Source organism: Setaria viridis, chromosome 9, assembly GCF_005286985.2.
Source record: "Setaria viridis chromosome 9, Setaria_viridis_v4.0, whole genome shotgun sequence".
Lineage (NCBI taxonomy): Eukaryota > Viridiplantae > Streptophyta > Magnoliopsida > Poales > Poaceae > Setaria > Setaria viridis.
In genome coordinates this window covers 39,351,414-39,631,911 of record NC_048271.2, presented here as the reverse complement: position 1 = coordinate 39,631,911, position 280,498 = coordinate 39,351,414, and the positions used below count along the sequence as shown (strand labels likewise).

Below are 280,498 nucleotides of genomic sequence, written 5' to 3'. Positions count from 1 at the left end.
GACCGATGTTGTTTAATTATTGAGATACTAAACTACCTCCAGGAACGGTTTGCCTTCTTCTTTCAGTTAAAGTAGTTATATTCCTTGTCTTCTTTTAGTTTTATTCATGGATGCTTTGTAAGGTCAGTGTGCGTCTCTGGAGATAAATAGTGACTTTCTTCTGTCTCAAAGCTAGCTGAATCACTTTATTAAAATGTGTTTGGTACGATTGCAGGTAATTTGTTTATGAGTCTTGCTTGATGCTTCTTTTATGTTGGAGAGCCACAATCTAATAGTTTGAACTTTGAGCATTACATTGAATATTTAGCTTTCCTGACACTTCGTTTAACTCTTTCCCATGTGCTGAACACCCTGAGCTGAAAATTACATGGCAATATGGCATACCACTATACTTTCTGTTGATGCACATAATCTCAATTTATTTTGAGTGCCCAACTTTAATTCAGATTGCAATATCAATATTTACCTGGTAATATAATGTGGTAACAAATAAACTCTGGAAGCTTTGAGCTAGTGATGTCATATTCTCATATGAGAGTTGGCCTGAAATGACTTCGTCTAGCATCCATGGACATTCTTGTTTGCATGAAGTCTCTGAAAACAATATGAGTTGCTGGATAAGTCGGAGCTAACGGAGGAGGCGGCGGACGGGATCTGGCAGTGTGCCGGTGGAGGGCGGGATTTGGGCAGGGAGCCAGTGGCGGTCGGAGGGCGGCGGGTGGCGGACGGAGCCGGTGGCGGACGGGGCTGGTGGTGGGCACGGGATCGATGGCGTCTGGGGCGGATGGTAGGGACGCAGGGTGTCGGTGGGGTGAGGGGTATCGGGGAAAATCGGTTCGTTTGCCCGAGAAGCGCCTCCGAGGCCGCGTAGAGGAAAAGTGGAGTGCTAGTTGTATGCTGGATTGTGGGCTAAGCGGCTTGCATGGTAAGCGAGAAATAAGTAAGACGTTTGGGTGGGCTTATGGCTTATTTTCATCGATAAGCAGAAAATAAGTGGATACGAACATGCCTATGACGAGAGGGAATGGGAGGAACCAAAAATGTGCGAAGGTAAAAACTTTTGCAAGAGCATTTATTGGAGTTAGCTTGGATTGACTCTGCAATATGTTAGGCTTGGTATTCAGGACGTGAGTTTTGGAGTATATCTTGGTGATCGCAACTGCAACAAGTTACGATCTTTGCCTGCTATACGAGATTGAAGAAAAATGCAGATAACGCTAAAATTATACTAGCCAATTTCTCTCTCTTACTACCATTTTGTGCCTCTTCGATGTCCCTTTGCCCCGTAGGCATATTTTTCTTTTTTGTATGATTGCAGTATATAACAATGGAGTGTATCGGGTGTTAGTATAAGCAAATGTTTCTTTATAAGATGTAGTTTTTCTTGCCATGGATACCCATAACTAATCTTTAGACTAATCCAAGATGATACGTGCAGTGGTGATTAATGATCTCTGAAGGATCAAAGAAAGCTTTCTACTCTACCGAAGTTCTTCATAAGAGGTGCGCCTAGCTCAGCTGGTTAGGGTGGACCCTAATCACCTATGTTTGAGTTCCTTTTAGCTCGAATTTAGGTACCTATTTTCTTCTTAATGAAAAACCGCCTAGTTCTTCCTAAGATCTAATTTATGTATTTCTTCTTTGGAGTGAATAATGGCAAAATAGATGTTACTACCCTGCAAAGCTGATTAGTGAGATCTGCAACGCACTGGTAATTTCCATTTTTATATTTCTCCTAATTCATTTTCTCATCATATGTATACTACTGAATCAACATGTACTTTAACCCTACCAATTAAATCACTTTGTTTGTCATGTCTGAATGGTGAAAATCAGTGACGCCCATCTTACAGTCGTATAATTCCGACAGAGCTGCGGAAATGTATTGACTGCCAAAGTGCCAAATGCCCGAAACGACACTTTTCGTTGCTGGAGGCTGGTTGGAGGGAGAAAAACAGAAGAAAACAGTGTCCGTTTCACTGTTACGGCCTCCGGCCCGATATCTGTGCTTCTGTGGGCTATTAGCCCATTTCTCTCTTTCACCACAGCCCATGTGCCATCTAACCTCAAGAGTCCAGGCCCAGTGGCCCACGTCCAGTTCCCACACGAGGGCACCAAAACGGCAATCAAGCGCCCAGTGGCCCCTCCCAGTTCCCACTCCCTCCTTCGACACCACTGCCGCCGCCGCCGCCGCCGCGTCGGCCTCCGCTTCCGTCTCCGGCCGCGCTCCGCCTGATCCAAAGGCAAGCTAATCGCTCCCAGCTTCACCAGTTTTAAAACAAAAAAAACTCTTTTATTCTCCTCACAACTCATCAGATTACCATAATCTAGGCCGTGATCCAACTGCAGAGCAGGGCGACCTCATCCTCACAGCGGGGGATCCGGACTCCACGAGATGGAGGAGCCCCCCGGGAAGAGGAACCCGCCGGCCAGCCTCACGGACGAGCTCCTCGTGGAGATCCTCCGCCGCGTCCCCGTCCGCTCCCTGTGCCGCTTCAAATGCGTCTCTCGGTCCTGGCGCTACCTCATCTCCGACCCCGTCCACCGCAAGAAGCTACCCCAGACCCTCGTCGGCTTCTTCTACCACAGCTGGAACTTAGAGCGCTGCCCCGCCCGCGCGCATCACTTCACCAACATCACCGGAAAAGGCGCGCCGTTCATCTTCCCCGACTTCTCCTTCTTTCCCGTCCCCAGTGACCATGTAAGACCCTTGGATTCCTGCAACGGCCTCCTCCTCTGCCGCTGCTTGGAGCCTGGTCCTGATGAGGGCGACGGGTATCCACCGTTCCATTATGCTGTGTGCAATCCCGCGACCAAGAAGTGGGTGATGTTGCCGGATGGCAGCTGGGCTAGTGGCGAGGCTCGCACCGCCCGCTTGGGGTTTGATCCGGTAGTCTCCTCGCACTTCCATGTGGTTGAGTATGTGGTGGACGATGGTGACTGCGTCATTGGGGTGGAGATCTATTCATCCAAAACTGGAGCATGGAGCTTTAGGGAAAGTGAATGGGGCAATGATGTTATGCTCGATGACGAAGCGAGAAGTGTGTTTCTTAATGGCTTTATGCATATGGTCACGTACGCTGCCGGGATAGTGGTGGTGGACATGGAGGGAAAAACATGGAGGTCAATTCCTGTGCCATCCGAATGTGATTTTGGCTGCATCCATCAATCTCATCAGGGTCGCCTGTGTTTTCTTAATAATGATGATGTTGATGCCTCCAAACTGTTGATCTGGATCCTTGAAGACCATGGTACTCATGAATGGACATTGAAGCATTCCGTCAGAAAGTTCTTTCTGTTTCGACGGAAGAATCTTGCATATGATATGGGCTACAGAGTGATTACATTTCACCCAGAATGCAATTTGATTTACTTTGTTTATGGATGGGACAGGACACTGATGGCATATGAAATGGACCGCAAGGAAGTTCGTGTTATTCGCAATCTCGGACATGAGAGCTCGGATCCCTATCTTCCTTTTGTACCCTTGTTCTCGGAGGCATTAGCAGATGAGCAGTGAAACTGTTACACTCACTGCAGCTATGTTTTGTTACTGCAATGACAATTTCATATTGATGCAGTAAAGAGTATGTGACATTTCTTGTAGCTGTCTGATTGTTCTAGCAACCAGTAACTTGAGTAGACTGCCATGCTTGTGAGCATGTCTCTTTTGTGTTATTTTGATTTGGGATATGTTGTTTAATTGTTGAGACCTTGTTAACTGCCTATAGGAGGGCTAATTTTATTCTTGCAGTTAAACCGCTGTGTTATTCTGCTTTTCTTTGGCAATGGTTATTAAGCTCAGTGTGTCCCTTTGTGGAGATAACACTGGCTGCTTGTATGAGCCAAAAGATAATAGAATGGGGTTATGAAACCATGGCACCTGTTTGCAGGTAATTTGTCATCTCTTGCTTCATGCTTCTTCTATTTGCAGGTTTTCTTTCTATATAGTACATTCAGTTTTGCCCATTTACTGGCACATTGCCTCACGTTTCTTTCCCTGAATCCAATATGATACGTGCAGTGACTTTCTGATATCTGAATGATCAAAGAAAGCTTCATACTCTACTGATTTTTTTTCCTGTACCTTCAGTTTTACGTTGTTTTGAAACATTGTGGTGGTTTAACAAACAGTACAAGAAAATGGCAAATTAGATGCTACCCCGCAAAGCTGATGAGTGAGATCTGCGATGCATTGGTACTTTAAATTTCTTCTGATGCATTTTCCATCCATTTGTGTACTAGTAATGAATTGAAGTGTACTTTTACAGTTTTATTACTCTGCCAGTTGTATTTACTCTGTTTGCAATGTCTGAATGCTGAAAAATGGTATCTGTTCAGTTAATTTGAACGTCCATCCGGAACACCTATCACATGTCAGAGTTCACCGGAGAAATGACGTTGTCCGCGTCGCCGGCGAACTCAAGATTTCACGCTGTCACGCACAAACTCACGGGAACACCCGTGGAACTAGCAGCTTTTTCTGAACTCCATTAACTGAATATAAGAGCAACAAGGAATGCTAACTGAACTCCGGCCTCGACGGGCCAAGATACACGCCTGCCATCCCGAGCATCAGGAACGTGATGTGCTAGACGCGCTCCCGCGTGGACCAAGCACACGTCAGAGCTCTACACGTGTGCAGCTGACTAAGGGCTCGTTTGGCACCACGCTCCCTCCACGACGCCTGCCATCCCGAGCATCAGGAACGTGATGTGCTAGACGCGCTCCCGCGTGGACCAAGCACACGTCAGAGCTTTACACGCGTGCAGCTGACTAAGGGCTCGTTTGGAACGGTTTTGGCTCGTGAAAAAACAACTCTAGCTCGAGCTCATCTGGAAAAGCAGTTTTTTCTGACTCTGGCTTATTTTGTAGAAAAACGTTTGGCAAAACGGCTTTTCCTAACTTTTTAGAATGTATAGAAGATGTCAATTGTCCATTTTGCTCTTGCATAGGTATGTTGTGAGTTTTATGTGTGGCTCTATTAATAATGTGATTTTGTTATTGTTCCGATTTATTTTTTCTTTTTTTCCAATCTACTATATTTCTTTTTTTATTCCTCTCTCCCTGTGGCCTTATCTGATCCTCATGGAGGATATCCCTGCCGCAACTTTCTTTTCCCCTGTCGCTGCTCGCCCAACCCAACGCGCCGCTCGCCCAACCCAACGCGCCGCTGCATCACCGTCATCCCGTCCGCCGTCTATTTCGAGCTCGCCCGCCAATGAGCCCCTGCCGCTGATCCGCTCCACAGTCGGAGCGCCCTGGGCGGCCACCCCGCTGGTGGTCCTCTCCACACAGCCACCCAGCCGGCGGTTCTTCGTGTGCTGCGATGCCGTCGACCCTCTCCAGCTCTGCTGCACCTCATCGCCGGCCGCACCGCCGACTTTTGCCTCACCGCCAGCCATCCCGCCCCTTGCCGGCCCTGCTTCGCCTCGCTGCAAGGTCCGCCTCACGTTGCCCTTCCTCTTCCTCACCGGCGCCTCCCTTTCCTCGCCGCCATTGCCATGCAGCCTCTTCCTACCTTGAGGGGTAGTTGTGGGACACTGCTACAAGGAAGATGGAGAAGCTAGGAAAAGCCAAAATTTTGCCTTGCCCCTCGTAGTGCAAGCCGCCGAATGGCTTCTGCCCAGCTTCAACGTGCAAGCCGTTTTACAGAGCATCGTTTGGCACGGCTTCATTAAAAGCCGCTCGAACGATGCACGGCTTCATCAAAAGCCACTCGAGAAGCTGATTGATGAGCCGTGCCAAAGGGGGGCTAACTCAGCTATGCGCTCGGCTAAAAAACAGCTAACGTGCACAAGGCTTATTCAACAAATCTCCTCCTAAGACTTGCGCACTGAACTACTTACAGATACACAGATACAGAGGCCAATCTTGGCGCAGAGCTCCTGGAACTTCGTCTTGCTGAGTGGTTTTATGAGTACATCACGAAGCTGTCATCAGTCCTAATGAAGTTCACCTCGATCTGCCCATTTTGTGCATAATCCCGGATTAAATGAAACCTTGTATCAATATGCTTGCTTCGATTATGATGCACATGATTCTTGACTGGAGAGATTGTGGACTTGTCCACCCTAAGCACAGGCTTGCTCACAACTGCATTCAGAATTTCAGCTAGCAGCCTTGCCATCCAAATAGCCTAACAAGCAGCTGTTGCAGCAGTAATGTATTCAGCTTCACAACTTGACAGTGCCACAACCTTTTGCTTTGCTGATTGCCAACTAATTGGACTGTCTCCAAGGAAGAAAATGATTCCAGAAGTGTTCTTCCTGCTATCAACATCCCCAGCCAGATCAGTATCACTAAGCCCAGAAGTAAAGGCTCGTCTCCCTTCTTCCTTGCATACTTGACCCCCAAATCACTAGTCCCAGCAATGTATCTCAGAATGTGTTTCACTGCTGCTAGATGCTCCTCATGAGGCTCCTCCATGAATCTGCTCACATACCCAACTGAGAAAGCCAAATCAGGTCGAGTATTTACGAAATATCTCAAACTTCCAACCAAGCTCTTGTATTCAGTAGCATCAACTCGAGGGCTTTCACTGTTCTGACTCAGCTTCAGCTTTGCTTGCATAGGCACTTCACATGGATTGCACTCCTCCATGCCAGCCGTCTCAAGAATCTTTCTAGCATAACTTCCTTGAGACAAAGTGATTCCCTCTACACTTTGCTTCACCTCAATGCCCAGGTAATAACTGAGTAATCCTAGATCACTCATCTTAAAGATTTTTGCCATCCGTGCCTTGAACTTCTTGATGCTGCTATAGCTAGTCCCTGTGATTATCAGATCATCCACATAGACTCGTACCACCAGCCTCTCAGTCCCCACACCGCGACAGTAAATAGCATGTTCTGATGGACACTTCTTAAATCCCAGAACACCCAGTTTCTCATCTAACTTTTGATTCCAGGCACGAGGAGCTTGATGTAAATCATACAGAGCTTGATGTAGTTTGAATACCTTGTGTTCTTGGTCGGACTGAGCAAAACCCGGCACCTGGTCCACAAACACTTCCTCCTAAAGGTCGCCATTCAAGAATGCCATCTTGACGTCCATGTGGTGGACTTCCCACCCTTCATGCGCCGCCAAAGCCAGCAGCAGCCTCACAGCTTCCATTCTTGCCACTGGAGCAAACCTTCATCATAGTCAATACCTTGGCGCTGCGCGTACCCCTTGACGATGAGCCATGCCTTGTGCCTGATCACCACGCCATGGTTGTCCCTCTTCACCTTAAACACCCACTTGAGGCCTATGGGACGCCGGCCTTGAGGCAGCTCAGTGAGGGTCTAGGTGCCATTCTCTTCAATTGACTAAAACTCCTCCTCCATTGCCCGGCGCCAGCACGCCTCCTTCTTCGTCTGAACCAGGGATGCGAGCTCCTTCGCACTCACGGCCAGCAGCACGCTGTCGCCCAGATCGCGCACAGCATAGCCTGGCGACGATCCAGGACCCACGACATCATCCACCACCTTGGAAATGCAGTGGTGCATCCTCGTCGTGGTTAGCATCTAGATCCTTATTGAAGTCTTGTGGGAGGAAGACGAACTGAACACCAATTGCAGTTGTTACTGGCATACTAGAGGAGTTGTCCTGCCAAGCTGATGTAGAGGCAGGTGGTGTTGACGGCGATCCCGGCTCCAGCACATCCTCCTGACCACCATGGATGAAGCTTGTGTACTGCACGGTGAAGATGTCATCGTGCGCCACTGCAGTATCTTCCTCCATGCCATCAGACTAGAGCCACTACTCCTCCTCGTTGAACACCACATCCCTCGTCACGTGCACACGACACGTCACGGGGTCATAGGCCCAGAACGCCTTGGTGCCACGCTCGTAGCCGACGAAGATCATCTTGCACCCGCGTTCTTCAAGCTTCTAGAGATGTGGCTTCGTGTTCCGCACATAGACGATGTAGCCAAAGGTCTTCAGGTGGTGGACCGCCAGCTTCTTCCCGTGCCACACCTCGAGCGGGGTCATCCCCTTGACACTCTTCATCGGGTACCGGTTCAGAATGTACACGGCGATGTTCACCGCCTCTCCCCAAAACCAGCCCGGTAGTCCCTTCGCCTTGAGCATGCTATGGGCTGTGGCCACCACCGTCCCATTTTGGCGCTCGACAATGCCATTTTGCTGCAGGCTGTAGGGGGTGGTGAGTTGATGGCGAACTCCTTCTGCTGCACAATACTCCCCGAACTCGATTGAGGTGAATTCGCCTCCTCGATCAGTCCAGAGCGACCCCAATTTCAGCACGGACTCGCCTTCCACCCTCGGCTTGATCTCCTTGATTGCCTCTGTAGCTCGATCTTTCGATGGCAGCGTCGCCACCCACATGTATTGGCTGCGATCATCCACGAGCAGTAAGAAGTGCCGGTTTTGCTCTTGGTGTTGCAGGTGTGATGGGGCCGCACAGATCGCCGTGTACTAGCTCTAGAACGCATCGTGCACGGTACTCCGCTCGCTCCAGGAATGGAATGTGCTTCTGCTTCTTGACCAGGCACGCCTCACACAGCTGGTCCACCTGCTCCACTGCCGGTAGCCCATGCACCAGCTCCTCCCGAGCCATCTTGTGCAGCGCGGCCATGTTGATGTGCCCCAGCCGCGCGTGCCAGCGCCAAGCGTCCTCCTTGCCGCGTGCCACCAGGCAGACCGATTGTGCAATGTTGATGTCGAGCACATACAGCAGGTTCGCCCCGCGCGCGACCTTCGCCAGGAGCCGCCCGCCGCGCTCCCGGATCCTCATCACACCATCATCAATGTTGATCTTGTAGCCCACTTCATCGAGATGCCCAATGCTCACGATGTTCGTCGTGAGCTTGGGGATGTAGTAGATGTCGGTGAAGGATCTATGCTCGCCATTCTTGCACGCGAGCATGATGGTGCCGCAGCCCTCAATCCGCACCACGGAGTTGTCGTCGAAATGCACCGTGCCGGAGACTTCCGTGTCCAGCTTCGTGAATGTCGCCCGGGACCCCGACATGTGATTCGTGGCCCTGGTGTCGAGCACCCATGACTTGGCATCGCGGTTCTCCTCCTTCACTCCAAGCTGCACGAAGACCTTCTGCTCCCATAGCTTCACCAAGCCGCGAGGGAAGTCAGCTTCTGTGGGCGCCTGGCCGCAGGAGACTCCGGCAGCCGTGGGCACCTGGGTGAGATGGAGCTCGGCCGCTGTAGGCGACTGGCCGCGAGGAGCCCCCGCCTGTGCTGCCCTCACTGGTGGTGGAGGCTGCACCCCTGTCGGAGTAGTTGAGCGAGATCCAGTCCGGGACGCCGGCGGTGGTGGCGTTGACTCGTGACGAGAAGACAGAGGCGACGGGGATTTTTTCTGCTCCCTCACGCACGCCCGCAACAATAGCAAGGAGGCCTCCTCCTCTTGAACGACAACCTCCTGTTCCTTGGGCCTCGAGGGACATTCCTGAGCCGGCCTCGAGGGACATTCCCGAGCCCAGTGCCCGTGGCACTAGTCCTTGCTGAGCTTGGCCGGCCTAGAGGATGATGATGACCCCCTGTTGATGCCGCGTCCACGCCCACGCCCGCGCCTGGCCCCGCGACGCGCAGAGCTGCTAGTCCCGCTTGCGCCGCCGCGCCCCTGTTTCTCCACCTCCCGCCGCTTCTGCCTCATGTGATATGCACACGCCTATGCAACGCGTGTAGAAAGTTGTGTGGCCCGATCTTCTTGTAGGATCCGCAAACTTGATAACTTGTCGCTGCGTGACCTGGTGAAGAGGCAGTGCACCGCGAGGCTGTCCACGCGATGAACTACTGAGACAATCACCCTTCCACGTACCGATGAAACAGTCCACGCAATCACGCCCTATAGATGTGAAGGCATGAACTGGGTGAACCGCAGTTCGGCGTTCTACAACTCCCTCAGGAATCGAAAGAACAAATGTTGCAAGCCTCTCAAGACTCACGCATAAACAAAACTCCACGAGTTTGTGTATTCTGAATTTAGCCAATCAAGATTTGACCTTTCATTGTCTAGTACAAGATATATATAAAGATAGGGGCGTTCAGCTTGGAGTAAATGGCAGCATGCGCATGCACTTCTGGCAGCAGTTACTAAAATGAGCATAACTCTTTATTGGGAAGTCCAAATAATGAACCGTTTGATGGACTGGAAAGTAGACTTGAAGACGCTTCCATCCACATATAGAAAACCATCTAACTTCTTGTATTCTGTACACGGTGATGCTTGGAATTTGTACCATGTGTTTGTCATCTAGCTTCTGGTTGCATTCCAATGCAAAGGTGATGAACCACCATTTTATTCATGCACACCATAGGCTTCTTGGTTCAAATGTCCAGAGGCTTCAATCCATCTTCATCCCATGCTGGTTCATACACTCCATCATTCCTAAGGATATTGGAACAAGAACTCAAAAGCATAGGCTCATTCAACATAAACTGATTATTAAACATAAGGTTAGCATTCACCTGAGAATGAATTTCCTTCTCCAATTGTTTAGCTCTACTTCTTGTAATTGGACCAGCTATATCAAGTGGAGTTTCATGTGAAGATGAGTGAATACTAGGAATGTCCTCGTTATCGCGTCCCACTCCTCCTCCGTCAGGTATAGCTTCCCATCGAGTTGCATCTGCGGCGATGGTGGCTCGAACGCCTCCTCCGCGGCCTTCATGCGCCCGTCAACTCATCGACGGTGAGGGTCGTCGGGTCGAGGAGGGTCTGGACTACTTGAAACACGCTGGCATGTTGCGGAGCATCTTCTCGATGATCTTCACCTATTCCATGGGTTTCTCTGAGCGTCGAGAGATTGGCCGCCATGCCATTGAGGCGGAGCGCGTAATCTTCCACCGACTTGGTCTCCTTACACGTCGCCAAATCAAATTGGTGACGTAGCTGCTGCGCTGTGGATTTCTTCACTCGGTGGTTGTCGCCGACACACATGGCGGCGATGGCGTCCCACGCCTGCTTCGCCGTGTGCTTCTTGGCGATCGTGGCCACCATCTCCGTAGGAATGGCGTTGCAGATGGCATCCAGCGCTGCCATGTCCTTCATTGGGTCAACACCACCGACGTCGACCGACATCCATCATTGGGTCGACACCACCGATGTCGACCGCCGTCCAGAGCCCTCGCGCCTTCAGTTTGACCTTCATGAGCAGCGCCCAGTCATAGTAGTTGTTCTAGGTGAGAGCGGCGTAGCTAGTCCCGCGCACACCTCACGAACCACCCGCTGGGACGACGCCATCGTTGGTGCCGCTCGACCCGTCGCCCTTGTTCGTCAACGGCGGTGGCGTAGACCTCATCATCAGCGTGTACTCTATCGCACGGTCACAATTCCAGCGGCGGTACTCCCCGCGATCGATTCCCGACCTGCAACCGGCTCTAATGCCACTTGTCAGAGTTCGCTGGAGAAATGACGTTGTCCGCGTCGCCGGCGAACTCAAGAACTCACGCTGTCACACACGCAAACTCACACGAACACCTGTGGAACACAGAGACACAGTCTTGTTTTTGTGCTGCAACTAGCAGCTTTTTCTGAACTCCATTAACTGATATAAGAGCAACAAGGAATGCTAACTGAACTCCGGCCTCGACGGGCCAAGATACACGCACCACACTCCCTCCACGACGCCTGCCATCCCGAGCATCAGGAACGTGATGTGCTAGACGCGCTCGCGCGTGGACCAAGCACACGTCAGAGCTCTACACGCGTGCAGCTAACTCAGCTATGCGCTCTAACAAACTGGGCTAAAAAATAGCTAACGTGCACAAGGCTTATTCAACAAATCTCCTCCTAAGACTTGTGCACTGAACTACTTACAGATACAAAGGCCAATTTTGGCGCAGAGCTCCTGGAACTTCGTCTTGCTGAGTGGTTTTGTGAGTACTCACCAAGCTGTCATCAGTCCTAATGAACTTCACCTCGATCTGCCCATTTTGTGCATAATCCCGGATTAAATGAAACCTTGTATCAATATGCTTGCTCCGATCATGATGCACAGGATTCTGGACTAGAGAGATTGTGGACTTGTTGTCCACCCTAGGCACAGGCTTACTCACAACTGCAAATGCTCACCTACTCTGATGCGATACTGGCTGTGGACATGGAGGGAAAGACATGGATGACAATTCCTGTGACATCTGGTGGTGATTCTGGCTGCATCCATCAAGCTAAAGATCACTTGTGTTTGGTTAATGTTGATAGTGCTGATACCTCCAAACTGTCGATCTGGATCCTTGAAGACCATGTGTTGGGGGGAAATATTAACGATCCCCATAAGACACCGCTTAAAGGAACAAACACGAAGGCCTAGGCCCACCAAGACATGATCAAAGCTCCGCCTCGCCCGACCAAGGCGCCAGGATCGGGAGCGCCCGACCCCCCTCCGCAAAGTTTCCGCCTCGCCCAACCGCGACCCCGGGGTCGGGAGCGCCCGACCCCTCGCCACGGAGTTCCGCCTCGTCCGACCCTAAGCAAAGGGGTCGGGCGCGCTGGAGCCCCCGGGAGCGGGAATCACCCTCGGATGCGAACCAGATGAGCAAGATAGACAAAATCCTGTGGGTCCCCCCGTCGGCCTCGCCATAAATGCGCCGCAGGCCTGGCAGAGGGAAGGATGACCGCGCTCCTCACGCAACCCGGCGCAAGTACCCGTGCACGACCGCTCTGTGCAGGCTACAGTGCCGGCGGCCGGCTCCCATTCGCCGCAGGGTACTCATGGCCTGCGCCGGCCGGAGCAAAGGAGCGACCGGCCTGCTCTCGGGCCCCACGCACCCTCGGGTCCCGCGCGCCCAGCAGCGCGGATATGACGCTCTCTCCCTCCGGCGGCCATCGCCTGAGCTACAGCATCCACCGTCCTCCCTACCGGACGATGGGATAACGACGGAACGCCCTCATCATGGTCTAACACCTACGAACATCGAAGGAGCTATCTGTAGGGTGCAACAACACTTGGCACACGACAGCCTCCCCCTCCGGCATGCACGCCGGCGTTCAACCAGGGCTGGCAGAGGCGTCGGAGGCCCAGGGTCTTGCTCCTCCTTCCGGCCGTACTTTTTACCATTCTACGCTTTTACTCTTTACAGTCCTCTTTACCCGATCCCAAATGTAACTCCGGCCACCCCCCTTTTGCGATATAAAAGGCGGAACCCGGGGCCAGAGAGGGGATCGGCTTCTTCTCCCACAAGCCATAGCATACTACAACTCTCCCGGAGAGCGCAAGCACCAAAGAGACTTGGGACCAGTCCCTCTCTCGTTCATCTGTAACCCCCTACTACAGACCCCCGCGTGGGCAACACGACTATCCTCGATACTGGACGTAGGGCTCCCTTCGCCCGAACCAGTCTAAACCCGTGTCTCCCACGCAACCACCTGAGGCTTACGCGCATAAAAGAAATTTACTAATCTAAAGTCTTGATCCGCCGATCTTGACAACGACAGTTGGCGCGCCAGGTAGGGGACTTTTGCGCGTACATCTCCAGCCTCAGATGGCCAACTACGATAGCAGCTTTGCTCCGGGCTCCCTGATCCGTTTTGGGAGCCTGGACTTCCTCGCCACCGGGGAAGGGATCGAGCTGATCCCTGTCCTCGTCCTACCCGCTCGCCCAGCTGCCCCTGGCCCTGCCGCCGGGATAGCGGCGAGCGGCCGCTCGCCCACCGCAAGGACCTCACCGAGAGGACAGCCCTTCGGGCTACGCAACGCCACGGGGGCTTACGGACGCCTCCTAGCGCGGTCCTTGACCGCGTCGCCCGCAAGCAACGAGCTCGTGGGCGCGGCGAGGACAATCTCTGACGCTGGCTCCAGCAGCGAGAGTCCCCACCCCTCGCGCGAGTGCCTTGTGGTCGACGCGTACTCCGAGGGGTCCAACGGCGATGGTGCCGAGGGAAGACAACGGGTTCCCCCCTCGCGCGCCGCAGCTACCACTGGAGCCTTACCTAGGGCCCCGGAGTGCTCTCGGCAACCAGAAGCACACGCGGGCGCTCACCAAAAGGTAGAGCACCCCCACCACGAGGGGGGAGCGCGACAACGGGCGCGCGACGTCCAGGAACGCATCTGTGCGGATGGAGAGCGTCCGCCGCTCTTTGCCCGCACTAGCCAAAACGTCGCCGCCGCGGCGGTGCTGCTCCGAGAGCTCCCCGAGCTAGCGACGCCCGAGGAGCGACGGGCACGCCAAGAGATGCGCAATATACTCGAGTGCGCTGCCGTCCAGCAGGCGGAAAGTTCAGCGTCTCGGCGACATGGGCAGAACGCCAGCCGGGCGACGCAGGGCGTGCCCCCGGAACGGCGGGGGGAATCTGTCCATCAACCCCCTCCGGGGGCGAATCAGGCCGCGTTCGCCCGACGAACCCCGCCGCCCGCGGTAGGCGAGGCTCGGTCCGTCTACCAGCGTGTCGGTCCCGTCCGCGACGCCCGCGACACCCTAAACGCGCGGAGACGCTCCCGCACGGACAGGGGGGACAGGGTAGATCGAGGCTACCACGTTCACCGTGGCGGGCGCTACGACAGCGGGGATGACCGCAGCCCGAGCCCCGGAGCGGCTGGGCCTCGGGCCTTCTCCACGCGCATCCTAAATGCGCCCTTTCCGTCGCGCTTCAGGCAACCCACGAGTGTAGCCAAATACTCGGGGGAGACAAATCCTGGAGTGTGGCTCAGCGACTACCGGCTCGCATGCCAAGCCGGCGGGGCGGATGATGACCTGTTTATCATCCGCAACTTACCCCTTTTTCTGGCAGACTCCACGCGAGCCTGGCTAGAACATATCCCTTCGGGACGCGTTCGCAGCTGGAACGACCTGAAAGAGGTTTTCATAGGAAACTTCCAAGGGACGTACACGCGCCCCGGCAACTCCTGGGATCTCCGGAGCTGTCGTCAGGGGGCGGACGAGTCCCTCCGGGATTACATCCGGCGCTTCTCCAGAAAGCGCACCGAGCTCTCCAACGTCGCGGACGCCGATGTCATAGGAGCCTTCCTAGCAGGGACCTCTTGCCGGCCCCTCGTTCACGAGCTAGGTCGCCGAGGCCCGCGAACCACGGAAGAGCTCCTCAACATCGCCACTAGCTACGCCTCTGGCGAAGAGGCTGTCGGAGCGATCTTCGATCGTTCCAAAGGCAAGGCGAAACGGGAGGAGGACGCTGACGAAGGCACCTCCAACCGCCAGCAGAAGAAGAAGGGCAAGCAGCGGCGCGAGGCCCCCCTCGTGGCCGCGGCCGAGCGCAAGCGGGGGCAGCCGCCCCCCGAAGGCGCTCCCGGCTTCTTTGACAAGCTGCTCGAGGGACCGTGCCCGAACCACGAGTTCCCCGTCAAGCACGCCTACAAAGACTGTAACCTCATGAAGAGGTACTTTGTGGGCAACCCGGTGAAAGGTGACCGGAAGCGGAAGCCCGACGAGGAAAAGAAGGGCGACGAAGAGAAGGAAGACGGTTTCCCTAAGGTTGACGGCTGTTTCATGATCTTCGGCGGCTCCGCGGCGTACGACACCAAGCGCCAGCAAAAGCTGGAGCGCCGGGAGGTCTACGCGGCCGAGCCTGCGACTCCGGCCTTTCTCGACTGGTCCGGGCCGGCCATCACCTTCGATAGGTCCGACCACCCTGGACGCGTCCGGCATCCGGGGCGCTACCCTCTCATCGTCGACCCCATCGTCGGCACGACGTGCCTCACCAAGGTACTCATGGATGGGGGCAGCGGCCTCAACCTCCTCTACGCCGAGACCCTCGACGCTATGGGGATCGATCGCTCACGTCTCCGTCCTAGCAAGGCACCCTTCCATGGCGTCGTGCCAGGGAAGCAGGCAACACCTCTCGGGCAGATCGACCTGCCCGTCACGTTTGGGACCCCTTCCAACTATAGGAAGGAGGTCCTCACCTTCGAGGTGGTGGGTTTTCGCGGAACCTACCATGCCATCTTGGGACGGCCGTGCTACGCGAAGTTCATGGCAATCCCCAACTACACCTACCTCAAGCTCAAGCTGCCGGGGCCCAACGGGGTCATCACCATCGGCACGACCTTCCAGAAGGCATGTGAGTGCGACGTGGAGTGTTGCGAATACGCCGCGGCCATCACCGTCACGAGCGGCATGGCGGTCCAACTTGCGGAGGTGATCGAAGACCAGCCCGACGCCAAGCAGTCAGGTACCTCCTTTGAGCCCACCGAAGGTATCAAGGAAGTCCCTCTCGATCCCGGCTATTCCAGTGGTGGGGCCGTGCGGATCAGCGCGGCCCTATCCCCCAAATAGGAAAGCGCGCTCGTCGACTTCCTCCGCGCGAACAGCGACATCTTCGCGTGGAAGCCCTCGGACATGCCAGGCATCCCGAGGGAAGTCGCCGAGCATTCCTTGAACATCAGGGCCGGCTCCAAACCAGTGAAGCAAGGCTTGCGCCGTTTCGACGAGGAAAGGCGCAGGGCCATTGGTGAAGAGCTCCAGAAGCTCCTGGCGGCCGGGTTCATCAAGGAAGTGCGCCATCCCGAGTGGCTGGCCAATCCCGTCCTTGTACCTAAAAAGAACGGGAAATGGAGGATGTGTGTCGATTATACCGGTCTCAACAAAGCGTGTCCAAAGGATCCGTTTCCTTTGCCACGCATAGATCAAATAGTCGACTCAACCGCCGGGTGCGAAACCCTCAGCTTCCTCGACGCATATTCCGGCTACCACCAGATCGCGATGAAAGAGGCTGACCAGCTCGCCACCTCCTTCATCACCCCCTTTGGTCCCTACTGCTACGTTAAGATGCCGTTCGGCCTCAAAAACGCGGGGGCTACCTTCCAGCGATGCATGCTGAAGTGCTTCGGGGATCTCATCGGGCGGACCGTTGAGGCCTACGTCGACGACATCGTGGTTAAGTCCAGGAAGGGTGACCAGCTCGTTCCCGACCTGGAGCTAGCCTTCGAAAGGCTGAGGGATAAGCGTATTAAGCTTAATCCCGAGAAATATGTGTTCGGTGTCCCAAGGGGCATGCTGTTAGGTTTCATCGTCTCTGTGCGCGGCATCGAGGCAAACCCGGAGAAGATAGCGGCCATCAGCGACATAGGGCCAATCCGGAACATAAAGGGAGTGCAGCGCGTCATGGGATGCTTAGCGTCCCTAAGCCGCTTCATCTCGCGCCTCGGCGAGCGAGGTCTTCCTCTCTATCGGCTCCTGAAGAAATCCGACCGTTTCGAATGGACCAGCGAGGCCCAGGAGGCACTTGACCGACTCAAGGACCTCCTGACGAAGGCCCCAATTCTAGTCCCGCCCGCCGACGGTGAGACCCTCCTGCTCTACGTCGCGGCAACCACCCAGGTGGTCAGCGCGGCCCTAGTGGTGGAGCGGGAGGAGGAGGGGCACGCTCTTAAGGTACAACGCCCGGTGTACTTCATCAGCGAAGTCTTGTCCGAGTCCAAGACACGATATCCACAGATCCAGAAGCTCGTCTACGCCGTCCTCATCACAAAGAGGAAGCTGCGTCACTACTTCACCTCCCACCCGGTAACAGTCGTCTCTTCATTCCCGCTTGGTGAAGTAATCCGGAACCCAAATGCAACAGGAAGGATCGCGAAGTGGGCGCTTGAGCTTATTGATCAGGGTATCACCTACGTCCCCCGCACCGCCATCAAGTCCCAGGTACTTGCCGACTTCGTGGCCGAATGGACGGAGGTACAAGCACCGTCGGCGACAGAGGAGCAAGAGTACTGGACGATGTACTTTGACGGGTCACTGATGAGGGCTCGCGCCGGAGCAGGCCTCGTCTTCGTTTCTCCGTTGGGCGTGCGCATCAGGTACATGATCCGCCTCCATTTTCCTGCATCCAATAATGTCGCTGAGTATGAAGCCCTGCTCAACGGGCTCCGCATCGCCATCGAGCTGGGCATCCGTCGGCTAGACGTCCGAGGCGATTCCCAGTTGGTCGTCGAGCAAGTCATGAAGGAGTGGAGCTGCCACGACCCCAAAATGGCCGCCTACTGCAACGAGGTCCGTAAGCTCGAGGACAAGTTTGACGGGTTGGAGCTCAACCACGTCGCAAGGCCCTTCAACGAAGCCGCTGACGAGCTAGCGAAGGCAGCATCCGGCCGGATGCCCATCCTCGACGGCGTTTTCGTTAGCGACCAGCTGAAGCCTTCAATCCGTTATCCGGAGCCGGCAGGGGTCGGCGAGGCACGCCCAGCCCTGGGGTCGGGACCCGAGCCGGGGGAGGTCGGCAACGCGCCACCTGTCCTGAGCCCGAGCACCGGTCCCAAGGGAATCAACGCTGCCTTACCCGCCCCGGCCCTGGAAGCCAAGCCATCCGACCCCGTGGTTATGGAAATCGCGGCGGGCCCCGCGGTGGGGGCCGATCCCCCGACCGACTGGAGAGCCCCGTACCTCGACTACCTCGTCCGCGACACGCTCCCGGCAGACAAAACGGAAGCCCGCAGGATCGCGCGCCGTGCGAAATCCTTCACCATCATCGACCAGGAGCTCTACAAGAGAAGTCACACTGGGATCCTCCAGCGCTGCATCCCGATCGAGCGGGGAAAGGCGCTGATCCAGGATATCCACGCCGGGGCTTGTGGTCACCACGCTGCGCCAAGGACACTTGTTGGCAACGCCTTCCGACAAGGCTTTTACTGGCCAACCGCGGTCGCGGATGCTACCCAGGTAGTCCGCACCTATGAAGGATGCCAGTTCTTTGCCCGCCAAACTCACCATCCCGCGCAGGCGCTGCAAACCATCCCCATCACGTGGCCGTTCGCGGTCTGGGGGCTGGATCTCGTCGGACCCTTCAAAAGGGCGCCCAGGGGCTTCACCCATCTGCTCGTCGCTGTCGACAAGTTCTCCAAATGGATCGAAGCGAGGCCAGTAGCGCAAATCAGGTCCGAGCAAGCGGTACAGTTCTTCACCGACATCATCCACCGCTTCGGGATCCCAAATTCCATCATCACCGACAACGGCACGCAGTTCACCGGGAAGAGATTCCTCCAGTTGTACGACGACCACCACATTCGAGTGGATTGGGCGGCAGTGGCGCACCCCCGCACGAACGGGCAAGTCGAGCGAGCCAACGGCATGATACTCCAGGGTCTCAAGCCACGGATCTTCGACCGCCTTAAAAAGTTCGGCGGACGGTGGATTGCGGAGCTCCCAGCAGTCCTCTGGAGCTTGAGGACGACCCCCAGCCGGGCGACAGGGTTCACCCCGTTCTTCATGGTCTACGGGTCAGAGGCCATCTTGCCCACGGACCTAGAGTATGGGTCGCCGAGGGTCAAAGCATATGACGAACAGGGAAACCAGGCGTCGCTCGAGGACGCACAAGATCAGCTCGACGAGGCGCGAGATGTAGGCCTACTACACTCGGCTAAATACCAGCAGGCCCTACGGCGTTACCACAGCCGCAGAATACAAGGCCGCGCCTTCAACGTCGGTGATTTAGTGCTCCGCCTCGTCCAAGATAACAGGGGTCGGCACAAGTTGACTCCCCCATGGGAAGGCCCGTTCATCGTCGTGCAAGTACTACGACCAGGCACCTACAAGCTGGCGGCTCCCGACGGCCAGATCTTCAGCAACGCCTGGAACATAGAACAGCTAAGGCGCTTCTACCCATAGCTTTTATTTCCAAGTTATGCATAAACTTGCCGTCATTTTTGTTCTTTCGTTTAAGCTCAGGGGCATCCGACCCTGGCCTCGTCACAGGGTCGCATACCCCTCGGGGGCTACCAGTTTTGCTCTTCCGCGAAAAATGAAACCCTGAGCCACCTTGGCTCAGGCCTTTTCCTTTAAGCTCAGGGGCATCCGACCCTGGCCTCGTCACAGGGCCGCATACCCCTCGGGGGCTACCAGTTTTGCTCTTCTGCGCAAAAAGAAACCCCGAGCCGCCTCGGCTCAGGCCTTTTTTGTTAAGCTCAGGGGTATCCGACCCTGGCCTTGCTCCAGGACCGCATACCCCTCGGGGGCTATCAGGGGTCCCGACCCCAGCCGCTGGGCACCGCCTAAAAAGAAAACGGTTTTTTCTTTTTCAAAACCGAACCTCCCTTTCTAAACCTTTGGATGCAAAAAAGAGAAGGATGTGTGAACGGTGCTCAGCCGAGACTTGATCGGACCGCGAAAAAACCTACGCCCCAGCGGCTACGGCACCTTCGCTCATCAAAACTTACTGACGCACCCGGCAACGCATCCTAAGCTTTCGAGCCCAAAGGAATAACAGAGGGAATCGGGTTCTTTTGTGCAAACAAAAAAGTCATAAGAACAGGCCCATATGGCCAACGCAAAACAAGTTCAAAGGACTGACATAAGCACAAACTTTTTGGGCGCGAGCCCGGTACAGCTAATTTGCAGAAGGGTCGGCAGGAGCGACGGCTTCAGGGTCGGCAGACGGGGCGGCTTCAGGGTCGGCAGAAGGGGCGGCTTCAGGGTCGGCAGAAGGGGCGGCTTCAGGGTCGGCAGGAGGGGCGGCTTCATCCTCCAGGAGCTTCGCGAGGGCCTCCGCCGGCGCAGTCACTGCGGCGTCGATCTCGTCCAGCTCAGCTTCGGTGTAGCCCGCGCAGTACCCTTCACTCATCCCGACAAAGTTGATGTCGGAATAATGAGAGCCGAAGATCCCGAAGGCTCGCCGCACGCCAAGGTGAAGCGCGTCCACGGCGATCTCACGACGACGACGGCGCACCCCGAGGACACAAGCCGGCAGAGAGCTCGACCCCTCCTCCGGAGCAACGCCAAAGTCGTCGCAAACGACACGAACCGCATCCCGCAGGGCGCTGTGCTCGCCGCACTCCTCGTCGAGCAGAGCCCGCAGCTTGGCGATCTCACCTGCAGGAGCCACCCAGAAAACCCCACCGAGTCAAAGAGCAGAACACAAACGGCACAGGAAAACGCAGGAACGGAAAGAACCTCACCGTCGGCCTGGGCCTTCAACTCACACTCCCGGTCGGCACTGCGGGACAAGGCGGACTGAAGCTCCTGCACTTGCAAGCGGAGTTGATCGTTCTCCGTGCGGAGGGCTCCACGCTCCCCCCTCAGCTGCGCCAGCTCCTCGGAGTCGCGGCGGGCCCTCTCAGCAGCAGCAGCTTTAAGCCCCTCGGCGTCGCGGCGGGCCCTTTCCACGACGGCCTGGAACTCCTCGAGGTCGAGGCGGGCCTTCTCGGCGACGGCCTGGAGCCTGGCCTCCGCACGCCGCGCTTCCTCTAACGCCGCCCGCTCACGCCCCTCCAGGTCACGAACGACCCCCTGGGCGGCGCCGAGTTGCAGGGACAGGTCCCTGGTGCGCTCCCTCTCGGTGTTGAAGCGCTCCCAGAGACCCTGATGCCGCCGGAGGAAATCGGATTTCCCCCGGCTGCACTCTTGGAGAGCCTGCAAAAGCAACACGCCGTTAAGGCAAAAGACAAAAAGGAGGTACTCATCACCAAGCATTAGGAGTAACATACCTGGCTGCCAGGGACCACGGTGTTGCCCAGAACTCCCAGCGCCGAAGTCAGAGCCACCTGGACCTGGGCGACGCCGCCCTGCATCGCCTGCCACCTATGCCACTCGGCGGCATCGTCCAGCGTGAAGAGATGCCTTGGTGGGTCATCACGGGATGACCAGCGAAGGACGGACCCTCTCCACGCCCTCGGGACGGAGGAAGCCGAGGTCGAGGTAGGAGTCGACCCTGACGCTGCCGAGGTCGGCACCATGGCACTAGAGGCCGACGGGTCCACCGACGGCCCCGGCGCCAGCACGCTCGTCGCCGCCGAGGTCGCCAGAGGTATCCCTGTGGGCACTTCCACCTCAGCCGCCAGAGTCACTCCCGCGGGGTGACCGGGGCGGAGGCCCCTGCCTCGGTCACCACTGCCTCTGCCGCCGCCGCGCCTCCGGGAGCAGGTGCCCCCTCCGCCTCCGATCCCGCCACGGCTGCGGGGGCATCTGCCCTGCCTCCCGTCGCCGCCGTCTCCTCCGCCTCGTCGGCATCGAGGTCAATCACCTCCCCGGCCTGAGAGCCCGGGGGGATCGCACCCTGAGCTGAAGGGGCGACCGGAGGGACCGGAGGCGGAGTAGAGTCCGCCCCTCCTCCCGCAGCTGACGCCGCTGCCGCTCCGCCAGCCGCCTCCGTAGGGGCCACCTCCGCGGGGGGATCCGCGGCCGCACCAGGAACCCCGCCGCTCACCGCGGGCGGGGCCGCAGCCCGCCCCCCGGAGGAGGTCGACACCCGCAGTGCCTTCTTGGGCGCCAGCTGCAGGGTAAGGCCACGGGGAGAAGTGCTGCACGTCGACGGCCAGACGTCAGCAGAAACAAACGGAAAAGGAGGAGAAGAATGACACACAAGGGAAAGCCGACTTACGCCCTCAAAGTGCAAGGACGGCGCGCGCGCTTCGACTCAGAGCCGGACGTCGACCCCGGGGCATCTGGCAGCGGCCGCTTGTCCCGCCTCGCTGCTCTCCGCCAGCGGGCACGGCGGCGAAGGCAAGCTCCAAAGCCCCCCGAGGGGCGCTCCGTGTCGACGCCGGGGGGGCATCCCTTGCCGACCCCGGGAGAGCGCCCCGCGCCTGCTCCCGGGGGATGCCCTGCGCCGACCCCTGAGGGGCGGTCCGCGCCAGCTCCTGGGGCGCGCGCTGTGTTGGCCCCTGGGGCACAGCCCCAGGGCCTGGGGGAGCCGAAGCCCGGGCGGACGCTTCCGCCGCTTCACCCCCCGCGATCGTCTGCGGGGGCGCATCACGAATCACCAAAGCCCCCGATCGGGGGGAACCAACTCTTCCTCCTCTTCCTCTTCCTCATCTTCATCCTCTTCATCTTCATCGTCGTCGTCGTCGTCGTCGTCAGACACGACCGCCCCCTTCCGCCACCGCTGGAACTCCTTGGCGGCCTTCTTCCGCCGCCTCGCCATCTCCTTGTCCTTGCGGTGCTTCTGCGCCTCGGCCTGGAGACGGTTGCGAGCCCTACGCTCGGCATCTTCCGGCACTGGCGGAAGGGAGTCCGCGACCCGGGTCAGTGAGCCCTGCAAACATAAAGCAGATCCGCGTCAGAACAACAAACAGCGGGACACAAGGAAAGAAAAATGATGTCCCAACTCCTTACCAGGTCTATGAAGCCCGGCTCCGGGCGCATCGGCGGATGCCCGGGGATTGGGTACTCGACGTCCCTGTCCTCCAGCGCCTCCCGGAGCCGTTGCCGGATCTCGGAGGCGGCGAGCGTACCCGTCGCCAGGGCGGTGCCCTCAGGCGGCGCGTCGGGGGTCATGGCGCCAAGCGGCCGAGCCCGGAGCATCAGCGGCGCCACCCGCCGGGCATGGTACGCGCCGATGACCCCGGCGCCGGTGAGCCCACTCCGCTTCAGCTGCTCGATGGCCTGCAGCAAGTCGGAGAACCGCTTCTTCTCCTTCTCCACCGGCCCGTACGCCCATACCTCGGGCGCCGCGTCGATGGTGCGGCCGGTGAAAGCCGGCAGGGGGGAGTCCGGGTAGTTCTTCACGTAGAACCACTGATTGTGCCACCCCTTGTGGGACATCGAGGTCTTCACCGTCATGTACTCCTTGGAGCGAGTGTGACGGAGATGGATCCCGGCGCACCCGATCGGCACCGAAGGCGACCGCTGCTGGCTCCCGGCCTTCCCCGTCTTCTGGTACAGGCTCACTGTGAAAAAGTACTTCCACAGCGCGAAGTGGGGCTCGATGCCCAGGAACCCCTCGCACAGCGCGACGAACGCCGCGATGTGCTGGATCCCGTTGGGGTTGAGGTGCTGGAGCTCAAGCCCGTAGTGGTGGAGGAGCCCGCGGAAGAAGCGGCTTGGGGGAGAAGCGAATCCCCGCTCATGGAAGTGAGCGAAGGAGATGACGTAGCCGGCGGGAGGCGATGGAACCTGCTCCGGCCCCGGCAGCTCCCACTCGCCCGCCTCCGTCCTCTCGCAAAGGAGCCCCTTCCGCACCAAGCCCTCGGCGCGAGAGGAGGTGAAGTGAGAAACTCCCCAGGAAGCCATCGCCGGAGGAAGGAGGAGATCGACGGAGATGGAAGAAGAGCGCGCAGATGGGAGCGGAGGAAACGAGGCGAGCGCGGATGAACTGAGAGGAAGGCAAGAAGGCTCGAGTGCGGAAGGAAAGAGAAACCGGCGCGGCGAGCTCCGGCTTTTATAAGAAAGGTACCGGGGAAGCCAAATCAACGCCCCGGCCGCCATAAATGCAGCGCCAGGTACGCCCCTGCCACGCCCGTTTCCTTTTCGAAAACCGCGCGCACGATCGGCTGCGAAAACATCCTATCCTCCTCAATTCGCGGGACAACGCTTCCATAACTCCACTTCCCGGGTAACGCACCCACGACGCCCCCCACGTTCGGCCCAGGCGCAACAACCGCTCCGCTCCGGCCCAAGGCCCACAGAGAGGTAAGAAAGGGATACGGGGCTGAAAACGCCCCTACGGCCCATTACGGTCCAGAGGTTCGAAAGCTGGCCCAACACGGGTTCGACAGCTGCCTCAGGACATCCCCCGAGCAAGGGGTGAGAAGGGACGGGTCCGCTAGCGGCCAATACCCAGGCGAGCGAAAGCCAAGGGCGCCCCAACCTCACGTTCGAGTCCCGCCTGGTATAAAGTTCATGGTTTTTCCACGGGGAAAGGCAACGAGCCCCCAGATCCGGTCGAACGGGTCCGGGAACTATATGAACTGGCCGGCGGAAAATTGGAGTATGCCACCAGCTTGGCCCGAGCCAGACCCCCCCGAACGGGGACCGGGACTCCACTCGAACTTACCCGTTTGCAGCTCAAACGAGCACCACGGTTCGTCCAACGCGGATAACGTGGCCTGGCTCAACCCCTCCGTCCTAGCGAACGGACGCTTGAGGGGCAGCGATCAAAAAGTCGACCTAGCCTCCCGATCGGTCTCCTGCAACGAGCAGGAGCTCGGAGGCTAGTCTCGCAACCAACTACCACGCGTGTAGTCACAATTTGCTGGTTCCCCAGCCAGGCTGAAACAAAACAAGCGCGTCATAACACAGAGCCCGCGGCGAAACAACGAAAGAAGCCTCCGGAGGAGCACTTCTGCTCCACCACAGGCTCGGGGGCTACTGTTGGGGGGAAATATTAACGATCCCCTAAGACACCGCTTAAAGGAACAAACACGAAGGCCCAGGCCCACCAAGACATGATCAAAGCTCCGCCTCGCCCGACCAAGGCGCCAGGATCGGGAGCGCCCGACCCCCCTCCGCAAAGTTTCCGCCTCGCCCAACCGCGACCCCGGGGTCGGGAGCGCCCGACCCCTCGCCACGGAGTTCCGCCTCGTCCGACCCTAAGCAAAGGGGTCGGGCGCGCTGGAGCCCCCGGGAGCGGGAATCACCCTCGGATGCGAACCAGATGAGCAAGACAGACAAAATCCTGTGGGTCCCCCCGTCGGCCTCGCCATAAATGCGCCGCAGGCCTGGCAGAGGGAAGGATGACCGCGCTCCTCACGCAACCCGGCGCAAGTACCCGTGCACGACCGCTCTGTGCAGGCTACAGTGCCGGCGGCCGGCTCCCATTCGCCGCAGGGTACTCATGGCCTGCGCCGGCCGGAGCAACGGAGCGACCGGCCTGCTCTCGGGCCCCACGCACCCTCGGGTCCCGCGCGCCCAGCAGCGCGGATGTGACGCTCTCTCCCTCCGGCGGCCATCGCCTGAGCTACAGCATCCACCGTCCTCCCTACCGGACGATGGGATAACGACGGAACGCCCTCATCATGATCTAACACCTACGAACATCGAAGGAGCTATCTGTAGGGTGCAACAACACTTGGCACACGGCAGCCTCCCCCTCCGGCATGCACGCCGGCGTTCAACCAGGGCCGGCAGAGGCGTCGGAGGCCCAGGGTCTTGCTCCTCCTTCCGGCCGTACTTTTTACCATTCTACGCTTTTACTCTTTACAGTCCTCTTTACCCGATCCCAAATGTAACTCCGGCCACCCCCCTTTTGCGATATAAAAGGTGGAACCCGGGGCCGGAGAGGGGATCGGCTTCTTCTCCCACAAGCCATAGCATACTACAACTCTCCCGGAGAGCGCAAGCACCAAAGAGACTTGGGACCAGTCCCTCTCTTGTTCATCTGTAACCCCCTACTACAGACCCCCGCGTGGGCAACACGACTATCCTCGATACTGGACGTAGGGCTCCCTTCGCCCGAACCAGTCTAAACCCGTGTCTCCCACGCAACCACCTGAGGCTTACGCGCATAAAAGAAATTTACTAGTCTAAAGTCTTGATCCGCCGATCTTGACAACGACACCATGGTACTCATGAATGGACATTGAAGCATTCAGTCAGAACTCTGCTTCTGTTTCGACAGAAGAATGTTCGATTCGATCTGGATTACACAGTGATTACAGTTCACCCAGAATGCAATTTGATTTACTTTGTTTATGGGCTGGACAATACACTGATGTCATATGAACTGGACCGCAAGGAAGTTCGTGTGATCCGCAATCTCGGACATGACTGCTGGGAGCCATACCTTCCTTATGTCCCCTTGTTCTCTGAGGCATTAGCAGATGAGCATTGAAAATGTTACATTCTCTGCAGCTATGTGTTGTTACTGCAATGTCTCTAACACTAGCTAGATCAGTAATTTCAGTAGACTCCTGAAATAAGAAGTTCCATTTTATTTGTTGTATGCATGTCTCTGTGTTCTGTTGGTTAGGTTGTTTAATTGCCTCCAGGAAGGCTAGTGTTTTTCTTTCAGTTAAACTGCTTGTATTATCCTGCTTTTGTTTGTCAATGCTTTGTTAAGCTCAGTGTGTTCCTTTGTGGGGGATAACACTGTCTGCTTTCATGACTCAATGGTAACAGAATAATCCAGGTAATTTGTACGTACTCTATATACCGTTATATTCATTTCCCAGTTAATTTTGTGTTGGGAAACTATAGTCATCTAGTTTATTGCAACCAGTAAATGGTTAGCCAGCTTGCATTTGTTAGTGTTTGTCCTTGCATGGTACATTGAAAGTTTGGAACCATCAAAGCATGCTAGTGGTAATATTTTTCAACTGCTCTTGATATTTTAATTTTGAAATTGGAATTGGAACTATCAAGGGGCATTATGGATTGCTGAATTTCTCGATCATGTATATTGTAATCAAACGTGTTTGCCATTTGAAAGCAGTGATGGATAAGCTTAGACCAGCATCAGCTTGGTCAGTGGTCACGGAAAGGAGAGACATCAGTACACCTGTACAGTAGCTGTGATTCTGTGGATGATATTGACATGATATGCAACTTTCCCTTCCTTTGCTACAGCTGATACCCGATAATTTGCCTAAATATTGTTTGGTGGTGATTCTCCGAACTGATCTGATTATTTTTCTTGTGTATGCATATTTTCAAGGATTTAGGGGGTGTTTGGATCCTGGGCTAAACTTTAGTCCCCGTAATGTTTAGATACTAATTAGGAGTATTAAATATAGACTATTTACAAAACTCATTGCACAGATGGAGGCTAAACGGCGAGACGAATCTATTAAGCCTAATTAGTCCATAGTTTGACAATGTGCTGCTACTTAAGCTTAAATATGGACTAATTAGGCTTAATAGATTCGTCTCGCCGTTTAGCCTCCATCTATGTAATTAGTTTTATAATTAACTCATATTTAGTACTTCTAATTAGCTTCCGAATATTCGATGTGACACGGACTAAACTTTAGCTTAGGATCCAAACACCCCCTTAATTTTCACTTGTCTTCTCTGCTTTTGATTATTTAACCGAGACATGTTAGACTTATATCTGCAAAAAAAAAACCCTTCTAGTTTCAGATGGTGACCACTGGCCCTTACATATTGCAGTGCTAATATCATTGTTTAGATCTCAAGTATCATCCTGCTCATGTCTGTCTGTGCCAACCAACAACGTACTTGCTTTTTATCAGATTCTATCTAGTACATGCTAGAGTGTTTTGATGAAAACATAGCGCATTCATATAAACGTCCAGAGTAAAAGATTTCGTTGAATGATACAACTTCCTTAGACTACATTGACTTCAGATTTCTTTCATGAACAAATATCGTTACTCTTGCTTGCATGTAGACGATCGTTTTTTGGGGCAATGTTTACCACTAAATGCCCCTAATAGCCTCACTACAAAATTGCCTTTTGGTTTTATGCGTGTATCACTAATAATGTCCAATTGTTCACACTCTGTATCTGGTAAACTGCCAAACTGGTTGCCTGTCGGTTTGTATGTGCATATGCAGGAGGCGCTAATCTGCCAGGATGGTTCCATTTGATTGTATTGGCTGGACTGCTTGGGGGGGTCGCGCACTCGCGGTCACAAATCCTCTATCTCCAACTCCAATCTTTTTCGTTTGCATATCGTTTCTCATCAATCACTCATCTCGTCCTTGCAGCAAATTCAAATCTATCCACACTCATCAGTTTCCTAAAACAGACGGACCGAATGCTGCTCGTCCTCGCAATATTCCTCCTCGCCGTGGCCGCCACATGGCAGCAGGCGGCAGCCTCAGCATTGCCGCCCGCGCCGGCGCCGGCAGCCTCCGCATTGCCGCCTGCGCCGGCGCCGGCCGGCCTCGGCGACGCAGCAGGGGCAGAGCAGGCGGAGGTGGAGTTCGTGCGCGGCTGCTGCGCGCGCACGCTCTACCCGCGCCTCTGCTGCGCGGCGCTGTCCCCGTACGCGGCCTCCGTGCACTCCAGCCACGCGCGCCTCGCGCTGGCCTCCGCCAACCTCACGCTGGCCGCGCTCGACGCCCTCGCCGCGCGCATCCCGCGGCCCGGCTCCGGCGGCGCGTCCTCCGGCGCGCTCCGCGACTGCGCCGAGCTCGTCGCGTCGGCCGCGGACCAGGCGGCGCGCGCGGCCGAGCGGCTGCGCGGGGTCGAGCGGGCCGTGGGCTTCGAGGTGACCTGGCGCGTGGACGACGCGCGGACGTGGCTCAGCGCCGCCATGACCAACGAGGACACCTGCGCCGACGGCCTCTGCCCCCGCAAGTCCGCGCCGGCGCCGGTGAGGGCCGAGCTGCGCGCCAGGGTGCGCCGCGCTAAGCAGTACACCAGCATCGCTCTCACGCTCGTTAACATGCTAGTCAGTAATAACACAAGAAGTTAGCCAAACTTTGGTTGCTTATCAGTTTTTGTATTGTAAATTGTCAAATTGACTCGATCTTGTGTCTCTGTTACAAGTTTACATCTACTACTTATAGCTGCGACTGCCATAGAGAAACGCTGAAAAAAAGAACAAGCAGCTATTGGTCAGCTGATACAAGATCCCTTTCGGTACAGTTTGTTTTAACTTGGGATTGTGAACGGTAGCTTTTACAGTAGTATAGCTCAAGAAGTTAGCCAAAAACTTGGTTCCTTCTTAGCTTGTTGACACTCAAATTTGGCTTGATCAAAATTCTTTATGAACGAGGCAAGTTGATTGTACACGTCCGTCTATTTGTGTTTTTGCCTTAAGCCCTGATGGAACATCTGGTGTCTAAAAAAGAAGCAGTATCAAAAGCTCTCTGTTGAACCATTCGACGTTAGCCGTACCACCCGGTGATCCATCATCGGATCATCTGACTTGAAGGAAAAAAGAAGTTGGGTTTGGCATGTTTTCTACACGCTACATCATCTGGTGTTGGGTCTGAATTTTGAATTGCTTCCTCTGTCCTCTCTAGTGTTTTACTCAGCCTTTTGACTAAGCCAGACATGTTTAGAAAATATTTGTATGCCCTCGGTACACATCAGCTGTCTTAAAAGTTGTCTTAGTGTATGTAGGATTTATGTTGATGCTTAGTAGAGAGAGGAAGGTGAGAGAAATAAGTGGTTGTTTCGCGAAATAATCACCTCATAAGTTAAAATTTAGAAGTATTAGACTACCCTCATATTGTATGAGTTGTTATTGTCATGCAACTCATAATATTTTTTATTCCATCCACAAATAAAGAGATGTGAGATTATTGTGAGACAATAAAAATACAAACTATTGTAGATGCAACTTATAATATTTTTTTATTCCATCCACAAATAAAGAGATGTGAGATTATTGTGAGACAATAAAAATACAAACTATCGTAGAAGCTGCCTGATAAATCGGCTTAAGATTATGTTTTAAGGCATAACATTGCTAATAAAATAGTACTAATGTACTTGCGTAAATAAAGAGGCTTGCATAGTTGGGCTATAGCAAACTAATTTTACAATCAACTACTCACAACGCCCAACGGCCGAGATGCTGTCCACGCGCTCCACCCATTTCCTTTTTCTATAACGTGAACGGATCCACTAGGAAAAACCTATCCCCTCAAGTCCTTTATAGTGATCCAGCCTCCCCTTTTTCTCATATCTCTTCAGTAGGGCATCCATTGGTGAGCTAAACAATAAGCAAAGATTCGTTGCGGTGGAGCGGCGAGAGCAGTGGCGGCTTGAGCAGATCTCAACGTGCCATTCCTGCCCCATGGCTACCTCCTTTGTGCAACGCTGGTGGGGAGCCACCTGGAGGTGGCTCAGGCTTCGCCCCACACACTCTGCCATGGTTCCAGCGGAGGGAATGAAGGGCGCACCACCATAGGTAGTAGCAGCCTGACAAGCGGTGGCGAGCGTGCAGCCACAGGAGGGAGGCGACGTGATGCTAGAGTAGACGAATCTATGCATGCCTCCATCGGATCCAGATCGAAAGTTTTTTTTTCTTTCCTCCCCGTTTTCAAAGTTTTTTTAATCACTTTTGTTCTCAATTATTTTACGAAGTTTATGTATAACTTTTTTTTCTAAATTCTGTTCCTAAACTTGCTTCCAATTTTTGTTTCAAATTTTGCCCCACTTTTTACGTAACTTTTTCTCCTAATTTTTTTGTTTGTCTTTTTTATATATAAATTTGTGCATATTTTTTTTATTTTTTTTTACTACAAATTTGTATAAGCTAAGGTTGAATGATGGGAAAGGGTTAATGTGACACACGCGCGCGCGCGCACTAACCTGTTAATGTGACACACACGCGCACTAACTTCTTAATGTGACACACACAACACAACACAACACCACACACACAGCTATGTTTGGACGTTATTTTCCAGGAACAAATAATTAAATATGGAGAACAATACAATAACATAGCGTGAACGAGAAAAATTGCAATCACGAACAATTAATTGTACTGGACAAACAATAATAAAAACTATAACATAGTGAATAAATAACACATTCCATGAATAATATAGTACAAGATGCGAACAAATAATTAAGAATCGAACAAATCATTAAACAATCATGGGCCGGCACTAGGCTGAAAAGGCCATAATGGGCCAAATTCGCGCTCATCCACACGCGCAGGCGACATATAGCCTATCCGTTATTTGGATTTAATTTTTGAAGTATCAAAGAATAAAAATATATAATTCTAAATGCTTTGTGTTACATTTCACGATTAATAGTCTGTTATCTTAAAGGGCATTTTAGACATTCTAACCTTCGGGTTCAATTCAGCCAACCAGCCTGGTATCCAAAAGCTAGGTTGCCAAATGCAGACTCGCACCTTCTCAGATAATAGCAGCTTCTCAAACCAGCAAAAGCCTATTAGTCTATATTACTTTAGCTATGTGGTTCTTGAGTCATTTGGACCTATATAGAGCATATATTAAGGTTAAATTTCATATTTAAAATATCTAAAACTTCAATATTATTGATATTTTCCATAATGTATGTCTTATGTTCATGAAAACTCTATTTCAACTGTACATTGCTTGTATTGTAAAGATAATATCTCTATCTCTTGAAATATAATAAATAGAGTTATCCATTTATGCAAATCAAAACTACTGATAAGATCAAGTTTAGTATTCTATATCTTTGCATTTGACATTGTTAAGGACTATGAATTTGCATAAGAATTTAAGATTCCTCAAATATCTCCATATTTGATTTTATTTTGAGTTGCGTATTGAATTGAAAAAAAATGGCTCCATGCACCCTTTCTCTTAACGGATCTTTAAAACAAAGAATTAGACATGCTATATGGGCCATGAAACGCAATAGGGAGCAGCCCATGAATGCAGAATAACACTGTTATTGTAACTGACAACTCACAAGTGAGAATCGAAAATAAATCCAAGTTGTCCATTATATGTCTAAAAATACAAAAAAAACTCAGTTCGAACATTTATAAATCCTTTTTTTAAGTGCATCTTTGTTTGTGAGCCTTAGACATAAAGGAGGCAGGCCACATATAAAGTGGCCATAGAAGGCATTTGTCCTATGATCACATTGACTTGCTAACCATTCCTTGTGGATTATGGGATTCATAGCGATCGATATGTATCTTTTGAATCTTTCTCCAAATGAGCTATTGTGTTATATTTTCGTTATAATTTTTTATGATAGGCTTAGATGACACCATGTGATATTTTTGAAATTTCATAATAACAGTTGGATGATATGATGCTAAAATCGATAGATGGTAGGAGATACCATCCACAGATATAGCATATTTCCTATACGGGTACACTACTTCAATCGGCTACGTGAGGGACTATAAGACAACTATAACCAAATCATAGTCATCCAATTTATCGTTTTTTTTTGCCTATTTTTGCATGTGTACACCTAACTTATAGCCATCCAATTTCGAGTCCAAAATATTAAGTATATGTATGGAGTTAGCGAAACTGAATCGGGATTTCAAAAATTATATCCACGGTTGATTTTATTAAATAAAATCTAAGTTTGTAAATTATAATTTATACAAATAAATAATTACATAGTTCTTACAAAAACATTTGAGCTTAATTGAGTCAAAATATGATTGTTATTTATACTAATTATGATAATTTATAAGTTTTATATAAAAAGGAAAAAGTTCATTTTACTCCCCTCACCTGTTCATTTTGTCCACTTGACCCTGAACCAAAATTTGGGCTCGATTTACTCCCCTGGACTATTTCAGTTGGCACAATCTACCCTTGATTAGTTTTTTCTTTTTTAATTCTTCGTGTATTAGTTAAATTTGAAGTTTCAATTTTGTGAGCAGATACTTAATATGATGCCTTACGTTAAAAAATTATACGAATAATTTTTCATGGTTATTTTCATAGGTTAGGAAATTTAATATGAAATTGATCTTAGATATACAAAACCGTATGAAAAATAATCCTGAAAAAATTTCTAATGTAGTTTTCTAACTTAGGGCATCATGTTGTAAGTCAATTAATAAAATTTGAAACGAAAACTCAACTTGTATATGAAAAATAATAAAAAAGAGAAATCTTATTAGGGGGCAGATTGGACTAATTGAAATAGTTCGGGGGAGTAAAGTAAGCCTAAATTTTGTTTAGGGGTTAAGCAGATAAAGTGGATTAGTGAAGGGAGTAAAATGGACTTTTTCCTAACAAGTGCCATGTGCAAACAAAGAATTTTTTTTTCTGCCTCCAAAATGAGTTTTTTTTATGCTGTATCAATTTTCTTGCTTTTCAAACAATTCACTTGTCGATTTGACACCTAACTAATTTTGGGCTTGCTTCACTACCAAAATTATTCAAATTGGTTCGATCTAACCTATAATAAAAATTTCCTTTTTTCACCCTCACAATTGACTTTTTAGTTTCAAATTTTGCAAGATGTGAATTGACATCATTTTGCGGTTTTATGAATGTTGAATGAATAATTATTTCACATGTTAGAAGCATCACAACAATCCTTAACGTAAAAAATATATTAAGAATAATTATGATAAATTCAAAACTATTTTTTCTAACATAGCTTATGCTGTAATTTGTCATTCCACATAATTTGGACATATGAAAATCAGCTTGTGAATAGAGGAAAAATGACAAATTTCATTAGAGGGTACCAAACGTAAAAATATATTAAGAATAATTATGATAAACTTCAAACTATTTTTTCCTAACATAGCTTATGCTGTAATTTGTCGTTCCACATAATTTGGACATATGAAAATCAGCTTGTGAATAGAGGAAAAATGACAAATTTCGTTAGAGGGTACCTATTTAAATAGTTCAGAAAAAAGTATGTGTTGATTGCTCGAGGCTCAAATGAACAATGCTAAAATAGACTATTTTCTTTAATCACATCAAACCTTTTCAAGTTGTGTTCCCCCCCCCCCCCCCCCACCACAAGAGAATTCACCATCGAACTAGAATATGAATTCAAAGCATGAGCGATTCATGCTCCTCCCGAAAAATAAACGAAATCATGCGGCATGTTTATAAAAAGGAAAAAAAAATCTCAAAGATCACGTGCGGCTGCCTCCTGGCTGGGCAAACAGTTCGGCGTTCGTTGCCCATCACGGCGTGCAAATAATCCGGGATATTTTGATTTCCTTTCATTTCCCCGGGATGCATGGATGGCCGGATTACTTTATTAATTACCCAGTAAGCTTATATGTTAATTGCTAGATTGAAAAGGAAATGGAGGAGCAACCGCCTCCGGTAATCTCTCGCTCCGTGCGTGGTGCAGGAGTTGAAGTGGCCCAGTCAAAGATCCAAAAGACGCGCTCCGCCTCGCTGCAGCCGTCGCTAGTCTGTTCGTTTGTTACTCGATCGGCAGCCTCCATTGCTTGCGAACCGCTCGTCTCCGGCCTCCTCGGCCGCTGCTCTTCGCTCGCCCTGTTTATAAGGAGCAGGGCTGCCTCGTTTCCCTCCTGTTTCCTTCGAGGAGAAGGGAGTGGGGCAGATTGATTCCTGGCGCTCGCGCTCCGATCCATGCAAAGCTTCTAGGCTTCTAGGATTTGCTGCGCGCGCGGCGACGGCGATGGACTTCCCGGAGCTCGCCAAGCTGGCCTTCTCGAGGGTGCAGCAGATGGAGCCGCAGAACGTCGGCAAGATCCTCGGCTGCATCCTCCTCAGGGAGCCCGACGAGGATGAGATGGTGCAGCTCGCCTACGGCAACGACGCCACCGTGCACGCCAAGATCAACGACGCCAAGGCCACGCTCGCCGCCATCTACGCGCGCTGCTCCGCGCAGCACCACCACCAGATCGGCGCCGCGCACAGGGCAAGCGCCGCCGCCGCCGGGTACCACCCGGCCGCCGCCGGGGTGCGCCACCACTTCTCCCCCGCGCCCGCCGCCTACGGCTTCCAGTACTGGCCGGAACCCGCGCCGGTGCCCAAGGCGCAGCCGGACTTCGGGCTCGTGGACGCCGCCGCCGAGGCCCACTACGCGCTGCAGCAGCAGAACCACAACGGCCTCGACGACCACCACCACTACGACGCCGCCGGAGGGTACTACTACGCCGCCGCCGAGGACGCATTCCACAATGGCGGCGCCGCCGGCGGGGGTCCGCCGCCGAGGGCTGCGGCTCGGCGGGCGAACGGCCTGTCGACTCGGCGCCCCTGCTACTACTTCATCAAGGGCGTGTGCAAGAACGGCCAGAACTGCAACTTCCCGCACCACCAGGCCTACTCCGACGGGTCCTCCGACGACAGCCACCACAACAGCAGCGGAGGCACGCCTGGCGCGCTCGAGAAACTGGAAATGGAGATCACCGAGCTGCTCTACTCGCGGCACGGCCAGCCACTGTCCATCGCCTCGCTGCCCACGCTCTACGGCGAGAGGTACGGGAAGGGCCTTCAGGCCGATGGCTACCTCACCGAGAGCCAGCGCCATGGTAAGGCCGGCTATAGCCTCACCAAGCTGCTCTCTCGCCTGAACAAGATCAGAATCATCGAAAGGTAATAAGATCATATACAACCGCAATCTATTAAAAAAAAGAATAATCTCAACATTCAGTTTATTAGACTCCTTAATCATTGGATAATGCAAGCAGGCCGCATGGACAGCACTCGGTGGTTCTCGCTGAGGACGCCGCCAGGTACACGGAATTCAGGGGCGAGAGAGGAGGAGGTGACATGGGTTCCGTCCCAGCCAGCTCACACCAGATTTACCTGACCTTCCCTGCCGAGAGTAAGTTCGTCGAGGAAGACGTCGCCACTTACTTCGGGTACATATAAGCTATCCATAAATCCAGCTACTATTGTCGGTTTCAATTTTGAAGTTGAAGATGCATTCTCGGTTCAGTTATGAAGTTATCATGCGTTATTCGAAGACATGACAGTGTGTGGACCTGCATTTTGCAGGCAGTATGGTCCAGTGCGTGATGTGAGGATCCCATGTCAGGAGAGGCGCATGTTTGGCTTCGTGAGTTTCGAGAATCCAGAGACAGTGAGCACCATCCTCATGAGGCGTAACCCGCATTTCATCTGTGGATCAAGGGTCCTCGTTAAACCCTACAGAGAGAAATCCAAGTGCATAGAACGGTAATGCCTGATACTGGAGAAGAAATTGATTGGCCATAATTGTTTTTTTTTGCTTTACTTTTCGATAGTGTGCTAATGTGTGTTAAGAGTTGTGACAACCTAAGACTTCCAATTATCCCAGGATGCATGTGGACAAGATGAAGCCGATGCACTACTGCCCTACTCGCTTCTTCGAGATTGATCCGGACTTTTATCCCGGTAATGACTAAGGTTATTAACCTGTACATTTTACAATTCACAATCAATTAATCAATAATACACATGCTCTCAAATGAACTTTGCTCGCTCCAGATGAATATGAGGCTTCAAGCAGGATGGTGAGAAAGCAATTGGCAGAGAAGCGCGAGAGGCTGATCGAGCTCGAGAGGAAGCGCTTCGGAGGGGTTAGGCTTAAACCATTGCCACATCAGTTTGCCTACTTCGATTGCAGCATTGAGGATGTAAATCCCCTCAATTGCCTCCCAGCAGGTCGGCAATGCCATCATTTCTCACCTCGAAATCTCCATCTATATTAACCCTAAAGTTAATTTTTTCTACAATTCATTCATGCTAATCAGATTCCAAAGATGCCGACCTGATTGTGCCGGACTCATTGGAGATCGTCTCCCCGAGCCAAGCTCCACAAACGCAGGCAAGCAATAACTACGATGACAAAGAGAGGTACCACATTACGAAGTACAGTCAATGCCATTTCTTACATTGCACCCTGGCATTGGTCTTACTCGTTGTCTGTAATTTTTTCAATGGATACATTCCTAATTGCAGCAATCAGATCGAACTCCTCCCAGAGAGTCCATTCGCATCAGCTGCGCCTGCTGGAAACAGCGTATCCACAATCATATAATTGCAAGGAAAAGGGAGATAAAGCATCCTGGACCATCAATTAGTTGTTCGTTTGATATCTTCTCAAGGTCTAAAGGGATAAGTGTGTTTTTGCACAGGAGAGCCAAAAATAATCAACAGTTTTTTGTAGATAGAGAAAAAGGAAAGATAAGAACTCTCACTGGTCTTAATTAGGAGTCACAGGATAAAGAGAGCAAGTGTTATTTTATACTTTAGAAGTGGGATGGAAAAAGCATGCAGGTTGAGGACAGGAAAAAAAGAGCTACACTGGTAAGTTTTATACAAGTGTGTAGTCTGACTATAAGTTATAGAAAATAATGTGACATGATAGTTGTTCTAATAGGACACTATGATACATGCAAATTGGTGTTCTGCCATTTGTTTCCAAAGATTATGAACCAAGTTTAATTATTTGCAAAGGTAAAATTAGTTGGTCCAGGGCATCTATTATTTGTACTTTTGGTTAGTAATGAAGACACAATTTCAGTTCCATGCTCTATTGCTTGCAAATTTGTGGCGTTCATGACTTTTTCTCTGTTTGCATAGTCGGTTCTGAAAGAACTTTTAGATGCATAAGAATCTGTCCGGTTGGCATTTGCTCTCACGTCACCACCATGACTCTATGCAATACCACTTGAACATCCCATATGGTATAATGTTACTCATGAACCTCAGCAGCAAGAACCACCGAGAAATAAAGGCAACCTTGTGCTTTCTATGATAGGCTGCAGTCATGGGACTCACCTGATCCTGATACGAACCTTCAAGTGATCCTTTATTTGATTTTCCTTTGTCATTTAGAAACCACCTAAGAATGCTGAAAACTTTAAGGGCCACAAAAATGTCTGTTGGTGCCTGATGTGACAAGGTAATGAATTCCTGATGACAACATAAACAGTTGCAATCCCCTTTGTTGCCCAAAGGGCATCATGAATCATCATCCATCCTCAGAATTGAGGTGCTGCTGGTGGAGGGAAATCTTATGTGGATAGTGTTATGGATCTAGTGGGGTCATGCTCTAGCTTTTGTGGCTCTCATCCTTGCTGGTGGCCTGCAAGTAGGATAAGACTGATGTGACCAACTGACACAACTAACCAATGATACTAGTATTTTCAGAATAAATCCAATAATAGGACCACATAGAAAAAACCGTACAGTTTCAACAAATACTCTAGTGTTTCAGTTAAAGAAATATATAAATGTTATATATCATCTAGCTTCTACTTCTATTGATGGCTGTAGAAATATTTGTGTTCACACTTCACACCAGCCTTGTCAATACGAATCCCCTTGAGATCACCTGGATCCCACCTCCCACGTGGACCCTGAATATGACAGTATGCTAAAGCAGAAGCACATACTGAGGACTGCGATTGTCTAGGGAAGTTGCTGTGCATGGCGACTGATTTGTCCTTGTGCTTTGTTGGTAAAATGCTCGTGTTGGGTAGTCCTTGCGCTTGAGACCGCTTTGTCTGTCGTTGAGGAAGCTGTCCATTCTGCTTTTAGTCACTATGTGAACTGATCACTAGCAGCGCAATGAAGCTACTGATTGGAGGCACACACGACAAATGCAAATAAATGTAAAAACTACTGCCATCCTAGTTTGACCACATATAAGGAGCTTGTACGTAAGTTTGGAAAAATCACGTGTTGCAGGACAATCAAGATGCTTGCTTGGGGAAAAATACATGACTGGCAACAATTTAATTAGTTACCAAGTATAGAAACTCAAGCCGTATATATTTTACTCCCTCCATCCTAGAATATAGCTACGTTTAGAGTTTTTCAAAGTCAAACATTTTCAACTTTAACTGCGAATAGAGAAATAATCATAAAGACTAATAACACAAAAATAATATTAGTAGATTTATCATGAAACCATAACATTTTCTATTTAAAATAAAGTATTTTTAGAGGTATTGTTGGCCTTCTAAGAAAGCTAAACGTAACTATATTTTAGGACAGAGGGAGTATCTAGTGTGCACTAAGTACTGAACCACCTCAATAATGCCTCAAATAATTTAATTGTTTATTTTATATGCACTAAGCACCAATTAGATTTTTTATAATAAAACAAATGCCCCGCCCCCGCCCCAGTAAAATCTTTGCACGAAGGAGCAAAGATTTGACTCGGGGAAAAACTTTACTTCATCATTCGGCATGGTGAGTATAGCAACATGAGTATAGTCATGACTACTTGCCACAATGCCAAGTAGTCAGGACTACTTAGGGTTTTTTTTAAGTACCCTGAGCACAAGTGCCGGTGCCCGCGACGTTGCATCATGTGTAGACTCTACCAAGCAATTGTAAGGAAAGGAAAAAAAAGTCTAAATTATTCCCCTCAAGTATAATGATAAATGATGCTATTTGGTTCAATTTACCCACAATACAATTTATCTTTTTGTTTCTCCATAGACAGATTGAATTTTAATTTAAGATTTTGCAAGGGCATTGGACATCAGAATCTATGTTAAAAAATATATTATAAATTTTTCATCATTATTTTTCATATAACTTTGTATCCTAAGGATAAATTTGTTATTAAATATCCTACCAATTAAAATAATGATAAAGAATTCATGATGTATTTTTCTAACATGTCTTATCATGTCTGCTATCAATCTTTCAAAATTTTGACCTAAGACTCTACTTGCGCATGGAGAAATAAACAAAATTGTATTGTGGTGTAAATTAAATTAAATGGCTTAGTTTAAGGGATAAACTGAACCAGGATCTTCCAAACTTTGGTATGCTTGAGGGGAGTAATTTGAACTTTTTTTTCTCGGAAAAAATAGGAGAAGCTAGCGCAAAACCATACCACAGCTTCAATAAATATTTGTAAGATTACAAAGATCTGAATATAGCGAAAGATTCATACCACAACAACCGATTTCACATAGTGATTACTGGCTGTTCCTGACCTTGCAGTTGTTCAAAGCTAGGGAGGAGGTTGAACTGGTAACAGAACTGCACACGAAGAAACCGAGTCGCTCCCCTGAGTGGCGGGGGCAACCCCTCCTGCGCCACCAGGAGGCTTTCACCTGCCTAGCATGGGTGGAGCTACAGGGTATGCCAGGTGGGCCCTGGCATACCCTGGGCCCCAGCAGGCCAGCACCTTGTACATCCGTCAGGAGGCAGAGGCAAGTGCCCAGTCCGTCGGGAGGCAGGCACCCAGGCGGCAAGTGCCAGTCCATCAGGAGGTAGGACGCAGGACGGCAGTAGCCCACGTTCCCCACAACTGTGACGATTTGTTTCCTCTCGTGATGATTCCTTTCCTGATTTCCTTTGCCACGGCGCCTAGGCCTAGCCGCCTAGCTGACGATTCGACGCGTCATGACGTCAGTCTGAGACTCGACGACTCGCGATCCCTCCGCTTCCGCTCGGCACCGCGCCGCCACCACGAGTCCACGACTCCTCCGCAGTCCCCCCGCCAGACATCGTCAAACCGCCTACCACCACGACCCCTCCTGTCCTCCGTGGCAACAGCACCGGGCGTCGACCGCCGCACCAGGCCACCCGGGCCGGCCAGCGCGTCTGCGCGAGTGCGCGACTGTGCATGGGAATTTGTGGCGCTGCGCGAAAACTTCTAATCGTCCACAAGGAGGTTTAAGATGAATCTATCTTCTATTTTTTCTTATTTGAAAAGACTTATATTCTTAATTATTTTTATTTATTTATGTATGAGTACTTTTTTATTTCAGCTCGTGAGTTTATTGAACGGACCATCAATCCATCAACATTCTTAAATTAATATCGTGTGAGGCTGTGATTTGTAAGTTTTCTACCCAAAAGTTTAAAACATGATTCTATCGTTATATGTTTGTTTTGCTATAATGTCTAGTTAGTTGTTGTACTTACATTACATAGCTTTGTTTTTTCAGAACGGTTGGATTATGAAGAGAGGTGGAGATATTGCATCTCTTTTTCAGAAACACGCAACAAAGAAGGCAGCAGTTGTTGCTGCTTCAAACACTGCCCCATCTCCAGTTGAAACTTTTGTGGAATAACAGAATCAGGAGCAAGATAGAGTGGTAGTTGAAGAAATCGCGGATCCTGTGCCCTCGCCTCCGCCGCTGTAACCACCCGCATCACATCTGCCAGTTTATGACATCAATCGTCTTCCACATGATCCAGGTGAAAAACATCCCATTGAAAGTTATCATGTTAATGATCAAGATGCAGTTCGAAGAACATATATTATTAAAGGTCGATTCAAACCTATTAATCATGATTTTCCATCAAGAAAAATTGGAGGTAGGGATCGCCAATTCAATTATGTATGGATGTATAATCATGAGTGGCTTGAATATAGTATCAAGAAGGATTTGACATTTTGCTTTATATGCTACTTGATCAAGAAGGGTGCTGGGTCAAATACATTTATTGTTGGAGGATGGAATAATTGGAATATAGGAAACAAAGCACTTCTCAAACATAGTGGTTCTATGGCACACAATGCAACACAGGAGAGATACATTGATTTTATAAATCTCTAGGTAGCAATTGATTATCACATTGAGAAGTGGACTGATGAGGATCTTCGTCTTTATAAGAAAAGGTTGATATATTCACTTAGATGTATCAAGTTTCTTTTGCATCAAGGATTGGCATTTCATGGACATGATGAAAATGAAGAGTCTAGCAACAGAGGAAATTTCATTGAACTTTTGAAGTTTCTTGTAGAAAATAGTGATGAAGTGAACAAGTATGTCTTGAATAATGCTCTAGGTAATTGCACGTTAACTAGCCCAGAGATACAAAAGCAAATTATTCATTGTTGTGCCATAGAAACTAGAAAGAAAATAATTGAAGAACTTGATGATGAGCCCTATGCAATTTTAGTTGATGAGTCCAGTGACATATCACATAAAGAACAATTAGCTCTTTGTTTGCATTATGTTGATAAACTTGGAAGGCCTTGTGAACACTTTATCAAAGTTGTTCATATAGATGATACTACCTCTTTGTCACTTAAGGAAGCTATTGAGGGTTTACTTGTTAGTCATGGATTGACTATGACTCAGATTAGAGGTCAAGGTTATGATGGGGCTAGCAATATGAAAGGAGATATTAAAGGGCTAAAAAGATTGATCATGCAAGAATCACCTTCTGCGTATTATATTCATTACTTTGCACATCACCTCCAACTAGTCCTTGTTGCTGTTGCCAAGAGAAATACTAATTGTAAGAGCTTTTTTGATCAAGTATCTATCTTATTGAATATTATTGGAGTTTCTTGCAAGCGCATTGGTATGCTTCGAACTGCTAGGCTTGAGAATATCAAGAAAACACTTGAGTGTGGTGAGCTTGAATCAGGGAGTGGATTAAATCAAGAGATGAGTTTGCCTAGACCAGGTGAAACTCGATGGGGCTCTCATTACAAAACTATATGCATCATCATTACAATGTACTCCTCAATCCATGATGTGCTCATTGATCTTGGTGATGATATTTCACATAAGGATGATTGGACAAAGGTACATTTTGTGCTTGGAGCATTTGAAACTTTTGAGTTCGTTTTCTTTATGCACTTAATGTTTGTTATTTTTGGATACACAAATGAGTTATCCGAGTGTTTGCAGAGAAGGGATCAAGATATTCTTAATGCAATCTCCCTTGTTAATGTGGCAAAGAACAAAAGGCAAAAGTTAAGGTCTGACGGTTGGGACCACTTCCTTGAGAGGGTCACTTCTTTTCCACATTAACTCGAAGCCGACCATGATATCAATGACCCCTATCCTCGCCATCCGAGGAGGGATCACACTTGGCCGTCCAACCCGGAGGGAGCTGGGTAGGCCAAGTAATACTAACACCCAAAACAACAGCAAACCTGAAAAAGATAGCCACAAGCAAGGCTGAGTATACTAATACTCAACAAGGCTTACCCGTCAGGTGGTAACTACTCCACCGACTCCTAGACATGCAGGGCTTTTTGGCTGTGGGTTTGTTTTTGCCAAAAGCGTCTAAAGTTGGTTCTTACTTTCAATATTTTAGCTCAAGTTCTAAGTTCATTAACCAGTCTAGATTAGCAACTTATACTAAGCAAGCATAGTTTCCAAACAATTAAAGAACAAGCATCAAGATTAATATCATCATATTCCATCTTTACTTAGTGCAGAATAGCGATCAAGCAGTCCCAAACTGTGAGAGGCAGACGAATCGATTCGAATTTATTAACCATGCATGGCGAACCTAATCTCACGACATCCGCGCACCGCGAAGGGTCGCTTCATTTGTCAACCGTCCCCGTCGATCCCTTAGGCACGTGTCAGGTCCAAACTTCCTTTGGCATGCAATGCTCCATGGTCCCGGCCTCTGCCGTACTGTGACCGTACTTGCACCCACATGATGCACCATGGGAATGACGTTCCAAGGACAGCAGGGGGTATGACACGCCCCAGTTCAATCAGGTATTAGGTTTCCCTATCCCATACTAGGTATGAGATTAGTACTTTCAAACACTTGATCACGAACGCCGACACGTTTCACCTTAGCAAGTTCATTGCTAGATAGACGGGGCAAACCACCATATTGGAACCATTCCCAGTCCCGTCCGTCATCCTTATAGTTGTAGAAAGAGTAAACACACAACTCCTATAACTCACGAGTGACAGACAATCACTCGACTTTTACCGAGTCCTATTTAGCACAATAACTACTCGATCTTAGCCACTAGTGATCAAAACCAGGTACTAAGTTCATGCATCTACGGTTTCAATCAACTCCTACAACGTAAATGTACAATCATAAGCATCAACATATTGCATAAATTTAAAACAGGGAAACATACACTGGAGCTTGCTTGGGATCCACACTAGGTTAGTGTTGTTAGACAACACTCGCTTGGTGAGCATCTCCCTTCTCAGCACTTGCTTAGTCCTTCCATCTTCGGGATAGCTCCACCATATACCGTCTTCGGGTTCAGTTCCATCATCACGTCCTTCATGTGGTTTATCTAGCGTATCTAAATGAGATGCAAGATGCAAAAGTATGAATACGAAGAATGGTAACAAGAGATGCATTACACAAAAGCATTCAAGGCAAACATAAGATCATGCAAGACATAGGCACCTAGAGTTATTTAACTATACACCACACAACCTATTATAGAGGGATAGCAAGTACATTAGTTCTGGCACACATGTGAACTTAAGTCAAGCTATTGGAAGCAATTAACAAACAAGAGCTAATTAAGCATAGCATCACACAAGAACTAGGGTGATGGTGCTTATCAACATGGCATACAGAAGTGTATCACACAAATAGTAAGTTGAAGGTGATCAAAGTATATTACATTTGTTTTTAAACCACTCATGCACAAGCAAGTCACACACCAACATCACTACGGTTCTAGCAAGCTATGCAGCGAGGTTATTTTGCAGCAACATGTATACATGACCATTTATTAGTTAAGTGCTTGACCAACATTATATAACATATTTATAAGATTCTCAGGTAGATCAATTTAATTCTAATAGTGATATGGGCTAACTAGCCAGTACACAAGGCAACATCAAGTTAAAGCTAATAACTTAAGCACATTCACAGAATCTGGATAGCAGCATAGCAGTCACTTGTTTTAGCTATAACTAGAGATATAAGCATCCGAAAAGGGTGACCCTAGACTTTATGTAAAGTTAATAAAATTATCTAAAACTTTGTTATTAATATCAAAAGCTGATTCAACAAATAACAAGGTGAAAACACACCAATAAGCAGATCTGTACAAATAAGGACAAAAAACTGACATGCAACTTCAGACAGCAATAAGTTGAATTCTAATTTTCACAACAAGATGGTTCTAGACTTTTTAGAAAGATTAACAAACCATTCACAACTTTGTTATAAACACCACAAGCTAATTCTAAAATTAACTAGGTCAAACATCACAAAGAAGACATCTCTGTCCAGATTAGGACAAATTCTGCTATTCCAATTTACAAGCTCATAACAGGAGATTTAGACCACTAAAAGGGGTGATATTTAACAATTTGAAAAGCTCATAAAAAACCCTACACTTCTTATATTATCTCTAAGATATGATTCGAAGCTTAGCTAAGCCAAACAACGCAATCATTTAGACCTATACAGAGAGCACGCAAAACCTGACAATGAACTTGTAAAATCTATAGCTCCTAAATCATCAGGCTTATGGTAATGAAAATTTCATATAAGCTATATTATGAAGTTACCTACAACTTTTATATTTACCACGTTTATAGAAAATATCATTATCATCTTGAAACCATTGCCACAACCGAAACTACTCTAACAGCCATTTCAACACACATGCAACAAGGTTCTTCATTTAGTTCTTTAACAAGGTAACATATGCATAAGTTAAACACATAGCTCACAAATACTATGAATATAGTTAATTAGCATTAGTTTTAGGTAACATGGAACATCCTAAATACCTTAAGCAAGAATTAAAGCAAGGATGAAGAACTTATACAAGCAACATAATCATTAGTTGTTATGTTAACATGAGAGCATACATACGAGTTATATTCAAAGCTTAACCACTGCTTATCATAACTTAGCATCATATGTACCCATCAAAAATAACTATTAAAAGCATCACATGACTTAAATATATGCATTTACTAGCAAACTTTCATTATCCAATTATATAGTAAGCATATATATATATATATATATATATATATATATATATATATATATATATATATATGTTAATTATAGGTGATGTGGCAAACATCTCATTTGGAGCTGACATTTTTGTAAGTGGTATATGCTATTACAACATGGCTACTGCACAAATTTCACATGCTCAGGTTTTTATAATTAATTGCTAAGAAAAAGACAAATTGCTAAAGCAAGAAAACATGTAAAAGCAAGATAAATCTAGAACTCAACATTTTTGAAACAATATGGCCATATTAAGATTCCACAGGACACAACATCATCATACAAAGGTAGTGGAACTATATTTCCCATTTTTACACCTACATAAAAGTTATAACTTATTTAAAACCATTTATGAAGTAATAACCAAGTTAAATCAATAACTCAGTCATACATGCACCAATAGATATGAAAATTTTACCACAGAACAAAGGCATCATTTATAGACTACCATAAAAATTTCATAGCAATTTGAGCATCAAAACTTTAGATATGAAAATAACAAGCAAAACAAGCTAAAAATTGCCTATTTATCAAGATTAAATAAAAACATGATAAAAACAGTACCAGCTAGCATGTTCAATATTTTTATTAGCTAGAGAGTGTCAACAAGACTAATGCAACTTGAATCACAATCTTTAAACTTCTATAACTCAAAATATGCATCCAACCAACTTAAAAGGATTTCTAAAAGCACTTTGGAAGGATAAATAAAAACATCGGAAAATTTCTACTAACACATATCATATTATGACTCTACTGTATAGTTCTTCTCACAAGGATTCCAAAACATCTTCATTTGCTGTTTTACAATTTTTTTACAATTTACTACGAATTTCCAAAGTTGCAGCCTTTTTAGATCTATGAAAATAAAGAAAACCGAGGCAAACCTCCAATCTAGCCCCCAGGTCTACGGGTTAATCACGCAAAACTCCCTGGATTTCACCCATAACCCCCTACACTTCCTTCTTCTTCTTCTCCAATGAGGTCCCCCTCGCAAATAAACAGATAGCACGCACGCACCAGGCACTTGGCCGACCATGGCCCTTGGGCCGAAGGTGGGGGAAAGAGAAGGGGCGGCGCACGGGGTGCGAGAGCCTCACCAGCATGGTCTAGCGATGAGGAGGGGTGGCGCGCAGGGAGTTCCTAGAGTGCCAGAACGGGCGGTGGAGGAGCTCGCCGTGGGGAGGACCGTCCGACGAGGGATGGAGTCCGGGAAGTGGCAAAACGGAAGCGGGACGATGTGGGGAGGCTCTAGCTGCAAGGAATCGGCCGGAGATGCACCAACCGCGGCAGATTTCGCCAGTGAAATCTGGGGAAAAGTGGACTTCTTGTTACTATCAATGGAGATTGGGGAGGAAGTGGAACCAGTGCTCGGCTTAAAAGGAGGGGGAGGAATGGGGCAAGGTTGGAATTTCACGTAGGCATCGTCCGGGCGGCCAATCCGGCGAGGAGGAGCTCCGTGCATGCCAGCCCCGTGGTGCCATGGGCGCCCAGTGTTGTTCCTAGTCTGCAACGTGTCTGGAGAGAGGAGGAAGAAGACTGACGTGTGGGCTCACGGAGAAATAAAACATGCCAACTTTGACCCCTTAAACGACCTAGCTACAGGTGTCCAAACATTCTCCAAAAATACTTGTTGGAAAGATAAAATCACCAAGAATCCAATGCAACAGAAATTAACTCAAAAGCTATTATGGTTTACACACAATCTCCAAAACAATACAGCTAAAATTGAACTTTAAATAAATTTTTGGCACAATAAAATATTTTTGAAAAATTTGGTAAAAATATTTTAAAATCACTAAGTGGTGTATAGTATTTGAATAAAATATTTGGGGGTATAGTGGTATGGAAGAAATTGGGATTCCTTCACAAATTTGATTTTTCATCGATAAATAACAAATTCTGGGCACTTAACAATGCATGGCCGAAACATTCATTTATGCACAAATGATGCTCATGATGACCAACTATGCACAAAAAGATGTTCATGGGGCTTAAACATGCATGATGATGCTTGTGATGCGTGTCGTGGCGAAGGTGTCGTGTTTAACGTGTGTTCTCACACCAAGTTCGAACTACGCGGTTTATTTTCCAAAAGTGAAGGTTTGGGAACAAGGTATGTGCTATGACTTTTATAAAGATCAACAAGGAAAAGCTCGACGAAGTTGGGGATAGGATGGTAGGATCTTTGGTGGAACATTGGTCAAAGCTATTTTGGAGCTGGATTTGAAATTTGGCCGATCGTCTACTCGATTTTGGAACATCCTCTGCTCAAAATCAAAAGAAGTGCTGTGAGTGGAAGTTGCTCAACTTGAAAATTTGTACCACTAGTATATTGGTCAAGATTTAAGTTCTTATTTAAAAAAATTGTTTTTATTTTCTTCACAAGTTATTCTCAACAGGAGGGAGTTTTAACACTTGGTTCAAAATATGAGGTATTTTTGGACCTTTACTCTCAGCAATTTGGAGTTAGCTTTGATTTGCTTCTTAATCACTTCGATGATTCCCTAATTTAGTTGCTTAGTTACTAGGGCTGTCACAGAAAGTGACTGACTCTTCCTTGGTGATGATAAACATATGGCTTGCTGAAGCTACATCAGGGACCGGAACTGTTGGATTAGGTTGCTACCTGACTGTGATTGCATCCTTTTTGAAGCCAACTGTTGAAAGGGTCCCTAAATGGTTCATTAAGGGAGGAAGCATTAACGCCAGGACAATGAAGAATGCACATTTAATTAGTGGCAATAGGGAGAAAGGATATACAGTTGGAGTCACTAATTTCAAGTTGCCCGATAGAAGACTGGGAATCTATCATGTGGGCAAGACTAACTGGCGGGAAGAGAGAATTTTATTTCCCGCAAAGAAAGACAAGAGAGGATAGAGAATAGAAGAAGGCTCATCATCACAAGCAGTTCCAGAAATACCAGTGCCACCACCTAGCTCAAGCTACTAGTAGACGGAGTTTCAGAATGCACCAAGTTACAAGGGAGTCCATGAAGGATGGCAGTAAGAACAGTGGCCGGAGGCGCCGGTAGAAGCGTGAGCACAAGGCCCATGCGCACCACAATTTTAGCAACCGGCGCATCCACCTCCACTGCCTCCATATGCTTTTCACGATTATATGACACCCCCTTTTTAAGGACCCCTTTCATATGCTCCATTGTCTGCTTAGTACAGCCACCTACCATAGCCATAGAGAAGTGCGTGCATCATAGGCACATATGTACAAAGAAATTAACAAGATGCGGGTACTGTGAGGCAAGCCACCAACAGGATTGCGGACAACAACGTGACCATTGCCTATCAGTTCGGCATGATGGGGATTGTGCCCCCAGATCGGTACCAAGGTGGAGCGCAGGAGCACTACGAGCAGGGGTATCACGAGTACCAACAGCAAGGAGAAGCACCGCAGGGAGAGCCGCATTATGACCCACAGCAAGAAGACTTGGATTAGAGACCGAAGGGGCCGAATAAAAACGCACACGTGTGATTTGAGTTTTCTTTTCTTTTCTTTATTTCAGCATGTGTGTTGGGTGTGCGTAGCATTTTCTATTTTATTTTCTCTTTATTTTAAGTTTGTGTGTTTATTTCACTATGTCATGCTTAAAATAAAATATGCATCACCTGAACCTAATGATATGTGATTAATTGTGATGGTTTAAGTTCTTGTCATGATGAAAGATGATGATCGTTGCCGCTTTGTTTAATTTTTGTACTTGATTATTGCACCATTGAACTAATGCTCTCTCTAACACGAACTGAAACTGACATAAATACCAGCTTATCTTTTTGTGGAGGTTATGATAATTCAGACCCATATATTTGTTTATTGCTCTCTCTTTTAAATGGATCAAAGACTCTTTTATTTTTTGGTACAATTATTACTGACCTTCTCAATATTACCTCTTGCAATGGCTCTACCCATCCAAAGCCAAATATTTATGAGCAGTAGATTGCAAAATTTATTTTTTTTGGGTGAATTGATTTAGGATCTACTTCTAGGGTATGAGACTTAGAAGCTGGTCATCCCTTTTTGTGTAACCTCTTATTGCTAGCCTTTTTATCTATGCATTGTGAATTTATACACAAGAAATCTCACAAACTTCGTTGGGCATCCAAACCTAAACCCAAATATATTTTTTTTTGTGACTCATTCACCACAACCCAATTTGACTATGGAAAATATTTTGCCGAAGATTTGGAAGATTATTCAATGCCCTTTCAAGAAAATCAAGACTAGGAGGCATCCATTAGTACGTGGAATAAAACTCGGAGCAAATAGAGGCGAAAAGGGGCCAGGCTGATCAGCCTGGCCACCCCCAAGCCGATCAGCCTGGGGTGTTCCCCCCTCTGTTGCCTCTGATGTTTGGCGTGGACGTTCCTCCAGAAGAAGCAATTAATTTTTTCCAGAAGATCGAAGAATTTAGGATTTACATCAGCAGTTTATGTTTCTTCCTTTTTATGCTTAAGGATGAGCATCGTCTAAGCAAGGAGGGAGAGTCATTGCATTATCTCTAACTACTGCTGAGTAAGTAATATGTACCAAAGAGTTTCGAGGAGCAAAAAGAAAAAATATAATGTGGAAAAAGAAAGAAAGAATGAAAAAAAGGAAAAAGAAAGAAAAAAATGAGAAAAAGGAAAAAGAGAAATAAAGTACTCCTTAGTTCTTTGAGCTTCATAAAAATTCCAAGTGCTTTAAAGATTAAAGATTTATTCCATACTCATTATTTCAACCATGTGCAATCCGATTATGAGGACTTCATCTGTGCCTCGCGATCACTCTTTGCCCTTGCACATGTCCACTATCTAAATGTGTGTGTTCATCCTCTCTCTCCATAAGTAATTATTTTCCATGACCTTTTTGATAAGTCTCGGTAAGATCCATCAGAAGTCTTTCTTTTTTTGTTAATATCCTGATTATAATATTTTTGCTAGGACTAACCTTCCCAAAAATCTAGATAAAGTCTTACACATATTTTATATGAGTGATGACAGGTTGGAGAAGTTCTAGTATAGGTTTGAGAGACTTGATGAGCTGAGAGAACACAAGCAATTGCATTGAAGTTTAAATTGTTGATCTTGGTTCATTTTCTTTTTGAAAAAGTTTTGTTGAAAATCTTCCTAGGTTTGTTTAAAATTGAGAGCGTAAGAATAAATTTATTGTGGGATGTGCTTAGATGATTTCTACCCTCCATATTAGAGAAGGCTAGTTACAACTTGAATATTAATTGAAAAATTCTATGACAGCATTATGTTTTCTTGTGTGTGATCAAGTGCAAGATTGAACACCAAAAGGCAATGTTGATTTCTATTGAAGACTTACTTGAGGATTGTCGACGCTCGTTGTTGACACACTTTTCCCCCGTTTATCTTCAATAGTGACATGAATTTAGCCCCTAAACTATTGATCACACCTAATAAACAGGTCTTTTTCACATATGCAACGTATTTTGGAGGATGTTGTGTTTTTGTAGGAAATTGGGCCTAAAAGCATATTTTTGGACAAAACACTGAACAAGCATCAAACCAGATGAAAATGAAGGTCAAAGGGCCCAAGAAGGGGCTAGGCTGATCGGCTTACAGGAGCCCAGGCTGATCGGCTTGGCGCCCTTTGGCGCACCGTGGTGCCCATCTTTGGCAAGCAACCCTCCAACATTGCTTAGGGGCTAAGTTTATGAAGATATGGCAAGGACTAGCTCGGGATTAAAGAGGAATTAGAGAAGATCAAGCGGAGATTTGGAAAGTCATTGAAGATCAATCTCATCCCGAAGCAACCAATGTGCCAGGCCCACATGCAAGTGAAAAGAAGATTCGAGAGCACCTGAGGAGACTTGGAGACAAAGCAGAACACGAGAGGGCAAAAGGAAGGCCCAGGCTGATCGGCCTGGACCCTCCTAGGCCGATCGGTCTGGGGGTTTTCTTTGCCCCCTCGCCTTCCAATTTTTGCCACGCGCCCTCTAGACTATAAATATCCCCAAAAACCACCAATACCGCAAATTGGAGATGACATACTAATCAACATCGAGTCCATACTAACAATGCTAGTTAAATTAGATCTTGTGCTATAAGTTCCACGGATTGATAAACCTTGGGGGAGTACTCTGAGGGAAGAGCTACAACTGATCTGTGCGCTTGCGGTTCACAACTTGGCGTGCTAACAGCCGTCAACACCTATAGGCATATATGCATAATCTTGCTAGGAATCGCATGTGAACACAACATGATTTGCAAAATACAAAAAATATTATACTGACAAAACATGTTATTACACTGAACTCAAAGTTTGGTAGGAAGGAAAATACAAATTGAACATGTGCGATCCCCACATGACACTTCATAGCAAAGCTATTCACATCTTCCAATCAAAAGATTTCCCTCACTATTACATAAGACACCTTTCCCTTCCTCTTCCCCTTGGCTAGTCCACTACACTTGGCCTCTCCATTCTTTCTCACTGTACCCTTCCAAGTCCCAACTTCTCCATCTTTTTAAACAACATCCTATTTTTTTCCATTGTCGTCAGTGCTAGTCTAGCTGGCCAGATTGGTGTCATAATCTGAGTTGGTGGCTGCTTTACTTCAGAAATTCTTTAGAATTCTCGTTGGTGCTACAACTATGTGTGCATTCTTTTCATAGGTCATACTATTTTGATAATTTTCATTAGAAAGTATTCATTTTTTATTGGGGTATGTGTGTGGCGAAGGAGATTGATGATGGAGGATGACTTAGTAATGATTGCCTTGGTTTGTAGAGATTTCCATCCTAAAGTTGATAAATCTTAAGTGTAACTAGCATGTGTTTGGTTAGTACGATGAAGCAGGATGGCCTCGTTGTTACTAGGAATCACACGGGGACACAACATGCTTCTTAAAATATGAAAGTATTATGCAGGATTGTACTGCTGCTACTAAAAACAATGGAACGACCATGGAAGACAGTTCTTGATTAGAAGAAACAGCCACTTCCACACACATAGATATATACTAAGTGGTTGGAACATGGTTGCCCTAATGTAATTGCATGAAAATTCTTCCATGAGCCTGCAGGTTCATTTAAATCCGTGCATGTAACATGTGTTCCGGACACATTATTCCTAACTAGCAAGTGAACTTCACATAAAACCCATTCCAAATTTGTACATATACAATTTTGGCATTGCTCGGGTTCTTATCCATAGCAAGACTGAAGAAGCGGTGATGTCTCCTTGTTACTAGGTATCACATGAGGACACAACATGCTGCTCCAAGTACGAAAACATTATGCTAGAACGGATTGCTGCAAATAAAAACAACAGAAGGAGGATGAAACAAAATGCTTGGTTAAAATAAACAACCACTACCACACATTGAGACATTGTGTGCTTGGAACAAGGTTGCTTTAAGGGAGATACATGAAAACTCGACTAAGAGCATGTCAGTTCATTTCACTCCGTATACACAACATGTATTCCGAACACCTTATTCCATAACTAGCAAGTGAACTTCATATAAAACACATCCCAACAATGTACATACCATTTCGGCATTGCTTGATTTCTTCTCTATGGAATGTCTAAAGAAGCAACACCATCTCCTTAATTACTGTAGCCCAATAAAATTTCTGAGATACTTTTTCCTTTTCCTGTAGGCATATATGCATAACCTTACTAGGAATCGCATTGGAACACAACATGTTTTGCAAAATACAAAAAACATTACACTGACAAAACACATTATTACGCTGAACTCAAAGTTCGGTGCAAGGAAAATTCAAAGTGAATAGGTGTGATCCCCACACGACACTTCATAGCAAAGTCATTCACATGTTCCAATCAAAAGATTTCCCTCACTATTGTATAAGACACTTTCCCTTCCCCTTCCCCTTGGCTAGTCCACTAAACTTGATCTCTCCATTCTTTCTCACCGTACCCTCCCAAGTCCCAACTTCTCCCTCTTTTTAAAAAACATCTTATTTTTTTTCCACTGTCGTCAATGCTAGTCTAGCAAGCTAGATTGGTGTCATAATTTGAGTTGCTGGCTACTTTACTTCAGAAATTCTTTAGAATTCTCGTTGGCGCTACAACTGTGCGTGCATTCTTTTCATTGGTCTTACTATTTTTATAATTTTCATTAGAAAGTATTCATTTTTGATTGGGGTATGTGTGTGGCGAAGGATATTGATGATGGAGGATGATTTAGTAACGATTGTCTTGGTTCGTAGAGATTTCTAACCTATACATAAAGTTGATAAATCTTATGTGTAACTAGCGTGTGTTTGGTTAGTACGATGAAGCAGATGGCCCTCCTTGTTACTTGGAATTAAACGAGGACAAAACATGCTTCTCAAAATATGAAAATATTATGCAGGACTGTACTGCCAGTAATAAAAACGAGAATACCATGGCAGAAAGTTCCTGATTAGAAGAAACATCCACTACTACATATAGAGATACTTACTGGTTGGAACATGGTTGCCCAAAGGGAATCACATGAAAACTGTGCTACGAGCTTGCAAGTTCGTTTCATTCCGTGCATGCAACATGTGTTCCGGACACCTTGTTCCACAACTAGCAAGTGAACTTCATATAAAACCCATCCCAAGATTGTACTTATAGTTTCGGCATTGCTCGGATTCTTATCCATGGCAAGCCTGAAGAAGCGGTGATGTCTCCTTGTTACTAGGTATCACATGAGCACACAACATGCTTCTCCAAGCACGAAAATATTATTATGGAATGGAATGCTGCAAACAAAAACCACAGAAGGATCAAAGCATGGAACAAAATGCTTGATTAAAATAAATAAGCACTACCACACACGGAGACACTCAGTGCTTGGAACAAGGTTGCTTTAAGGGGAACACGCGAAAACTCTACTATGAGCCTATCGGTTCATTCACTCCGTTATACGCAACATGTATTCCGGACGCCTTGTTCCATAACTAGCAACTGAACATCACATAAAACCCATCCCATGATTGTACATACCATTTCGGCATTGCCTGGGTTCTTCTCTATGGAATGCCAGAAGAAGCAGTGGCATCTCCTTAATTTTGTAGCCCAATCAAATTCTTGAGGTACTTTCTCCTTTTCCTATAGGTATATCTGATGATAACCTTACTAGGAATCACATGGGAACACAATATATATGTTTTGTAGTTTATTAAACAATATGTACAATTTTAATTAGTTTTGCACACAAACATTTAACTATAGGAACTTTATGATCATGATACTCAAATATATGTTATGGACTTCAAACTAATATCTACAGGTTCATTACTTCATAATCACAATTAAAAGTAGCGTTTTAAGTTGTCGGTGTTGTTTTTGGCCTTCAATTGTTTTCTAGGTCTCTGGTGCAAAAGGAATGTGAAGTAGAAACCAACTTGTTTATTATGCTTGTCTTGAAAGTTAGAAAAAACAAATTGAATAGGTGTGATCCCCGTATGGCACTCCATATATAGCAAAGTTATACTCACATGTTCCACTCAAGATTTTTCCCTCACGATTACATAAGACACCTTTCCCTTCCCCTCGGCTAGTCCTCTACACTTTGTCTCTCCATTCTTTCTCACCATATCCTCCTAACACTCAACTTCTCCATCCTTTTCAAACAACATCCTATTTTGTTTCCACTGTCATCAATGCTAGTCTAGCTAGCCAGATTGGTGTCATAATCTGAGTTAGTGGCTGTTTAACTGTAGAAATTCTTTAGAATTCTCGTTGGTGCTACAATTGAATGTGCATTCTTTTCATTGGTCATTCTATTTTTCAATTTTTTATTGGTTATTATAAAGAATTCATTTTTTATTGGGGGTACATGTGTGGCGAAGGAGGCTGATGGAGGATGATTTAGTAATGATTATCTTGGTTCGTAGACATTTCCAGTCTATACATAAAGTTGACAAATCTTATGTGTAACTAGATGGTTTTCGGTTAGTACGATGAAGCAGTACGGCCCTTCTTGTTACTAAGAAACACATAAGGACACAACATGCTTCCCAAAATATGAAAACATTATGCAAGACGGTATTACTATACTAATAAAACTAGGGAAAGATCATCGAAGAAAATTCTTGATTAGAAGAAACAACCACTACCACACATAGAGGTATAATGGTTGGAACATGCTTGCTCTAAGGGCATCGCATGAAAACTTGGCTACGAGCCTACGAGTTCATTTCACTTTGTGTATGCAACATGTGTTCCTGACACCTTGTTCCCTAACTAGGAAGTGGACTTCACATAAAACCAATCCCAAGATTGAACATACAATTTCAGCATTGATCAAAGGTGTAGTTCTCCACTGAAACTTTCCCTGAATCTGTGGCAATGAACCTCAAAGACGCTTGTGACATTGTCTTCTTACCACCCAACTGGATCTTTCTAATGGTACAGGACTTCAAGTGATCATGAGGGTGCTTAGTTCCACTCTTTGTTTCTCCTCCTATCTTGGTGGAGCAGTACATGCACGTTGCCTTTACTTTGACATTCCATCTCACTCTCTTGAACTCCGTCCAAACAACTGAGGTCAGCTTTCTCTTCGAGCCGACCTCAACACCATCTTCCTCCTCCTCTTCTGGTGGATCAATCTCCTCTTCATCATCATCATCTATTTCAATTGCTTCAGATTGATTTGCTTCAGGTTCATTGCTAGATTCGGGACGTGAATTAGTTTCCGGCTGAGAGCCATGAGAAATAGGAGCTAGCTGACATCTTTTGCAGCCTGTATTCAGCACATATTCATACATTAGATATTGGCATCAAGTTTATTTACAACATGACCATGGGAAATAAGATGCCAAACTGTAAGAAAAATGTAACACACATATTCATAAATTAGATATCTGTCGGAAAAGCAACCATTATTCTAGAAACTGGAAACATATATGAGACAAAGACTGACATCAATACATAAATCATGAGCCTACATAGTGCAATATGAGACTATGAGTGCTTGCATTGCAGGGAAGTACCATCAAAGATTCACTATAAAAGCATCTAGAATTCTAGATCTAAATAAAACTACTAATTATCTAAAGCATCCCTAAATCGAAGACACTAAAACAACAGTAAAAGGAATCAGTAAAACATGAATCTTCAATTCAACTAACCCTAGAGATTGAAGAATGCTCCGTTCGAACTTCTCGGTTTGTGGTGGTGCTATCTTTGAGCGGCGACGCTTCGAGTCAGCCCCTTTGGGCGCTGGTGGAGATGGTTGGGGTCGGGGAAGAAGCTTAGGGTCACCAGCCACAATGGCTTTGGTGGATGACAGTGGTGCAGCTTTCTTCTTTTTAGGTGGAGGTGGAGGTAGAGCAATCACCGCAACCTTGGATCCAGCGGTGGCAGCTTGGCTTGTCTCGTTTGGATCCGACGGCGGCCGGTCGGAGGTGTCGACGTCCCATGAGATGGGACGGCTGGGTTAGTAGAGGCTAGACTGCTAGGAGAATAGGAACTCTACAAGAACTAGAGGATATGAGAGGAAGAAGGGCGTCACCGGGATCCCGACGTCGCCATGTTAGAGCTCTCCGCGAGATCGATGGAGGGGCGGCAGCGGCGCAGCGCGTTGAGGTAGATACTAGAGAGTGGGGAGTGGGGACTGGGTGAGTTGTGGCTGAGATAGGAGAGCGGGGGGAGGCAGAAGTGGATAATGAGCTAGGGTTACGGGGTTGCCAGCCATATATATATCATTATTGTGGACTTTGGCCAATATTGTTTGTTGGACTTCTTTTGGCCTGTATCCTATTGCAGATGGGCATGAACTTGGGGTCCCCGATGGGGAATGGGGGCGGGGACAACATGAACGTTCTATCCCTTGCCTCACCCGATGGGGCTCATATTTGGCCGTTAAGACCCCCGTGGGGATCAAATTAACCCCATTTTCATCCACTAATGGATGAATTCCCCTCAGGGATCGGGGATCGGGGCCCCATTGCCATCCCTAAATATAATCTATATGTGTGCACTATAATGTTTACACATCCACTCAGAAGTTATAGTACATATTACATAAGCATGTACTTCATCACAAGTTCACATACAAATAAATCATCCAAATTCAATCGGCATTAACATAACAGATCACATAAGTCATCCAAGTATGTCTAGCATACTTGGTCCATCTATCTATTTGGTCTAATATATCCGGGGTGAGGGGGCCTCGCCTGGACTGGCTGGCACACATGATGACGAAGCTACATCGTTGGGAGTGGTGGCTTCCTCATGCTACCACGATGATGAACAACAACCAAGGTTTGCAGGGACAATGCAGCTGTGGAGATCTGTATCAATGGTGATTCATTGGTAACGGGGTTGTAGCCTCGACTGCACATCAGAGTCACGGAGCATCAGTGCCCATCTCCTGGTGCACAAGCGAAGCCATATGACACCAATTGATGAGGTCATCTCAACCAGCCATGCACCATCACATGTAAACCAAGGACATGATATACAACATGTCACCCAAGCAAGATAATAAGTGAACATTGGACCAATTACATGCAGCCAAGCTAAAAAGCTACAGCAACAGGTGACTTCACTCCTAGCTGAAATCAACTTCAACATACATGAGAATTTTATACTACCTAAATGCTTTACATTGGTTGTACTTAGGTATATACATGAAGAGGATGGTGCAGCTATACATGGAGATGAAGAAAACCACAAGAAACGAACTGGCAAGCAACGTTTTGATCAGTTCAGAGCCACACCACAAGAAATGGACCAACAAGCCACGTTTTGAGCAGTTCGGACTTGCATAATGAATGGATCATAAATTTTTATTCCCGATAGCTCTGAAGGCCGATGAGTACTTTATGGAACAGGCTTGAAGTCTAGTTTTCAATTCAAGAAACCACATATCATTTGGAGTTCCCAATAAAAAGTTATGACCAAATTAGTGGAGACTGCATAGAAGGCCAACAGCCACGTGAGGCTCTTCGGGAGTTCAGTTCGTGGTGATCTTTGAGTTACCATAACTCCAGAAACTCTAAGGTCCATTCACACCCAACTAGGAGGATTGTTCCTAATATAAATAATCCTTGTATCCAAGAGATTACAGAAGACTTTGATAATGAAATTGAACCCCTTTTGTTCAGCTGTGTGCTAACAAATTCAGAGAGTGATCTACCCCTTTGCTCTTGTGATTTCCTTAAGGGATTATAGAAGCGGCCGCTTCATCAGCTCCCAATTGGTGCTCCTAGTCCGTTTGATTCCGGGTTGTGTTGGTTGGTTCTTTGAGAGTGTGGTTGGGCGAATCCTCGATTCAGGTTGCCGGTTAAATAAGGTTGTTGGCTTTGAGTTTTATTTGCCAGGTTGCACTAGTTATAGTTGCTTGCAGCAAGTTATCTTAGGTGTTCTATAGCTAGTTATCTTGATCGGTTCCTACGTTGTGAAGATTGGGATGGCGGACTCAATGGAGGAAGCAGCAATTTCCATGGTAATTACCACCATTGTAGCACGATTAAAGGGAGGAATAGGTGGGGAGAGGAAACGAGGGGGCGGTGATTACGACAGGTCAAGCTTGCACGTAGATGCGAGGAGTTGCGCATGATTCAATTTTAAGCGGTGGTGCTATGCCCTGGATTGGAAGAGACCAGAGGAAGGAGGAGAAATGTGTTGACCAAGAGGCCTAGGTGGCTCTAAGAAGAGGTTGGTGGCGTAAAAGGGGCTCCCTTATGTAAGCTAGTTATCTCCTATATTGCAGCCAATATCCCTTCACAAATACTCTTCGATATTTTCTTACGCTTGATTTAACAATCTCAACATTGCACGAAAATCAGATATTATTTTTTATTGCCTCTCCACCTCACCAAGATTTTCCGACGTGTGAAATATGCTTCAATATCTTCTTATAACTAATTAATCAATCCGTGAACCTGATTCAACATTTCGAAGAGGTTAATTCAACATTTCACGAGGATTAGATTATAACAAACACCGGAGGCCATATCTATAGCATGGATGTCGAACACGGGAAGCCTTATAAAAGAATTATGGAAATTATATATTTCCCAGGCGTAAAGCCTGGCCGGCTGTTGGGCTCGGGCCAGCTAGCCTTTTGACCCAGTCGGAGTTGGGTCGGGCTTCGGCTCAACTTTGATGGAGTTTAGGCCGGCTAAAGAAATAAAAAGAAAAGGAAGAAAAGAGGAGAGTTTGGGCTGTATATGTGGAGAGGGTTTTGGCCCGTAAGATCCGGAGAATTTTAAGATTTATTTTATAGTTTTCAACCGAGTTTTTAAATAGTAGGCTAAGCCATAGCAGAATATAATAGTAGCTATTTTATTTAACGATTTAATAAAAATATGTAAATTTTTAATTAATTATGCACACAAACATTGAACTATAGAAATTTTATGCTCAAATATCTGTTAAGGGCTTTAGAGTAAATATCTTTATATTCATTACATCATAATCAGAATTATATGTGGGGTTTTAAGCTGTTGGCGTTGTTTTTAGCCTTCACTAATTGTTTTCTAGGCCTCTAGTGCAAAGGGAATGAAGCAGCCCCTGGCTGTATACCAACAAAAATATTCACAGCTGTTTAGTGGCGCTAAATCATCATTAGTGACTATTGTTGAATAGGATTAATTGGTAACATCATAATGCATTGCCTCTAATAAAATTATAGTGGGCTATTTTGAATCATGCTTTGAACACCTCATCGTGTGTCTAGAAGAGAGAAAAAAATATCAAGACATCTCTTATTCTCGTACTAATCTCGTCCAGAAAACAAGGCCACATGAGCCACCTAATAATTAGCTACTGATTCTTCATCATGTTCTATATAAAATGGACATTAATTAAAAATAATAAGAGTTAACTTTGAAGATAATCCGTTGAGAAATTAATTTTAGCAATGTCTCTAAGAGTTAATTTTAAGTTGTCGCAGGTACCTTCGACCTTTGATGATATTTTCTTTGAGGCCATTGACGATATACACTTTGAGTTTCAGTATCCATTCCACGAGCTGCTTTCTAAAATCCACCTTCCTGGTGTATCAAAGGGGTGTTTGGATCCTGGAGTTAAAGTTTAGTCTGTGTCATATCGGATATTCAAATGCTAATTAGGAGGACTAAATATGAGCTAATTACAAAACTAATTGCAGAACCCCTAGGCTAAATCGCGAGACGAATCTATTAAGCCTAATTAATCCATCATTAGCGAATGTTTACTGTAGCACCATATTGTCAAATCATGAACTAATTAGGTTTAATATATTTATCTCGCGATTTAGCCTAGAGGTTGTGAAATTAGTTTTGTAAGTAGCCTATATTTAATACTCCTAATTAATATCCAACATTCGATATGATAGAGCTAAAGTTTAGCCCGAGGATCAAACACCCGCAACCGCAACCGCCATCCTAAACCAAAGCAAAAGGAACAAAAACTCTTCGCTCGCGGCTCGCCCACCAAATCCCGGAGCAGAGCACACTGATAAAACTACACTTCCACCGATCCCTCGCTTTCTTCGAAATTAAGCATATATTCCAGCAGTTTCCATCAATCCATCCAAAATTTGCTCCAGTACACCGTGTAGGAGTCCCGTTTTCCTTGACGAGCGATAGCTGCAGCGGTTGGGGGTGGTGGCGATGGAGTGCCCACCACCTGTTCGACGGGAGGACGGCGAAATTGATTGGGCCGAGGCGGCGAGGAAATACCTCGACGTGGTCTCCTCGGGCCACGAGGGGGCGGCGGTGAGGGCCACGCTCGAGATCAAGCGGATGGCCAGCCACGCTCCGGATCCTGCCGTGCGGCTCGCTGTCTGGGCGCTTGTCGGCCTCCTCGACCGGTCGCCGCCGCCTCGTCTGCAGGCGGCAGCGTCGCAGGCCCTGTGCTCCGTCGTTCGCGTCGATGGTGGCAAGTTCGCCGACGAAATTGTTGATGCGGGCTTCCTCCCCGTGGCGCAGAGGCTGCTCCCGGAGTCGGAGGAGGTGCCCCAGAGGATCCTGCTGAGGTGCCTCAGCTGCATCCTGTCCTTCCACGCAACTAGCCGTGTGGTATTTGCGAGGGGCGGTGGCGCAGAGGTTATCTTGGACCTATTTCAGGGCTGCTCTGGTGCGACGAAGCGGCACTTGGTGGAAATTCTGAGCGCGTTAGCATTGGTGAGAGAAGTCCGGCGTCTGATCCTAGCTGATGGAAAGGTCGAATACCTCGTGGAGGCGATTTCGTTTGGTAACTTGGTGTCAAGGACCAGAGCAGCTCAGTCTGCTGGCCTGCTTGGTGCATCAACTAACGGCCGATCTTCGCTTGTTGAGATGGGTGCGCCGCTGGCGCTAGTTGGACTAATGAGGGATGGTGATTCCTCAGCGAAGCTTGTTGCTGCTAACGCGCTTGGTATAGTCTCATCAATTGGACACCACCTCCCATTGATTCATCAATCTGGTGCTATACCTTTATATGCTGAGCTGCTAAAAGAAAACCCTCCACTTGCAAAAGATATAGTGGAGGATGTATTCTGCATTTTAGTTTCGATCAGGGACAATACTGGAGCGGTTCTGGAGAATCTGGCTGGAATCCTGACGGGTCAAGATGACCTTGCAATAAGTTCTGCTGTCGATGTTTTGTTGGCTCTTGCTGAATATAAGAGCATTATTACTTTCCTTAAAAGTTCTGGAGTAATAACTGTTCTAGTGGATCTTCTGCAGAACAGGAATCATGATGTTGTTGAGAAAGTTACAGGAGTTGTTGCACAGTTAAGCTACGAGGAGTGTATCAGGGAAGGTTTGATGGAAGCTGGTGCTATTCCCATTCTTTTAGACTTGCTTCATGGCCGTTTAGAGGACTTGACGGAGTTTGCAGCAGCAGAAGCTTTGATTAACTTTTCTGAAGATCCATCATGCCGGGAGTATGCACCAATGCTACAAAGGGTACCAGAACTTTCGGCATTTCGAGATCACTTGTTTCATTTCCGCATTTCTCAAGGCCACTTGATTCAATCTGCAAGAAGAAGGATAGAGCAGCGTTTGAACTCACAATAAGAATTTTCGTGACTCATGGTATGTATGCCATCGTAGTCTTTTGAATATCTATGATACATACATTCTTTTATGTGATAGTATTCTTGATGATGTTTGATGCCTGTTCTGACTTCTGGTGAAAGTAGTCTGTGTGTCATTTGATTTTAGTGTATGCTTAGTATTTACATGAGTAAACCCAAGCACAAGATTGGATTTGGCAACCGCCATGAACTTGCGAGACTGCAATATTTATGCAAGAAAATTAGTAAATATGTTTATAATCATGATCCATGAGTAATGCCAAGAAAAAAAATAAATCTTAATAGTTTTAGTGAGATAATTTTCTCTAGACATAGACCTTCGTCAAGTGTTTTCTGTGACTGAAGTATATGGGCAAGGGACAACCTGAACTAAAACCATAACAGTGTCAACTGTGCTGATATAACTTGTAAAAAAAACAATTCTTTTGGATTTCACAGTGAACAGTCAGCTACTAGGTTATTACTTATTACTATCTGTTAATTGGTACTGGAAATGTTGGATTTATTTAGTGGTGTATTTGAGAAGGCAATACAACATGTACACTAAAGAGATTGGCAATATCAGAAGTTGTCAACATTCTGTTCAACTATCATTGAAGGGACATGATTCCATTTGCACTGTTCTAGCATTGGGTTGAACTAGAGGCACTCTATAAGATGAAAACAATACACAAGCACGTACTGTTCTCAAGAGGCCATTGCTGGGGAGTGAAATGATTGTAGAAAGAACACACAATCACGAACGGTCTCAGGGGAAGATCGATCCCATTGATTGGACTCGGAAAATTCTAAAGTTCAAACTAGCTAGGACTCTATTAAAATTAGATAAATGTTAGTGGCCATTTGTCATGTTTTTATTAGTCAAAAGTAATAAAATTTAGGAAGTGGCTTTTTTTTGCCTGCTCTGGGAGGATGTGGTTTGGCAATGGTGTTAAAAAATAAATATCTACTCCCTCCGTTTCAAAATGTAGGTCGTTTTGACTTTTCTAGATAAATAGATTTTGCTATGTATCTAAACATAACCCTACATTTAGATGCATAACAAAATCTATGTATCTAAAAAAGCTAAAACGACCTAAATTTTGAAAATGGAGGGAGTAGGTGGTAAAAAGTAACTCTGGCCCATCTGGAAGAGAAACCATGTGATTCTCACTTTCAGTCAGGTCTTTGGATAGGAAACATTCCAAGTCAATAATGGGGGTCAAACTAGATTTTGGAATGGTAAATGGTTGAGTAACACTAGATAATGTGATGCGGCGGAAACAGACCACTGTGGCAGATATTATAATATCTATACTGTTCAATCTGTCTTTCTGCTGTCCGATTGTTTGGGGATAAATTGATTGCATGGCAACATAATCCAATCTACCTGTTCACCTAGAAGGATTATGGAAACTCAAGATCCCGTTCAAGATTAAGATTCTTACAGCATATAGGTAGAGGAGTTCTTTTGACCAAAGATAATTTGGCTAAAAGATATCCAATCCACCTGTTCGCCGAAAGTTCATGTTTGCAATCCACCATTTGTCACCTTTTCCTTGATTGCAATCTTGCTAGAACTATTAAAAATCATCTACATTGCCTTGGGTATTAAAAAAACATAGCATTAGTGGTTCTTGTTGGGTTTCAACTCTAGCCTACCCCAATTTGCTTAGGACTGAAAGGCGTCGTTTTGTTGTTGTAGCATTAGCTGGCTTCAAGAAAAGGGAGCGAGAAAAAAAATATGTTAGTGTGGTAGCTACCATTTTTTGCTCTATATGATCTGCTGTAATGATCTTGTCTTTAATAATAAACCTCACACATCTGTTATGCGTGCAATTTTCAGAGGGGGGCTATATTGGTTGCAAATCTGGAGGTTGCTACAAAGGAAGGATCAAAGGGATTTAGAAGGCATGCAATGCTTGGAATATAGTGGCTGTGGAAGTTTTTACTAACAATAGTGGTTTAGTGATAGGTTTCTGTGGCTACTCTGGATGCCACTTCAAATATTTCTGTTCTTTCATGATGAGAAGGCATAATATTGGATTGATGCTATAGGCACTGGTGGATGCAAAAGGTATTAAAAAAAATTCTGTTTGATCACTCATATGTCTCGTTTGGAGTTCCGGTCATGAAGTCATGGATGGTTCAAGATTTTCACCCTTGGTTGCTACAGTAACACGTAGCTACAATACCCGGCCGAGCTACAGGAGTCTAACCCGTGGTGTTTTTCTCCTTCTTTTTCCCCCTGTTGACCCCTCCTATTCCAAACCTAGGACCCCTCCCTGCCTTCTCCCTGCACTGCCACCTCCAGGTGCCGTGAACCGAAGGGGAGAGAGGGAGACCAAGAAGAGAAGAAAGGGGAGGTGAAATTAGGGTACGACGTCAGTCGTCGTCGTTCCTCTCCAAAAATTGGTTGGGCTTCATTTCCTCTCTCCGTTTTCCCCAATTGATTTTCCTTTCCTCACTGTTCATGGTGGTGTCGTCATGTGGGTTTCAATTTAGGTGCAATCGATGGGGCTGCCGTGAAGTTCATCGCTAGCGAGAGGAAGACGACTGGGAGTCATAGTTGGGATCGCCGTTGTCACCATTGCCCTTGTTGTTTTCAAGGGGAAACCCTAGTTGAGGCATGCCCTCACTGTAATCCATGTTTTCCTTACGGTTTCAGATGTTCTACCACCTGCGTGTAGCCGTACTCGACGCCGTTAAGGGCTAGGGTAAAGTTTTGCCCTCGTCGCTGTTTTCAGCACGTAGTCAATCTGCGCAGTTTAGAGTAATGTCTGTTTGCATCCTCTTAATGGCTTCAAAAAAATATCAAACCTTTACATGAGTTGTAGAGGTTTTGTAGAGGTTTCCATATCCGTAAAGAACAGTACAATCAGATTTAAGAGCTGAGAGGTATTGAAGTTTGATTCTGTCAGTTTTTCAGCCTCGTAATTCTGGGCAGAATCTGTTCACCAAAAATTTAGGCAACCCAAACGACAGAATTGGATCTTTGGGTGAATAAAGAAGTTGTAGGAAATTTCATTAGCTTTCCAGATTGGTTAAGTGCATCTTCATATGAATTTTGAAGCTCCAGATATACCTGTTTTATTAGGACTGTGCTGCAGTTATTGTCAGATTTTCAGTTTGAGGTTCATCTCAAGATTAGACTATGTTGATGTTTGTTACTCTGTTTATAGATCACTAGAAAGTTGTAAGTTCTGAAGTTATCTTTCAGATGGCACAAGATGGGAATTTTTAGCCATCAAGATTAAAAGATACAAAAAAGAGAACCAACAACGTTGTTTTCATGTCTAGTTTTGCGTGTGGCTTTTGTGAGAATGTCGGGTTTGGGCATATGAACACTTTGAATTATGTTTGTTTATATTTGTGTGTTTGTGCTTGTGCTGAGTAATGTTCGTGAATAGGTGGTGCACCTTCGGATCGTGCTTAACTCACGTTCTTGATCTTCAGTGAAGGCAAGTAAATGTAGCGATGTGGTCTACATACTTTAACTTTGTTATTTGAATTGCCTCCATTTAATTTCAGTACCTCATACTAGCAAGATAAATCTAAAATTTATCTTTATATTGAAGTATCTTGATCCACTTGAGGCTTTACTTTTAAAGTTATGAATTTTGAAATATATGAAGTTCATACATTGCAATCTTGCATTCGCATTCTCATGTTGTTTATGCATATGAAGAAACCGTAGCCAAATTGGTACAGTAAGTACTAGTACAACAACGCATGTTGATATATAGCAATGTGGTTGCAACCCTTACCTCCTTCCTTGGGATGTGTGGGTAAAAGTGAAGTCATGTATTGCACTGCATTGCACCATTTGTATATTCGTTATGAAGTATTGTTGTGAAATATTTATTTATCTTACTACTTGAAGTTATGTGGTGCTTCTTCTATAATAATGACTCTTAAATTGCTGCTTAATACATTGTGATTTAAATGACTTGGTTGAAGCAATTTGCTTGCTGAGGTGTTCCATAAATCTCATACGCTTTTTTCCCTCCACATGTTCTTGAGTTTGGAGGGCGCCTGGTTGGATCGGAGTAGCAGCTTCTTAATATGTGGATGTGTATAGCTTATATATTATTGTGGGTTGAAAGAAATTATGTGAAAGCTTCAAACGAGTTATTTGATTTTAATTAGCTTTGGAACCATTTCCATGATGTATACAGCTCTTTATACTGACCTGATCTGAGCAGCTCCCATGTGCTGTTGACTTGTATATGGAGTTATACTACATTTGTGTGTTCTTAGTATCATGTCATGTGCGTGCTGACTTCTTGTACTCAAACTGTTAAGAAAAACACAGTGACTTCAATAGGAACAGCAAGAGCCTGTTGTGTGTAAAATTGATAGGGTCCTTGTGGATTGAGAACATTACTGAATTGTGCCTAGTGACGTTCGCCTACATAGGGCTGTAAATCAGTAAACACAGGTGGACCTCTAAGCAGGAGACACACTACCACACAATGTTGAAATGTCAAGTGAAATGTTTTTCCAAGCAAATATAAAGAACGGAAAATGCTTTTTTTTTATGATACGATCAAAGGATCAAATTGAAGCGATCAGTTCTTGTCCGATCGGTTGTCGTTGATACTGTGCATCAATGATATACGCGTGTGTGGATTAGCATGCTGGTTTTGTTTAAACATGGCCCGCGAGTGGCGACGAAACGGGTAAGGAGTTTTGTAGCTGCGGTCGTGCACACCTGGTGACCTGTGATGGGCAGTGGTTCCGTCGTTCTCCGTGCTTGGCTAAGCTCTTTGACGAATGTGACAGCGAATCTTTGGAGTATTTAATTTTTTTAAGAAGTATAAAATCAATTGAAGCATTTGACTCGTGACTTCGCGTGCCCGGCTGCCTCGTTGATCTCGAGCTGTTAAACAGCGTTATCCATGGAGATATTTACGGATACATAGACCGACCTGGCTAGCAGGGAGAACATGAATTCATGATTCTGGTCGTTCTGTGTTTGGTTTAATCCACCTAGCTAGGATGATTCCAAACCATGAAAAAAAAACGAAAGTTCAATACCTCGGATCAATTTGCCATATTTGTTGGAAACCATTTTAATTTGACAAGAAGCTCAGTGACCATTTTAGTTTGCAGTATCATGTGCGATACGACACGTTTTCTTCACACATTTTTTTTTCTAAAACGTGCACTGGATGCCACGTGGACACACATTTTCATTCATTACGAAGAAGGGGAGAGTACAATGAAACAGCCAAATGTCTCGCAACCTATTTGTTAGCATGGCCCAAGCGCCAAGTGACAACACGCCGACACGAGGTTTCCAATATTAGGTGTGAGCGAGAGTAACTCTGACATGCAAGCCACATGAAGAATTCAATTTTTCGGCGTAAGATAATCTCTACGAATGCTTTGCAGTTCAACTAAAAACAGATTATATTACCACCGCAAAGACGACGACGGCACTGGATTAACAGTTGGTATATATAATCATCAAAACATCAAAGTAGACACGGAAATTATATATCGATGATCCCTCTCTGACAACGCGCCCCGTGGGGCCACATTTGTCAGGCTCTGCCTCCCAAGTTCCTGCTCCCGGCCAGGCCGGCCTCCTTGTATCGATCAGAGCCACTGAGCCAGGTGATCACGTATCCCGCTTCTACCCCACTCGATCGCCTAGACGCCTATATATGGATGCCCCCTTCACCAGCGTCTTCTGCTCATGTTGGCTAGCTAGGGACGTGTAAAACCTTGTACACCACTATACTTCAGCCGCAACCTGGTCCGAGACCAAGCGTAGTGCACGGTTAGGAGATCTCGAGCTCCCGAAGGTAACAATGGCAGAACAGCACAAAGAAGCAACAAACACGGCAGCCTCCGATGGGCGCCTCCCCGACGGCGTCGCGCCGAAGAAGAAGACCAACGTCCGGTTCGCCTTCGCCTGCGCCATCTTGGCCTCCATGACCTCCATCCTCCTCGGCTACGGTACATAAATATAAATCATCACCATCTCTCTCTGTTTTTTTTTTACTTGTTCGCTGTCTTAGGCATGTTCGTTTCAGCTTATAAGCCGGCTGAAAAGCCGAAACGGCTGATTTATTGTGAGAGAAAAATACTGTTTGGTGGCTGATAAGCCGGCTGAATAAGCTGAAGCGAACAGGCCCCTTGTTGCTGCTAAAGTGCGTGCATCATGTTTTAGTAACTTCGTCGTGCTAAGTGTCTTGACACTTTTCTACGTGGTCTCAGACATCGGGGTGATGAGCGGCGCGGCGCTGTTCATCAAGGAGGACCTCAAGATCTCGGACGTCGAGGTGGAGATCCTGCTGGGCATCCTCAACCTCTACTCGCTCATCGGCTCCTTCGCGGCGGGGCGCACCTCCGACTGGATCGGCCGCCGGCTCACCATCATCCTCGCCGCCGCCATCTTCTTCGTCGGCGCCTTCATTATGGGCTTCTCGGTCAACTACCCCATGCTCATGGCCGGCAGGTTCGTCGCGGGCATCGGCGTGGGCTACGCGCTCATGATCGCGCCCGTCTACACGGCGGAGGTCTCGCCGGCGTCGTCGCGGGGGTTCCTCACCTCCTTCCCCGAGGTGTTCATCAACTTCGGCATCCTGCTCGGCTACGTCTCCAACTACGCCTTCTCCCACCTCAGCCTGAAGCTCGGCTGGCGCCTCATGCTCGGCATCGGCGCCGCGCCTTCCGTCGTCCTCGCGCTCATGGTGCTGGGCATGCCCGAGTCCCCGCGGTGGCTGGTCATGAAGGGCCGCCTCGCCGACGCGAGGGTGGTGCTCGACAAGACCTCCGACTCGCCGGAGGAGGCGGCCCTGCGCCTCGCCGACATCAAGGCGGCGGCCGGCATCCCCGCCGACCTCGCCGGGGACGTCGACGTCTCCGTGACCAAACGGACCGGCGGCGAGGTGCGCGTGTGGAAGGAGCTGATCCTCTCCCCGGCGCCGGGCGTCCGGCGCGTGCTGCTGTCGGCGCTCGGCATCCACTTCTTCCAGCAGTCGTCGGGCATCGACTCGGTGGTGCTCTACAGCCCGCGCGTGTTCCAAAGCGCCGGCATCGCCGACAAGAACAAGCTGCTCGGCACCACCTGCGCCGTCGGCGCGACCAAGACGCTCTTCATCCTGGTGGCCACGTTCACGCTCGACCACTTCGGGCGGCGGCCTCTTCTGCTGACCAGCACCGGGGGCATGGTCGTCAGCCTCGTGGGCCTCGGGCTGGGCCTCACCGTCATCGGCCACCACCCGGAGGGCACCACAATCCCGTGGGCCGTCGGCGTCTGCATCGCCTCAATCCTCGGCGTGGTGGCCTTCTTCTCCATCGGGCTCGGGCCCATCGCGTGGGTGTACAGCTCGGAGATCTTCCCGCTGCACCTCCGCGCGCTGGGGTGCGCGCTGGGCGTGGGCCTCAACCGCGTCACGAGCGGGGTCATCTCCATGACCTTCCTGTCGCTCTCCAAGGGCATCACCATCGGGGGCAGCTTCTTCCTCTACGCGGGCATCGCGTCGCTCGCCTGGGTCTTCTTCTTCACCTACCTCCAGGAGACACGCGGCCGCACGCTCGAGCAGATGGGCGAGCTCTTCGGCATCCCAAACATGGCCGGCGACAGCTATCAGCAGCAGCAGTCTCCGGAGAAGGAGAGGAACAACGTCGAGATGGCATCGACGGCCGCCACTAGTGATGCCAGAAACGAGTGACGAAGTATAATTAGGACGCAGGATGTCTAGCTGAGTAGATTCGCGCAGCGGTTGGCGAGGAAGGAAGCGCGAAGGCGATGGCAGAAACGAGCGTAGACCTTTTGTTAAGTGTGTTGAATAACTAGTAGAAAGAGGATGGCTTTCCTTTTGGCTCTCGTTTGTAAGGGTTTGTAGGGAATTATTGGACTTGCAGTAGTACGTGTACGTTGAGGTGTGTCGTGTACTCGTGTAAGCAAAAACTAGTGATGTATATGGACTGGGAGTCAAGCATGAGACTAGTACAATATGTTGTGTAACTATCCATGCAAGGTTTGCTGCGAAATGAAGAGAGTCAGACAAATCAAAGCGTAAGGGATTTTGGAACCACTCTGCTGTCAGCTTCTACCGCACAACAAATTAAATCATAAGCAAAATATCATCAGATGTATATTCAAAATGTTAAGTCATACATTTTGAATGTTGAGTTTTTATAAGTAAAAAATAAGTGCAATCTACAAATATGAGATCTCGTTTTATATGTTGCATTCGTCTAAGCAACATATCGGTTCAAACAGAATAATAGTTTAAAGAGGAAAGTGCAATTATAGTTGAGATACAAAATAATTAATCACCCACCCATGCATGCCCCTCCAATCAAATGGTACCACGTCTTGGACATTGCCGGTTGGTTTCTTCCCCGTGTCATCTCAGTCATCAATCTACTATAACATTAATCTCAAACATTTGGGCCTTGGCTTGAGACGGGGAGGAGAGGAAAAATATTAAGACTCGGTCCATCAACAAGAATATGAAGGAGGATTTTCTATCCATCTTTCACATGATTTTAGCTTACACACCTTTCCGTACGTGCTACATTAGATGGATGGCTAAGATGACATGGGTGAGCAAGCCAACTATACATAGATATATGAGCGCCCCAAGCTACATACGTATATTCGAAATGTTACGTTGATTGTTAAATCAGTTGGAAGTAAATGTTGAAGCTGTATGATGCAAGGTGCAACTTGAGCGCAATGGGGGAGCAAGCTAACCATCCATACATACATGATCCTTATGAAATACTCGCTTTGTCCCAGAATATAGCAATATTTAGGTTTGTCCTAATATAAATCAAATATTCTTAATTTTGACCAACAATATCTTAAAAAAATAATTTTTAAATAAAAAATTATATATTACTATAGTTGCATTGGCTTCATGACCAATCTGCTAACATACATTTTGTGTTATCAATCTTTATGATTCTTTTTGCTATTTATAGTCAAAGTTAAAACACTACGGGAAAGCTAAAAATTGTCGAGTGTATTTTTTTTGCCGAGTGTTTTTTTTCGAGTACTCGGCAAACAAGCTCTTCGCCGAGTGCCAAGCCAAAAACACTCGGCAAATAAAAAACACTCGGCAAATCGGGGCTTTGCCGAGTGTCAAATAAAAAACACTCGGCAAAGAGGAGGGTTTGCCGAGTGTTTTTTTTGACACTCGGCAAAAAAATAATTTTTTTCCTCTTTTCAGCATGAAATTTTTTCTACTCCCCACATACAACATGTGGTACTCCATGTTAAAATTTGGTATATTTTTGGATTAATTTGCTATATTTATTTAATTAATTGCATTTCAAGGAAATTTTTGGTATAAGTCAAATTTGAACTGCAAGTGATTCAAATTATGGAACAAAATGAGTAGAAAAAATGATATTCATGTTATTTGGCCCAATTTGAGACCTGACCCATGAAATGAAAAGAAATTTCGAACATCTTGGTCAGGAAACACGACCATGAACGTGTGGCAGTAGTATTTTTAAATTGTGAAAAAACAAGCAAAGTCTGAAAATCATGAGATTTGTCATGATGTGATGATATAATACGTGGAGGCTGTGGAAAAAAAATTGAGAAGGTTTTGCACATTTCATCATGTACAATGATTACAAACCGAAGCATCTCAGAAGAAGAATAGTAACTTTGAGAGGATTCGATAAGATTTAGAGTCGAAGTGACGGTCGAGCTTGGTTTGACTACAAAACTTTTTGTATAGTCAATAGAGAACATATATTGCTTCGTGTGAAAATTTGGTATTTTTTTGAAACTGTTAGATATTTTTTAATTTTTTTTTTAAAAAACTTTGCCGAGTGTCCTACGCTGGACACTCGGCAAAGAAACGCTTTACCGAGTGTCCACGTAGGACACTCGGCGACCTTTTTTTGTCAGCTGGACCCCCCTCAAAACACCCGGACCCCCCCCGGCCCCCTCTTCACGCCGCCCCCCCTCTTCACGCCAGACCCCCCTGGCCTCCTCCTCACGCCGCCCCCCCTCCTCTCACGCCGCGCTGGGCCCCTCCTCCTCCCCTGCACGCCGCCGCCCCCCTCCTCCTCACGCCGGCCCCCTCCTCCTCCCCTCACGCCGCCACCCCCTCCTCCTCCCCTCCCGCCGGACGCCGCCTCCCCTCTCCCCTTCTCCCCCTAGATCCAGCCGCCGCCCCGCCCCTTTCCCCGGCCAGATCTGGTCGGATCCGACCGCCGCCCCGCACCTCTCCCCGGATCCAGCCGGATCCAGCCGCCGCCCGTCCCTCCTCCCCGGATCCGGCCGCCGCCCGTCCCTCCTCTCCCCGGATCCGAAGGTGGTGGCCGGCGGGTGTGGTGGTGGAGGTGGTGGTGGTAGCCGGCGGGTGTGGTGGTGGAGGTGGTGGTGGTGGCCGGATGCGGCGGCAGCAACCTCCCCTCCAGGCCGGATCCAGCGGCGGCCGGTCGCCCCCTCCCCTTCTCCTCGACGACAGGTGGTGGCCCTCTCCCCTTCTCCTCGACGGGTGGCGGTGGGTGGCCGGACGCCCCCTCCCCTTCTCCTTGGAGACGGCGCGGTCTGCCCCTCCCCTTCTCCTCGGCGACGGCGCGGCCTGCCCCTCCCCTTCTCCCGACGGACGTGGTGGCGTGGTGGGCGGTGGCCGTGGCGAGGCGGCGTGGTGGCGGGTGGCGGTGGTGGAGGCCGGTGGTGGTGGCCGGCAGTGGTGAAGGTGGTGGAGGCCGGTGGTGGTGCCGGCCGGAGTTTTTGTTTTTTTTATTTTTTTTCAAAAATATGTTTGCCGAGTGTTTCTTGGGACTCAGTGAAGCTTCGCCAAGTGCTCGACGTATGACACTCGGCGAACCCCAAGTTTGCCGAGGGAGAGTTCGCCGAGTGTTACACTCGGCAAATGCGTTGCCGAGTGTTTTTGGACCTTCGCCGAGTGCCTGGGGCACTCGGCGAACTTTCTGTTTCCGGTAGTGAAAGGTTTAACTTAGTGCAAATATAAATATAGCTATATTCTGGGATGGAGTTAGTAGTTAAATAGCCCACGGACAAGGGTTCTTGAGTGCTCAGCTAATCCACATATCCAATGAGGCTTGTAATTACATAGCGTTTCCATTTTTATGATTTGGTGCTCCACATGCAGTATGACGCCAACCAGTGCGCCCAAAAGCAATAAAAATCCCAAGCATTGCTCTACTTTTTCTTACCCTTTTTGCTCCGTAACTTTCTACTTTAGAAAGATCCCTAAAACTTTGGAAATAATTTGGGAATTTTGTCTGCAGGACATCCTCAAAGAATGGTTTGTGCAAGACACACTTCATTCGTTGATTTAATTGGTTGAACACTGTCATTTTGTGTTTTTGTCTCCAACACACCCAGCACAAAAAATGATTGTTTTGCCCACATAAAGCCAGGCCCACCCGTCAGCCCTCCCCCTCTCCTCCTTCCCCTTTCCTCTTCAGTTCCACCGCTGCACCGATGTGGGCCACATCCCGTGCCCGAACCCCTCCAAGCTCGCCGTTGTGTGAGGCCGTCGCGTGCATACGAGGCTGCTCAAGCCCGAATGGCGGCAGAGGCCCAGGCTAGCATCCTCGGGCAGGTGCCGCCTTTGCGCCTGGTGCAAGGGAACTCCTCCGCCTTGGGCCGGTGTTGCCTTCGTGCTCGATGGTGTCCCCTCGGCGGCAGTGGCGAAGGCGGATGGGGCAGGAGGGCGGGCTCGACTCGAATGGCGGCGGCCATGGAGGGGATGGGGTGGGTCGGCTCGGACAGCGGCACATCCCCTCTACGGCAGCCGGGGGGTGGGGGGGGGTCTCCAGATGTGAGGATTGCTTGGTTTTGTACAGCCACAGAAGTTGCTTGTTTAGGGCAAGTACATTGCTACACGTCAGCGATCTCATAGATCGTCTCATGCAGTGCCACGTAGGATTTTTGATGATGTAGAGGAGAGAGAGCGAGGAGAGAGAAAAAGGTCGTTGCTTCGCGAAACAACCACCTCATGAGCTAAATTGTAGGACTACAAGACAACTTAACAACCATTGTACGAGTTATTGTTGCCATGCAACTCATAATATTTTATTTTTCTTATGCACAAATTAAGGAATTATATACCACTACCAGACAATTTATAGGATAACATATTGTACAGGTTGCCTGTTAAATCGTCTCAAGATTACGTGTCAATGCATGAGACCGCCTATTAGACGACACCAATGTACTTGCCCTTAGAGATGGAAAGGGGAAGGAGGAGAGGGAGAGAGCTGGCAGGTGGGCCTAGCTTTACAAGGGCAAAGCAGTCCTTTTATGTGCTGCGGTATGTTGGAGACAAAAACATAAAATCACATTGTCCATCTAACTAAATCAACGACTGGAGTGTTTCTCACACAAAACGATCCTTGAGGATGTCCTACGAACACAATTCCCAAATAATTTTCACTAAAATTCAATCTTGTTACTTCTGTAAAAGTTTTCTAAGAAGCCCCCTTGTTCTCCTGAAAAGTTTTTTCAAAATTTTTCTTATAAATTTCTATTGGAAACTTCAGGAAAAGCTATATGCGAAAGTTGGCATGAAAACACTTCCTAGACGGTGGTCTTAGAGATGGTCTATCTTTAAAAGTTTGCATGATACGCTTTTCTAGAGGGTGGTCTATCTTACGGATGGCCTATCTTAGAGATACATCAGTTATCTCTAAAATCTGGCATGAAGCACTTTCTGGAGGATTGTGTATCTTTCACAAATGTTGTACCTAGCTTCTATTCATAATTAACCTTTTATTTTTCTATTAAATAAAAAGGGTACCGGGGTATATATTTAGATTGTGGAGATATTAGATATGATGGCATCAACAGAGTATTTTAGCAGTATAGTTTATGAGCAGAAGCAAACTGTATTTGTTTGGTTAGCATTAATATATGTGAGTATCATACGTACTCCAAAATTATTTATTTCAATGCTACTAACATGAAAGACATGCATGTAGATCGTCCAGAAGTAGCAAGCATTTGTTAACTTCTTTGTAAAGCAGTAGCGTACAGACAAAACACGTGCACAAGAAAAATACAAATTCACAACAACTGTGATGCCCACACAATAACACTCCACAGCAACATCACATTCAAACCCTCACGTACTATTAAACAACTGTGAGGCTTGGCTGATCAATGGATATGGAGCGGGACAACATTGCTCACCACTCTGACGGCGACAAAAGAAACGGATCCGTGACGTGGAGTATTGTGGCGGGTGTGGCGACGCTCTCGTGTGCGGTGTTTCTTTGAGGTGACGAGAGCGAGGTGGAGTCCAACAGTGGATATGGTGAGGCCCCTGCGCGTTGTGCTATCGTGGTGGCGACTGCGAGGCAGCCTGCGGAGGTCCAAATTCGGTGGTATCACTCTGTCAGGTGGAGTGTGGTATTGCAGCAATACTACAACGGAGGGTCCCGCATGGTGGTGGCCTTCTCGGTGTGGTACAGTCTGCTTCTATCAGTTCTCTGTTGACGCAGGGCCACGCTTGGAGGTTTCGGCGAATACATGAGCGTGAATGTTGGTGGGTACCACCGTGGTGAGTGGAGTGGTGAGGTCGTGTTGACGTCCCAATCCAACCGGTCGGGTGTGGCGGTTTTAAGTTGAGTGGTTACCCGTGTTGATGTCCCAATCCAACTAGGCGAGTTTGTTTTGCTTTTCTTTTCTTTTCTTTTTCCTGCCTATGATCTCCCAGGACTGTAGTCTTGTATTTTTCTGCTATATCAATAAAACAAGCATTATCTTGTATTCACACCCTCACTATTAAATAAGACCGTCCCCTTCCCCTTCCCTTCCCCTTCCACCCTTCCCCCTGACCAGTCTGCTGACCCTGACCGTTCCTCCCTTCCTTCTCAATGTATTCTCTTCCAAGTCCGATCCCAACTTAAATTATCCCTCATTTTAAAATAGCCCACACCGTTTTCTCCCCACTGACATCAACGCTAGTCTAGCCGGCTGGTGGTGTACTTCAGGAATTCTTCAGAAGTTTTGTTGGAGCTGCAGCGGTATGTGAATCCTTTTTGTCTCGGTCACTTCGTTTTAATAATTTTCATGGGAAATAATTCATTTTTGCCTTTTTGGAGTATGTAATAGAGGGAGGGGTGATTCAGTCATGATTGGCTGAGTCATCCATCCGTACTTAGAGTTGATGCATCTTGTGCATGCACGACTAGTATGTGCTTGGTGTTCGGCCATGGAGCAACCGAGGAGAGAGGCTGGAGGCCGTCGAAGGGGATGGCTGATGGGGAATTTCAGTTTCTAAAAGCGCAAATTGAATGGGCTAACGTGAGACTGGTAAAATAGGAGTATCTTAGCCCAACAAGGAGTAATCCACCAGCCCAGCCCACTTACCTAGGCAGCAGGGCTGACGTGAGACTGACGTGTGCGTCTTGGCGTCACCCTTCGTGGGCTGCAGCGCTGCGCTTTAGAGCTGTGGCCGGCCGGTGGCCAGGGCCCAGGGCACGCCCGAGCCCAGCGGGCGGTGCCTCCGTAGCAGTCGCGCGGCAGGGGTAGGTGCAGCCGGCGCTAGGGCCAGGGCTGACGTGGGAACGCGGCACTGGTGCACTGCCAGCTACAGTAGGTAGTAGGTGCACAAACGCCGAAAAGAACTCTCTTGTCTCCTCAATTATCCGTCCCCACTTGGACGGCGTCTCGCTCCGTCTCGCTCGCGGGCGACGGTGGGAACGACGACGGGGGCTTCCCGAAGAGCGGCGGCAGCGACTAGCGGTGCTCGCAGCGTCGCGAGCTCGCCCATAGCTTCGCTGGGGCCTTCCCGAAGGAGTGCGGCGGCGACAAGAAACGGCAGCGGGCCGGCATGGCCGCATGTGGCCGTCCTTGTGGCGTCCGCGGGGAGGAATGAGGGAAGTGAGGAGAAGGTAGTGGAATTGCACGAGGTGCTTACCGGGACGGGAGCACCGCGGGAGGAGGAGGACATCGACGTCAGTGGTGTGGTTGTACCGGATTTGGGGAAGAAAGGGAGGAGCTGGGGCCGCCCTCCGGCGTGGGATCTCCGGCCGCCTGCGAACCCGGCGTGTCGCCGCCGTCCGGCCATCCTGAAGCCTCAGCGCGTGGCGCGCATCTCCAGCCGCCCTAGAAGCTTCGCCGCCCTGCTAGTAGCTAGCTCGGCGTGCTTCGGATCTCCAGCCGCCCTGCAAGATCGCTGGCGCGAGCTCCTCCCCGGCCGTGGCGAAGCAAATCGAGCGGTGCGGCACGGGGAGGCTTGAAGCAGCGCTGCGCCGTTCGTGCCCGCATGAGGAGAGAGCCGAGCCGTGGCCAATCAAGCCGGCACTCCGCAGGTACTCCGTCGATCAGGCCGCCCCTCTCCTCGTCGTTTCACAGATAGAATCATAGCGCCGCCGGGCAATCGGCGGATGCCCTAATCCAAATTCCAAACACTGTCATTGATACGCAAATCATTTCTCGGTAGCAGAAAATATTTTATCCACTGAATTGTTCTTTTCACTAAGCCACTTGCTTGCCGCTTATATCCAAAACTGACATATATCAACACAGAAATGCAGTCTGCATACTTTTTTTCCCCCTATTCTCGCCCTACACGATTGCTGGCTTGATGGAGACCATCAACCTTGCTAGTTTCCTGCATACTTGCACTTCGAACGAGCGCTCGATGACCCAACGCTCGTGCCGTGCAGCTTGAGGACCAGCGCACTCACTGCACATCTTCATGACCCACACGCGCCGCCGCTCGCCTCTCGTCCTTGCTTGCTTCCGTCCGGTCCATTCGGTTCAAACAAAAGCTACCTCCTTAGCGAGGCGTCTGGAACGATTGGGAGACGCCTTGCTTCCGTTCTCGCCAGAGGTGGGCTGGTGAAGAACAACCCTTGAGGCTTTCACTTGAGGATGAGGAGGAGGGGTGTCTCGATTTGATTTTGGACCGAGCTGTCTTCAATGGATGCTGCAGAAGTGGCTCGCTCACGGAACGGTAGGCAGGAGGCTCGTTTTCAAGTCGTTTCTGGATAAGTGATATCATTTCCGATCACTGCCGTATTTAAATTTAGATTTTCTAATTTCTTCTATTATCATATTGTAGTCGACACCGAATAGCTAAATAGTGAAATTGGGGAAATTTCTGATCGACCGGGCAATCATTTTTGTATAGACGATGATATTGTTACCGATCGTTTTCATCCCTACCATGGAGGAAGAAGATAACTCCCAAAAAATGAAACAAAAACAAGATAGACAGAGGGAGTATGACAGGTGCAATGAGACCCATGTATTAATACAATGTCTAGCAATGTAAAAAGAAATTGCATCCATTCCATCCTCTCCGTCCCACCAACCAAATAAAAAAAATTAGAATAGATTCATCCCACTAACCAAACACAACGTGAAATGATCCCATATCTTATGGAAATAAGGACGGAATCCTCCCATCCCACAACTTGTCTCTAAATCAAACATACGCTGAAGTATTAGTAGCAATTTAGTGCTACATAAAAATGTTTTTCATATTTTCGGAAACATGATGTATGGCCCCATATGATTCCTAATACTATGTTCCTACAGGTTCTACAAATATGCCTCTGGGACAAGGAGAATCCTCAGGAAATGTTGACGGGGCTACAACAATGAGGAGACGTCGCCGGTTCTTTAGATGTTCCATAGAGAAAAAGAATCCAGGCAATATTGAATTTGTATGTGAAATGTTGGGATAGATTTTATGTTACATTAAGCATAGATACGGTTTGTTTTCTTGTAGAATTCATTTGTTTTCTTTTTTTCATTCATATGATGTTGCAGGAACGTCAAGTAGCTGCCGTTGTGGCCAAGCAAGAACAGGAGCGAGCGATACGGTCAAATTCTTTTCTCTATATTACTATTCCCTTTCCTTGATGAACTAAGTCAAATCTACCCTATAAATGTGTCTGAGTACTAGCTAGAATTGGATTGAATTATTTGCAGCCGCACCAAAATGTAGAATTATGTACTGATCATGATCCGTGCATGCTTAAGATGATTTATAGATTAGAATGAAATTTGATAGGGAATGAGATGCGAACCCTATAGTAAAATAACCCTTTTAAAAAAATCTTTTAAGCAGAGTTATCCTTATTGAAGTAGCAAAAGGAAAAACAGTAAGGGCTAGTTTGGATACAGCCATTTCCCATGCAAACTTGAGGGGAATTGGAGGGATTTTATTTTCCCCTTGATCCACTCCAATCCACAAGGTGAATGAATTATCCAATTACATGTACACTCAATGTGGGGGTGACTTTCATATATATAGTCTTATATACAACTTATGTTATAAGAATATAATAAACATAGATTAATTGGTTAGGCTATATATGTCTAATATAGATGATAATTGTAAGCTGGGCCTAACCTTATCAGACACAAGCTGACCCTAGCTAATAACACTGCATAAGCTCATGGTTGGATGGTTGTCACATGGAAAATCCAATTAATATTGTCATTAATTCAGTGGTGTGCAATGTGCCAGTTTGATCTCTTTCAACCATAGATAACTTGCGTAGATTGTGTCATGATGTCGGGTAGCATGTAAATTTTTCATTCTATTAAATATAATTTATTGTTTTGTTATTATTGATTTCCATGTCTTATATATGTTGCTCTATGAATAATATTTTGCAGTCAGTTAAAGCATGACCACAACACATTCATATTAATCAAATACTTATGTAGTGCTCCATTTCTAAATATATAAAATTGACTTAACATGATACAGGGTTCATATAAAATGAATAACACTCGCGAATGTGAACATTGGCCAATATGGAAGAACTAAGATGTTAATAGTGTTACTATTGTTTTTTAAGGTTATGATACTTCTATCCTAAATTGGTACAATATTTATACAAGCTTGATTCAATATATATAAGTAATAATTCCAAACAAGATAATTTTCAAAAATAGAAAAGGAAAATAATTTTATCGTTCAACAGGATTGAATAATATAATATGAAGCACCCTCAGGGAAGCCACTGGAGGCAATATGGTTGTAACAAGACCACTAATAAAAGGGACAGAAAAGAATTTTACACTTGGAGAATGCATGCTCTCGTTGTAGGAACTAATACGTCTTCTCTTGCATTTGCTGCCACATGTTTTGAGGGCATGTTACTGTGTTGGAAAAACCTTTATTTTCTTTCTTTCCACACATTCCTTGTGATGTAAATAGAATCAAAAGTAAATCCTTGATGTACCTTCTTAATCTTCACTCCTAGGACTTTTCTTGATATATAATTGCTACATTGGGTGCAACACAACTGATGTGCCCATAACACAAGCTATATTGTCTACCATTAGCGTTTAACGATGTATAACAATGAATATTTGCACTTGTTCTTGAATTGTTCTCTCCAAATTTGGAGTTTATATTCTATGTTCATAACAACCTCATCGAAGTTTCATGAGACACGCTGATGGTTACAATAATGCTATAGAGAAGGGCCATCTTGGACGCACTAGTTTGCAATTTGTTCTTATTTGGAACTTTCCAAATGAGCATCACACTGTATATATACTCCTGCCTTTTCACAACTTTTTGTCCGATTCACATACTTTGATTAATAGTAGAGCAATAACTAACATAACTATATCAAACTAGTGCTTGTTAGAAAATAATTCATCTATCTGATAAGATTAAGAATGATCCAATCCTGTTAAAATTTAGTTTTGTGCCTCCTAGGTATGCACATCAGACAAATATTGTGAAATGGAGGTAGTATTTAATAACCTCATCAGCTCACATCGGGATCCCCTGAGGCATGCAAATGGTGAATCCACCAATTGGTAGACTTCATTTTTCCCGATTCAACTAGCATTTCATGGGTGGCAGAGGGTCCATGGGGAGACAATGCACAAATTCCTTCAAGTTTGTGTGAGTGTCAAGATTTTTCACTGTATCACAATCATTTAAGATGCATTGGCAGGTCAATTGTGGACTGATTTGAAGCTTAAAGCCCTAGAGAGGACATACCCCAATTCGTTAAAATACATTAATGGTGCTAGAATTTGGAATTTTGTCTGTCGCCAGGTAAAAGCAACTGTTTAGATAAAAGACACTGATGGGTGGGATTGCAAGGAACTTGTTCCATTGCAACTCGTGGTTTGAAGGTGTCTCTCAACTCATACTATGAACAACAAAACCAAAGAATTCTTCAAAAAGAAAAACAACTCTCAATACTCATATAATCTAGTTTTTAAATCAACAAAATCTTATGCTAGACGATGATAGGTTTCGATGACAGAGAGGATGAACCTTATAAGAGTAAGCCAACCGGAAAGGGGCTTGAAGCCGCATGGAAACTTTGCTAAATAGCAGTTTTTGGCACCATGATGGTTGGTGTGCATAAAGGGAAAGAATACATCCTTTCTAGGCTTATAAAAATTAGGTGGTACCGCACTATGCCATAAAGGGCAGATATGTACACGTGCAACAAAAAAATTGCTAATGTTTTGATGAAAATCACACATGTACGAAGTATGGATATTTTGTTTAGTATATTGGTCAAATATTTTGACTAATTAGAAAAGTAATGTTTGAGGACAGAGTCGGTAACTAAAAAACTCATTTTCAAAGTTCTGTACTTTGGGATTATGATAAAGTACAGCCTTCAATCTTTTGAAATGGAGATATAAGACATTGCATTGGTTTAATTTAACATTAGGGTGGGGGTGGGGGACGGGGTGTGTTGTAACATCAAGTTTATATTTAAATGTTGTACTTCGTATTTGTTTGGATTATGGATTCCTATTTGGTGCTCTAGTTTATGATGCCATGCTTGATATTATTGTGTTATTCTTTTTACTATTGTTTCAGTTAACTACTTGACAACTTTGGTTTACTTTTCTCTCCAGATATGCTCTGGGATGGAATCATTTGAACAGTTCAACAGATAATGAATCTGCTGAAGATGACTACCAAGTCCCATTCAACAACTACCCTAGGCGTCCTTCCCCGCCACTGCTATGGATTCAAGCAAGCACTCCACCACCACCGCTGCGTCCATCAGAACCAAAACAACAACAAGAAGAATCTAATTCAGATTTCTTGGAAGGTACTTTTCTCAAGATAGGTTCGGGTAAACAAAAGGCTACAAGAAATAAGAGCAGAAAAAACAACAAGAAGAAAAAGGGCAAGTCCAGAAAGCAGCCCAATGCTTCAGAAATGCAGAGTGAACTGCGCACCGAACCATCCTCCACATGCGTTAATGCGGCCAGTGGTGATGAAGCCCTTCCATTCTCATCCAGCTATGTTACCACGGACGTACCACTGTTGGAGTACAGTTCATCCTCTTGTTCCCAGGTGACAGAACTTATTAGTCCTGTCTCTAGTGCATCTTCTGGTAATGAGAAGGAACTATCTTCTAGTGGCAATGAGTACAGAAGTTTTAGCACCTCATATTACAGTGTTTCCGGTTCATCAGTGAATGACTCTTCTACTGGAAGTAACGAATCAGTGGCTGAATCTTATACTGGCTGTAATGCATGGAATAACACCAAGGGTGATGCTGTTGCTGGCAGCTTGTCAGATGCGAGAAGTAAATTGTCATGGTCTGCGGCAGTATTGGCAGGCTCCCTAGGGCTTAATGAGTGGGGTGGTGACAGAAACAAGCCAAATGATCATAAAAGCTTCAGTGTAACAGTCAGTCCTACTAGTTCCTCCCAAGAAGGCTCGCTTTGTGGCAATGATACTAGTCATGATGGTGAATTTCAGAGAGTAATCTCAAGGAAGACAGCACAGAAACTGAAAAAGATACAACGTTTGCAGAGTCCTACTCCTAGTCCTACCGTGTCTGCTTCGGTACCTATATCTAGTGCACTTGTCCCAAAAGCTCCAAGTGAGATTACAATAGGACATTACATAAAAGATGATTGCTTCTCTGGCAGAAAACCAAACCATAAAAAGGGTGAATACAAGAAGAAGGGCCAGAGTTTGGGTAGTGTGCTGAAAACTGGTTTTACTAATGAAGGAAATGTTCCTGGTAACAGCAGGATGCTTCTTAATACAGTGCACCCAGGAAATCTTGAGAGTAATCAGATGGCGCTGAGTTCAACTTCTCATCATCATGTGGCCCTAGAGGTTATCGAGGAAACCTGTTCTTCAGGATGTCTTCTCTTGCAAGGAGAGCTGAAAACTTTGGCTCCTGCAGATGGTGATGCCAAGGATACAGATTCCAGAGCAGAAGAACAGAAGAAAGAAGAGAACGGATTGACTAGTCATGAATCTGTATTGGATAAGATTATTAAGGCCGTTAACAATGCCTATCAAATTCAAGCTGCATCTGATATGTACATGAGTTGTGGCCATCCAGTTGCTGACATTGAGACCTTTCTAAGATCGGCCACCCCGGTCATTGAACAGATACCTCACACAACAAGTAACAGCTGCATGCTGGGCCAGCCGGTTTGCATCCAACCATACCGAGATCAGATGCCAGGTGTTGCCTTGAGGAGCGTGTGGAACTGGTATGAAGAACCCGAGTCCTTTGGAATTGAGGTAGAGATCCACAGAAACATAAAATGTGGTACAACTGGCACCTACCGTAGGTCAGAGATATGTGCATATTTTGTACCTTCACTTTCTGCAGTTCAGTTGTTTGGACAGTGCTCTTTCAATACTTCCTCAAATAATGGTGTACTTCTCTTTGAGTACTTTGAACGGGAGAAACCATTTTTACGGCCTCCACTCTTTACCAAGTATGTTGACCCTCTATATTATACTGTTTACCTTGTTTTTTCACATTCTTTATAATTTGTTTTATGCATATATAGACGCTAGGATAAACAGTCTTTGAGTCTTCTCCATCTCTGTTAATTAATCTTGCTGCGATGTAATATAGGATAAAACAGCTTGTCAGTGGCGTGAACCTGCATGGTAATACAGTATTTGGGGATCCTAAGCAACTTGAAAGTGTGAGGCTATCTGATCTTCATCCTGCTTCCTGGTATGCCATCCCTGCTTCCTGTTTGTTTTTTATCTTTCTCTCTTCTAATAACACTTGCAGCTCTTGCCGTCTTGTTGAAAAACAATATTGGCTGTATCTTCCTAGGGTTTCCAATGTATTAAACCATTTTGTTTCTGTTTCTGTGCTAACTAGATTGCTCCGTTTTCAGGTTCTGTGTTGCCTGGTATCCTATCTGTCAGATACCTTCAGCTGCAGGGCGTTGCCAAGCTGCATTCCTGACGTACCACTCCCTGGGCAAATTAGTTCCACAGACTTGCTCTACGTATATGCCTGATGGGCTCACTCCTGTAGTTTGTCCGATTGTTGGTCTGCTTAGTTACAAAGACGAGGTTAGTAGTTCAACCAGCATATATATTTTTTTCCTGTTAGGCAGACATGCCTTTTATAATACTAGAAATACATACTTTTTAATTTTCTTGAAGAAAAGAAATATGTGTTCATTGCTTATATCAATTGTTCTAGAATGAAGATTTTTTGGTTCTCAACTCATACTCAGGTCATCACTGTGAAAACCCATTTTTTACAGGGAGAGAAGTGGTTTCAACTGGGAGAACAACCAAGGTCCAAGCCTACATCGGGAGGCTCCATGGAAAAGGATCCCGCTGAACTTCTGAATGAGCGGATGAGAGCACTGAAGCACGGCGCATCAGCCATGTCGAAGGCGCTGGTTCCCAAGGCAACTGGGGAAGCCATGAACTATCATCCAGATTACGAGTTCTTCTGTTCGCGAGCTCTCTAACAATGTGCCCGCTCAATGTGTGCGGCGTTTTAGATGGACTATGATCCATTCAGCACCTGCAGTGTGTCTCCATAATAATCTCCCTTTGCATGACGAACTTCAGTTTCGCATTGGGACCGACATGAGGTTTCTACAAACTAGTTGATGAGTTTTACTGTTTTTATTATTTGTTTCTGGCACTAGCTAGTACAACACCCAGAAGTGACATGGGGGTTTAGTTGGATGTTTTATTTATCCAAAAACCATTGGTTTCGTTGTTATTGCTTCTAGAATCTGGATGTACACCCAAGATCATTCGGCAATGTTTTGGTGTGTTTCTTGTTTCGCAATGTTGGTAGTGTTGGCCATGATACATTGTTTATAAATTTTTCAATTAGAGTAGACGCAACGAGAAAGGGCTGCCAATCAGCCACCCTGCATGCGCATGCACCAGTGGTCCTGCGAGCAGCCAAGCATATTGTCTCAGACACAGGTTTTTTGTTTGCCATCTGCAATCCTCACAAATCCAACAACTTCTTCCTTTATAACTACCCTCTAGTCCCTCGGACTCTACCACAATCCAACATCAAGATGGCTAGATTGTGGAGGGAAAGAGAAAGACAGAGAGAAGCTTGCACTAGGAAGAGTAAAAAAGGGAAGGTCATAGTAGACCCTACACATGCAACATGTGAGATCATCTCTAGTACTTCAAATAGATTATATGGTCCCATGCTCCCACGCATGAATGCTCATAAACAATTCCACCAAAAATTTATGATGTTTTCATGATGTGAATCTACCTAGCTCTTCTTAAGGTTTCAAATCGAGACTAGACATATACATCGAGTAAAAAGTTTAAATCAGCATATATGTAGTAATGGTATGTGAGATGAGAGAGGAATAATAACATGGTCATCCATTACTATTTTTATTTCACTATTTTGTTACTTGATGTACATATCAAAATTCAATTCGAAAACTTAACAAGTAGATAGATGCGTGCCCTCCTTCCCTCCTCCCAGCTGCAAACCCTAACCCTAGATGGGCAACTTGCATAGATAGTTGCTGCCCACTTCACCAAAGGGCATATGATCCAGACAAATTAGTGATCAAATCACGACAATATCTGCTTTACAGGCACAACATTATTAATTGAGTTTGAAAGATTGACCCACTCTTTCTTTCTTTTTTTTCTTTTGTACAAAAGAGGTTTGTCCCAGTTGTTCCACCAACCCCTGCTCCCAACCCTAGTAAATTCTTCTCAAGACCTTTTTGATGAAACACCGTTGCCTCAGTTGGAGTATTACCAGAAGCTCTTGTCCGTTCTAGCTAATAACAGTCTTCCCATTCATTTCTCGTGGATCCTTTGTGCATCGGGTGAGAAAATCTGTAGGATCCACCTTTTTTTAATTAGATAGTGCTTTCATGCATTGAGCTCAAGAATAAGTTTATTTGCTAATTTGATAGCCTGCAATGGGATAATCTTTCTATTTTCCTAAGAGCAACCCATACTACAAAACACACAGAAGATATGGGGGTATTATGATTAGTTTCACTGGCATATGATTTCGTCTCTCCATCAGCTATTTCTTGGGGAATCATGTCAATATGTTGGCTTGGCCATCTATTAAAAAGAAGTGAAATAGTGCTGGCAGATTCTTATATCTTGTCAGGCCCCAAATCCCGCTTCTTTCTTCTTGCTAAGCCTCTTGTTGTAACATATCGAGTTTCTTCTTCCTAGTTCAAAAGAAGAGGGAATTGGCTCAAGATCACGTGCCGGAGGGATCGTTTCCCGTCAGAACGCTTCCGAAGGCTCGGAGGCTCCTCTCCTCACGGGAAGAACGTCCCATCTTTTCCTCACCCCCTCAAGTCATGGAGGCTAGGAAGGTAGGAGGCCACAAAAGCAGGAGGAGAAAGGGGCTCCGAAACCCACGGAGGTCCCCCGAAGCCAGTGTACGAGATCTGGTTGTTGAACCCCAAAGTTCCTGGAGTGGCGCAACCGGAACGGGACTGCAAATGGAGCTGCAGGAAGGGCAAAAGCCCTATCCGGGATGCTCAGGGCCCTTCCGAAGACCTCCACCCCCCTTCTGAAGGTGTCGTCCCTACGGGAGGGGCAGTGAAACGGGGGCTCCAATCGGGCCCCTGGTTTAGACCCCTAGGAGGAGAATCGTTGCTTTAGGTGTCATCCAAAGTAAAATGATGACCCTAGCGTCAGCCCTAAGTACGGGAATGGCCACGCCCCTCCTCCTCCCCCCCCCCACCCCCCCGTATGGAAAGGAGCCAGCACGTTGGCCCTAGGTACGGGGGTCCTTCGTACCTGGAGGGGTCTTTGACCTTCCTACCCCTAGCACCGTATCCTGGTGGGACCGGCTCCGTGGGAGTCGTACCAGGGGCACGGGGGTCCTTTGCTTGAAAAGGTCTCGTCCCCTATGGCTATAAATAGGAGAGTAATGAACTCGTTCAAGACACAATATTCTAGCCACTGAGTCCCCTAGAAGCTCTCTGGACAAGTGCCTTTGTTCTAGAGCCACCCTCTATTGTTTGGGCATTTTGTAACCACCAACAGTTGGTGCCGTCCGTAGGGACGAGAGTGACTGAGAAGCCACATGGCACTGCAGTGACAGAAGGGGGTGGGAGCCACGAACCTTCCGGTGGATCCCCTCCCCACGACGACCACTGACCCCTCCGAGGTTGTGGCTCCGAAAGGCGGGGCACCCGCCGGAGCCGACCCAGAGAGGGTCGACCTGGGAGGTGATGAAGAACTGGCAGCGTCAGCGGTGATGACCTAGAAACTGAGGAAGACCCAGTGACCGGGGAAGAGGAGATAGGAGATGTCTCCAACTTCGAAGCCGCTGGCTCCCGGAGAAGTGACTAACTTGGGAAGTGGAAGCGGAAGTGGATGACCTGCAGGCTCAGCTGGAGCAAGCCCGAAAGGAGGGCGAGCAAAGGGAGATGGCCAATCGAGAAGCCATCAACAAAGAGGCTCAGGCTAGGGAGGAGGAGCCAGAGAGCCAATGCCATGCGATGGGCTAGGGAGCTCCGGAAGGAGCTAGAAACCCTCCAGTCAGTTAGGACTCATTGGGATGCGTCAGGGAAGGGGAGTGTGGGCGAGCCAAAAGGTCCCCCAAGTCGAGTCGTAATGGACAGCCACACCCATAGGAATACCCTCTACGACCCCATGTCCCCCCTATCCCCCGACCTCTAGTCCATCAGCTGGCCGTGGGGATTCAAGATGCCACAGATTGCCCCCTACGACAAAAAGACCGACCCCAAGGCTTTCATCATGAGCTTCGAGGCCGCCATCCAATCGGTCGGAGGCAACGAAACTGTCATGGCGAAGAGTTTTGTGATGGCTATAACGAGGATCACCCGTACTTGGTACACCACCCGCGAAGTCGGGATGATCTTCTCTGGGGAGCAACTGCGGGAGGCCATGCTAGAAAACTTCCAGGGGAACTATGATGACCCCATCACTTCAGGGCACCTGTTTGCTGTCAAGCAAGGAAGGACAGAGATGCTCAGGAGCTTCATCAAGTGCTTCATCAACATGAAGTGCCAGGCCAGTGGCCTAAGTGAGAGGACCATCATCAACGCTGCACAGGAGGGACTACACCACGGCTCCCTCCAGTCGCGCCTCTCCTGGCGTCCTCCACAGACCGTGTCGGAATTGATGTGCAAGATGGAGGAATACGCACGTGGAGGATGACAAGCTTCGCGAGGTGCAACGGAAGCACCCCTTGGAGACCCAGCCCAATAGGCAGGAGAGAAGGCATCATGACTCTCTTCCGGAGCACTCCCAGGAGAAAGACGACCAGCGCAAGCGGCGGGACCACGCCCGTCGTCCTGACCGAGAAGTCCAAATAGTGGAGGCTTCTCGAGGTAGGGAAGAGTCTCGAGGGGATCGGAAGAGGGAAAGGGACTCCAATGCCTGGAAGCCCTCCTCCGAATCCCGGAACACCAAACCCCGGGCAGAGCCGACTCAGGCTCATTATAGGGCTCATCGAAGCCATACTGCATCATCCACAAACACTAGGGAGGGCACACCACTCGAGAGTGCCCCTCCATCGACACTTGCAAGGCACAGGCAGCTGCCTCCGCCCGGAAGGCCTCCACCCCAGGGAGACCGGTCCTGCACACCGGCCAACCACTGCCTATGGGCTGGATCAGTGCACCTCCAGCACCGATGCCACACCCCACCCACCCTTGGCTGCACCCGGCCACGTACGAGATGCTGCCGCTGCCGCCACCACCGCCGGTACAGCCGCAGGCCCCTCTACCAGCTCCAAAGCAGGAGGCGCCGATCAGGGACGTACATCACATGGTGGGGGCTCACCGCGTGGTCCTCTCCATCTTCAGGAGGTCAATCCATCCCCTAGAATCCAAGCGGCAACGATGCGCGTACATTCAGGAGGTCCAACACGTAACCTCGAGTTCACTAGTCCTGCTCCCCCACTACGCCACCATCCCGATCACCTTCGGAGGGGAGCACTGCAACGCGTCTTTTTACCCCCATGCCGACGCTTTCGTCATCTGGGCCAACATCACTAGGGTTGAGGTCCAGCGCATCCTCATTGATGGAGGGAGCTCCACAAACTTCCTCTTCGCCTCGGCCTTTGACCGTATGGGGCTCTCCTGGACTCAACTCACTCGCGTCGGGACCCCTCTATGTGGCTTTGGAGGGCAGGCAGTTGAGGCACTGGGACAGATCGAGTTGCCGATGTCTTTTGGCCTTGGCGAGTACGCACGCACAGAGGACATTGTCTTCGATGTTGATGATGTGCCCTACCAGTACAATTCCATATTCGGGAGATGCCTCCTCAATGCGTTCTATGCTATCCCCCACCACAGTTTCTTATGCTTGAAGATGCCGGGCCCGAAGGGCACCATCAAGGTGTTGGGAGATCAGGAGCTCGCCAAGCTCATCAAGATCAGGCGTGCCGGGGCACCGGGAGGTCAACGAGATGGCTCCCGTGCTGCCAGAGGAAGGCAAGGGGCCATCATCCACATGCTTTGTCCCAAAAGCTCATACCGAAGGTGAAATCAAGACTGTGGTGCTCTAGCCGGATCAGCCCAAGAAGACGGTGTAGCTGGCGACAGACCTCCCAGAGCCAATGGAAACAGCACTCTTGGATCTCCTCTGGGAAAATGAGGATGTCTTTGCGTGGACCCCCTTCGATATCCAAGAAGAAACCCAAGAAGAAACCCTGCAAGCAAAAGGTACGGAAGATGTCGACAGAGTGGAAGGAGGCAGCCCGCACTGAAGTGTGCAAGTTCCTGGGGGCTGACGTGATCCGAGAGGTCATCCACACGGAGTGGCTAGCCAACCCGGTCCTGGTGAAGAAGAACAATGGGAAGCGGCGCATGTGCGTTGATTTCACCAATCTCAACAAGGCATGCCCCAAGGATTACTTCCCTCTCTCCTGCAACCAGATTGTGGATTCTACCTCCGGAAGGGAGCAACTCAACTTCCTTGATGCGTATTCTGGCTACCACCAGGTGTGGATGGTGTTAGATGACGAGCCTCGAACCAGCTTCATTAATCCATTCGGAACATACTATTTCGTACGGATGCCCTTCGGTCTCCACAATGCGGGAGCCACCTTCGTGCGACTGGTGCAACTGGTGTTCGACGCCCAAGCGGGGTGAAACCTAGAGGCGTGCGTGGATGACATCATCATCAAAAGCAAATATGAGCAAGACTACCTCTCCGATCTGAGGGAAACCTTCGGAAATCTCCAACGGATGGGCATCCGCCTGAACCCTGAGAAGTGCACTTTCGGAGTACGCTCTAGCAAGATGATGGGATACCTCGTTTCCCAGAGAGGGATTGAGGCTAACCCAAAAAGATCTGCACCATCCAGGAGATGGAGGCCCCAAATAATGTATAGGAGGCACAATGTCTCACCGGGAGGCTAGCGGCCCTAAGCCGTTTCATCGCTAGGTCTGCGGAGAGGAGCCATTCTTCAAGGTGCAAAGGGGCTCCAACCTATTCTGATGGATGGAAGAATAGCAGCGAGCCTTCCAAGATCTCAAGAAGTACCTGGAGCACCCGGAGGTGCTAACTAGCCCCACCCCGGAGCTCCACTCCTGCTGTACATAGCCGCAGCAGAAGGAGCGGTTAGCGCAGTCCTGGTGGAGGAACGCTCTCGAGACGGGAAAGAAGAACAAGCCTCGGTCTACTACGTGTCCGAGGCCCTGGTGGGGGCAAAACTTTGATACTCCAAGATGGAGAAAATGGCGTATGCCGTGGTCATGGCCTCCCGCAAGCTCAGGCACTACTTCACTACTCATCCGATAACAATCCCGATGTCATACCCGCTGCGCGAAGTCTTTGAGAACTGAGAGGCCATCGAGGGCATCAGTAAGTGGGTCGCAGAGCTAGTGTCGTTCGCACTCTCCTTTGTCACCCGGAGCGCCATCAAGTCGCAAGCACTGGCGGATTTCAATGTTGACTGGACACCCGCCACACTTGCCGGGCCCCCCGGAAATGGAGCCCGTCTGGATGGTGTTTGTTGATGATGCCTGGGGCACCTCCGAAGCTCGAGCTGTGGCCATCGTGACCTCCCCGTCAGGACAAGAGATCCAATACGCTCTCCGCCTCGATTTCCCTTGCACCAACAACACCACAGAGTACGAGGCCATCATACTTGCTCTGCAGAAATCCTCTGCCCTGGGAGTGTGGTGGCTCCTCGTCAAGAGTGACTCCCAGGTTATCACACTCCAGGTGGAAAAGGTGTGCCAGACTAGAGAGCCTGAATTGGCAAAGTACCTCCGGGTGGTCTAGAACCTGGAGTGCAAGTTTCAAGGCTTCAATGTCGTGCACATCCCTAGGGCAGAGAACGAACTCGTTGATGTGTTGCCCAAGGCAGCCGCCCAGGGGAACCCGCTCCCATCGAAAGTCTTCTTCCACATCGCCACCATTCCCTCCACCGCCCCCGGCGTCGCTAGGACCTCGCGTGAGGTGGCCATAATCTTCAGCGAGGATTGGCACTCCCCCATCATTGCATTCCTCGAAGAGCGGTACACCCCTGAGAACCAAATGGAAATGCGCCGTCTACAACAGCGGTGTCGCAAATAATGGCTTGTGGATGGGACCCTCTACAAGGCTGGTGTGTGCGGCCACCAAGAACAAGGGAAGAGGGGCAACAGATGTTGGAAGAGATGCACCCGAGCCTTTTGGAGTGCACTCAGCATTCAGAGCCCTCATTGGGAAAATCTTCCGATGGGGATTTTATTGGCCCACTGCGCTTCAGGATGCCCAAGACATTCTCAAGCGTTGCGACGCTTGCCAAAGAATGAGCAAGATGAGTCGCCTCCCTGCAACGCTGCTCCAACCCTTGGCCTCTGTCTGGCTGCTCGCACGGTGGGGTATCAACATCGTGGGGCCACTCCCCACCGCACCAGGGGGGTTTCCTCTTTGCCATGGTAGCCGTGGAATATTTCTCCGAGTGGGTGGAGGCGGAACCTGTCACCACGATCAAGTCCGCCAACATCATCAAATTCTTCTAGAAGAACACCATCTGCCGCTGCAGGATGCCATGGGAGGTCACAGTGGACAACGGAAAGCAGTTTGATTCCAAGCGATTCTGAAGCTACTGTGAAGACCTGGGCATGAAGGTCTCCTTCGGCTCGGTGTATCACCTGCAATCCAACGGGGCATGCGAGCATGCCAACGGTAGCATCTTCACGGCGATGAGCAAGCACATCTTCGGTGAACCTAAAGGCATGTGGGCTGATGAGCTCCTGCATATCTTGTGGGCTCATCGCACCTCTGCGTCGCGCCCTACCGGTTTCACCCCTTTCTAGCTTCTGTTCGGGGAGGAGGCCATGACCCCAGAGGAAGCATCGTGCAGCTCCCTCCTAGTCACGCACCAAACAGAAGAAGGAGAGGAGGCGGTCACCAAGGAACTGCTGGAGGAAACGCGAATACAAGCTGTGGCCAACCTCGAGAAGTACCAGGAGGAGACAAGGGCCTATCGCGACAAGAAGATGCGAAACCACGCATTCGCCAAAGGGAACCTGGTCCTACATTGTCGGAGGAATTCTGACACTTTGGGCAAGTTTGAGAACAAGTGGGAAGGACGTTTCATCATCACTGCAAGCAACTACCTGGGAAGCTACCGCCTGACTTCACCGGATGGAGAGAAAGACCCCGACACATGGAATACGTACTTCCTCATTCGGTACTACCCCTGAGCCTGGGCAAGATAGGCCGGGCTTGCACACAGCCCACCCCTGGACGGAAGGCAATCGTCACCGTGAGTTTTTTCTTTCTCTCTTCATAGCTGAAATTTGTTTGCAATATGTTTTTTCCCTTGTTCTCTGTTCACAAGCTAACCGCTAGGGTAGCACGGCAAATCTTCTGTCGTTTAGCTACCAGCGGCATCTTCTGGATGCTGCCAAGAGGTAGGGCATCATCATGTTGTAAGGGCTACCGTCCCAGTCATCATATTAGTGAAGTGGTTTCGGCTCGACTATGCCTTGCTGCTCCTTTCCAGAAGCGATGGTTTCCGATGAGTCGCATTGGGCGGCTAACGACTAAGGCCCTCGAGCGCCGGCGTAGTACTGCACGCCTGCTCCTTTCAGGAAGCAATGCTTTTCGATGAGCTGCATTGGGCGACTAAGGGCTGAGGCCCTTGAGCACCAGTGTAGCACCGCACACCTGCTCCTTTCTAGAAGTGATGCTTTCAGATGAGTTGCATTGGGTGGCTAAGGGATGAGGGCCTCGAGCGCCGGCGTAGCACCGCACGCCCGCTCCTTTCAGAAAGCGATGCTTTCCGATGAGCCGCATGGGGTAGCTAAGGGTTGAGGCCCTCGAGCGCCAGCATAGCACCGCACACTCGCCCCTTTCCGGAAGCGATGCTTTCCAATGAGTTGCATTGGGTGGCTAAGGACAGAGGCCCTCGAGCACCAGCGTAGTACCGCATGCCCACTCCTTTCCAGAAGCGATGCTTTCTGACGAGCTGCATTGGAAAGCTAAGGGCTGAGGCCCTTGAGCGATGGCGTAGCACCGCACGCCCACTCCTTTTCCAGAAGCAATAAGGGCTGAGGCCCTCGAGTGCCGGTGTAGCACCGCACACCCGCTCCTTTCCGAAAGCGATGCTTTCCAACGAGCTGCATCAAGCGGCTAAGGGCTGAGGCCCTCGAGCGCTGGCGTAGCACCGCACGCTCGTTCCTTTCCGAAAGTGATGGTTTCCGACGAGCCGCATTGGGCAGCTAAGGGCTGAGGCCCTCGAGCGCCGACGTGGCACCGCACGCCCACTCCTTTCTGAAAGCAATGCTTTCTGATGAGCTGCATTGGGCGGCTAAGGGCTGAGGACCTCGAGCGCCGGTGTAGCACCAGACGCCCACTCCTTTCCGAAAGAGATGCTTTTCGACTAGTCGCGTTGGGCGGCTAAGGGCTGAGGTCCTCAAGCATCGGTGTAGCTATGCACGCCCGCTCCTCTCTAGAAGTGATGCCTTCTAATGAGTCACATTGGGCGGCTAAGGGCTGAGGCCCTCGGGTACCGATATAGGGCCAGGCAACCCGCTCATACTCAAAAGTAGGACAACCTAGTGAAATGAAAACTTAAATACAACCAGAGGCGTGGCACTTCCAGAAGGCGTGGTCACAATCCGAAAAAACTAATCACAAATGGTCTTTGCACTATAATGATTTTGTTGCGACGTTCTTGACACGACAATGGCCTAAGTACAGCACCGGAGGCAGGACCAGCTAACCTAGGTCACCCTAGTTAAGATAGTCTAAGAAGCTAAGGATAGCACGGCCACGGGCACACGCCCCAAAACACGGCACGAGCCGTCTACTAGAGGATCGTCGCTGGGGAGGCGACGGGAGAACCGCAACGAAGACTCCCCGACAACAGCTTTAGGCCCAAGGTCCACGGAAAAGGCCTCCTAGGCGGCATGTTGAGAAGCTGCTGTGTCAATATCCTCCGAAGGAACACCGCTGCCTAGAACCTCCTCGTTGGCCAGGCGTCTAGCAAGAGCCGCGTCCATCTCCACTTGCGGGTTGGCCTCGCGAACGTCTTGTTCCAACTAGCCCCCAGATGACGACGAAGGAGTTGAGGCTTCCGAAGCTTCCCGTTTACCTTCCTTCGCCGTAGAAAATCATTCGGGGCGCGAAGCCGTAGAGAAGATCAGGGGACTCGTATCCTATGAAGATAAATAAAGTTAACAAGGCACCCTCCTGGCTCCCTTCCGAAAATAAGGAAGGGGGATCGGGGCATACGCCCTGTCTACTAGCTCCCCGCCATAGTGTAGCATAGTCCCAAAAGCGATCCAGGAGGATTCCAGAGAAAACAAGAATAAAATCTTTTATTAATATTAGAAGAAAAATATTACACCTCAAACTCGAAAGAATGGCCAACAGGAAAACCCCCCTCTTCCACGAAGGGAGACGAAGGCGCATGCCGGGCAGCCCCACGAGTGGGGGTGTCCTGACTAGTACCCCTAGCCGAGAGGGAGGGTGAGTGGTGCACGGAAGAATCTAAGCCCCCCAAATGAGGGGGGGCAATTGGGCAAGCCAATCTGGCTTTAGCTGGTTGGAGAGGCGGCCGCATTTCTCGACGAAAGTGGAAAATCTTCCTCAGGATGCCTCTAGCAACCGGGCATGGGTTCCTGCCTCTCCAGCCAGTCTGACCAATCCTGGATGAAAGAGCCTTTAACTAGAACCCTCCCAGAGAGGAGAGCCTTTGGAAAAACCTCTGGAAGGGGCATAGCCTGGACCCCAAGACGGCCGGGGAACCCTCGTTTCGAGTGGGGTTCCCCACATGAAGGCGGTCCCCTCATAGCGGAAGCCTTCCGACCATGTCGCATGGGCTGAAAAGGAAAAGGGGGAGAGGTCCCCAATAAGTAATGATGGATTTGTGGGATAATGCAAACATCCTTCTTCATTAATCAAAAAGACTTCATTACAATCCTGGAGTTTTTTCTCTTTACAAGTGAAAGAACTTGCGGGGCAGAGAAAACTAGCAAAAGAGAAACTAACAAAAGGTGGGCCCGGGGCGCCTAAGCCTCGAGAGGCTAGCCAGGGAAGAGTTCAAACCTGGGAATCACTCTGAATGCTCTCATTCCCTGCCGCACCCTTGGCCCTACCGGAGCTCTCCCCCGCATTGGCCATCGAAATGGCGTGAGCTTCTGCCATCACCAAGGTGGGATCTAGGGCAAGTTCGCGGTCCAGGCACTAATCCTAAAGGCTCGGGAGTCGGACTTCACGGCCCAAATCCGTTCCACAAGCACCCCCGTGTTGCTGGGGATGCCCCGGATCTTATCCTTGGCCGCTCGAAGGTGGTAGCACCCGACCATGTGAAGCGCCACGAAGGCTCCCCTCCAGGAGAGATAGTTTCCCATCGAAACGCTTCCGGAGGCTCGGAGGCTCCTCTCCTCGCAGGAAGAACGTCCCATATTTTCCTCGCCCCTCGGGTCATGGAGACTAGGAAGGCGGGAGGCCACGAAACAGGAGGAGAAAGGGGCTCTAAAACCCACAGAGGTCCCCTGAAGCCAGCCAGCGTACGGGAGCTGGTTGTAGAAACCCGAATTCCCCCAGACTGTAAACGGAACCGCAGGAAGGGTGAAAGCCCCATCTGGGACGCTCGGGGGCCTTCCGTAGACCTCCAGCCCTGTTTTGAAGGCGTCGTTCCTATGGGAGGGGCAGTGAAATGGGGGCTCCAATCGAGCCCTGGATTAGATACCTGGGAGGAGAATCATTGCTTTAGGCATCATCCAAAGTAAAAAGATGACCCTAGCATCAACCCTAAGTACGTGGACTGCCACGCCCACCCCCCATACGGAAAGGAGCCTCCATGTTGGTCCTAGGTACAGGGGTCCTCCGTACTTGGAGGGGTCTTTGACCTCCCTACCCCTGGCGCCATATCCCAGTGGGATTGGCTCTGTGGGAGCCGTACTAGGGGCACGGGGGTCCTTTGCTCGAAAAGGTCCCATCCCCTAGGACTATAAATAGGAGAGTAATGAACTCGTTCAAGACACAACATTCTAGCCACTCAGTCTCCTAGAAGCTCTCTGGACAAGTGCTGTTGTTCTAGAGCCACCCTCTACTGTTTGGGCATTTTCTAACCACCAACATAGACATTCCTTGTCTAGGGTTGCCACTGAAAACCTTAATTACTATGTGTCGGGTGCATAAAAAGAATATGACTGTGATTGAACATAAGGATCTTACGACAAAAGGATCATCCCTATACTCAACTCAGTCCAATTCTATACTCATGAGGAAAAGAGTGATTGATAAAGAAACCCAGTCCAATTTTCTAGAAGAGTGAAAGATTTAGGTACAACAAAAGGAAAAAGTAAGTTGCTCATTATCAGATAATCACTTATTGCCAAACCTCGTGTGGGCGTAATTGTTTTCATTTACCAAGAAATTCTTCAACGGTATTGGAATACAGACCAAGATCGGAGTTAGCAGTATCCATTCCAAGTCATCTGGGCGTTGATTAAGCACTACTCTCCTAATTTCTGATTTTAACCCATCCACAAAACAAAAGTAGCTAGTAGTGTATATTTCTGTATCACTGTCTTTTTAGAAGGGCAGAGAGTGGGGATGAATGATTTTCAGAAAAAGGGTATGGTGCTAGATCAACCGATGAAGCATCCTATGTCAAGAGCACAAAGATCAAGCTAAGAAAACTGGTCTACTTAATGGCTTAATTCCCACTGGATGTGAGCCTGGAGTAAGAAATATAGAGTAGAATGCTTTTTGGCTCCATACTGGATATTGCATTGATTTGTATGGAAAGGCAAATGCGCATCGTTCAAAAAATAAATCTAAGGAGAGTTCTTAAATCCTAGGGGGCTACTATATCAAGTTTGGATAATTCTATGGCAAAGGTTAAACCTGTTATTGAATTCTTTAACACTTTGGAAGACTACAAAGGATCTTGCTTTGAATAGAACTTCAGATATTCTTTTAATAAATATTTAATATCCCTGTGAAATCAACAAAAGATATATTGGAAATAAAGGGGCACAATCAAGTGGGTCAAAGGTGATGGTAACACACCAAATTCTTTCATTCTAATATTCACTTATTACTCACAAAGCCAGCATTCCAAAAGACTTCTTGCCGGCCTCTTATCAAAAGGTGTGAAAACAGGTCGTTAGTCACTTCAAATCTTCTCTCACAATGAGGCAACTAAGTTTGGTAAACTCTGTTATCAGCTTTTTCCAACCCTTTTAATGTGCATTGTGAAACTCCATGCAATTGTTAGCAAACAATTAGATAAATACAAAAGGCACTAATTATGGTGAGACTCTGATCTTAATGCCAAAAAAACAACCAAAGGTTGCCTGAAAGATGGTCTGTTTGCCAAAAGATGAAGAGAGATTGGGTGTCATTAATCTCAAAGCTCAAAATGATGCTCTCTTACTAAATAAACTACACAAGTTTTTCAATCATGAAATTTACCATGGGTCCATCTGATTTGGAGTAGTTATTACTCAAATGGTAAGCTCCATGGTTTTCCTAAAAAAAGGTCCCTTTAGTGGAGAGATATCCTCAAATTGCTGGACCTTTACAAAGGCACTGTTCTACCATAGCTAGGTAATGGGAGATCAATTTCTCTATGGAATGTCCTATGGTGTGGGATAGGCCTAGTGCCAAAGCTTGCCTACTATACCCAAAGCTTTTATCTCTTGCAGACAACAAGAACATATCCCTCGTGAGAGCACCATCAGTCCCAACAATTCCATTCACTTTTTCACCTGCAACTGTCAACTGAAGCTTTGGAGCAATACTCTCTTTTATGAAGTCATCTTGATTCAATGCATATGCCCACTCAGAAGATACATGGTCCTACATTTGAGGTAATGGATTTTGTAGTTATAGTAAGACATATAAAATTATCCAAGGGCATGATGTTTCCCCGGTTTATTGTTGGCTTTGGGGTGGTTCTTTTAGAAAAACATAAAATCTTCTTTTGGCTTTTGCTCAAGGACATATTGAACATTAGATACTTACTACTAAGAAGAAAAACTATGGATCAACAAAGCTATGCATGTCTTTTCCCTTTGCCAAACAATGTTGGAATACTATAAACTTGGTTCAAGACTTATCTAGACCGTGTTTGGATCCCACTAGCTAAAGTTTAATTAGCTGTCAAGCTGGGAGCACCTAGCTAAACAACTAAACTTTAGCTGGGTGGTAGGTAAGACAATAACTAAATTTTAGCTAGGGATCCAAACATGATCTCAGCTAAAGTTTAGCCAGCTAAATTTTAGTTGGTGGGATCAAACATGCCCTTAGTCTTATAAAAAGACAATTTATCTAGATATGATATTCTACGGTCCCTTAGAAGGCAAATAGCAGCTCCATGGAGGTGGTAATCAAGCCCATCAATTCCAAGATGTCACGAGTTCTTCAAGCATAAATTTACTATGGTTAACCATAGAGCAAAGAAGGAATATTTTCCAAAATAGTATAACGGCTAGATCCTTTAATATACTTTTTTTTATCTTTTTTGTTCTCGACTATGTATACCTCTTTTCATTTAAGAATAAGTTCACATTACCACCCTAAATCCTACCCAAAGTCTAAGACTCAACATTGATATATGAAACTGTCTAATATACACCCTCTATCTCGTCAAACCAGACATTAGCCTCCTGACCCATACCAGTCTGGTTTTGGCATCCACGTTTGTCGGCGTTTTAGACCGGCAACCCGCCTAGGGGGTACCCTAGGTGGTCTTTTGTGCGGTAAGGATCGTCGAGAATCAAGGAATCAATGGTGACGTAAGGAACATGATTTAGACAGGTTCGGGCCGCTAGATCGCGTAATACCCTACGTCCTGTGTGTTGGTTTGTATTGATCTTGGATAAACCAGAGTTGTTCCTTCTTTGAGGGGGGTCCCTGCCCACCCTTATATGCACGGGAGAGCAGGGTTACAAGTCTGAGTCCTAGTCGAGTACTACTACAAAGTTCTACTCGGTTATGGCCCGAGTAGTTTTCCATGCACATACTTGACTAGTCCGAGTGGGATACGCCTATCCCGTCCTGATCATATCCAAGTACGTCCCAACAGTGGGCCGTCCAGGGTCTACTCGTGGGCCTGGGATGCATGCCCGACAACATTGGCAAAGAGACAAAAAGAGAACCGATTAAAAAGACTCCCCTACCCCATTTCTCTTTGATGGTGGTTCTCTTCTCCTCTTTCTCCTCTCTCTGTCTCTCACATCAAAATAAGTCGCAGCCCCAGCCACCGGCCCATCCTCTTGGCGAGGTTTGTTGTGGGAGATGGCTAGCCCGAGGAGCGGGGGCTTATCTTAGTCGAGCTCATCATCGATCCACGGCGTCGGAGATGAGGGGATCTCTTGGTCCCTTATTCCTTACTAGGAGCAGCCACCCATTTCTTTGATTACAGGAGAAGAAGGCACCGAGATGGATTATTTCTTGGAGTGAGCTAAACCCTAGAAAGAGGTACTACAGATTCATGAGACCCAGGTTAGTTTTTGAGATGGTGTTGATTTGTTTGATATTTTTCTATAGATCGGCAGGCTGATTTGGCCAGGTTGTGCAATTTGGGGGCTTTGATTTTTTTTTGTTGTAATTTGATTACAGCACCACCTCTTTTCTGAGGCAACTATTGATTGCTTCGACAGACGATGTTTGGGGTCTGAACAATTAGAATGCAAAACTGAGAGCTTCCATTTCAGAGGCAAGGGTCAGTTGAAGCTAATGCTTGTTCCTACCGAAAAGGTAGCTGAATGGAGAAGAGGCATGTTGGGGGGAAATATCAACGACCTTCTAATGGCCCTTAAAACAATAATCATGAAGGTCCAGGCCCACCTGCAGTAACGACGATTGCCACCGGTCCAGCATGAGCGGGGAACATCACGCTCCGTCTCGCCCGACCCAGGGCCCCGGGGTCGGACACCCCCGACCCATCGACAGCAAAACTCCGCCTCGCCCGACCCACGGTCCCAGGGTCGGATGCGCCCGACCCTCACCGCAAGATTCCGCCTCGCCCGACCCCGGGCGTGGGGGGTCGGCCTCATCTGGGCCCACAGGGCAAGAATCCACCTCGGGTGCGGACCGACAGACGATGACGCGGATCTCATGGGCCCCTCACCGATCTTGCCATAAATGCGTCGTGGCTCTGACGCGCAGAAAGGCGCCCGCGCCCCTCAACGTCACCGCCACAAGTACCCGGGCAGAACACTGTAGCTGCGACCGCACAAGCTACAGTGGCCGCGGCTCCCCCTGATTCGTTAAAAAGCACTCATGGCATGCGCCGCCCAGCACAGGGGGGAGCTCTGCCCGTTCTCGCGCCCTGCGTATCTGGTGACAGGGACGCGACGTCCGTGTTCCACGGGCCGCAAGCAGAACGACAGGGGTCAGCCGTCTTCCCTGACGCGCACAGTTGCCACGATCGAACACCATTATCATGCCCGGCGGTAGCGGTCGCCTGGAAGATCGTCGATAGGATCCGAAGACAGCCGCCCTCCCCCGGTGGACGCGCTGACAGGAGCCGAAGGCCGGAGCAGGAGGTGGCGACCCGGGGACTTGGTCCTTCTCCTTGTATTGTATTTTACTTGACTTAGCTTATCTATTTTACTTCTCCTCACGCCTGGCTCATCTGTAACCCTAAGCTCTTCTTGCGCTATAAAAGGAGAATCGGGGGTCCTAAGACAGGAGGACTCTCAAGCCAACAAAACACACATACTCACCATTAGAGCATCAGTGCACACCCAAGAGACTTGGGACCGGCTCCCTCTCTCGCTCGTTTGTACCCCCTACTACAGACCCCGCGTGGGCAACACGAGCAGCTCCTCATACTGGACGTAGGAATTTCCTTGCCCGAACCAGTCTAACCCCGTGTCTCCCCACGCCACCATCTGAAGCCTTACGCACATAAAAGAAATTTACTAGCCGTAATCTTGATCCTCTAATCTTGACAACGACAGTTGGTGCGCCAGGTAGGGGAGCTTTGCGCGTACATCACCTGCTTCAGATGGCCAGCCACGACGCCAGCTTCGCTCTGGGCTCCCTCGTTTGCTTTGGGAGCTTGGACTTCCTCGCCACGAGGGAGGGGATCGAGCTGATCCCTCTCCTTGTCTTGCCCGCTTGCCCCATCATCTCTGGCTCCGCCGCTGGGATAGTGGCGAGCAGCCGGGCGCGCGCCGAGGGGCCTCCTTTGGAGGAGCGGCCCTTCGGGCTGCACAATGCTGCGGCGACCTACGGTCGTCTCCTGGCGCAGTCCATGACCGTGTCGCCCGCGAGCAATGAGCTCGTGGGCGTGGCGAGGACAACTTCCGACGCCGGCTCCAGCAACGGGAGCCACCACCCCTCGCGTGAGTGCTTCATGGCCGACGTGCATTCCGAGGGATCCAATGATGATAGCGCTGAAGGAAGGCAGCGGACTCCCCCACTGCGCACCGCGGCCATGACAGGGGCCCTTGCCAGGGCCCCAGTGTGACCACGACAGCCGGAGGCGCGCGCGGCGTCCCGCCAGGAGGTCGAGCGCCCCAGCAACAAAGGCGGGGCACGACAACGGGCGCGCAACGTCCAGCAACGCATCTACGCGGATGAAGATCGCCCTCAGCTCTTTGCCCGTGCCAGTCAGAATATCGCTGCAGCGGCGGCCCTACTCCGATGACTCCCCGAGCCGGCGACGCCCGACAAGCGTCAGGTGCACCAGGAGGTGCGCAACCTGCTTGAGTGCGCCGCCGTCCAACAGGTGGAGAGTTCCGAATCCTGGCGACGTGGGCAAAACGCCAGTAGTGTAGCGCCCACCGCACCTCCCAAGAGGCGGGAGGAGTCTGTCCACCAGCCTCCCCACAGGGAGAACCAGGCTGCGCCCGCTCGACGGACCCCACCACCCGCAGGAGGCGGGGCTCAGTCCGTTCACCGACACGTCGGCCCCGTCCGCGACGCTCGCGACACTCTGGACGCGCAGAGGCGCTCCCGCGGAGACAGGGAGGAGGAGGTGGACCGCGGCTATCACGTCCACCGTGGTGGCCACTACGACAGCGAAGAAGATCGCAGCCCAAGCCCCGACCCAGCGGGTCCTAGGGCCTTCTCCGCACGCATCCTAAATGCGCCATTCCCAACGCGCTTCAGGCAGCCTACGAATGTGGCCAAGTACTCCGGGGAGATGAACCCCAGGCTGTGGCTCAGTGACTACCAGCTTGCATGTCAGGCCGGTGGAGCGGACGATGACCTGTTCATCATCCGCAACCTCCCACTCTTTCTGGCCGACTCGGCGTGAGCCTGGCTGGAGCACATCCCTTCAGGTCGGATCCGCAGCTGGAACGACCTGAAGGAGATCTTCATGGGGAACTTCCAGGGCACGTACATGCGCCCTGGCAATTCCTAGGACCTCCGGAGCTGCCGCCAGGGGTCAGACGAGTCCCTCCGGGACTACATCCGGTGCTTCTCCAGGAAGCGCACCGAGCTCTCCAACGTCGCGGACACCGATGTCATAGGAGCTTTCCTGGCAGGAACTTCCTGCCGACCCCTTGTCCACGAGCTGGGACGCCAGGGCCCGCGGACCACGGAGGAGCTCCTCAACATTGCCACCAGCTTCGCCTCAGGTGAAGAAGCTGTCGGAGCGATCTTCAACCACTCCAAGGGCAAGGCGAAGCGGGAGGAGGACGCCGACGAGGGCACCTCCAACCGTCAACAGAAGAAGAACAACAAGCAGCGGCGCGAGGCTCCCCTCGTGGCCGTTGCTGAACGCAAGCGGGGATAGCCGCCCCCAGAGGGCACCCCCGGTTTCTTCGACAAGCTGCTCGAGGGACCGTGCCCGAACCACGAGTTCCTTGCGAAGCACGCCTACAAAGACTGCAACCTCATGAAGAGGTATTTTGTAGGCAACCTAGTGAAGGGCGACCGGAGACGGAAGCCCGACGAGGAGAAGAAGGACGGCGAGGAGAAAGAAGATGGCTTTCCCAAGGTGGACAGCTGTTTCATGATCTTCGGCGAGCTGGCGGCCTACGACTCCAAGCGCCGTTGGAAGCTGGAGCACCGCGAGGTCTACGCGGCCGAGCCTGCTACACCGGCCTTCCTCGACTAGTCGAGATCCGCCATCACCTTCGACCGGTCCGACCACCCGGGATGCATCCAGCAACCAGAACGCTACCCGCTCGTCGTCGACCCCGTCATCGGCACAACGCGCCTCACCAAGGTGCTCATGGACGGAGGCAGTGGATATATCAGGAAAAGGAGACGATGTGCATCACATGACACTCTCCCATCATTGCTTGAGGCATTATTAGAACACACCAACACATACTAGATGGAGAGCAAGCAAGGTATTTTGCTTGCATTGCATTCGTTAAATGGTAGCTTCACCTTTTTTTAATTTGTATTCTTATGCTGGACCTCTAGACCTAGCCTGAGACTAGACGGATGGATGACTTCATCTATATAAAGAGATAATCGTGTCAGGAAGCGGTTTTTTCTTTGGCCAAACAGTACCCTCTTAACGGAAAATTTGTCCTGAATCCAATCCAACAACCATTCAAAATCACTAACATAATCCTAGAAAAACACATTTTTGTTAGAACTGCCATTTATGAGCTATTACCACAGTGGGTGCAAGAACCGCAGCCAAGTGGGCGCAAGAACTACAGCTAGGCATAGGGCCATAGGGGTGTCCTAGGCAGTGTTTCATTGAGTGAGAAACAAACTCTTAGCTGATCCCAAAACTAGTGAAGGAAATTCCAAAATTGTAGAGCATTAATTGTTGGAGAAGCTATTTGTTCACTTCTCTGAGGCAAGATAATCTCACTATGATTTTGCCTCAATCTTAGGGTGCGTTTGGCAGAGCTTCCAAAGCTGATTCTCTGTTGAATCTAGTAGAAGCTCTGCCAAACAGTTTTTTAGAAAGAAGTGATTCTCTACTAATTCTGTGGAGTGATTCTCTAAAATGAACTAAGAGGCTGAGAGCTGGAAAAAGTAGCTTCTCCTGGTTATATGAAGTGATTCTCCATCCTGATTTTAAGAGTTTATGCTAGAAAATCACTTTCAGCCACAGAATCATTTCTCTTAGAGAATCAACTCCCATAGAGAATCAGAATCAGATGGAGCTCTACCAAACAGGCCCTTATATTTTGAATACTAGTGGAGTGATCTCTCGAGAAAGATTCACGTGCTCCCGCGGGTTGGGGGTGCTACCGTGCTCCCAACCCGCGGATGCACCTCTAAATATGCATAAAAAATTCATCCAAAAATATGAATGGAGATTTCTTGACATTTTCTACTATCATGCAAAAATTGATGATGAACAAAAATTTGTGCAAGAGGAAACAAAAAAGAGAAATCAGTGCATGAATACGAGTTCATGCACTGATTTCTCTTTTTTGTTTCTTCTTGCACAAATTTTTATTCATCGTCAATTTTTGCATGATGGTAAAAGATGTCAAGGAGTCTCCATTCATATTTTTTTTATGAATTTTTTATGCACATTTAGAGGTGCATCCGTGGGTTGGGAGCACGGTAGCACCCTAACCCGCGGGAACCTTTCTCGTGATCTCTCTCTTAAATCACTTTTTTCCCTATTTGTCGTTATCAAGATTAGCGGATCGAGACTAGGACTAGTAAATTTCTTTCATGCACGCAAGACTTCGGATGGTGGCATGGGATACACGGGGTTTAGACTGGTTCGGGCAAGGGGAAGCCCTACGTCCAGTATGAGGAGCTGCTCGTGTTGCCCACGCGGGGTTTTTAGTAGGGGTTACAGAAGGGCGAGAGAGGGAGCTGGTCCCAAGTCTCTTGGGTGTGCACTGATGCTCTAAAGGAGAGTGTGTGGGTTCTGTTCGCCTCCGAGAGTGAGTCCCCCTGTATTGGGGCCCCTGGTTCTCCTTTTATAGCGTAAGGAGGGCTCAGGGTTACACGTGAACTGGGTGTGTGAAGTAAAGGAGATAAGCTAAGCAAAGTAATGTACAAGGAGAAGGACCATCCCCGGGTCGCCGCCTCCTGCTCCGGCCTTCGACTCTTGTCAGCGCGACCACCGGAGGAGGGTGGCTGTCTTCGATCTTGTCGACGATCTTCCTGGCGACCGCTACCGCCAAACATGATGATGGTGTCCGGTCGTGGCAACTGTGCATGTTGGGGGAGACGGCTGACCCCTGTTGTCCTGCTTACGTCCCGTGGAACACGGACGTCGCATCCCTGTCGCCGGATACGCTGGGCACGAGAACGGGCGGCGCCCCCTCCTGTACCGGGCGGCGCATGCCATGAGTGTCCTATGGTGAATCAGGGGGAGCTGCGGCCACTGTAGCCTGTGCGGCCATGGCTACAGTGTTCCACCCGGGTACTTGTGGTGGGTCACGTCGAGGGGTGCGGACGCCTTTCTGCGTGCCAGAGCCGCAGCGCATTTATGGCGAGATCGGTAAAGGACCCACGAGATCCGCGCCCCCGTCTGCCGGTCTGCGCTAGAGGCAGATCCTTGTTCTGTGGGCCCGAATGAGTCCGACCCCATACGCCCGGGGTCAGGCGAGGCGGAGCCTTGCGGCGAGGGGTCAAGCGCACCCGACCCTGGGACCGTGGGTCGGGTGAGGTGGAGATTAGCCATCGAGGGGTCGAGAGTGTCCGACCCCAGGGCCCTGGGTCGGTCGAGACGGAGCGGATGTTCCCTGCCCATGCTGGGCCGGCGGCAATCGTCATTACCGCAGGTGGGCCTAGCCCTTCATGATTGTCGTTTTAAGGGGTGTTAGGAGGTCGTTAATATTTCCTCCCAACAGTAGCCCCTGAGCCTGTGGTGGAGCAAGGATGCTCCTCCAGTGGCTGCTTTCGTCATTCGTCGAGGATCTCTGCTCGCCCTGCAAGCTGCAGTTGATCAGGGATAGAGTGTTGTTGGTCCGGCTTGGCCGGGGAATTTGATCAGGCGAGGTGTCTTGTGGATGACTTGGCGTGGGAGGATTTCTCATTGCTCCATAGGGCACTCCCTCCTCGAGACCTCAAATCGCGACCACACGCGTGGTCATTGGTTGCGATGCTAGCCCCCGACCCCCCTCGCGTTGCAGGAGACCGATCGGGAGGCTAGATCGGCTTTTGATCGTTACCCCTCAAGCGTCCGTTCGCTGAGACGGAGGGGGTGAGTCGTGCCACGCTATCCTCATTGGACGAACCATGGTGCTCGTCGAGCTGCGAACGGGTCGGTTCGAGTGGAGTCCCGGTCCCCGTTCGGGGGGGTCCGGCTCGGGTCAAGCTGGTGGCGTACTCCAGATTCCGGCTGGCCAGTTCATATAGTTCCCGAGTCCGTTCGATCGGATTCGAGGGCTCGTTGCCTTTCTTCGGGGAAAAACCATGAACTTAGATGCCAGCCCGGACTCGAACATGAGGTCGGGACACCCTTGGCTTTCACTCGCCTGGGTGGTGGTCGCTAGCAGACCCGTCCCTTCTCACCCCTTCCTGGGGTGGCTGTCGAACCCTCTGGAGGGCCAGCCTTCGAACCCTTGGACCGTAATGGGCTGTAAGAGCGTTTTCAGCTCTGTATCCCTTTTTTACCTGAAGCGGGCCTTGGTCCGCTTGCAGAGAAAGTTGTGCGTATGACCTCCGGGAGTCGAAGCGGCAGAAAACACCGAGCTCGTGGGGTAAGGAGGCGCGGTGTTCCCTGCGGTTTAAAAAGAGATCGTGCGTACGGTTTCTGGAGAAAGACGGAGGTGATGGGATGTACCTGACATCACAATAGATGCGGTTGGTTCATATTTCATTTGTCGCGCGCTCCTTATAGAGAGAAAGAGCTTTCTTCATCATCATCCTCATCATCATCGTCATCGTCTTCGTCCGTTGTCGTGCTTGAGCCCCTCTGCAGCCTTCGGGGTTCCGCCGCGGCCTTTTTCTTCTTCTGGCGATTGGAGGCGCCTTCGTCGGCATCCTCCTCCCTCTTTGCCTTGCCCTTGGAGCGATCGAATATCGCCCCGACGGCCTTCTCGCCCGAGGCAAAGTCGGCGGTGATGTCGAGGAGCTCCTTGGTGGTCTGTGGGCCTACACATCCCAGTTCGTGAACCAGAGACCTACAGGAGGTCCCCACTAGGAAGGCCCCGATGACGTCGGCGTCGGCGACGTTGGAAAGCTCGGTGCGCTTCCTGGAGAAGCGTCGGATGTACTCTCGGAGCATCTCACCCGACCTCTGGCGGCAGCTCCGGAGGTCCCAGGAGTATCCGGGGTGCATGTATGTGCCCTGGAAGTTCCCTAGAAAGATTTCTTTCAGGTCGTTCCAACTACGGATCCGACCTGGTGGAACGTGTTCCAGCCAGGCTCGCGCCGAGTCGGCCAAGAACAGTGGGAGGTTGCGGATGATGAACAGGTCATCATCCACTCCGCTGGCCTGACAGGCAAGCCGGTAGTCACTGAGCCAAGACCCGGGGTTCGTCTCCCCAGAGTATTTGGCCACATTGGTGGGCTGTCTTAAGCGCGCTGGGAACGGTGCGTTCAGGATGCGCGCGGAGAAGGCCCTGAGCCCCGCTGGGTCGGGGCTCAGGCTCTGATCTTCTCCGCCGTCGTGGCGACCACCACGGTGTATGCGGTAGCCGCGGTCAACTCTGTCCTCCCTGTCCGCACAGGAGCACCTCTGCGCTTCCAAGGCGTCACGGGCGTCGCGGATGGGGCCGACACAGCGGTGGACGGACGAAGCCCTGCCGCCCGCGCATGATGGAGTCCGTCGAATGGGCAAGGCCCGGTTTCCCCCGTGGGAGGAAGGTTAATGGACAGATCCTCCACGCCTCTCGAGAGGCGCGGAGGGTGTGACCCTGCTGGCGCCGTGTGTGCATCGTCGGGGACGCGGAGCTCTCTGCCTGCTGGACTGCTGCATACTCAAGCAAGTCGCGTACCTCTTGGTGGGCCTGTCGCTCCTCGGGCGTTGCAGGCTCGGGGAGTCGTCGGAGTAGGGCTGCCGCGGTGGCGACGTTCTGGCTGGCGCGTGTGAAGAGTTGGGGATGACCCTCATCCCCGCAGATGCACCGCTGGACGTCGCGGGCCTGATGACGCGCCCCGCCCTCGTTGCGGCGGTGCTCATCCTCCTGGTGGGGCGCTGCGCGTGCCTCCGGCTGTCGTGACCGCACCAGGACCCTGGCAAGGGCCCCAGTCGTAGCTGCAGCGCGCGATGGGGGAGTGCGCTGCTTCCCTTTGGCGCCGTCGTCGTTGGACCCCTCGGAGTGCACTTCGGCCATGAAGCACTCGTGCGAGGGGTGGTGGCTCTCGTTGTTCGAGCCGGCGTTGGAGGTTGTCCTCGCCACGCCCACGAGCTCGTTGCTCGTGGGCGGCACGGTCATGGACCGCGCCAGGAGGCGACCGTAGGTCGCCGCGGCATTGTGCAGCCCGAAGGGCCACTCCTCCGAAGGGGACCCCGTGGCGCGCGCCCGGCCGCTCGCCACTATCCCGGCGGTAGCGTCCGAGATGATAGGGCGAGCGGGCAAGACAAGGAGAGGGATCAGCTCGATCCCCTCCCCAGTGGCGAGGAAGTCCAGACTCCCGAAGCGGACGAGGGAGCTCGGAGCGAAGCTGGCGTCGTGGCTGGCCATCTGAAGCCGGTGATGTACGTGCAAAGGTCCCCTACCTGGCGTGCCAACTGTCGTTGTCAAGATTAGCGGATCGAGACTAGGACTAGTAAATTTCTTTTATGCGCGCAAGGCTTCGAATGGTGGCGTGGGAGACACGGGGTTTAGACTGGTTCAGGCAAGGGGAAGCCCTACGTCCAGTATGAGGAGCTGCTCGTGTTGCCCATGCGGGGTCTGTAGTAGGGGTTACAGAAGGGCGAGAGAGGGAGCTGGTCCCAAGTCTCTTGGGTGTGCACTGATGCTCTAAAGGAGAGTGTGTGGGTTCTGTTCGCCTCCGAGAGTGAGTCCCCCTATATTGGGGCCCCTGGTTCTCCTTTTATAGCGCAAGGAGGGCTCAGGGTTACAGGTGAACCGGGTGTGTGGAGAAGTAAAGGAGATAAGCTAAGTAAAGTAAAGTACAAGGAGAAGGACCAAGTCTCCGGGTCGCCGCCTCCTGCTCCGGCCTTCGACTCCTGTCAGCGCGACCACCGGAGGAGGGCAGCTGTCTTCGGATCTTGTCAACGATCTTCCTGGCGACCGCTGCGGCCAAGCATGATGATGGTGTCCAGTCATGGCAACTGTGCATGTTGGGGGATACGGCTGACCCCTGTTGTCCTGCTTACATCCTGTGGAACACGGACGTCGCATCCCTGTCGCCGGATACGCTGGGCACGAGAACGGGCGGCGCCCCCTCCTGTACCGGGTGGTGCATGCCATGAGTGTCCTATGGCGAATCAGGGGGAGCTGCGGCCACTGTAGCCTATGCGGCCATGGCTACAGTGTTCCGTCCGGGTACTTGTGGCGAGTCAGGTCGAGGGGCGCGGACGCCTTTCTGCATCCAGAGCCGCGGCGCATTTATGGCGAGATCGGTGAGGGACCCACGAGATCCACGCCCCCGTCTGCCGGTCTGCGCCCGAGGTGGATCCTTATTCTGTGGGCCCGGATGAGTCCGACCCCATACGCCCGGGGTCGGGTGAGGCGGAGCCTTGCGGCGAGGGGTCGGGCGCACCTGACCCTGGGACCGTGGGTCGGGCGAGGCAGAGTTTTGCCATCGAGGGGTCGGGCGTGTCCGACCCCAGGGCGCTGGGTCGGGCGAGACGGAGCGGGATGTTCCCTGCCCATGCTGGGCCGGCGGCAATCGTCATTACCGCAGGTGGGCCTAGCCCTTCATGATTGTCGTTTTAAGAGGCGTTAGGAGGTCATTAATATTTCCCCCCAACACTATCCGTCTTCCCTTTCTTAGAAAATACCACCCTTTTATAAGTGCCCTCTTTTATAGTACCTATTAGTAGAAGATTAGTAGTCATTAGTTCCAAGTATCATATAAGCTTTCAATGTCTACTTCAAAAGGCTGCCTTTTTTTGTGCGCAAGTGAGAGTCAACTCCTCCTGTACCAAGAAGAAATGTAAGAAATTATTGGGGACAAGTTTTCTCTTTTCGCCTCTATAATAAACCAAATATGCAGTGGAATTCGTAGTTATGGATCCGAACCGTTTAGTATGGAATATTGTCATTTTTCAAGTAAAATACATAATATATGAAAGAATAAGCGTGCTTTCTTTTCCTCACTTCTTGAGAGATTAAACCTTACTACAATATTTTAGCTTATCAAAGCAAGATTTGAAATACTACCTATTATGAAAGGATAACTACACCGGGTTTTGATGATATCTACATCAATTTTGGACGTTTCTTACCATTTACGAAGGCTGCCGCCGACGCACGAGTCCACCTCTTGCTGGTGGCACCACAGGCTGAGCTCCGCATCATGCCACGCAGTTGCGTTGTGCCTCGTGCTCTCGGGCTCAGCACCACGCAATGCCTGCCATGCACTAGTGTCCGTCTGCTTCCACTGCTACTGCTAGACCTAGACAAGAAACCAGTTGTGTGTCAATGCCCATTGGGCAATGATTGAATATAATGGGAGAAGCAAGAGGCTGACATGAGAAGGCATGGTCCACATGAGTGAGCAATCATGGCCTTAGATTGAGGTCAGCGAGAGGGGCCAAGCTGGCACGGCATGGTAATTCTCCTTGTCTTGCAATGCCGGGCCGCCAGGTGAGTCCATGGGGTGGCATGGCACAGCTCGGTTCCTTAATCGTGCCATAGGTTGCGGCTGACCAAGCCCGGTTGTTTGGCCATATATAAAGAAGACTTCCTAAAGTTTTAGAAAACACACTTTGCAATGGTTTGACCTCATCGACAATTTTGCAGTATCTTTGTGCTAGATGACAAACATACTAGAGGAAAAAGGAAAGATAAGAAGATGAGTATGCAATGGATTTGTCAAGTATAGATCTGGATTACGATGGACAAGAACATGCAAGATTGGGAGAGACATAGGGTGGACTGTAGACTCTGATGAGAGGGAATCAAGTGGAGGAGCATGGGTCGAAGAAAGAGAAATGAAATAAGGTCATAGTGGGCCCTAACACGCAATCGGAGTTACAAGAAAAAAACATTGATTGTTTATCATGCATTTATGTTGTACATGTTAAGAAGGCTTGCCCTGGTTTGAAAATTGTGATGTTTTTTATTTTGGGCTTTACTTATTTCCTAAAAGAAAAGAGGCCAAGCGAACGGAAAACATAAGAAAACAGCATGCATAAAGCAATGGGAAAAACACGTGATCAGACGAGAAATATGATCATGAACGGAAGTTCCATTAGGTTAGACCACACATTAGATTCCCTCCAAGATTCCTATAGAACAAGCCATTCTATAGGAATTTAATAGGAACTATAAAGGTTCTTCCTTTGTTCCGAAGCACTCAATAAGAATACTTCAATCTAGAATTCGGACAGTTAACAAAAAACTAGACTGCAAACAACATGGCTTGGCTTATAAACCACTTCAAAGTGGCTTATCTAGACTCTGAAAGACCGGAGTTCAAGTAACCACAAGCTATTTGGTTGGGCCAAAAAAATCTTCTTTTGATCCATCAATATATAATGTTGCAAAAGAACTGGTTACATGAATATCGAATAAACAGTCAGCTGCTCCCGAATCTAAGGCTAACTAGTTCCATAAAAAAACCTGCTCCCTATGTCCTAAAATATAAGAATTTCTAGATTTGTCCTAAACCAAATTATTGCAAGTGTAGCCAACTCTATTGAGAAAACATCAACATCTACCACAGTAAAGCAAACTATAAAACATGTTTTATAATTAACCTAACGATGCTCACTTGATATCATAAATATTACTATGAACTTGGTCAAACTTAGTATAGTTTGAATTAGGACAAACTAAAAAAAACTTATATTCTGTGATGGAGTATCTTGGAACAACAAAATACCATAATTGTATTACATGGGTCAATTCTTGTTTACATACTACTTGTGTCCTCAACAAACAATCATGATAAGCGCCACTTTACATGGACTCTTAACATACAAGGATAATACATAATACCTTAGTTGCCACAACAACGCCATCAATCACTTTACAGCAAATTACAAGATGTTCGTTCAACATGCACTAGCTATTCCATTTGTATTCTACAGTAAATGGAAGCACTTTCTGGTTATTTTGGTTCAACTAAGCAGCTTGTTTGATTCTATTGTCAGCAAGCTTGCTTTTCTCGATCAAATTTCTTGATGCCAACAATATCTTAGTATGTTTATAGATCACTCTGGCATTCAGAAAGAAGAGAGGTTTGTCCTTCCTTAAAAACCTTGACATGGCAAAGCGTTCCTCCAGTTTCATCTGCAAAAGTTATCTTTCTTTGTTTCCTTGGCACTTCAGGATGTGAAACAGCGCTCTTCTTTGCTAGGCTCTGCAATTGAAAACATAGTCATGAAAGAAATATCAGGTCAGAGACCAAATTTCTATATAAAAAAAGTTAGGAGTCTTAAAAGTGGATAGGGACGAACCAATATTTTACAAAAGCGATTGCAGTCTTTGTTCATTATCGACAACCATTTCCTCGTAGTCTTCTCCACTTCTAATGCATCTTCAGAGGCAGCTCTGATCTGTCCATCGAAACATTGCACCACATCAATCAAACATATGGCAAGATTGGAGTTGTTTTGCTTTCAAAGCTCAAACCAGTATGTCAGCAAATGGACAAGCAAACATTTTTTTTGAAAGAAATTTATAAATTGAAAGAGAAACATATAAATGCTCCGTTCTGCGTTATCTACTTCACTTTTCATTGAAATAATATTTTGAATAAAAGCATTTGGAATCCAAGCTTCAGCCCACATCTACTGGTCAGTTAAGGTATTTAACTTCAAACAATTCCAACAGTATCATAGGCATTTCATAATCCTTATTCGTGGCTAGTCTCCTAGTGGAAACACTTTCAGCAATTAATCTAAGGAGAAAATCTGCATCTGTAATAACAAAGCAACAGGTACTAATGGTACAAAATAGTGCAAGTATGTAAACTTGACCGAAAAAACTGTTGTTAGGATTCCCTCAAAGTATGTCTTTTCATGCCAACAATTGACTTCCATGAGAAACAGTCCAGATTAAAAGAAAAAAAACTAGTCATGGAAAATATCAGCAAAGAAATGAAGACAGCCAAATTAATGCATGGTTATAAGGTTAAAGAAATATCATCAAAGTAACAGTCTTGGGAATTATATTAAACTTCTATCTTCAATCATGTTACTGGAGTTACATTTTTTTAGCAAACAATTCAAAATATGGTGAAACTTCAACAAGCAGAAGTGCTTATCTATTCATTGTGAAAGCAACAAACTCAACTATAATTTAGAATTTAAGAATGTCTCACCTCAGCAATGTTAGAATTAGGAAGTAGAGAATATGCTTCTGACGACAAACTTTCATCCACTATACTTTTCATGTGCTTCAAGCTCCTTATAAGTTTTGCAGCTATGTTTTCTATATCATGCATCTGTCTTTGAGAAAACTCAACAGCTTTCTCAGTGTCCAAGACCACTGATGAATTTCTCATGCAAGAACAAGTTGTCTGTTGATGAGGTGGGGATCCTGTTGACTTGAGAACTCCATTGCTTGTAGGGGAGACGTTAGTCCTGCCCTTAAGTCTCCTATCTGTGCTGAACATTGATCGGTCTTGCTTGGGTGCTGGCTGAGGTAATGATATTCTAGTTTTGTCACAATCTTCAATAACAATTTTCCTCTCTGCAACAATAAGAAAGAGTATGATTATAACTCATCTTTGTACAAATATTAGAAACATAGACAGCAAATATTGCTTACTCAGTCTTTGGACTCCATCACACAAATCAATACCAGTCAGAGCATTGCAAAGTTTTTCCTGAGACGTTGGTGACATAATCTGAAAACAAAAACAGGAGAAATATGTTAGTATGGCTATCTTGTTCATCATTTGTACTCTAACATTACTGAAGGAATGGTTCAGACCTTTCTCTTGGACAATAATTTCTTTGGACCATGTTCTTCAATTGACTCTTCGTCAATAAAAAATTCTGACTTCTTAATTTGCCCATCAGTTTCCAGAGAGGTAACAGAGGAATTTGGAGCTTCAGAAGATAATTTATGTGATTCTTCAGCATTGGAGATCTCTGGCGTGACACCGGTAGTGTTTAACTTATCAGTACAAGACTGGAATAACTGATGTTGAAGCACTAATTCTTCTGGTCCTTCGTTATTAACAGATCTACAAATGTCATAATCTATTGTAGAATGTAACTTATCCTTCAATGGCCACTCCACATTATCTGGAAGTGAGATTTTATTATCTGAAGACTTTTTGTCTTCAGAACAGTTACTGTTGAAGTCAACAACAGTGCTCTGAATCACAGCAGTATCTGGAAGTCCAACAGAAGATCTATTTTCAGATGTCATCCTCTGTGCATGATTATTTAGAACATCATATACTATACTTTCTAGCCTTCCATCTTGTGCAACAAAATTGATAGGCTGAGTCAAGTCAAGAGTCTTGTCAAAGGAAAATGTATAATCACTCACTGTATGTCCAATTTCCGCATCTAGTAACATATGCTTTGGTCTTACACCGCAGCAGACTACTGAATCCAATTGGCACTCACCCTGCATCTGCACAACCTCCTCAAGTGAAGTGCAATTCATTTCTGTGCTTCCACATAAATCAGATTCAACCATCTTAGGTAGAGACACCATATCCGTGCTAGACTCATCAATAGGAGACAACTCTTCCAAAATCTTTACACAAGGTTCATTCCCATGAGCAACTCCTGTATTCCAGTACTCATCATTATCTATACAATCATGGCAAGACTGACTGAAAGAACAAGCCAAAGATCCATTCCCAGTAGAAGATTTATCCACATCTGAATTAGATATATTCTCAGATGTTTTCTGACGATTACTCACTTCATCTATGATACCCAACGAAGAAACAATCTCAGTTGCCTTTCCAGCTGTGATGTCATCAAAACTGTTTTCTTTGACAACGCAGGTTTGTTCACAGGAATGATCAGAAACATCGGCTAATTGATTTGGTTGGTTCATGAAACAAGATTGTGGTATACGTTCATCACCCTCCATTAGCTCCTGTTGCAGCTCAAAAGATAAACGCTCAGAGTTCTTTATGGAACAGCTAGAAGTTCCAAATCCCTCAGAACAATCCATATCTTCTATTTTTATTTCACACAGAATATCAGTTTTTTCACAGCTCACTAGAGCTCCAGCTGTGTTTTTCACTTCAGCGCAACAAATTTGCTCCCCAGCTATTTCTTCAGTACAGTCTGGAAGTGCATTAAACAAAAAACAGTTATCCACATGATTGAAAGAGAGTGTTTATTTCAAGAAAAAGTATTTGCAGAAATAAGAAGAAAAGGCTGTAGACATTCATCTGAGAAATTTAGACAAATAAGAAATGTATTTCGTATGAACAGGCTAGTTACTCACTAATAGCAATTTTAGACTGCTCCAGATCTTTAGCTCTCCTTCCAAGCTTCTCCAATGTTGGGTCATGCATCGTCGCTTTGAATGGGGAGCTCTGTGTGGGGCTAAGAGTATCGTCTCTCTTGGATGTCGTATCTTCCACTTCTACAGCACATGGAGAAGATGTTAATGCTTCCATCTTTCTATTTTCTTTAGCGGGAGATGTTTTTGGCCTCTTCTGCTTCAACGCAATAAGAGGCTTATCGAGATCAAATTGTTCAATGCTACATCTTTCCGACGTGATTTTTGAAGTCTTCCGATTCTTTGCTTTACACTGAGCTCTGATAACCTTGAGAGATACATCATGACAATCTTGTTCGCCATCCTTGTCACTGACAGAAGCAACACTTAGTTCTGAGGTTGAAGGAGAGGCAATTTCTTCGGAATCAATTACTTCAGTTTTGACCCGCTTAAAGGTAGAAGAATCCCTGTCAGAATCTTCATCATATATTATGTGAATCTTCTTAAGCCTTGGAGATCTTCTAGGAGGACCCGAATCAAGATTTGTGGAAGCAGAAGCAGGCATGTTTCCTGTAGAAATGCAGAAAATCAAGTATTATGATCAGGTGCATGCTCCATAGATGCATGAATATCATCACTTAAAATGCTGATACTGCTTAAAAACTTAAACCATGTCCAACAAGAGTGTCAAACTCTACAATAAAAAAAGAATGAGACAAACTTAATGTAACAAGCAAAACATGATGTTGACAAAGAATCATAATATGTGATATAAGAGAACAGGAACACTGATGTGACCCTATCAAAACAACATAGAAACAATACATGAATGCGTGTACATGATCTTCTATTAATCAACTGTATGCATGTGTCATAGAAGAATGAATCAATAAAGCACACAAGAAATGAGTGAGACACAAGCCACTGCTGTACATCAAGGACCAGACTTCCACTACCCAGCACAAGGGATGAATGAATGAACACAGGGTAACATGGCATGTTAAATAGACAGTCTTGCACACATATTCCATTTTAGAAATGCACTTTCTGTTCACACTGGCTCGTGTGAATCAAGCACTCTGCAGTGAAACTCCCGGAACTCTGCAGGGATTAAAAAGAAGAGGACAGATTTTGCATCCCTGTACTCGTTAAGGTACTCCCAGAGCCATTCAGCGTCAAAAACTAGAAGACAATCATGGGTACCCAAAACAAACACCTTTTTTTTCCCCCGAGCGGAGATTGCTTCCCCTAATCCCCGGTACCATCAACCATCCCAAATCAATAACAACTCAGATAGTCCTAGCCACGGCTCATCCGGCCGAATCCACTAATAAATCTGCGATTTCTCCCCGTGGAAATGCCAAGATAAACATAGATCTACAACAGCCCGCAGCTAGCGAAAGTACAGAGAGGGCGGCGGCGGCGTGTTCAGCGGGAGGTACTGACCTTGGATGGCAGCGAACGGCGGCTACCGAGGGAGGAGGAGACAGCGCCCCGAATGCCGGCTTCTTGGCACCGCCGCAATGGGGGAGGAGGGCTCGGGTCCTTGACCGTGGGAAGCCCGGCGTTTCGTCGGGAGGAGAGAGAAGGAAGCTTAGGGTAAGGAGACGGGTGGCAAGTATTATTGCCGCGACGCGCGGAGGGTGAGGGCGGGAAGTAGGTGGCCAAATTTCGCGCCAATGTGCGCGCGGGCGGGAAAGTGCAGTCGCAGCCCGCTTCTGGAGCTCTTTGTATTGGGGAGAGATGACGACTGGCGGCGGCCGGGGGAAGAAGGAAGAGGATGATGTGGATGGAACTGGGGAACTGGCGGCCCAACAGGGGTTGCGGCGGTGGGCCGCTGGGCCGCTTTTGCTTATATAGAGAATGTGAACGGGCGTTCTCATGGTTTGCAATTAGCCCCTAGCTAGAGCTAGTGGTGGTAATTCGCATCTCACGGCTTGGTAATTCAACCGCAGCACAAGAGAAAAAACATAGCCAAGCAAAGGAATCTTGGAACATAATTTTTTAGGGATCTTGAAGCACAGATGTTTTCTTTTGTCATACGCACATTGTAGTCCAACGCCTAAAGTTGCTTTAGTACAAAACAAAATCTCTGGATTACACACCATCCACCATTATATACTGTACCATATATGAACACGCCCTCTGCCAACCTGGCCCCTCTGAAACCATCCCATACTTGGGTTTAATATGCTTTGCCCCGGTTAACAATTATTTGTTGAATTGTATTTGTCGATGGGGAGTGCTTTTGTTTCTGAACAAATGGGGAGTGCTTTGCACTCCCATTTGCGCAAAGCAAGCAACCTCCAGGCTGTACAGCAATGAAGCACAACATTTCGAAAGCGTATCAGTCATGTACAAACCCAAAAGGAATACAACCGTAAGTTATGCACACACGAAACGCATGTACTAATACCATCACTCCAGTGTCACTACAGGTAGAACGTCCTTTCAACAGAGCAGGCATAAAAACTGCACAGTTTGCAAGCTGCAACGAGCAAATTATCATATCAGCCGGCAGAGTCGGCATAGAGAGCAACCATAACTGAAATATTTTAGGAGTTTGTTTGAGCTCATTGTATTGTGAACTCAAGTTTAAGAATAACTTCTACACATACTCTGTACAGATTTCAAGGCACAGCTGGAGCCAATGCTCAGACATGAACACCACCTTGTAAATACCTTTGTATCCTTTCATGACTGTTGTAGAAGGGGTTGCTGATAAAAAAAATCCTGGTGCTTCAATGAGGGAAATGCAATGTACAGGGTACCTCAATTCTCAGCTCTTCTTTAATCGGGCAGAACTCGACTGTTTCGTATGCCAAGAAGTTCCTTTCGCGGGGGAACGTAGGAAGAGGGAAGACGTTGAGAAATGTCTTTGGCATAGAGAGATTGAAGAGAAGCAACTGAAGGCACCTGTCAGCCTTCTTTTCTCGCTATCTTCAGCTTGGCCATCCGGGTCGTGACGGACTGCATTGATCTTGAGGGACTCTGGTAGAATGCAGTTGCAAACAGCGCCTGCACATATAAGGTGGTGCATGTCAGTGACTGCCATCAACAAAAGCTAATACAGAGGCCAGGAAGCTATTCATTATATGAGCACAAACATATTGAGGTTAAGTGACATGAACACACTAAACTGTGCAGTTTCATTTGAGTAGCCAAGTTGTCTCATTTTGCACAAACTGCTAGCTTGAGCATTGTTGCAGATTTTCCACACTTTCACACAGAACCAGTTCTAGTGAACGTTGTTGCAGAAAACATAACACCCCCCCCCCCCCCCCCCCCCGCCCCTCAAAAGATCATAACAGAAATAGTAGGTAGAGCAGCCAAATCAGCGAATGTGCTAGTAGGTGTATTTATAGTATTGAACATTCACGATACAGCCTGGGTCTAACATTATAAAACATCAGGAAGACTCCATTAATAGATATAAAATATCATTGCCTTCATGCAGGTACCTAAGATAAATGTAATCACCACATCAAGTAGTAAAATAGCCAGGGGAATTAGAATTATTTGGACCTCGAGTGACACATAAGGACCACTGGTGTATTTGGCTTACTCTGAAACAACTGAACTCTGTTTTTCACCTTTATCTCCGACAGCAAACTGATAGATATAGTAATGAAAAAAAAAGGCAAGAAATCTATTTCAAGACACTAACTCCGGTAATCAGAGCTTAACATTCAGACCAGCAAAAGCAGCAGCAAACAGGTTATTTGCCTTGTCTGAAATGTCAAGTTTTCTTGACTGGAGGTAGTACAATCAAACTTTGCAGCAACCCTTAAATAGCAAAACAAATGGCTGAGAAAGCATGTCTTTCAAGAATTCCTACCCATTCTGGCAAGCCGATTAACCCATTTTGGAATTAAATTCCCTGTCAACCTTTTGCAGATATCCTCACAGAAATGGTTGCAGTTTTTACTTATCAAATGATAGGTATCCCCATTGTAATTTACTGACTGAATCTCCATGAACTCTCTGACTTGGAGAGGATCCAGGCAGGTAGTTCCCATGTATATTGATTTCCTAAATTTGAAACCAGGACACTGCCGAGGTTCCACCTCAAAAACTCCACTAATCGAATAGTCATGTGCTCCAAATGCATACTCCACACCATGAACTGTAAAGAAACAAGGTAGAAAATACCATAAGTACAACCTATGGTCCTATATTCAAAAGTTAAGTAAACAATAAGTACAAATCATACAATAAGAATAATTGATAAAATTAATGGCTTTCCACAACTGAGGATTTTAGTGTGAAAACAAAATGAAATACAATCTTCTACTAGTCAAGGAGTGTGAATGTAGCTTTGTGAATCAAACAAAAAAACAAATTTGTCATTTGCTTTCTATCTCTCAATCCCTCTACTAGTCTACTTATCTAATCCCACTGTATGTCTATCACACTCTTTTAATACTCTATTCTCCTTCAAATGTGCCATCTAAATATCCACAGCACATTATCTAATTTATGTGAAGCAGCATAACAAAAGATATGGTGCTGAAAGTTCAAGCTTCAAACACGATGTGACCTTTGCTCCTTTTGGTTCCAATCTGAAGTCATGATGTATCTAGACTTGCATGCTGCACCAGGCAGAAATAGTTGCTCCAAAAAAAAAAGTCTTTCTTATCTTAAGTACATCAGCATTCACCACGAAATAACTACCAGCAAAGCAACTTAGGCTTCAGTCAGCAACGATCAGTTTTCTATCAATATTAGAGATCACACTTGTTAAATATCTTTTGTTCTCCTTTATCTTAATATTTGAATAACCCATTCATAAATAACATATAGCTAAAGAAGAATTCTACTGGAGACATGTTACCAACAAACGTTCATTATCCATTTCCAAGCTATATGAAAGTAGCACGAACCACCAATCAACCAACTAGGACAATGTATAAATAGACCATAATGGTATGAATAACTAGTCATTTAAAGAAGAAAGGGGATTTAAATAATAGCATCGCGAAACTTCATGATTTGGAAGAGCCTCTCAAGAGTACTTGTAGGGTAAGGAGAAATTTTGTTACTGCCACCCAAATGTGTGCCATACCATTCTGCCAACTAATCCTACCTCAGTTAGTACAGGGTTGAAGTGTGTGTGTACACCTCCACCCAAGTTCTGGTCCTCTCCAACTCAATTTTGGTGTTTATTTCTCCTTGATAAATTACGCTCTCCCATATCCTAGCTAACGTTGTTTAATAATAGGGAAACTAATTTCAAGAAAATTACGCATATGATTTTCACGTTTCTAATATAAATATTATAATAAATTGATAGTGAAAGTTTCTAAAGTTTGACTACATTTATGTCCAAATGACAAGTATTTGTGGCCTAAGGTAGTAGGAAAAAACTATTGCTAATGAAAATATTCAACTTGATGGTGGATCTTTTTATATCTTAAAGTTTTGTTATGGCCTTTTTCCACAAATAACAAAAATTTAAAATGCACAAAAAAAAGATTTCACCAAATAATCAATTGCAGCGTTCTTTGTCCATTCTAGGTTGATTTCCAAACTTGAGTTTTGCCAACCACATAACAAACTGTTTGATACTTTAAAAGTAGCATTTTGGTTAATGGACAAGGCCAAAGTTGTGCGTGGATAAATAGAGTAAAATATGGCACAATGTACTGTATCCCAATGTTTTAAAAACCAAAAAAGTTCGGGACACTCTGTCTTCACGCTTATTTGCAAGAGAATAATGTTTTATGCACTGATATTGCTGATTCTCCCTAGATGGAATCAGTGTGATATTCAAACTAGGGAAGGACTATGCGCAAAAGATTCTAGAGACAGCTGAACACGGAATAAACTTTACATCAAACTAGTACTGAGTGCTACGCAGATGTAAATGGACAGCAAATAACTTCATTCATGAAGTATAGTGCGAGTTAAATCTTTTATGGGAAGAAAAATAGTGTTGACATTATGGAAGCATAAAAGAAATTGAGGAAATTACAAGGGTGTTGAAGTTCAAAAAAGCTGGCTTCCGATATAGCTCTATGTATTGTTATAATGAAACAAAGTGTAGGACATCATACCTTCAATGCCAGAATGAAATATCCCTAGACCAGCCCAGTAAAAATAGCCATTTACTGGTGTCAAATCATAAACATTTAGATAAACTGGTGTATTTCCAGGTGGTGGGCTGGCAGATCGGACTTTCGAAAACAAACAAAAATGAGCAGAAGATTTCTGGCCTAATTGGAAACATGTGCTGAGATTCCTTTCCTTCTTTGAGTCCAACATCATGACTATACATGCAAGGAAAAATGGGAAGAAGGATCAAACATACATTATGCACCAGATAGTATTCAAATGGAAGGAGGGGAAACCTAACACACCTGATGTTCTATGCTTGCCCACCTGTAGGAAAGGGTAATCATACTGATTTGAAAAGAAGTGCTGGACTAAGTCTTGTTGATCAATGATGCACTTCTGTCAATAAACTACTGCCGCAAACAAACAGAAAAAAGGAGGAAAAGTAAGAATAGGATCAGTTCAACAATAACATAATAAAAAGAAACAACACGAGCTAGATAATTTTCAGTATTCAGAAATCAGGCATGAGGGACTTTCTAAGAAATTGTTGCTTCTAAAGAAATACCAAAAGCATTTTCAAGACACTATCCAGATATAGCACAACAAAATCATATTTGTTCCTAAGAAAAATGTGATAACAAATCATGAATATGTCATGTAGAACACATTGCTAGTTTGGTTAAGATTGTAATATCACTGTATTTAATATAATAAAATGTCACAGATTAATTCAGTTTGAAATATTGTTCAGGGTTTTCACTGAAATGTTTCCACTAAATGCCTTTATAAATTACTTAATGGCGATCAGTAATTCAGTATGGTTAAACTATGCCAAAAACTAGAGCATTTACTGCTCTTTTTCTTGTATCGCTGATTGATTGACCTAAAACAAAAAATGAATCAGACCAGAGGGAGCACCAATGTTTTGCTTGTTAACTTTTACAGGAGACAGGCATAGCTATTTATTGTTTGTCTTGTAGTAACTTATTTAAAGAAGTATCTGCAACCAATTCAAACTGAACCTCACTGAGGACCTCAGAGATGATAACAATATGTGCCTCAAAGAGCTCCAAGGGTCCGTATCCAGAAGGTTATAAAGCCCTGCACCCTCAAGGTGTTGAAGGCTTGCCTCGCAATGTCTCCAAAACCCACACAACTCCAAAAACCCTGAAGCCTTGAGAACTCATTTCTCACAAGACACTCAAGACCTGCACTTTTGAGAGATCTGGACTGAACCCTGCAAGTCTACAAGGCCATGGACTCATACTTGGTGGAGGTATCACAAAAAAAAAAAAGAAGATGGTCATAATACTGTAATTGCTGTTACTGGACCGGTCTACGGTCACCCAACATCATCGACCCAAAGCTATGATTGTCATTTGTACAAGGAAAAAGAGGGCCTATAAGCTGGCGTGTTACACTCTCTAAGTCCCGGTCACATGAAACTTCTACTGGTGTTTGTTTGCAAAAAACAATCTAGTAGCGCTGTTTGTGTCTTATTATATTTTGTTATCCTGGTAGAACATCTGGTATGAGGTACAATCCTAGATCAGCAATCAGCAGAAGTCATTGATTATACAGAATGCAAAATGCCACCAGTCATTATGTTCAAGCAGACAACAGAGGTAATTCTAATCCAGACAAGAAAGTTTTCAGTCGTTTTTATAAGACAATAGAAGGAAAGCGATGTGCGCTGATAATTTAACCCTCAAATATGGAAAGCTGAAAGCGATGCATTACAGAGCCGTGGCACAAGTGGGCATAAACAGATGACATATATCAAGAACAAGAGATCAGAGTAAAGAATAGGCATACTTTTCCAGAATTCCCTCAGGGAAAAAAAATACCATTTCAACTCAACAACTACAGATGGTTATCTCAGGTAAGTCAAAGTGGGTAAACACACCTAAACACAATAAGTCCAAAATTAAGATGTCAGATTTGTACTATCTAAAGTTGGTGGGATGTCGACACAATCCTCATGGCCACCAAGTACTACCTTGCTCTTGGATACCTAAAGAACTCCATAAGCCGCCAAAACGACCACACTAAAGAAATGGAATTCGCACCATGCCAACACGAAATTTATCTGCAGCGACACTTGTCTGCATGGAAAAGGGAATCCAAGCGGCCAAGAAATCGGCAAGCGCGCGTGCGCGGCCCGGACCGACAAAGCGCGTATCCCCGTAAGGTCTGCCATAGAAGGTGCTAATTTCCTCCGTAGATCGGAAGCAGCGGGCCGCATTCCATAGGAAGCGGCCACGAGCTACGAAATTGGGCGGGGGGATGCAGAAGGGAGTACAGAAACAGGAGTGGCAGTTACCAAATCGAGGACAACCAGGGGGCCGCGGACGGCTCACGGCGTCCGCAGGGGCGGCCGGCAGCGCAGAGCACGGCAGGGGAGGAGGAGGTGGGGAAGACTCCGGAGGTGGTGGGCGACGACCGGAGGAGGAAGTGGAAGACAGTTGGCGTCGCTCTTCCCTCTTTCCCCTCAAAATTTATTCGGGGTTTACTCTCTTTCGGATTTTTTTTTAAGTTTTTTTGTTGTCGACTGCTTTGTTGAAATTTTGAAGGGTCTGATTGAGGAGACGATTCGATTTTGAAAAAATAGATTTTTTTTTCAAACCCCGCGGAGAACGGGGGAAAGGGTTTTGAGGGGTGATGTGTGAACGTGCTGTGCGTGCACTCAACTTAAGTGTTCTCTTTAAAAAAAAACGGAGCCTGGGATATGCCTACGGACAATTATGGAATTACTGATTGATATTGCTAATTGGCACAACTAGTCTTAGACATACTCTCGTTTCGTGACAAAAACAAAATAAAGTCAGTTTGGTTGGGTACCATTCCTAAACTATGCAACTCAATTAATAGACAGTTATTTAATTTTTTTTACAAAACAAAGTACATCTGCCCACGGCACATTCATCATTATAAATGTATGCACGCATATTATATCCCTATGAACATGTTTGAGAGATTGTATTAGTGTATCTTAGGATCGATAAATTGATATTGTGCACATCTCGTTGTGCTAGCACATTAACATTGCGCATCTCAACTAAGGGAGTGTTTGGATACTATGTGCTAAACTTTAGCAGTGTCACATCGGATGTTCGGATGCTAATTAGGAGGACTAAACATGAGCTAATTATAAAACTAATTGTAGAACCCTGTGCTAATTCGCGAGACGAATCTATTAAACCTTATTAATCCGTCATTAGCAAATAGTTACTGTAGCACCACATTGTCAAATTATAAACTAATTAGGCTTAATAGATTCGTCTCGCGAATTAGACTCCATATGTGTAATTAGTTTTATAATTAGCCTATATTTAATACTTCTAATTAGCATCCAAACGTCCGATGTAACAGGTGCTAAATTTTAGCCAGCCCCCCTTAGGATATGTTTGGTTTAGCTCACTATTGATGATTGTGATTTTTTAAAGATATCGTAACGTTGCAGCCTATATTGGCCAATCAGCAACCTTCGAAACTTTAGTTACATGAACATGAGCCACTTCTCTTTGGGTTTGTGATTCTCCTTTTATTTTTGAACTAAGGGTTTGCAATTCTCACTGTTGCAATCAACTCTATCACCATCTGGAAAGCATAACAAGAGCGAAGCAGGGCATTAGGGCCCAACCAGCTTAAATTGACCGCGTGGCGGAGGTGTTGCTTTTGGTTCGCCACGAAGCGGATTCAATTCTAAATCCTGTTTGGGACCGCGATCACCGTGCAGTGCGGCATGGGATCACAAAAAATCCCACCAAACGGGCCGTGCCCGTTTGACGGCACGGTACTATCCCGCGAGACGTCGTCCCCCACCACGATGTGCCTATAGTCAAAACGCAGCGCTCCCTGCGGTACGCAAAATTGACTCGTTTTGTCCCCGGTACCCTCTTTGCCCCTCCATTCCTCTCGCTCGCGGGATCGAAGGTCGTCGCCGTCACCACCTAGGCTGCCTCCTCTTCAAATTCGGTGCTTCTCCCACTATAGATCCGGTGCCTCCTCCAACCAATCATGCAGCTCTCAGGTCGAAGTTCTCGCCCCGCGCGACCGCGTCTGACGGTGGTCAAGCATCGAGAGCGGGGATCTGATGGGACCCCCTTTTAGAGATCCGACCTGAGGGTCAGTTCATGTGTAGGGATTCAAGAGGCGTTTAGGGGAGTCAGTGTATGATTTTACTAAGAGAGATTTTAGACACGTTCAGGTCACTCGGAAGCGTAACACCATACGCGTTGTGTGTTCTTTTGCTTAGAGTTGTCTCTCTGTTTGTACAAGAGCTGGCCCTTTTATAGGCCAAGCCCATGGGAGGGTTGATTGGGGCAAGCCTTGTGCCACAATCTTTTCCCTTCTTCTAGTCGTGTGAATGCCTAGCTACAGTTCTCCTGACACATTGCCCACTTGTTCTGGCGCCCCTTGCCTTGACGTGCATGGTCTTTGGGGTGCTCTGACCAGGTCCATTGTATGTCAATCTTGTTTTTTTTTACCATCTCATCATGGTAACCTTCGAGCTTTATGCCAATCTTGTTTTTTTACCATCTCATCATGGTAACCTTTGAGCTTTTTAACCTGGGCCTACCTCCCAGGGAAAAGGGTGTTGAATCTGGCTCCCGGTCTCTTCCCGGGAGGCCGTCGCTGTTTCCCGAGGTTATAGTGGGGCCTACCCTCTAAGTAACGAACAGGCGGGAACCAGGTGAGCACTCTCAGCGTGAGGACGGCGTCTGCCGCCTGTTGAACGGGATGTGTGAGGCCGCCAATCCTTGGGGGGCTACATGTGTTCCATCGACCGTAATGATGGTGTTTTTACAGGGATGAGACAAGCAGTTGACAGCTTGCCTCGACTGTCGTGCCCTCTTGCTCCTGAGTACGCCACCACTTGCTTCGCCTCGAAGTGAACCCTCCCGGGGGCTCCCCGGGAGACCTTCCGGGCGCAACCTACTCCTGCCACGTGTGGCCCTGTGGGTCCCGCCAGGCAGGCGCAATATTTACCTTGCCTTCCGAGGACCTCAAATTCCCCAGCCCATTCTCCTTATTTGGGCTTCTTGAGATTCCCCAGCCCATTCTCCTTATTTGGACTTCTTGAATGAGAGAGCTTTTTTTAAGCAGGCAGGCCCCGCTTATAAGCGCCTTCTCGAGGAAACTCCCATCACTTGGCGCTAATAGCAGCCCCTAGCCCTACGCTAGACCACTTGCCTCAGGTCTACCGTGGGGCTAGTAGAAGGAAGGTGCTATCTTTAATTGTACTAGCAGAAATGCCCGTGCGTTGCTACGGGTCATTACTTGCTATCACGTTATTATACGTTCGTTCGTACCATTTTTGAACTTTAAACAAGAATTTTCATTTGCAAGACCTGCGCTGCCGTGGCCATTCTCGACGGGCGGGAGCCTCCTCCTAGAAGTGGAGGAGGAGGAGACGTTCAAAGTCAACCAGTTCGAGTTCGACTACGCATCGGATTCAACTTCGCCTCGGACTACTCCAATGTTCCGCTCAGGGGTCGGACACTCCCGACCCCAGGACTCACGGTCGAGCAAGGCGGAGCTTCACTCAAGGTCGGGCGAGGCGGAGTTCCACCCTCAAGGGGTCGGGCGCATCCGACCCCGGGACCAAGGGTCGGGCGAGGCGGAGTTCCACCCTCAAGGGGTCGGGCGCATCCGACCCCGGGACCAAGGGTGGAGGGCGAAGGTGGGAAACGGCCGCAGGCCCCGGATCTGGATGGAACGGCGGCGAGATGTCGACGGAGGATGATGGCATCGATGTCGGAGGACGGGGGGAGGTCGTCGATTGACATGGGGAGGAGGGCGAAGGTGGGAACCAACCGCAGGCCCCGGATCCGGACGGAGCGGCGGCGGGAAGTCGACGGAGGATGATGACGTCGATGTCGGAGGATGGCGGGAGGTCGTCGGTGGACATGGGGTGGAGGGCCGGACGGAGCGGCGGCGGCTAGATCCCCAGAGGGAGGGCGGCGAAGGAAGGGGAGGGGAACGAGGGAGCTGGGTGGAGGGCCGGACGGAGCGGCGACATCTAGATCCCCCGAGGGACGGGACCGGAGCCGGACGGAGTGCGGCGGATCTCGATCCCCCAAGGGAGGGGAGGGGAATGAGGGAGCGGAACTCTTTTCGCTTTAATCCCTCGTTTTCCTATTTTTTCCACTCGAGCCCCTCTATACTCAGAATTGGACTGCGGGTTGATATCACGAAATGTTAGGATTTTTTTTTGAAAAATAGCCCGACGGATGAAAAATTCAGGCAGAAACGTTATTTGCTTTAATAATAGGTAAAGACCAGTGCGTGTATGCGCCCGCACTCGTTTGTTTCCAAATTCAGTGCGAAGAACAATACGTCACATCACCATTTGTCTTTCTTAACTGACCGCTAGATCACATGCTGCGACTTCTTTGTTCCACAAGAAGGACCAGGACCGGTTTGCATGGTCCACGGTCCACACGTTCTCAGGAGCGAAGAGTCCAAGTCTCGTCTGAACTTCCCACCTTCTCAGGTTCTCATGTTGGTAGGCAAAGTGGCACAGAAGTACACGTCGTACACATGGAGTCATGGCTGGCCAACGGTTTTGAAGTGTCCTGCACTCGGTTGCCGTCAGTCTCGATGAACTTCCCCTCCACGTGCTGCGACGACACAGAGGGATCGGATTACACCCAGTGTGTGCAGCGGATGCAGAATTTTTTTTTGTTTTGAAATAAATGGTGCAGATTTTTCACAGCACGTGTTTGGAAACTTAGAACAAAGTCACAAACATTAAGACCAGTCAACTCCAGGATCTTGTTCAGTTGAATTGTTGAGGTTGAAAAAAACTGAGAAGTTACGTTTTAGGTCGTACCCCGCGTCAACCCGGCCTATATATAGGTCACGCATAGACAGAAGGACTTAGCTTGCAGATGAACCCCGGCCCTTGCCGTTTCTGTTTCAGTGATTAGCAGTAACCTGTGTACTTTATTTCCATCTCTTTAACGTAAGTTCACCGACCAGCTTGCATGGGGCTTTACTTGCCAATGCAGCTGCCAGCAAGGGCACTGGCCAGCACTGGATCACCGTGGCGCACGGTTGTGGCAAGTAAGAACATCTATTTGTAATACCATGTCTTGTTTCATATTTTCATTTGCTCTTGCCGCCCATTGCTATGTTTACCTCTATTTGCATGATCTGAGTCTGAGAAAAAAGGAGCAAACTCGGCTGTTAATCTTCAGTGGAGAGGCCGCCGACAGCATTTGCCACCTTGGCTTCATTTTTATGCATTCTCACTGGTCACCAATTGTTCCTTACGAAGTATGAACGTGGCAGAAATCATAAGGGAACTTTCTTTCCCCTTGATTTTTTTACATACATATCCTATGTATTCTTTTCGGGTGTATATATCTCAGGTACAAATGCTCTAGTGACTGAATTAAAATTTTGAATATTCGCAAGAAAAATTGTTTAGAAGTTTCCAAAAATTCTTAAAACAAAGAAGATATGTGTGAGGTAATGATCTGTACATCCATGAAAAAAATGCAATAGAAAAGTCAATTAATTTACAACATAGAAAAAAGTAGCATAAAAGTCAATTCAGTTCACAACTATTTCACCAGAAATCTGTAATTTTTGGAACCCACACATACGGGATCCATATATACATCCTTACTGAAAGTTGAGAATGCTGTCAAATATATATATGAAAACTCTGTACATGATTCTTTGACAAGATTGTAAAATTTTCAATAGTTTACCACTTTCACTTGAGTAAGTTGGACTTTTTTTTTTCAGCCCTTGGTTATTCAACAGGGGAGGTACTAGGGAACCTTATTCCAAACTCTAGGGGACACTGATTTTTAAGTAGTGATAGTTTAATGTACAAAAACCAGAGAAGTTGGAACACATCAATGAGACTTGGTGATCTTTCATACATCCAACAAGTGGCATATATAGACAGCTCAGCATTCATCAGCATAGTTTTAAAGGAGTCTCAGACGACTCTGAATTTAGCTTCATGTGTTTCTGTGGAAAAACTCTTACATCTCAACCACAAAGTAAGAGACACAAACAAGATGTAGAGATGTAAAACCACGGAGCTTATGCATTGGTTTTCTTGCTCCATCCCTACGCACGTATTGGCAGAGCCAGCGCTCCTTCACACAACTTGGAAGCTTTGCTATGCATTTGCTTGTGGTTCCTTCCTCTTTCTTGTTGCGTTGTAATGAGGCTAATCTTTTGCGATTCAATTAGATCAATGGAGTTTAGCCAGCAAAGATGATGCAGCGGCCCAAGCAAAGCTCTATGGCGTGAACATCGCCAGCCAGTGGAGGGTTCGGGCCCAAGTGCAGGATACCAACGAATCAACCGTTGCCAGAGGTATCAGTCAGCCTTATTTGAGCATGTGCCTTAGGATCTGATTGTTTGAGCTGCATCTTTTGCTGGTGGTTTTTTTTTTCTGAAAAGCCAACACTAACTTTTAGAAGATGTGTTTAACTTTCTGGGCTCAAAAAGCAATGAAAAACTCAGAAAATTGAGCTTTTCAGCTTCCCATATAAACTCAGCTTTTCCGAGCTTCTGGATTTTCGGAAGTTGCATGGAAAGTTTGTTGTTTGTTTGAGCTTCTAGTTTTTCACGCTGAGAAACTGCCAGAAAGCTCAAACAAACAGGACATTATTAGCTTTAGCCTTACTTAGCCTTACTAGCGTTATCAGAATTTTACTTAATTTCTAGTACAGTACGGTAAGCCACTGGGAAAGCTACTTGATTTGCCATTGATGTTGTTCTTACTGTCAGCTTCATCTTCATACTTACAATAATTTCAGACATGCACTGCCTGATTGCCATGCGATCTTGCATTGCGTTCCAAGGCAAATAAGTTTCAACTCTTTCATAAAAAAAAAAAGTTTCAACTCACCTGCAGGGTCCCGAACACCCATCATCGGAAATGATGCTGAAATCATGAGATGGCCTGAGGAGCTACGTGATCTTGACAGCTACCAAGTAAATCTTTCTTTTGTGGTGTACTTTTGTTTCGAGATGATCATTTCACATTCGCCATTCGCAACACAGTGGTGCACGTGCATATATAACTGCTGGCTAATTTGCCAATTGTTGATGACAATTTCCATCAGGTTCACGGGACAGACTTTCAACCACTCATTGATCAGATTAGGGCGAAGCTCAGATCAATGAATGATGGAGACATCAGCATCTCAGCATACGACACCGCTTGGGTTGCTTTGGTACCAAGGCTGGATGGCGGGGAGGGCCCCCAGTTTCCGACCGCCGTCCAGTGGATCCTCAACAACCAGCTCCCTGATGGCTCCTGGGGCGATTCAGACTTGTTCTCTGCCTATGACCGTTTGATAAACACCCTTGCACTACCGGAAACAGTAAATTCGCCGAGTGTAAAAATTTTGCCGAGTGCATTTTCTCGGGCACTCGGCAAACAGCCTTTTTGCCGAGTGTACAAAATGGGACACTCGGCGAACATAAAACACTCGGCAAAAAGCAGGTTTGCCGAGTGCCAAAAATCAGACACTCGGCAAACAACTCCACGACACTCGGCAAAGAAGACACACTCGGCAAATCGGTATCGCGTGCGGCGCACGTGCGTCGTGCACTAACAGCGTGGGACGGCCGTTACACCTTTGCCGAGTGTTAGACGGGTGACACTCGGCAAAGTCCACTTCGCCGAGTGCCAGACGCATACACTCGGCACACGCAAACGTTCGCCGAGTGTCTCAGCCGGACACTCGGCAAACGAAACACTTTGCCGAGTGCCGTCCTTGAGGCACTCGGCAAACAAAAAAAAATTCCTTCCAACACCTTCCACACTTTTTCTACTCCCCACGTAGGACATTTGGTTATGCATATTAAAATTTGGTATATTTTCGGGTCTGTTTGGGATTTTTAATGCTTTGTTTGCATTAATAGGAATTTTTTGATTGAAGTCAAATTTTAACTACACGTACTTGAAATAATGGATTGAAATCAGTGAAAAAATCATATTCATATTATGGAGACCAAATTGAGGTCTCAACCAGAAAATGAAAAGAAATTTTGAACATTGTTTTTAAAAAACACGACCACGAACCTTTGGTTCAATGGTTGTTAAATTGTAAAAAAACCAAACGAAATCTGAAAATCACAAGATTTGTCAAGATGTCATTATATTTTGTGTGTAGGCTGTGGTAAAAAATTGAGAACGTTTCGCCCAATTTCTGACCTATCATGCTTAGAAACCGACTAATCTCCTGGAGGGATTCATAGAAGTTAGAAAGGAGCCAATAAGATTTGGTGTTCAAGTGACACATGAATTAAGGAGTGCCTTCAAATCTTTTTGTACAGGCAACATACAACACATGTTGGTTCATGTCAAATTTTGGAAATTTTTCGGATGCATTTGATATTTTTTATTGATTAAATGCAATTATAGATTTTTATTAGATATAAATGGAATTTGAGCTATAACTGCATGAAATAATGGAATATTTTCGGTAGAAAACTAATTTAACAATTTTTTAGTGATTTTGACACGATTTTGAACAAGTATATTTGAAAAAGGCCACTAAAATACGTTATTTCATGTAACGTTTGCCGAGTGTAACCATAAAACACTCGGCAAACATTGTATTTTGCCGAGTGTTTTCTATGTGCACTCGGCAAACAAGTTGCACGGGCCCACTTTCTTCGGCCTCGGTTGATAAAAAAAACCCCCGAATTAAGTTTGCCGAGTGCCCTGGATCTAGGCACTCGGCAAACACTAGTGCTTTGCCGAGTGCCCGCGATCTGGCACTCGGCAAAGGCTTGTATTTTGCCGAGTGTTTTCTATATGCACTCGGTAAACAAGTTGCACGGGCCCACTTCCTTCGGCCTCGGTTGATAAAAAAACCGGAATTAACTTTGCCGAGTGCCCTGGATCTAGGCACTCGGCAAACACTAGTTCTTTGCCGAGTGCCCGCGATCCGGCACTCGGCAAAGCCTTTGCCGAGTGCCAGATCGCGGGCACTCGGCAAAGAATCGAAGTTATCTCCGGACTTAGCGTCTCGTGGATTCATTTCCGCGCGCCTCTAGCCCCGTCCGCCGGCCCCCGCGCCCGACCCGACTCCCGCGTCGCCGGCGCCGCCCGCCACCGCCACCGCCGGCCGCCACCGCCCACCTCCACCGCCCCGCCGCCACCGCCCCGCCGCCCACCGCCACCGCCCCGCCGGCCGCCTGTCTCCCCCGCGTGCCGCCCGATCCCGACGCCCCGGCCCCGGCGTCGGCCTCCCCACCACCGGCGCCGCCCGACGGTCCGCCGGCCGCCTCGCCCCGGCCCCGGCTCCCCGCCACCGGCGCGCCCGGCGCCGGCTCCCCTGCCCGACGGCCGCGGCCCACCGGCCGCCCCCTGCCCGACGGCCGCGGCCCACCGGCCGCCCCCGTTCCGGCCCCGTTCCGCCCCCTGCCCGACGGAGAAGATCTTTCCGCCTGGCTTCTTCAATCCGATGCAGCACATGATTTTGCACCTCCCGTATGAAGCACGAATGGGGGGGCCTGTGCAGGGTCGTTGGTGCTATTCAATTGAGAGATGTCAAAAGGTTCTTCGAACTAAATGTAAAAATAAATGCAAAATTGAAGCATCCATTGCAGAGGCATACATTCTGGAGGAGGTGTCAAACTTCACAACCAAATACTATGCTGACAACCTTCCTAGCGTGCATAATCCACCCGCTCGTTATAATGACTCAGAAGTTGAATCGAGCCTTAGCCTTTTTCGAGGACAACTTGGAAGTGCAAGTGGTGCGACACGGAAGAAATTGAAACATAAAGAGTGGCGCACTATCATGCTGTATGTATTGACCAACCTTGTCGAGGTGGAGCCGTACATACTGTAAGTTGTCAACAAACTAGTTTGTTCTCAATTAATCACTATTCTGCGATCAACTCTCATGTTTCTCGTTGGTACAGGGAATTTCATCGTAAATTCTGGCGTAATTCAAGGGAACCTACCCCGCACGAAGCCGAGACCCTTCTTCAAAAGGGTGCGGGTAATGGAATGCCCGATTTTATTTCTTGGTTCAAATATAAGGTACAATCCAATTTCGCTCGTTCATGATTACCACGTTCCAAGTTTGCCGTACATGCGAATAATATAACGAACCACCCTACTTCAACTTGCAGGCTCAAACCGATTCGTCTATAAATGTTGAGGTTAGACAGGTTGCCGATGGCTGTGCCTACAGGGTCAGATCTTTTACCGGTTACGACGTAAATGGTTATCGTTTTCACACAACAAGCCATGAGCAGAGTCGGCCCAATCGAAGAACGACAAATACCGGAGTATTCACGCTAGGCTCTGATGATGTCGAGTACTACGGAAGAATTGAAGAAATATACGAACTAACTTTTCATGGTTGCAAAGTTATTAATCCAGTCATATTCAAATGCCATTGGTTTGATCCATCAGTCGTGAGACGGGCACCTAATCTTGGGTTAGTCGAAATTCGGCAATCATCCGTCTTGCAAGGAGACGATGTCTATATTGTGGCTCAACAGGCCACGCAAGTTTATTATTTGTCATACCCGTGCCAAACTGACGATCGTCTGAAGGGTTGGGATGTTGTGTACAAGGTATCGCCACACGGTAAACTACCTGTACCAAATAATGAAGATTATAACATTAACCCCAACACATATGACGGAGATTTTTTCCAAGAAGATGGGCTCGAAGGGATTTTTGAGATTGATTTAACCGACGCTTTCGCAATGGAAGTAGACAATGAAAGGGTTGTTGACGATGACGCTGGAGAGGAGGTTCATAATATGAAGGAGTTAGAATTACTTCAGCGGTTACAGTTAGGACAGGACATTGATGATGACGCTGAAACTTCGGAGCACGAGAATGATTTGTTTGACACGCGTGACAGTGACGATGAGACTTATGATCCAGCTAATCCCGATCATGACGATTATTTCTAAGACATGTATGGATCGTGGCAATTTATTTATTATTTGTCATACCATGTTATTTTTGAAATTATGTTTTATTTATATATGTGCTGATTGGTTTACTCTTGGCAAATGCAGGTGATTGAACAATGGTGGGCGGTACGAGGAAGATTGCTGCGCTTTACGAAAAATTAAAAGCTGCAGCTTCCGGGTCAGGTACACGGTCAGACGCATTGAGAGGTCGAGGAAGGCGTCGAGGGAGGGGTGGAGGCAGGGGTGACGCACCCGTGGAGGAAGCGGTGGGGGCACAGGTCTTGGCTAGAGGCAGGGGTCGGGGCAGGGGTCGAGGAAAGGGTAAAGGGGTGAGAGCCCCGTCGCCTGTGCCTTCGTCGTCGTCGGAGGAGGAGGAGGAGGAGGTACCCTCCGCGCACGCCTCTAGTGACGAGGCGGAGGTACAGGAGGAGCAGGAGCAGCAGAGGGAGGAGGGGGAGGAGGCAGGGGAGGAGGGAGGGGAGGAGCAGTCCAAGATTTGGTTGCGAGGTCCCTCGTCCCTCCCGAGGCGACCCATCCCTGATCATTTACGCCCCCTGATTCAACCCGCTGGGGCAAAGTAAGTTTCTTCACATATTCTCTGTACTTTTGATATGTTCAAACTCACATATTAATCACTTGTGCAGGAGTTGGACTAAGCTCAGTGGGGGTGCCCACAACCGCAAGGTCAACGGCATCGTCGGTCTTTTGTGTAGGCTACACTTCCCCGGTCTAGTGGTCTTCGCCGGACAGGAGGAGCCGGCCTACACGTGGGACCACTACGTCGCTGCCGCCGACGTCGGTGATCGTGACCACAGGCAGTTTGCGAATAAGGCGGAGCGGGTGAAGGCCGAGCTGTGGGTAAGTCTTCGCAGCACTACATTGCTTAATACATTCTTGATATAATAATTGTATGCTTGCCGTCTATACGCAGGACTTTTATAGATGTCAGGAGGGCTTCGAGGCTAGGGCGGCCTCCGTGATTGAACAAGCCGCTAAGAAGCTTGTTAAGGACATGCACTACGAGGCGCGCGTTCAGGCCATCATCGACTTTTATGCTGAATACAAAAGGATGAGGATCAAAAAAGAAGAGGCCAGGACAATGAACCTGACCAAGGAAGAATTCATGGCGGTACGTACATAAAGACTATATTTACTATTTGAGAGATTAATTACGCTTAATTCCGTTATTTATATGTCATACACTTCATATAGGTGCCTCCGTGGTGGTGCCGATCCTTTACCCGGTGCTGGGAAAAAATGGTGGACGTGTGGTTGCAGCCTGGGTGGTTGGAGAACCACAATGCCTGCCGGGAGCGGCGTCTGCAGATGCCATATGCATCACACCATCAAGGCAGTCTGAGCCTTGATGAGTACAAGGAAAAATGGGTACGTGAATTAATTTCTGTTTTCTCAGACATAATACTGCATATTTTGTAATCATTTTACATTTTTTCCGCAGACTTCATCACATGATGGTCAGGAGTGCTCCCGGTTCAAGGCATGGGTTATGTTCAAAAAGGGCAAGGCCACGGCAGACATCGACTTCAACCCGGAGGACCCGCCCGAGGCGTACAGCCATCCCAGCATCCACAGCCGCGTCACCGAGTACACAGCCATGGCGAGGGAGGTTCACGGGCCAGAGTTCGATCCGAGCTCTCAGGATATCGATCCTGAAATAGTGATGAGGGTAGGAGGAGGGAAGAAGCATGGCAGGTATTGGATTGGAGATAGCGTGATCGACACTGCCAGTACTCCCACTCTCTCCCAGATCCGAGCAAGGAGCACGGACTCGAGCCCCGCGATACGGCCACGGCCTACCACTGCACAGCTACAGATGCAGGCTCTGCAGGTTAGTTGTGTTTCTTTAATTTTTCATTCATTTTGTACTTACCTTTTGCTTGACAATAAGTGGTTGGGATGAAATATTGTAGGCCCAGGTGGAGGTAGAACGGAAGCGCCGAGAGGAACTAGAGGCGAGGATCGAGGCGGATCGGCAGCTTGAAAGGCAGAGGACGGAGCAGATGTTCCAATACATGCAGAGTGTGTTCCACAGTTTAGGTCAAACTCCACCACCTATGCCACCGAACCTCTTCCCGCCACCTCCACCACCTCCTGCAGCTACTCCTGTGAGTCAATCTCAACCTTACAATCAATCTAGACTTACTTCCACTAGAATTACTTGTTTAGACTATGAAATCTCTTTACCTACATTTGTGCAGAATCAATCGGCGGCGTCCAATGCAGAATCTTCCTGGGGGCACTGGACACCTGCACGTCCTCCTCATCCTCCTCAGTGACTTGTCATTTCTGTGTTTGTGATGTAAAACTTGTGAATTACTTATTTAGACGAGAACTTATGAATGCTATTTGTGTGCTTGTGAATCCTGTGGTGCAATTTATATGCTTGTGCTGCCATTAATATGCCTGTGTATCTGTGGTTGTTTTTTGAGAGGGGTCCTTTATACCTAACATTTCTATTTTGTAGCAGGAATTAGGACACTTTGCCGAGTGTTAGCACTCGGCAAAGAGGACATTTCTGTAGTAGTAGACGGGTTTGCCGAGTGTATTCTTCAAACACTCGGCAAAGGGGTCAAAAAATTTGGCGAAATTGCTTGTTTGCCGAGTGCCATTGGGGAGGCACTCGGCAAAGGGGGCATAAAAAATGGCGGGCCGGGCATCTTTGCCGAGTGTTTTCTTAAATACACTCGGCAAAGATGGAAACTTCGCCGAGTGTATCTAGGGAAACACTCGGCAAAGGGGGCATAAAAAAAATGGCGGGCCGGGCATCTTTGCCGAGTGTTTTCGTAAATACACTCGGCAAAGATGGAAACTTCGCCGAGTGTATCGAGGGAAACACTCGGCAAAGGGGGCATAAAAAAATGGCGGGCCGGGCATCTTTGCCGAGTGTTTTCCTAAATACACTCGGCAAAGATGGAAACTTCGCCGAGTGTCGGCCGTCAGACACTCGGCAAAGCTCCCGTCGCCGTGATAGCCCGTCAACGCCTTTGTACCGTGTGTCATATTTTGCCGAGTGTATTGCGGCACTCGGCAAAGGCTTTGCCGAGTGCCCGATGGTTGACACTCGGCAAACAACCTGTTTGCCGAGAAAAACTTTGCCGAGTAATGTTCGCCGAGTGTTACACTCGGCAAACACTTTGCCGAGTGTATTTGGCCCTTCGCCGAGTGCCTGAGGCACTCGGCAAACTTACTGTATCCGGTAGTGTTGCATGTGTCGTCACACTGACAAAATGGTCTCTTGAGCCTGAAACATGCAAGAAAGGTACTGTAAAATTACGGGTGCACAACAGTGAACAAAATGTCGTAGAAGTAATCTTTTGCTTACATTATTTTACGAGCTTAGAATATTGGATCATTTCACATGCAACTCAATATGGTATTGAAGAGTGGACTTAAGTTTCAGTTCTGCCTAGTGCGACTTAAAAAAAGTTGCAGGCTTCCGCGGCACTAATGGTGTCATTGTTGCTAAATTGCATGCTGCTTTACTTTCAGGGCTCTCTTTTCTCAATCAGAACATGCGGAAGTTAGCAGTGGAAGACCAAGAGTCGATGCCTATTGGCTTCGAGATTGCGTTCCCTTCTCTCATTGAAATAGCAAAGGGCTTGGGCGTTGACTTCCCGTATGATCACCAAGCTTTACAAGGCATATACACGAATAGAGAAATCAAGATGAAGAGGTGCATGCACTCCCATAACGTATACAGTATGATGGTGGTTTCCTTGAGATAGTTTTCTAAGTTTCCTTTCTAATAAATATATGTTTGTTTTCAATATAGGATTCCAAAGGACGTGATGTATAGAGTTCCTACAACAATTCTTCATAGCCTTGAAGGAATGCCTGGACTGGACTGGTCGAAGCTTTTAAACCTGCAATCAAGTGATGGATCCTTCTTGTTTTCTCCTTCGGCTACTGCATATGCTCTTATGCAAACTGGTGACAGGAAGTGCTTCAATTATATTGATAGGATAGTCAAGAAATTCAACGGAGGAGGTAAGATCCATGGCTATGCATAAATCATGTACCATTATCCACAATATTGCTTAGCATTCTGTAACTCCTCTTCAATTGTTTGTCTTGACCATTTTAGTCCCCAATGTTTATCCTGTGGATCTTTTTGAGCACATATGGGTAGTTGATCGATTACAACGTCTCGGCATCTCTCGTTACTTCCAGCGGGAGATTGAACAATGCATGGACTATGTGAACAGGTTTTTCTTTGCAACATTTTTACTTTTTTTATTTCAAGATATAGCACGGGAAAACTCTTTTACATTCTATGGTTAATTAATTTCTCAATCTATATTTCCATTTTATAGGCACTGGACTGAAGAAGGAATTTGCTGGGCTAGGAACTCTGATGTAAAGGATGTGGATGATACAGCTATGGCTTTCAGATTACTACGGCTGCATGGATATAGTGTCTCACCAGGTATAGGAAGCCCATCTTCCTTTTCAACTACTACGGCTGCTGAATCTTTGTACTATTAGCAACACGAGGTTGGAGGTGTTAAGGAGGACAATGCGGATGCCGTAGGCAAAAACTATTAGGCTATCAATGGGTTTATTTGTGGGTCAAGAAGATTTTTTTTGTGTCTATCCTCAATTATATAAAATTACCGAGATGTGCATGTCAGGTGTCCTGCATCACTAACATATGTTCTGTTGCTTGTAGATGTATTTAAGAATTTTGAGAAGGATGGGACGTTCTTTTGTTTTGCTCGACAATCAACTCAAGCAGTCACAGGGATGTATAACCTCAATAGGGCCTCTCAGATAAGTTTTCCAGGCGAGGATGTTTTGCACCGTGCTGGGACTTTCTCCTATGAGTTTCTTAGGCAAAGAGAAGCCGAAGGAACGCTTCGTGACAAATGGATTATTTCTAAGGATCTACCTGGCGAGGTAATCTCCAATCCATGGTAGCATCGGGTGATCCTATTTATATTGCAAAGTGAATAGAATATAAGTGCAAGTTATTAAATAGTTTAATTCATTTTTGTTTGGTTTATGACTTTCTTATTGATTTTATTTCTACATAACATACTGTTATATTTTTTAGCAACTAGTACTATTCATGTTTTCCAAAATATAAAGTATCAGAAGTTCCAGAAAACGCTAATGCATCTTTAGTGTTTAAGTTTTTTTTAAAAAAAACATATGTTCTAAACAGTTTTTTTTTACAGAGAAATAATTTTGAGTGACTGGTAGTGATTGTAATAACACACATCAGCATGCATTAGTCAGCATATATATGTTGGCATCCTCTTGTTATGTCTTTGTGTCATCACATAGTTTCTAAAAAGATATTTGTCTTGTTGCAACATTTTTTCTTCTATATATACCAACAAAAATGCTGAATCTGATAAACAGGTACAATATACACTAGACTTTCCTTGGTATGCAAGCTTGCCACGCGTAGAGGCAAGAAGCTATCTAGATCAATATGGCGGTGACGATGATGTCTGGATTGGAAAGACGCTCTACAGGTAACTTTCACTACTGTATATCATATCCAAATAATTTGGTCCATAACTACTATGCTACATATTCTTCATGCAAGTAAAGATTACATTACCTCTTTATGTGATGGCCACTTTTGTCAGGATGCCTCTTGTGAATAACAATGTATATCTTGAGTTGGCAAGAAAGGACTTCAATTATATCCAGGTTCTACATCAGCTTGAGTGGAAAAATCTGCAAAAGTATGTATACGCAAGAGAATGGTGACATCTCTTTTTTCCATGTGTATATTTTTTCTAATGGGAAGTAGTACAAAAGAATGGAAAAAGATGGTTTTAATATTTCACTTAGAGCAAAAGTATATATATATATATATATTGTCAAATATACATCAATCTTGATAAGGTTTCTGGTACTATGCCAAGGTGGTACATCGAGCTTGGCCTCGTGAATTTTGGAGTGGCACAAGAAGATCTTTTGATAGCTTATTTTCTAGCTGCCGCTTGCGTTTATGGACCAAGTCGTGCCACCGAGAGACTTGCATGGGCTAGAGTGGCAATACTTGCCAACACCATTTCTACACATCTTCAGAGCAATTTATCATTCAGAGAAAGCTTGGAACGTTTCCTCCATTGTCCAGATGAAACAAGGGATGTATCATGGTGAGTTATCTCGCTTATCTTTTATATGCATCTGAGTGATCAATGGCATGCACCAGAATGATAACTTGATGCGTCTTCTCAGAGCAAGAAAAATTGAAAACAATATGGTGCATAATTGAATAGATGGTTCCACTAACACATGACGAAAACCATAAACATACGTATGCTTGTTGTTTAAGAATTACGGTATACACTTTGGTTTGTAGACTGCAGTATGTGATTAAAAATCTTTTGTATACTCTAAAATGAGGTACAACATTAGAAGTGTTTTCTGGAGAATCAAACTCTGATTCAGTAGTAAATTATTATTAAATTTCTCCATTGCATAATGTAGTGAATGGTTGAACTTAATTAGCTCGGCTGGTGGCAAAATTTAACTTCGAGTGATATCTTCTTCTTACTACTTATACTAACTGATGATGTGAGATAAATGGTACATCCAGGCTTAACGCAAATGGAAATTATGCTATTCTTGTGAAGGCACTTGTGCAACTTAATGATTTATTAGCACAAGAAGCACAAACAATCCACGAAGGACCGGAGTACATCCGCAGCCTCTTGAGATCAGCTGTAGGTTAAATAGAAACTTGCACTTATTATAGTAACCACATCATTTTTTTCAACAGTCATCCTAATACAATTCTCTGAACTTCTAGTGGATTGAATGGATAAGGGAGAAGATGAACACAGAAGACAATATATGTAATGATGAACCCAGTACTATGAAGGGGTCATGCATGGTTCATGATAAACAAACATGTTTGCTTTTGGTTCAAATAATTGAAATTTGTGGTGGACGCATTAATGAGGCTGTATCATTGATAAACAACAAGAATGTTGATCGGATTGTTCAACTCACAAGATCCATATGTGACAGTCTTCACCACAAGATGTTGCTATCTCAGGTAACCCTATATTAATGATGTTTTCTACAATTCTTAGTTTTCAATAAAATGAACCTGGCAAGCTAACCGTTGCTTAGTATGGGGTACCTTAACTCTCTTGAAGAAGACCCAAAATGCTGCTCTAATTTTGCATAGTGCAACTGCATTTTCATGAACTTTGCATGGTGCTTCAGAGTTCAGACCTAAACAATCACGAAAAAGTAATGTCAAAATATTTAAAATAATATAGTTTTAAATAAGTTAGTGGTTAAAGTTTCAATTTTTAGACTATGTCAATGTCCTAAACTGCTTATATTTGATATCATGTGAGAGACAATTGCTTACCAATAAATTTGCCATATCTGCCTTAGCCATACTAGTAAACAAAAAAATTATTTTGCAATAGTTTTTAGGATTATTAAAGCGTATTTTCAGTTTAACCTTTTGTACTTGGTCCATGTAGAAACAACAAATTTCTTGGCAAATAAAATATAAAGTGAATATATATCCAATATGCAACCATCACTTACATCGTGTAAATTTATTTTACGTTTTTTCAAAGACTACTTTTTTATTTTCAGTTTGTCATGCAAACATACTGGACTAATGATGTATGACTTTATAGGATCCCAAGAAGAATGAAGAAGTAATATGCCGTGTTGATGATGAATTAGAGTTGTATATGCAAGAATTTGCTCAATGTATTCTGAGATCCGGTGAGAAAACCATTAACAGCAAGACCAGACAAACGTTTTTGACTATCGTGAAAAGCTGTTACTATGCTACTCATTGCCCACCACATATGATGGATAGACATATTTCCAGAGTTATGTTTGAGCCTGTTTTCTCACAATAAGGTGTCACTCAGTGTACCATTGGTGGCGAACATTGGGAAAGGACTCTGAAGAGTAAGGGTAGAGGAAACATGCAATTGAAGAGAGCAAATGCTTATAATGGAGTACTGGACATTAGTGTTGATGTCACCTCCACATTCTTTATGTACAAAGTAGCACCTATTTTGATTGTACATTTCGATTTTGTGTGTAAATAGGGAGTGATTAGATATTTTCACAAATGGTTCAACCTATTGTTAAACTAAATGAAAATTATACTTTGAAGTGCTAACAGGGGCAACCAAACTGCACTTTGCGGTTGTGTATCAAATATTACTTAAACTCATCATTACTGGCTGTATATATCCACCATGTGGATATAGTAGGCCAAATTTTATCCTTTATCTAAAAAACCATCATATCATGACATTAATTGACTCTCATCCACCCTGAGAAACTAGCTAGGTCGGCTCAACTTCGCTATTGTGACAAAACCACCCTGAGAAACTGGCTAGGTCGGCTCAACTTCACTATTGTGACAAAACCACCCTGAGAAACTGGCTAGGTCAGTCATGTGGTAGGTGCAGTTCTTCTTGATCACCGGCCGGGAACTCTTTCGCCGAGAGCACAAAGGAGTCGCTGAGGTCTCTCCTCAACCTCCTCCATCCTCAGCTTCCACACCTTGGGCCCTGGTGGGTGTGAACGAGGTCGGCATCGGAGGAGACATGACCAGAGATGTCTCTCAGTAGCTCAGGAGTCAGGATATCGCTAGGAAGAGATGACCAGTCGCCGGCCATCACGTGGAGAATCGAGGTAGGAGGAGGTTGAGGAATTATCATTGTAGGTTTATTGGACATTCGGAACATAGAAATGATAATTAATACTACTCCCTCCGTTCCGAATTGCAGGTTGTTTTAGCTTTTCTACAATTAATAATACTTCCTCTGTTCCAAATTGTAGATTGTTTTGACTTTTCTAAATACATAGATTTTACTATATACTTAAATATAATATAAATTAGATGTCTAGCAAAAATTATATATCTAGAAAAGACAAAACAACCTAAGACAAAACAACCTACTAATAGTAGTAGTAAAGTATTTTCTCCAACTTATTCCTAGATTCGGATTCCTAAAACCTTTCTCAGCAATTCCAAAGGACAAGTCAATCGAATACTGAGTCTTCCAATTAGATCTAGGAACCTGGTGGTTTATTCTATAGGGAATTGCTGAGACTGAGAGGACAAGTCAATCGAATCGTTTTCCTCTTCCTACGGATGCCCGAGCCCTTGTTCTTCTTCCAAGGCAACACATGGCACATTGGCAGTATGCTCACCGCGTGCCTGTCTGGCTGCTCGCCTGCTCCTATCCCAGGCCTTGCAGCACCTCTACAGCTAGAGGGACTGCGTCAGATGTGGACCCTGTAGTGAAGTTTCAGAAATCGGAACGTGTTGAAGGAGCTTAACGAGAACGGGAGCAATCATTTATAGCCACAAGCATTTCAGTTTTGCATGGTACCTAGGGCTTGAGGAATGTAGTCACAACTTCAACGGACTTCAACAATTACAAGACCTAGCTGCGGTCAGCTGATATATGGTAAAGGTGAATTTATTGAATGAACGAGTACAAAAAAAAAACATGCACCTGTGGGGTAATACATCTGGGAATCCTTAACTGTGGTTGAACAAATTCGAAAAAGCAGCACCCTATACTTGCGAGTTTTAGTTTTCTGAACTTACAACATCATTGTTCTATCTCAATAAACAGGCTCGCCTGCGGATGCAAGCCTGCTTCCTCCAGTGTCAGGGAGTGCTTCTCTGGACCGTATGTGACCCGTGGGAAATTCGAAACTAGGCTGTACTTCTCTGCTTTCAAGAGATCCAAAGAATCGACGTAGTCATAGAGGGAAGTGATGGCGGCGGAGCTGTGGAATCTCCGCTCTTTGCGTTCTCCAGTCGGAAACCTTATGAGAACCTGCAACATAATCAGAATGTCACTAGTTAGTTCCACAGGAATTCGCATACATGAATACACTGTTACAACTAGTAACATGTAACTCCCGTTCAGAAAATGCCGGGTGCGAGCAGGCAAACATCAAATTTCAAGCTAGCCTTTGTTTTCAAAATTAACAAGTATTTCAAGAATCAAGATGGATGGTAGCACAGAATTTGCATGAACAGCGATGATGTTTGGTAGGCATCAAATAGAAAAAATGCCTCAAAGACCAGAATGACATCAAACTGAGCATATTATCCTAGAGTAAGAATTGAAAAAAGGTTGTCAAAAAAGACGAATAAAGAATGTTAAACATACCCGAGTAACACCAGGCCCTTTCTCAGGTTCAGCCCCAAGAGCCATGGCCTTCTCTTGCCTCCTCCTTGCAAGAGCAGCTTCCTTTTCAGCTGCTTCTTGGGCTGCCCTCGCTAGAGCTTCCTCTTCCTCTTTACGTTTTCTCTCAGCTTCTGCAGCCTCTCTTTCACGTCTTTCCAGTTCCTCTTGCCTTTCACGTTCCCTGGCCTAGTAATTTTCAAAAAACAAGTGTTATAAACTAGTGTTATCAGGAAAAAAAAATCCAATACTAGCCGAAAATTAGGATCATGTTTCCACACTCTGCCTAAGTCCGCACCTTAACTGATGTATTATGGGATAGAATACACTGTGGACAAATATAAGACTTGAAGGTAAAATTTCCCTCACTAGACAAAAAATGAAATGCTCTCGCATATAGATAAGGCAATCCACATAACCACCCTCCAGCCCACATTGTTGACCAACCCCACCATAAGTTCCTTTCAGAGATATACAACGTACGTTTCTACTGTCAAATATCAGTAATGTAAAGTGCACACTTCTCATGTAGCTTAGGATACCTGGTCGGCTTCAAGTGCAACTCTGTAAGCAGCATCTTGCTCTTCACGTAAACGCTGATTATTTAGCCTCTCTTCAGCTTCAATCCTGGCAGCAACGAGTGATGTAGCACATTCTTCAACAACCCGTTGAAGAATTGTTATCATCTCTTCAGGTGACTTAGGCCCTTCAACCTTTGGAAGATGAATATAAATTACATAAGCAATACTAATCAACTCTAAATGGTGCAAGAGTAAACCATTTTGACAGTTTTACAAGCCAATCGTATAATATACCCCCAAGGCCCCAACACAGATCAATTTTATATGGTAAAATAAATGTATTTCAACAGTTTTATGACCAAACACATACCATACAGTTACACAAACATTACTAAATGATAGCAAGACCTCAAGCCTGAAAAGCCCTGGCTCCATCAAGGATCAGACTACTAGTGTTGATTAGATGCTCTATTTCACTGAAGCGTAATGTAAGGAGGCCAATCTTTCGGGAAAAAAATGATGTTAGCTTTATAATCTTCTCAAGTTCCAGTGGCATTAGCATCAATACTTGTAAATGGAGGAAAGGGGGGACCTAAGAATATTAAATAAAATTTTGCCATAAAACTAAGTTTAGGCTGCACTGATTAAAATCACACCAATGTTAACCAGATGTAGGATGATCCATTAGAATGGAGCAACAATGCATAATCAGAAATCAGGTCCCTAAATTACAGGATATGCAGTTGAATGTGCGAATAACAAAACTAATGGACTTATTATCAACAGTGCGCAGTCTATTCAGCAGTTAGAAACTTGGACGAAATGGATAAGATGAACCAGATGATTTCTTTTCATATATCAATTTAGCTGTACAAAGAAAATATATCATCCACTAATTGTAATCAGATGTAAACATCAGTCAAATAGTCAGTACCACAATAGCAGTGCTTTGCTCAAATTCTTATACAATATAAAAATATTGCCAGATCAGCTTTTGTTCATGACTCTTTGAGCAGTCGCAGCAAAAATACATTAGATTTATCACACAAAATTTCAACTGAATGGAGTCAGAGAAGCATCATGTAAATGCATCCAGTGATCTACAATAAGGTCTTGTGCAAATTGGTGGGTGGAAAATGGGAATGAGCAGCTGGACTATTTCCCCCCTTGTCTGGTTGGTGGATATAGATTCAAGGGTTTCAGGATTTGGAATTCATGGGTGTGCGAATCCCATCAATTTACTCCCAAGAGATTATTCCCAAGGGATTGGAAATCAAGATCAAAAACAAAGGAGTGAAATAAAGAAAACTATATTCCGTTGTCCAATCTAAACTTTTAACTCCAGTTTCATGTACCATTCCACAGCATGAACACAGCCAAACATGCCATAGGTAGATAGTTTTTCTTTTTGGGTGCAGATCACTTAGCATGCATGCATACCTAACAAAAGGTACAGTATATAAGGTGTTCCCTTACAGAGGGCAACATTACAGTTGTTACAGCTGCTATCTAAAATTGGAAATATAAATCTGGCTCAAGAAACTAAACTACAAACACTACAAATCCCTAATTCAGTTATGGCAACATAAACACTTTCAGAACAATCTCAAAACACTATCTAGTGGGATAAAATTGGAGCAGAAACTATATTCCCTTGTCCAACTCTAGACTTCAAGTCCAGTTTAAAGTACCATTCCAAAGCATGAACACAGCCAAGCATGCCATACATAGATAATTTTTTCTGGTGAGCATGTCACTTGATGACATGCATGCATACTACCTAAATAAAGGTACAGAGTATAAAGTGTTACCTTACAGAGGGGAGCATTACAGTTGTTACAGCTGCTATCTCAAATAGGAAATACAACATCTAGCTCAAGAACTAAATTGCAAACAATCCAAATTCCTAATTCAGTTATGGCAACATAAACAATTCATAAAACAATCTAACAACACTATCAAGCAGGAGGCAGCAACATCCTCCTTTCTTACTATAACCGGCACCGAGCCCATAAGCATAACAATAGGCTAACTTCGGCAACTATGTGATCTAGGTCTACAGCACACACCTTCGAGTCACTAATAGTACCTAGCAACAATGGTAAGCACCACTGACCTAAGTCCACTGAATCTAATGGTTTCACACACACCTTCAGTATCATTGATGTGCTAACCAAAAGAACCAAAAACCCCAAATCGACTGAATACAGCAAAATCCTAACTATATGAAAGCTTAAACTTATTTCCAGCCCCAACAGGGGTCATTTCAACACCATACCTGCTGCAATAGCATGATTCTCTGGTTCGTAGAAGCCATGACCACAGCACAAAACGGGAACCTCGACGCGTTCAGGCTGTTACTCATCTTGAACCCTTCAGTCCTTCTGATGCTACCACCCCACGCAACGAAGTTCTCATCTATGAAGGCCGCGACGGGCTCGGCGCAGAGGCAGCCGCCGCAGAAGGCGGGGGTATCCGGGTGATCAGGAGAGTGGAGATACACGAACAAGAGCTTGAACTCCCGCTGCGCTCGCTGCAGCGCGTCGGAGAACCCCTCGGCCACGAAGCGCGGACCGCGGGCGGCGCCGAACTCGCGCTCGAACTCCGCGACGAAGTCAGCCGCCTCGGCGGCGGACGGCGGCAGCTCGAGCAGGCGGTCCCCGCCGGCCTGCCCCGCGAGGCCGAGGAGGGAGAGGGAGCGGGACAGCACGCCCCCGGCGACCCAGGCGCCGAGGCGGAAGGTACCGGCGACGAGCCCGACCCCGCCCGAGACGACATAGAAGGGGAGCGTCACCAGCTTCCACGCGATCCCCGGCTGCTGCTGTTGCTGCTGCTGCTGCTGGGGCGGCGGCGGCATCGGCGGCGGGGGCGCGACGAACTCCGCATCTGCCAGCGGGGCGGACGGGGCCGGCTCCCGCGAGGACGTGGAGGCGGAGGCGGAGGGGGAGGAGGGGTTGGCGGTGATGGAGGACACCGCGACCTGCAGGTCCCAGTTGTGGGCCGCGAGGATCTCCGTGCAGAGGTCCGGGTCGGAGATGCCGGTGACGGCCTGGAAGTAGCTGACCTTGTCGTCGACGGTCTCGGCCATGGCCGCCGGCGGCGAGGGCGGGGCTAGGGTTTGGCGATTGGGGACGGCGGTGCCGGTGGTGGTTAGGAACTAGGAGGAACGAGAAGACGGGGGAGATGCGGTTGCGGGAGCCGGGTCAGTGCTGACGTCTGCTCGTCTTCCCCTCGGGGCGCCGCGATAAAGCAGAGCCGAAACGGCGTGCCGGTATTCTTGCGGAAGCGTTTACTGCACTGCGCGAATACGCGTTAGGAGCGTTTGGTTAATTTTGCTTATTTTTAGCACGTGTCATATCGAATGTTTAGATACTTAGGAGTATTAAATGTAGACTATTTCAAACCAATTACATAAGTGGAGGCTAAACGGCGAGACGAATCTATTAAGCCTAATTAATCTATCATTAGCAAATATTTACTGTAGCAACACATTGTCAAATCATGAACTAATTAGGCTTAATAGATTTGTCTCGTCGTTTAGCCTCCACTTATGTAATGAGTTTTGTAATAGTCTACGTTTAATACTTCTAATTAGTATCTAAACATTTGATGTGATGGTTGCTAAAAATAAGCAGGAAACCAAACCAGGTCTCAGTTTTTTTTTCTCACTCCTTTTCGTCCCGGGGATGATGATGGAATTCAGAGATAAAATCGATTTGTTCACAAATACACTCTGTTTTGGATGAAATCTATTTGTAACGAAACACAGTAGTTTTATTTTTATTGCCTGTGTTTTTTTATGCTGCAGCGCTGCAGAAAAAATGTACTGCTGCTACTTGTTTGATTGGCTGTAGAGCCGTCCGCAAACAGCTGCAACAAGGAGAAGCGATGCTATCGGCCTATCTCACGAGTCACGTCCTGCCGACAGTTGGCCGATTGCAACCGTCTGAAGCTCAGAAGCTTGGCTTTCAGCGTCAGCCCAGCAGAGACCACTGTCACGACCTGCCGCGTCTGCGTGCCTGCTGTCTGCGGTCGTGGCTGCTCTAGATTGTTCTTCATCAGTGTAGTTTCAAAAAAAAAAAAAAGATTGTTCTTCAGTGCTAGTACACTGTGCAAAAAGAAGACTTCCCATCACATCAAACTTGCGGTATATGCATGAAGTACTGAATGTAGACGAAATCAAAACTAATTGCATAGTTTTGTTGTATTTTGCGAGACGAATCTTTTGAGCCTAATTAGTCAATATTTGAATAATAATTTACAAATACAAACGAAACGCTACAGTGTTGCTATAGTAATTTGAGCACCTCAAAATTAGGCAACTAAACAAGACCTGATAAACGATATGTCTCCGTAAAGCTGCAAAAGTAGCCCTGCAGGTAAACAACGGCGTAATTGCCGTACCTTTCAGTTTCAAGATGACGGGCGCGACACAAAGTCAAAGGAAAGACTGCAGAATCTTACAGTCATGAATTTCTGGACTGCAGTTCCAATTCTTGCCAAGCTATTGGCCATTGGCCTACTAAAATCAGGGCATGCCCAAAGTTAGAGCGAGAAATTTTAGAATCCATTTGATTTGGTACCAAATCAATACTTTCCACCTTTTGAGTTTCAAGAAATTTCTAGTAACTTACCTTAACTATAAACATTGGCACGCTAATTTTTGTAATGAACCAATTGATAGCTAAAATTTCTAGGCATGCCATGATTTTGGTTGGGCAAAAATTGGAACCCAACCAATCAGGCCTTACACAAGAACAAGCATGGACATGCAAAAAATCTCATCAATTAGGATCACTTTAAACAGGATTTCAGACTTGTACACAGTTTTCTTCAACAAGATTAGAGTGTGTATACACAAGCCACTGCATTACAGGGTGAAGATGGTCCTTTTTGGATTCAGCCTGAGAGAGACAAACTTGCAAAGGGTACAGAGCTTCGTAATCCAGCACTACATCCACATGCCTACAGGCTACAGCTCCTCAATAAGAACCTTGGATTGCTGCTTGCTCTTTTTATCCGCCTTACAATTCCCAGTGTCCAACTCCTCAAGAGATGCTTTCTGTACTTCGACGATCCGAGCTAAAGGTGGCCAGGCCTCGCCTGGCTGCTCATGGACCCAACAAGTCATGAAGAATAGCTTCCTAGCTGCACCACGAAGCTTCGAAGAGCTCTGGGTGCTCTGTGTCTTGCCCACTTTCTCTGCCTTGAGCATTCTCTTACCAGCCTCAATGAGTTGATGGAAGTCACTTAGTGCGCATACAAGTGCATTGTGTCCCAAGGAGAGAATGGTGATGATATCTTCCACAAGCCCGATAGCAAGCCTGAACCCGCCGGTGTGCCTGTAAGCAGGTGAGCATGTCTCCTCTATGCAGGCTGTGAGTGCTTCGGGTACTGTCTCAGGTTTAGCATCCTCTCCCATGACTTTAGACATAGACAGGGCAACAGTTGAAGCCCCCAAAGGATCAGAATGCCAATCACCATTGTAGAGCCGAAGCGTGAAGCAGTAACTGTACAGAATGTCAACCAAGTGAACGGCAAGCAGAGGCGATGGCTCTGCCCTTGTTAGCTGTTTCAGCGATGGGAGAGGAGATTCTGGTCCTTCTGGGATTTCATTGATGCTAGGCTCTTGGTCAGTCATTGGATCTGATGTAGCAGTGCCTTTTGTGTTCACTTGTCTGATAAGCTGGATTCCATCAGGGCTAAGGGGTATCGATCTAGCAGACGGCGTTTTCCACCATGGTGTCCATGGTTCGATCATCTTGCTGAGTTCACCTGAGGCCAGAGCTTGACGAAATCGTTTGATTTCATCATCAGAGAGGTCTTCAAGCTTTATCTCTTCCCCTGTATGGTAGAAACAACAGAGAAATACAAGCCCAATGAGCGACCAACTAAAATCTTGACGTGCATAGCAATATTTACTGGTTCTAACAAACTTACAGTCTAAAATGATTAGGGAATAAATATCACCCAAAATGTGGAAGGACGAATGAGTAAAATGAAGATAACATGGATACTGCTAGTATGCTATATGCCTATACTGCATTTCTAGGAACATAAATCATGAAAAAAATTGGACAGAAGGAAACATCAGAAAATTGGAGTTGCCACCAATCATCAGCATTTGACGGCCTAGTTAGTTATCTAGGAAAATCCAACAGGTTAATGCTGAATTCTCAACTAAAGTTCACAAAGGAATTGCAATTAAGAATGAGGTAAGATTGTTTAAAGAAAATCAACACTTTCATACATACTAAAGAACATATTATACTACTGCAGAAACCTACTGTGTTGTCACATTTAGAACGGCATGAAAAGTGAACATAACATACCAGACATAACTTTTTGAATAAGTTCCTCCGACAACATCGGCTCTGCATGACAAAAAAAAAGTTTAGCATGCCAATAGGATTTATCCATAATTACCCAAAGGAAAAAAAAATCAGAACAGACAAGTGATCATAACTCTACTAGCTATAACCAGGAAAATACCATAATGCATGTGCATGGAGAAACAAGTAGTTTTATCCTCCTAAGCAATTATTTTAATAGAAAAAACTGCAATTGTGAACCTCTAGCTTTTATTTACAAAAAAGGAAGATAGAACAACGGCATAGGCCCAAATCGCCAAACATACCATCTTCACCATCCGACTCCATCTCTTCTTCCAAGTGGAGCCGCTTGAGGATATCTAGCATCTTTTTCTTTGATTCATCTTCAGGTTGCATCTGCTTAAGCTCATCCATAACATTCTCGCGCATGAAGGATTCAGTGCATTGAAGGCTATGCCCCTATTAAACAAGAATCAAGAAAATTATTAGAAGTTATATAACAAAAAGAAGGCTCCGCAGTGCAAAATCAGCTGCAACCACTGAAAACACTGATATTCCTTCGCATCTGCGAGCATAGAAAAGAAGGTACACAAACTTGACAGCTTCAATGAATATAAAAGAATGTCTTGGTCTCCTCAGTTTGAATAGTATATAATCACAACACAAGCAGTTGCATAAGTCAGAAGCTTGTTTTGTGCATGAATGAACAAATAGTTTCTTTCAGAAACTGATTGGTAATCTCAAACAGACAAATTGATCCACTCAGGCCTGCAATTAGACCTTCTTTGATGAACTCTACAACATATTGTTACTTGAGATGTTAACTGATCCAAAGTGTGTGTACTTGAGATTCACTAAAAGGGAACATTCAAATTGGAAACTATGATGTATAAACTTCTTTTAACACTTTTGGATTGCTCTTTTAGTCCTTTAATTTAGTAAATGGATATTGTTAAATTCTAGCACAGCAAAGCAATGTTTCAGCTTCTAGCCTTCTACCATGATTTTCATTAACCAATGGAATGAGAAAAACTCGATATCCTAGTAAGCAACGTAAATGCACTAGTATTTCATTGTGGCCATTGGAAAGTACAGCATCAAATAGATACGCCAAAGCTAACAATTCCCATGTGGTTAATGTGAATCACAAGAAAATTGTAGTGTATGTTATTTACATTTACACCTTTGCACGGGAATCAGGGCCTGTATTTATTGTCTATAAGCTTCCAGAACCACTGCGGCAATTCGACAAACACATTGTGGGCGTCTGCAGAAGGCAACCCAGGCATGGGAACAACAAGAGCGTGGAATCATCGAAGGCTATTATAAAAGCCCTAAGTCGTTGAGGATGCGACCCATAGCACACGAGAACCGAGAGAAGGCCGCACCTTGTAGCACGGGAGCGAGCAGTACCGGGAGTTGCAGCGGGGGCAGGTGTACTGCGCGAACTGCTTCTGGCACCTGCAAGCAAGCGGCACACACAGAGGCACGCATCAGCACGAGCAGGCAGGTAGCATCAGCCGCCAGGACCCGATGCTTCGCGGCAGCAGGAAAGGAAAGAAGAAACCGCATGGGGGAGGCGAGGCTTACACGCGGCAGATGACCCTGGTCTCGGCGAAGGAGGCGGCGGAGGACGAGGACCCGGCGGCCGCGGGGTCGGAGACCACGACGTCCCTCTGCATCGCTGCGCCCGCACGCGAGGGTCCCTGCTCCGCTGCTCTTGCGCTTCTCACTCCTCGGTGGCGGGCTGGCGGCGTTCGCTTTCGCTCTCGACGGCAATATGCAGCGGCGGGCGCCGGGGCGGGGAGCTTTCTCGATGCTCGGCGAAGCGGGGCAGTGCGCTGGGCCCATTTTGGAGATGACCGAACAGTACCATCCACCTAGTAAGTTACTTGGGCTTAGAATTTGAAGGTTAATGGGCTGACCCGAAGGAAGAAGCTGGCTGTAAATTTTGAAGCGGCCCAGTGGTCCACTGTTGTTGTGGACTTGGGGAAATGAAGCCGTACGCTAGTGCACCAGTGCGTACATCACCATGGTCCGGACACTGGTCGAGCCACCTGCCGTGCCGGTCACCAGGCCTGCCGGTCACTGCAGAGGCTAAGATTAGTTGAGAGCTTGAGATGAGTGCACCGACAGGCGATAGTCCGGCACGCCGCACGGATGAGCGGGAGAAGACGTGGAACGGAATACCCAATACGTGACGTACAGCGGCGCGTAAAGGAGCCATCGCCTACGCTACGGACGCTTAGCTGGTTCAACAGTGTCAGCATCTCTAGTTCTCTACGCTGGCTGGTGGCTGGTGAGCTTTGCTCGGAGGTTCTCTCTCTTTCCAAACTTTTTGCAGCAGGAACTCCGCAGAATTCCAATGGCGTGCGTTTATTTGACAAACCGTTCTAATCTGCCTTCAGTTTCGAAATCCACGATGCCGCACGTGCCTTCAGTTTTTTTTTTGACTCGCTCTCACGTGATCTGATGTCACTGTTGTCTCATCACGGGTGGAAAATTGGTTTTTTTAGTTTCGGTTGGAAAGACACATAGGTCTCAAAAATCTAATCGGGACTAATCATTCGGAACTAAAAGTACCCATCTTTAGTTCCGTGTATTTCACCCGGGACTAAAAGTGTCCATCTTTAGGCCTGGTTTGGTTCCGGTGACTTATTTTTAGCACCCATCACATCGAATGTTTAGATACTAATTAGGAGTATTAAACATAGACTATTTACAAAACCCATTACATAAGTGGAGGCTAAACGGCGAGACGAATCTATTAAACCTAATTAGTCCATGATTTGACAATTTGTTGCTACAGTAAACATTTGCTAATGATGGATTAATTAGGCTTAATAGATTCGTCTCGCCGTTTAGCCTCCACTTATGTAATGGGTTTTGTAAATAGTCTACGTTTAATACTCCTAATTAGTATCTAAACATTTGATGTGACACGTGCTAAAAATAAGCAAAGGGAACCAAACACCCCCTTAATCCCGTGTATTTCGTCCGGGACTAAAATTCAAAAAATAATAAAAAAAGTGGGGCCGCTTTTGCCCCACCGCCGCACTCCTACCGCAGGCCGCACGCCGCTCCATGGCCTTGGCCATGGTTGCCATCGCCCCCTAGCAGCGGGAGGCGGTCCCCGCCGCCGCGTGCCCCGCCCTCACCCCACCACTCGCGCCAGCCTCGCGCTGGAGGCCTACCCGTGGCTTGCCCGCCTGGAAGAAAGGGAGAGGAGGAGGAGAGAAGAGAAGGGAGAAAGGAAGAGAAGAAAATAAGGTGGAGAAAGAGTGGGGCTACGTGAAAAGCGGTCTATTAGTCTCGGTTGGAACCACCAATCGAACTAAAGGTTCCTCTTTAGTCCCGGTTGGAATTATGTTAATTCCAACCGGGATTAAAGGGGGTCTTTAGTCCCGTTTGGTGTTTTCAACCTCAAGTAAATGTCTTATCAGATTCTTTTATCCCATTAGCCGTTACAATCGGAACTAAAGGACTCGTTTAGTCCCGTTGATATTACCGATCAGGATTAAAGAGTCCGGAGGTGGTCGATGGTGGGAATTTGATGTGGGACTAAAAATCCTTTAATCTCGTGTCCCAAATAAACGAGATTCTGAGCATTCTGAGCCATGTGTTCAGGGAGACTTTCATCAGACTCCCGCAGTCGGTGACCGTGCGGTGCGGAGGTGGGGCCAGGGATCCCGGGCGATTAGACGGGCCACCCGACCCCACCCCAGGAGAAGCAAAGCACAGGCACGCGCGCGCGCCAACGACCGCGAGTCCGCGACACGTCACGGGATCGTCCCGCTTCGCCCCGCATCCATCAAACCGGGAAACCCAGCCTCGCCCGTGCCGCGCCGCAGACCCCGCAAGAATTTAACGAGACTGGCGCCACGCCTCGCGGGCGCGGCGGTGGGGGTGAGCGATGCCGGGGGCGGAGCAGGCGGGGATGAGACGGCCGACGGAGTCCGAGCGCCGGCGCATGTACCGCGACCTGGCGCTGTCGCTGCGGTGCGGCCTCCGCGACGCGGCCGCGGGGTTCTCCTTCCTGCGCCTGCGCGGCCTCCGCGGGCTCCTCCGCGCCCTCCACTCCGCCGACGCCGACCTCGGACTCTTCCGCGACTCCCAGGCCATCCGCGACCTCCAAGGTTCACATCACATCACGCACATCTCTGTCGTTCGTCACGGCTACTCCTCTCGTCTCTCGGCTCTGTCTCTTCCCTCCCCTCGCTTCTTCTTCCTTACCAAATCAATCATGCCTGATGCGAACGGAACTGGGCTCTTCTACTACTATGTGCAGTGGTCCCGGTGCTGTTCGAGCACAGCCTGCGCAAGGCGACCGGCGACGCGGTGGTGACGGTGGCGCAGGTGCTGGGCATGGAGCCCGCCGCCGCCAGGCTCAGGAACCCCGCCACGGACTCCGAGGTCGTGCTCGCGCTCAGGGTGCTCCAGGGCTGCTGCCTCCTCTGCCCGGGCTGCGCCGCCGCGGCGCACCGCTACAATGCCGTCAAGGTACGGCCTCGCCGCGATCGGCGCAGCTCTGCCAGCATTTCGCTTCCGTCCTGGCCTCCTGGGAGATTTTGCATGATTGTCGTAGTTCAGACATTGCATTGTCCAATGTACATCAGATCCGCCCTTCCTTTACCGTTAGTTGGGAAATTCTTGTCACATATTTGTCGCAGGAACGTTCTCAGTACATCAAGTACTGGCGTTTCAGTTGGGGAGTTGGAGATGCCTGAACTGTGGGAGAAGTTCTTTTTTTGAAATAAAAGTGGGAGTAGTTCTGGGTAGCTAAGGGGGTGTTTGGATCTTTAGTCCCGACTAAAATTTATGTCACATCGAATATTCGGAGACTAATTAGGAGGACTAAACATGAGCTAATTATAAAACTAATTACACAGATGAAGGCTAATTCACGAGACGAATCTATTAAGCCTAATTAATCCATCATTAGCACATGTTTACTGTAGCATCACATTGTCAAATCATGAACTAATTAGGCTTAATAGATTCGTCTCGCAAATTAGTCTCCATCTGTGCAATTGGTTTTGTAATTAGCCTATATTTAATACTCTTGATTAGTATCTAAACATTCGATGTGACAGGAATTTTAGGAGGTGCTAAAGAAACAAACACCCCCTAAGCATCAGCCATGGAAAAGTGGGTCCAACACCTCAGGTCCATGTCCTGGCATCTGCTTTTGCTCAGGGTCTGGGTGAATGTTTCATGTTAGTACGGTTCCTACTTCCTAGTGCTGGTGACCACAAGGATCCTAGCAAAGTGCCTCAGGCAGAAGACGTTCAGTTCAAGCTTACTGAGTTATGGTTCCTTGCACGAGAGGCGAGAGACCATTTGGGGTGGGGGATTAGTTCTTGTGCCACTATGAAGAGAAGTCATGTTGTTGGCTGTTGCCATAACCAGGAGGTGCAACGCTAGAACTGGTTTTGGATTCCTTGAACACCAGAGTTATGCGAATGTGGTTGTTGGCTTTATTAGTGCTCTTTCTATCTGAATACTGCATCGATTGCGCTTATTATGGTCAGGTGGTTCTGAATATACTGATGACTCGGGGTATCCTTGAGCAAAGAGCATGTTTGGACACTCTTTTAGCATTGCTGGTGGATTGTTCAGAAAATCAGATGGTAGGGAAACCTTTTCTTATCTTCTTTCTTCAGTTTTATTGAAACACTTGCCTAGGCAAGGTCTCGAAAGAAAAGCTTATTTCTGCAACTTGAGTGCTGAATTTTTATGTCTGCATCGCTCCTTTGATCTCTTACTGATCTCTGTGTAGGATTTCAAGGAACAATTTGGGCTAAATAAAATTGCTGATATTGTAAAAGATCCAAACAGGGATGACCATGTAAGGTCTGTCCATACTCCAAGCCCAGACACATTCCAGTCTTTATCACCATATAAAATGCTTGACTCATATTTTTTTTTCTTTTTTCAGGTTAAAATGTTCAGAGTTTCTGCTTCTTTACTCTGGAAATTGTGGTGCAACTTTCAAGTCTAATATACAAGAAGATCTGAAAAAACTCTTTGGAGAAAAATGCGCATCATTTATCTGTTCAACGAACCTTTTCAGCTCAACTTTAGATTCACAAGTGAGGCAATGTGAGCTGAGCTTTCTTGCAGAGCAGGTGTTGGATTACATGCAGCCATACTAAACTGGACTATCAGAATGCTATGCCTCCACATATATGCAGTGCAGCCATAAACAGGACCATCAGCATGCTATTGCCTCCACATATATGTAGTTGAGCCATACTAAAGACCATCAGCATGCTACTGCCTCCACATTCAGTGATCAAAAACAGAATTCCAGACTTCCAGTAGTCGAAAATCTATATTTCCTAGTATTAATTTGGTTAATTATTAGTTGTGTTACTGTAGCACCTAAATTCTGAGGTTTCATATTGGTTTAAAACCATTGTACAGTGTAAAAGGGAAAACACATCAAGTCAACAAATTTATACTGCTCATGTGCACAGTGCCACATATCAGTTTATTTCTTTTCTTCCATGTCTCACACCAAAATATTAATCTTTATAGTGGACAGTTGATAGCCACCTTGAATTCTCACTAGTTCGTTATCAATGTATGATCCTATAATCAACTGGTCTATTACATTGTACGGAGAGAGTGCCAATCAGTTTCAAATACTAAATATATCTTTTCCCAGCTTGTATTCATAAAAAAAATGAAATGTCTCTGTTTCCTCAATTTCTCGTGTGTATTTGCATTTGATTCCAAGCTTCGCTATTTCAACCAGAAAAAAGATCAACGTTTTGTCCCTTCAACTTAGAATATGAGATCAAGGATTAATCTTCACAGTTAGGTGTATCACTGAAGGGGAGGAATGACCCACAATGTTTAATTAGTTCCTTATCAAGTAGGATTTTACTGAATAAATCTAATGCAGTCATGAATATGAGGCAAACAATATACCGACAAATGTTTCTCCTTCCTAAACAACTGGAACAATATACTCTGGAACCTGTGCAGTTCTGAATCCTGGCAAGATTTTGATGAGCAAGTCCGCACAACTATGTAGATCAAATTGGATGCAAGAGTGCCTTACAGAATACAAGTTTCGCTACATATTCTGATACTGGATTCACATTATTTTAAAAATGTGTACAGACAGTTTTGATGATGGTAAATTTTGCTTTGACATGCACACAGATGTACAACCTCTGGTACAGTCTAACCGAAGTCTCACAATTCATTGAATTGAAATATTACCAGTATGTTCACGACAGGTTTGGTTGCTAGCCACATCTTAAGCGCCCGCACCTAGATCTGACTATGGGCCACCCGACCCAACCCACCTGAAAAAAACCCAACCCAACCCATTCAATATGTTGGGTGGGTGCGGGCCGATATTTATGACCCGATCTAAAACACGGGTCGAGCATGGGCCAAAATTTTTGAAAAAAAAAACTCGAAAAATCCAACCCAATCCGAAAATTGCACATAAAAACATGGGTTTGACCTGACCCAACCTGAACCTGACCCGACCAACCATATGATGGGTTGGGTGCGGGCCAAAAAATCTGACCCGATGATCGGTATAGGTTGGGCGCGGGCCAAATCTTTTTATCCGAAACCTGAAAGACCTCGACCCGACCCGACAAATGAAGCACACCAAAGGTTCTTAGACATGTGTTTGGTTCAACAACACAGCTCTGACTTACCAACTTTTTTTTTGCACCTTTTCCATGTGCTACTAATTTTCATGCCAAACTTCCCCACAAGTGTGACACCCTCACACCCAAAGTAAGAAAATGGCTCAGATAATTGTGATTAGTGACAAACGGTAGAATTTAAGGCATAAAAGCACTTACTGGAAACAATCTGAGTTTTGGAACTGCTAATTAGGCACAGCATAGGAAGCAACAACCACAAGCTGGGGTATGCAGGCATGAGAGCAGTAAAGCTCTTCATTGTCAGCAATTTGTTTGGACATTACTGGTTTAACATAAAAGATTTATGGAGAACAGCAGCAAGGAAGCAACAATCACAAGCTGAGCTATGCAGGCATGGTTTAACATAAACGAGAAGCAAAATAACAAGGTGATTTCCGACTGATACCAAGATATGATAAAATCACAAGCTGAAGAATGCAGGCATAAGAGGGCAATAAAGCTCGACATCATCAGCGATACCTTTTAATATTACTAGTTCAACATAACAGATCTTCGATGAGCAACAGCAAGTAAGCAACAACCATGCTTTTATTCAACTCCAACGCCTCAGGGAGCAATGATAGCACCTGGAAAGAATCCCTGCCAGGTTTTGTTTGTCGGTTTCGTTGCAATTTATTTCAGTAGGGGTGTAAATATAACTACGGGAGTACATAGGCAAGAAAAGAAAAGAAGAAAGGCAGATGTCATCAGCATCCACAAAAATATCAGCAAAGAGAGCCGAAGCCACCACCGCCAGGTGTGAAAATCTGAAGAACATCGCCAGCACTAACTGTTACAGTGTTCTTTCCTCCAAGGTAAATCTTTCTGCCATCTTTCCTGACCAGATAGTTTGCACCACGAGCACCGTGTGCACCTCCTTTGAGTCCTCTGGGAGCATGCACCCGCCTCTCAGAAAGAATGCTAACAACAATAGGCTGCCGGAATTCAATCTCCCTTACAAGCCCATCACCGCCTCTGTGGAAACCAGAACCTCCACTGTTCTCCCTGATGCTGAATCTGTGCAAGAGAACAGGGTACCGCTGTTCAAAGATCTCAGGATCAGTCATCCTTGTGTTCGTCATGTGACATTGAACGCCACTTGTGCCATCCCAGGTTGGCCCAGCTCCACAGCCACCTCCAATGGTCTCATAGTAACCAAAGGTGTCATCTCCAAAGGTCAAATTGTTCATGCAGCCCTGAGAACAGGCACAGGCTTGGAACGCCATTAGGACAACATCTGTCACTCTCTGAGAGGTTAGCACGTTGCCACCAACCACAGCAGCCTTGTCACTTGGTGAAAGGAAAGAGCCTTTAGGAATGAGGATCTTCACAGGAGCAAGGCAGCCTTGATTTAGCGGTATATCCACATCCACCAAGCACCGTAGGCAGTATATGACAGCAGCTGTTGTAACTGCTTCAGGAGCATTCCAGTTGCCATAGACCTCAGGACTGGTACCCTCAAAGTCAATTGTAGCTTCACCTTTACTAGCATCAAGGGTGAGCTTCAAGTGGAGCACTGAGCCATCATCCATATAATCTTCATCCTCAATAACACAGGACCCATTCTCCTTTTGAACTCGAGATGCAACTGCCTTGAGCATCTCCCTCACAGCAACCTCAGCATTCTTTTGAACATGGCTCATATAAGATTGCACAGTGGCCAAACCATACTGATTTATTAGTTCTTTGATAAGTGCTATTCCTCGCTGGTTTGCTGCGACCTGAGCACGGAGATCAGAAAGATTATCCTGGATCCGACGTGTTCCTGGGATCTTGTAGCCAGAAAGTTCATCTGAGCAAGGTGACTGCAGCAGCTGGACTATTCCTTCCTCTTGGAAAACACCCCTTTCAACAAGTTTAAATGTTTTGATGGCAGCACCTTCCTCCCAAATACATTTCGAGAAAGGAGGCATACTTCCTGGGGTGATACCACCAATCTCTGCATGGTGGCCTCTACTAGCAACAAAAAAGACAAGGTTACCATTATCGAAAACTGGCGTGACAACTGTTATATCTGGCAGATGACTCCCTCCTGAACACGGATGATTTGTTACGAGAACATCACCCTCATGCAGGTTATCACCCCAATAATTAAGCTGCCAGCGAACCGTACTAGACATGGCTCCTAGATGCACAGGAACATGAGGTGCATTTGCAACAAGGCCACCATCTGGACCAAAGAGAGCACAAGAAAAGTCTAGCCTTTCCTTTATGTTAGTGGAAATTGAAGTTCTCTGAAGTGTCCGACCCATCTGTTCTGCAATACCCATGAACCGGTGATTGAAAATAGAAAGTTGGACCACGTCTGCAACTTCTTCAGATATTTTTACTGTGCTTGGAGCTGCACTGATCTCAATTTTTATGTTACCATACTTGGTGATGATGGCTTTACAGTCCTTTTCTATTATCACTGTACTATTTCCATTCATAATAACTGCAGGGCCTTCCAAAACATGGCCATAACCTAGATTCTCAAGTTTGTACAATGGAGTTTCTTGCCATCCATATGAAAAATAAATCTGACACGAACTTTCTTGCACAGGTTTTGTTGAAATATGTGTCAATTCATGAGGCTTCAGGATGTTTGTACCACCAATACCCTGAACTCTCACATCACATATGAGTATCTTCCTGTTTAGCAATTTGAAGCCATACTCTTGCTGAAACAGTTTTTCAAACTCAGTAGCATAGTCATTTCCAGATCCTTGCTCTGGCTGTTTTACCATGATGGCGGTATCAGTTCCGTCGTACCTCAAGTTCAAGTATGAATTAGTCCTGATGCTCTCATCTACAAAACCTTGCTCTCTTAACTTTTCTTTCACTTGTTTTACTAAAAGGGATTCTCTTCTAGATGCCTCCGCAGCAGAATCGGCATTATAAACAGCAGAGTAAGGCTCTTGCAAGTCTTCAATGACATCAGCAAGGCCCATCCCGTACGCACTCAGTATTCCACAATATCGGTGAACAAGCACCTCAGACATACCCAAGGACCTTGCCATAGCACATGCATGTTGAGGACCGGCACCACCAAAACAAGCGAGGGCATGGTTCTTAGTATCATGGCCCTTCATTTCTGTCAACTGGCGTATAGGCCGGCACATTGTCTCATTTGCAACATTGACAAACCCAAGCGCAATCTCTTCAACTGTCATGTCCTTCACTGATGGATCCTGACTCTTTCTGTGAGAGTTGATCTCAGCAGCAAGATCCTCAAATGCCTTTCTTGTAGCCTCATAATCAAGGGGCATATCTTCATTAGGACCAAATATTGATGGGAAGTACTCAGGAATAACAGTTCCTAGAATCAAATTGGCATCAGTAATTGCCAGGTCACCACCTTTTCTGTAACAAACTGGACCAGGGTGTGCTCCAACAGATTCTGGCCCAACCTTGAAAGCACCAAACTGAAACTTAAGCTTCGATCCACCACCAGCAGCCACTGTGTTTATGTCAAGCTGGGGAGCTTGAATTATTGCCCCAGCAATCTGGGTCTCCAAAACTTGTTCATAGCTTCCATCATAGCGGCTCACATCCGTGGATGTACCTCCCATGTCAAACCCAATCAGCGGCTTCATTGTCTCAAGTTCAAACAAGGTCTGTGAGTAGCCAACCACACCACCTGCAGGACCTGACAATACTGCTTTATGCCCAGAGAATCTCCTCTCCGGTGCAAGTCCTCCATCTGATTGCATAAATAGCACATTCACCTGTTCAGAACCCCCTTCAAATCTCGACATGAATCCTGACAAGTACTCCTTGATGACTGGTGTCAGATACGCGTCCACGCTAGCCGTCAAGCCCCGAGGTACCGCACGGACCATCGGTGTCAGCGACGAAGACAAGGACACATGCTTGAATCCCATCTCCAGAGCTAACTTCTCAACCAGGAGCTCATGGTTAGGATAAGTATACGAATGCATCAACACCACTGCCAAGCATCTAATCCCTTTATCAAGCAAACCTTTCAACAAAGGCTTCAACGCTTCCACATCGACAGGCTTCGCCACCCTGACCAATTCTCCAGAGATCCCCTCAACAGATGACCCATCCCCCTCCTGAACAAGCTCAACTCGTTCGTCAACCTCAATCACCTCCTCATACAGATTCGACGGCTTCGACACCTTGAGGTCGAATATGTTGGGCCGAGCCTGGTTGCCGATCTGAAGCAGATCCCTAAACCCCCTCGTGACACAGAGGGCAATCCTTTCACCCTTCCTCTCCAGAAGCGCGTTAGTGGCGACAGTGGTGCCCATCCTGATCCACTCGATCCTGCCGGTGGGGATCTTGGACGACCGGGGGATCCTCTCCCCGGTGAACTCCTCCAGGATCCTCCTGATCCCTTCGATGGGCGCGTCGTCGTAGTTGGACGGGTCGACGGAGAGAAGCTTCATGACATAGCCCTCTGATCTCCCGGGTACCTCGGCGTAGATGTCGGTGAACGTGCCGCCCCTGTCAATGCAGAACCTGAACTTCTCCGCCGCGTTGCTGCCCATTGCCCGCCTCCTCCGGGGTCAACTCGCGAGGAATCGGCGTGCTCTGAAAACACCGCAACAACAGGGTTGGTACAGCTGAGATTTATCTAGAAGTGACTGGCTTCTAGCCAAGGTCCTGAGCTCATCTACACTGTGAATCCCTCTAATCTAATCTAACGCAAAGAATAAACAAGATGATCTGGTGAAGAAATAGCAGGGCTGTGCGCCAAAAACTAATCGAAGCGCGGAGCAGGTAGTCTGCGCATCGAGGATAGAATAGAACCAACCGCCTGCGGAAAGAGCAGATGGTGGCACAGGTGGTCTCTAGGCTCTAGCAGGGGATGAATGAGGAGAAGCGAAGAACTTGCCTCGGTGGAAGAGCGCCTGCGGCTGGGGACGAGGGCGGTGGAGATGAGTTGTGCCGGGGCCTCGCCGCGCCGTACCCCCACGGGTGTTGCTGAGAGCGGCGTGTGGAAAGAGCCACAAGATGACTCGATTTTGCATGAGGAGGAGAACCTGGTTTTGGATTGTGCTGGCCGGTGGGCCCAGTGTAGCGTAAGCCGCAGTAGACAAAAAAAAAAAGGCTCAATTTCTCAAATATTAGGAACCAATTGCACAAAAGTACATCTAGTTGCGCACTTTACACAAGAATACATTCAGCATTATGGCAAATGTTAAAGTATTACATTCAGCCAACGGTGCTAGCGCCCAGCAGCGTTCGGACGGGAAAATAGAAATTTTCCGAACGCTTCGACGAAACATTAAAAATTACCTAATGCAACATCAGCTATCATTGTTTACAACATAAAAATAATGTGTAAAAATAATTACATTGTTCGACTCTATGATAGAAAATTTTTTCTACAACATGAATACTATGTTTCATGCAACATTCACTATGAAACATGAAAAAACAATAGTTGTAACATCAATGCTTAACTATTGTAACGTATATCGGAGTATCCGATTTGTTTTAAAATTCCGGACGTTTATTCTCTAACGTTACCGTTCATTCAATATCATGATGCGCCTTATTCAAGAGCGTGTCACATGACGCATTGACGCAGCTTGCCCAAGCTCAGAATTCTGGCACATCGTTCGTACTGTGATACCCATAGTTTCAAAAGAGATTTTTCCGGCAATATATATCTGTTATAGAGCACATTGGTATTAGTTCCGGCACAACAGTCACTAAAACCGCATAAGGTTTTCACCCAGTGTGAATCCAATGCTGAACAGTTTCAGAGCTCCCATCGGCTCTAACCAAGCCTGGCGATTCTACTGCTTAAAATGGCCAGAGGTCGCCCCAAAGTGACCTGCGGGCCTGAAAATGCAAGGTAGGGTTCTTGCTCCGGGTGACAACTACACGCTCAAACGCGCCTTCAGATGCGTCCCGTTTGGTGGACCGACATACATCCATCTGTACTTGCTTCCCTCTTCGGATGGGACTGTATATAATCCGGCCCCAACCTCCTCCAAGGTCAGCACGAATCGTTTGCTCCTCCTCCTCCGCTTCTTCACTGTCATGGAACAAACTTAATTCGTGTTCATCTGAAGCATATGGTACCAGACTGTCCCCACCATCGTTAGGAACCTCTTCATCTTCCTCACTTGGAAATTGATCGTCTAATAAAAAAAGCGAGAAGTAAGCATGAATTTAAGAAACCACATATTCAAAAAGACTGGAGGAATAATCATAAATGGATATTACCATAATCGATGCTAAGATCTTCTGGTTTTCTCTTAGCATGGCGTTCTTTGAGCGTCTCAAATTTCATGCCATCAAGTGGCCAAGCTTCCCTGGAGCACGATCATGTGGTAACTTAAATAAAATGCACTCATGCCAATGAATGTGCAAAACGAGAGGTAATCTGAAAAATCTGAACTCCAAAAGTCCCAAGCTCTTACTCTGGTCGTTTGCCCCTTCTTAAAGCAACATAGCAAAATTTTTCATCCTCAAAACCACGTAAAGGCACACCTTTTGACCTCTGCAGAAAATATAAAAAAGGAGATAAAGAAACCATTAGTCTTCTTAATAGGTAAAAGTACCTTTTGTAAGCCTACACTAAATTTAGAAAAGGTACTTCAATGCTATACTCAAAAGTGTAAAGCACACACTTTACTACACACTCTGGGTCCTGCATCATACACAACCACAACTCTATAGATACTGCTCAAATCTGAGCATTTTTTGCTGGATAATTGAAACATATGTATGAACGTCTAACTTATACGAAAGCAAGCACAGAACAACAGCACCGCGTCTTTTACATGTGGTGCATGGACTATGATGTTTTTTAACTCCTTTTAGTGACTCAGATGTAACAAACATAAAATTGTTCTCATACAACGCATAGGAAACAACCAAGAAAAAGATGAAGAACAAAACCTTGTAGGCACGCTGAGATGAAGTCCTCTCTAATCTCTGGACAAAGTGGCAGTATTTGTCTGAATTCTCCAATGGACATTGACCGTCATGGGGACACTGAGATGGAGATTGGAATTAGTATTATTGGAGACATAAATAAAATGAGCATATCTGGTTCCAACTTACAGGGGCAACCACAAAAGACCCATTTTTCAATGAGGCTTCGTGAGCAACGATGCTCTTCACATTACTTGGAGGACGGCTTGAGGATTTCTCAGATTTGCGACACTTCTGGGAAAAGCAAAGCTTAAATAAATAAAATGCTACATAACCAGGGAATATATGAATGATTTGTATAGACACATTCAGTGAGTGAAGCGTACTCTCTTTTCCATCCAAAGGATATAAGAGCGCATTTGACTTATAATCTTTGCTCCTTGGGGTGTTCCAGGCTCTAACAAAACCTAAACATGCATTATTTTCATCAGATACAAGAGTAACTCAAAACTATACCCCCACACACGCAAACATAATGAGATACAAGGAGCACCATGAAAGGGAGGGGTGGAGGTTGGATTATACCAATACATCACTTGTGAGGTCCCAAAGCTGGCGCACTATTGTTATTCGGTCGCTCAAAGAAGGAATCTCTCCAAGTGCGTAAGACTACAGGTTGAAGGAAGACAGTATTCAATAAAGTTGAAACATCAGGATCTCCAATGAAAACCAAATTGAATAAAAATGGCCTGTTATCTGAAGTAGTTCCAAACAAGTACACTTCTCACTTGACCACTACTATGATTCATGAAACGCTACAGGAGCAAAGCAATAAATATAACTTACCGATATTACAAGATCATGCCCTCGCTCATGTTTTTCTATGTTGCGGTTCAACTCTTGGATGCTATCATAGCTGTGGATGAGTGGCAACCCCTTCAAATCTACAAATCACACAAACACTATAATTAACATTCCAGAATTGAAAAAAATGAAAAATAAAAAACTATAAACAAAAAAAAACACTTTTGAGTGTTTGACATGAGTTTTGCTAAGGTACTCCCAAATGACTGTAGACCATAGATCTAACGACATATTACCTCCTAAGAGGTAATATATTTAATATTTATTATATATACTTTAAAATCAGAAAATGGGGAAAATATCTTCAATTAGATCTGACTTCTATGCAATCAGATCTAACATTTCTTTCTTTTTCGCCCCTCTAACGTGATTATGGCCAGCCGTTCAGACATGGGCATTTCTTTTTTCCCCTTTAACGTGACACTTCTTTTTTTTCTACAACGTTTTAAATCACATTGGGTACACTTGGATCCTTTGCCTGCTCTTGCCCAAGCCTTGCTAGGCAAGGATATGAGTTTGGTAGTGGCTAGAAAATCTTGCTTTGCCTCGCAATCTTGCTTCCTCGAGCAAGGAAATGCTTGACTAGCCAGGACAGCCAAATCAGCTCTCCTGCATCGGCAAGGCAAGCGCGCACTGTGGAGTAGTAATAAAATATGCATCTTGCTTGTGCAGGATCACATTTGCTCTACTCTCACACATGCATGGCTGGCTGATACTTGGGCCCGGAGAGACATGTGCTGTTATTAAAATGGAACTGCCGCATGCATGCAGTATGGGCAAGCTTTCTCACCGCAACCAAACATCCTAAAGTTATTGAGTGACTTTGCCTTGCCTGCTAGTCTGGCCAGGCAATCTTGAGCAAAGGATCCAAGCGCGCCCATTAGCTCTAATCTCTAGAGCGAAGAACATGACATGCACATGGATCTGCTAAAAATAATAATGTGACATTTGTTCACATAAATGTATTTTTTTTTGGAATTTATGAATCATGTCTATGATTTATTGGATGTTGCAAGATATTTGGCCGGACATTTCGTGGAGTTGTAACAATTTTTTTTTGTAATGTGACATGGACAAGTTGTAACATTTTTCGTATCATCACATAGATGGGTTGTAATATTTACTTGCTAACGTGACATCTCTTTTTCTCCCTAATGATTGTGACCACGTGCAGTGTTCACCTGCATGATGTATTTCAAAGTTGCAACTGGATGTGCTAGTCATAACTCTGAACAAATAGCCACAATCACCAATCACCATAATCAATCTAATTGCCGTGAACTGAAAAACAAGAAGCAGATATGCAGATTCATCACGAAATAAAAAGTAAAAAGAATGCATGGACGTAATTAAAAGAAACATGGACGTAATTAAAAGAAACATGCGCCTAGATAAACTTCATTCCATCTGCATGGCCACATGCATAACAGGCACATTCATTCCATCTGCATGGCCGCATGCAAGCTAACGGTAATAGCTGTTAATTTCTTTTTTTTACTTTCACTTCTCTAAAATTTAAGGGTCCAGATTTATTTAATATCTTACCTCCTAGGAGGTGAGAGGAGTACCTTAGCAATGCCCATTTGAAGCATCACCATGGCCTCCTAAGACAAAATCACTAGGGCTATCAGATAAAAGCGCAAGGCTCAGGGTTACATTGCTGAGTTCAAAATAACTTTATGTCACATGGTCAGTGGCTCTATTATAATTTTGTGTTTCAAGATTTTGCATCAATCCTAAGATTTCTACATGCTTGCAAGTTGCAACACATAATACTACTTTGAACCACCCGAAATTCAGTCAATCAATCGCACAATCAAATATGAATCGCAATGTAAGCAACAGCAAGAGTCTTACTGTCAAGTAGACTCTGCCCTGCTCTCTGCATTTCCTTGGAAGGCTCGACCAGGTTAACCCGCTCTATTGATTTTGGCCACACTGCCCTCATTGCCCTGCATTCTTAAAGCATATTAAGCTTGCGTAAACAGGAACTCATAGTAATAGATGTAAATCAGGACATGCTTACCAAAGCGCTGAGCTTGGCCCGGCACCAAAATCCAACACCTTGGCAGGCGCAAACTCTGGCAACCTCCGTCGAACCTGCAAAGTCCATGAATCAGTCCATCAATTTGCTCGATTGGATAAATTTCACCTCACTGAGGACAACAGTAGCTGCGAGATCTCGTGGTTTCGAACCTCGCGCAGTACGCGGTGGCATGCGGCGTAGATGGCGGGCATGCGTGACGCGACGTAGGCGACTGTCTCGTCCTCGCGGTACCGGAGGCCGATATCGCCGTACGCGGACCTCACCTTCCAGCGCGCCGCCCGCTGCTCGGCGCCCGAGGGCGCGTTTGGGTCGTCGAGGAGCGCGCCGCGGGTGGCAGCCGCGGCGAGCTCGGCGCCGGTTCCCTTGGCGCGGTCGAAGGATGCCGAGAGCAGAAGCACCTTGCGGTTCATGTGCGCCTTGTCTTGGTCTGCAAGAGCACGCGCAAGTGGTTAGCGGGGGGAACAGGCAATCCGTCGAGCAGGTGGTGGGCGAGGAAGGAGGACGAGGCACGTTGATTGATTACCGCGGAGGTAGCGCTTGATGGCGCGGCGGAGGGAGAGGGGGACGAGGTGGATTCCCTGGGACTGCTTGGCCGCCGTGCGAAGGGTCTCCGGCGTCAGCAGCCGCTGCGCCGTCTCCGGCACGAGCGCGGCCGCCATGTCTCCTCTCGCGGCGGCGCTCGCAAGAAGAATGTTTTGAGTGATAGAGAAACAACTGCGAAGACGGTTTACTCGCTCTCGCACGGGGCCAAGACGTTATGGCGGGTAGTATGTGGGCTTCTGGGCTGGATAGAAAATATTGCACGGGAGAAAGTTATGGGCTTAACTGTTTTGCTTTGCTTATTGGGCTCCGCAACTTGTGTAATTGTGTTACGGTTGATGGCCCATCAGAAACAGTCCGCCTGGTTTTTCCTAAAAGAAAAAAAAGACAGTTCTCTTTTTTTGAAAGATAAAAAAAAGAAGTTCTCGGCGATCGACCCATCCGTCACAGATTCACAGCGACAAGAATGCAAGGCAGGTAGTAGGTGGTAGCGACGATCGACGAGCAGCAGGTCGCGGGGCGGCAGTCATCGGACCCATAGGTCGTGTTTGTTTTTGCTTATAAACGGTTTATCGGTGAAAATAAGTGAGAATCCTGCCAAACATTTTGCTTATTTCCACCGATTCTCGCTTATGTGGTAAGTCGCTTTAGAAATTTGAACCACGAGAAGCGAGAAGCGAGAAAATCTTCACTTAGATTATAATCCAAGCGTGGTTAGAAGAAGCGTATATAACAGGGCCATAGCATGGTTCCAAGAGCGAGCTGGACGGCGGGCACACCGAGAAGGCAAGGACGACGCACGACCGCTGGCACGGGAGTGCAGCTCTTCTGTTTCATCACAAGACAAGGACCGTGGCCTTGTTTAGTTCCTAAATTGGAGTGGCAAAGTTTGCATTTTACCATAAATGCGCAACTGTAGCATTTCATTTGTATTTGTGAATTACTGTCCAAATATTGACTAATTAGGCTCAAAAGATTCGTCTCGCAAAGTACAACAAAACTGTGCAATTAATTTTTAATTTCGTCTACATTTAGTACTCCATGCATGTACCGTAAATTTGATGTGACGGGGAATCTTCTTTTTGCATAATGTCAAAGTTGAGAAAAGGGGGAACTAAACAAAGCTCGTGTGAGATGCAAGTCGCGGCCGAGAGAAGGATCAATCGCCGCCCCTCGAGGCACGCACAATAATTTAGACATCTGTCAGCATAATTTGCCACCTCACATATAGACAACCAAACAGACGACTTGTACAATAATTATCTATTTGATTATCTGCAAACATGCATGTACAAATAAGATTTGTGTATACTATTTTGTTGCTTCTTGGGTACAAATGAGCTCAGCATAAATAAGATGACCTAAAACAAAATTTGTTTAGAACCATAAATATATACTCGAGTACATCATGTAGGTCTTTGACATTAGAGCTAATTTGTTTTTTTACATAATATGCCACCTGAATGACACCACTGGAATTCTGCAAAGATGCATCACATAAAGCCATCTCCTGCTGCCACCATTAACACTAATCTGCTACTAGTACTGATGATTTCAGATCATAATATTCATCTATTTTTCAACTCTTCAAGAACCTGAGCTTTCAAAGAGCAAAAGGAGGAGGAAGAAACTCAGGGATGGCCCCCGAGCTAGCCGCCCGCCTCCCGCCGCTGCCGCCGCCGCCGCGTCGCCCCTACCGTCGGCCACCTCCTACCCACGCTCGCGGGGCCTCCCCTTCCGCCCGTCACCCTCATCCTCTCCCTTCTCCCCCAACCAGTTCCCACCTCCCCCTCACCTGGGAAAGCTTCTTTAGCTTCTCCTCCCCACCGAAATCCCGCCCAAGATTCCAGCCCAGCTCACCAGATCTACGACCCCTGCCACCGGATCCGGCGAGCTCTGCTGCGGATCCGCCTGCGCCGCCCTCCCATCGACCCGTCCGCGCCAATCCAGGCTGCAGCTATGCTGACGCCGTCCGCCGGGGATCCTGTGCGACGCCCGCCCCGGTGACATCACCAAAGCTCCCAGTACAAGTCCTTTACTCCAATGTCGCTGCCCACCCGCGTCGCATTTACACCGCGGAGGAGCCAAGGCCACGCTGCAGCAACCTCCGTCAGCGCCTACCACACCCTCTGCCCGTCCACTCGCCGAACGAGGGGTGGATTCCAGCTACGCCGCGCAGGCGCCGCCCATCTCCCCGCACGCCGCCCGGCGCAGTTCGACGCGACAGGGAGCATGTCCGGCCGAACGGCGGACATTCAAGACGCGCCTCTACCGCAGCTCTGCTCTCCTTCCAGCGAGTTACTGCGGGGCGCTGCTTCAAATGTCTGGCTCAAGATCACCGGGCGGCCGAATGCAGAGATCCAGTCCGGTGCTTTAGGTGCCGCCGCTCGGGACACCGGCAAGAGTTCTGCCGCGAGCCGCGTCTTCCACCTCCACCTCCCCCTCCGCCCCACCGACCGCACCAACAAGCACAACCGCCTGCCGCAGCCACCCCCCGCCCACAACGCCACCCCCACAGCCGCAAGACGCCACCTCCTGCCACCGCCTCATCTCCCCTGCCGCCACCACCACCACCCCCACCTGCGTCGACACCTCGCCTGATGGCCATCGGCGACCCCAACACCCGACCGGATGAGGAAACCATGATCGTGCCCAACTCCTTCGATCTGGAGCGCGACGCCAGGGAATGGGAAGGCACGGCCCTAGTCCCCTGGGCCATCCACATGCCGCGCGGGACTGGAGCCCGGGACATTGAAGCCCTGCTCCGGGAGCAGCTGCGGCTCCAGCAGGGCGACGTCATCGTTGCCGTCCACCAACCGGAGCCCTTCCTCATCCGCTTCACCACAGCCGACCAGTGCGCAGCAGCTCGCAACGTTGGGCGCTTCCGGGGACGCGGCATCGACATCTGTCTTCGACCATGGCGCAGCCTCAGCCACGCGCTTGGACTGCGCATCTTCTACCGTGTAAGACTCTACCTCGACGGCATCCCCATTCATGCCTGCACGCCGGACATCGTCGAGAGGATCATAGGTACGCACTGCGCCCTCCAGTACATCAACACCGATCTTGTCCAGCAGACCGACACTAGGCACATCGACCTTTGGGCTTGGACGGCGAATCCAAGTGCCATCCCCAAGCGGGTCTGGCTGTTGTTCACTCACCGGCCGGCGGACAGATCCTCCACGGTGACCATCACGGCGGCGCAGCCAGACCGCTGGCAACAGGGCGTCCGGTATGAAGTTTTCTTGCACTTAGGTGTTTTGGAGGACTACACGGCGGCGGCTCGCGACCTCGACGGCGCCATCAACAACCCAGCCGCCTTCGCCCCCGTGCGCCGGGGTTACGCCTGGCGCTACGGCCTCCCGGATGGGGCCCCCTCCGATGCGCGCTCGAAGTTCCCCGCCAGACTGCCGCGCCCGCCGCGTGACGTGCAGGCCGACGACGACCGCGACCGTCGCCGTGACAATGGGGGACACGGGCGCCAGGACCAGCACAAAAGCTTCGGCCGCAACGACGTCATCGGCCGCAACGACGTCGCCCACCGCAACGACCGCAACAGCAAGAGAGGCGGCACCAGCTCCTGCCGCGACTCCTTCTTCTGGCCGCGTCGGCCAGAGGACGACGACAACGACGACAACGACTACGACCACCCGGGAAGGGGACGCGACCGCAGTCACAAACCCCACGGCAGCCGTGAGCGGGATGTCGTGCGCCGTGACCGCACGAGGTCCCCGCGAAGGTGGGAGGCCGAATTCAGAGGAGGCCAGCGCCGGACCACTGCCGCTTCACCCCCTGCTGCCTCCCCGCCGACCAAAGTGCCGCACAAGTCAAGCTTTGCTGCCTTCGCCCCTGCACTTCCACGCTTCGACGACCTCAGAGCCATGGTGAGCGCCCAGGTCGAAGCCCTCTTCAACGCCCAAGCCATGGCGATTCAGCATACCTTCAAGGCCATGGCCGATTCACAGGTGCGTTCAACCACCCTGCTAAGTCCAGATTCCCCTGTCCAGTCTTTGCTCAGTACGGACCTCGGCACCTGCGGCATCGACGAATTCTTCTCCCGGTCATGCTCGCTGCTGGACAACCTTGGTGTTCCACCGCGTCCGACACCCCGGCGTCCGGTGGGGAACCAAGCCTGGTCCGACACCCCGACGCATCTGGTGCCTCTACACCAAGTCTTCAGCAGGCTCGGATCGGCACTCCAAGAGCGGCCCTCGCTACGGGAGTGCGAGCTCGCCCCGAACCAGGTACAGCACCCAGGTGACTCCACCCCGGCTTCTGACGGCCTCCACGCCGCCAGGTCGACATCTCCACCGGCCGCCGCACTTGAGCTAACAGAAAAGCAGGGAAGGAGGCCAACTTCACCGGCGACGACGGCCTCATGGGCCACCTGCTTAGCTCCACAGGCCGACTGCTGGGCCCTAGGACCTGCTAGGGGTGCTACCAGGGGGCCCCCGGGGAGGATGGCCTCGTGGGCCGTCCCCCCGAGGCCGGCTCCTGACTCGCCCACTAGCGGGCCTTACGTCGGGCCGATACCCGCGCCTGGGCCGGTACAGGCAACGCCAGAACTCCCCCCTGAGATAACTGCGCCAGTGGGGAGTTCGCGGGCCGCCCACACAATGCCAATTTCGGATGAGCCAAATGCTGGGCCAAATGCGGACACCATGGGCCGTCACTCCGAGCACAACACTCACTTTCCTGTTTCCACAACAAATGCCTTGCAGGTCACTCCGATTGGCGCCATGGAGGCCCAGGCGGCTACCCACGCCAATGTGGAAGATAACAACGCGGCGCCAAAGGGTGGGTCCGTCGACGACCTCTTCGCTACCCCGACTTCGCCGATCCTACGCCAGCCCCCGCTACGTCGTCAACGCACGCGCCGAAGCTTCGACATGTCCGCAGTCCGAAGGAGTGCTAGACTCGCCCTGAAGCCGTCGGTTCCAGCTCTGCAGCGCGCCCAGCACAACCTATGGCGCAAACTAGGGGTCTCCGACGACGAACTACGTCCAATAGAGGACATCCTGCAAGAATACATCAACACTCACCAGTGGCCACTCCCAGATCATGTCATTGCAGCGATGACAGCCCTGTTTGACCTGGATGATGATGGAGCAGAACAGGTCAATGAAGCCCTCCTTCAGCACGCAGGACAGGCGGTCCAGGACATCCAGAACGAGGTTGCCGCCCGTCAAGAATGAGTCTTCAGGAATCCACCTGTTATCGGAGATCTGTCATCTCCATGTATCTGTTCTTCCTACCGTACGTTTTTACTTTTAACACTCCGAGCCCTGCTGGCTGCGACCTTCGGGCTAGGAGATGCACTCGACTTCACGACTCGACCTTCCGGACTTACAGTGCGAGACTACGCCCTGCTGGCTTCGACCTTCGGGCATTGCACCTGCACGGTCAGCGAACCTACCGTACTTTCGTTGCCAGCTTTTATTCCACCAGGACTTGTCCTCTTAGACGTGCCAACGTGATCACACACACCCCGGCCGGGCAAACCTTCCCCCACAAGCACAACAGACAGTGCGTTGCTACCCCCAGCGCTTTTAATCTCACAAATGTACACAACTAGCTTCGACACCATCAGTTGGAATGTCCGTGGCCTCAATGCCCCAGCGAGATGCATGATTGTCCATGAAACATTAAAAGACACACCATGTCAGATTGCGTGCCTCCAGGAAACCAAACTCAACCAGATTGACACATCTCTGGCCAACTTCCTAGGGGGCTATCGCCTAACCAACTTCGCTTACAAACCGGCGCAAGGCACTAAGGGCGGCATTCTGCTCCTGTGGGATACCAATTTTGTTGATCTGACGGACATCCAAATTGGGAGCTACTCGATTTCGGCAACTGTATCGCCGAAAAATTGTGACAGCGCTTTCCGTCTGACGACAGTCTACGGCCCTTCCACAACGAATCTAAAACCGGCTTTCATGCAGCATCTGCGCAACATAAAGCCCGATAACGATACCAAATGGCTCATTAATGGTGATTTCAACCTCATTTATAAGGCACAAGACAAGAACAACAGACGCTTGAACCTCAACCTAATGCGCCGATTCCGTAGCACTCTAGCCTTCTGTGGTCTCAAGGAAATTCATCTACAAAACCGTAAATACACGTGGAGCAACGAACGACGCCAGCCTACGCTCTCACGATTGGACCGATTCTTCTGCAACGAAGCTTGGGATCTCGCATTCGACAACCATACCCTGCACGCCTTATCTTCCTCCCACTCCGACCACTGCCCTCTGCTGCTAGCACGACTATCCGGCCCGCGCAAGCCGCGGCCTTTTAAATTTGAAAACATTTGGACAAAACTGCCACACTTCCAGGATGTCGTCAAGCAAACATGGAGTCTCCCAACACACCATACCGAGCCGTTCCACCGACTCGGGCACAAATTACACCTCACGGCGCGAGCTCTCCGGAAATGGAGTAACACCATAATCTCAGATGCTAGACTAAAGCTACAGATGGCGCAGGTGGTGATACTCCACCTAGATTTAGCGCAAGACATCAGACCTCTTTCGGAGGCCGAATCTACTCTACGAGCTAAGCTCAAAAAACGTGTCCTAGGGTGGGCAGTGCTGGAGCGTGCTAGAAGACGACAATCATCGCGTGTTAAAAATCTCCGTGAGGGTGATGCCAACACACGCTACTTCCACCTTAAGGCCAATGGTCGACGACGGAAGAATTTTATTCAAAGACTGCGATCTGATTCTGGCTGGGCACTCACACATCAAGACAAACAAGACATTATTCAAACCCACTTCTACAATTTCATGGCGACACCACAGCAACGTACGCGAGACCTGCGGTGGGAGAATTTACATCAACCCCAGGAGGACCTTTCAGACCTTGACCGGCCTTTCGACGAAATGGAAATCTTGCACGCCATCAAACAACTCCCGCATGATCGCGCCCCTGGCCCTGACGGCTTTACTGGACTTTTCTTCAAGACATGCTGGAACATCATCAAAGGAGACATAATGACAACGATCGATGCCTTCTACAACATCCGCTGCAATGACTTCAATTTACTAAATAAGGCTAACATCGTCCTCATTCCCAAAAAGGAGGGTGCGGAGGCCATACAAGACTTTCGACCAATCAGCCTTATCCATGCTATTGCAAAAATTATCACTAAAGTCCTGGCGATCCGTCTCAGACCTCATATGAACGCCATCATCTCACCCTGCCAGAGCGCTTTCATCAAGGGGCGTAGTATCCACGACAATTTCCTATATGTTCGAAACATGGCCAGACGCTTCCACCAAAAAGCAACACCGGCCCTTTTCATGAAACTAGACATCTCAAAAGCCTTCGACTCTGTGCGATGGGACTACCTCCTCGACCTGCTTCAGCATAGAGGCTTCCCTACTCGCTGGAACCAATGGATCACGGCCCTCCTTGCCACCTCGACATCAAAAGTACTACTCAACGGTACACCTCTACCACCGATTCATCATGGACGAGGTCTAAGACAGGGCGACCCGCTTTCTCCCCTCCTTTTCGTTTTAGCTATCGACCCACTGCAGCGTATTATTTCCCAAGCCACTCAGAGGGGCCTCCTCACCAAGCTAGGAGGAAGAGCAGCGCGGTTCACAACGTCCCTGTACGCTGACGATGCGGCGATTTTCATTAAACCCACACGTAAAGACATATCCAACTTGACAAACATCCTGCAACAATTCGGAGAAGCCACAGGCCTACGCACAAATCTGAACAAGACACAGATTGCACCAATCAGTTGCAGTACCATTGACTTGGACCGTCTACTTAACGACTTACCGGCAACAAGAACAACCTTTCCAATACGCTACCTGGGCCTCCCCTTAACGACACGGCGCCTGCGGAAAATTGACTTTCAACCGCTCATTGATAAACTGGCCGGTAAACTATCTGCATGGACGGGTCGTCAACTAACACAGGCAGGAAGAATAACCCTCACAAAATCGGTCCTCTCTGCACAACCAGTATATTTACTCACAGCTATCAAACCAAGTAAAGAGGTCCTACAGGATATAGACAAGATCCGGAAAAAATTCTTATGGGCAGGGGACCGACAACTATCTGGAGGAAAATGCAAAGTTAACTGGACGAAAACCTGCATGCTAAAACAACATGGGGGTCTGGGTATCCCGGACCTCGATAAATTCGCACGAGCCCTCCGGCTCAGGTGGCTCTGGCACGAGTGGGTATCACCAGAAAAACCATGGAACAATACGGGAACCCCTTGCGACGAAGCTGACCGACAACTGTTCGCGGCATGCACCAACATCCACCTGGGCGACGGCAAAAAAACCAGCTTCTGGTCATCTGGATGGCTGCAGGGCCAACGCCCAAAGGACATCGCCCCGCTCCTTTACACCATATCGCGACGAAAAAATAGGAGTGTCCACGATGCCCTCAGTAACAATAACTGGCTACGTGACCTCGCGATCGACCATAACGTCACCGTCCCTCACCTCGCGTCGATCGCCCATCTATGGCAAATGATCAGTGCTACGGAAATAAGACCAGGGGAGGACGACACTATCACCTGGAAGCTGACAGAATCAGGCATATATACAACGGCCTCGGCATATAAAGCACAATTCCTGGGATGCACCGAACCACCGCACATATCGTCCATCTGGAAATCTTGGGCACCACCAAAGTGCAAATTCTTCGTGTGGCTAATTACACAGAACCGAATCTGGTCAGCTGATCGATTGGCCAAACGGGGCTGGCCGCACAACACAACTTGCGTCCTGTGCCGATCCACTATGGAGACAGGACATCACCTTTTAGCTGAGTGCAGATACACACGGAGAATCTGGGACCAAACGGCGATATGGCTAGCGCAGCCTAACCTACAACCAACTGAATGGCGACCTACATCCAACGCTCTGGAGTGGTGGACAGCTATTACCACAACGCCCGACTCGCCTCGCAAGGCTTTACGAAGCCTCGCCCTCCTAATCATGTGGGAAGTCTGGAAGGAGCGGAACGCACGCATTTTCAATCGCCACGAAGCATCACCAACAACCCTAATGATGAAAATCAAGGATGAGACCTCGGCTTGGCTTTTGGCGGGGGCCAAAGATCTAGCGATTCTTCTATCACGCGAGTAGTCCCCTTTTGGCCTTTTTGCCTTTCCTTTGTTGTTCTTTTCTTACCCGATCTGTCGGGTCTCCCTCTGTTTCTCCTACTATATCAATGAAATAGGCACCGCCTCGTGCCCGTTCGTTCAAAAAAAAAAAGAGCAAAAGGACAAGCTAGAGAGGACATTGTTGGCCCAAACACTACCAAAGATGCACGCTAACATATTAGTTTCACGCAGAAACATATACTAGCTGACGAAGCAACCTACGTGGAACTGATCCATCTGGTCAGCTCCTTCTAAAGTGGCTATAATTGCCTCCGATTACTTCTAAAGTGGCTATAATTGCCTCCGATTAGCCTACAAGCCTCCGGCTAGGGCAACTCTTCACTCCAACCTGGGCAGTCCTATAAGGCAACCTGCCAGCAAGCCACACACTCTCCTCTTGTGTGTGGAGAGAACAGGCACCAGACCACTGCTTTGGTGCTGCTAGAACTCTCAAGGAGCTTCCCTCTCTATTTAGAGAGAATTTTTTATTTGACACTAGAAAAACTACTCGTTTCTTTCTTAGCCCTTAGAAAATTTTCGTTTCCTATTTGACACCGAGTTCAATTTTCATTTCTTATATAACACTCTGTTGGATTTTCCATCCGTAAACCGCCTTGTGAAAATACAATTTTGCCCATGTGACCCCACCCCCTTCTCCCTGACGAAGCAGCTCCAGCCCCGGGTGAGCACGTAGCTCTGGCTGCTGCTCCAGTACGAGTACCAGAACCGCCACACCTTCCCACCGGCGACGTCCTCGAAGACGAGCAGGACGGGAGGCGCCGCCTCGTCGAGCGGTGGGAAGTGCTTCTCGGCGTGCAGCTTGGGCACCACCACAGCCGGTTGAACCGGCCGACGTCGCTCGACGTCACTGCCTTCTCGAACAGCGCCACACGGGGGACCATCTCGGCCTTGGGCTGCACGGCGAGGAACGCTATCTTGGCCACGCTGGCAGGGCTGCCGAGAAAGTTGACGGCGCGGCCGCGGCCGCGGAAGCAGAGCGCGGCCACATCGTAGGCGCGCGCGGCCATCGCCTCATCAGCGAACGTGCGGAGCCAGACGCGCGCATGGCGCTCGTAGATCTGCGCGCCCCACCGCCCGTTGGGCTGCGGCACCACGCCCTTGTACAGCGACGACGTCCGTGCCTCGGCATCGCCGTCGCAATCCATCCAATCCATCTGCTCCACCTCTTGCGTCGACGTTGACATGACGGCAAGCTCAGGCGCACAGACCGCACCGGCGGCGAACGAGGCCCGCTCTTTGCCACGCGCTGCGTACGGCTGGGCTCCACCGACGATATGCTTCTTGTTTGTGAAGTGAGAGTGACCTCGTAGCTAGCTTGCATCTGGAGGCCGCGCGCCGCCGGCCGCAGTGCCCCCGCGGGAGGTCGAGCCTCGCCGGGCCGCTAGGAGGCCGCGCGCCACAGGGCCCCCAGGGGGCCGTGCCCTCAGGGCAGCTGATGCGACGGTGTGGAGCAGATGAGGGAGAAAATTGAGGAGGGCCTTGTTTAGCTGTCCAACTTTGGACAACTAAAATTACTGTTGCGCAACTGTAGTGTTTCGTTTGTATTTGTGAATTATTGTGCAAATATTGACTAATTAGGCTCAAAAGGTTCATCTCGCAAAGTACAACAAAACTATGCAATTAGTTTTTGATTTCGTCTCTATTCAGTACTCCATGCATGTACCGCAAGTTTGATATGATAGGGAATCTTCTTTTTGCATAGTGTCAAAATTGGAATTTGGGGGTGCACTAAACAGGGCCGAGGAGAGAGGGAGAAGGGTGGTGGGTCCCATAGAGGCAAAATCGTCTTTTCGCAGAGCATTTAACGGTTCACGGATGGAAAATTTAATAAAGTGTCGTATAAAGAACGAAAGTTAAACTCGGTATCAAATAGGGAACTAAAAAATTGAATTAAAAAAGGAACCAATAGTTTTTCTGGTGTCAAATAGGGAATTATCTCCTCTATTTATAGCACTACAACACAACCATAGTGGCTTACATACCAAGGCAAAGACTTGAGTTGACTAGACTTAGTCCCTGAGCCAAAGCCTTAGATCCTAAGGCAAAGACTAGACTTGACTTAGACTTGTACCCTAAGTAATTTACACTTAATAACTCAGCACTACTAGTCAAGATTATTGCTAACACTAGTCAAAGATTATGATGGCTCACGGACATGTTAGAAGTTCAGTCTAATAAGTAGGATAGTTCATATAATTGGATGGATGAGTTCAGATCAGAGAATGACATGCAGTTCAAGTAGACTAGTGCACATTCTGGGAGCAAAAATTGTACAAGCATCCATATAACTCCAGATGGATGGCCCATTAGTAAATTCAACTATGGAGAGACACACGAGTAGAATCTGAGAGCAGCCTGTTAACGATACAAAAGAAACAAAAATCAGATTAAGAACACATACCTATTGATTGAATTGCCAAGCAGAATAGAACTATCAAGCAATCGCTATGATCGTAACAGATAAAAAAAAATAGATGTCGTTTCGTCCTATACTACATATTGATCGCAACAACAAATGGGCCCTGGTCCGCTGGAAGCTTGAAATTCAGTAAGATGAACAATACTCGCCTGCTCGGTGCCAGAGTGCCGCACGGCGGTGGCTGCGCTCCCCCTGCTCGGAGCTTGCCTTCCCGCACGGCGCGCACGCAGGAGCGACTGGCCGAACCGCCTTCCCCTCTCCTCGATCTGGTGGCCGCGTGCGCAGAAGGTGCTTTCTGGCGTTCATCCCAAATCCGCCCCTGCTCTGGCTCCGTCCTGCATCTGGCGGGGTATTGGAAGAGGTGATGGCAGGAGAGAGGGGATTTGGAGCACGCGGAAGCCGATTTTGCCGCCATCTTCGCTAATTTCGCGCGCCACATCCAATCTTGAGGAGCCGTCACTGGCTGGATACGAGGGCGTGCAACCGCATGTTTGGCAGCACGAGCCCGTGCCGTCGTCTCGGGCTTCTCTCTCGTCAATTAATATGGTCCAGGTCAGATGAATTTGCTTGCGTGGCGGTATATAGACGGCTGCTGTCTTTGGGTTGCTTGTGCCCTCAGAAGTCGTCGTCGACACACGTCACTGTTCCGCCACTGGAGGCTGATGCATTCTAATATAATACTGTGCCGACGGAGAAACACATTTGACGCATTGGGAACGACTGTCATCACCATCTTTGCTTCGGAAACTCGGAATTGAAAGCAGTGGTTAGACGGCTCGGATCGAGCAGGAAGAACCGTCCAATCGGATACGGGCGGGCGGCTATGATCAAGGTGAGTGTATTCTTACCGAGAGCCCCTTTTTCGATGCCTGTTTTACATGCTAACCCCTGGCGTATTGGCAAGATGTCATACAAAAATTCAAGTCCAAACTGGTAAACTCCACACCATTTGTGAGATAAAGAATAATAGAAGTCGAGCACATATGCAAGAAAAGACAAAATAAAACATGTCCTTTCTATTCCTTCTATTAACCATGTATTTATTATTTTTATCTCCCAAATGGTGGGTATTTGGATTTTGTATGGCATCATACTAAATTATATATGGATGTTGAATTTATAAGGATTTTTAAAAACTTCTAAATATGATTTGGGGATCGAGTTTTCTAGTTCCCAACACTTTACTAAATGTTTCACCCTATGCACATGCTCCCTGTTAAGATGTTGCAACCATGGTCAATCGGCTAGTTTGCATCAAATCGGGAGATCTTGCGCGTCCTCTGTGTTCCAAAATGAAATGGTCAAATAACTGCAGGGGAACACTGAATCGTAAACAGGAACGGAAAAAATATTGCACTCTTTTCCTCCATCATTAGGCTACGGCAAAATGGATATTTCACTTTAATACTGGGGCTCGGGAGTCGGGACTAAGTACACTGTCGCAGCAGATACATGAAGACCGTGGTACACCGAACAGCAAACAGAAAACACTTGCCGGCGGCTGACTGCAGAATGCAATACAAATACTTGCATATGTGCGGTGTGCGGCTGTGCCCGTGTTACACCCGCTCGTGTGTGTACAGTCGTAAACCGGCCTAACCAGATTAGGCTCCCGCGAGGTCAACTTCTCCCCGTCGTGAGCAGCCTATTTCCTTGTGCTCAGGCCACCCAAATTCTTCCAAGAATGACAATACCACGCCGTTGGACCAGCCAAAACCAGTCTGAGAAAAAGATAGCCATGAGCTGGGGTCAGAAGAGAAGATATTTGGACGCTAGATCTCTAGTTCTATTGGCAACAAAGTATCACAAATTCATTGCCTTGGTATACTGGAGGTGGAGATACATACAGGTTGCCAGTTATCAAACATGCTCAACTGCTCATCGCCAACAAATGGAAGGGATTTCTACCATACCTGGGGCTTATATTCACCACCGCCTCCAGATTTTCCACAGGCCTCCACATCGTACTTCTCATGCATCGCGCCGGTTGCTTTGTAGGCGGCGTAGTTTGTTCTCACCCACCTCGTGGAAATGTCCTCAGCTAATTTCACCGCCTCCTCTGATCCAGAATGCAACAGCCCCTCAACTATAAGATGCTGCACCGGAGCCCATCCATTTGGGAAATCCCTGCACAATTATTTGCTCAATTGTTATTTGTTAAAAAAATGCCAAGCAAAAGTTGCTGGCTTGTTATTTGTTAAACATTTCACCTGGGCACCTGGCAGAATTTTTAATCAAACATAGTTTCCAGAGGGAACTAACCATTGCTGGCTTGTGTTTGTTAGAGACGTTGCTATTCCTGCAGCGTGGAGTAATCCAGATGTTCGGAGGCTTGCCATGACTCTCTTTGATTTTGCAGCGTCGGCAAATTGCACCGATCCTGGTTTAGTTTCAGGCAGCCAAAGTAAGTAGCAATGGAAAAGAATAAAAAAATGCTAGAATTTCAGACTTTATTAATGTTCTTCAAGTAATAAGAACAATTAAAGAATTTCAGTTTATCTAATTGTGTAGAATGTTGTAGGATTCTAGCATGGTACTCCCTTCACATAAAAAGTTAACTTCTGCACAGGTCTAATGAGTGCAGAATCCTTATGCGCTCTAATGAGAAACTTTTTTGCCAATTTTTAATGATACTGCATATTGGTATGCTGCTTGCACGTTTTCAGAAATAAGGAACAACAATTCATTTCCATCAGACCTGTTAAGAAAATGAAAGCAAGAAGCAGCATACCAATATGCAGTATCATTAAGATTTGGCAAAAACATGTTGTCAAATGAAAGATTTGCCATTACTCTTTTCTAGTTCTCTGTTAAAACGGTTTAGCGCACAGGACACTCTATTAGGGGACCGTCCAAGAAAGAGCTTCAGAATAAGTATTGCACGCTCAGGCATTAGAAACAAATACATGTTAGGTAAAGACAAACCTGAATGATGTGCATTTAGCCACAACGGAATGAAGTTAGAAGCAAATATGTTGCGGTTCTGTGAGTCGGACTTCCATTGGTAGACTCCCTGGAACAATAATGCATATCAGCTAACACCACAAGAAAGTGTTGCGTCCCTAATGAAAACTGGATAAGACCACAAAAGATCAGCATGCTATTGTTTGAGCACCTCCTTCTGGCAATCTCCATCAGTAGGAAGCCAATAGTCAAGCCACTGCTCCATCTCGGAATTCCACAAAATAGAGTCAATTGCAATATGACGTGCTTTCGAAGCCTTTAAAAACTTTTCAGAGGTTGCATTCTCTCCAAGGAGTTTAGCAAAGGCAGCTATGTCCCGCTCCATCTGTATCGTGCATAAAGATAGTAATGCTTCATCACATTTCCAAGCATTATTAACTCGATTTTAATTGAATAATACTTTTGTCAGCACAACATTTTCCTCCAAACTAGTTTCATAAGTCATGCTAAACCCATATATCATGGGAATTCAATATCATGACAAGCTCCATATCTTACCTTAAATATGAATGTGTTCAAGTCCACAGGTATAATGTAAGATGTTGCCAATGTTGTCATGTCAGTAGAATTTCTACACAAAACAGTTAAACCATTAAAAATCAACTTGTGGTAAACATTACAAAAAATGAATTTGGTATATATATCATCTATTAAAGTACATGTTTTAACTTGTAAACAATGAAACAGCAAAACATTTTAGCTCATTGTTTTTTAGGGATGTGTAAGCTATCAAACATCCAACCTCATCCATCGAGAGCTAAAATCCCATCCTGATTCTGCTGTTGAAGCAATTTCGCGGTAAAGTTTTTCCTTATCAGCTATAGAATTGATCTTCGAAGCCAATTCCTCGTCCTTGAAAGAAAAATAAACTATAGTCAGTTGATCCTTTAAATGGTAAGACTTTCTCGCTGCTATAAGATAAAATAATCAAAGTTAGACTTTACAATTGTTGCACTTTCTGGCCTAGGTTTGTTCCACCTCGCCTGGTACCGAGACAAATTACGGACCTGACCATTATTGTCCCTAATAGCTACATTATGAATCTCTGCATAAAGAAACAATACAGCGTTACGCTTACTTCTAATCATGCGAAAATATATATAAAACAAAAATGGTTGATGTCTTCATGGGCTATACCTGACATCCAGAAGCTATGCTCTTTCAGCAGAGAGGGGAATGCTCTCCTAACAAAGTCCACGTCGCCAGTTGCCCCGTATACATCCAAAACCATCGAGCTTAAAAGTGGTGGCTGGCTGCAAAGATCTCATCTATCAATTACAACCACATGGCAATATATTTCAGGTACTGCACGTCATTGACAGCAAGAGAAGTGCAGGACTCCAACTAGCAGTTTTCATTGATCAGCCTCTAATCTTCCCATGAAGCTATGTAATGTTAAGTTCCTTCTAATATTTAGCACTGTACGTGATGCAAACTAAAGATCACTCTGGTGCAGGCAGAATTATTATCACCTTCGGTTAGTGTAGTAGGATCTTGCGCCGTTCAGAACAAAACCATATTTTTCCACCATGTACACAAGGTTAAGCGCAATATCCTTTGCTGTCTCAAACATTTTGCTCACCAGCAATCCCCTGCACAGAGCCATACCACCATAAGAGATAAAAACAGAAGAGCGACAACAACTCGAGTCTAGATTAATGTATTCAAAGGGTTTGTTCGTTTCCCATGTCCATTGGGATCAAACACGTAGCTGTGCAGTAACATAAAAAAAAATAAGAACATTGCAGAAATAAGGATCTAGAGCATTGCCTTGAGGACAGGTAGACCCCGGTTTTCAGTACCTCCTAAAGTTCTTGTAGGAGTTCTTGTCACATCGAATGTTTATATACTGATTAGAATATTAAACATAGGCTAGCTTATGTTTAATCCTTCTAATTACCTTCCGAATATTTGATGTGATATAAACTTTAGTTCGGACTAAGGATCCGGACACCCCTAAACCGGCTGGACTCCGTCAAAAATCTCGTCTCAGAATACGAGCTGCAATGACACAAGCACGCCGGACACAAAAGCATGACCATGACCGCCCATAGTAAGTCAGCCGCCGGCCCTGGTATCCAGATGGCGATGACAAGCGTGCGACGACGAACACAACACAGACAGACATGCCGGCCGGGTGACGAAACGTACGAGTACGACGAACGCAGAAACAGACAGCTGAGGATCGAGAGATTCCCTCGCATGTTCGACGGCCTGGGAAGAACACGTGCACTGCACTAACTCGACCATCTGTAGCCATGGAATCACCAATTACGTGTCGTCTCCCGGAACAAGATCCCTTGGAAATATCGTACGTGATCTAGAGCTGTGCGTACTAGTTCGAGACTAATTTAGCATTTGTCTGCTGGTAGCATGCGACAAGGAAAGTGCAGCGGTAATGGAGGAAACCGGCGGAGATCGTCAAACCAAACCAAGGGTGCGGGGAGACGGAGACGGAGGAGGAGAGGGACCTGACGACCCAGTAGGAGTCCCAGTAGTAGACCTCCCGGAACCTGGAGCCCGGCACGACGACCCTGCCAGGGAGCGGCAGCAGCGTGTGGCGCTCCGGCCGCGCGGCGACGTCCGGCGCCACCCGGCGCGCCAGGTCCTTCCAGAGCGCGTGCACCTCCAGCGCCCACGCCCGCGCCTCGGGGCTCCCGACGCGGGGCAGGAACCCGCGCGGCTCGGGCTGGAAGTCCGGCGGGTCGGCCTCCACGAGGTCGGACCCGGCCTCCCCGAAGTAGCGCGCGAGGTAGGACTCCAGCTCCGCCCGCGACGTCGACGGCGGCGGCGGCAGCGCGGCCGCCGCGGTGCGCTCGTCGGTGGCCAGCGGCAGGTCGACGTAGAGCTTGGGGTCGAAGCCGTCGGGCCCCAACGCGCGCAGCGCCTCCGTCTGCACCCGCTGCAGGAGCTCCAGCAGCGCGCTGGCCGCCTCGTCGTCGGGCCCGCCGGCGGCGGCGGAGGCTGCGGTCGGCGCCATCTGGATCGCGCGGAGACGGCGGCAGCAGCAGAGAAGGGAAAGGAGGAGGAGGAGGACGTGGTGGAGTTGCGGAAGCCCTGCGGCCATCTGCCGAGGCTTTTAAGGAAGCTAACTGCTTGCTACGTGGGGGTGGTGGGGGCTCGGAAACGGTTACGGCGGCGAGGACGACGAGGACGACCGCGCGGCGCGGGCCTCGTGAACAACCCCCCTCTGCTCTCCTTTTCCTCCCCGCCTCCCGCGATTGGCTGCTGGCGTGCTGCTCCCAAAAGAAAACCGGTCGAATGGGGACGGTGGGCCTGGTGGGGAAAGAGCTAGCTAGGCGCCTTGGCAAGTGGGGGTCGGTCTGGGACTCTGGGGGCTTTGGGGGCTGTGAGCCTGTGTCCTCTGAGCGGTGAGCCCCGCGGGCTTTTGAACTGAACCCTCTCGCTCTCGGCATGGCGTGGCGTCCGCGCTGTCGAGGTCGTAGCGCCTCGCCGGCAGGGGCCGGCCGGCTGGTGTTCGAGCTCGCCGTGTCAGTCGTTGCATGTGAGAGTGAAACCGACTTTTGGGCTTGCCGGGTGGGAGAGCTGATGGTGACTGCTTCTGTCTGTGTGAACGTGCACGGGGTGGTTGGCCTGCGGGCAGCCACGTTGTTCGGCGGCGAGTGGCGACCGACCAGACAGCAGATAGCACTGGCCGTTGCCCGTTGCGGCGGCCGGCGGGGGGAAATTTGGCTGAGCTTTCCGGGTCAGTGCCACGCGAGGTACGTAAATACCAACCTCGCCACCGCCACGGCTGCTGTTGGTGAGCTTATCCGTCGGCCGTCGGTCCGTCCACTCCCTCCGCCAACTTTGGACATGGACGGGGACGCGCGCGGGGGACGTAACTTGCGCGACGGTTCCTCCACCGTCTTTCCGTTGAACGTGCGTGGTGCGCCGAGCATGTGGGCGTTAGCTATATGAGGAACTAAATTAAATGCTTGCTCGATCCGTCGATCGATACGTACGTCGTGTACACGGAGTAGTATTTTACTTCGGAACCGGCGGAGCATAGAATTTTATTGCGTGACACGCTTAAACAAAGCTATTAACCAGCTGTTAGTTGTGCGGGACCATTGCGAGCCAAGTGCAAACGTTTGAACCATTCGCACAGCGACATGAACTGACCGGCCGGACCTTAGGCTACGTTTGTTTGACTTTTGAGCATAAAAATGTAGAAACTTAAACAAATAATGAATTTCTCGTGTAGTTTTTGAAAAGTTAGAAATCCGGAAAAGCTGATTTTATATGGAAAGCTCAGTTTTCTAAATTTTTTTACCCAGAAACCTAAACACATATTCTAAAAGTTTATTGTTGTCTTTTCAGAAAAAAAGTTTAGCAGTAGCTTTTCAGAAAGCTCTAAAAAACTAGAGCTCGGACATATAGACCTCTAATATTTTGGTTGCAGAAAGTTCTATTTTCACGTGCTCATGATCTACAACTCTGAGAGCTTGGGGAATCATCGCGCAATGCAAATTACTCCCTCCATTTTTTTATAAGACGCACACACATATCAAGATTCAAACTTTATAATCTTTGATTAATAATTTAACTATCATTTTTTTTATTTTATAATGTAAACTTATATGGTTGGATTTATAATCAAGTATACTCTACAATGATCATAAGTTCATAACCATAACTAATATAATATAGGATAAATAAGTGGTCAAAGTGAAAAACCGCACCAAGTCATATCATGCCTTCTACCAAAAACCGGAGGGAGTATTTGTAGTGAAAGATGTTAGAATTTTTTTTATCAGTGTCGGGGATAGCTAGAATTTTTAATGCTATTTCATTATTTTAGTCGGCACGTTTCCTCAGCTTTTGTGTGCCAGATGTTCAATCTATAACATCACCACGGACTAAGCTACTTAGGAAGGCCATATCACGCCACCATGTCAAGAATAGCCTCAAGTGTTCACAAGTAGGGTAGGTTTGCATGTATGTTCGTAGGAGCAATATGCATACGTGTATGTGAGCGTCTATGAGAAAAAAAATACTCCTGTGTTTCAAGCAACGAGCATGATGAATTTTCCCATTTTGTGACATGTGGGTGTGAGGTATGGAGTTTCTGCATGTCTCGGTTGGTATGACTTGTGTTTGGGAACACCCTATTAAAGTTTAACACCTGTTACATCGGATGTTTGGATGCTAATTAGGAGTACTAAACATAAACTAATTACAAAACTAATTGCACAGATGGAGTATAATTCGCGAGACGAATCTATTAAGCCTAATTAGTCCATGATTTGATAATGTGGTGCTACAGTAACCATTTGCTAATGATGGATTAATTAGGCTTAATAGATTCGTCTCGCGAATTAGCACAAGGTTCTGCAATTAGTTTTATAATTAGCTCATGTTTAGTCCTCCTAATTAGCATCCGAACATCCGATGTGACATTGTTAAAGTTTAGCACGGGCTTATGTTTAGTACTCCTAATTAGCATCCAAACATCCGATGTAACAAGTGTTAAACTTTAATAGGGTGTTCCTAAACACCCCAAAGTGAGAAAAAAAACATGCAGGTGAGAATAGATCCCCATATCGATTTGTCTACAACTGCTTTAGCTAGCTGATTCAACGCCCATCCTGAAAAGAAAGACGGTAAAGCACGAAGCGACGACAATGATAGCCCATCAGAGGTATCGAAAGACACGCTAGTACAACTAGCTAAGCTGAGTTCGTGGTGGCCGACACGTACAACTACCGTGCAAGGCCGCGCGTGCGCGCGGGAGGGTTGGAGACGGAAATGGCAACGGCAGTGAGGTGGGCTGGCGCCAGCACGCGGCGGCCGGCGGGCCGGCCTCCTCTCGTGACCCCTCTCCGCCTCCGGCGATTGGGAGGTAACCGCCGGCTCCGCATGCATGCCGCCGCGCTTCCCGGAGGGAGATGGGTCACTACTATAGATCTCGCTATCACCGGCGGTAATATAGTGATTATACAGCAAATGATGCTGTAGGACATCAAAACCGACGGTGTAAAATCTATCACCGCCAGTTTGTTATTGATAGGGGAGCCAAATCTGAATTTTTGTGTGATTCCATTTGAGAAACTTTGACGTCTGCGGCCCACCTCAGTCCTCCACCCCCACCCCCACATGGCCACACCCGCGGCCCTCCCTCCTCACCCGAGCGGATAAGGCTCGCTCTCCTCCACCCTCTTCCATCTGCTCGCCTCCCCTTCTCTCCCTTCGCCGGCGCCTCTCTACGGCCTCCCTCCCTCCACCGGCGCGCCACTCCCGACCCTCCCTCCCTCGGCTGCCCCTCACCTCCCCCCTTCGCTCGCCCCTCACTCGCGACAGCGGCGGGGCGAGGAGCGGTGGCAGCACATGGGGAGGGGAGTGGCGGCGCAAGCTGCAGAGGTGGTGCACACTGAGGAGCGGTGGTGGGGAGCAAATCCAGGGTGCCTGCGGTGACAGGAGCAGATCCAGGTAAGCCTACTCCCTCCCCCCTCTCTTGCTCTGGGTCATGACGGGGCTCCGGCGGCGTGCGGCGGAGGCTGGTGGGTCGCAGGGAAGGTGCGGCGGCGGGATGTGGCCGGTGGGGCCGATGGGTCAGGGATTTTTTTATTTTTTTAATAGACATCACCGCCAGTTCTGGCGGTGGTGATGGGTACCATCACCGCTGAAAATCATACGACGGATCCGAAACTGGCCATGAAAGCTGGTTTGGAGCTTGTGGTGACGAAGTGTTTTGTTGTAATGGGTGACTGTTCCTGACCGTGTGACGGGCACAGGTGTGGGACGACGGCGAACGGTGAGGGCGACGGGCTGGTGACATGGTGCCGTGGTCGGTGAGGGCGTGAGGCTACCCGTCCCTCTACTCCGCGCCAACTTAACTTTGGACGCGCCCGATCGACACGTACATATACACTTGAAGTCGAATCATTGCGAACGTGCTTTTAATTGAAGCGAATATATGTGTTCCTCGTGGTGACGCCGCACGGACGTAAAATAGGAACATACAACAACCAGCGTGATTTCTTTTCCGTTTTATAATAAAATTGCACCGCCCAGTATTGCTTTGTATCATGCGGAACACGAATGATTGTTTGGTACATAGTTTTTTACGTGAGTTTAGTTGAGGGGTTGTTTAGCTACGAGGTGCTCTAAACTTTAGCAGGGTCACATCGGATATTCGAATGCTAATTAGAAGGACTAAACATGAGCTAATTACAAAACTAATTACACAGAAGAAGTCTAATTCGCGAGACGAATCTATTAAGGCTAATTAATCCATCATAGCAAATGGTTATTGTAGCACCACATTGTCAAATCATAGACTAATTAGGCTTAATAGATTCATCTCGCGAATTAGACTCCATCTGTGCAATTAGTTTTGTAATTAGACTATGTTTAATACTCCTAATTAGTATCAAATATCCGATGTGATAGGTACTAAAGTTTAGCACGGTGTTCCTAAACACCTCTGAACCTAGTAGTAGTTAACTTGCTATGCGGGTCTCCATCCACTCAAATGGTAGTGTGTGGTGGCTGTCACAATAACAATCGATCATGATGTGGACCTACACGGCTACACACCATGTCACGGGGACAAACTAAGCAAGAAGTTAAGAACCACAAGTAACATCCATGATTCTGACCAATCAGGATTCAGTGCAAAAAACTTTAAGTTACAACCCAACCCAATGACTAGGATGGTGTTCATAGAATTAAATGAGCTGCCACCTAGAATAAAAAATAATGTAGCAAGGGAGTGAATGAAGGAGGAGGGAAACTAAGTCTTGCATGAGAGCTAGTTTCTACACACCATTCAAAATATAATGAGAGATGAATAGTATTAAATTCAAGTATGGAATAATGGTGCTTGTATTGGAAGAATAGTGTCTAGTACTAGTTTCTTGATGATGTGGAGCTTATGTAAACTATGACTAGTCTCTTGGGTTGGGATTGCTTTAAAGCTCCCTGCAGTTGAAACCCACCAAAAGTCTGAAACACAATTATTGGCGTAGCAGCAGAAAGATAGTACTCAAATATTTATCATTTTTAATCATTCATCTTATTCAAAAATTTACGTACAAATATATGAAAATATAAGTCATGCTTAAAATACCTACAATGATAAAGTAAGTCACAAATAAAATAAATAATACTTACATAATGAATAGTCAAACGTGGTGATCAAAATTCAATAACGATGTGCTACTTTAGCTGCTACAGCTGCATAGCCCAGCCGCTCGGCTGTAGCCCAAGCACAGCTGCCGCTGTACAGCCAGCTGATCGGCTGTTGCTCCGTATAAAAAAAAAATCTGTTGCGGCTCAAAGAACTGTCCGTAAAAAGGTTCTTTGTAAAAGCTGTAAAAAATTCCTATTGTGGTTGCATGTTTATCTAAAAAGGTGGTTGCAGGCTAGTTACAGCGTAGCTGCTGCTGGAAGCGGCTCCAAGCTAGCAGCTGTGGTGTACCTGGTGCAGGTTGGCTGCGACACCGCGGCTAGCACTGGACCTTGTTTAGTTGCCCAACTTTGGAGATGCAAAAGTAGCACTGTAGCATTTCGTTTGTATTTGTGAATTATTGTCGAAATATTGACTAATTAGGCTCAAAAGATTCGTCTCGCAAATTATAACAAAACTGTACAATTAGTTTTTGATTTTCGTCTATATTTAGTACTCCATGCATGTACCGTAAGTTTGATGTGATGAGGAATTCTTCTTTTTACATAGTGTCAAAGTTGGGAGTTTGGAGTAACTAAACAGGCCCCAAGCACGGTCGGTAGTACTTGGTAGCAGGCTAGGCATTTCTAAGGCGGTTCAAGGACGATTTCGTTCTTGGCACATCGAATATTTAGATACTAATTAGGAGTATTAAATATAGACTAATTACAAAACTAATTGTATAGATGGAAGCTAATTCGCGATACGAATCTATTAAGTCTAATTAGTTCATGATTTAACAATGTGATGCTACAGTAAACATGTGCTAATCATGAATTAATTATACTTAATAGATTCGTCTCGTGAATTAGCCTCCATCTGTGTAATTAGTTTTATAATTAACTCATATTTAGTTCTTCTAATTAGCTCCTAAGATTTGATGTGACATGGATTAAACTTTAGCTCAAGGATCCAAACACCCCCTAAACTTACGTCAGATTAGTTGAACGTAGTACTCCCTCCGATTACATCGTTTTGACTTTTTTAGATTTATAGACTTTATTATACACTTAGGGGGTGTTTGGATACTAGATGCTAAACTTTAGCAGTGTCACATCGGATGTTCGGATGCTAATTAGGAGGACTAAACATAAGCTAATTATAAAACTAATTGCAGAATCCCTATGCTATTTCGCGAGACGAATCTATTAAGCCTAATTAATCCATCATTAGCAAATGATTACTGTAGCACTACATTGTCAAATCATGGACTAATTAGGTTTAATAGATTCGTCTCGTGAATTAGACTCCATCTGTGCAATTAGTTTTATAATTAGCCTATGTTTAATACTCCTAATTAGCATCCAAATATCCGATGTGACATGTGCTAAACTTTAGCATGGGTATCCAAATACCCTTTAGATATACCATACGTCTATATATATATTTAGAAAAGCTGAAACAGGACAGGGGTAGTTGTTAACTTGCTATGCAGGTCAATTCAAATGGTAGTGGCTGTCGCAGTAACAATCGATCGTGATGCGGACCTGTACACCATATCCACAAGGACAAACTATTGTCCTGTCCTTAAAACGATTGACAGTGAAAGCTCCACTATCGCTTCGCTCCGTAAAAGAACGCCGCCTTGCATGATTGTTGCTGATTGCAATCTCACATCAGCTAGTTGCCAAGTGCCAGCGTTTGTATCATTCGTTCGCACCAGCAACTCGGAAGGCGGCTCATTGATAGCCTATGAACCATTGGATGAAAGCAGGCAGGAAGTAACACTCCTGATTCTCATGAATCAGAATCCAGTGCAAGAAACTACTGAAACCACAGGAAGTTCAAACTCGCTGAAAAGCCTGAAACACAACTGGCGCAGCAGCAGAAAGATACTACATATATAATTAGATGTAAGGTTCCACATCATATTAGAGGGAACTTATCTAGTTAGACAAACATAACAGAGTGACAGAAGGTGCTACCTCAAAGAAGAAAGAAGAAAGAAAAAAAGAGAAACATTGCATGCTCGGGTGTGATCAGCGGTCTACTATTCTACTACATCATGCCTCACATCAGTGCACCCGAGCTGCATCTCGGTAGCCCGGTAAGCATTTCTAAGCTACCAGGCAGCAGGCTAGAGAAGTTGAGGTCAATCAGGTCCTGTTAGCACGGCCCCTGAGAACTTCCAGGTCCATGTCGTCAGGGTCAGTTGCTTGAATCTCGAAGTGCACCCCATCGAGCTCATGGCGGAATTGGTTCCTTGACACCGCGTATATGGTCTTTGCACGGATGCGAGAATCTGTAGGAGACCTGCACGGAAAGAAGACACTGGTACCATGATTATGCTGTAAGAGTTGAGTTGTGAAATGAAAACTCCCTCACTCAGTACCCTGTTACATTGTGGAATGAAAGTTCAGGTTTTACAGTAACATGATTGGCCACTCTAACGCGAATAATCTCCCCTTGGCGCTTCACAAATTAAAGGGTGTGTTTGGATAGGATTCTAGAGCGATTCTAGTCATTTTAATTCAGCGAACCACCCAAACGGTCTGATTCTTGTTCGCTTCTATGGGAATCGATTCTCACCATCGAGCGATACAATGGCCGCGTAGAATCGTCCACCCAGTCGCTGGGGGAAAATCCCACCGATTCTGAGGGGTGGGACGAGCATCTCCTCCTGTCCGCCGCACTTCCATCCATTCCGCCGCCCCCGAGGGTCGCCCGTCGCCGTCCCTCCTTGCACCCGCTCCTCGCCGCGTTGCCTGGGCCCGTGGCCGGCGCGGCCTCGGCCTCTTGACGCCGCGTGGGTCCGTGGTCAGCGCTTGGTCAGCGCGGCCTCCGCCTCCGCCGCCAGCCATGGCCACCCGCTGAGGAGCTCGGAGGCGGCGGCAGGGTGGACGAAGTTCCTGTGGGTGGTGCAGTGACCACGGCTGACCATCACCACAGCCGCAGCTGCCTTCAACTGGTGGTCGGCCGCACGACGCTGGCTCCCCTCGGTAGGCAGAGAGCAGCCCAGAGGTGCAAATTCACCTCCAGGAAGATGACGCTTCTGCAGATCCACCGGCTTGAAGAAACCAAGCGATTCATTTTTGCTTGATGCGATTTTCCTCATCGTTTTGTGATTGGATGATCGTTTTGTTCAACTGTGAATGGTTTAATTTTTGAATGGTGGATCCAAATGAGTCACTTAGTGCCTGTTCAAGTAGATTTGATGCCATTCTGTAACGAATCATTTTATTAATATTGTAAAAAGTGATCTATCATAAAAAAATTAACACCAGAATGCAAAAATTAGCGAAAATAGTGAGTTATGCACTTATTCGGCAAAAAAAAACCATTAAAAGCACAGATAATCTTCTAACAGAGAATCAGGTTGCTAAACACTCTGCTTCTCTTGCCAACAGATTTTGTGGACACTGCTTTTCAGGGTAGCTAGATTTTCAAAGAATCACTGCTCAGAAATGCTGAAACAAAGGGCCAAAATCTTACGATACTTGCTGAAAGCAGAGCATAACTGCTGTCTGTCAAGCTGGAAGTGCCTTTTCCCAACCTGTACTTATTCTACCGTCAGTACTGTTTTGTAACCCAGTCTACTGTTAGTGCTAACATCTGAGTAGGCCTACAAAACTTTCAAAGTTTATGAGGCCTACAAAACTCCCTCACTTAGTATCCGGGTGCATCGAAACGAAACTTCAGGTTTTTGCAGTAACATGAGAAATCAGTAGCCACTCACACAAATAATCTCCCCTTGGCGCTTCACAAATTCAATAAGTACTGACTACTGTCAGCACTGTACTGTAACTAGTCTGATGTCAGTACTAACAACTGAGCTTGTGTTGACGGTTATAGCCTACAAAACTTTCGAATGTACTGTAACTAGTCTGATTTCAGTACTAACAACTGAGCTTGTGTTGACGGTTATAGCCTACAAAACTTTCGAATGTGGCGTTTGGATACAAGAGACTAAACTTTAGTCCTGTCACGTTCGGATGCTAATTAGGAAGATTAAACATGAGCTAATTACAAAACTAATAGCAGAACCTCTAGGTTAAATCACGAGACGAATCTATTAAGCCTAATTAATCCATCATTAGCAAATGGTTACTGTAGCACCACATTGTCAAATCATGGACTAATTAGGCTTAATAGATTCGTCTCGCGATTTAGCCTAGGGGTTGTGCAATTAGTTTTGTAATTAACCTATATTTAATACTACTAATTAGTGTCAAACATCCGATGTGACAGGAACTGAAGTTTAGCCCTGTCTCCTAAACACACTCGAAGTTTATGGGGGACTGGCACTGATGCTGGCAAAGCCATACTCCGTACTACAAGGTCAGTCTCAGTGCATGATTTTATAGCACTATTACCAAGAGTGCTATATCAAGTTTTCAATAGAATAAAATTGTCACTCTCAGTGCATAGTTTCATTGCACTCATAGATAGCTAGCATCAATTAATTCTTACATTGTATTATGATGGAATGTGTCATGCCATGAAACCATAACATGCTCAGTGCAAGTTTCATTAGGTTTCATGGGACTTGATAACTGTGCCAGTTGGGTTTCATAGTGATGAAACTCTCTTCTTCTCGCTCTTTGTAATTAGTCTGCCAAGTCAGCAGTTTTTCTGATGTGGCATGAAATTTAATGCCCATAAAATCCCATGACACTCCCATTGAGGCTGCCCTATCTACATTCTAACCTCTTAACCTCTTTGTGGATCATGATGTCACGAATTCACATATTCAAATAACTGAGATCCCGTTTGGATACACAATGTTAAAGTTTAGCACTGCACTTTTTGCATACTTTTAGTACTTGAGCATCCAAACATGTGTGCTAAAAGTACTGTGCTAAACTTTAGCACCCCCATTTTCTTTAGCACACTCAACGGGTGCTAAATGGTGCTAATAGTGCTAAAAGTGATCCCCTCTCCATTTTTTCCCATTACCCTCCCCTCCTCCCTCTCTCTCCTCCCTACCGCACCCCCGCCGCTCTTCCGGTCGACCGGCGCCGCCTACCTCACCCTCACCTCCGCTGCACTCGCCCTCGCCTCCGCCGCCACCTACCTCGCCGTCGACCGCCGCGTCAGCGTGCTCGCGGGGTTGCTCTTCCTCGCCGCCTGGGCCGCCAGCCGCGCCCTTGCGACCTGCCTCGGCTTCGCGGCCTCCTGGAGCACGCCTCTCCCACCGAGACCCTCACCCGCCGCGTCTGGGCGTCGTGGCGTTCCTCGCACCGCCCTCGACGCCGCCGGAGGCCTCGACCCTGCGCGCCCTCCGCTTCGTCATGGCCCATGGTGCTGGACGCGCCCCTTGCCGCCGGTGACGCCACGACGGCCGCGGCGGCGGTTGCCCCTGCTGACGATGAGAATGTAAGCGGGTGGCCCAGATCTGGGGCTGGGGTCGGATCTGCGATGGGGGTCGGGGGCTCGGGGCTGGGTGCTGCTCGATCTGCTGGCTTTGTGGGCGGTTTGGCTAATGGTGCTTGCTCTCTCTGTTTTTTTTGGTTCTGGTGATGCAGAAGAAGGAAGGCGAAGGGGGAGACAAGATGCAGGGCCACATCATCTCCACAACCATCGGTGGGAAGAACGGTGAGACAGTAGCGCAGCAGACTTGGCGAAAAAAAACTAGCGCAGGGAAAAGGCAGTGCGCCAGGAGGGAAGGAGGGAATCATTTGCCATCAAAGATGCTAAAATTTAGCACATCATCCAAACATCCTAATAAGCTAAACTTTAACCTCTATTTGAGGGTGTTAAAATTTAGCACTATGCTAAACTTTAGCACAGGTATCAAGCAGGGCCTGAAACTAAAATTTTGTCACAACAGCTGTCAGCCTGGGTCAGCAGTCCAGCTGCAATAATCCTGTGTTCTTATATGTCTCACCACATTGAATCAAAATGGAGACATCCTTCTCTAGTCTCAACCGAAGCCGTAGAAGCACTACTGCTGTACGAGCAGAGCATATGGCTTTGGACATACCGATTCTGAACATTGCTCCGTCAACGCATCGCATGGCATTGAAGCGTAAGACGGTAAGAGACGAGAAAAAGCAGAGGTGGGGAGAGGGAATCACTGACCAGGAGATGAAGAAAATCTTGCTCTTCCTGCAGTTGTCGTCGCTGACGAAATCCAGGTCGTAGACGGCGTAGCGGCAGTCGTCCGCCGGGAGCGATGCCGTGAAGTCGTCGTAGCTCTCCCCCGGCGAGCCTGTCTTCTCGACGACGATCTCCTCCCTCCTGTCGTCGATCTTGAAGATCACGTACCGGTGCACCTTCCTCCGCTTCAGCTCCATGAACGCACTCTTGCTCCGCTCCGGCACGTCGATCCACGCCGGCGAGCCGCCTCCCTGAACAACCAAGCACCATCTCCCCATTAGCCCAACACGAACAGACAAACAAACATCCCCACTAGCTTGCCCAGATTGGGAGTAAAGAAAAGTAACAAAAGAAAGCAAAGGACCATTGCCGCGAACCCAAGAACCTCCATGGACGGACGGACGGACGGACTGATCAGAAGCTATGTATCTGAAGCGCGAGAGAGTGAAGCAGAGGGGGGAGGGGGTTAATAGGAGACGAGATAAGGCATGGGGACTCACCCATGGCAACGCGGCCGCCGCCACCATGTGCCCGTCACGATCCCGGTCTTCCGGCGCGGTGGCGCTGATCCGAGGGCGGCGGAGGAGGGGGATCCCACGGGCCGAGGAGATAGGGTCCGATTATAATAGCTTTTCTCACTCAAGTTGTGGGATTGAAGAAGGAGCGCTGGCATTGATGGGATCATGGGATTCGTGCGCGGCGGCCCGCCGCGTCCAGTCAAATCTCGCTTTCATCTGAATCCGTCACGACGCGCCGTCCAACTCCGCCCCGATCTCCAAGGCTCCAAAGCCGGAGCCGAGTCGGAATGGGCCATGCAAGCCCATTTGTAGTGACAAAAGGCCGGCCCAACCAAACCTGGGAAAGCCCAAATGTTGACGGCCCATCTCAGAGCCCTTGCTTGGACTGGCGACACTTCGGGCCTTCACGCTCCCGCGCCGCCGTCGCCACAGCTAAGCCCCGGGCTCGCCTCCCACTGCGCGCCGCCGCCTCGCCACGCCCCAGCCCAGCCATGGCGTTCGCCGCGCGGAGGAACATCGCCACCCGACTCTCCCACCACCTCACCCGCCGCGTCCATCCCTGCGTCCCCCACGCCCTCACCTCCCACTCCTCCGACGAGCAGGCGAGCTCGTCGAAGCCGCTCCCGATCCCGCTTCCACCGCTCCACACCCCGCTCCAGCACCGTTCTGGAGCGGCCCAAACCGTAGGCTTCCTCCCTTTCTCGCTCTACCTCGCGGGGCCGACCCGCCGCAGCTTCTCCTCCTCAGCCCCCGCCCCCGCCCCCGACATCGAGACCGCCCCAGCCGCCGAGGTCGATGCCGCCGGCGTCCTTGCAGATGCAGCGGAGGCGGCGGCGTCGGTGCCGGCGCCGTTCCCGGGGGAGGTGGCTGCCGCGGCTGCCGACTCGTTCCTCCCCGTCGCCGCACTTCAGCACTTCATTGACGCCATCCATACCTTTACCGGGCTGAACTGGTGAGCTTTGCGATTTGGCTGTAAAGGTTCGGGATCTCACTTGGATCGCCTGCTTGATTTGCTACCTGTTCTCCTCTGCTGCTGTGTGTTTAGGTGGGCGTGCATTGTGTTGACAACTTTGATTATCCGGACCGCGACAGTCCCGATGCTTGTGAGCCAATTGAAGGCCATGACGAAGTTAAATGTAAGGTTCCCCTAATGGATTTAGCTAAACTCGTTGTGGCCTGTTTCTTGGTTTGTGTATGTTTGGATCAAAATCTTCCTGTGAAGCCATTTTGGTGGATGGTGGGAATGTTAGAAATAGTTTGTTATTTTCATACGCAAAATGTTTCGCAAGTAGTCATTGGCACAATCTTGTTTTCTTGCACTATGCAAACAGGTAGTATTACCCCTCATCAAGTTTTGAACAATGGATTTTCAGTGTGCAAGCTGTTGGCCCACCTTGTCATATGACATCTTTTATGTACTTCAGTTACTATAAAAAAAAGAGTTAAGTATAGCGTTATAATACCTGTCCTCAAAATGCCGGACACTAAAGTTTGCCAATGCTTACATCAGATAACAAAACCTCGCTATGCAGAATGTGGTCTGTTGGATTGCGCATGGGTTCTTAGATGTTTGAGTTGTGTTAGTTGATATAACTTATTGTTGCCTCCAAAAAAAGTGTACTTACTAGTTACAGCTGTGTATATATCTTGGTTCTCATTCATGTGATCCATTGGTGTTACCACAGTACCTCCATCATCTCTGTCAATGCTTAAGACATTATTTCCCTCACTTAATCATTAGATGATGTCATATAGTACACCCTCCGGTACAAATATTTGCTTCCTGCATTTACCGCCAGTAAAAAATACTAATTTTGACCACTTATATGTTTTTAGGCCCTCCGATTCCAAATATAGGCCATTTAGGATTCTAGTTGATCAAACTTCTTTAACTTGGTCCATCAATATATGATAGTAGGTTACATAGATATACTTCACATGGTTGATACAACTAAATTCATAATGGAAAAATATTTCCGTATATACCTTTAAAAACTGTAAGTGAAATTGTCATATTAGAGAACGTGTTGATTTCCTAAATGGCTTACATTTGGAATTAGAGGGAGTAAGTATATTTGGCTACCTATACGAAAATATAAGGTCACATTAATAAATGTTGGACAAATCATACGTGCCATTTGGTTCTTGATGAGAAACAACATTGATTTTGTTGGAACTCTATTTAAATAAGGGTTAAGTTGTCCCATTTGTGATTTAGCGCCTTTAAGTGGTCAAGTCAAATTCAATACATTGATTTTGAAAATAAGACTTAGTGTTTTCTAGATGGTATTTCAGAAGGGATTTGTAATAATTTACATTGATCACTGTATTTGGCTCCTTACTTTCCTACTGTTGTGTCATCCGAGCTTCACACTTTCACGCTTCTTTCAAACTTGAAATTTTTCAGGCAATAAAGCCAGAGATGGAAGCCATTAAAGATCAGACGGATGTGAGATCTTGGTCTATGCTATTCTAAAGTATACTATTTACTGTATTGTTAGTCAAGTGCATCTTGTGGCCATGATTTAACCTTTGAAGTTTGTAACATGTAGACCATGGATCTAAAATCAGCAGAGGAGGGAAAAGCTAAAATGCAGGCACTATTCAAGAAGTATGTAATCGCGAGTAGACTATTAGTTATTTGGACTTTAATGATGATGTAAAACTGAGCTTTTATTTCCTAGCTGATATGTTTGCAGACTCAATATCTGCTCAATAACTTTTGCTTGCTAATGCATTCTGTGTCGCATTCATTCCTATTGATTTATGATTGAGTGCATGAGGAAACAACTGAAAAACTGAATCTCGAAATGAATCTCCTTTTTCCCCGTTGTTGTGTGTCATGCATTTGCTCCATTTTCATCAGCTTCTTTGACCTTTTTTTTTTGAAAGCATTCTTTGACCTTTTTTGCTTGCACTTTAGGCATGGTGTTAGTCCATTTGCTCCAATGAAAGGACTTCTGATCCAAGGGCCAATATTCATGAGTTTTTTCTTCGCTGTGAGTTACGCATACATCTTCTTACCACTCCAATTCTTTCTTAAACCTTATTTTATTTAATAGTATTTTTATTCACTTCCAATTTCAGATATCAAACATGGTTGAGAAGGTCCCTTCATTGAAAGGAGGTGGAACATTGTGGTTTACTGATCTGACGACGCCAGATTCTCTTTACCTCCTTCCTGTGCTAACGGGACTGACCGCATTGGCTACAGTGGAGGTGTGCACTTTGTCTATTTCGATTCAGTTTTATGACTGTCCTTTTGCCATTGTGAATTTATTTGGTGCACCTCTATTGCATTCTTGAATACTTGTTTCTCTATTGGGAAAAAGAAAATTACCTCTACCTATAAAAATGGAAGCCTCCACAAGCAGTTGTGGTTATATATTCATGTCATATATGTTTTTCGACCTGGACCTGAATTTACTACCATCTGGTCCCCATAAGCATTTATGCGTTTGTTTATTAATCATTTGAACTCCCCCTTGCAACTACACTCTGTTCGGCCATGCATCCTTAAACTATTCTGCTTTTGGGCAACTTTTCTTCTTGCTTTCAGATCACTTATTTTTCAACCTAAAGCATCTACTGTTTTCTATTTTGTTTACCAACTCTTCAGTTAAACCTAACAAAAAATTATGCTATTGAAGTTTAACTTGCAACAAGGAATGGAGGGAAGTCCTATGACCGGTAAAATGAAGAACGTTGCTAGAGGAATGGCTTTTATGGCAGTCCCATTTACAATGAATTTTGCCAAGGTATGAAAATATTGCTATATGCTGATAGTTTCTTAGCTATTGTACATAGATCATATCTTACTTGAGATGAATCAGTGAATCACTTTACCACAACTGTGTTAACTACCAAGATCTGGAATACTGAAGTATGTCGTTGCTTCTTCAAATCCCAAGTGACAGACACTTGGGTAGGCATTTTTTTTGTAGCAAGATCTTCTGCAAAGTTTGGCAGGCATATCGTTTCATAGGTTTAAATTGTGTGAATGTTAACAAGTTTACTACATTTACAATGGCTGAAGAAAATGTGTCGATAATGTCAATGACTATATAAGGCAAGTTGTCTCATGCAAGATAATAAACACTGGAAGTGGATAGTGGACATGTAAGTATAAAACGGTTACTGGGTAGGGGGACTCCGTATTCCCATGACATAATACAAAAATACTGACAATTTGAGTTTTGTGCATGTATGTGGAAGTATTTCTTATGGAAAAACTTGCATGGAATTAATATTGTTCGTAATTCATCAATCAAAAAATATTGTAGCTTGATGTCTTTATTGCACAGTATTTGTGAAGACATCCCGTGATGCTACTATCTCAGTACCACCACTATATCGGCCACCACTATAACTGCAAATAGCTGCCAGTACCACCGTTATAGTGGCTGGCTGGCTGCTACCACCGTGATACCTCTAGTTGCCATTGCTATACTCTAAAACCCTATTATGGACCGCTATGTCATATTGGTAATGTCTAGTCCCTGTTTCCGGTACAGAGGGCACTCCAGTGGTTGTTGCTTTTGTTGGTGTTTAGTTGTGTTAGAAGATACCTTCATTGTAGCTCAGAGGTGCTAAGAAAATTGTAGGAAGGGTCATGTTTAGGCTGTAGCACCAAAAAATTTGCTAGTCACAACTCATAAGCTCCTACCAATTAGAGTATTTCATTTTCTTAGGGCTTGGCTGGGTTCTGTGCACTGTAGCATGGGTACCAATCGTTCCTCCTATGCCAGACGATCCATGACCGGATCGACTTGGGCACCTACTAAACATACGCAAGAACAAGTAAAACACACTGGACTTTTATGCTGTGATGAAGCTGCAGCCTGAATTACCAGGTGAACATGGCACTAGTGGCTCCTAAAACTCAGGCTTGATCCACTGGATGCGTGCACTACTAACTACTTTGACTGAAACCTGAAGAATAGCTCAATGACTGACCTGACTGACTCCTAACTAACTAACTAACTAACTAACTAACTAACTAACTAACTAACTAACCAATAACACTAGCTGTCCCTGAACTGACTGAACTTGCACACGCCAACATCCTATGAGTTAGATACACGGTGCATCCATTTCCTCAGTACTCCCAACTTTGTCCTCATAGTTTTTGTTTCTTCCAGGGAATTTTCTGTTACTGGATCACATCAAACATATTCTCCCTTGCATACGGTGTTGGTGAGTATGATCCCATGCTTTGAGACCCAATTGATCTAACTTGTGTTCTGTTTCACACTCTAATAATTCATAATTTGTGTCCCTTATCTTCTTTTCTTCAGTTATCCGACGGCCAGCTGTGAAGAAGTTGTTCAATCTTCCTGATTTGCCAGCGCAGCCCTCGCCAGCAACACAAATGCCAACCTTCAATTTTTTCGGCGGATCACGTGCAGCAGAGTCACCAGTAGCAATAGCAGGAGCCCAGCGATCTCCTCTGGAACAGCCTGATGCTGCTGCTCTTGGATATAAGGTCAAAAATCTTGAAAAGAAAGTGAAATCCAGGGGCAAAAGGAAACACAGGTGAATCGTGGGCATATGTGCACCAGATATGGTTCCAAAGGTCAGATTTTGCATTAGGAGGCTTTCTTTCTTCGCCGCTTGAGGCTGTTGTTGTTTTCATTTTTGGGTTGAAATAAGCCAGAGTAATTTTGACACACAGAGTTGAACATACACAGGTGTATTCCAGTAATTTATGATAGGTGACATTGTTGCTCATCTCCCAAGGGTGAGAAGACTATATATGTTAATTCAGGGACAAGCAGTACCAAAAAACCCTAGAGGCTCCATTTGACAATGGTAGCAACTGGCTAGTAGCTAGTCTCAACTCTCAAGTGACACTATTTCATTGTATCCACATGCAATATGGTTCTAGATATTTTTACCTTTTATGGTTAGTACAACATCTTGCAATTGTCTTGTCTCTGCACGCACGCTTTTGCGCTTATCTCTACACATAAACGTGGTCGTGCAGCATGTGTGTCTGGATAAATGTCCGGAGCTATGTCTACTAAACAATCCCAAAAATTATCTTGCTTCCGCCTGTTCTGTGATTTGTTCATAATAAAGAAACTAAATTACTGTAGCGAATGTTATGTTCATTTGAAGACAAACCTTATTTTTATGCTTATAATTTTGTACGCCAGTATTCAAACTCGAAACTCTGTCCTTACTAATATTGATTATTGAGCTGCATGCACTAAACAATTCGACTAAAGATTCGCTTCAGGTGATCTGGCATGGCAGATTGCCATAACCGCGGTCGGGAAAGAGCCACGTTGCCAGTGCTGGCCCATCATCCTGTGTCTGGCGTGGCAGGATGTCGCTGACCGTCCCGTCGAACATGTCGTACACGGCGGCATGGTGGTCCGCCCTCCTGCGCGGCTCCAAGAACCACATGCCCGCGCAGTCGTCTCGCACATGCCCGCTGGTCGCCGAGCAGGTGGCGCCCCCGCACGGCCCGCGAGCACAGCCGCCCGACGAACAGCTCCTCGCCGAGGCCCAGGCTGCTCATCACCTCCCACCGGGACGACGCGAGGTCCGCGCGGAACACCGTGAACCGCGACCGGCCGTCCTCGTCGTGCGGGAACCGCCGCCGTACCATGAGCAGCGCGCCGCCGCCGGGCGCGGACGGGACGAGGTAATGGACCACGGCGATGGTGCGCGGGCAGTGCCCTTCGATGACGCGCTCGACGCGGGAGACGAACGGCTCGCCGGTGTCGCCGTCGACGCCGACGTCCAAGGCGAGGAGGTCCTCGTCGGCGGTGATGGCGTAGAGCCTGCTGCCGCAGAACGCCAGGTCGTCGTACCACCGCCACCGGTCGTGCGCGCTGTGCGACCACGAGAAGGTCTCCAGCGAGCAGAGGGCGACCTTGGCGAAGTGCTCGCGGCCGAAGATGGCCGCGATGAAGCCGTCGGGGCACACGACCAGCTTCCGCACAGCCATCGTCCCTCATGTCATAGGAGCCGAAGCGGTCAGGGCAACCGCGGGGGAATGCATCGTCGTCCAAGAAGTGGATCCGGTTCCGCGGCAGCTCGTACTGGGACACGCGCCGGGCAAGAGTGCACCACCAGCCAACAAAGAGTGCAATGTCGTCGCCGACGCTCCTCAGCTCCAACCACCGCGACGAGACGAGGTCGGCCTTGAACACGGTGAACTTGGCCGTGGCGTCGCCCATGATGAGCACTCTGTGGACCATCAGCAGCCTGCCGCCGGACACGCACAGGTACCGCATTGCTGGCGGTGCCTGCTGGCGCCGTCTCGCCGGCACCGCGTGAGGGGCCTTGATGACGCACCTAGCCCAGGCCACCCATGGCTCGCCGGCGAGGACAGCCTCCGGCGGGCATGGCGAAGAGGTCTCCGGTGTCCTCGACCGCGTACACCTTGCCGTCGTAGAACGCGATGTCCGTGAACCCCCTCCACGCGTCGTGGCCGCTGATCACCCAGGAATCCGCGTCGGGGCGGCACATCGCGATCTTGCCGAGCCGCCCGTCGCCGACGATGGCGGCCACGACCTGGCCCGGGCACATGATCATCTTGCGCACGGTCGTCGTCCCGCGGGGGGATCTCCGGTCGTCCGTGACGCGGCGCCACGCGAGCGCTCGCCGTTCTTCGTGACAACGAAGCGGACGCAGGACAGGCCCGGGAGCCGGACGGTGTCCCCGGAGAACGGGTTCGCGAGCAGGTACCCATCGCCGCCGTGGCCGTCGCCATCGCCGTTGAAGATCAGCCAGTCGTCGCAGGAGCCGTGGTACCCTGCGGCGTCAGGGAAGCGGAGCGCCGCGGATCCCGGGAAGCCGAAGAACGTGCCGTCCGGGAGCGCGAGCCACGGCAGCATCGGCCGGGCATGGTGCCCCGTAGCGGCGCGCCACGGCCGGCAGACGGCGGCGAAGCGGACGCGGTCGACGTGGGACGGAAGGCGGCGGAGGACCGCGGCCGCTACCTTAGATGGAAGGCTCGACGACCACGGCGACGACGCCGGGTTGTCCGTGTCTCGTGCCCATGGGCACGCCGCACGTGCGCGCGCAGCCGCGGCGAGCCGGCGATGCGTGATGGGTCTTGCCCTTCCCCCGGCGGCGCGTTCGGCTGGAAGCGGTGGTTTGATCGATCGAGCAAATTATTAGCAGCGATCTCTCCAGCGTCGGAGTCGTAAAATCATCAAACGCCGCTTGCCGCCTGTATATGTGTAAGCTCTGACAGTTAGATTGGCGTCCGGTTCTTCAGGGTAGTGCATGTAGATTCAGTCTTCTCCGCTAATTGCTGTCCGCTTGTAACTAACTGCATCGCTTTGCACGCTAGGCTAATCGCCAGGTGCTCAGCTCGTGTATAAAACTCCTGCAACACCGATCAATGGGGATTGTCGATTGTATTTCCACTTCTCTCAATATGTAATGTGTAGATTGGAAACTTCACGACGTATATGAACTCTGTACTCGTGTAATCTTTTACCTTTTGCTTTTGTTTCGAGGGAAATTGGTTCTTAGCACTAAAAGATCACGACTTCCGAAAAATACCATCAAGATCTCAACCACGTAAAATATCACAGAGCCAGCGGAAGGCGGAGGCACCGGTCGTGGCGGTGGAGTGCGCGGCGTGGGCGTCGTGCAGGAGGAGGGACATGGTGGAGGCCGTCTGCGGGGGCCGCGGCTCCGGTGGCGGGGGCACTGGAGTTGGAGGCGCGCTCAAGGGCGGGCGCGCCGGGCTGCACAAGGCGCTACACGCGGCGTTCAAGCGCGGCGACCGTCGATGTCCGCGTGCTGCAGGCCTGCGTCGTGGTGCGTTGGGTGCTTGGTGAATGCGCAGTGAACAAGATTCATATTTGGCCATAACACAACTAAAGAGAGCAGCCCAACAGTTGCTATTTTTAACTGAGACAACCATTCTATTCATGCTTCATGTTATCAGAACAAACACAGTTACACAGCTCAAGAAACAGGGTATAAGAAACGCAGCATCACTCTAACTGCCACGCCGATTTGGCTTCACTGCAAACAGCTACACTAAATGACAGGTCACTACACAGACGCATTATACTATCAAGTTAGTACGCACCAAAGAAGTTGTGTGTCTGTGATAACACATTAACACCTACTGAACAGTGACACAGGGATCAGGCCCAGGTTTCAGGTTCATAGCTGCACGACCTCACTCAGAGAAGAGAATTCAGCATCGACCTTGGCGGCGAAATCCTCATCAACTTCTATCCTAGTGCACAGCTTTGGGAAAGAATATGGCTGTGCTGTTGCTGCAGCTGACTCTTGGTTGCTCGGCTCCGTTTCCATTCTGTTTGACTTGTCCATGGACGAACCATCCTCCTTTCCAAACAGCTGTTCGATAAGATCACGGCAAGGCTTTAAATCGTCCTCGCTCCGTGCTCTCATCATCTTACCAAGCAGTTCATTAAACTTTGCAGCTTTCTCCATCTTCTGCTTTGTGCTAAGCTTCACTGGGGTTGTATGATCATCCTGGCTTTGATCAGCTGGCTTGTCATCCTCATAGGTGCTTTGACTCTCATGCAGTTTCTTCAGCTTCTGGGCCAAGATAGTGGCAATCCTCTCCTTGAAGCTATCTGCATTTTCGTTATCTGACTTCAGCCTCACCTTTGCCTCCGAAACCAACAAGTCCATCCTTTCTTCTTCTGAAGAAGTTGCTTCAGGTTCAGGTTCAGCAGCAGCATCTTCCATGGGACAGAATGTTTCCTCCAGTAGTCCAACATTCTGTGTATACCTCTCATATGCTTCATTTTCAGCATCAACATCTCCTTGCATATGTTCCTTTAACTTCATAAACATCCACTTGTTTATGCTTGCAACATCCTAGAGCAAAAACACAGGAGTCATGATAGATACTAAAAATGGTTCGAAACAGAAGAGAGTGGGTGAAACAACCAATACCTTTTTACCAAGCGACTTTTTTGTTCGGAGAGAATTCAGAAAATGGTGGGGAAGCTTCTGCAAGCAAGCTAGCCTTGATGATGAACTGTGACAAATGGAATGCAAAGCATTAGAACAAATGCAATTCTTTGCAGGAGATAAATTATCAACTTATGTTTTATGAATTTTACCCGGTTGCAGGTAAATTGGTAGATGCCTGTTCTGTCACAGGAGCAGTAGTAGGTGATGGCTTATCTGGCAATGTGTTGGTCTGCTTCAGAACTGTCATGATCAGTGAAGCAAGATAACATTAGTGGTGTTGAGAGGAGAGTTCAAAATAAACAACACTATGACATAGCACATAGCAGCAGACCCGATACTAAATCATGTAAGGAAAGTTGATAAGAAAAATGGAATGGACAAGCAGATTGAGATAGCAACATCCTAAATAAAACATCAATGCTCATAAGGAATTGTTCTAACCACTAACCCTGCAATGTATAAGGGAATGTTTGAACCATAGGCAACAGAATTTATAGTGCTGCTTGGCTGGACTTGATGTTTGGAACTACAAAAACCTCCAAGAACTTTTTTTCTACAGTAGCCTCTTCCCCCATTTCTTCATGAATCGAGACGGTTTATGCAAGGTTCAATCAATAACCCATCTCACACTTCCCTCCTCACATATTTAAAATGTTCCAAGAAGCAAGACAGGACCACTACATCCTCACATAGTATGCAAGTATTCACCATTAAAAAAATACCCTATGACCTTCCATTGCTTGTTTAGTTTTTCACATTTTGATTTCTGCTGAATGAGTGGCGCTTTGTAAAGATTTATTTGAAAGATGGTTCAGACATTAATTCTGGATGGTAATATCTGAAAATAATAATCAATTAAATTTCCATTAAAAAAATAGAAACAAACAAACAGTGAGCCAGTGTTAGGATCGATTCGCTAAATTTCCTAATTTGTATCTCTAAGCTTAGCTCACCTCGGCTATGAAATCAAATGCACCACTAAATCCTAACATAAAAAAAAAAGAATCTCGAACAACTGCTGAATGATAAATGAGGCTCAACAAAAGGTAAATTTGCCTCAGTAGCACTCTCCACGAACTGTTTTGCTAACATACCACTCCCGAACTCAGTTTTCTATTTTAGCACTCGTTCGTCAACCTGTTATCTTCAGCCCCTCGTTTCCTTCTTTGTCTCCATGGCCGAGCTCCCTCTCCATCTCGTCTCCTTCCTCCTTGTCTCTCTCTGCACGGTGGCTGTGCGCAGCAAGGGGTTCGTGGTTTGTCTGTTGGTCAAGTGCAGTGCTCATAGATGTTGAGCACCATGGCCACCACCAGGGTGTGCGGAGTGCCCCGCACTTACGCGAGGTCCGCGGTGGCTGGAGGGGAGGAAGATGGAGGGTAGATGCAGAGGAAGGAGATAACATGAAAGGAAGATGGAGGATAAAGGCAGAGGAAGGAGATAACGCGGAAGAAAGATGGAGGATTGGGAGTTACATTGGGAGTGGTATGTTAGCTAAATGATTCATGGAGAGTTATATTGAGGCAATTTTGCCTAGACAAAAATGCAAGGGGAAAAGGAAACTGATGCCGAAAACAGGTCAACCAGAAACGTAATCGTGCAGACATTGAGATACTGTATCACTAAACTGCTTGTGGGTTGACCAGATACGTAATCATGCAGATATTTAGATAGAAAATCACCAAACTGCCTGCGGGTCAGTAACTACAGGTACAGATAACGGTAAAGGAGCATCGTCACACATACCATGAATGTGGCAAGGGTTCTGGGCTTTGTAGCAGCAGGCCTTGCAGCACTGGAACGGGCACCTGAAAGGCCAAGCAAAGCACGCGCATATAATTCACAATAGACACCGCGGTCTATCACATAAATGCAGGTAAAGGCTGTTCAGTTGCCTCTAACTGCGAGGACACACCATACATCTGGTAGGAGGAAACAATTCTGCCTAATACTTTATCAAAAAAAATTCTGCCTAATAAGGAAGATCTATAGATTACACCTTCTTACCGGGAGCGAGCGACGTTGCCGCACTGAATGCACTTGGGCTTGTTGAGACCCCGGAGGTTGGGCTTGGGCATGTCGAAGGCCGCGGCAGGGACAGGAGGCAGCTTCTGTGGTGTCCCATTGCCGTTCGTGGCTGCAGGAGTCGGAGCAGGAGCGGCCGCAGGAGTCTGAGCAGGAGCAGCCGCAGGGGAAGCTGAGTCACCAGCCACCGCCTTGGCGCCGGTGGTAGCGGCAGCGGCGGGCTTCACGTCCGGCATGGGGGTTCCTCAGTCCGCGAAATTTCTGGGGAAAAGAAAATAGGATTTTACTCACGCCTGCACATGCAAGATTTTGGGAGACGGTATGCACAATCTAGGTTCAATAAACCCGGACTGCCCCTGCCACCGCCGCCCTCCACTGGCGGCCGCGCCATCCACAAGCCGCCCTCCACCACGCCATTCGCCAACTGAGGAAGCCGTTCGCTCCCACCGTCGGCCCTTGCCGCCGGTTGTCGTCCGCCGCCGGGCCGACGGAGCCCACGCCGCCTCGCCTCGCCAGCCTCGATCCACCGCCGCCGCCGTGCCTACCGCCGGCGCCAGATGCTCCACTAAGCCCGCCGGCCATGGAGCCCTACCCCGAGAACCCCAAACCCGAAACCCTAACCCAGCCACCACCATGCCTCAATCCGTGAGAGGGAGGGGGACGAGGAGGACCCACCTCGTCGCCGGCCGCCTACCACTACACACCAGAGCTGGACGAGCACGAATCGGAGGAGCTCGGACGGAGAAGCTCACGGTGGCTGTGGATGCGGAGGGCGTCGGAGACGGCGCTGGGAAAACGGAGTCGTCTTGGGGCCTTGGGGGCGTTTTGGTAGGCTGGAGTCCGTGGGCTGCAACTCCCCGTATTTGGTAGGTTGGACGGGAGTTTGGGCCTCAGTACAGACGCAAAAATGGGCTAGAGGCCTGGGCAGGGAACAATTTTATTTGGAAAAAGTCCTATCCATATCCCTCGTACGTTGTCGTAATCTTTGAGGGTATTTTGGATCTTCAGGACTAACATTTATGTCACATCAAATATTTGGAGGCTAATTAGAAGGATTAAATATGAGCTAATTATAAAACTAATTACATTGAAGGCTAATTCACGAGACGAATCTATTAAACCTAATTAATCCATCATTAGCAAATATTTATTGTAGCATCACATTGTCAAATCATGGACTAATTAGGCTTAATAGATTCATCTCACGAATTAGTCTCCATCTATATAATTGGTTTTATAATTAGTCTATATTTAATACTCCTAATTAGTATCTAAATATTCGATGTGACAGGAATCTTAGGAGCAACTTAAGAAACAAACACCTCCTTCGTCCTCGTGTGCAAAACCGGTGTCCCAAACCCGACTATGCAATACTGTGCAAATAATGTCCCTTGCTAGTTTTACTGGCGGTTCTGCATGATTTGGCATGCGACTCACATGTCAGGCGACATGTGGCAGTGGCCCTACATGCCAAGTCACTTTCTCCTCACCCTCCCTCTACAGGGGTCCACTCCGTGGCCGGCCTTTACCGGTGGTGACGAAGTCACGTAGTTGGGTAGAGATGGAGCGCTAATGGGTCACGAAGAACCCACTTGCGTGCTAGGTTCGGGTGGAGGAAGCTCGGGGATAGCTATCGACATCGAGGTGGCTAGCGGCGGCTTAGGAGCACTGGCAGCCAAGAAAACCAAAATACCCGCTGGAGGATTCGATGGCGGTGGCACGAGGGTGGCTGAGGACGGAGCTTGGGAGGTAGTTGAGGTGTGGACCGTATCAATTTGAAGATTGGGGAGCACAATGTATCAATTTTAACCCAAGAACGCTAACAAAGAAATTCACGTGTGCAAGAAACGACTAGGCAAGTTGCAACAACCGACGAACATGTCTTTCTCTTCAGCTCCGACTGGACATCGGCAGGGCGGTGGAGGTTTGGTGTAGCAGAGCAGAGTGAGGGTGAGAGGAGGACAACTCCGGGTGTGCGAGAGGTTAAGGGCAAGCAGCAGACGAATCTGGCTGGAAAAGCAACCTGATGCAGGGCTCTTCGCTTCCATGGTCAAAGGCGTGGCTCGACTGAAGCGTCCCCACATAAGCAGAGACTAAATGTGATACAAATATCAGCCCCAGGAGGCTGATAACACATTTATTCAATAGATGGTTCAAAAACCGTACAACTCCCAAGAGAGTGGGCGTGAAAGCCACGCCGAGACGATAAGTAAAACAACAACGGTAACGATCCAAGCTACTGTCCAGATGAACCCTAGATAGCACTCGAGACTATGCGCCAGCGGAAGCATCCTGTAAAGGGCCAATGCCACAGGCAACATTGGGTGCAGAAGCGACCACCTACTCAATATCCTCGGCAACGAAGTCCAGGTCTTCCTCTAAAGCAACAAAACAAGGGTGAGTATAAAAGTACTTAACAAGTCCAACCCCATCCATGGAGAGGGATACTTTAATAACTCTATCTTAACTAGGTGTAATTAAACTTAAACAAGTCATTAGTCACTAAGCAAAAGAGGTGAAATGTCCATTTTGCCCCTAAAAAGCTCTTTTTGGAGTTAAATATAAAACTTGAGTTTTTATATACAAACTTAAATTTTTACCCAAATAAGAGTTTTAAAACTTTTAATTTCAAACAACTTTTGTTAATAACACTTTGGCTAATTCAGAGTGGGAGAAGGTCAAAAACATGGATCAATGCAGGAGTATATTAAAATCCTACAAACAACTTAAGTCCTGGAATTCTGGTTTTTCCTCAACTTTGCAACCCGTTATCTCCCAATTTTATATCTAACCTCAAGTCAGAACTTTAATAAAAGTTGTAGTCCCTTTAGTGTGTTCCAAATTTGTTACACTAACCCAGGTCCAAATTAAAACCGAACCTACTCAAAAACCTGATCAAAGTCGGGTAAAACAGTCAACTTAGATGTCTGGGCATTCCAGCTGTAAGTGCGGAAACCATCTAGAGTGTGCCTCTTGGCGAGTTTGTTCCTCCAAATTTTTGAACTAAACTCAAGAAAAGCTCTTAATAGAAGTTGAATTCCTAAGACCGAAGAACAATTCCTTTAATAGGACCTTGGTCTAATTCAACTTAGAAGCTGTCCAAAATTCACATCAAAGATAGCCAAATTCTTGAAATTCCACCAAATCGGCTGAAATGTCTAAGTCCAAAATCTCTAGATTTTGGCAAACTTTGGCTCGAGTTATCTCCAAATCCATTCAAAATCCTAGCAACCACCTTTAGTAAAGTTTGAACTCCGACCATAGGACTACAAGTTTGTTAAAGGGATATTCGAACGTTTAGTTTGAAAATTTTGAATGGAGGGTGTTTGCAGCCCGGTCGTGCCTCGACACCAGCGCACTCAGGCATGTTCGCCCGCGCGTCGCCTGCTGCGGGGCCGCCGTCCACCGGCGAGCTTGCTGTCACCCTACCCGCGCCCACGACAAGACGGGACACGCGCCGTGCTGGCCAATCGCCGCCGAGGCCATCTCCCTCCCCCTGCGCACGATCTGCTCCGCCCAACCGGTGCTCGTGCCACTTCCCCCCACGCACGCCACGCCATCGCCGAGCACCGGCTGTGCTGCCACCCCCAATCCGGCGCTTGACGCGACAAGACGCACGCTCGAACTTGCCAATCCTCCCGCCCGGCAAAACCGCGCTTGCCCGACCCTATCTCCCACGCCCAATGCGCTGAGGATCCTACCCTGGAGCTTCGCATCTCCCGCCAATGGCCGCCTCGCCCGCGCACCAGCTCTCCCCGACCTTATTGTAACACCTCGTGTTAATGACAACCTAAAGGTGCCAATGAGAAGTCAATAATGACTTTTGGAACAAAAGGAGAATAATTGACTCAAAGTCAATTCAAGCCAAATTTGACCAAAATTGCGATTTGGAATTTTAAATTCGGAAAAAATTTAGCAAAAATATGAAGTTGAGGCTTGAGAATGTTTAGAACTCAAGGGAATGAAGTTGGAGACTAAATCCAGTCTTAAACTCCTCAAGAATGCAGTTGAAAAAGGAAATAAATCAAGTTACTATTCCCCGTCCAAAAATATGCAATGCAGAAAAACATAATGAGTATCCAACGTTGAAATTAGTTTCTGCCTAATTTTCCAAGTAAGTGGACAAAGGTGTCTGAACAGCAGTGAAGTATGATCTTTAGACAAGTTTAGTAGGATGTTGTTGACTAGAGAAAGGGGAGGGATCAAATTTAAAATAGGATTCAAAATCAGTACTCTAGCAGTTTTCAGCACTAGTTGCTGAAACTGAATTTTCCCTAAGTCTGAAACAGCAGCAGTTGACCATGTTTGGAGTAAATTTCAGAGAAATGTAGTGCAAGAGGTATATGAGCTCATATGCAAAATGGAATCCTTGTTAGTTATAGAGCATGGATGGTTGATGGTTGAACTATATGGAACAAGTTTGAGCTACTCAAATTGAGTTAAAAGAAGGGCAAATAACCCTGAATAGTGGCCTGTCGAACTAAATCAAGAAGGTTCAGAAGAAGTTTAGTGCTACCTGAGATGAAGACTCAAAAATCACGGCCTTAGGATGTTTATCTCGGGTAAAGGTTAATCTATCAATTGAAGTACTCGAGTTTATCTACAAGTTTGCTTAAGGGACTTTGGGATCGTAGGATTTGAAATCGACCGTTTTTGGAGGTCTAAAATTTGGAGTAAAAGGAGGAAGGGGCGGAAACAGCAGAGCAGAGATGTGTCGCCGTCGGTGTCTTCGCCCACTGTCCATCATGGTGCATAGGGCCACCTCCTCACCCACGCAAGCCTACAGCTAGGCCACGGTGTCACTCATGCACGCGGTGAAAAAGTTGCATATTTACTACACCCACCGTCGCTCTTATCCGTTCACCGCATTGCTTATTTACCGCCGCCAACAGAGCACGGCCGAGCCCCTGCCGCCGGCCGATTTCCACCATTTCACCGTCTGCCGCTTCAATTCCTTCCACCCAAATCTCCACCAACATCTCGCCAACAACTGTGCCTACTCATTTTTCAACTTCCCCGCCGGCGAGCTCTTAGCCGCCGCTGTTTCCGTCCGCCGCCGCCAAACTTCCTGCTCACGGTGAGCTTCTCCTTGCCGCCACTTTCCCTCCTTGTGGTAAGCCTTGGGTAAGTCCGTAGGTCGCTAGGAAGCCTTAGGAGTAGTCAAAGGGCCGTGATAGTGCCGTTGCCGTGCTTGGCCATGGCCGGCCGCCGGCCAAGCCGCCCGCCGCTTTGGAGAGGCGAGCTCCGGCCATCTCCCGGGGGACCGCCGCCACCGACGGGTGCGCCGTGGCCTGGGGATGCCTTCCCAGCCCGGCCCCGTCGCTGGTGGGGCGCCGGCCGTCGAGCCGCGCCGCCCCCTGCCGCGCCCTGTTTTTGGCGCGGGGGAGAAGAAGACCTGGCGCTTGGGGCCCATGCGGCATGGAGAGAGGAGGGGAAGTGAAGGTGGGCCGGTGGGCCGGCGGGTAGAATAGGAAGGGGGGAGTAGAGTCGGTCCAGCGGGCCTAGCGCAAGAGAGAGGGTAGGTTAGGAGCGGGTGAGAATAGTTGGGCCGGGGGTATTGTGGCGGATCCACTTCGGATTTGCTTGTTTAAACATGATTAAGCCGCATGATACGCGACGCTCATGCCTAAACCAAGTAAACACGAAGTGCCGTCGGATTTCATCCGATTTAACCACTTGAACAGGACCGAATAGCAAACCCACACGAAGGTGAGCGGTTCCAGAGAATACAACAAGTCCACCGAGTTAACAAATTAACCATTTAGTTTGGCCATAAAACAACATCAGAGTTTTATAAGGTTCAGAAGAAAACAACAGAAGGTAAAACAACTAGCGGAAGCTAACTCGTCGGGGTCGGCATCCCTGGTGAGGCCAACCGGGACATCAGTGATCCCGCTCCTCGCCGTCCGAGGAGGGATCCCACTCAACTGTCCAACCCGGAGGGAGTTGGGGCGGCCAAGTGCCAGCAGAGGGAGGCTCAGAGGCAGCAACTTCACCTGAAAAGAAGAGCCACAACAAGGCTGAGCTACTAAGCTCAACAAGACTTAACCGACAGGGAGCGCGCTAAACTACCTCTTCTAGACATGCAAGGCTTTTTGGTTGAGGGGTTTGTTTGCCAAAAGCGCTAGGCGTATCCCTACCTTCAAGTTTTAGCTCAGGTTCTAAGTTCATTATCCGGTCTAGGTTTGCAACCTATTCTAAACAAACATAGAACCAACCAAGGTATATATATACATCATCAAGACCATGTCATCATCATATTCCTTTATTACTCAGGGTGACATAGCGATCAAGCAATCTCAAACTGTGAGAGGCAGACGAATCGATCCGAGTTTCTTATCCATGCATGGCGAACCTAATCTCACGACATCCGCGCACCACAAGGGTCGCTTCCTGTGTCGGCCGTCCCCATCGATTCCCAGGCGCGTGTCAGGTCCAAACTTCCCTTGGCATGCAATGCTCCACAGTCCCGGCCTCTACCGTACTGTGACCGCACTTGCACCCACAAGATGCACCATGAGAACCTCGTTCCAGGGACAGCAGGGGTATAAGCCACGCCCTAGTTCAATCAGGTACTAGGCTTCCCCATCCCATACTAGGTATGAGATTAGTACTTTCAAACACTTGATCACGAACACCACCACTGTCGGGCCTTAGCAAAGTTTCATAGACAGACGGGGCGATCAACCGACCACCAAAGAGTTACCCAAAACCCTGCCCCGTCCATCGTCCTTATAGTTGTAACAGAAGAGAAACAACCAACTCCTACAACTCGCGAGTGACAGGAAATCACTCGGCTTTTACCGTTTCCTATTCAAGCAAAGCATCTACCCGGTCCAACAGCTAGTGATCAGATCAAGGGATCTAAGTTATGCATCTATGGTTCCAAACAAATCCTATACGTAAATGCACAAGCATGTTAAAGAAGGCATGCGCAAGTTTGGTAAAACATAGGGGATTCATGCATCTGGGGCTTGCCTTCAAGCAAGGAGGAGGGAAACTACTCTTCTGCTTGGGCGGCTTCGGCTTCTGGAGGCAGGAGCTCAGCTACACCTTCGTCTTCTGACGCCGAGTGCAGCTCGTAGAAGCCGTCGGCGAGACGCAGCTCTACACGAATGCAATGCATTGGTTAGCATTTAGACAGTTATTTCAACAGCAACACTTGCAAGTTTGAGCCCAGAAACTTGCGGCAAGTTACAGGAGGGTGGGAAGGTTCGATGGAGTTGATGGAGATCAAGATATAAGGGTCGGACGGGGAGGAACTTATGATCTGACCCTTAATCTAGAGGAATATATGTGCTAGGGGTCCTCAGACGTAACGCTGAAAAGTACCCAAGTTTTACACATACACCCTCGGTTCAAGAAAAAAGATACAGCCGAGCCCTCGGGCGAGGCGGAGAAAGGTCGGCGGAACAGACAGGGTCGGGCGAGACGGAACCGGGGTCGGGCGGATAGGAGGGGTCGGACGAGACGAACAAGGGTCGGTAGCTTACCTTCGTCTTATAGATGAGGCTTGGGGTCGGGAAAGAACAGGCTTGGGTGGAAAGACTAAGGCTTGGGACAGCGGCGAGGAAGTCCGGTGGTATGCCGGCGGCGGCGGTGCTTCTTGTGGATCACAAGCAAGCTCTTTGTGCAGCACTGAAAGCAGTGTCTGGTGGATTGGGGAAAGGTGGTGTTTGAGCAGAAAGGAGAGTTCCTTAGACTTAGGTGGTGGCGCTGTGAGCACGAACAGGGAGTAAGAGAGAGGGCAGCGATGGCAAAGGGGAACTCCGGCGGGGCTCCGGCATCCCATTTTATAGCTACGCGGAAGAGGGAAGGGGGAACGGCGCGAAGGCCGGGGAAGAAACGATGGAGTGCTCTGCCGGGGCGACGATTGAGCGACGAGGGCGGTGGAGCAGGACTTCGGGGATGACACCGGTGGTCATTGGACACCGATGCCAGGGCGGTGCAGGCGCGGGTTTGCCGGTGGTTGAGATTTGGCGGAGGTGGGCGTCGTCGTGCGGTGGATCTGATGGAAGTGACCGGGAAAACGACGCTAGAAACGAGGGCGCACAGGTGAGAAGACAGGCAGCTGCGGTCGCGCGGGCAAGCGCGGAGCAACAGATTGTCGGGGCGGAGCTTCTAACAAGGTGAAAAAGGAGCTGTCGCTGCTGCGGTCTGGGTTGGCGGAGGAGGAATCGTCGCGTAGCGAGGGCCGGGGCGGCGCGACTTTGGAGAGGTGACGGAAAAGACGGGCGGCATCGGGCTCTGCAGCCGGGATCTGGCGATGTGATGATGGGCGCGGGCGGTGAGGTGCTGCAGAAAGGGTAGCAGGGGAGCTTCCGCCGTGATTGGGGAAGGGGGCGCGAGAAATCATCCGGTCGTGCCGGCGACGAGGCGGAGCGGCGGGCGTCGGAGGAGTTGAGCCACGCGGCTGGGGAACTCTGAAGCGGGCATGCAACTCGAGTGCGCCTGTTGCGGGAGATCTGGGAGAAAGATCTCGTGGGCCCACCGGTCAGTCTCGGTGGTCCACGGCTCAACTGAAGGGCGACGTTGTGGGATGACTTAGAAAGATCCGACGGTGGGTTGGGGGTCGGCGGGGTCGGAATTGGGGAAAACACGGCGAGGGGTCGGATCGAAGGGGTCGGAAGATCTGGAGGTTGAGCAAACAGGCTTGGTAAACGGAGACAGGTGATCAGGGACTCAGATTAAGATTAACGCGAAGGATTTTTCTCCGAGGCCGTTACAGGTATTTGGATAATCTTAGGTTTTTTTTTCTTTTTATAGATAATTAGTGTAAACTTGGTTTTCACCATTTAAACCATAGGAATTTCTAGGAGTGTCCAAAATTAGTGAAACCAATTTTTTTAGGATTTTTTTATTTTCCTTTATGCATTAAAATTCTTATACCTTAGGAAAAATAATAAAAATTTAGGTATTTATTTAATGCCTTTTCATTAAGGTATTTAAATAAATGCTTAACCTTTATTAAATGGATAAAATGTTGAATAATGTTTTCATATTCACAAATTATTATTAACCCATAGGCGGTAGGTTTTGAGATTAGAAAATATTTATAATGTTTTCTAAAAATAAAAGAAAAAGCCTAAGGTAGGATTAGTAAAGAAAATAAAAATGGTTTGTTAATCTTTTTGGGTAAATGTGTGTTGGCTTGCAACTTTATCATGATAAGTTGTGTAGTCACTTGTTGGCTTGAAACTTTATCATGAAGGAAAGTTGTATAGTCTTGTATTCAAAAAGTTGCATCACTAACCCCTGCATGTACGATATCGTAGACGCCGAAGCACCAGAAGGGGAATTCTTGGAATTATCTGAAGGACCTTCGGAGTTTGAGGAGATTGTTGAATTGATTCCCTGTGAAGCTAGTCCGTCGGACAACGCTAACATTTTTACAGATCAAGGAAACCCCGATGCATCTATACATATCTACTTTGGAGTTATTATTTCATGTGTCTAATTATTGGTTATGTTCCATATGAATGCATTAAATCTAGGAGTTGATTGAAACCTATCCTTGTGCATGATCCTACCTTGTTTAGAGGACATCTTTGCCACTTGTTCAATAATTAGTAATTAACCCATGCTTAGCAATGCTTAAGTACTTCAAGCAATTTAATTACTTAGCTCTAAGGTGAATTGTTGAGTCATACATATTAGTTAAGGAAAGTTAGCTTGGAAATTTGAAAAGCCGATAGAAGCTAGAGATGTTAGTTCTATCTGCTAAGTTAATTTGGTTAAGGCCCGATCGTTGTCTTAACCTTTGATCAAGTGAATATCACCTGATTACTCACGGGGTATGGGACCAGTAAAGCCCGGTAGGTTAGCTGACTCTCTGATCGGGAATATTTCGTACCCGTGCTTGACGTGCTAGAGAATGGTAGGGGCGTAGCCTGAAACTCACATGGAGATCAGGCCAGACGTGGGGTCCCATGTGGGGGTGCGTCCCTAGGTTCGGGTGGTCTTATTCCCAATCTTTGGGTACGCTAATCGAAAGGTCGTTATGTACAACCTGGACAATTGTACATAGCTGGTGGTCAGGGTGCTCTCCTGCAGGATGTAAATTGATTCGGATCGCCGCAATTCTCGGTTACGAATGCACTTGATCACCGTTAAGCATCGTAGTGTAATCTAGTGAATGCAATGTCTTTCCGAAAGTAATGTGTTGTATGACTTAATTTCCTACTTATTGCAAAAGTATTTCTTATTCGCCATCTAGACTGGTTAGGTAACAACTCAATTTGAATTAAACGACAAAGTCAAGGTTTCACTTATAGTAAGCTCTTTTAGCAAAATGTGAGTCAGCCAGTACACTAAACAGCTATCATTCAGTTTCGGAAAAGCTATTATATTGGTTAGTCGGGTTAGTCTTGCTGAGTACCTCGTACTCAGGGGAATCCTTCATTGCTATTTCAGAGCCGCAGCAGGAGTTCGCCGAGGAAGAAGCCCCGAAGAACTAGGGTATTTTTTTTACGAGTCTCATAATACCCTGTTGATGCCAGATTTTGACACGTGTGGAATCGGCGTCAAGAAAGGAAGAAATCAGGAGATGCGGCAAGACATAGAGGTCACGATTGGAAATCGGCCGATTGGTGCTACAGTTGAGGATCGGCCGATTGGTGTTGCAGTGTTTCCGCGAATGGAGTTGTAGAAATCAGCCGATTGGGAGGCTGGAGCAATTGGGCCGGTATGGGCTTAAAGTGAACTATGAAGATAAAGAGGGAGTCAGCCCATGAGAGCATGATGATCAACTCCAGTACGAATCATACTTATAAATATTTTTTTTCGTTTAAAATTAGAGATAGAGTTATAGTCGGTTAAGAAATCGTTTGTAACAGGCTATAAACAGCCACCTTCATAGATTTGTAATCATCACCAAAATCAATACAACAAACTACTATTTTCTCGTACTTACTTTCGAGCAGGCGACTTCGCCAATACTTTTCTTCTTTTCACGAGTTCGTACGGGTTGGCGGGGCTGCATCAGTTTGACCTCCAGCCGATCCTGTAAGTTCCATCTATCGAATAATATCTAAGCTTTAACTTCAGGCGCATCGCTGTCGTTTCGTTTAGATTTGTTCACTAGTTATCGATATTTACTAGAACTCTAGGTTTTGCCTGTTGTTCTAGTTTTATCACCGGTTATCCAGCTAGGATTTGGAACTTTCGGCTTTCTCATACTTTATTACTTAATCTATTGCTTTCTACATAGCCAATTCAGAGCTATTCCTAGTATTGTTACTGTAGCGTTGTTTAGATTATTCTAGCAGTTTTCTTTACTAACGCTGCTCAGCAATCGGCTACATTATAGCCGATTTCTTTATTACAGCAAATCGGCCGATTCGCTGATAAGCTTTGTCAAGATCGGAACCTTAGCCGATCACAACCTCTGGGATCTGACATGTTTCTTTCCTTGCCAATCAACATGTCAGATTGGCTGGCACGCCGCGCGAACCGCACCAGGGCGATCACCCGAACAGGAGTTAAGCAGATTCTCCCGGGTCGTGTGTCCGACGCTAGAGATTCGATCGGCCGATTTCTAGCGCCAACATACCCTAGAAATAAAACTTAGATGTTTATCTTTCACCTGGACCGGTTTATGTTTTAAACTCTTAGAACTGCTCTAACGTGGATTATTAAGTTTGTTTCAAACTATGGTCTGTAATAATTCGCACCTCGCTATGTGTGTAAAAATGTAATATATGTTGATGCCTTCCTATCGTGGAAGCAATCCTGATGTATGGCTATGGAACATGATGTAGATATTTCGAGGAGTCCAGGGGACACTCGACGGACTACCGGACTTATACTATTTTAAGTGCGTTTCGAATAATTGTTGTTCCAACAGCAATTAGGCGCACTTAAATCAGCTTAAGTTGGGTGGTTCCGTCGCGCCCGGAGCCCCGCCTCGACCCTCCACTCCACCTCTCCCCTATAAAAGGGCCAAGCACGCCATCAGCGCCACCCTTCGCCACCTCCCGCACGCCGCGCCCCTGTTTCCACTACGCCACCGCTAAGGCTCCTGTGGAGCTCCCACCTCCGCGCCACCCCGCACTCCAATGACCTCTCCGCCCGCTTCGCCACCCCTCCGTGCACGTCCCCGAGCCGCTTGTTGCCCTCCCGACGCCGCCGGTGTGCCAAAACGCTGCCCGCACCGCCACCTGCCAAGCTAAGCCACTGCCACCACGTTCCAACCCTTGCCGGCCATCTCCGTCGCCCCAACTCCACCAAGTCGAGATTAGGTGAGCCCCTGCACGTCCTCGGCCACTTGTTGCCCGACCCCCGCCGGTGAATCGCCGGGGATTTCACCACCGCCGCTGTGCGCACCCCCGGCGATGACATTGCGTCTTCCCCAATCTTTCCAGGGGCCTAGGCACAAAACCTAGGGACCTCTGCGTGAATAAACCGTAGACGTGAGGGGTAGAATGCAAGTTTGCCACGGTTTATGGTTTTAAATCGGCAGAAAAAGGTTTAAACTTTGTAAATGCCTAGTAAATCGTAGAAAAATTAGAAAAATGCCAAATCACTTTTGTTGGAATCCTTGTTCTGTCTAGTTTCTTACAAAAATAAGTTTGCCCATGTTACTATCGTAAATAATATCCTATAGTTTTATTCCTTGCTTAGGCCTTTTAAATCATAATGAATAGAAGAAAAATGATAAAAAGGAAAATTCAACTCTGTGGTGTATTTTTCAATGAGTAGAAGCTCAGAAAAATACTTAGGACCCTGGAGTAGAACTTAAAGTTACTGTTTTAATCTTATATTTGAAATCTAGGGTTACATCACCCTTTTTGCATAAGTTTTAATCCAGAGCTGAGAAAAATATAAAACCACTTGGAGTAGCGCAGTTTTGAGGGATAGTTTACAGAAAAAATATGGTTTGAGGTTAGACTTAGAAAGAAACCCACCTTCCTTGTAAAGCATGTTTAAATACGAGATAAATTAGGGAAATAGTTGTCTTTCGCCAAAAATCATGAAAAATTCACCAAAGCCTCTATAACACACCTTCAACCTACTAGTAAAATTTCACCCTCAGAATCACCGTAAGATTTGAGATAAAAATAGTTAAGTACATGCTACCCTTGGTGATAATATACATTTAATTATTTTTTTTAATCCAATGGCTCCCAAATTTTTACAGTAACTTAAAGATGACTTAAGTAAGGTTCTATAATTTTCTCAGTGCCTTTTGTTGCTGTTTGCTTGAGGAACCACTTTTTGGCTAAGAAATCGGTTAAAAGGAATAAAAAGAAATATAAATCCTAATAAGCTAAATAAGTAATTTTGGAAGAGATACAAAAAAATATTTAGAAGTGAATAACTCTCCAAATGCACCTGAACAACCCCAAAAATAACCCCACCTTCCTTATGCAACTCTAAGTTGCAAGAATCTATATATGTACACAATCATCATCAAAGTCAACCTCAGGTTTAAGCCGACCACCTTACTTTATGAAGTAAATGGAAGTTAAAACCTTGTTTAGGTGAATGTGGCCTATATACAATTTTCTTTCTACCAATTGGTCATGCCTTGCATCGTTGGTGTACACGCATGAATAAAACTAAACTCTTGCATGTGCATGTCATGTAGAAGCTAATATCGCTGACGGAACCTACGAGCTCCACCCTACGCTGGAAGAGAAACCATCGCGGAGCTACATCACACTGAAGCTGAGCCTGAGCTAGATCAAGACCCCGAGGAAACGCTAACTTTTCCTGAAGGCAAGCCCCGGTGCATGTTTCCCTGTTTAAAATTATGCGATATGTTGATGATTATGATTGTGCATTTACGTTTGTAGGAGTTGATTGAAACCGTAGATGCATGAACTCAGTACCTTGTTCTGAACACTAGTTGCTAAAGTCAAGTAGTTGCTGTGCTAAATAGGACTCGGTAAAAGTCGAGTGATTGCCTGTCACTCGCGAGTTATAGGAGTTGTTTGTTTACTCTTTCTCCAACAATAAGGATGACGGACGAGACCGGGAATGGTTCCGATGTGGTGGTTTGCCCCGTCTATCTAGCAATGAACTTGCTAAGGTTGAAACGTGTCGGCGTTCATAATCAAGTGTTCAAAAGTACTAATCTCATACCTAGTATGGGATAGGGAAGCTTAGTATCTGATTGAACTGGGGCGTGGCATACCCTCCGGCTGTCCTTGGAACGTCGTTCCCATGGTGCATCATGTGGGTGCAAGTGCAGTCATAGTACGACAGAGGTCGGGATTATGGAGCATTGCATGCCAAAGGAAGTTGGCCCTGACACGTGCCTAAGGGATCGATGGGGACAGCTGACAAATGAAGCAACCCTTCGTGGTGCGCGGATGTCATGAGATTAGGTTCGCCATGCATGGTTAATAAATTCGAATCGATTCATCTGCCTCTCACAGTTTGGGACTACTTGATCGTTATTCTGCACTGAGTAAAGATGGAACATGAGGATATTAATCTTGATGCTTGTTCTTTAATTTCTTAGAAAACTATGCTTGTTTAGTATAAGTTGCTAATCTAGACTGGCTAATGAACGTAGAACTTAAGCTAAAATATTCAAAGTAAGGACCGACTATATGCGCTTTTGGCAAAACAAACCCAAAGCCAAAAAGGCCTTGCATGTCTAGGAGTTGGTGACAGTAATTATCACCTGTCGGGTCAGTCTTGTTGAGTATTAGTTGCTCAGCCTTGTTGTGGCTTAACTTTTCAGGTAATGTCGATAGTATGGTTGCTGGCACCACTTGGCCTACCCAGCTCCCTCCGGGCTGAACAGTCGAGTGGGATCCCTCCTCGAACGGCGAGGGCAGGGATCATTGATGTCATGATTGGCTTCGTCATGATATCGTGTATCGACGTTTAGCTTCCACTTGTTTTACTTCGTCTTTGTTGAACCTTGCAAACTTGTTTGAATTTCAAAAACTCTGATGTAATAAATTGTTGAACTATGTTAATGTGATGGGAATGTTGTAATCTCTGTGCCACTCACCTTCATGTGAGCAATGCTTCTCGATCCTGAGTAAGTGGTTTATCGGATGAAATCCGACGGACGACCAAATTGACTTGCTTAAAGTGCATGATCGCGTGTCAGGAGACTTAAGTGCATTTTCGTCAGGTTAATTTGGGTGGTTCTGCCACAGATACAATCAAGAATATACACATGATGTATCAAGGATAAGGCTAAGGTTTATTTGCAATAAAGCTAGATTTTCAACACATGCAAGGGTTCATTTTCAAAAAGGTTTCCACAAAGTATTTCTTTAGTAACCGAATAATTGAGTGGGGTTGATGCTACACAAAGGATCCAAGTTTTAATACTACCGGACTCCGCGTCCGTGGTAGCTCACGACACAATTGCCAGACACTTCCAAAATCCAACACACGCCATAAAAATCATCCATCTCCCAAAAGCTAGTTATGTGACCAAACCGTAACTCGTCCAATACCGTGGACACGGCTATTCGAATAGGTTTTAACTCTACATAGGTGCACACTTTACCCATAAGTAGGGTACCGCAGCACAATCACCTTAGTGTCAGTGCGGATCCTATCAAAACACCTACCCACCTTAGCTAAGCCTGACTAGCCAACACAGAAGCAACCAAGGGGTTAACAACCTACCAACAAGGTCTTAGGGTGCCTTTGGTTGGGCTTTTCAACCTGCTTTTGCTTTTGCAAAAGTCAAAAGCCAACCAAAGGGCCAAAAAGCTCTGTGATTTTTGCCCAAAAGCTGCTTTTGGTCTAGTACAAATGCAAAAGCACCATCCTTCTGCTTTCAAATGCTTTTGGGGTAAAAAATTACCCACCTGCCACTCTTTATGAAAGTAATGGTTCATTTTTTTTCCTGATCTATTTCTCCTGCAAGTCATCCGTCACATCTGTCTGCCTCCCACATTCGAGCGCCGCCCCTGGCGGACCGTCTCCCTCTGCTCCCGGTCGCCGATCCGCCTCTCAATACGCCGGTTGCCAGCCCCGGTCACCCGTTAGACCCCACCCCTGGTCGCTGCACCCCACCATCCGCCTCCCGTATACCCCTGCGCGGTGCCTGCATGCTCTGCTCTGTGAGGTACCAGCCGATTTTCTTGGTATTCTAGCACTGATGTGTGTTATCCCCTTTGAGATTGGTTTAGGCAAGAAAAGGTGCGCAGAATCTGAATGATTGTCAATGAAAGAAACTGATAGCATGGATTGGCCTTTTCTGTATGCATTGAGGTCTACTCTCTGATATTTATCTTCAGTCATACTCTTTTACCTGAAACATAATAGCATCTGGTAGAGGCTTTCCTGTAGGTTTTTGGATTGGCCTTTTCTGCGTTGCTGCGCCCTTTCAGTAGAATATACCATGCAAAAACAAAAGTATTAGCATTTGATGTACATGTTCAGCTGCAAGAATGCTTCTGTACATATGGGGTTCTTGAGGATTTGGTGAATTCTCAATCACTGTCACTGTCCTTATACATTAGCAAAGTGTGAATTTACCTGAGAAAAGTCCATTTTGCTCTCCTTATACATTAGCAGAGTGTGAATTTACATGAAAAAAGTCCATTTTGCTATCTAATGACTCTAGAAGTCTTTTTCCTTACTTTGGATCATTTGCAATTGTTGATAGTAGGTGCAGTTCCTTAATGTTTAATATTTTTTAGGTTGGTTGACATTAGGTCCATTTTGCTATCTAGTGACTTTGAATTCAATCAAACAATATTTTTGGTTGGTTGAAGAATGGGTGACAAGGCAGATTGGGGTGATGCTTTTTTAAGGCATTTGATTGATGCTTGCAAAGAAGAGATTGAAGCCGGGAATAGGCCGATGGGAAGTTTCTCTACTACCAGTTGGAAGAATGTTGTTTCCAAGTTTGCAGAAAAATCCAAGTTAGATCTTCTGAAAAAGAAGTACTCAACATTTATGGAGTTCAAGAATTGTGCCACTGGTCTTGGATGGAATAAGGCAAAACAAACTGTTGACTGCTCAGAAGAATGGTGGAACGAACACCTTGCTGTAAGAACTATGTTGTCATTTTAAATATATTCTTCCCATTCTATGTTATTGGTTGCTTTGCTATTTTTTTATTTTAGAGATGCAACAATCGTGAGAAAGGAATCAAATGCCACCATGTGAAGTTTCGAAAACAAGGACCGAAGTTCCTTGATGACCTACATATCTTGTTTGGCAAGGCACATGTCAGTGGGTCTTCTGCATCCTGTCTTGGAGATATATCCTTCGATGAGGCAAGTGATGAGGATGTGGATGAGGTACTAAAACCTACACAGAAGGATATGACAGTGAACCTAGTAAAAAGGAAATGTAAGGGTACCTCCATTGGTGTTGAAGAGAAGGATGAGAAGAGCCCATTCTTTCATTTATATAAGAACACTTATTTGAAGATAGAAAATGCTGCAGAGAGGATCTCCACAAGTGTTGAAACATTGTCAGCTCCTCCAACCAACCCAGTTCCTACCATTCCAGAGACTATGAAGATGGTGAAACAATGTGGGGTGCAAGAAGGAACTGCTCTAATGTATACAACCGCCTCCCTAATTGTTAAGCTTGAATTTAGGGAGCTCTTTAGCTCTCTAGAAACAACTAAAGGAAGGCTCGATTTGATTGAGAGGGAGCTAGAAAAGGAGATGATGAAGTGCCACTGATTTGTTTCCATATTTATCAGATTATTTTCTTGTCATATATGACAACAATTTCCCTATGTTGAACCAAAATAACTTACCCTATGTTGAACCATAATTTGCTTGGAGATGTGAAACATTATTTATCTATTATTGTGTTATGTTGAGCTTCTTCATTTAGTATTGTCATCAAAGTTGTTATATTTAATTATTAATATACTAATATCTCATGTAGATGGATGATAGATTGGGAGATGTAGCCAAAGGAGGACAAAAAGGAATACTATTACTAGCTGAACTTGCTCAGCATGCTGGTGCTATTAGAGAAATGGGCAACTTGTATACTTAGCGATATTTGCATAAAACTGAATATAGGGAAACATCAGAAACTGAAATTCAATGGGTGATGAGGTGTATGTCACGTCCGAGGTATTTTTATAAGATGTTTCGGATGAGCACTGAGATTTTCGAGAAACTTCATGACTTGCTAGTCTCAACCTATGGATTGACCTCAAGCAACAGCGTTTCATCAACTGAGTTATTGGCAATGTTCTTGTGGATCGTCGGAGGACCACAATCTTTTTCACAAGCTGAAAATCATTTCACACAGTCACTTTGGACAGTTCACATGAAGTTTCACGAAGTCTTGAAGTGTTTGCGCAAGTTAGCTAAGGACAACATTAAACCGAGAGATCCTACTTTTTCTACAGAGCATGAAAGGGTGAGAGAGGACCGTTTTTTGCTATACTCTAAAGGCACAATTGGAGCAATAGATGGTTCACATATTAAAGTGGTAGTGCCAATGGACGAAGTAGTTAACCACACATGCCGTCATGGATATACATCTCAGAATGTGCTAGCTATTTTTGACTTTGACATGAGGTTCATCTTTGCGGTTGCCGGGTGGCCGGGTTCTGCACATGACACACATATCCTCAACCATGCATTGGCAAATTTTCCTTCATTTCCTGTGCGTTCTAAAGGTATACATGGTTCCTTTATCAAGTCAGCAATACTTGCATTATCATGTTCCTCACTAACTTGGTTTTGTAGAAAAGTATTATCTTGTGGACTCAGGTTACCCAAACCGAATTGGGTATCTTGCACCTTTCAAAGGAAGCACGTACCATATACCAGAATTTCGACAATGTTCGGAGCCTCCTCGAGGAAAGTATGAGATGTTCAATTTCTTACATTCATCTCTTCGTAATGTCATTGAAAGGTCTTTCGGAGTCTTAAAGCAGAAGTGGCGTATTTTGAAGAGCATGTCAAGTTTCTCACCTCGTACTTAGAAGCATATCATTATGGCTTGTCTTGCATTGCATAATTTTATCCGTGACAGCAATTTGTGTGATAAGGAGTTCAAGAGATGTGATGATGATGAAGATTACTTGGTACAACATACAAGTGGCACGAGACAAACACAAGGAGATGAGAGTAACGATGTGGAGAATGAGGATACCATGAATACCATTCGTACTAGGATAGCTGATCCTTTGGTTACTGCAAGAGGAGGATAGTAATGTTGAGGGATGGCATCATTGTATAAAACTTTTGATGGATATTGTTCTATTTATGTGGACTAATCACTTTAATGGATGAAGAACATATAAATTTATTTTTTTTTCCTTTCTAAAATAATCATTTACATGCGAATTAGTGAACATATTATTTTGTTACGACCAATTTGCATATAAATATACCCACAGACCTTTAGGAGCATTACAGGTATTTCTTACACAGCCTACAGTTTCACAGCTGCTCTAACCAAACGGTCCTCTGCTTTTCCCACAGCTGCTTTTCCACAGCCCACAGCTCACAGCAGCTTTTTCAAAAGCCACAGCCCAACCAAACACACCCTAAGTTTGGCGTTTGGGAAGGGAGTTGGCTTAAAAAAAGCAGAAGTTGCAAGTAAGCAGTTCCAAACAGGCCTCGATGGTAACAGTATTATATGGTGAATCCAAGGTAACTTCAACCCTTTGTACAAGCTACTAAATGGTATCTCTCATGGACTGGACTCCTAGAGAAAAATATTACTCTTCGTTTCTCCGTTTCAAACTGTAGGTCGTTTTAAATTTTTTAGATACATAGTTTTTGTTATGTATCTAAACAAAATATATATTTAGAAAAAACTAAAATGATCTACAATTTAGAACATAAGGAGTACTTAAATCTCTTGACACTAGTCTGTGTGGTCCTACTCAACGGGCCTGGCTAAGAGTCTGTTTGGATGTACTAAAACTAAAGTTTAGATATCTAAATTTTAGCATGTTTTGTTTGGAGTCAAAGCTAATTTTTAGCCTATTTACTGAGAAAGGTCCATTATATCTTTAGAGGTGCAGGAGAGAAAATTGTAAGGTTCCAGTGTAAGTGTATTTCTCATCTTTTTCCATTCGTGTCTAAAACTAGCCCCCATTAGCTGGATTTGAAGGGCTAGTGAACTAAACTGGATTAGCTAAATTTTATCCCACGTTTAACCTCACTATTTGGATCATCGGGACTAAATTTTAGCCGACTAAAATTTTTAGCCCTATCCAAACAAGACATAAATGATAAATGATGTCCACCCTATCATACGCATGTCTCGTCTGCCGTCGTCGGGAGATAATGGAAAGACTTCGGAAATCTAAATCGGGCCCGGACGGCTTTGGGCTGCATTGTTTCTTTCGTCGTTCAGCGAGCGGGCCGAGCGCTCTACTACTTTGGCATGACGTTTAGGCCTTCTCCATGGATTGACCCCACCCCCGGAATTCCTATACATCTTCCGAAAAAATTAAATCAATTTATCTTCTATTGTTTGAGATTAGTGCAAATCTTGATGAACGTGTGGGATTGATCTGAACCGGACATCAGCATGTGGAGCAGGCGCGTAACGTTGCATGGGTAGAGCAAGTACAGCACACGTGTCACCATGGGAGAGGTGGGGGCGGATGTGATGTTAAACGAGTTTCAAATTTCAAATAATTTTTTCTCTTAAACCATGAATCCGATTTGAAATCCGTTTAAACCATAATATTCTTTGGAATTAACAAATAATTTTTTCCTCTAAAACCATGAATCTGAATTGAAATCCGTTTAAAGCATAATATTTTTTGGAATTAACGCAACACAATGAGCTACTTCAACATTTTTTAATAACTACTCATAATTTTTATGTACTGTAACAACATTTTTTATTTTAACATTTCAACTACTTTTAATAACTACTTCAACAATTTTTATGTATTGTTTCAATATTTTTAATAACTACTCCAACATTTTTGAGAAAATTGATAGGGACACACGGACATCTGAGAATAATCAATCGAGAGTCACATCGTTTATAGTTTCTCAAAAAGGACCGTGACTATAATTTTCTGAACGTGCACAATCAGCAACAGCACATCACGATTCATCGGGCGCAATAAACAAAAGAAACTCCGCCTGAGTTCCAATCAAGGGTAGGGACATAGGGTTCTAACAAAATTACAGAGAACAGAGCTGTACGTAGTCTCCTCGAAGCCTTGCTGGCTCCGGGTGCCCGGCCGCCCTTCACGACCTTCATGATCGGGTCCCGCTCCGCGAATTTTTTTTTATTTTTTGTTTTTTTTAATTTTGCAGAAATATATAGTCAAATAAAAAATTTGCAGAAACGGCAGTAAGAGCCTGGCGCCTCAACGGTCACCTAGCGGATAAGCTCTGCGCGGCACTTGAGAGAGCTCCGCCGTTTGAACTGGCCTTACCGCTAGTTGAAATGGTGGTAAGGTCCTTACCGCCGGTTCAAACGGTCGTGGCTTGCCCACCATATAAGGCACACCCGCGCCCCTCCCCTCTCCCGCACTAGATCGCGCCAGGGAGAGCTCCAGCGCCAGAGAAAGGGAGCGCCAGAGAAAAAAGGAAAGGAAAGAAGGGAAGAAAAAAAAGAAGGAGAGGAGAGGAGGAGGAGGGAAGAAGGGAGAAGGAAATTCTTCCGTCGTTCCCAGGTAATTTTTTTTTAATCTCTTAGTTTAGATAGTATAGTGTAGTGACTAGATCTAGATATAGAAATATTAGTGGATCTGAGATTTAGAGATAGCTAGTGAATCTGAGACTTAGAAACATTTAGCTGAATTTAGATATAGTAAAATTTAGCTTAGTTAGTACAATAGATTTAGCTTAGACAGTAAAATAGATTCAGCTTCGGTGGTATAGTAGAATTAGCTTAGGTGGTATAGTAGATTTACCTTAGGTAGTACAATAGCTTTATTTTAGATCACAGTAAATTTAAGAAATCTTAGTGGATATGAAATTTAGAAATGTCTAGTGGATCTGAGATTTATTTGTCGTGTATATTAGTCCTGGTACAAGCTTATGATTTACATAGTTGTTTGTTTATTGAATTGAAGTCATTATTATAGTTAATTGATATATATTTCTAAGATTAATTTGGACTGCCCGTTTCATGTATGTTGGCAGGCATGTCGGATAGTTTATATTTTCAAGTGTTCTATGGGCTGGGGGAGGTTAGATATGGTCCAGAAGGGGTAGATTTGAGTGGATTTCCCTGTTTCACCAAGTGTGTTCCAAGAGCAAGTTCATTGTTTGTGCCATAGAGGAGAAGTTCAAGTACAAGATCAGCTATAGCAAAGCTTACAGGGCGAAGCAGAAGGCGCTGGAGATAAAGTGGGGTACGTTCGAAGCATCATATGACAACCTCACTGTCCTGTTGCACACCATTTGTCAGAGAAATCCTTAAAGTTTCTACGACTTAAAAACCTATCCATGTGTTCAGTTTCCACGGAAACAGGTCCTGCAACGGTCATTCCTCGCGTTGGGTCCTTACATTCAGGCTTTCTGGCAATGTCGACCAGTCATTTGCATTCATGGCACTTTTCTGACTGGAAGGTAAAGGGAACAATATTGACAGTTGTTGGGACCGAGGGCAACAATCAGGTGTTGCCGCTTGGGATCGCATTTGTGGAAAAGGAGTCTGGAGATAGCTGATATTGGTTCCTTGAGAGGGTGAAGAACATGATTGTGATGGACGTCGAGGTTGTTTGTCTCATTCATGATCAGCACAAAGGCATTATGCAAGCAATCGAAGACCTACAGAATGGAAGTCAGGAGCATTTCAGGTTGCTGATATGGTCGGACTTGAAGAGTAGGTGGTGCATGAGGCATATGGTTGCGAACTTTCATAGGCAATTCAAGAACAAGACCTTTATGAAATTGTTCAAGCGTCTGTGTAGCCAGAATCGGGAGAAGAAGCTCAACCTGTTGTGGAAGAAACTTGAGGACCTCACAAAGAAGCAATGCGACGAACGATGTGTGCTCATTCGTGGACTGCAGATAGATCAGAAGTTTAATGCTTTTGAATGATTCCGTGCGTTCACCGTACATGTCTAAACAATTTTGAAATAATTATTAAAACTACGTAATCGATCGAAAGGAAGGACAAATATACGGCAAATAAAATAACGGAGTACATGACATAAGGACAACACAATGAAAGGTCCAACAGTATGCAACATTATCCAAGAATAAACCATGAAACTAGCCAATAATATAGACTACTGAGTATAACGAGGCCACTTTTCCTTCCTTAGGGTATCGGGATTCTCCTCGATCGCTGCTTTCACTCGACGTGCACGCTCAAGCTTCCCCTCCCTCTCCACCCTCTCCGCAGCAACACGCCTCCTTTCCTTGTCTTCCTTGTGCTACTTCTCTGCAGCCTCCTCTCTGAGTCTCTTCTCCATCCTCTCCTTGTTCTTTGCCGCCCACCGCAACATGTACTGCATCTCCTCCTTGTCTTCAGGCTTGATCTCAGTATCAATCCACTGCTCAAAATCACAGAGTGGTGGAGGGGTCTGCAACAAATGCAATTGTTACAAAATAAAAAAAATCATGCAAGATGTCATATGACACGAAATAATTATTACAGAACATCAATTCCTCACCATCTTGTTAATGCGGCGCTGATGAAGCGTAGGCTCAAACTAAAAGTTTGAACACATCCAATACCTCTGCCTGTACGTGTCCTCTGCATCGGACTTGGCTACCTTATAAGGATCACAGCAAAAGCACATGAGCACTGGAACACCACTAGGCAGGGGCAAAAAGTCGAAGGCATTTTCGATCAACGGAACACCACTCCACCTTCTTTCCTTCTTTCACTCTTCTCTGGTTCCTCTTCCCCTGTCTGTTTGGGCAGTTGCGGCGCGGGTTATATAGGGCGAACCCTCGCCGGTTCATCTGGCGGTAAGGGTCCTTACCGCTGTTTCAACCGGTGGGGCTTCCTCGATCCGCGCGTGCACTACTTCGGCGGCAGCGGTGAGGTGGTGAGGGCCTTACCGCCGTTTCAATCGGCGGTAGGGCTCTCCCGCCTGCTGAAACGGTAGCAGGGACTGACGTAGGGGTGTTAGGCCCTTACCGCCGTTTCAACCGGCGGTAAGGACCATACCGTCGTTTTAGCCGGCGGTACAAGCTTATTTCTACAAATTTTTAATTCGATAATATATTTCTGCAAAATCAAAAAAAATATAAAAATAAAAAACTTCCCGCTCCGCCTTCTTGCTGGCGTTGGCCCTCCTTGTCTCGGCGAGGACGCACTCCAGCTCTTCCATGAGTTTGACGATTTTTTCCGCGTAGCACTCGGCGCACATCGGTGTGCTCCCATAGGACTGGCAGCCGCGACCCGCGCAGTTCGCCGCGCCGCCGCCGGAGGAGGAGGCTGCTGCCTCCTGCTGATTCCCCTCTACCGCCATCACAGGCAGATCGGCGTAGGCCTTAGCTGCTCAAGGCCCACGGAGGAGAGCAGCTTCACGATCGACGACGAACGTCTTCTTGGGAGGAGAGCAGGCCCTTATCAAGTGGGTCGGCCCAGGTCCGACTAGATCGATGCACACGTCCTTCGAGTCGGAGTCGGATCCAGTTGTCGAGCCCGGGTAGATTTTCTGACTTGGGCGGTTGGGCCGGACCGCCTCCTGCATTTACGCGTGGGCCTCTGCGGAAACACTCGTAAAGTTGAAAGTACCCGATCTTGATATTTTCCTAGAGGCGTATCATCAGAGAAGTTCAACTACTCGGAGACGTGAAGTGAACACTATCCCAATCCACAACAAAGTGAGACGCATACATCAGCTCTGTGACGTTCGTTGACCACAGGAGGAAGAACGACTTCACCGAGAGATGAAGCAGGTTTTCTTTTCTGTCAATTCAGCGGTTGTTGTCCAGTCACAGGAGCAGGTGATCCCCCGTCGCCACTCCCATTTTCTGGGGAAGCACACAGGCAGATCTGCAGACAGAGCGACCAGCTATTTTCTGCTCAAGATATCGTTCCCTTTCTTCACCCTCCCCCTCTCGATCACACGAGTCGACGCTCACCTACACTGAGCTAGCTACCTTCAGGTCCAAGTATAACCGTGTGCACACAGGCAAAAAGATCTTCGCGGCAGCGAGCGGGAGGCGCTGCCATCACAAACGAGGTCGCGGCGTGAGCAGTGACATAAAGACGATATCGTCTAGTACAATGATCTGCACCTGTTACGACCCAAGTTGACGCAACCTATGGAGGTTTCCGCCGTTTGCGAAGCGCTGAGCTCCTCCCGAGTCGTCCCGGCCTTGTTCTTGGCAGGGAGGACTAGTGCTGACTCAGGGCTGATGCGCACGGTGATGATTCCTGGAGATGCGTTTATCCTTGCATTGTTCGATCGATCTCTTGAAGGAATGGGCTGGGCCTGAGCTGATACAACAAGGTGGTATAGCGTGGCCATTGCCAGTGCCTGCAAGCTTTGGGCTGGTCGGCTGGATGGCTCACTCCGACGACGCAGTGGTACTGGGCTTACTGTCACACTGGGTATTATGCTGCTGCCTTGGTGCAGAAAGCATATTCTTTGGTTGTGCGTGTAGCTAAGGGGGTGTTTGGTTCCTCCCCTAAATTTTAGCCCCTGTCACATCGAATATTTCGATACTAATTAGAACTATTAAATATAGACTATTTACAAAATTCATTACATAGATGGAGGCTAAACGGTGAGACAAATCTATTAAGCCTAATTAGTCCATGATTTGACAATGTGCTGCTACCGTAACTATTTGCTAATTATGGATTAATTAGGCTTAATAGATTCATCTCGCCGTTTAGCCTCTATCTGTGCAATTAGTTTTATAATTAACTCATATTTAGTCCTCTTAATTAGTCTTCAAATATTCGATGTGATACGGACTAAACTTTAGCTCGAGGAACCAAACGTCCCGTAAGCTACTAGCTAGGAGCCTCGTACCATTGAGAAAAAATAATTTGTAAATAAATTCTGTGCATTGTTATTCACGGACATGACGTGCGCCGGTGCGTGGCGGCATGAAAATGCAACATTCCAAGGTAATTTTCCGACAGGCCAGTAGACGAACTTTTGTACCATCTGACTTGTGCGTGTGAACAACGCACCGGCCCTGCTCTAGAAGTGCAGAGTCTAGAGACGAACAAACCCTGTCCATTATTTCCAAGAGTTTTTTGTCTCTAGGACACCACGAAAGCGTGATTTTGTGCCAAACACACTACATTGTTTATTTTAGGCTGCTGGACATTGCAAACATGAGGCTTTTGTACGCTGCACATTACCACTGTTAAAAAATACTTACATGGTCTGGGTACGTACATAGTGCCACATGAAAGACCAAAATGACCTCACTTATAATGGAGATAGATTCTGGGCGCCAGCCCCATTCCAGGAATATTTCACATGTTGGGTACAACATCAAATGACAGTATTTATGCACAACATCAAATAGACAATATGAAACAAAGTTTAATTAAACCGGTATAGCTTAATAAGTGCATGGCCTCACACGTCAGAGCACAACTTAATAACTTGTCACAAACTAAAGTCTTCTCTATGTGAGCAGCATCTCATAGAGGTGCAAAAAACCTTAACATGTCCCAAATTTACATCAATTTGGCATGTCAAAATGCTTCTTCCAGTTTTCTTGTACACGCATACACAAATATCAGATCTGCATGAGATGGTCTAGTGCCATTATACCATGCACCTCGGCTTCCTCTATTGCAAGTTTCCTAGCACGACTGCAAAAAATAGCATGGATTAGGAAAAAATATTAGTTTGAATCTCATCAAGTTTGGTTGAAGCTCATCAAGTTAAATGAAAAAAATACTTACTGCCTAGTCAGTGCTCCAGGACTGCAGTTAATATCATCAAGTTTCCTAGCTCGGCTATGAAAGATGGCAATAAGTAAGGAGAATTTTATTTTCAATTTCATCAACTTTGGTTGCTGATATTAGTTAAATGAAAAATAATTACCTCCTAGTCAGTGCGCCAGGATTACAGTTAAGGTCAAATGGGCTTGATGGTCCCTGCAGCAGCCTAAGTGATGTACTGGGGCTAGTTGTTGCTGCTACTTTTGTGATGTCTTCCCTCGTAGTCCTCTTTCCCTTAGGTGTACTTGTATTGGCGGCTACCTCCTCTGTTATGAATTCCTTTTGCTTCTTGGCTCTCTTTCTCTTAGGTTTTGGTGGTGCTGGTGGTGGAGCATCTGAGTCGTACACAGTCTCATTGCAAGTTTTCTGAGTGTGCCCAAATTGACCACATCTCTTGCATTTCTTCCTATTCTTGCTGCCTCCTTCCTCAGCTCCTTTCACTCTCCTTGTCCTTGGTCTACCTGCTGCCCTCTTGAGTATTGGAGGCCATAGCTTGAACCCTATGTTCACTTGAGGCCATAGTGTCTTGTCTGGTATAGGTTCAATCCAACCTTCATATGCAGCTTTGAACCTAGATATAGAGTAACAATTGTCAACATAATCCTCCAACTCTAGACCCTTGTAAGAGCATGTCAAATTGATTGCATGGGTGCATGGTAGACCAGTGATTTGCCATTTATTGCAAGTACATGTTCTTTTTTCTAGGTTCACAGCATGTCTCCAAGGAGTCAAGTCCTTGTAAACACCACTTATCTTTGCTGTGTGTCCGACACCTTTGTGGATTGAATACCCAACCAATCCTCTACTTTTTGCATTGAGGTCCTTCACAATGTGTGGAAGCACTTTACTCTTGAGCTTCATGGCAAGTCTTCTCCTTTGAAATAGCTTATCCATGATTTTTTGTCTAATTCTATCCATTAGATCTATCACAGGAAGCGACTTCTCATGTTTAATCCAATTGTTGAAGACTTCAGCAATGTTATTGGTCACATAATCACACTTGCTGGCTGTAGAGAAGTAACATCTTGCCCACAAGTGCTTGTGATTATCCTCAATCCACTTCAATGCTTTTGGCGATGATTTCTTCATGATATTGTAGTGCATGTCAAACAAATCTTTCCTGTAAACTCTTGCTGCTGGCCACAGATTCTTCTCAAAGACTTTACCATGAAATCTCTTTTTGAAGTTTTTGTACAAATGTCTCATGCATTCCCTGTGCTCTACTCCATTGGTGAAGACATTGGTCACCGCTATGTCAATGCCTTTCCCAGCATCAGTTGAGATAACAAGTCCGGGTGGGGATCCAACTGCCATTGCTAGGTTACGCATGAACCATCCCCAATTTTCCTTGGTCTCTGATCCAAATACTCCATATGCCACAAGGAACATCCAGTTATGTCCATCAATACCTATGGCAGAAGCTAGTTGCCCCTTCCACCTTCCAGTAAGAGCCGTGGAGTCAATGCCCAAGTATGGTCTACATCCATTTTTGAATCCGTCTATACATGGCTTCAAAGCAACAAACATCTTGCTAAATCTGATCTTGGACCCAACCTTTTCATAATCTATCTTAACTATACTTCCATGAGACTTCCTTTCTATCTCTTCCTTGAATGCAAAAGCGTGTTCAAAACTATCCTCCCACTTGCCCAAAATCTCATCAATAGCTAGCTCCTTACCATTGTAGACAATCCAGTATGATAATTGGATCAAGTACTTCTCTTCCAGCTTCTTCTTTAAAGCAGCAGGGCCAATTGTTGGGTCTTCCCTGAGCCATTGAACTACCCTATCCCTAACCCAAAATTGGTCAGTCATACAATTGCTCTCCAGTTTGCTTGTGCTTTTACAGTAGTGCTTGTTAGGTATCTTCTTAATCTAAAAAAACAATGACATAATTTAAAGGAGTTGGCTATAAATTAAGAAACAGAAAATTAAGGAACAAAATTAAGAAACATAAATAAAGGAACACAGAAATAGGTAACATCCATGTCCTTCCATCTTGCAGTTGTGATGCATGTATTCTCCACTTGCACTTTTTAGCCTTACAATATCCTCTGTACCTCTTGGCTTCACTATAAGGAGCTGCAATTTCAATCTCATTTAGAATAGCATATTGCCTAATTGCTCTTTTAAAGGTTTGTCCATCCTCAAATGTCACACCAACTTCAATCTTCGGATTTTCTAAGTCAGTTACATGGTCAACAATCACACAGCCTTGTTCACCATCAACAGCACAATCATCGTTGTCTTCATCAGAATCAGGAATGCAATCAAATTCATTTTCATCATCAGAAATCAAGTCAACATGAAAGACCTTCTCATCATTTACACCAACATACTCAATTTCATCGTTTTCGCCCCAAGGATCATCATCTGTAGGGTTTTCCTTAGTCCCAGATTTAATAATAGGATCAGAGAGATCTGCTAGGGTGGTACATGCGCTCTGTTGTGTGGGTTGTGCATGCGAATCTGCTTCTACACAAGAAACATAATGTATGCTTTGTTCTATGGGTGGCTGATGAATGCCGAGCCCGAGCCTACAAGCACAGATGTAATCAACTCCTATAAGGATATTGCTAAAGCCCAAATATATTTCTAACGAACCCTAGGCCCCCAAATCTCAATGAACCCATGCCATGTTCTGAACCCTAGATCCTCAAATCACTTGGGGAAAATTTGAATCTTACCCGTCAGGAACCCAGGACAGGTCTGACACCTTCTGTGGGGAGTCATCACTGCATAGTCGCTCCACTCCAAGACCGGGGAATGGGGACCAAGTCGCAACCATCAGGCCTGGTCTCTTAGTGCAGCTCGTGGATGGGGAGAACTTGCCGGAGCTAAGTTGCATCAGTGGCAGGAGGCATGGTGTGTGTGATTGGTGGCGGTTGGTGAAGAGTCGTCGGAGATTATGGCAAGCCGAGAAAAATTGCAGAGGCGGCGGCGAGATTTTTTACGACTACAGGATGGTGCCGTGAATAATCTGGATAGGGTGTGGCTGCCAGCCGATGTGCAGGTGGTGTATCTGAAGGGGGCATTTTGGTCTTCCTAGACTACGCCATCCACCCTTCCGGCCAGGAAATCATTTTTTAATGGAGTCGATGTGTAGTAGACAAATCGATGCCTTTTGCAATGTTCAGGAGCCTAAAACGGCAAATTGAGTGTGCTTGGCACAAAACCACGTTTTAGCAGTGTCCACCAGACAAAAAAACTCTATTTCCAAACTCTCACCTACCAACGCAACATTACATGCATAATACTCGGTGTCAGTAGTCAAACCCACTGGTCACTGACTCACCCGAACCGATCCGGTCGGCGAGGTTGGGGGGTTCAGCCCGTTCAGTGCGCTTCCGCTGGGCTTTTTCCGGCTGGGTTTTTCAGCCCAGCCGTTCGGTGCGGTGCTTGAAGCCGTTCGAGCGGCTTAACGCACCGACGCAGTCATCCTCATTTGGCCTGCTATCGCCTCCCGTGTTATCCAGTCGCCTCCCTCTCGCCCCCTCCGTCGCGTGCTCTCGCCCCCGATCCGCCGCTGTCGCCCCAGCCGCTCGGCAGCGCCTGCGCTCTCGCTCGCTCTCCACCGCCGTCGGTCCCAGATCTCGCCCGCTCGCCGACTCCGTCGCTCCCGTCGCTCGCCCGCTCCAGCGCTATCGCCCGCTCTTCGCGGCCGGCGCTCGAGATCTCGCCCGCTCTCCGCCGTTAGTCATACTCGCTCTGGATCCGCCGCCACCACTCCCACCGCTCACCCGCTCCCTCGCTTGCCCCCGCTCTCCGCCGCTGGCTTTTCGTCGCGTCGCCCGCTCCCTCGCGCTCGCCCGCGCGACGCCGCCATCGGTCCCGCATCTCGCCCCCTCCATCGCTCGCGCTCGCTCCAGATCCGCCGCCGCCGCAGCTTCCGCTCACCCGCTCCCTCGCTCACGCGCACTCTCCGCCGCCAGCGGGCCGTCGCGTCGCCCGCTCCCTCGCGCTCGGCCGCGCGACGTCACCGTCGGTCCCGCTTCTCGCCCCCTCCGTCGCTCGCGCTGGCTCCGGATCCGCCGCCGCCGCTCACCCGCTCCCTCGCTCGCGACCGCTCTCCGCCACCGGCAGGCCGTCGTGTCGTCCGCTCCCTCGCGCTCGGCCGTGCGACGCCGCCATCGCTCCCGTCGATCGCCGCGCTCAGCTAGTGGAAGGAATTTCTCCGACTCCGTCACCCCTCCGTCCCCTTCGCTCGCAGGTAATGGTGCTCCCCCATCGGATTCGTGCAGATTTGGGGTGGGTTAAGCATGGGGCCACGGTTTCGTTGCTACTTTGATGCATCTATTGGCATTGGTCAGTGACATGACATGTATATTTTGTTGAGTGTGATGCTTGTCTTTTTGAAAGAATTAGGAAGCATGGCAATATGATCCAAACTTGTACTTCTCTAAATTTCTATTTACTTTGGACTTTTGTTATCAATTTGTTGGAAGAATCAGACTGCTAATGTTCCTAGAGAATCAGTCTACTTACTTCGAGAGAGTTTCTGATTATTGTACTTGATATGTCGTCTATATCATAACTATTTGGGCAATCTTTGCTGCTATACTTAGGACCATGAGAATTTTACCCTTCCACTAAACATGGACCCTTTTGGTGCCTTTCACTGTGCTAAGTAGAAAAACGGGGTGCTGTTTTTAGTTATGTGTAAATTCTTACTGGTTGGTTGTACTAGGATGAATATCTTCAGTCATTTGGGCAGAATTTTATTGGTAGTCATGTTCTTCATCCTGTAATCCTTGGGAATTGCAGCTTATTGGTAGAAATGTTTGATCATACTAGAGCCCATGAGCATGAAATGTATGTGTACCTGGTTCTGTCCCAAACTTGTCTACAACTACATTGATGTGCATGTTTTTGGTTTTTCACCTTTCCAGGCGACTGATACAAACCTACTAGCAGGCCAACCGCGAGGAAGTACCAACGGTGCCCACACTGGCATCGTCATCGACTTCGTCGTGCTCTCCCCCACCGGTGTGCCCGTACAATTTCCGCCACAAACGCGCCAAGACAATTGCTAAGGCAAGTAACATATCCATCGATGCTGAGATTGTTTAGTTGTATGCCTCCTGGTTATCCGTACTTCGGTGCAATATAATTGCAGCTCCTGTGTACTCAGATGAATAACCGTGCCAGCTAGGATGAGGGCACGATGAAAACTTTGCTGGACTTGTGCATTGCTGAGAAGAACCAGTTCAATTGGAGCAATAGATGCCTCACTAAGTTGGGATGGAAGAACGTGTACCGCAGCTTCAGGGAACATACTGGGTTGCATTTGGGCAGCAAGCAGCTGCAGAACAAGCTCAACAACCTGAGGAGAACATTCCTGAGCTGGACGGCCTTGCAAAAGCAATCTGGTTTAGGGCACGACACACAAACTGGTGGTGTTGCTGCTGATCCCACCTATTGGGAGGAGGACGAAGAGGTACGTCCTATGACAGGCTCGTAAGTTACTCAGCATCTTATTTGTACATTTCTGTTTTTGGCCTTGAACATGTACTGTTGCTTGAACATTGCAGGACACCAGTGGTGGTGCTCCCCTGTCGAGGTCCCAGCCGAGTTCTGTTAAGCCTCCACCTTTCCTCGAAGAATTGTTTGAGTTGTTTGGCCATGAACCCCAAGACAGGGGCACCTTGCTGACGGCAGGAGGTATTCGTGAGACGACACCTAGCGTGGGGACTGAGGGAAATGCAACGGACTTGAACCAGGACCCCCTACCTGCTAGTAGTGCTCGTGACATGTCCAAACGGTCGATCCGAGAATTCTCTGTGGACAGTCCTAGGAAAAAGAGAAGTGGTAGCTTGGAGCAGTACATCAGGGAGCTTTCTGACAGTGTGGCAAAAAGGAGCCAGCAACGTGCTGACCGTGCCCAGGGGGAAATGGTCCGTGCAATGCAGCTCCTGGTAGACGATGGTCTACAGGAGGGGTCTCCGCTTTACTGCCAGGCTCTTTATTTATGTATTAAGAACCCGGAGTATCGGACGGCGTTCATGTCGGTGTTTTAGACCGGCAACCTGCCTAGGGGATACCCTAGGTGGTCTTTTATGCGGTAAGGGTCGTCGAGAATCAAGGAATTGATGGTGACGCAAGGAACACGATTTAGACAGGTTCGGGCCGCTAGATCGCGTAATACCCTACGTCCTGTGTGTTGGTTTGTATTGATCTTGGGGATCTGCTGAGGTATGACCTTGAGGTCTGACCTGCTGAGCTAAGTACCCCTGCCCTCCTTTATATAGTCCAGGGGGTAGAGTACTTATCGGATTATAAGGAGGAGTCCTAATAGGAGTACTCGGGACTAGTCCTAGTCGGATTACAGGAGAATCCTAGTAGGAGTCTGACTTCTTCCTTCCTTACGGGTATTGGGGATGTATCCCCGACAAGCCCTCGAGCGCTTCATAGTCGAATGCAACAGTCTTTGAGTAGTCTTGAGATATTCGCCGAGTAGTCTTGGTGCTCTTCGAGTATTTTGTCAGGCTGAATCTTTCAATGCTTCTCAAAGCTGCCATGAGGCTATGGTGTGCTCAAAGTCTTGATCAACATGATATTGTAGTCTTCATGTATGGAGGGCGGCGAAAGTCGCACTCCATATGGAGTAGCTCTCAAGCCTTAGGTTGAATCGTAGAATCAGGCTGAGGGTCAAAATCTTGAATCTTCCTCTTTCGAATTGAAAAAATCGATTGTTGGGTGTAGCTTATCAGCCCCCGAGCCTTGGATTGATTGAATAATCAACCTGAGGGTCTTGAATCTTCACTTAGGTCATCATTCAAGTAGTCTTGCGGCGTCCAGCCCCCGAGCTTATGCGCCAGGTAAGTCGTTGGAGCCACGTCGAGTGGTTTTGTGGCGTCCAACCCCCAAGCCTGGGAGCTAGCTGAGCCACTGGAGATATTCCGAGTACTGATTGGTGCTTAGCCCCCGAGTTTAGGAACTAGCCTGTGCCGTTGGAGGCATGCTTAGTGGGCGTCGCGACAAGCATCGTCGCTAAAGCTTGACCTGAAAGAAAAAAATGCGTACATTATGTAGCATATTTGTAGGATTTTGAAACTGCTGAAATTTATCCAGTGATCAATATGAAAGTTGTGTCATGCTCTTATTCCGGTCATACTCTTCCCGAGTAGTTAGCCTGTTACGCTTAGGCTCTCAGTCTCTAGGTAGCCGTTGCCGCTGCGTGTGTGAGATCGGCCTCGTATACGCGTATGGGCTTAGGCATGACAGATGCGCCTGAGGCTTTCACGAGTTAAGGCGTGTACTACTCGAGAAGAGTAGTGACCTTAAGAGAAGACAAAAGTGAGAGGAGTCGCTGCTGCGACAAGAAAGAGACTGCATGATTGCGAGTCAAGCTCTTGTTTCAGTCATACTCTTCCCGAGTAGTTAGCCTGTTACGCTTAGGCTCTCAGTCTCTGGGTAGCCGTTGCCGCTACGTGTGTGAGATCGGCCTCGTATACGCGTATGGGCTTAGGCGTGACAGATGCGCCTGAGGCTTTCACGAGTTAAGGCGTGCACTACTCGAGAAGAGTAGTGACCTCAAGAGAAGATAAGGAAAATTCGATGTTGCGATAAAAAGAGAGCGCGGTAGCGCGAAAGAGTTTGCTACCCTCCGGCGAATAGAGCGCGCATTGCGCGCAAGAGTTTCCGGCAAGTAGAACGCGTGTTGCGCGCAAACGGAAAATAAGCCGAAAAATAATTTAGAAAAGTGACTTAGCTTGATTTGTGGATGATTGTTGACGAAGCCGTGACAGTCGTTGATGAAGCCGTAACGGTTGTTGACGACTAGTCGGAGGCGATTCTGACTAGTTGTCGGTGATGCAAAGCTTCCCGTAGCCGACGGAGTGGTCGGCAAGCTGATCGTGGTTTTGACGTGGGCGAGGAGTAGTTCATTCCGTCTCGCCCAACCCTTGGTCCCGGGGTCGGATGCGCCCGACCCCTTGAGGGTGGAACTCCGCCTCGCCCGACCCCGAGTCCTGGGGTCGGGAGAGCCTGACCCTATGGGAGGGTAGCTCCACCTCGCCCGACCCCGAGGCCTGGGGTCGGTGAAGTCCGACCCTGTGGGAGGGTAGCTCCGCCTCGCCCGACCCCGAGGTAGGCTCCGCTTCTCCCGACTCCAGGGCCTCGGGTCGGCGGAACCCGACCCTGCGGGAGGGTAGCTCCGCCTCGCCCGACCCCGAGGTAGGCTCCGCTTCGCCCGACTCCAGGGCCTGGGGTCGGCGGAACCCAACCCTTGAGCGAGACGTTGGAGTAGTCGAACTTGGGCTTGACTTTGAAATCTTGATTTTTCCTGGTTACTTCTCCTGAGAGTCGACGATCTGGCGTCGGAACGATCCCGAGCCTTCGGCAACGCAGAGCCAGGATCTGAAAACGAAGGTGACGCCGGCTTTGATGAAGAAGACGGGCCTGATGATGACTTTCGCCATTGAGTTCTCGCTGAGAAACTCGACGAGGTCCCCTACCTGGCGCACCAGCTGTCGGTGTTTTAGACCGGCAACCCGCCTAGGGGGTACCCTAGGTGGTCTTTTATGCGGTAAGGGTCGTCGAGAATCAAGGAATCAATGGTGACGCAAGGAACACGATTTAGATAGGTTCGGGCCGCTAGATCGCGTAATACCCTACGTCCTGTGTGTTGGTTTGTATTGATCTTGGGGATCTGCTGAGGTATGACCTTGAGGTCTGACCTGCCGAGCTAGGTACCCCTGCCCTCCTTTCTATAGTCCAGGGGGTAGAGTACTAGTCGGATTACAAGGAGGAGTCCTAATAGGAGTACTCGGGACTAGTCCTAGTCGGATTACAGGAGAATCCTAGTAGGAGTCTGACTTCTTCCTTCCTTACGGGTATTGGGGATGTATCCCCGACAGTTCACGCAGATGAAAACGAAAGAGGGCCGACTGAACTGGATACAATTCAACTGGGACATGTTGAACAAGTAGTGATTGTGGCATGACTTTGTTTTATTCTAATGATGTGTACTAATGGGTTTCAAAAATAATGTTTGCACTTGTGTCGGAACAGTAATGTTAGCTTCTGTAACATGTCTTGTTCGTTTAACATTTCGTTTTAGTGCTAGTTAAATTCCTTTCAAGTTTGATGTCGTCCATGCTCAGCAATTTCTTTCAAGTTAAATGTCGTGGTCACTAAATTTCTGTGAAGTGAAATGTTGCATTTGGATCAGTACTTTCTTTCAAATTTACTGTCGTTTCTTTCTAGTTTAATGACGTCTCAGTACTTTTTTTATCTTGTGTCAGAACTTTTTTATCTTGTGTCAGAACAGATTGCTTTGAAGTTATTTGGAATTTTGATGTCTCTTGTCTTAACCTTTTGGACAGGTAGTTTAGTAGGTCATTGGAGGCCCTCCGTTCATCAGTAGCAGGAGGATTGGTTTAATTCTGCGGCAGCTCAAGTAAGGTGGAGAGGCAACTTCACTGGCACTTGACAGGTTCGAAACATCGACGCGCTATGCAGGACGCTTGTCACGAGAAATTTCGAAATTTGATACCCAATTCGAGCACCTCACTGCTCTTGACACCTAATTCGTGAGCCTTTCGAAATTTGATACCAAGCACACGAATTCCTTTAACCCCACAAATTCCAAGGGACTCTCCCTCTCTCTCTTTTCCTTTTCATTTCTACCTACTTTCACAAGTCGTGAGACGAAAATATCCTTGGCCTTATCCTAATATGTGTCGATGATGACACAAGCAAGCAGAGTCGCGAGTTCATCCTGCTCTCGCCGTCGCTGCTTATTCTTTCAGCTATGATCAATGCATTTTTTTGGATTCTATATTATCCGCAATTAGGAAAATCGTACAGATTTTCTGAAACCATCTTGTACCTGAACCGGTGGCTCACTTTTTCTACTTCTTTTTTCTCAAAAAATCCCTTCCCTCAAAAAAAAGATAAGATGAAATGGGAGCAGAGCAGTTTTGAAAAAGGATCTTAGAGTCTTACCTTCCTTATATGTATAATCTTTCAATCTATGTATTCTAATATATAAATTCGATGTGGATGAAATTGGTGTATAAGCGACGAAGCGGAAGCGAGAATGTCGGTTTGAGTAACAAACATATTGGTGAGATTTCCTTTTATTCCAAGGCGAAGATTCAATCACTGTCGCCGTCGCTAGTCCTCCTGCTTGCTGTCGTTGGCACACCCGCCCGCCTTCTCCCACTCACCTTGCAGCTCTCCTGCATTGCCATGTCGCAGGCGTCGTCCTAAGGATTGCGCGCGTGAGGAGCCACCGAAGCTAGGGTTAGGCCACACCCACAGCAGGCTGCTCTTGCACCACCAGCACAGCAGCAACCGCTTACTATAGTTCCTGCGCCCCTGGTCAACGAGGTGACCGGGCTGCCATTGATCATTTGCCCCTACTGCAAGGACGTGAGGTTGGTTGTGCTAACCACCATGAACTCTCGCAAGAACCTTGGCAAGTGTTTTTTCAAATGCCCAAGGAATTATCGAAATGTAAGTGGTTCCCTGCAAGTGGTTCCTCGCAATTGACATATATGTTTTCCCTTTTAGTGGATTTGGTGGCCAATTAATCCAATTGTTGTTGGAATTGCATGGTTGTGTGTTTTGTAGGATCCTACATCATGCCCTATGTATAAGTTTGAGGATGAGTATGAGGCTTATCTACGCAGAGAAGGATATTTAGATTCAACCTCTTTGTTGGATGTCGTACCAGAGCTGTTGCAAGAAATTGAGGATCTGAGATTAGGATTTCAAGAGATAAAGGAGCGTGTAGCAGTCAGAGAACCTAGAATCAATTGGTGTTGTGTTGTTCTTGGATGCTTGAACTTATTTGTTTTGTTTTTGGACATCCTTTTGTATGCACTGAAATGATCTTATATTTGTCCTCACTGAAATGAAACGCAGCTTATTTTTCTGGCTGAAATGAAATGCAACTTCTTTTTACCAGAAATCGTTGCATGAGATGTTGCATTTCTTGTTTAAATTTTGGCAGCATGTGCCCTTACAACAGTAATGAGGGATGAAACAACACATATATAACAATGATAAGCAAATTGAGTTGAATAGGTTCACATAATCGAGATATCCATAAAGTTCAGCCATGCAGGCTTATCCAGAAATACATACATCATACAAATGAAGTTTCAGTTCCAGCAATTAAGATAAATACTAATACAAAAGCATGCATACAGGTCCATAGTTTCCAGAATATCATTACAAGGTTCCATCATGGCTTTCAATTGTTTGCCTTCCTTGGAGTGAGCTGCTTCTTGACAGCTCTCTTTTTCTTAATTGGAGTAGTAACTTCCATAGTTGTGATGACCTCCATAGTGGTGGTGGTGTTCACCTCTTGACTTGTCCCTGCTCCAGCTTCCTTGTTCAATGCTAGTTGCCTTCTAGTATTCATTGCAGGAGTAGTGTTCAATGTAGTTTCATTCACTGCAACTTTCTATTATTTTGGTGTACTAGTACCTACTTCAGCTTTCCCTGAACCAGATTTCCTTCCTGGCTTGGCACGGCTCTTCCTGCAACATATTTGTAAGTTGCATGACAACAAATCTTACCTCCTTTTTTTCCATTCAGAGGGCACTTCGGTGATGTACTCCTGTAGCCATGTCCTAAGCAATTGCTACACTGCACTTGCCACTTGCCTTTGGACTTAGCCTTGTTGCCCTTGTTCCCCAGACAGCGAGGTATCCTATTCTTCCTCTGTCTCCCAACTGCTCTCTTTTGCAAAGGGGGCCGCAACTTGAACTCCAAGCCCACATGTGCCCGCTGAGACTTGTTAGTTAATGGTTTAATAACACCAGAATATGCAAGTCTAAAATTCCTCACTAAGAAGTAAGGATGCAAGTACTCTTCCATCTTAGGATTTCTGCTTGTTATTATGAGTGCCAAAGCATGGGATGAGTTTCCATCATCTAGCTTGGCTGGGAACTGAGAAATTCGAACACACAATCTAAATGCTGCATCTGGATCGATCCTAACGAGTACCAACAAAAAGCACGAGTATACATATCAGTCAGTTGTATCCTAATCGTCCTATTCGGTCACGGATGCATATTCCCAATTCAAACAGACAAGTTGAGAGGAAAGGGATTAGAAATTGCTGCTTAGCAGGAGATTCAAACAGACAAGTTGAGAGGAAAGGGATTAGGAATTGCTGCCTTACCAGGAGGGATCTCGAAGGGGATCATCGTGCTCGTTCACGTTGCTCTGTACACCCAAAGCCGCCGTTCCAGTTCAGCTGGCCAAGCACTAGCGGCGGCGGCGGCAGCTAGGGTTCTTCGTTGAGAGAGAGAGGACGAGCTGAGATGCACGAGAGAGAGGAGAAGATGCGTGTGGCTAAAGACATGAGCAAGAGCATTTTTGTCTCGCGACTTGTGATAGTAGGCAGAAATGAAAAGGAAAAGAGAGAAAATGAAGAAAATAGGAGAGAGTCCCTTGGATCAAAGGAATTTGTGTGCTTGGTGTCAAATTTCAAAAGCCTCGTGAATTAGGTGTCAAGAGCGGTGAGACGCTCGAATTAGGTGTCAAATTTCGAAATTTCTCGCTCACCGCCCACCCCTCCCCTCGCCTCTCGAGTGCCCTCCCCCTCCGCCCTCCGCTCACCCTCGGCCGCCGTTCTAGTAGCCAGCAGCAGCCAGCCAGCCTGATCATTCCCCCATCCGGGACCATGGACCGGCTGCTGTGGGCGTTGGCGCCGGCGCTAGTCTGCGGCGGCAAGCAGGGCAAGGGCGACGACGCCACCGCCGTCGTGGACCCGATGGGCGCGGCGTTGGGGCAGCTGGGCGAGTGGCTGTGCCGGGCAGCGGTGCAGCCGCCGCCGCGGGTGTGCGGGACGCCCGGGGGCCCGCCCGTGACGGCGCGCCAGGTACGGCTCAGCGACGGGCGGCACCTGGCCTACGAGGAGTCCGGCGTGCCCAGGGACACCGCGCGGTGCAGGCTCGTCTTCTCGCACGGCTTCACGGGGTCCCGGCTCGACAGCCTCCGCGCCTCGCAGGTTAGTGACCATTCAATCTAAGTGAAAAAAAAATGCAGAAAGTGGCCGAGGAGCTGGGCGTGTACATGGTGGGCTTCGACCGCGCCGGCTACGGCGAGAGCGACCCCAACCCGGCCCGCTCCGTGCGCTCCGCGGCGCTGGACATGGAGGAGCTCGCCGACGCGCTGGGCCTCGGCGACAAGTTCTACGTCGTGGGCTTCTCCCTCCGGTGCCACGCCGTGTGGGGCGCGCTTCGGCACATCCCGCACCGGCTGGCGGGCGCCGCGATGCTGGCGCCCGTCGTCAGCTACTGGTGGCCCGGCTTCCCCGCCGACCTGGCTGCTGAGGCGTACGGCCGGCAGGCCCGCCGCGACCAGTGGGCGCTCCGCGTGTCCCACCACGCCCCCGGCATCCTCCACTGGTGGATGGACCAGCGGTGGTTGCCCACCTCCACCGTCGTCGACAACACCACGCACCTCCCCAACAAGCGCGACGCCGAGGTCCGCCGCGCGCTCGCCGCCGACGGCACGCTGCAGAGGAAGCGGGAGATGGCGACGCAGCAGGGGATCCACGAGTCCTACTACCGGGACATGACGGTGATGTTCGGCAAGTGGGAGTTTGACCCCATGGGCCTGCCGGAGCCGCCGTGCCCCTTGCACCTGTGGCAGGGCGACGAGGACGGCCTCGTCCCCGTCGTGCTGCAGCGCCATGTCGCCGGGAAGCTCGGATGGGTCAACTACCACGAGCTCCCCGGCACCGGAAACTTCCTCTCCGCCGTCCCCGGACTCGGGGACACCGTGCTCCGGACACTTTTCTGCTGAGCCTTCGCAAAGCCGCCGTGGCGGCATCAACAAAGTACAGCAGAGTTGGTTGGTTGCAGCTTTAGCAGGTTATGAAAAGTACTCAGTACAGTACAATGATAAGCTGGTCATGATACATGGGGGACACGAGGCAGCGTGTAGAATTTGTTCTTTCTTTCTTTCGTTCTTTTTTTTTGTATGTAATGAAGTTTTGCTGCCGGGAAGCCCCTGAAAATCGGAGATTCTTTGACAGAAAGTGATATCTTACAGTTCTATTTTATTGTTTTTTTTATTCCTCGTTTCTGCGTTCTTGGGTTAGGATGTGCTATGAGTTAGAGCGCGTTCGGTTGCCTTGCTAGCTTGCCTAGCTTTGCCAACCACTCTCCTGCAGCGGCAAGGTGAAAGCACATGCACGGATGCAACCTTGCCCACTTTCCAATCGTGTAGCTCTTCTCGTATAGTAGCTGGCAAAGGTTCCAAACAGATTCCCTATCGTCGATGTGATTCCCTGTGAATCAATTGAGGGCATGTTTTGCCGAACTGCCATCCTTCTTTTTCTTTGGTGTAACTTAACGAAGAATTTTCCAACATGGAACATGCATGAGCGGATGTTTCGCAAAAGAAGACAGTTCAGTTCATACAAAACAGTACTTGGCATGGACCTGACCTGAATTTCAGAGGAGGATTCATTCATTTTGTTGACGAAGTCATTCGTAACATATTGTTCAACTGCTGAATGAAGACTATGTAAAACATGATCAATGATTACTTCAGAGAATCCACAAACAATAACCGGTAAACTGATACGTGGGGACATGAGGCACAAGTTCTTCGGCTCAGACTGTCAACACGTAGACAGAACTTGTGCACCACTAACGTTACTGACTCTATCATTTGTCTCTAGCAGAATATTTACTGCTGAAAAGACTTGTGGATATGAAATCAGAAGAAAATTGGCATGAAACAAGGAGCTATCAACCATGTATAAAGAGAATTATTCCAAGACGGCAGCATGCCAGGTGCGTGCTACTGTACTTCTACCACAAACCACATCCACCGAACAATCTGCATTGCCGTTTGCCGATAATGCTGCACGCCTGCACGTCTTCTGAAACAAGTCTTCACCTACCAAGATCACTACCGAACCACAGAAGGCTAGCTTCCTCCCATTGGTTCAGTCTACAGGGTTCCCCCAACAGGTCAGCATTTGGAGTTGATGAGGACACTCCAGAAAGGTGCTTTGGCATGAGATGATTAATTGTTCTCTCCATTCATACTTCAACACCAACCCCAACTACAAATTTGAAGAACCACTCCTGAAGAAAAGAGAGGTGTGACAGGTGATTCAAGGTAGAGGAAGCTATGCTGAAAATATATAGATTCTTGGTGTCAACACACCCCCTTTACAAAAGCATCAGTGGATGCAGCTTTTGGCAAAAACATCATCGCCTATGTCATGCTCATGTAAATAGTGTTTTCCCCAAACTTTTCTCATCAAGCCTTCGAATGTATGAAATCGCCACCAACTACTGAAACTCCGTAGTCACCGGCATGGGACCTATAGATTGTCATATATCATAGGTTGTGTATCTAAAATGACCATAGAGTCTTCACTAATCATCAGTAGGAAAGACTGGAACTCGTGTAAACTGAATCTTTCTGAACCAGAAGAAATTTGTAATATCTAATATTACATGACCCACACATCTTTGTTGTGCCTAAAACCAATTCTTTTTCAGAGAAACCAAAACCTTTTCGATCAGGTAAGATTGGGAAGACCACTTTGAAAAGGGTGGTAGGTGAGATCTAACTTATTGGCAATTTGGCCTGACCAAGAAAGCACATACGCACCAATGAGGTCGATAACTTAGCATATATACATATACGTGCACACACACACGTTAGTGAAAGGGTTGCCCTTCCACCACCGCATTGTTCCGGCCAAGCGTCACCGCTGTTCATCTCGCACTATATAGCTTAGCCCCCAACACCTAACACGTTTTAAGAACCACCCTCGCAAGCCTCTTCTCGTAGCCTCAACAACACCGCACAACCCAACCCATTCAGACCTCCAGCTCCAGCTCCTAGCGCTCCAATGGCCGCAGATGCTTCCGCTGGCGATGGCAAGCGGCGCGAGAAGCGCACGGCCAGCGCGTCAGCAATGCACGCGTGCGTCGGCGTCTTCCGGCTCATCTGCGTAGCGTGCGCGATCGACTGGCTGTCGGGCACCGGGAGCACCCCGGCGGGGCTGATGGCGCTGATGGCGGCGGCGCTGGCGGCGGGGTGGTTCGTGAGCGCCGTCCGGCCGCCGCCGCCGACGCCGTGCGGGACGCCCGGGGGCCCGCCAGTGACGGCGCCGAGGGCTCGGATGCGGGACGGGCGGTACCTGGCGTACGCCGAGTCCGGGGTGAGCCGGGACAGGGCCCGGTTCAAGGTGGTGTACTCGCACGGCTTCTCCGGCGGCCGCATGGACTCGCCCCGCGCCTCCCAGGTTGGTGAACGCTGGTGTGGTGGAGTGGTGGTCTCACGCTTTGACGCTTCCCACTCCTTTCTTTTGACGTTTCTCCTTTCTCGTACGTGCCGGAAAGGAATGGCTCACGCACAACCGCACTGCACACACCACGGCATGGCGCGCTGCGTCGTCCACATGCGTGTGCTTCCGGCCGTGACAAACTGGCAACCACTGCCCCCGATAGCGCACCGGCACCGGAGCCACGTTGGTGGCAAGCACCAACCCCACCAACAACCCCCGCGCGCGCGTTTGCGTTTCGTCCAAGGACGGACGCCAGGGCAACGGCCACCGACGCCGATGCCGCGCTTGAATTTTCCCGTCCGGCTGACGGCTACGACGACGTCCGTGCCGCCGACACGGCGTCGTGGTCGCCCACCTAACTTCCGTCAAAAACAACACGCGTCGTCGACGTTCCGACTTGGGCGAGCCCGGCACGGTCCTCAACAGCGACTAGCTAGGCACGTACTAGCTAGATAGAATTCTCGCTGTTTCTCCTACCTGAAGCGTGCGCGCGCCGGTGCACGCGGCGGCGGCCAATCATGCCCAGGCTCACCTGACGCCGGCGTTGATAACTCAGCGCACGTGACGGCGAAACTGATACGAAACTGCCGAACGATCATGGACTGACACGTATAACGTACGCTGTACGCAGGAGCTGCTGGAGGAGCTGGGCGTGTACATGGTGGCGTTCGACCGGGCCGGGTACGGCGAGAGCGACCCGGACCCCCGGCGGTCGCTGCGCAGCGCGGCGCTGGACATCGAGGACCTCGCCGACGCGCTGGGCCTCGGCGAAAAGTTCCACCTCATCTGCTCCTCCCTCGGCACCCACGCCGGCTGGGCCGCCATCCGGTACATCCCGCACAGGCTGGCCGGGGTGGCGATGATGGCACCGGTGGTCAACTACCGCTGGCGCGGGCTGCCGCGGGGGCTGGCCCGGCGGCTCTACCGGGCGCAGCCGGCGGGCGACCAGTGGTCGCTCCGGGTCGCCTACTACGCGCCGTGGCTGCTGCACTGGTGGATGAGCCAGCCGTGGCTGCCCACCTCCACCGTCATCGACGGCTCCGGGTCCTTCCCCAACGAGCTCGACGAGAAGAACCGCGTCATGGCGCTCTCCAACGGCATGTTCCACCAGGTTTGTTCGTCCGATTGCCTTCCCAGATCGATCTTTCAGAAGCCGAGCTTATATTTTTTTACAGCGATGTGCTGATTCTTCATGCGGGGTGCGTGCAGAGGGCGAGGCTGGCGACGCAGCAGGGGATCCAGGAGTCCTTCTACAGGGACATGGCGGTCATGTTCGGGAGGTGGCCGGAGTTCGAGCCGATGGACCTGGAGGAGCCGCCGTTCCCGGTGCACGTGTTCCAGGGCGACGAGGACGGCGTCGTGCCCGTGCAGCTGCAGCGCCACATATGCCGCCGGCTCGGCTGGGTCAACTACCACGAGCTCCCCGGCGTGGGGCACTTCCAGTCGGCGGTGCCAGGGCTCGGAGACAGGATCGTCAGCACGCTTCTGACGGCGCCGGCGTCGGCATGAATGACAGCTCCAGGACGGCAGCGTCTTCGCATCTTACATGTAGTACTAGTATACGACTGATCTGCCGTAGGTACAAGTCTAGAGGCAACGCTGAAGAAAGGCAGTTCCTGTGAGCTCAGGCACACGAATGACAGGATCAGCCACTACTGTATTTGCACAAAGAAACTGAAGAGCAGAAGGATCTTTTTATATATCATGAGAGGTGTATTTGACTCGGTGTATGTAAATAGTTATCATATGAATCAGAGAATAATTCAATCCAAGTCCTGTAATTTACATACAGCTACAAAGAACAGTAACTGGCTAGCAACTTTGAAGCTATCTAGACTCACTGGCACATGACCACCTGTAACAAAACTGTTACAATACAGTACACACACTACGGCAGCAAAAGGCTGCTGGGCTTCACCAATCAAGAAAATGTTGGCTGCAAATAGGAGAGGAAGGAACACAGCTGGGGAGGAAAAATAGCCGCTGCTCGTCTCCCGCATTAAGCTGCTATGAATCCAGATATATTCACAACCAGAAATAAAATCAAGCGTTGATCTCTGCATCACACTGCTGCTCCCTGTGGCAGCTTCTTCGACTCCAGAACATGCCTGAGCAGCTGGTCCGGTCCAGATCCTCTCCCCTCTTGTCCAGCTCCATGCTTGCGCTGTGCGAGGGCCGTGGAGATTGGACTTCGGAACCATCCTGTGCCTCTGTAGCACCACATGGATCATCATCACTGCACCTGCAGGTTGGGAGGGCGGACGACGGGAATGGGCTGCAGGTGATTGGGCAGACTAGCTCTGAAGAGACAGCTGCCACACGGTTGCGCCTGATTTCAGCTTTGGAGACACTGGCTGGAGAGTTCATAGACCGGGTGTTTAGTATGCATGGGTTACAGAATGTTAGGGCTGAACTTGATTTAAGGCCTTCCATTGGTGTGCTTGGCAACTTATTGAATGACGTTATTCCATTCCGACAGAGGGGGCATGGGATCGATCCAGGTGGGCCTGTGAACTCGACACGGATGTTGCTGGTTGAGCAAAGGTAGAGAGCACATTTGATGCAGAACTCATGACTGCAACCTGAATGGACAGAAAATAATGTCAGCATAGCATCGTGACACTTTACACGTTGAGACATACTATACCATGATGTACATGACCAAGTGATCAGCTAGAATCCTATTCAAAAAGCATTTTATGCAACCAAGGTCGCATATACAAGTGCCATCAGTGCTTCGATATTTAACTTTTATTTGTAGCTTTCTGTTACTCTTACTATTTTTTAACATTTCATGGAATCACAACTGCTAGTACCATCTCATGCACAGTAATTGTATTGAAGAACCCTCTCTAAGTAAAATTTAAGCATCTAATGTGATAGAGGGCTCACCTTCAGCAGCAACAGAACAAGACCTTTCCAGACAAACTGAACAGAGATCACTATCATCCACTGAGGGTAAGGTATACTGCAACCCAAATTCTCTGCAGATGCACATTAAATAAAATATTAAAAAATGATCAATACATTTTAACTTTTAATTATTTGAATGACTCTATCTTAACACCACACCATGAGTGGCAATGCTATTGGTGGAAAAGAGAGACACAAAACACATCCAAGGAGAAATTGCAAAGCTAGCTTAAGTAGGTGAAATTGCAAAGTCAGCAGAAGTAACTCCATTTCAATCTAACGGCTTAACTCCAACATACTTAATTTCAGATTACTGGAAAACAAACATGATAAAAAAAACTCCATACAATCTGACCATACTACTAAATTTCAGATTACTACAACAATTGAAGAAGATGAAAAGACAGGCAGATAAATACATATTTGCTCCATATCCAACAATCCAACCGAACCAAGACCATAATTCAGTTGTTGCCATAGTAAAAGTAACAATATCTGAAATATTGCAATTTTAATAGAGATGTAACTGGCCCAATTGTTCGCAAATATTATTTCCACTAGTATATAGAATGGAACTTCTGGCCTCCTTTACTTTCCAAAAAGCAAAGGGCATACGTTAACATATCAAAGGTCTTGTAGCATAGCGATAATTCATATATCAAAAGCCAGCACTCATTGTTGTCTATGAAAGTAAGAAATGCCGTTACACTTTACTTACAGCAGAAGAAAATAGGTTGTGGGTTGTTAAGCACTAACCTTGCTATATGAAGTATGCTCATAAGTGGCAAGGCAAGATAACTGGATGGTTGAAATACAGGGACACTCGAGTGTGAATTTGGAGAAAGTAATGGCTCCAAAGAGCGCCGTCCAAATATCCTTGCAACATCGATGGGAAGCCACCTAAATACAGGATAATACTAAAACAAATTAAGACTAGTCAAGTGAGTTTAACCAATAGCTACAATGGTAAGATTACTAAAGATTTGGAACGCTATCTAGCATTGAAAATTACCCAAAAAGGGGGAAAAACTTACCCATTGCAGTTGAGTGTCAACCTGCTAGCACCCTTTGATATTAGTAGCTGCAGGAACAGCATCGTCAAATATCAGAACAAGTAAATACCTCAAGAGAAAACTACAACTGAAAAGAGCTACTTGTCGAAAAGGTGATAATGCTTTATGATAGTGACTTACCTCACAGCATTCCTGCTTCCCCCCACCGGCTGCATAATGCAACGGCGTGCTGCCAGCTCCTGCTCCCCCAGTGCATTGTTAAAACCTCATTTGAGTTAAGAAAAATAGCCATTGTTTGTTGTATGCCATTTGAGCTAAGAACCAATACTTGCCTATCAAATTTGTAGTACTGCCATAGGGGAATGTGACGGCTGAGACATTAGCACCCAAGTCAATCAACAAGTGCATGCAATCTAATTGACCATTCAATGCCGCCATATGAAGTGCTGTTACACCGCCATCAGCAGGCTTGTTGATGTATCTCACACGAGCACTAAAACAAGCATGGTGTTAATGGCTAGTTCTTTCAAACGGTAAGCTGTGATTCATCAGAAATACATACGGTTCATTAAACTTCTGCCCCAATGAAGAATTGGGACTGCTCCCACTATTCGTCTGGCAATCACCACCATCTACCACTGAAGAGGCAATATCCTCCAAGGCCACACTGGGGACAAAGTCAGCAAGCAAAAGCCTTACACACCGAACAAATCCATCATGTGCGGCAAAATGCAATGCTGTTCGGCCACTCAAGTAATCTGCTCTGGTAACCTGAAGCAACCAAAAAAAGGGCAATGGTCAGCAACCACCTTGTGCTAAGGCAGAAAAGTAACAAGCAGAACGTTATAGTACAAAATGTCATACATTGCATCTGAAGAGAAGAAGCATCTGAACCACCTCCCAGTGCCCATGCCGACACGCGTGCATCAATGCAGTCTTTAACCATCCACCCAAACAAATGAAACCAATCAACAAACTGTTCGATACAGATAAAAACTGAAGAAATGAACAGAAATGCAACGCCTATGCCATGTGTAGGAGTGCCAGAAAGAACAACAAAATCTAATCAAATCTTCATTCAGCTCTGAAGCATAAGCGACAGGTATATGGAAAGGGTCAAGTCTTCTGATGCAATCGCTGAGCAGAGTACATAAGTAATCCCCTAAAAAATGAGTCTCCAAATCATTATCTGTTTGCATGGCATAAGAGTTGCCAATTTCATCACTTGTACGCGACAGATCTTAGCATTGGTTCGGTCTGCGATCACAAAGATAGCATAGAAGAACAAGGATCAAAACTCTTGAACCCAGAGAGCGCACAAAGATCTACCTGGCCGCAGTAGTTGCGCGCGTTAACGTCAGCACCTTTCTCCAGAAGCATCGTGACAATCTGCACGGGAAACCACAATTCGTGATCCAAATCGAACGAGAGGCATCCAAAAGACGGAAGAATTCGCACGCACGTCGAGGTGGCCCTTGGCGGCGGCGAAGTGGAGCGGGGTGTTGAGGCCGCCGAAGGTGGAGTAGCGCGCGAGCGCCGGGCTGAGCTCCAGCAGCATCCGCGCCTCGATGGCGTCCCCGTCGCGCGCCGCCGACACGAGCCGCTCGCCGGAGGCCGAGCACCCCAGCGAGTTGCCCATCGCCGGCGCCGGCGAGGCGCGCCCTCCGCAGCCACTCGACGCGCCGGCAGGGGGCCGGAATCCGCCGGGGAGACGCGCGCGCCCGTGACCGCTCGCCGGAGCCGCCTCCGCCGGCGAGGGACGCTCCTGCAATCTGCGGCAATTGCGGGGGCTGGTAGGGTGGGGTGGGTGGTCTCCGCGTCGTCTGGCTGGGGTCTCAAAATTTCGCAGCTCCGGAGGAAGGGGAAGGAGGTCAGGGAGTGGAAATGGAAGGCCTTTATTATATTTTCCCCTTCCTAGTTATCACATTTTTTTATTCTCTTGGTTTGGATCTATTTATTCATTTTTTGATTTAACAGCACCTTTATTTTTATTTTATTTTCTTTTTGCTTGGCTCACTCAAGTAGTACAGGAGCAGGAGTGAGTAAAGCATGTGTGGATGTGATCATGTGAGCTGTGATTGTGCTTAGTGGCTGACACAAGTTGATTTGCATGATAACGCTCACGTGCCCCAACGCTCCCAGCTTTCTTTCTTTCTTTTCTTCACTTTTTGTTTTCGGTGGTACAAGAAGTGGGTGTGTTCTTATCTAGGAGTAGAAAAAGATGAGCCGCCACAAAAGTCCTTTTCATTATGAGTCCAGTTCAACCGAACTTCTTTCGTGCTCGCTTCCCGTCTTCGGTTGATTCCACACCAAATCAGGAAAAAACTTGTTTTTGTGCAGCCGATTTTACGATGTTTCTGATCTAGCAATGATTAATGGTAAACAAAGACATAATTAAAATGTGAAAGGGAGAATGGGGTCAGTCAGACACTGAGGTTGGCGAGGTGGGTCTGCGTAGCGTGCTTGCATTTCCCCAAGTCACAGGTTTTTGATATGGACGGTGGGTCCGTCGTCCGCCGGAAATGGGGGCCAGCCGCCGACGAGCAGGAAGGTACAGGACGAAAGACAAAAAATTTTGGTGGGTGGGGGGGGGGGGGGGGGGGGGGGGGGGGGGGGGGGGGGGGGGCAGGGCATGTTTTGTCACCGAGACACCACCGGTAGACGGCACCTGCTGCCTGACGAGCGCTTGGGTCCAAGATGACACGAAATCTAATCGATTTTTCTTGGTCTACTAAGCGTGCCTGTTAAACAAGTCGTCGTCGTTGTCGCTGATGGTTCACGAGTAGGCGCTCCATCATCGTGTTTAGTTTAAAGAGCCGAGTGACCCCTTGCATCACGCTGATAGGTACAGGTACTTGCCCACTGCTGGCCTGCATCTTTCAAGCGAGTTCGGCACAGCGCATCACCACTTTCACCAGCTCGCGGATCATGTGGTCTCGATGGGTTGGTTGGCGAGACGGGAACTCAGGCCCTTGATCTGGGCGCATGTCTGAAACACACGCTACACCTTCAATTCCTGCTTAAAAGGATCGGTTCAGCTACTGATTTGTCCCTAAATTCCAGATCGGTGACCGGAAAGTTAATTGGGCAAACCAACATTTTTTTCCCTTTGCATCACTCTTGAAAAAAATATTACGGTCATAACCATGGCACATGCAAGTAGACTATGCTGCTGTTTTAAAAGGATGTCAGCTCGTCGATACCAGATCTGGTCACACTGCACCTGGAGGGACGCAGCGCGTATTTATGCTGCATTGGTGGCCGTAAACGCAACTGTCGGCAACAGGTAGTTCAAGTCAAAGGTATCAATCATGTGAGTTTGAAGGTTCAGAGATCTTCAGAAAACGGAACAAACAAAACACAGATGGGATCTTGGAAGTCGGGACACTTGTATGATCTTGTCAGCTTACGTGTAACCATCCACTTGTGGCGAGCATAAAAGACATTATCGCGAAAAACACCGGTGGCATGGGGAGAGAGTGATGTGCGATAATCAAAACCGACATTCTAGGATTTCCAGCTAAGGAAGCAAGCACTCTGAATTCTCTTGTTCAGGATGAACCAGGTAATATAACAGCCTAAGTTATCGATACACATCTGGGGACACAAGATAAAATGCCAAAGGTACGAGCCGATTCCACCATGGGCAACAGGCAAACAGTAGGTTTGCCTCTAGGCTCACTCTTGGTGGCGCGATCGAGGAGCTTTTGGCCCTCTTTGCATCTAGCAAGGCACTGGCTAGCTATATCACTACTCCATATTGGTCCATAGCATGCCCTGCGCATCTCAGAAGAACTAACGGAGAAACAGGGATTTCCAGCTGTTCCACCTCTTCACTTCCTCATGTGTTCAGGAATGATGCGATGGACAAGCTCTATTGGGAGCCCTTCAAGTTCTGTATCCAACAGTTTCAGATTTTGGGTCAGAGAGAAGGGTGCAATGAAACATCAAAAATATTAAAAGCAGTGAATTGTTACCAGCTGCTGTGAAGTCGAACAATGGTGGCAGAGGCCGCCCATTTGGCAAGCTGACTTTGGGGTCCCGCAGCTCATCAAAGAACGGATGAGCACAAGCATCAACCTGGAAGTATGATTAACATATGTTTATAATCATAAAGTATCCGAGTTTTGAAGCTATCTTATTTTCCAAAAATAGAAAGGTCACTGACTCATGTTCATAATAATATGGAAGTGATATCTCAAAGATACTACTGCTTCAGATAACAATTGGCATATGTCAGAAATAACTTGTAAAGCTTAGTATCAATAGGGATACAACTATACTAATGTGACTTTACTAATTGGTACAGTTGAGATCTCAAATTAGTTCTTACAGCTGTGCAACGCAGATTTGGTGAGTACTGAAGTAGCCTTGACACAAGATCAACAGCTTCAGGTGGCATGCGCTTACCAAAAAGCTACATGTAAAACAAACTTAGGTGAGCCAGTCAATGGACCACAGCTGAATGAAGTACCACAGAGATCAGAGATCCACTAACCTTGTGCCAGGGATGGGCTTTTATCTGGGGGAACTTGAATTCAGAGTAATTTGGGTTCATGCACCTGATTTCTTCTCTTGTTGGAGTACCCAAAATCTTGAATAAGAAAAAAACCAGATTAATAAACATTCAGTTTACAAAGCAATGTCAGTGGATTTCATGACATAATCTGATAGCAGACACAAACCTTTATTATTTCCACCAGCTGATCAACACCACTTTCACCAGGAAACAAAGGCTGCAATTGGGGGACAAAATTAAACATCAACAAAATTATCAGCATATACAAGAAAAGAGTATCTTGATTAACAGTAAGCTGATCAATCAGTAATGTCCACAAAGCCCAAAACTGTGTTTTGCAGTTTATATCATAATCTTTAACAAAAAATGAGGTCAAAAGATTCTAAAATTGTAAGTAAAAGTAATTTCCCTATCAGAAAGTGGGTGACATAATTGACTGGAAGAAACATTAACATGTAGAAGTGAGATATTATACCTGACCAATCATAAGCTCAGCTACGACACAGCCAACAGACCAAATATCAATTGCAGTAGTATACTCCGTAGCTCCAAATATTAGTTCAGGAGCCCTATAGTACCGCGAGCAAATGTATGATATGTTAGGCTCACCGGGGACCTGAAATGGAGTTTTTAGGTTATTAAATCCATGAAGATATTCAGCGGAACAAACTAAAAGAGTGAAGCGTACCAATTTCTTAGCACTCCCAAAATCGCAAATCTTAAGTTGATGTGTATGGGGATTGACCTGGAAGGTTAACCAAGTTGCAATAAGAAGCATGTTCCAGCAGTTTGCATGAAACAGACTAAGAGATACTCATGCAACACTAACAACCACTAAAACTACCGCAAGAAAAGTGAACCAGGGAACTTACCAGTAGATTTTGAGGCTTAATATCACGATGACACACACCAACAACACGATGGATGTAAGCAAGCGCACGGCACATCTGGACAAGATGGAATAACAGATCATTCCTTAACATTCATTCCATGACAACCAATGAATCTAATTTGTTGGAAAAAATCTGATAGGTGAAACAGAATATCTTCACAAACCTGATATGCATACAACTTAACATAAATTATGGGTACACGCTGGTTCATCCGATTGTAGTATTTGGCAACACGATAAACCGTCTCAGATACAAATTCAAGTACAAGGTTGAGGTAAACTTCTCCCCTTTGAGTTGTTGAAAAGAAATGATGCTTCAGCTGAACTACATTTGGGTGGTCAAGTAACTGCATAGTTTGAAGCTCTCTATTCTTGTATCTCTTATCTTGTAACACCTTTTTTATTGCCACTGTATCACCAGTTTCCAAGCATTTCGCCTGTTCATACCAGATATGTTCAATTACTTTGGCCTTCTGAACTTTGGCCCCAGAAGGCCAGAATTTATGAATTTCCATTTATAGAAAGTTAGTTCTATGAGGCCAAATGATGGCAAATGACATACCTGGAAAACTACACCAAATGAACCAGTGCCAACAACCCGTTCTGCCATGTATGAGACCTTCTGTAAGACCATTAGAAACAGTATCAGTGATTCAAACTTCGAGTTTGACAAAAAAAAATATTCTAAAACAAAAACAATACATTCAGAGGAATATTTTCGGAAAGCAGAGGTTTACATCCATCACATAAAGTATATCAAATAACAATACACAAAAGTAGTATGGTGCTAGTGCAATGTAATCCACAGAGGAGGGTTTTTTTTCAAAAAATAGTGGCCTTGTTTACATAGCATGCAGGAAAGTTCAATGTAATGTGCTGTCATTGGTATTCAATGCTCTTTTTAGATAAAGGAATAAACAATTGGTATTCCAAGCAAGAAGGTCTAGGTTGATGCCTCACCTGCTTTGGCTTCCCATTATGACCTCCTATTGTTGTCACAATAATTTGTCCTGTCTCAGTTCCATTTCCATCAAGAGTAACCCCCTCACTTTCCTATAGTCAGAGAACACGGGACGTGAGTACCGAAAGTAGATATGGTATAGCTCGATTATATATGGAGTCAATTGAGATTGAAATAACCTTATCATTGTGGCCATCAGCTTTATCATCACTGATTGTCATATCATTCATTTCTTTCGGAAGCAGATCTGTTCCTGGTTCTTCAGTTTTAACAGGCTTCATGCTAGTGGATGTGCTTGCCTCAGCATCCCTATTGGATGATGACGAGGATTCTTGGTCTATTCGCATAGGTTTGTCATCAGTTAAGTGCGGCTCAATAACAATATCTCCTGCTCCATCCTGCTCAAATTTTGGCCTTTTGGAGCCAGAATCACCACCCTAACAATAGTAATGCAAATTTCAAAAGCAAGCATTAGCAGATGCCAGATAACCAATCAGAAACTGGTTATTCTTTAGTGATTCTTTAGCATTTATAAATAAAAAGAAAAAAGCCTCTTTAATTGTACAAACCCCATTTCCATATCCTTTTGGTGAATGGGAACCATTTCCGAGGGATTTTTTTTTTTTGAGCCAACAAACTAGCTAAAACCTGCCCTTATCCTTTACTAGTAGTGAAGTTTGGATGAATAGGCTACCATCCATTTTCTACATGACCCTACGAGGCTCACAATGCTAACGCATTGCAGTCATAACCGCATCTACTAGACCAACTGGAGAAATAAATACTTGAGCAGAAACAAACAAGATGTCGCCTTTAAAGCGCAAGGAGCCCAATGCCAAATCGACCAAAGCAAAATAAAGCCTTGCCACCTGATGAGGTAACAAGCCGTGCAACGCTTTTCTAAGACGAGTCAGCCGCAGCCAATGAGCCAAGCAAAAGAACGGAACGAACCACGCTGCCGCTGCAAGGGACGATCGGACGAATCGCACCGAAACGGAACCTAACATTTGCAGAGCATCATAAAACACCCAATGCGGGTGCCCGGCCCACGAATCGCGGTGGGGGGAGGGCGGGGAGGTCGAGCTCTTACCGGATCGGAGACGGACGAGCGGCCGGAGGCGATGCTCTTGAGCCGCCGCATCATATGCATCCTCCTCCCTCACCGGGGCGCCGGCCTACGCAGCCCAACCCCGACCCCAAACCCTAGCCTCGCCTGGCCCCGCCTCCGTCGTCCCCGTCGCCCGGCTCCTCCTCCTCCTCTTCCTCCGCCCTCGCGATGCAGCCTCGCCGCTGCCAGAGGCGGCGATCTGGGGAGAGGCGGCCCGCGGGGTAGGGCCCTGGAAGCTTCGCGAAGCTTCGGGGGTCGTCGTCGCGGGGAGCCAGGGAGAGGCCTGCGGTGAAAAATTTTGGGAGTGGGAAGCGGAGGAAGGGGGAGGGGACGGGGTGGAGGGTTCGCTCGCTGCACCACTAGATTTCTCGGTGCTTTTTTTAGCTTTGTGACTCGCGCTCTCTCTCCTCCGGTTGTTGGTGATGGTCGCCAAAACGGCAAAGCTGGGAGATCTTTGCATTCGGCTCCCTGGGCTTTTCGATATCATCGGATAGGGCTTAATTTTCAAATGGTTTTAGGGTTTGCTGTGTGTACCACCAACTTCCATTTTATTCAAAATGGATAGTCGTTTGTGCATTACCCACTTTTTTCATGATATAATTATGTGCATGTTCCACAAAATATCTAGAAAAGAAACAATAGTATCATTTTGTTCAAAACAAAGTAATAGATAATGCGTAAACAGGTACTCAAACATCATAAAGGAAATGAAGAATTATCATACCAAAATCTCCTCGACGCCTCTGCGACCCATCACTTCTACAATTTTGGCGGGAGTTTCCCTAAACCTATGTATTGTATGATTGGTCTCTTCTCACATATGACTTTTGACTTGTAATGGCATTGTACTCGACTAGCTTGGGTATACTTTTATACAACTAGCTATGCTTTTTATATAGGCTGAACCGATGTTGTGGCATCATTCTACAAATCTTAATTCACAAGAAGTAACCATTTATTTTATGCAATTAGATGCGCCGCCTATTCTAGTGCTATCGATGGCAAACTAAAACCGCCGCAGAAATGACGCCCAAGATGCTGCGACGGTTACACATCATCTTTAATAGTTTGTGATGGTAGCTTAAAATCATTGTGTTTGTTTGGGTACTATTAGTAATAACTACAACTCAGTTGGTGACAAATTACTATAGCGATATTGTTGCGCAATTCATTTTAGTACCATTGACGGTAGACATAACTCGCTACGAAAATAACAGTGATATGCTATGTAAAGTATCGGCCATTCTAATAGGATAGATTTAATTCATACCAAAGCAAAATTGGTGGAATACTATAGAAGATGATGTCGTGGTATGCTAACGTGCCGATCACTCAAGTTGTTTGAGAATGACCTTAATTCGCAGCGAAGTAATAGATAGGATACTATAGTGCCTTGACCACTATCAATGACTAGTAACAATAGTTGCAGTTATATCATTTACTATTTTATATGACATTACTTTTTGTGAGATGACATACATAATGAAAAATCGATCCTATTTTAGAAATATAATGTCACTTTTATACAGTTCAATGGATAAGCAGTCATTTGATTAGGTATACAGGACTGAATATGAGCTATCAGATCTGAGATGCTATAGCGTAGATATCATCCGATGCAAACTTTAAATTATACTCACTTCCTCTTGAGAAAGACTAAAAGTACATTATTCCACCATTCTTTTCTTTATTTTTATTTTTAATACTTTTTTATTCCTCTATTCCAAAGAAATTAAACGGCCACCGGAACATTTTCGCCCCTTTGGCAAGGTTCAGAGAGGTGAAATCAATGTGTGTGAAAGTTTGAACTTGGATACCAGGCAATGATTATGGGCGATTCCTCGAGATTTCGGGGTTCAAAGTGCAAAAGAGGCCCAGCCGGAATTTTTGGGCACAGGCGAGGTGAGTCCGCCGGTCAAAGCTCCCGGGTGCGAGCCCAATGATTGCCACCACCTCCGGGCCCCGCGCGCCGGTCCCCTCCCGCTCCCCGCCCGTCCGTTCCCCCGGCCCACTCGATCGGACGGCCGAGCGGGGCCAGGGCGCGCACTTGCGAGGCTGCCGCCCGCGCGGGGTATCCGGGCCGCGGTCTCCCGCCGGTCGCTCGCGATCTGGGCTCCTCTGCGAACCGGAGGAGGAAGCGCGCGCTCGTGGCGAGCACTCCGCGAGTCTCGCCACGCGGCCGGCCCAACGAGACCAACTCGCTTCTCTCTCTCTCTCTCTCTCTCTCTCTCTCTCTCTCTCTCTCATCCGGAACTGGAACAGAGAATCTCGTCGGACTTGACGCCGCCGATCTTTTTTTAGGCGAGGTGACGCCATTCTTAGCCGCACCTGTATCAACCATAGGAGTATATAGACTGGTAGTGGTAGAGTTAGAGTAGAGTATTCCAGTAAACACAGGCCAAGAACCACCGAAATATTGGTTGGACTGGACGGGTGTGGTAGCCTAGCTCTAGCACCTACACACACAGGAGGATCCGAACGCAGTCTTGCGTGAATATGCCTGGCCAACTCTATGGATTTTAGCGTCTGCTAAACTCTAGATCATGGTATTTTAGTAACGAAAGCAAAGCTTTTATTTTTACAACTCGAGAGAACCGAGTTTTGTTTTGTTCCGTGGATTTTGCTGTCGTCCATGCATGCGTTGCCGGGGAACGAGAGGACAGGGGCCTTCCACGGCGAAGCCCCATGCTGTGATGCTGATGTGCAGTGGTCTTCAGCAGGAACGCTGAAAAAACGCTCCAAGAAATCAAGAGCGTCGCTGTCGCGGTTCCAGACCAGAAGCGATGGATTAGCGCGGACGGAACAGCGCGTCCGACAATCATTAGGTCCGGAGGCCGGAAACTTCACCGCTCCTATCCCATCAGGGAACGGCGCATTGGTAGGACGGGCACGGGACGGGACGCGCAGATTGCCCGGCGGTGATAGTTGCAGGAGCGGCTGTTGTTGATTGCGACGAGCAGGTCACGCCGCCGGCCCGCGCGACCGACGAGATTTCGTCGGAGCGCTGGTGAAAACTGTAGTACTTGCACTGAACCTTCCACGCTGATGTCGCTGTGAAACAGTAAAAGCACGCACCCGGTTCTCTTCCGCCGCCCTGTGACGGACGGTCGCCGCCGCCGCCGCCGCCATCATGGGTCGATTAGCCGCCGGGATGATACCTCTGCCGCCTCTGCGTCTCTCTGCCTTCTTTTTTTGTTGTGTGTTCATGCCGTGGCTATTCTCTAGTCCGCAGTCACCGCATCACAAACTGCTTGAGCCACCACGAAAATAAGCTGGGCCGCGCGGAGGCAACGCGCGCGGGGCGGGCTAGAAAACGTCGCCCGTGCGCAAAGAGGCCAGGAGGACCGCTTCTGCCTGTTTGTCCTCCTCGATTTTTCTTTATTTAGCAAAAATAGATGCGAGTTTCAATATCATAAAAATGGATTCTACTGGGCCGTTTTGGAGCTAGCATTTTGCACAACAGGCCGCCCACTTGAGTCTTGCCAAACAAACACCTATGGTGAAGTTGTTTAGCTTTACATAGAAACGAAAATTGGGCTGCGGTGCACAGTGCACTGCCTTCATGTATCAGCTTGGCAGGGGAGTGATGTGGCCACGGAAAACTTGGATTCCTCATCGAGAGCAACATGCCCTAGTTTGCTGCTAAAAAAGAGGTCAGAATGCCAGATCCATCTGCGAGCTAATGACTTGCGATTTTCATTGTTTCTTTGAATCATGTGAATTTTTTTTCATCTGCGAGCAACATGGCCTAGTTTGCTCTTTGCTGCTAGAAAAGAGGAAGAGAGATCCGTCATCTGAAAGTGTAGGAATAGTTGGTTGTATTCCATACGTGTACAAGAGTACATATAGGGCAGCCGGGGTGGCATGCAAGCCTACCGCACAGGCGCGTGATTACATCCACAATTAAGGGACCTACTATATATACAATATGCTAACAGTGAGCAATATGGCTGGGCCGCCGAACCCCGCAGGCATGGTCCGTGAGGGCCGTGACAACACATGGTTCGCGCACAACTCACCAGCGCGTTTCCGGTGCCGCGTACCTCCCCGAACCGGCCGAACCGTGCTGCCGCGTCGCGCCGACAATGTTGGTCACGGCCAGCTTCGCGCCGCACGTTCTTCCACCACTGACCGCTGGGCCTCGCCTTGCCTTGCCTGCCAGCAGCCAACTCGCAAATCCACCAGCAGGACGTGCTGTACCAACGCGTCCACGCCACCACGCGCCGGAAACAACGCACGTAACTGCCGAATGGCGCCCACCACCGCCGTGCCGGGCCATTTATACACGCGCATCGCCTTTCCACGGCTCCACTACCACCACCACCCCCCACCACCAACGCCACGACGTCGCAGCCGTTTCCGCGAGATCGCTTCTGCAACGCACCGCACCGCCCGCCATGGCCGCCGCCGCGCGCTACGACGTGGAGAAGGGCGGGAGGAGCGGGGAGGGGAGCTACCCGCCGCCGCCGGAGCAGATGTACCCGCAGCGGGAGGGGGAGAGGGAGTGGGTGCCCTGGTTCGTGCCGGTCGTCGTGGCCGTCAACATCGCGCTGTTCGCCGCCGCCATGTATGTCAACAACTGCCCCGCCCACGCCGCCCCGACTCGCCGAGGCGGCGCCTGCGTCGCCCGCGGGTTCCTCCACCGCTTCGCCTTCCAGCCGCTCAGCGAGAACCCGCTCCTCGGCCCATCGTCGGCGACGTAAGCGATTCTTCAGTTACTGTTCCATATCTCCATTATTCGGTTCTTGACTTATTGATGATGGTCGCTTCGGTTCGGGCAAATCTGAAGCTTCTTCTATGGCTACCGATCAATCTACTAGTTAGAGATATAGATGGAACGATGCTACACACAAATCGTAACCGATTGCATAGAGAAAGGATTGCTTACCACGAGTGCCTCGTGGCAAATCATAACTGACTATCGGTCTATCCTATCTCTGAATCTCTGATTGTCTTCCCATTCTGACCAGCTTTACCAATTATCGCTTGGATACGAGATCGATCTTTTAGCATGTATTGTTCTTGCGATTGATGGGATGGTGGACGATTTCTCAAACCAAAAGACTTCCTTTTCCGCAGGCTGCAGAAGCTGGGAGCACTTGTGTGGGACAAAGTCGTGCACGAGCACCAGGGATGGAGGCTCCTGACGTGCATCTGGCTGCACGCTGGAGTTGTCCACCTGCTAGCCAATATGCTCAGCCTCGTGCTCGTCGGACTCAGACTCGAGCAACAATTTGGATACGGTATGTGCTGTTATAGGAACTACTCACCCCCATTGTGCCGGACTTACTAGCACTGTATCTGAATACGCATTCCCGTTTCCTTGCAGTGAGAATTGCTATTATCTACATTGTTTCCGGCGTTGGAGGCAGCGTGCTTTCATCTCTGTTCATCAGGAACAACATCTCTGTTGGCGCTTCCGGAGCTCTGTTTGGACTCCTTGGAGCAATGCTATCCGAGCTCTTCACCAACTGGACCATCTACTCAAACAAGGTGCATTTCTCCCCTACTCGGTACTACTCAGCCTGCAATACGATCAGTGTACTGAATGCAGTTTCGAAACTGAATGTCAATGTGCAGGCTGCAGCCTTGGTGACCCTCTTGGTCGTCATAGCCATCAACCTCGCCATCGGCATCCTCCCGCACGTCGACAACTTTGCCCACATCGGAGGATTCCTCACCGGTTTCCTCCTGGGATTCATCTTCCTGATGCGCCCGCATTACGGTTGGATGCAGCGCTATGTCCGGCCCTCCGACGTCAAGTACACCAGCAAGAAGTACCTGCCCTATCAATGGGTTCTGTTGGCCGTAGCTTCGGTCCTCGCTGTCCTCGGGTAAGCATCACATCACATGCTGGTGCCGCCTCTTCGGAGACCTAACATGATAGTACTTGCTTTAATATTAATTGTGCCATAATGCTAACCTAATGCATTCTGTCAGCTTTCACTTTCCCCACCAAAAAAAAGTGTGCTCTGTGACTCTGTCAGTTAGGTCGGTTTGACTAAATTTGAACTCATGTTTGTGCTGCGTAACCTGCGCAGATTCGCCATTGGGATGGGGATGCTTTTCAAAGGAGTGAACGCGAATGACCACTGCCAGTGGTGCCGCTACCTCAGCTGCGTTCCGACATCTAGATGGAGCTGTGGGAAGTGAAGATTAGTGCCTGAGACACTTTGGACTGAAACCAGGAGAGATGGTGCCATGAGAAACATTTTCGGGCAAGCATTTCGATGAATAGATACAGCTCATACTGTGTACATAATATCATCAGAACGTGAAGTTTATGATGTTATATGTTTACCTGATTGATCAATGATTCGTTTATTTATTCAGCTATATATTTTGAATGGAAATTTCATGAATTTGAATCTTCCTCCTGCTTTGTAACTTACATTCGCTGTCGTGTTGTCTGCCTCTCAACCATTTCCACTGATCACCGTCGCGCTTTGATAAGCAGTTGCCTTAGTCGTCAGTCTAATATAAACAAATCAGTTGTTGGCAATCATATGACGATCTGATGCGTGGAGTAGAAATTATTTTATCTTTGCATGAAAAAGTATCCGCGTATAAACTTTGCCAAAGTTCAACACTAAAAATTCAATCCTGTTTGGACAAAATGGGTTTTTCAGGACAAAACCAGGAGCTTGGGCATCACTGCTTTTCGGGGTTCTCCTTGTGCTCCAGAGGAAACGGGATTTCCTCCAAAACACTACACTCCAGATCGAACACGATCGCCGTGGCCGAGGAAGAGCGAGTAGCCGCCCAGATCCGTCACCCTCTCGCTCTCCCCGAGGTACAGTCGCCGCCGGTCCTGTCTCAGGTCTTGTGGCCCCAGCCTTTACACCGCAGGCGAGGACGGCTCGCGGTCGTTGAACTGGACGACGAGCAGCAGGTCGCCGTCGCAGGTCACCACGTGCGCCCCGAGCGGGCGTGGTGGGTTCAGGTGCAGGATCACGGGAGCGGTAAGAATAAGGACTCTGCTGTCTCAAGGGTGGGCCGTGGGCTGCTTTCCTTTTTCTTTTGAGGCCGGGGAAGCAATCCATTTTGATTCGAATTCGATTTCTTGGTATGTGGGCTATTGGTCCGTGGTGAAAAGTAAGGCCCAGGCCCACGGTCCGTGGGCTATTCGATTTCTTGCATGCTACTACTAGTAAGGGAGTTTTGGGCTAACTGTTTCCTCGGCCTATTGAGCTTTGTCGGCTCGGCAGCATCTCCCCGTCCATGGATAAGCTACTATTCCCTATATATCTACGTTTAGTTTTTTTTTCAAAATCAAAATTCTTTAATTTTGACCAACAATGTCATCCCAAAACATAATATATTTTAAATATAAAATAAAAATATTATATATTACAATAGTTGGTTTAATGATGAATCTACTAACAACATTTTTATGTTATTAGTCTTCGAATAGTCAAAATTTGAAAAAAAATAATTTTGAAAAAGTCTAAACGTAGCTATATTCTGAGATGGAAGGAGCACTGCACATAATTAAGCCTATTAAGTATTTGCAGTTCTGGGTCATTTTTTTATAAGAGCACGTGTATTTGTATTTGCAGTATTTATTCAGCTATATTTTGAATAGAAATGACTTTAATCTGAATCTTCCTTCCGCTTTGTAATTTGTATTCGCAATCGTGCTGTCTACACTTAAACCGGTAACTATTTTCAACTGATCACCGTGGTGCGTGCATTTGCGTTTTTACATTCATCAGTAAATAAACAAATCAGGTGTGGCGAGCAGATGACGGTCTGGTGCATAATGCATGTAGTGGAAATTACATCTTTGCATTTCCGTGAGAAAGTAGACTGGGCAAAAAGTAAACGTCGAAAGATTCGAGCGAATCTGAAGTTCAAGATTCAATTCAACGATGTTTCAACAAAATAGGTTTCTGAGGACAAAACCACGAACACGGCCACCACCGCACTTCACGGTTTTCCACGTGCTCCGGAGGAAACTTGATCTTGTCCACAGCTCTAGACTCGAAATCGAACACGAAAGCCCAGCTCCATTTCTTCCGGTTGAACCCGTGGTGCTCGAGCGGAACGTAGTAGATGCAGTTTCCACGGATCGCGGGGTGCTCCTTCGCCGAGAGGGCGAAGGTATCGCCGCGGCCGAGGAAGAGCGAGTAGCCACCGAGGTCCGTCACCATGTCTTTCTTCCGGAGGTCCAGCTCCTGCCGGTGCCGGTGCCGGCCCGTCGTGCTCACGCCTAGAGGCTCCAGGTTGTACACATCGGGGAAGTTGTGGCGGTGCCTGGGCAACAAGACAAACAGCAGGTCGCCATTGCAGGCCACGAAGTGCGCCGCGCGGGCGTAGTGTATGCACGGTGCCTCGAGGAGAACGGGTGGGGACGCCGCCGCGTCTACCCGGCTGAGGTCGTACACGGCGATCCTTCGCATCGATTCGATGCAGTACATCTTCCCGCCGTGGAACGCGACGCTCTGGATATTGTGGAAGTTGTACGTTCCTCCCTGAACGCGGGGCTCCAGGCGCCATCCTCGGGCCGCCAAAAAAGAGACCTTGTTATCAATCGACACCGTCATGTGCGGCGCGACGGACATCCACCCCGACAGTGGCGAGCCCAGCGGGTCGCCGGAGAGGAAGACTCGAACGACGAGGGGCATCGGCGGGAGGGCGATCTCGGTGCCGGTCCGGGGCTCCCACAGCACGAGCCGCTTGGGGGACCACATGTCGTCGGCCAGTGTGAGTATTAACAACCGGGAACTAAAGTGTCTTTTAAAATGTCTTTAGTTCCAGGGATCTTTTGGTTGGATATTCGAGAGATATGACTCTCCCCAATGGAACTACTTCTCGGTTTTCCACCGGTGTTTGGCCAGTACTTGCTAAGTTGCAGTGATAGTAACCACTAGTTGATGTTGCTGGTTACCAAGCCTAGGTAATAACCGCTTCGTTCACCCACGTATGATCGATGCTTTTGTGTTGTCACAGGACGTGAAGATTCCTTTCTAGCCGCTACTTCATCTCATCCCATCCCAACCAAAAGGAAAATAAAAAGAGAAATTGTTACCACCAAAACACCGCACGACGTACGGAGAGAGAGGATCAGAGGAAGATCTGGGCAGGCCCCTCGTGGCTGGCGCGGTCCGATACCCCGAACAGTGTGAACCGGAAACGCACGAGGGTGGATGATGGCCAAAGGCGACGGGGCGTTGCATGACAGTACCATCCGTCCTGGGTCTCGGCTTCTCTCGCCGGCCTAACACTATCACTTATCATCTAACTACTGCATCCATTTTCATGTTGAGTTACACCTCAATGTGTTATCAGCTCGCTGTGGGCAGCTGTCCGCTCTGCCCAAATCCGGCAACCAGGACGACGAGTGCGATTCAACAACCCATCGCATGTGATCGGCGGTGAGAGCACGCAAGGCGCGTTGACAGGACAGGTCGACGTGATGTTAAAAGGAGGCGGCAGCCAAGCCCTGGGCCGGAACACGATTCCTGACCCTCCTTCCAGTCCACAGAGTGACAGAGAACTGCTTCACGCCTCGCTCCTCGCAGCTCGGCGGAGGTGAGCGGCGGCAGCAGCGCGAGGGGTCACGGCGGTGGAGGCCGGAGGCCGATCGATGGAGGCGGCTGGTGGCGTGCCGCGGGCTGGGGAAGGCGCCAACCGTGCTGCCGACGATGCCGACCGTGGCCAGGTAGGATCTTATCCTCTCTTCTTTGACATAGAAATGTCCAAGTATCACAACGAATCAATGCATGATCGCTGAGGGTTTGAGCGTGAGGATTTCTGCTTATGAACGCACCAACTGTGTCAATGCTTCTGATGTGGGTATTGCAAGTTAGCTGATCTCGTTCAAATAAATGGCCTCTCGAACAGGAGCTTGGAGGCCGCCGGCTTGCCGCTGAGCGGGAGCTGAAGGCCATGGCATGGCCTATGATCACCTCCGCCACCATCTTCATGCGGGCGCTCGCCCGGAACGCCGTGCAGCCGCCCGCGTGAGTGTCGGAAGCCCGGGATGCCGGGGAGCAGCACCCGCGAGCTCGCCTCTACGGCCTCCTCAACACGGTCGCCTTCGCGAACGCGGCGGCCATCGTCGTCGTCCTGTGCATCTTCCTGCTGGGGGCGGCCCGCGCCGACCGCGCACTGGACGCCGCACGGGTCATGTTCCTCGTCGTCCTCGCGTCCGCCTCGGGGGTCCACTCCGTGGGCAGCACCGACAGCTAGGGCGGGGCGGCGGCGACGTTCATGGTCGTCGTGGTGACCGCCGCCGTGACGGTCCTCTACGCATTTGGGGAGCTGAAGGGGCTCGTCCTCAAGGTTGGAAAAGTTGTGTTTGGTGCGTAAACCAACCCCTTGCATGCAGCGGCGGTGTGTCCGGATGACTGATGGGTGGATTGGACGGACATGTATCGTGGAATTAGTCTACAGTCAAGCTATGGACTATGGTTCTGCTCCGTGAGTTGCTCCATGGCTGAGGAGCCATCAGCGCATCATTAATAGCCTGATTGGTTGGCCGCACCGAGCCCTAGCCAGCTCACCGGATGCAGGATGCAGCTGACTGGTTGCCTGCACATCGTGGTGAGCCTGGCTCTGCGTGTGCAAAAGCCAGGCTATCGGGAGACGCAGTTAAGATAAAAAACGTTTCCGATGGGCTTGGCTCACTGGAGGCGGATGGCTACTGGCTAAGGAACGATTAAACAAGTGATTTGTGATATTAGTATTTTTAAAAGGTGATTAAGGTTTAATGAGCTAAACTAAGAACTTTTACAATATGCTTACACACAATAAATATCATAATGATATTTGTTTATAATATTTTATCTCATGCAAGATGTACTCATGCGGACAACCAAATAGCTTATATATATGATGTGGCTGAATAAATGCAAACAACCAATCAAACTCATGCAGACAACCAATCAAACTCATATTGCATTTGCTGAGCTTGGCTAGCGGGAGCCTAGCTCCCAAATACGAGCCAGGCTAGGCTCAGCAGGAAACCAATCAAACTCTAAGCTTCTTATGTGTCGTGATATTGTACTCTGTATACAGGTCTGACCGGGTTTGTGAAACATGAGTGTGAGAGTGCCATGTTTGGATGAACATGCGATGTCTTCAGGAGAAATGCAAAACCACATATACATGCAATCACATGGCTTATCTCAACTGTTAGAGCAACTCCAGTAAGGACCCTACACAAACCCCTACTCAAAAAGTAGGGACGGAGGGGAAAAAAGCCCACTCCAGCAGGATCCCTACTCAGGTCCCTAGAGTAGGGAGGCACCCAAATCCCCCCTCCGATCCCTTCTCTCATGGGTAGGTAGGGAGGCCCCTACTCGGTCGTTTCTTTGGTTTGACCCACCCACTTTCGTTTTCCTCTCCCCCGCTCGCTTCTTCCCCGAGTGCCGCCGGCCTCCAGCCTCAACCACAGGCTTCGGCCAGCTTCCTCCAGCCTCCACGACAGCGGATCTGTTACCACCGCATCCGATTTGCTCATCGGCGGATCGATTCCGCCCCCACGTGCACCCCAATAGCCCTCTGCCCCCACGCGTTGTTGGAGCTCGGGGTCCTCCCTCCACTACCGGTGACACGACGTCATGCGTTCGCAAGCGCCGGCCGTCGTGCGGCCGCAACTTGTCATTGGACCCCGAGCACTTCTGCCCCACGCACTACCGGTCATCCCTTCGCCGTCAGTGACCCGGCCCTGAGCGTTGCTTGATTCTTCCCCATGCGCTACCAGCCTCGAGCTCCTCCTCCACCCCACGCGACACTGGTGCTGCACCCCTCCACAAGCTGACCTTGATTTGTCGCAAGGCACTTTTTTCTCTCTCTCTTTTTTCTTTCTATTTTTCAGTACCATTGGTATGTGTGGATGAAAATTTCTATTAACGAGCATATGTGAATTTGGATTGTGAACACATGAGCTTCTGAATGTGAATGCAATTTGTCCATCAATTTTATTTGCAATGCGCTTGATCTCTTCTGATATATCGTAGCAATAGACCAATAGTAGTTGTGTATTGTTTGTTCATTTTTTCCCATATATATGTTTAGTAGAACCATAGTACTCCGAGTCAGGTAGAAACGAGTACTGTAGTTTCCTTTGTAGCCACTGAAGTGACTGAACTGAACATCCTAACCAAGAATTGTTGGTCAGTTGTTGAAATGTACTTGACTGAACTGAACATCCTAACCTAGAATTGTTGGTCAGTTGTTGAAATGTACCTGCTAAGTTTAGTTTGGCAAGACTGAAATGGAAGTAGCCACAACTGCACTTCCAGTTTATCTCCACCATGGGTGTCATTTTTGTTGAGCTTAGAGTAGTACATGCACCCATTTAGTTTTGCTTATTCAGTGCGTAACTTCATCTCATCACCTGAGAAAGACAACTAGTACTTGTTGACAGTAACAAAATGTTTATTTCCACTATCAATTTACCTACTATGTTTTCCTGTTGCATATACAATTGGATAATTGAGTGCTCTGTTCATTAAGTGCCTTGTCAAGTTATAATTCTTAAACTTGCTGAAACTAATGACATTTTCAGATCTGCAGTTTTCAGAGAGTTGTGAAGATGGTGTTCTCTGAAAATGATGATCTCAAAGCTCAATTTTAGGAGGAAAAGGATGAATATGAGTCCAAATCTGAGTCTGACCATGATGACAATGATGACCTCATTGCAATTCTTATGCTTGCCAAAATGGACCATGAGAGGCGCAAGAGGAAGCGTCAAGGTTCAGTCCCTGGACGCCAAGTAGTTCCTAGGGACATATCTAGTGGCAATTTGCGCATAGTGGCTAATTATTTCGCAGACCCTCCAGTATACAATGCCAAATTCTTTTGAAGGTGGTTCAGGATGTCGAGAGACCTTTTCATGTGCATAGTGGATGGTGTGGAGGCACACAATGACTACTTCGAGTAGAAACCAAATGCATCAGGTATTCTTGGTGCAACTACTTTGCAAAAGGTGTTTAGATCATTTCGCATTCTTGCATATGATGTTCTAGCTGATTCAATGGATGAAGTTATGAGGATTGCATAGAGCACCATGGTAGAGACTTTTCACCACTTTGTGCGGGCTGTGGTTGAGGTGTTTGGGGAGTAGTACTTGAGGCCACCTACTGTTGAGGACACTGCAAGGTTGATGGCTATGAACACTAAGGGGGGATGGCCTGGCATGCTTGGTTGCATCGACTGTATGCATTGGAGATGGAAGAATTGCCCAACAGCATGGAAAGGGCAATACTCAAGACATGTGGATGGGCCAACGATGATCCTTGAAGCTGTTGCATCTGAAGATTTATAGATTTAGCATTCCTTCTTTGGTCTTCCGGGCTCTCTAAATGATATCAATGTCTTGCAAAGGTCACCACAATTTCAAAGGCTAAAATCAGGGACATCACCACCCGTGGAGTACATGGTCAATGGTAACAAGTACACCATGGGATACTACCTTGCAGATGGGATCTACCCTACTTGGGCAACTTTTGTGAAGAGCTATAACAATCCTTATGGGAACAAGAGAGTACATTTTACAAAAGATCAAGAAGTGGTGAGAAAGGATGTGGAGAGAGCATTTGGTGTTCTTCAAGCACGATTTGCCATGGTGAGGGGTCCTGCTAGATTTTGGGATAAGAACACTCTATGGTACATAATGACAGCTGTTGTTATCTTGCACAACATGATCATTGAGAATGAGCGAGATGAAGAAGTGGATTACGACTATGGTCAAGATGGTGGTGAAGTGTTGAGACTAGAGGAGTACTAACATCGTAATCCACTTGTAATTGAGGATTTCCTCAAGATACATCTTGAGATTGAGGACAAGGAGACTCATGTGAAGCTTCGAGATGATCTTTGGAGCATTTGTGGGCATATCATGGCGCTAGTTAGTATGATTCATTGTAGTTTGATCCTATTTTTTTGCACCATATTGCGATCCTAATTCTATATGACTATGTGGTTTTATGTTTGAAAAAAATAAATTTGAATTTCAATTGTGGTGTTTAAAATCATGAATTTAAATATGGTTCATTTGTATATTCATTATAAATATTTTTGTTTGAATTGTTGTTGCATAAAATAAAGATTATGTGTAGAGTATGTATGGAAATAGAAGAGAAAAATAAGTAGGGTCTGAGAAGTAGAGGCCCTTGCTTGAGTCGTGTGAAAAAGCAGGCCCAGAAAAATAGGGAAAGCCCTGACCCTGAAGTAGGGATTATTGCTGGAGTTGTTCTTAATTTCTCCCCATCCAACCATTGATCCACTACCTTGATAGAGTCGGAGTGCCCGATCTTTCGGTTAGTGGAGATAAATTCGA

At 47.4% G+C, this 280,498-nt stretch overlaps 24 protein-coding genes, 1 long non-coding RNA gene and 1 pseudogene across 29 annotated transcripts; 13 read left to right on the top strand and 13 right to left on the bottom strand.

Moving 5' to 3' along the window:
* The first annotated feature begins 2,103 nt into the window (after window positions 1-2,103).
* LOC117835776 (F-box protein At5g49610) lies at window positions 2,104-3,904 on the top strand. Of its 2 annotated transcripts, none has more exons than XM_034715098.2 (2): window positions 2,104-2,243; window positions 2,350-3,904. In XM_034715098.2, exon 2 carries the CDS (start codon window positions 2,396-2,398, stop codon window positions 3,518-3,520), a length of 1,125 nt encoding a protein of 374 aa, XP_034570989.1. In that variant the 5' UTR covers window positions 2,104-2,243; window positions 2,350-2,395; the 3' UTR covers window positions 3,521-3,904. The 2 variants fall into 2 exon arrangements, with proteins under 2 accessions (XP_034570989.1, XP_034570988.1); XM_034715097.2 differs by having other exon boundaries at window positions 2,105-2,243; window positions 2,332-3,904.
* A 24,161-nt stretch (window positions 3,905-28,065) lies between these two features.
* Window positions 28,066-29,293, top strand: LOC117835642 (21 kDa protein). Its single transcript, XM_034714991.2, has one exon. It carries the CDS (start codon window positions 28,284-28,286, stop codon window positions 28,944-28,946), a length of 663 nt encoding a protein of 220 aa, XP_034570882.2. The 5' UTR covers window positions 28,066-28,283; the 3' UTR covers window positions 28,947-29,293.
* A 4,989-nt stretch (window positions 29,294-34,282) lies between these two features.
* LOC117836053 (zinc finger CCCH domain-containing protein 54) lies at window positions 34,283-37,420 on the top strand. Its single transcript, XM_034715413.2, has 7 exons — window positions 34,283-35,502; window positions 35,598-35,771; window positions 35,908-36,087; window positions 36,209-36,285; window positions 36,379-36,555; window positions 36,645-36,747; window positions 36,853-37,420. The coding sequence occupies exons 1-7, from the start codon at window positions 34,583-34,585 to the stop codon at window positions 36,929-36,931; spliced, it is 1,710 nt and encodes a 569-aa protein (XP_034571304.1). The 5' UTR covers window positions 34,283-34,582; the 3' UTR covers window positions 36,932-37,420.
* A 23,474-nt stretch (window positions 37,421-60,894) lies between these two features.
* On the top strand, window positions 60,895-66,799 carry LOC117836079 (uncharacterized). 2 transcript variants are annotated; one of them, XR_004636014.2, is made up of 4 exons: window positions 60,895-62,559; window positions 64,387-64,617; window positions 64,817-64,955; window positions 65,046-66,799. XR_004636014.2 is itself a non-coding variant. In XM_034715439.2 (2 exons), the coding sequence occupies exon 1, from the start codon at window positions 61,153-61,155 to the stop codon at window positions 62,539-62,541; it is 1,389 nt and encodes a 462-aa protein (XP_034571330.1). In that variant the 5' UTR covers window positions 60,895-61,152; the 3' UTR covers window positions 62,542-62,559; window positions 64,387-64,647. The 2 variants fall into 2 exon arrangements, 1 of the variants encoding a protein (XP_034571330.1); XM_034715439.2 differs by lacking the exons at window positions 64,817-64,955; window positions 65,046-66,799 and having other exon boundaries at window positions 64,387-64,647.
* A 1,426-nt stretch (window positions 66,800-68,225) lies between these two features.
* Window positions 68,226-70,594, top strand: LOC117839629 (putative polyol transporter 1). The gene is made up of 2 exons (XM_034720014.2): window positions 68,226-68,507; window positions 68,769-70,594. Exons 1-2 carry the CDS (start codon window positions 68,360-68,362, stop codon window positions 70,226-70,228), a joined length of 1,608 nt encoding a protein of 535 aa, XP_034575905.1. The 5' UTR covers window positions 68,226-68,359; the 3' UTR covers window positions 70,229-70,594.
* Window positions 70,595-112,979: 42,385 nt separating this feature from the next.
* LOC117837137 (uncharacterized) lies at window positions 112,980-118,292 on the bottom strand. Its single transcript, XM_034716722.2, has 7 exons — window positions 117,985-118,292; window positions 116,542-117,108; window positions 115,054-116,378; window positions 114,889-114,967; window positions 114,440-114,810; window positions 113,574-113,672; window positions 112,980-113,476 (listed from the first exon to the last, which is right to left on the bottom strand). The coding sequence occupies exons 2-7, from the start codon at window positions 117,101-117,103 to the stop codon at window positions 113,321-113,323; spliced, it is 2,592 nt and encodes an 863-aa protein (XP_034572613.1). The 5' UTR covers window positions 117,104-117,108; window positions 117,985-118,292; the 3' UTR covers window positions 112,980-113,320.
* A 726-nt stretch (window positions 118,293-119,018) lies between these two features.
* Window positions 119,019-125,084, bottom strand: LOC117837138 (deSI-like protein At4g17486). Of its 2 annotated transcripts, none has more exons than XM_034716723.2 (5): window positions 124,919-125,084; window positions 122,898-123,005; window positions 122,595-122,807; window positions 120,377-120,664; window positions 119,019-119,556 (listed from the first exon to the last, which is right to left on the bottom strand). In XM_034716723.2, the coding sequence occupies exons 3-5, from the start codon at window positions 122,803-122,805 to the stop codon at window positions 119,318-119,320; spliced, it is 738 nt and encodes a 245-aa protein (XP_034572614.1). In that variant the 5' UTR covers window positions 122,806-122,807; window positions 122,898-123,005; window positions 124,919-125,084; the 3' UTR covers window positions 119,019-119,317. The 2 variants fall into 2 exon arrangements, with proteins under 2 accessions (XP_034572614.1, XP_034572615.1); XM_034716724.2 differs by having other exon boundaries at window positions 122,898-123,002.
* Window positions 125,085-129,496: 4,412 nt separating this feature from the next.
* On the top strand, window positions 129,497-144,122 carry LOC117837121 (ent-copalyl diphosphate synthase 2, chloroplastic). The gene is made up of 16 exons (XM_034716709.2): window positions 129,497-129,666; window positions 130,816-130,941; window positions 131,486-131,565; window positions 131,697-131,957; window positions 138,721-138,808; window positions 139,039-139,222; window positions 139,322-139,536; window positions 139,634-139,754; window positions 139,863-139,975; window positions 140,219-140,445; window positions 140,914-141,029; window positions 141,147-141,245; window positions 141,429-141,665; window positions 142,109-142,235; window positions 142,322-142,570; window positions 143,175-144,122. Exons 1-16 carry the CDS (start codon window positions 129,588-129,590, stop codon window positions 143,403-143,405), a joined length of 2,553 nt encoding a protein of 850 aa, XP_034572600.1. The 5' UTR covers window positions 129,497-129,587; the 3' UTR covers window positions 143,406-144,122.
* An 851-nt stretch (window positions 144,123-144,973) lies between these two features.
* LOC117840309 (plant UBX domain-containing protein 10) lies at window positions 144,974-149,463 on the bottom strand. The gene is made up of 4 exons (XM_034720801.2): window positions 148,509-149,463; window positions 146,252-146,422; window positions 145,695-145,898; window positions 144,974-145,355 (listed from the first exon to the last, which is right to left on the bottom strand). Exons 1-4 carry the CDS (start codon window positions 149,316-149,318, stop codon window positions 145,125-145,127), a joined length of 1,416 nt encoding a protein of 471 aa, XP_034576692.1. The 5' UTR covers window positions 149,319-149,463; the 3' UTR covers window positions 144,974-145,124.
* Window positions 149,464-151,000: 1,537 nt separating this feature from the next.
* Window positions 151,001-154,394, bottom strand: LOC117835595 (uncharacterized). Its single transcript, XM_034714951.2, has 5 exons — window positions 154,153-154,394; window positions 153,951-154,023; window positions 152,868-153,021; window positions 152,563-152,604; window positions 151,001-152,074 (listed from the first exon to the last, which is right to left on the bottom strand). Exons 1-5 carry the CDS (start codon window positions 154,242-154,244, stop codon window positions 151,203-151,205), a joined length of 1,233 nt encoding a protein of 410 aa, XP_034570842.1. The 5' UTR covers window positions 154,245-154,394; the 3' UTR covers window positions 151,001-151,202.
* A 1,678-nt stretch (window positions 154,395-156,072) lies between these two features.
* Window positions 156,073-159,032, top strand: LOC117837379 (uncharacterized). Its single transcript, XM_034716993.2, has 5 exons — window positions 156,073-156,698; window positions 156,851-157,062; window positions 158,094-158,192; window positions 158,342-158,415; window positions 158,501-159,032. The coding sequence occupies exons 1-5, from the start codon at window positions 156,476-156,478 to the stop codon at window positions 158,715-158,717; spliced, it is 825 nt and encodes a 274-aa protein (XP_034572884.1). The 5' UTR covers window positions 156,073-156,475; the 3' UTR covers window positions 158,718-159,032.
* Window positions 159,033-160,769: 1,737 nt separating this feature from the next.
* Window positions 160,770-165,222, bottom strand: LOC117837378 (5-oxoprolinase 1). The gene is made up of 2 exons (XM_034716992.2): window positions 165,079-165,222; window positions 160,770-164,774 (listed from the first exon to the last, which is right to left on the bottom strand). The coding sequence occupies exon 2, from the start codon at window positions 164,729-164,731 to the stop codon at window positions 160,964-160,966; it is 3,768 nt and encodes a 1,255-aa protein (XP_034572883.1). The 5' UTR covers window positions 164,732-164,774; window positions 165,079-165,222; the 3' UTR covers window positions 160,770-160,963.
* Window positions 165,223-165,825: 603 nt separating this feature from the next.
* On the bottom strand, window positions 165,826-170,714 carry LOC117835915 (rsm22-cox11 tandem protein 2, mitochondrial). The gene is made up of 12 exons (XM_034715246.2): window positions 170,510-170,714; window positions 170,136-170,413; window positions 169,966-170,039; window positions 169,797-169,891; window positions 167,922-168,019; window positions 167,661-167,744; window positions 167,462-167,542; window positions 167,265-167,369; window positions 167,100-167,195; window positions 166,619-166,698; window positions 166,422-166,510; window positions 165,826-166,336 (listed from the first exon to the last, which is right to left on the bottom strand). The coding sequence occupies exons 1-12, from the start codon at window positions 170,643-170,645 to the stop codon at window positions 165,996-165,998; spliced, it is 1,557 nt and encodes a 518-aa protein (XP_034571137.1). The 5' UTR covers window positions 170,646-170,714; the 3' UTR covers window positions 165,826-165,995.
* Window positions 170,715-175,177: 4,463 nt separating this feature from the next.
* On the bottom strand, window positions 175,178-183,306 carry LOC117835641 (AP2/ERF and B3 domain-containing protein Os01g0141000-like; annotated as a pseudogene).
* Window positions 183,307-183,450: 144 nt separating this feature from the next.
* LOC117840523 (probable trehalase) lies at window positions 183,451-188,429 on the bottom strand. Its single transcript, XM_034721036.2, has 11 exons — window positions 187,544-188,429; window positions 186,545-186,664; window positions 186,210-186,325; window positions 186,017-186,117; window positions 185,815-185,924; window positions 185,571-185,643; window positions 185,224-185,397; window positions 185,034-185,121; window positions 184,371-184,488; window positions 184,022-184,235; window positions 183,451-183,829 (listed from the first exon to the last, which is right to left on the bottom strand). The coding sequence occupies exons 1-11, from the start codon at window positions 188,137-188,139 to the stop codon at window positions 183,713-183,715; spliced, it is 1,827 nt and encodes a 608-aa protein (XP_034576927.1). The 5' UTR covers window positions 188,140-188,429; the 3' UTR covers window positions 183,451-183,712.
* Window positions 188,430-195,066: 6,637 nt separating this feature from the next.
* Window positions 195,067-199,985, bottom strand: LOC117836238 (actin-depolymerizing factor 10). 2 transcript variants are annotated; one of them, XM_034715625.2, is made up of 3 exons: window positions 199,785-199,985; window positions 199,267-199,535; window positions 195,067-195,498 (listed from the first exon to the last, which is right to left on the bottom strand). In XM_034715625.2, exons 1-3 carry the CDS (start codon window positions 199,809-199,811, stop codon window positions 195,342-195,344), a joined length of 453 nt encoding a protein of 150 aa, XP_034571516.1. In that variant the 5' UTR covers window positions 199,812-199,985; the 3' UTR covers window positions 195,067-195,341. The 2 variants fall into 2 exon arrangements, with proteins under 2 accessions (XP_034571516.1, XP_034571517.1); XM_034715626.2 differs by lacking the exon at window positions 199,785-199,985 and adding an exon at window positions 199,649-199,744.
* LOC140221302 (uncharacterized) lies at window positions 198,143-199,108 on the top strand. Its single transcript, XR_011897053.1, has 2 exons — window positions 198,143-198,561; window positions 198,711-199,108. It is a non-coding gene; the product is annotated as an uncharacterized lncRNA (long non-coding RNA).
* An 89-nt stretch (window positions 199,986-200,074) lies between the features above and the next one.
* On the top strand, window positions 200,075-205,719 carry LOC117839244 (mitochondrial inner membrane protein OXA1-like). The gene is made up of 9 exons (XM_034719535.2): window positions 200,075-200,754; window positions 200,848-200,938; window positions 202,210-202,251; window positions 202,355-202,413; window positions 202,726-202,801; window positions 202,890-203,021; window positions 203,453-203,560; window positions 204,944-204,998; window positions 205,100-205,719. Exons 1-9 carry the CDS (start codon window positions 200,090-200,092, stop codon window positions 205,339-205,341), a joined length of 1,470 nt encoding a protein of 489 aa, XP_034575426.2. The 5' UTR covers window positions 200,075-200,089; the 3' UTR covers window positions 205,342-205,719.
* Window positions 205,720-208,669: 2,950 nt separating this feature from the next.
* On the bottom strand, window positions 208,670-212,587 carry LOC117840407 (uncharacterized). Its single transcript, XM_034720910.2, has 6 exons — window positions 212,427-212,587; window positions 211,734-212,012; window positions 211,473-211,534; window positions 209,879-209,969; window positions 209,709-209,793; window positions 208,670-209,630 (listed from the first exon to the last, which is right to left on the bottom strand). The coding sequence occupies exons 2-6, from the start codon at window positions 211,985-211,987 to the stop codon at window positions 208,944-208,946; spliced, it is 1,179 nt and encodes a 392-aa protein (XP_034576801.1). The 5' UTR covers window positions 211,988-212,012; window positions 212,427-212,587; the 3' UTR covers window positions 208,670-208,943.
* A 25,725-nt stretch (window positions 212,588-238,312) lies between these two features.
* Window positions 238,313-241,308, bottom strand: LOC140221203 (uncharacterized). The gene is made up of 5 exons (XM_072290518.1): window positions 241,208-241,308; window positions 240,490-241,057; window positions 238,624-240,395; window positions 238,482-238,535; window positions 238,313-238,388 (listed from the first exon to the last, which is right to left on the bottom strand). The coding sequence occupies exons 1-5, from the start codon at window positions 241,306-241,308 to the stop codon at window positions 238,313-238,315; spliced, it is 2,571 nt and encodes an 856-aa protein (XP_072146619.1).
* Window positions 241,309-251,163: 9,855 nt separating this feature from the next.
* Window positions 251,164-252,549, top strand: LOC117836993 (uncharacterized). Its single transcript, XM_072290517.1, has 2 exons — window positions 251,164-251,490; window positions 251,529-252,549. Exons 1-2 carry the CDS (start codon window positions 251,164-251,166, stop codon window positions 252,288-252,290), a joined length of 1,089 nt encoding a protein of 362 aa, XP_072146618.1. The 3' UTR covers window positions 252,291-252,549.
* A 1,527-nt stretch (window positions 252,550-254,076) lies between these two features.
* On the top strand, window positions 254,077-256,574 carry LOC117838879 (uncharacterized). Its single transcript, XM_034719068.2, has 3 exons — window positions 254,077-254,760; window positions 255,434-255,913; window positions 256,012-256,574. Exons 1-3 carry the CDS (start codon window positions 254,365-254,367, stop codon window positions 256,309-256,311), a joined length of 1,176 nt encoding a protein of 391 aa, XP_034574959.1. The 5' UTR covers window positions 254,077-254,364; the 3' UTR covers window positions 256,312-256,574.
* Window positions 256,531-260,596, bottom strand: LOC117838877 (probable E3 ubiquitin-protein ligase XBOS33). Its single transcript, XM_034719067.2, has 10 exons — window positions 260,191-260,596; window positions 260,058-260,117; window positions 259,593-259,664; window positions 259,291-259,499; window positions 259,061-259,221; window positions 258,909-258,967; window positions 258,750-258,796; window positions 258,472-258,615; window positions 257,695-257,786; window positions 256,531-257,384 (listed from the first exon to the last, which is right to left on the bottom strand). The coding sequence occupies exons 1-10, from the start codon at window positions 260,365-260,367 to the stop codon at window positions 256,846-256,848; spliced, it is 1,560 nt and encodes a 519-aa protein (XP_034574958.1). The 5' UTR covers window positions 260,368-260,596; the 3' UTR covers window positions 256,531-256,845.
* Window positions 260,597-262,213: 1,617 nt separating this feature from the next.
* LOC117839783 (shaggy-related protein kinase alpha) lies at window positions 262,214-266,595 on the bottom strand. The gene is made up of 13 exons (XM_034720200.1): window positions 266,191-266,595; window positions 265,280-265,537; window positions 265,100-265,192; window positions 264,702-264,761; window positions 264,304-264,576; window positions 264,120-264,194; window positions 263,936-263,992; window positions 263,723-263,863; window positions 263,414-263,464; window positions 263,227-263,322; window positions 263,062-263,145; window positions 262,706-262,808; window positions 262,214-262,623 (listed from the first exon to the last, which is right to left on the bottom strand). Exons 1-13 carry the CDS (start codon window positions 266,248-266,250, stop codon window positions 262,562-262,564), a joined length of 1,413 nt encoding a protein of 470 aa, XP_034576091.1. The 5' UTR covers window positions 266,251-266,595; the 3' UTR covers window positions 262,214-262,561.
* A 3,920-nt stretch (window positions 266,596-270,515) lies between these two features.
* LOC117836653 (RHOMBOID-like protein 2) lies at window positions 270,516-272,581 on the top strand. Its single transcript, XM_034716121.2, has 5 exons — window positions 270,516-270,907; window positions 271,288-271,451; window positions 271,538-271,701; window positions 271,789-272,042; window positions 272,250-272,581. The coding sequence occupies exons 1-5, from the start codon at window positions 270,606-270,608 to the stop codon at window positions 272,359-272,361; spliced, it is 996 nt and encodes a 331-aa protein (XP_034572012.1). The 5' UTR covers window positions 270,516-270,605; the 3' UTR covers window positions 272,362-272,581.
* Window positions 272,582-279,595: 7,014 nt separating this feature from the next.
* On the top strand, window positions 279,596-279,946 carry LOC140221202 (uncharacterized). The gene has a single exon (XM_072290516.1). The coding sequence runs from the start codon at window positions 279,596-279,598 to the stop codon at window positions 279,944-279,946; it is 351 nt and encodes a 116-aa protein (XP_072146617.1).
* The last annotated feature ends 552 nt before the right edge of the window (window positions 279,947-280,498 follow it).

Coding starts and splice junctions, on each gene's coding strand:
- LOC117836993 (XM_072290517.1), top strand. CDS start 251,164: ATGGACCGGCTGCTGTGGGCGTTGGCGCCGGCGCTAGTCTGCGGCGGC. Junction 251,491..251,528: donor ACAGCCTCCGCGCCTCGCAG/GTTAGTGACCAT, acceptor AAAAAAATGCAG/AAAGTGGCCGAGGAGCTGGG.
- LOC117836053 (XM_034715413.2), top strand. CDS start 34,583: ATGGACTTCCCGGAGCTCGCCAAGCTGGCCTTCTCGAGGGTGCAGCAG. Junction 35,772..35,907: donor GACGTCGCCACTTACTTCGG/GTACATATAAGC, acceptor TGCATTTTGCAG/GCAGTATGGTCCAGTGCGTG. Junction 36,088..36,208: donor AAATCCAAGTGCATAGAACG/GTAATGCCTGAT, acceptor CAATTATCCCAG/GATGCATGTGGACAAGATGA.
- LOC117839244 (XM_034719535.2), top strand. CDS start 200,090: ATGGGCCATGCAAGCCCATTTGTAGTGACAAAAGGCCGGCCCAACCAA. Junction 200,755..200,847: donor ACCTTTACCGGGCTGAACTG/GTGAGCTTTGCG, acceptor CTGTGTGTTTAG/GTGGGCGTGCATTGTGTTGA. Junction 202,802..202,889: donor TCATGAGTTTTTTCTTCGCT/GTGAGTTACGCA, acceptor TTCCAATTTCAG/ATATCAAACATGGTTGAGAA.
- LOC117835595 (XM_034714951.2), bottom strand. CDS start 154,244: ATGCAGAGGGACGTCGTGGTCTCCGACCCCGCGGCCGCCGGGTCCTCG. Junction 154,024..154,152: donor ACCAGGGTCATCTGCCGCGT/GTAAGCCTCGCC, acceptor GCTTGCTTGCAG/GTGCCAGAAGCAGTTCGCGC. Junction 153,022..153,950: donor GCTCGCTCCCGTGCTACAAG/GTGCGGCCTTCT, acceptor CTTGTTTAATAG/GGGCATAGCCTTCAATGCAC.
- LOC117839783 (XM_034720200.1), bottom strand. CDS start 266,250: ATGCATATGATGCGGCGGCTCAAGAGCATCGCCTCCGGCCGCTCGTCC. Junction 263,465..263,722: donor CTGAGCTTATGATTGGTCAG/GTATAATATCTC, acceptor CCCCAATTGCAG/CCTTTGTTTCCTGGTGAAAG. Junction 262,624..262,705: donor GTTCGACTTCACAGCAGCTG/GTAACAATTCAC, acceptor TGTTGGATACAG/AACTTGAAGGGCTCCCAATA.
- LOC140221202 (XM_072290516.1), top strand. CDS start 279,596: ATGGTCAATGGTAACAAGTACACCATGGGATACTACCTTGCAGATGGG.
- LOC117838879 (XM_034719068.2), top strand. CDS start 254,365: ATGGCCGCAGATGCTTCCGCTGGCGATGGCAAGCGGCGCGAGAAGCGC. Junction 254,761..255,433: donor ACTCGCCCCGCGCCTCCCAG/GTTGGTGAACGC, acceptor CGCTGTACGCAG/GAGCTGCTGGAGGAGCTGGG. Junction 255,914..256,011: donor CCAACGGCATGTTCCACCAG/GTTTGTTCGTCC, acceptor GGGTGCGTGCAG/AGGGCGAGGCTGGCGACGCA.
- LOC117836653 (XM_034716121.2), top strand. CDS start 270,606: ATGGCCGCCGCCGCGCGCTACGACGTGGAGAAGGGCGGGAGGAGCGGG. Junction 270,908..271,287: donor CTCGGCCCATCGTCGGCGAC/GTAAGCGATTCT, acceptor CCTTTTCCGCAG/GCTGCAGAAGCTGGGAGCAC. Junction 271,452..271,537: donor CGAGCAACAATTTGGATACG/GTATGTGCTGTT, acceptor GTTTCCTTGCAG/TGAGAATTGCTATTATCTAC.
- LOC117836238 (XM_034715625.2), bottom strand. CDS start 199,811: ATGGTGGCGGCGGCCGCGTTGCCATGG. Junction 199,536..199,784: donor CGGCGGCCGCGTTGCCATGG/GTGAGTCCCCAT, acceptor TTGGTTGTTCAG/GGAGGCGGCTCGCCGGCGTG. Junction 195,499..199,266: donor AAGATTTTCTTCATCTCCTG/GTCAGTGATTCC, acceptor CTTTCCGTGCAG/GTCTCCTACAGATTCTCGCA.
- LOC117835642 (XM_034714991.2), top strand. CDS start 28,284: ATGCTGCTCGTCCTCGCAATATTCCTCCTCGCCGTGGCCGCCACATGG.
- LOC117837378 (XM_034716992.2), bottom strand. CDS start 164,731: ATGGGCAGCAACGCGGCGGAGAAGTTCAGGTTCTGCATTGACAGGGGC.
- LOC117835915 (XM_034715246.2), bottom strand. CDS start 170,645: ATGGCGGCCGCGCTCGTGCCGGAGACGGCGCAGCGGCTGCTGACGCCG. Junction 170,414..170,509: donor CATCAAGCGCTACCTCCGCG/GTAATCAATCAA, acceptor GTGCTCTTGCAG/ACCAAGACAAGGCGCACATG. Junction 170,040..170,135: donor GCCACCGCGTACTGCGCGAG/GTTCGAAACCAC, acceptor TGGACTTTGCAG/GTTCGACGGAGGTTGCCAGA.
- LOC117837137 (XM_034716722.2), bottom strand. CDS start 117,103: ATGCCTGCTTCTGCTTCCACAAATCTTGATTCGGGTCCTCCTAGAAGA. Junction 114,968..115,053: donor AATTATTGTCCAAGAGAAAG/GTCTGAACCATT, acceptor TTTTGTTTTCAG/ATTATGTCACCAACGTCTCA. Junction 113,673..114,439: donor CTAATTCTAACATTGCTGAG/GTGAGACATTCT, acceptor TTCGATGGACAG/ATCAGAGCTGCCTCTGAAGA.
- LOC117839629 (XM_034720014.2), top strand. CDS start 68,360: ATGGCAGAACAGCACAAAGAAGCAACAAACACGGCAGCCTCCGATGGG. Junction 68,508..68,768: donor CTCCATCCTCCTCGGCTACG/GTACATAAATAT, acceptor ACGTGGTCTCAG/ACATCGGGGTGATGAGCGGC.
- LOC140221203 (XM_072290518.1), bottom strand. CDS start 241,308: ATGGTTGCGACTTGGTCCCCATTCCCCGGTCTTGGAGTGGAGCGACTA. Junction 238,536..238,623: donor CCTGGCGCACTGACTAGGAG/GTAATTATTTTT, acceptor CATCTTTCATAG/CCGAGCTAGGAAACTTGATG. Junction 238,389..238,481: donor CCTGGAGCACTGACTAGGCA/GTAAGTATTTTT, acceptor TATTTTTTGCAG/TCGTGCTAGGAAACTTGCAA.
- LOC117837379 (XM_034716993.2), top strand. CDS start 156,476: ATGCCGGGGGCGGAGCAGGCGGGGATGAGACGGCCGACGGAGTCCGAG. Junction 156,699..156,850: donor GGCCATCCGCGACCTCCAAG/GTTCACATCACA, acceptor TACTATGTGCAG/TGGTCCCGGTGCTGTTCGAG. Junction 158,416..158,500: donor AACAGGGATGACCATGTAAG/GTCTGTCCATAC, acceptor TTCTTTTTTCAG/GTTAAAATGTTCAGAGTTTC.
- LOC117840407 (XM_034720910.2), bottom strand. CDS start 211,987: ATGCCGGACGTGAAGCCCGCCGCTGCCGCTACCACCGGCGCCAAGGCG. Junction 209,970..211,472: donor GAACCCTTGCCACATTCATG/GTATGTGTGACG, acceptor TGATCATGACAG/TTCTGAAGCAGACCAACACA. Junction 209,631..209,708: donor AAAAGTCGCTTGGTAAAAAG/GTATTGGTTGTT, acceptor TTTTTGCTCTAG/GATGTTGCAAGCATAAACAA.
- LOC117837121 (XM_034716709.2), top strand. CDS start 129,588: ATGGGGCTTTACTTGCCAATGCAGCTGCCAGCAAGGGCACTGGCCAGC. Junction 131,566..131,696: donor GTGATCTTGACAGCTACCAA/GTAAATCTTTCT, acceptor AATTTCCATCAG/GTTCACGGGACAGACTTTCA. Junction 140,446..140,913: donor CTAAGGATCTACCTGGCGAG/GTAATCTCCAAT, acceptor TCTGATAAACAG/GTACAATATACACTAGACTT.
- LOC117840309 (XM_034720801.2), bottom strand. CDS start 149,318: ATGGCCGAGACCGTCGACGACAAGGTCAGCTACTTCCAGGCCGTCACC. Junction 145,899..146,251: donor TTGCACTTGAAGCCGACCAG/GTATCCTAAGCT, acceptor GAAAATTACTAG/GCCAGGGAACGTGAAAGGCA. Junction 145,356..145,694: donor AAGGGCCTGGTGTTACTCGG/GTATGTTTAACA, acceptor ATTATGTTGCAG/GTTCTCATAAGGTTTCCGAC.
- LOC117835776 (XM_034715098.2), top strand. CDS start 2,396: ATGGAGGAGCCCCCCGGGAAGAGGAACCCGCCGGCCAGCCTCACGGAC.
- LOC117838877 (XM_034719067.2), bottom strand. CDS start 260,367: ATGGGCAACTCGCTGGGGTGCTCGGCCTCCGGCGAGCGGCTCGTGTCG. Junction 259,500..259,592: donor TTCTTCTCTTCAGATGCAAT/GTATGACATTTT, acceptor TGGTTGCTTCAG/GTTACCAGAGCAGATTACTT. Junction 257,787..258,471: donor AGCATACTTCATATAGCAAG/GTTAGTGCTTAA, acceptor GTGCATCTGCAG/AGAATTTGGGTTGCAGTATA.
- LOC117837138 (XM_034716723.2), bottom strand. CDS start 122,805: ATGATGTTGGACTCAAAGAAGGAAAGGAATCTCAGCACATGTTTCCAA. Junction 120,665..122,594: donor ATTTCATTCTGGCATTGAAG/GTATGATGTCCT, acceptor GTTTCTTTACAG/TTCATGGTGTGGAGTATGCA. Junction 119,557..120,376: donor TAATCGGCTTGCCAGAATGG/GTAGGAATTCTT, acceptor TTATATGTGCAG/GCGCTGTTTGCAACTGCATT.
- LOC117840523 (XM_034721036.2), bottom strand. CDS start 188,139: ATGGCCGCAGGGCTTCCGCAACTCCACCACGTCCTCCTCCTCCTCCTT. Junction 186,326..186,544: donor TCCTACTACACTAACCGAAG/GTGATAATAATT, acceptor AGATCTTTGCAG/CCAGCCACCACTTTTAAGCT. Junction 186,118..186,209: donor GCATAGCTTCTGGATGTCAG/GTATAGCCCATG, acceptor TTCTTTATGCAG/AGATTCATAATGTAGCTATT.
- LOC117836079 (XM_034715439.2), top strand. CDS start 61,153: ATGGAGTGCCCACCACCTGTTCGACGGGAGGACGGCGAAATTGATTGG.